The sequence below is a fragment of the Helicoverpa armigera genome, chromosome 8 (assembly GCF_030705265.1).
Source record: "Helicoverpa armigera isolate CAAS_96S chromosome 8, ASM3070526v1, whole genome shotgun sequence".
Lineage (NCBI taxonomy): Eukaryota > Metazoa > Arthropoda > Insecta > Lepidoptera > Noctuidae > Helicoverpa > Helicoverpa armigera.
In genome coordinates this window covers 2,663,313-2,951,670 of record NC_087127.1, presented here as the reverse complement: position 1 = coordinate 2,951,670, position 288,358 = coordinate 2,663,313, and the positions used below count along the sequence as shown (strand labels likewise).

Here is a 288,358-nt window from a genome sequence, read left to right as displayed (position 1 = left end):
AAGTACGGCTGGCACGCCGACGGCAACAAGAGCCCGACGGAAAAATACTACTTATCCCGTAGGTGCATTCTTTCACGTGACAGTATAATTAGGATTAGCACTTAGCAGTCGCATAGATTCATTGATCAAGGTTGTGTTGTGGATGTGACCATTTATCTAAACAAAAGAAGTTTGTGACGTTGTGGAAATCTCTGGATCTAGTCAGCCAATTTGGAAAATTATTACGTATACGTAACGTCACAAACTTAAAATAAACTGATAATAAAATACACGAACTAAAAAGAATCTCTCCTCAAAAACACATCTTTTACAAATTTATATATAGAAACACTCTGTTCCGAGAGAGGTCTCCCAAGCAAAACATTAACTCCACCACTATACATATCGCCACCGATCGCCGTACACAGCTGTAGCCTCAAGTCGTCGAATGCACAACATTCTAACAGAATGTGGTATAAGTCGTCCACTACTTGATGAGTGCAGGTATTGCATAACGGGGATGGTTTCACACCCATCAAGTGCAGAAACCTATTAGCAGGCACATGGCCTGACCTTATTCTAAATGCTAACACTAAAAGTTCTCTCGGCATGTTACCCACGTCAAACCAAGGAGCTCGAGGCAGATCATGCTGAATAGTTCTGTACCACAGACCTTTTCTTGCTGTAACAAAACTAAAATGTTCCTCCCACAAATTATGACAAAACTTTTTCATGTGAGGAATAAGCTCAGTAAAATAAGGGTCACCGGGAATAACTATGCCATCAGCAATAGCCTCGGAAGCTAGCTTGTCAGCCATTTCATTTCCCGGGACACCTATGTGAGAAGTTATCCATTGAATTTTAATATTTACAAGTTGTTTCTGAAGAAATTGTATACTCTTTAATGCCTCGTATGCAATCGGCATGCCTCGAACTCCGGATACACAACGAATCAGATGCTGTAAAGCGCTCTTGGAGTCGGTCATAATCACAACATTCTTATACGGCAAACTCTGAACATAGGACAAAGCTTCTTCTATAGCCGTTAATTCAGCTCTCATGATACAAGCGTCATTGCACAATTTAAATTTCATACTAGTGTTTGTTTGGACATCAAAAAATGCTGCGCCAACACCATGAACACTTTTAGAGCCATCGGTAAATATAAAATAATAATTATCGTATCTACAACTAAACATATTACAAATCACCATTCTTTTTAGTTCTGTAATAGTAATTAGTTTTATTTATAAGCAGTAACATAGGAATCTAATGTTAATTTATATATATATGTTAATAAATTGCAATGCCTTAACGGGCAACTAAGTCCTAAGTACGTACCTAGTTATAAGATCCTTTTATGCCACTTAGTTCGCAATAAAGATTTTGAATTTGAATTTGTATAAAACACAAAAATACAAACTTAGTTTGTTAGAATTAGGTATTTCGCATTACCTCATTTTTATAGCATCTTTATCACGACGAGTTTGAGGAAACTTTATCCATTTTCCTTGTATTGTTGGATGGTTAAGCGCTGCTGTCACCTCTCGAATAGCTCGAGATGTCGATTGTTGACTCATTAGGGTCCCGTATGCGCCTCCAACTTGCCTTTGGTAGCTTCCAGAGGCATAACAACAACACTGGTGGCCGGTTGTCAAAAATATGTGTCCTTGATTTTATAGTAAAACTAGCTTTTGCCCGCGGCTTCGCTCCCGTCAACTGACTTCTCTACATTACCCTATTTTTCATAAGAACCTTCTCCTGACAATAACAAACACAACAAAAAAAGAATTAGCCAAATTGGTCCAGGTGTTGTTGAGTGCGCTTACCAACACATTTTGCGATTCATTTTTATATTATAGAAGATTAAATAGTTAATTAATTAAATAGTTAAATTAGATAATTAAATAGTTAGTGCTTTAATTATTGTAAATGGCCTTAGAATCAGTAGATTAAGTGATTACATATAAGGACAAATGTTAGTGAGTGATTTCGTTGCGAGACAACAATAGAAATCCGTCGTAAAGAAACGGCTGTCATCCCAACGGACTGATTTCAAAGTGTTCGAGACGAACATAAAACCCAGGGAGCACTTGCTTATTTACTATTTATTAGATATTCTGTCCCCTCATTTAACTATTTTTCTATACGCAGCATATATATTTCATGTTAAATGACCAAATCATCTTCAAGCTGCCCCCATAACTTATAAGTTTAAATGTCTATTACTTAACGATATCAGCTGTTTTATGTGGTCATTATTAGATTATATCTCAAATCCAATGAATGATTCTTATCAACAATTGATTACAAATTCATTCCAGTGATCAAATACTTTAATTTAGGTGTTCGAGCCTACGCTTGAACTGAATCTATTGCTATCTCGCTCTAATGTACCGCCCCACTCACTATTTCCTTCTCTTTCTATCAATGCAGCGCGGCTGGGTTGCGCGGCGCGTGCGTCGCGCTCTTCAGTACGCTTTTGAATCTCAAGCTAACAACACGTATTCAAAAACTCAACGTATTTTTCTGTGAAGTCTTCGAGTTGCATAAAATTTTCCTGTTTACCGCTCGGCGCCCTAGGCCCAGCGACGACTGGTGCTCTCTTTGACACCCGAAAATAAAATCGTTTGACTTCCGAATCAAGACGACTCGTCGTGTCACGTGGCCGAGACGACTACCAAGTAAGTATCTACAATACCAAACACATAGTTGTGTGAGGCGTGCGCCTAGTTGTCGTGTCGTATGCCACGTCGCGTCGCCAGCCAAGGCCACACGACGTCGCCTCGAAAACCGAGGCTACACGACTTCGGTCGCCTCGATACCCGGGACTAAACGTCGTCCAAAAACCGAGGCTACACGACAACGCGTCGTATGCCGAGACTACACTACGTCGCGTCGCGTCGTAAGACGAGACTACACTGCGTCCACACAAAGTGACAGAGTCACTGGACAATGCCACACGAGCGCCAAGCTTTTGACTTCACTGTATCCCTTGTAGGTCGACACCTTGGGGTTTAATCGCCAATGTTATTATATTTCAGACTATGTCTTCGTTCACTGCGATGGGCGAATTGGCCTCGCGGTCTTGTCTGGCTGAGGACGAGGCTGCGTTCACAGCCGTCATAAGCATAATAGATGAGAATTTTCCGATGGATTGGCGCTCCTGAGAAGTTAATGACCTTTCATTCGAAGATCTCTTCGGTGATAAAATCTCCCCAAAAGTCGAAAGCAAATTGAGATTTTGAGAGGTGTGCCACGTACACCGAGAAGTTCCAGCTTAGAGGTAAGTATCGGAACAGAAACTGTGTCAAATGCCTTAGAAAGTACTAAAAAAATACCCAGACATTTATTCTTTTTGTCTAAGTTCGCAGCTACCAATTGAGTGAGCTCTAGTACAGCATCCTCTATTGACACCCCTGGCCGGAAGCCAAATTGATTATTAGCAATCAATCTGTGTTTCTCCAAGAAGCTCCTTAGACTTTTATTGAGAATCTTCTCAAGAATTTTGGATAATGCTGGCAGAACTGATATCGGTCTGTAGTTATTGACACAGTTCCTGTCCCCACTCTTATAGATTGGATGTATTATAGCCTTTTTAAGAGCATCTGGAAATACACCGGTCTGTAGACAGCGGTTAAAGAGGTAAGTTAAAAGAGGAACCAGTACGTGGCGACAGTTTTTTAAAAGCAAGGACGATATCCCATCCCAACCAACGGCACAATCGTTTCGTAGTTGGAGAATAAGAGTCTCTATTTCGGCTTCGTCTACTTCCAGTATAGCAAGGGATTGGGCAGGGGAGTTCTGAACATTGTATCCAGGGATGGAGGGAAGATTTGTTGTAGGGATTAATGATGCATGATTGCGGGTGATGTTTGCCGCCACATTTTTACCCACATTACTAAAAAAGTGGCACACATCGTTTAAAGAACTTACGGGATTTTCTCGAATTTTTAACAGTTCAAGAGGACTACCTTTTATTTTGCGAGTATTGGTTATATCCTTTATTGTTTTACATAATGCCTTAGAATTTTAACTTGTTTTGTGTGTTTTGATATGACAGATTTAATAATATTTATAAATATGTTCATTGATTCATTTGCGTCATCGGTATGGTAAATTAAAGAGAGGTCTACTTTTTCTAACTCTAACATATACAACAATAGCCTGGTGATTTTGGTGAGTGATATAGTAGGATGTTTTCCGCACTGAGTTGGCATTTGTGATGCTAAGTAGAACAAGTTTGTGGTCTGTAACATACGAGTCTAGTAAAAGTGTGGTAGCTGGTAGGTTAGACTTTAGAAGTCAATACAGTGTTCAAGCCGAGTAGGAACTAAGTGAGTTGGTAACAGTCCCATAGAGGCATTTAGACTAAGATAGTCAAAACAGCGATCATTTCTATTGTTAGGTATTATGTCAATGTTTAAGTCCCCAACGAGTACTATATTTGGGATGTGGGATAGGTGATCATATACGTTTGTCAAGCTGTTCATGAAATTGTCAAAGTGCTCTTTGGAATTTAGCGACGGAGCGCGATAGACAGCTACTACTGCAAACATTTTATCTATTTGACATATGAGGCAATTTCCACCCTTAAAGCTCGGTTCCCACACAGTACTGTGTAGTTAGGACTACACAGTATTGTGTGGGAACCGAGCTTTAAGGCTACGAGTTTTGTGTAGATGATAACACCGTCATTTTGGTTAGAGTTGGTGCCCGTCGAATGACTCACAAATCCGTCCAGCACTGGTAGGTTACTAACTTTCCTGAGCCAACACTCAGTCAGGACAAAATGTCATGGTTAATTTTTGTCAAATTTAATAGTACTTGTAGTTGGTTAAAGTTTTTGTTTACACTACGTATATTTGTATGTATTATATTTAAATTTTTTTCGGCTAACTCAATATAGTTTAAACAATCCTCTGGACTGCAGATGAAAGAATTTCCTAGGCATATGTGGTCAAGATCATTGTGTATTTTATTTATGGTAGCCATTTAAATTTGTTAACTCAAGCAAGATAGTAGCATCAGAGTATGAATGATTGGTGAAAGTGAAGTCAGCCCCGGATCTTCAATTTTTTTTAGGCGGGACATAAACTGAAAAATGCCGCCCCGCCTACCTACCTACTTATGTTTATTTTCACCAACGAAAGTCACTTTTTTGGTAGGTAAATGACTTCCAAAAACACTGAAAAGCAAAAAAAAAATATTCTTAGGTGCATTATTGGCCTAGAAGTCAGTGTCTAATGGATGTTCCAGAGTTTATACGCCACCGACTTCTAGGCCGATGCATCTAAGAATAGTTTTTTATGCTTTTCAGTGTTTTTGGGAGTCGGTTTTTTTGTAAAAAGTTTTTTTATTTTTGGCTTTTCAGTGACAAGCATAGTTGTCAATATCCGCATTTGTGGAAAGTTCTCATCAATACAAATAATATAAGCCCAAACACGAGGTAGTTTACATATTCGGTTGTCGAGTTCCCTCGACCTTCTTTGGTCTTCATCATCAGGTCAGCTCCAAACCTTCACTGTTGCAAAGGTCACGTCAATACAAATAATATAAGCCCAAACACGATGTAGTTTACATATTCAGTTGTCGAGGTCCCTCGACCTTCTCTCGTCTCCATCATCAGGTCAGCTCCAAACCTTCACTGTTGCATAGTGTTATCAGACATACACCTCATTGTCAAGTTTTTAACCTATGCACGCCTACAATTTTCGAAAGTTGCCCTCGATTTCTCAGGGTTTCCACCATCAGATCCTGACCTGGTGATTATGGGATCACCTGGAAGGTATACCCTATACAAAAAAAAAATTGCAAATCGGTCCAGGCGTCTTCGAGTAATCGGTGAAAATACATATAAAAAAAAAAGATCCCGACAAATTGAGAACCTCCTCCTTTTTGGGAATCGGTTAAAAAGTGAAAAATAATCAAAAATGATAAATTAAACAAAGCGAAGGCGACTTTTTTAGAAACTTTGCTTATCAGTATCATGATAAATTGGAACTTCATTATCAAACGGGTGTAATTTCATCGAAATTTCCTGGTGGTGGGGCGTCCCGCGGCGCTCCTGAGACCAAGGCGCCCGGGTTATTCGGACACTGCACCATAGGTTAAGACGGCCCTGTAGGTAACTATTATGGTAATCTATGTCTCTGTGATGTAGGATTTAAAATCAGGCAGCTGCCCGATTTTGCCGTCCCCTAAATTTGCCGCCCGGGGCATGGGCCCCGGCTTGCCCCCCCCTAGATCCGGGGCTGAGTGAAGTTCTTGGAGTCTACATGAATGGTATATCGTATAATCTGTACTAGAATGAAGAGTGTTATGCGCGAGGTAGATGTGTGTGATTGAGCTATGTTAAAAATAGTGTGTGTGAATAGGTGTGGGATTTTTTGTGGTGTTTGGTATGTTTGATTGACTAAAACGAGTGGATTTGTGCATTTGTTACAATAAGAAAAAAGAAAAAATATGATCAAATACATACTAAAAACAAAAACAAAAGATAGTCACTTATTTATATCTACGTAATCTTTAAGACATTTTTCTGAAGATATTAATATTTGCTTATCACCCTCTCGCTTACGTAGGAAGATATTGCCATTTGAAATCCAGCAAAATTGGAATGCTCTTTCCTTACCAAACTCACGAGCTTGGTAAAATAGTTTTTTGGTGCTAGACGGGAGCTGCTCTGCAATGTAGACTGGTTGAGATGTACCTGGTAGTCCGATGATGGCGGTGTTAATTTTCTCTTCTTTTCCTTTATTTTTATTAAACAACCGTGCTGCAGATATGAGTGATTGTTTTGCCTGCACCGTTGTAAATTCTGCAATAATGGGGAGGGGAGTGCTCGAGTTTGTGGTGGACTTCCCTGGTAGGCGATATAATATCGCGTATCCCTGATTCAGGAATGGGCACGCCTAGGACTTCACTGATCTTGCACACGGTTTTTTTAAGACTGGTACACGTTTCTGTAGGTCCTAGTGGAATGTTGCGTTAAGTAGTTTCAAGATTATATAGCATGTAGCTATAGATTTTGTTAACATATATTGTATATTGTCTATAATTTGCCTTCAGTGTGTAATGTAACAGAAGTTACTGTTAAAGGAACATGTAACTTATATAAGAATCAAGAATGTATTGGGACTTCTTTAGTTTTATTTGATTTTAATTTTTAATTTTCTAAGATAAGGTAGGTTACAAAATTGATATTTTTTAATCTACTGCCAGAGAATTAGTATAATAAAGCGTGTTACAGTTATAATAGAGAAATACTTCCCGTTAAAGTTTATTAGCCCTGTGTACTTCACAAAGAGTACAAAAACTATCTGTTATTAAAAATTCCAACATCAATAAGACTCCTACTGGAATAAAGATTTTAATATCAGACATTATAAAAACCTCCGCAGCCAATCGAGAACAACCTGTACTTTGGCTGCCTTATTTTTACCCACGACGGAACGGACCAGGTATATGCGTTTAGGGTGAGAGATGTGCGTTTGTGCAAAGTAATGTTCCCTCCTATCTTTTAAACTAATGATCTAATTTTGATGCTGTTTTCAATAACGGATTTGTGTTCGATGAGTTCATGTTCTTAGATAGGTGTCATGGCTGTAACTCACTAGGGGGCGCCACAATATTAGTGCAAAACAATGTTGCAATATAATCAAAACGTCCGATTACAATTCTGTTTTCATCAGCTATGTGTACGTGCTTAATGCATGTTCCCAAATAATAAAAATTACGTCTGCAACTCACTAGAGGGCGCTACAATATTAGTGAAAAATAATATTGCAATAATATTATAACGAACTAGAAGAAGTCTTCAGGAAGCTCACCGTGCCCTGGACATCTAAAGGCATCGTTGTCGGTAACAAAAGGCTCACAAATTTGCGGTTCGCTGACGATATCGTTCTTTTTGCGTCTACATCAGCAGAGCTCCAAGAAATGCTCCAAGACCTAAGCAGGGCAAGCCGAGAGGTTGGACTTCAAATGAACATGAGCAAGACACATACGATGACCAACAGCACGAAAGGTAGGGTTGAGGTAGATGGGCAAGCTCTACACTATGTCGACGAGTACATCTACCTGGGCCAGTTAGTTTCCTTCGATAACAGGCAAGAGAAAGAAATCGATCGCCGCATCGTGAACGCCTGGAAGAGCTAGTGGTCCATGAAGCACTACATGAAAGGGGACCTTCCCCTTTCACTCAAACGAAAGTTAGTCGACATGTGTATCTTGCCCGTCCTAACCTATGGTGCGCAAACCTGGTCCCTCACCGAGTGTCAGAAGTCCAGGCTCAAGGTTTGCCAAAGAGCGATGGAACGTAGCCTTTTAGGTATTAGACGAACTGATCGTGTACGAAATACCGACATACGTTCCAAAACGGGAGTTGCTGATGTGGGCCGAAAGTCGGCAATATTAAAGTGGAACTGGGCCGGACACGTCAGCCGAATGCATCCAGAAAGATGGGCCACTATCGTCGCTCAGTGGACACCTCAGGATGGACACCGCAGGCGGGGTAGGCCCCGGAAGAGATAGCGTAACGACCTTGACGCCTATTGTCGAGACTGGTGGGCTCGGTCGAAAGATCGAGAAGTGTGGAAACAAGATGGGGAGGCCTTTGCCCAGCAGTGGGACAGTATGGGCTAAAAATAATAATTATTATTATAACGAATTGTCCGATTTCAATGCGGTTTTCAGCGATAGGTTCGTAGTTGATTGGTGCATGGTTTAAGATAAGTCTTACGATATTAACTCACTACGGGGTGCTGCTATATTAGTGTGAAACGATTATTGTTCAGACTTCTTGGTCGTTTCCTCATTTCTTTATTTTTAATTTTTCCTGCCATGACGGGTTTCGCTTTTGTTTTCACTTTTCTTTGGGAAAGTCAAAAAATTGGTATCGCCCGCGGTTCGTCGCGCGATAAAAATAAGAAAACCCCATAAAAGCCTCGCTAGAAGTGCTGTTCGTTAGTGCCTCGACCACCCGGACTCGTGAAAAGACAATACAAAGCAAGTGCGGAGAAAGTGTCCCGCTGGCCGGCCGGCATTCGAGCGCCCCGTCGTCGGCAGACGCCTTCCTGTCCACTTCCCTGTTTCCCAGGTAAGTTTGCCTTTTTCACCTACATTGAGGGTCACGGGGTTTCAACGGGGACTTCAACGGAGTTTGCAGTAACGCCAGCAATTTCTCCAGCGAGGCCCATCCATTCTTCTTTTGGTGCCTCCTGTGAGGAACGAATTTCCTCACAAATCCTCGTAAATACTAATATTTCTTAGTAATATTTTCTCAAAATAATATTTCCTATCGAGTTTTCGATCTGTTCCACTCGCAAAACTTCTTATACCTAAGAGTATTGTTGCTGCATTCGCCGTTGATCTCTTATAAGTAGTTCGTAGTGACAGTTGTGCTCGAAGGATTTTATTTTACTTATAAACCAATCAGTTAACTTTTTCTTTCTTCATTCAGTAGTCTCTGAGCAAGATGGAAGTAGAATTGAAATCGTTGATTAAAGAACGCGAGTATGCGTTCAAAAACATGCAAATTATTTACGACTTAGTTAAAAGTTGCCAAGAAAGTAAAGCAAAAATATCTACTTTCAAGGCCAATAGAAAAAAGTCAATAGAAAAAATTCGCGATACTTATGTTGAAGTCTGTAAAGAAATTAATAAAATACAATTAAAAATTAATCCGCAGTTCGTAATTGATGATTTCGTTTTGGTGTCGTTTGACGAGTTATATTACGCGGCCGTTGAGTTTGCCGATTCGCTAGACTCTAGTTCGTGTGCGCCACTGGCATTAGCATCTGGTACACAATCATCGATTGCCGCTGTAAAGCTACCTAAGTTGCAAATTCCAAAATTCAATGGCCAGATTGAAAACTGGCAGACGTTTAAAGATAGCTACGAGCCATTAGTGCATAATAACGCCTCGTTATCCGATATAGAAAAGTTTCACTATCTAATTCCATGTTTGTCCGGCAGTGCGTTGTCGCTCACGAAAGGCGTTCCTATTACATCAGCGAATTACGCTGTCGTATATAACGCGCTCATCGATAGGTTAGACAGGAAGCGCATTCTCGCGACAACTTATTTAGAGAAATTATTTAAATTATCCCCAATTCAAAAACCATCGTTATCGAATCTATCCGAATTAACCAATACACTGTATGAAAGTGTCAATGCACTTCGTGCTCTAAATATTAATGATTTAAGTGAATTTATTTTATTTTACATTGCGTCTCGACCTCTTGACTTTGACACTAGGCGAAGGTTCGAGTTAGAGAATAAGGACGAACTTCCCACGTTCAATAACTTTCTGGTGTATTTACAAAATTATGTAAAAGTTCTAGAAGTAAGTCAGCCACCCGCGTTAGCTTGTTCTTCTAATTTTAATAAATCTAACGTTCGGATTAATAAGGTCGAAAATCATGATCGTCCGCGAACGTCATTAATTTCCTTAAATATTAAGCAACCTACCTCAAATAATACCAAGTCAGACCAGATAATATGCGTTTGTTGCAATGAAAGTCATTCTGTGTACCGTTGCGGAAAGATGCATTCAATGTCGGTTGATCAACGCAGAACATTAGTTAAAGACTTGCATCTGTGTACTAACTGTTTGCGTCCTGGTCACGATAGTGTTAACTGCAAATCAAAATCGTCTTGCTATATTTGCAACGAGAGACATAATACACTGCTGCATATCGAACGTCAAAGTAAAGAAACACAGGCGGGTGATTCAAAGGTGACTGTGAGAGCGGGTTCAAGCACCACGCTTACCTGCTCATCTATGACAGCTAAACCGTTCAAGAGTACAAAGATCTTAGGTACTGCTGTAGTGCGCTTGCGTCACTCAGATGGTTCTATGCAGTATGCTCGTGCGCTCATCGACAGCGGGTCGATGGATTCGTTGATCACAAATGAGTGCGCACGCAGATTAGGTTTGCGGATTAGAAAATGCAACTTAACCGTGTCTGGGCTTGGTCAAAATTTCGTTAATATCAAGGGTCACACTGTTGGTTCGATAATACCTCCGTTGAGTGAGTCACCACAGTTTGACATCTCTTTGGTAGTTTTACCAAAGATTGCGGGAATGATGCCTTCGTCATCGCTGCCGATGTACGTCAAGGATCATTTCGCACACTTAGATCTCGCCGACTGCGATTTCTTTAAATCGGGTCCGATCGATCTTTTATTAGGAGTTGAGTGTTTTGACCAGATATATACTGGCTCTCGTTACACTCCCGGTCCCGGGTTACCTTGCGCGTTATCGAGTGTATTCGGCTGGGTGATAACAGGTCAGTTTCTTCATGACACGTCAACTCGTACACCAGATCAATCCGTTACGTCACTCGTCGCGTCATCCAGTGCGCTCGACGATACCGTTCAACGGTTCTGGGAGTCTGAGGTGCCGTCGAAATGTGAAATTTCCGGCCCTAAAGACGAAGTTCACGAAGTTTGTGAACAGAAATCCGGTACATATCGTACTCCGGAGGATAGGTATTTAGTTCCTTTGATGTTAAAGGATAATGCCCCTTTCCTTGGCGATTCTTCTCGCCACGCTTTAAAGCGATTTCTCAACCTAGAGAAACGTTTATGTACTCGACCTGAGTTTAAAACGGAATATCAGGATTCCATGGAGCAGTACAAAGACTTGGGACATATGCAGCCTATTGATTCTTTGTCTACTGCTCAGTATCTTATTCCGCATCACTGCGTCGTGCGTCCAGAAAGTACTACGACACGACTGCGTGTAGTCTTCGACGTCAGTAGTCGGACTACGAATAATTACACGTTGAACAATATTGTTCATACAGGACCTAAACTTGAAATCGATATAGTCGATTTAGTTACAAAGTTTGGCTTTTATAAAATTGTTCTTCCTGCTGAAGTTTCTCCTGTTTGTAACATTTACAGGCAGATTCTGTTCAGGCCTGCACAAAAGTGCTATCAGTATACTTTATGGCGAGACAGTCCTACCGAAGCTCTCGTAGAATATGAGCTCAACATAGTTGCTTATGAAGTAACGAGTTCGCCTTATTTATCTTGGGATGATGCTATTCCTCAACATTTAGCCAAACAATGGCATTTGCCTGCCGCGAATTTATTCAGTTTGAAAAGTATAATCTTACCGCGGCTAGTCAGACCTCCAGATCCTATTGAGATCTACTCAGTAGGATTTTGCGACGAATCATTAAAAGGATATAGATGCGGCGTGTATTTATGCGCTGTTACATGTACGAATTCTACTGTAACGCATCTATTGATAGGAAAGTCTAGAGTGGCTCCTTTAAAGCCGTCAACAGTGAATAGGCTCGAGATAAGCGCTGCGGTGCTTCTAGCGCGTGTGCTATCTCACATGTATAATCTGTTTAAGGATATAATTCCTATTCAAACTATTCGTGCTTGTTCTGATAGCAGTACTACGCTCTATTGGATTAATAATGCTCCTCATTTACTAAAAATGTATGTAGCTAATCGTGAAATCGTTATCACGGAAAATTTACATTCTCGTCAAGTTCAAGATGTAATTTCAACTTTAATTTCTAGACATTCCAAATTTATAAAACTTCACGGAACCTTAGCGTGGTGGTTTCGTATTATTTCTAATTTTAAACGTCCCAAACAAAATTGGGACACTTCTCCTCGTTCTAGCGCTGAACTTAATAAGTTATTGAGAACTCTGGTGAAGGATACTCAAAGTCAATACATGACAACAGAATTCAATCAAGTGCATGATAAGCAACAATGTTCCGAATCTATTCAAACGTCTTCACCGTTTATGGATGGGGAAGGTTTGTTGCGAGTGGGGGGACGCATTGGTGAGGCTTACTTACTCACATCTATGTTACACCCTCTTATTTTACCTAAATTAGGTCCGCTATCTCGAATGATAGTTGAACCTTATCATTTAAAGTATCTTCACTGCGGTCCTAGAACATTGCGATCGTTGTTTCAACATAACTTCTGGATAATCGGATTTGCTTCTCGTCGCGATATGTCTTATTTTGTTCTAACCGATTGTCGTACAAATTCCGTAGGCGCGAATAAATATCTCAAAGAGATCGTAGATGCACTTTATAAAAATAAATCTGCTATAGTATACAATGGCTTAGCTTGTCTTCAAATCGTCTTTTGGCGAGCTTGGCAACGTGATTATCTTCACACACTTAAACAAAAGAAAAAATTGTTTCGAACCGCGCCTAATTTAAAAGTTCACGATTTAGTCATCGTCAGCGAACTAAATCTTCCACCTTTGCTCTGGAGACTGGCCCGTATAGAACAAGTGCACCCAGGTGCCGATAATGTTGTTAGAGTTGTTACTCTCCGAACTGCTAATGGCAAGACGCTTCGACGACCTATCGTCAAGGTCTGCCCTTTGCCAATTAATTAGATATTCTACTAGATATAACTTGAGCAATATCGATTTCAGTACTTTATATCGTATTGCTCGTTCTTAGAAGTTAAGTTTTAGTTTAACATATATTTTTCGAGCATAGCTTCCGTTGCGTTCGACTTATCCGTGAAACCCATGTGGCTTTCAAGTGGGGGGAAATGTTCAGACTTCTTGGTCGTTTCCTCATTTCTTTATTTTTAATTTTTCCTGCCATGACGGGTTTCGCTTTTGTTTTCGAGGTTTTTAAAAAATACCAAATTTTGTGATAAATGTTAAAATTAACCACATGAAAAATGATAAGGAGGGTTAAAGCTATCTAAAATGTCAAATTATTGCCGCGTTCAAGCTCTCGATAACTCCATAGGTATCGGGTTACTAAACGACGATTTAGCTGAAAGGGAGTCAAGAATTCAAAATTATTGGCCAAACGCATGGTTCTTAAGAAATGAGCAGATAGCCAATTATTGTTATGATTTAAGCAAGAAAGTGCTGTAGATGCTAGAAAATCTCATTGTAGGCAAGTTTATTTAATAAAATGTCCGTGGGATGAAAACACGCTATTTGAACGCTCAGACTCTTACATCTTCAGAAGTCTACGGAGTTTCCCAAGAGACGAGATTGTTTAAAAATCAGTGATTACGAGACCTTAAGACCTCGTGCTCACAGTCTATGCGCTATTTTCTGTATTTTGTAGAATTTCAAGACTTTTAAAAATGTCAAAGTCTGATAGGAGACGATTTGTGATCGGCACTGCTTAATTTAAATTGGTTTTGTCGCAGCCAAAGGTACTGATACTCTTCTAAATAGTGTTTATTTATGAAAAAGCGATATTTTAAAACACGTGGGTACAATATCTAAACAATAGAACGCTTTACATTAAAATACCGAAACTCTTAACATTGCCATCAATCATCAGTATAGCCCATTTAGAGCAGGTGAAAATTTTATCAAATAAGCATAGTTTTTCAAAAATGTTTTGATCTAACAAAAAAGTACATTAATCATTAATTAAAACTGCATTTTCATTTTTCTGAAAATCACTTCAAAAACTTTTCAAAACACCGACGAACTTTCTGCTAGCAATTAGTCCAAAACAAGGTTTAACCAATTTCTTAGCAATTGTACAAAATTCAAATTTAGAATACACTCTCACGCATGCTCGGCTAACTCTTTTGATGCTATAAACATATTACAATCATTAAAACCCTTTGAAATACACGTAAAGTCCTTAAAACTAAGATTTCGCATAGGTGCCCGTTTTTTTTGCAAAAGAGTTTATTAGTGTGGGTTGTAGCGCGAGCCCCCCCCCAAGCGCGAGGCCCTGTGCGATGGCACAGTTCGCACACCCCTAGGGCCGCCACTGTCCGGCATCATTAGCGAGGCGGTCGACAATCTCATTACCCTTCAGTCCAACATGAGAAGGTATCCATTGAAGAACAACAGTTTTATGTTCAGCTACAATTTTGAAAATAGATTTTAAAATAGAATAAGCCAGTGGAAGCCCTCTGAATGGTGACGTGCATTTAATAAGATGAAGAAGTGCACTTTTTGAGTCGGTAAGGACAACAAAGTAATCACCGTCTAATGATTCTATATAAGCCAAAGCTTCTGCTATAGTTATTAATTCCAAATGCATTATTGATAATTTTGACTTGATTTTGAGTTTAACAGAAGCACCTGTCTGAGAGTCGTAGAAGGCTGCGCCACAGTTATTTTCATGCTTTGAACCATCAGTGTATATACAGTAAAAGGCACAATATAATGAATTAAGTGAATTGGTACAAAGTGATACAAGTTGATGAACATTGAAACAACGCTTTGGTTTATCAACAGACTCCAAAGTAGGTTTAACGATATTTGATAAGTCCATATTGCTGACCCAAGTATCCATGGAAAATATGTGAACTGTCGCACTACAGTAAATGAGTTCTCTATTTAGAACATCGTGAGCTGAAACAAGGAGGGGTTTTTTCTTATTTCTCCAATATATTTTGTTGCAGAGTTGATGTAACTTGTCCAGAGGGTAATTATAACACTTAGATTTCAAATAAAATTTACAAGCTAAGAATTGGCGCCGAATAAATAAGGGAGGTAACGACAACTCTCACTCCATCACGTGTATCGGCGTACTTTTGATGAACCCGCCTATCAAACGTAGACAAGTGTTTTGCAATCTATCTAATTTCGCCAAGTGTGAGTCAGCACTATTACCGAATAGAAAACTACCAAAGTCAATATGACTACGAATGAGAGCTATGTATAATTGTCTCAACTGTTTTGGATGAACACCCTATCCGGGGCCACCTAACCAAAACCCTGAAGATGTTAACTAGTTTTAAGACTCGTTCACATATCTCATTGACGTGTTTTTTCCACCGGAGACCTCTGTCTAGCCATAACCTTAAATATTTAACATTATCAACTACCTGTAGTGATGTGCCGTTTAGTCGTATGTCTATATTAGGTACACGAAAACCTCTAGTAAATAAACAAATTTTACTTTTATCCGGCGAAATATGTAATCCTACATCTGTTAGTATGTTATTGATAATATTGAGGGCAGCTTGGATTTTATTTTGTCCCTCGCTTACAGACGAACACGTCACGTACATTGCGAAATCATCCGCGTACTGGCAAATAGACACGTGATTTTGAAGTTGATTACAAATGTTTGCCGTTATTATGTTAAACAACAATGGTGATAAAGGGTCACCTTGCGCTAATCCACTACCTGAATCTCTACTAATAAAACTATTACCAGTTCTTATTTGAAGTGTTCTTCTGTGTAAAAAAATCCACAAATAATTACAAATCAGGGACCCTACTCCATATTGATCTAAAACATGAACTAAAACATAGTTGTTAACATTATTGTACGCACTATCTATATCTAAAAAACAGCCCATAGTTGTACAGCCCTCAGAGAAACCGGTTTGAATGGAGGATATTAAGTAAGCTAGACCATCTATACACGATTTATTTCTACGGAAACCTACCGTGTTAACAGAAAAAACATTTAATTTTTCAACAAACCACTCCAGTCTCCTAAATAAAATGTAGTGAAATATTTTGCATATGCAAGATAACAAAGAAATAGGACGAAAGGAAGTTACATTGCTTAGATCACGACCAGGCTTTGGAATAGGCACTATACAGATGTCACGCCACTGAGATGGAACAAACCCATGATAAAAGAATTTATTAAATAAGACGATTTACCTACGTCAGGTAAATTTTTAATCATAGAATACGATATGTCATCGCATCCAGGAGATGTATCCTTAGATTTAATACATTTATTTAATTGATGACGTGAGGTGAACAGGGACGTTACGCATCGGATCAATACTGGATGGATGAAGTGGCGACAGGTAACTAGCGCTATTTGTGACCCGCGGATGCCCCTCAAACTGAAGGGCAAAATTTTCAAATCCGTCATTAGACCTGTCGTCCTGTATGGATCGGAGTGTTGGGCATTGAAAAAGAGGGACGAGAAGAGAGTGCATGTAACAGAAATGAGAATGCTGAGATGGATGTGTGGTGTTACAAGAATGGATAAAGTGAGGAATGATTACATTAGAGGAAGTCTGAAAGTAGCGCCAGTTACAGAAAAGATGAGAAGTAGAAGATTGTCGTGGTAACGTGTCGTGGACATGTAATGAGGAGGGATGATACGCATGCAACAAAGTGTGTGCTAAGTATGAATGTAGATGGATGGAAAGGAAGAGGAAGACCTAAGAAAAGATGGATGGATTGCCTGAAAGAGGATATGAATAGGAAGGGAGTGAGTGTCAGTATGACGAGTGACAGGGGAAAATGGAAGAAAATGACATATTGCGCCGACCCCAAGTAATATTTGGGAACAGGGCAGGAGAAAGAAGATTTAATTCCTGGATAGAGATCTCACATTCTAGTAATGGGTTGTGGTTTTTAACTGTAGGGGGCCTTGGGGACACATGATCTGGTGTTAAAGAATATAATAAGTTTGTGGCATTTTGAGGGTCTACATAACTAGGAGGAGATCGGAAACCCTTTAACCATCTCATTTTCTGCCACATTTCACTAGCCGATGTCGTATGATCAACTGAGGAGCAGAAATTTTGAAAGTCCGTAGCCCTAGCCTGACGGATTAACTTCTGTGCAAAGTGTATTCTGTCATTAAGAATATCGAGATTATTGGGGGTAGGGTTGCGTCTAAATTTTGATAAAGCTAGCCTGCGCTGTGCTACTGCGTGTGAGATTTCTGCTGTCCAATACGGTTTTGGTAAAATTCTGAGGTAGGATCCTGGTTGAATTTTACAAGCGGGATGAATTTGTTAGCAACGTCATTTATAATAACTAAAAACTGTCGTACGCCTCATGCAGGTCACTCGGGATATCGAAACTACAAAAACCTTGTTCTAAATATTTATTATACGATGTCCTATCGGCTTTGCGGAAATTTCTTTTCTTGAGTGAGGATAGATGAGAATAAGTAGAAGTTGAAATTTTAACGAGTAAATGATCACTACCCAGGTTTTCATTTAGAACAGTCCAATAAAAGTTGTGTGCAATATCCATAGATACCAAAGATATATCAGGAGAAGACTGTTGTAGGTAATTATCTACTAAACGAACTCGTGTATGAGATCCATTGTTTAAGACGAAAAAGTTACTATCTAAAAGTGCGTCATGGATGAGTGACCCTCTCTGATCAGTTTTATATGACCAACTGACGTGATGGGCATTAAAGTCGCCCAAGATTAGCGTTTTGGATGAACATGACGCTAGCAAATTACTCCAATCTTGGTGAGTGGTTAAAATTCTGGAAGGGCAGTAGATTGCAACAATATTTTCAAACGGTTCACAATTAAAAACCCTAATACAAACTATTTCGATACCACTATTGTTAATGTGAACGAATTTCTACGAGTATAGCTACACCGCCATATGAGTCATCTCTATCCGCACGATAATCACAATGACTGTTTACTTTAACATTACACTCCGGCTCGAGCCACGTTTCACTAAGGGCAGCAATATGAACCTTTTCTTGGCGCAAAATTTCGCAAAAGGAAATTAACTTAGGCTTAATACTTTGGGCATTCCACTGTAAAATGTTTAACTTAATTATTATTCTTTATTGTACACAAAAACATTTAAAAGACACACACAACACAGAGAAGACATGTACAAAGGCGAGCTTAACCCAGAACTGGGTTCTCTAACAGCAAACCTTAGAGCGATAGAGAGATGCGATAGGGGAGAGAAAATTTTAAGTGCACAACATTAAACAAAACAAAGATGAAACAACATAACATAAAATATATACCTATAAATAAAACATAAAATATAATAAATAAATACATACATACAAATAAGGTCATGTTGACAGGAAATGTTCTTTAATTCGTCTCTTGAAGACATCTAACGATGTGCTGTCACGTATACTGTGAGGCAGAGCGTTCCAAAGCCTTACAGCGCGAACAGTGAAGGATCCATCATAACGGCTCGAAGTATGAGGAGGGATACGGAGTAAAAGAGATGAAGAGGAGCGACAGGGTTTGCCTCTAGGAACAAGGAACTCAAAGCGTTCCCTAAGATAATTTGGAGCGTTGGGATTGTGAAGAAGAGAGAAAAGAAAAGACAGAATATGAGCATCTCGACGCTGCCGAATTGGCAGCCACCTCAGCTGGCTCCGGAATTCAGACACATGGTCGTATTTCCGGAGGCCAAAAATGAAGCGGATGTACAGATTCTGCAGACGCTCGAGTTTGTTAAGAAGTTCCTCAGTCGCATCAAGGAAACAGACATCAGCATAATCTAAAAGAGGGAGAAGAAGCGACTGAGCGAGAGTAATTTTTGTTGAAAAAGGCAGGAACTTCTGGAGACGTTTAAGTGACTGAAAAGAGCAAAAAACTCTTCTGCTTACTTCTGCAACGTGTGAACCCCAGGATAGATGACAGTCCAAAATTACCCCCAAGTTCTTGACCGTAGTAGAGTATGGGATGGCAACGCTATCATATGAGACCGGTGGTGGAGAAGACAGCTTATTGAGGAAATATCTGCCACCAATAATGAGAGCTTGTGACTTGGCAGGATTGACTAGAAGCCCGAAATCCTTAGCCCATTGACTTATGTGTCCAAGATCATCATTGATGGCATCAATCGCTCTCGGAAGATCTTCAAGTTTAAAGTGCTGATAAAGCTGCAAGTCATCTGCATAGAGATGGTAATGTAAAACTAGTGACTTAGTGATGGCGTTTATAAAAACGGAGAAAAGTAATGGAGAGAGAACGCCACCTTGAGGAACACCCGCAGCGAGTTCCCGCCACTCAGAGGAAACCTCATCAACGCGGACTGACTGTGAGCGACCCCGAAGATAAGAGCTGAACCACTCGACTGCAGAAGGAGATACATTTAGTGAGGATAGTATACCCAAGAGGATGTCAAAATCAACTGAGTTAAATGCACTGCTAAAATCCAGCAAAACCAAAACAGTTAAAAGACCCTTCTCCATAGCCAGCCTGATGTCATCAGTAATTTTGATGAGAGCAGAAACTGTACTATGGCCAGGGCGAAAACCAGATTGGTATGGACTTAGCAGGCTGTTAAAGGAGAGATAACGAGAAAGTTGATTGTTGACAACACTCTCAAGGACTTTAGATAAGATGGGAAGTATGGATATAGGACGGTACTGAGAAACTGAGGATGGGTTGGAGACTTTGGGCAAAGGTAGCACATGAGCTTTCTTCCAAGCAGATGGAAAGGAGCTAGTGAAGAGGGAATAATTGACGAGATGGAGAATGACAGGAATAATAATACTAAGGATAGGAAGGAGCATCTGTAGGTGAAGACCATCATCCCTACAGCTTTTGTGGAGATGGAAAGAATAGCACGTTTAATATCTCCCTCTGTAGCCGGGTGGAAAGAAAACGAAGTACATTTAGGCAAAGAAAGGTTTGAGAGATACTTAATAGTAGACGATTTAACGTTGTCATCCAGCGTTACTGGTGACTTCAAAAAATGGTCATTAATTGTGTTTGGATTTATTTCGGGAGCGCTATCATTAGCGACCTTCCCGATACCGAAAGACTTAAGGAATTGCCATACTTGTGCTGTGTTGAAGTTTTTAATGGAGTTGTGAATATGGCGTCTCTTTGCATCTCTGCACAGACGACTGCAACGATTTCGTAACTGCTTGTAAATAGACCAGTTCTCCTCAGTTGGGTCCCTTCTGAATCGGCGCTTAGCCTTATCCCGCCTTGACATCTCCTGCTTTATACTATCAGATAGCCACGGAGCTGGAAGGTGTTTGACTCTGACTTTTCTCACAGGTGCATGTTTGTCGTAAAGTTCCAACATCAACTTGTTAAATACAGATACCATGGAGTCCACATCAGTGCAGTCATAAACAGGAGACCAGTCAATTTTGCCCGCATCCTCCAACAAACGATCCATATCAATGTTCTTGAAACTGCGAAGGAAAAGAAATTTGGATTTACGCTTAGGAGGACGAATCTTATAAGATAGAAACAGGAGGTCATGATATGAGAAAGAGGCAGGAAGTTGACCATGAGTGGCTACTTTGCTAGGGTCTGATACTATTATGAGATCTAACAGAGAAGGATTACAGTGAGGGGCGTGATGAGTAGCATTAAGCTGAAGAATATTCATATTGACAGAAGAGACAAGAGATCGAAGTTTACGGCTGCGCACATCATCCTTAATTAAACAGGTGTTGAAGTCTCCGAGGATTATAGTGTGGTCATAACAAGGAGTGAAAGATTCAAGTTTCGACTCAAAAGAAGAGAAGTAGTCGAAAGTACATGACGGGTTATAGTAAACACCTAAAAGTATTTTGACACCATTAAAAGAAACTTCAATAAAAAGGTGTTCAGTGAATCTCGAGTAATCTCCCGGAGACTTGTCAACAATGTGATAGGAGATATCACCACGTAGATAAATGGCGACCCCTCCGCCTCCCTTGCCAGTTCTGTCATTACGCACAAGTTTGTAGCCGGGCAAGGAATATTGAGTGGAGGGAAGTGCTGGTTTGAGGAAAGTCTCAGAAACAAGAATAGCATGAACAAGGTTCGAGTCAAAAGAAGACAGGAGATCAGCATGATGAGCGGGAATACTTTGAGCATTTATGTGGACCACATTAAAAAATTTACTATAAGGAGAGAAAGTAGTAACAAGTTGATCACGTAGATGCACTGAATCATCATTGAACGCACTGGCAAAGCTCTCGTCAGACGTACAAGAAGACGAACAAGTAACAAAACTATCATCAAAATTGTCGAACATGAATAAGTATACAAAATTAATTTAACAAACAAACAAACAAAATGTATATATATATATATAAATAATAAACATAAAGTTAAAAATACTAATAACAGTTACCTGCTATCCGAACATCCTCGATGCACTCAAAGTGCACTTAAGTGCCTTAGGAGCCATCACAGGGTCGTATTTATAAAACTAAACACAGATTTTATCCAAGGCCAATCTGAAACAAAACTAACGGAAATTAACATAAACCATTCTAGACACAACTGTAATATGGATCTAATTTTAAAAGAAAGGTTATGCTGTTTGAGAAAAATTACTTCCTTGATTCTGGCCCAAAGCTCCTTAATGGACGGACACTGTTCCTTTTGGCCCTCATCCTCATCAGACGACATATAAACGTCTTTACTCCCTCCATCTGAATTCCAAAATGCCCAATCCTCCTCAGTGGATTTCTTTTGATGCTTTGATGACTTAATGCTAGGATTTTGGGGGCGAGGAGTAGTTTTAACTGCTGACTTCACTTCATGAATGATGGGTTTTGTTTTGACGGTTTCGGCATAAGTCAGTTGACTAGGCGGATCAGGATACATATTCTTACTTGGTGTCTGCTCCGTTATAAGACGTGGAAAAGTGTCGCCACAGGTAGGTGTAAGTAGGGTTCGTGTGACAGTGTTTTCGGGGAGAATGGGCCTTTTAGGTGGGACATACATTTCTAATGCTTTTCTGTATGTGCATCCAAACTCCGCTATAATCTCTCTCAGCTTCCTTTCTTTTTTGTACGCAGGACAAGCCTTGCTCAAAGATATGTATATGGTCGCCTTTACAATTGACGCAAGAAAACGAAGTGGTGTCGCAATTCTCATGATGACCCCCACACTTGGGGCAAATTACGTTTTTAGCAGGACACATTTTACGGGTATGACCTAATTTCCAGCATTGAGAGCATTGGGATACTTGGTGTATATAGGGGAAAACCCTCACGTTTATGTCACACACGCGAACAGTATTGCTGGTACATGGCTACCGTCAAAACATAGTCGAAGAGTTTCACTCGGGCACCAACCGCCTTCATCTCGATTCCGTCGATTAAGCCTATGAACTGATATAAGCTTTGTTGGGGCTGGACAAGAGATATTTTTAAGGATCTCGTCATCGGTGAGTTCAAGGTCAACATCTTTGATAAGACCATAGGAAACAGAGACTTCCGTAGCCCTCTGCAACCTCCAACCTTTCCCTAGAAGTTTCTCGCATGAAAAAAGACTCTGTGCAGCTGTTTCGCTGTCAAATTGCAGACGAACTTTAAATGGGCTTAAATACTTTACTTGGTGTATCTTGGTTATGTCATTTTCCTTTAAAATGCGTGCCATTGCAAATTGTTTAGGAAGACGTTCTTTATGAGAAATGTAAACTTCATATTTTATTTCGTCCTTAATTGTGTTATTGCCACCGTATCGTGACTTCTTTTTTCCCTTTACTTCCCTCCATGTATCTTCATCCTCCGTACTACCTTCTCTTTGCCTCTTGGCTCCTCTTAATAGTTCCTCATTGGTCTCAAGGTCATCTCCATCATCAATAGCTTCTATATCGAGAGAATTATTCAAAAGGTTGTAAACATCACTCGCAACAATCGGCGTAACTGAACGCGGTGATGCGTTAGCGTTATCAGTCATATTGCATCTAAAACTCGGTGAATATACCTACAAATAAAAACCGGAGAACGGCCGGGCGAACCGGCGCACACCGGTAATGTTGTTGTTGCTGCTTCGTAACAGCTGCGCGGGCGATAGCCAACGAAACGCGTCGAAAACACGACTAGGCCGCGCGAATGCCGCTGCGGAACTCCAGATATCTTTTGCTCATCAAAAGACTCATCAAGGGTAAGCATATTTAAGGTATGGTAAGGTCGGACCACTTTCCATTAAAATGTGAGTGTGATATTACAGTTACTAAAGAAAAGATATGATCATTTTTAGGGAATAGTGTTCGCTTTTACAATAAGCTACCTAAATGTGTAACAGACCTTACTGATAAAAAATTCAAGAATGTCGTCAAGTCTACTCTTATTAAGAGAGCATACTATAAAATCAAAGACTATATTGACGATAAGGATGTCTGGCGTTAGTCCTACATTACACGAGTGGCTTCCCTGGCGACTGGCAGGCTGTCTGGGAATCTTTGTACTCATTCATGTTTTTGTTCTTATCAAGTCATTATTATTACCGCCTCAGATGCCCTGCGGGGCTTATTATTATTATTATTTTTTTTTTGCTTTATATAACATGGTTTGTTAAATTCATTCTACATATATATCCTGGCCGATTTCGGCCACAGCGACTTGAATCTGCGCTTAATTTTGAGAGCTTCGCTGGTGTGCTCTCCAGTGACTGACAAAGCCAATTTTAGTGAATGTGGACGGACATTCACTGTAAGTCAGCACTCCTCCGATGTAGGTGTATTGGATGGCCGCGGGTGGTCGGGCCTTCAGCTCTTCTCGCCTAGCGTCCAGCTGTTCTCTACGCCGGCTCTCAAACTCGCACACCTTGTCCTTAAGAGTCCGCCTCCATTTTGTCCTATCTGCCGCCATAGCCTCCCAGTGTGACGAATGTAAGTCACATCTCTTCATGTGGCGTTTCAGCACATCTTTGTACCGCAGACGTTGACCACCCTGCTTACGCTTGCCAGTTCTCAGTTCTGAGTAGAAGACGCGCTTTGCTATTCTGGCATCTGACATCCGGGAGACATGACCAGCCCAGCGTGTACAAATACTTCCGTGTTACAAAGACGGTCCGACCACTGGATGCACATAATGTCACGTAGGCATTTTAGATGGAATCTATCTAATGTCCGAATATGCTCGCGGTATAGACACCAAGTCTCAGAGGCATATAGGAGATTTGGCAGAACTATTGCCATGTACACAGATACTTTTGTAGAGAGCTTTATGTCATGCGAGCGGAACACCTTGGCACGAAGTCTACCAAAAGCTGCAGCAGCTGCTCCTATTCGACTGTTGAATTCGTTATCAAGGAGACACCTGGATGTTATGGTACTGCCAAGATATTTGAATTGGTTTACTTGCTTAAGCGAGACATCTCCGAGTCTAATGTCAACTGGGGCACTGTTCACAGTATCAAGTGCCATGACTTCGGTCTTCTTGACATTTATATTCAGGCCAAAGCTGCTGAATGCCTGAAGTAGTCTCGTCATAAGTCTCTGTAGCCCATCTGGGGATTCCGCTACAAAACATAAGTCATCTGCATACATCATCTCAGTGATAGTCGCGTGAGACACTCTTGTGCGTGCCTTAAATCTATTTAAGTTGAAGACACTACCGCCATCGGTACGAAAACGAATACGGATACCTTCGGACAGAGTCTGCAAGGCTTCCCGAACTACGACTGCAAAGTACAAGGCAAAGAGAGTTGGAGCGAGCACGCAGCCCTGTTTCACACCGCAGCTCACTTTAAAGAACTCCGAGTCTTCGCCTTGCACACTAACACAACAGCGCATGTCATCATGCAGGAGTCGTATCATTCTTATAAACTTGTCCGTGCATCCAAGTTTCGCTAGTATCACCCATAAGGCTTTGCGCGGCACCGAGTCGAAAGCTTTCTCCAAGTCAACAAAGCAGAGAAACAATGGATGACTCTGCTCTCGACTCTTCTCTAGAAGTTGACGGATAGAGAAGATGGCTTCACACGTACCTCGATTTGTTTCAGGCAGTATGTCTTCCAGTGGCGAGGCGTCCTTATAAGCCGATTCCCATCGGCTTCCCTTTCGAATTTCAAGAAAGAAGCATAGGTATAAGTTATAATATAGGTATAGGTATAATTAATATAATCATTTAAACCACACAATTTAAATATGTAGGTATAACAAAACGCCTACCACCGTAAAAAAAAGTCTATAAATTACTTGAAACATTTTGCTCATACTAAACAAGCCGCGGCTTCCTCGTCCATACAAAACTACGCTTGCGTGACGTCATCCACGCCGCGCCGCGCGATGTTCGCAAAATAAGGGCGAGCGGTAAGCCGGCTCACGGAGCGGGTTCCACCAATCAAAACTCGCGAGTGAACGAGAAAGAACGCGTCAAGAGTAGAGTAGCTATATCTGTCTACGCGCGAGTGACAGCGCTTAGAGCTTTCAAATATGTAAACAAACAAATCAGACAAATTCACTCTCATTGTTCTTATTTTGTTTTAGATAATACCATTAACAATTTGTTCTTTGTATTACTTAATTGAATTTATTAGTGTGTGTATCATTTGGAAATAACATAGTTCGTGTGTGTACAATATTTTATGTTAGTTTAAGTGTTTTAGTTACATTATGTCAACATAGATGGCGTTGTGCATTTTTATGCAAATCCTGAATCGCGGTGTTAAGATTCTCCGCGATTTAATGACCCTAGTTGGGAATTTATAATTATTCGTATTCACCGAGTATATGAATCTGATTAAGTAGTCGGAAGTATCATTACTCCCTACTAATTCCCGCGATCGCACTGTGACCTGGAACTCAGTACAAGTATAGTGTGTGAAGTGAAAATAGAGAGACCTACGTTGAAATGAGTTATTTTGATACGTAGACAGTTTGCATCAGGGTTCTTTTCTTTTACTGTACACACTTATAAAACTAAACTAGGATAGCATTAATCGCATTAGACTGTTTTCCACAGATTATTTACTTTAGGAAGGAACTTGTTTTTCAAGGTTAAGTTTTGAGAATAAAAACGTGTTATAAAACTCGGGCACGCCGCTCGGGTGAATTACCTACCAATATTACGTCAATATTAAAATTACTAACGTCCTGACGGATTTATGAAACATATAGGTACCTACGATAAATATCAATGGCTAACAGGCCGTTGTAAATTAAATACTTAAAATGTACCTATTGTTTCTAGTGCCAACTTTTCTCAGATTCTAGTAATTAATATACCTAACTAAAGATAATAAAGTTTTAAAGATATTAATAATCTGCTGAATTCCTCGAGAAAACATGTTCAAACTATCAGTCTCTCAGTCAGTGCTAAAAGGTGGACTGAGAAATTACCTCCATTACCTCTCCCCCCCATCCCTGAGTACTCCCCCCCCAATTTTTTTTTTGCTGCGGCTTCCCTATTTCATTAAACCACCCTTCGCCACTGATGTCTTCAGATAAGCGCATCAAGCGGTTCAGTAAAATTCGTGCAAAGGTTTTGCCTGGAGAGGTCAGGAGAGAGATAAAATAAATAATAATAATAAATAGTTTATTTCACACAAAGTTATACAATGTTGAATTATGACTATAAAAACATGAAGGTTTATTCAGGTCAACAATATGAGGTACTGTTACGGAGTGGGTCGGAAAATGGTTTAAAAAAAAAAACTATTTAATTGGCTAAAATAAAAATGTATTGAAAAATAATTAGAATCACAAGAAAATAGAAAGAAAGTTACCCGACGGAAGTCCAATCCAAAACTGAAGAAATATTATTATCGCTAATTAAAATAACATCGGTTTCCTATTGCATTGACGTCAATGCAATGGGAAACTCAGCAATTTAATTTTATATTGGTAACAGGGGTTATTTCGATATAACAACCCCCCCGTTAAGATCGATCATCACATCTCAAAGTGATGAGAGATGTCAGGATTGATGTATGCTAAATCATGTATGCTAAATCGCGTATGCTTAAGTGGATTTACGTCGGACATTACAATAAACAAAAGAAATATATTTAAAACACCAAAAATAACAACTAATTTCAAAAGACATCAATACAACTGTTAAGGATAGAAAAGTTACTCAAAAATAATAATTATTAACTACATTTATCATTATTTAGGATGCAAGGAAATCGAGATTAGAGTTAACAATAAAAGTATTTAAACAATTAAACATTATTGATTAATAAGAGCAATTATTAAAATCTAGATAAATCAAGATGACAATATGAAAAGAAAGAAAATTATTACTTAATTACAAACCATGTGCATTCATTACAAATTAATTATCATGAGTCTTGCCAAACAGAATATTCCTTTTAATAGGGGTTGGCGTCACTCGTAAGTCCTCTATAGACTCTGACTCGTCCTTATTGACGGGTGCTATTGTATCACCATGAAATACAGTTTGAGAGGTTGGAACCGAGTTATTTTTTGTGTTATGACATTGGTTAAATATTTGAATGCAACATGGGGCATTAGTACGACAAAGTAACCTACGACTCTTATATAAAATGTAAAATAAGGTTAACATCGAGATGCATAAACTAAAAGACAAATAGTGAGTGCTATACATTTGAAAATGAGATGGATTTTCTATCTTATTGATCTCTTCTTCAAAAGAGTTCAAGTGAATACTGGCTTGCAGCAGAGAATCAAGATTATCTAAGTTATTTAACTTTGAGTAAGGTAATCGTTCTAGAGTTTTATTTAACTTAGATCGCTCACAACAATCATCTTGTAAGATGTTGAAATTTGATATTTTATTGGTTACATTTCCAATAACTGTTTCGCCAACAGCGGCGAATTGCAACGTCTTGTAAAAAGCCTTACAGTTTCTAGGCAAAGACAAGATACCAGTACCAAACAAAATAACGTCAGAACTTATGTCTTTATCATTACAAGTTACATGACACTTGCCAGGTTCAGATTGTACAAAAATCCAACGATTTAAAGTTAACTTATGAAATAGATCAATTGAACCGTGAATAAGTTTTGTAACACAAATGTCAGGAAGTTTGCTAATCCCATCACTTAAGAGAATCGTTTCACACGTAGGGTTAGTGATTGCTGAAAACACATTAGTTAACACACACACGTAACACTTATCACTTATTAACTTGCACTTGTCTATGTCTGCGATAAGTGAATAAAACATGCGATCAGCTGTGATTGCTACATATGAGCTAGTTGGCTCGATAAGAACGTAGGTATCTGGTTTCAACATATCGTAGGGAACAGGTAGGGGAATGATCCTATACAGGTCATACACCTGAGGTAATACGAGAGGGATCTTGACAACAATAATTACCTTATTTAAATGGAAAAAGCACACAAGTTGTGAAATGTCAATAAGATTGTGTATATTTTGTAGCGTTAAAGGAACGGGAAGTTCATAATGGCTAGGAAGATTATTCCTATGCTTATCTAACTCACTGTACAATTGGTGTGGACTGAGTACAGTGGGATGCAACACGTTGAGTTTTGCGAATAGAATGGCATTGTTAATATCTTCGATATCAAAAGACAAAGTCATTATAATAGACTCTAATGAATTTAATAAGGAACTTAATTCAGATTTAATTTCTAGCTTGTTGTTACTATTCACAACAGTTTCTAGTATTTTATGGATTGTTTCCATGTTCCTTAAAATGTGGTTTTCGTTTTCGTTGACCTTAGATATCGTGTTATTGAAATATGATATGGTCGACTTAATTACATGAATGTTATCTTTCATGAGATGAGCGAGACGTTTCTCATCAGTTTGTACTTCGTCTATGGCTTTCGAAAATCTCACCGCGTCTTCAGAATCCAAAGTGCCAAAAATAGTTTTAAGGAGAGAGCCACCGAAGTCCATGAGACCTCTTTTAAAACGCATATGGGGTTTTTCGTCGACCAATAAATAAGATACGGAAGAAAACTTACTAACGTTAAGAATATGACGATTTTTTAGAGCGGACAACGAATTGATACAGTCGGACTGTATCTTAGAGGAAGCTAACGAGTTGCAGAATGAGCTTTTCAAGTAAAAATTCGACCTTATCTAAATTAGTTTGTACATGACCTATATCAACATATGCTATAACATTCCAATCACTATTAGTAAACTTAATGTCTAGAAGCTTATCAAAGTAGACGCCAGGACTGCTGACGATAGAAGAAACGTATTCGCATGTGATCGGCGATGACAGCGTCGATCTGAAATAACAATGAAACGCTCATGTATTACGTTACTACTGTTGCGTCACTGGCCGGCTTGATTTCGTCGTAGTGGTGACGTACGTGTTTACGATTAATAAGCAGCGTAACAGAATGGTTGCCATTTAGTTTTATTATTTTGAAAGGGCCTTTCCACACAGGGGATAAGGCCTTATTTTGCTTGTGATGGCAACGGACATATACCATGTCTCCTGTTTTATAGGACAATGGTTTCGTACGAGAATCATAATAAGTTTTTGATTTCTCTTTGAGGATTGAATATTTTGGAGAGCCTTCTGACGACTGTAGTATAGTCGGTGATTAAGGGCTCGGATGTAATCCGTATAGGTGTTTGTATCAAGAGTATCGATGCTTGAAGGTAAGTAGGGTTTGAACCCGAAAAGCAATTCCAGGGGTGAGTAACCTGTGGTACTATGTATATTTGAATTATATGCTATCATAGCACTAGGAACATAGAGGTCCCAGGTATGTTGGTTCTCACCGATATATGATCTAAGGTATTCCTTTAGAGTAGAATGACTTCGTTCAAGGCTACCACATGTCTGAGGGTGGTAAGGAGATGCGAACACATGTTTGATGCTGAACAACTTCTCAAGTTGTTTGAAGACATCAGAGCAGAAATTGGTGCCTTGATCGGATATTATTAATTTAGGAATCCCCATATGGGATATGAATAGAACTAAAGATTTCGCTGTTTCTTCAGCGGAACAAGATTGCATAGGATAAGCCTGAGAAAATGTAGTCAAGTCATCTTGTAAGGTAAGTAAGAACTTATATTTGTGTTCATGTGTTTCAGGAAGCGGACCGACTAAATCGAGATAAAGTTTTTCGTTAGGCCGAGATGCTGTAGATGTTATAATCATAGGGGCCTTATTCGTTTGTCTTAGAGGTTTATTTATTTGGCAAGAGCGGCAATTTTTCACATAATCCTCGATGTCTTGCCGCATGTTTTTCCACCAGAATTGGGTTTTGATTCTATCAAACATGCGCGATATACCCGGGTGGCCAGCTAGAGGTGAATCATGATTATCTCTAAGAATGCTTTTGACCTCGTCAGGGGTCGGATAACGTATAGAATTACGATAGATGTTTACTTTAATATTAGTGTTATGAAATAGAAATGATAAAATATTATAAAGTTTTGTGTAAGATAATTTTGTGTAAGGATCTGTAAAGTCTGATATAGCGAATTCTTTTTCTTCCATATACCAATACTTTATCATTTCTCTATAATCACGAAGGAGGTTAAATATGTCCTTGTAACTCATTTCATCATAGTGGTTAAGTTTTAGAAATAAATGTGTAAATAAATGATTATCATTAGATGTGGAATAGTAAGTGTTTAATTCGCGTTCTATGTCGCAAATTTTAGGTTCACTAGTGGAGGCGTCCATGATATCCTTGCAGTATGGCACGGATTCATCTAAGTCAATGGACGTCGGATAAGCAATAAGCTTACACTTTGCTTTCATCAATGACTCGTTATGTTCCTGGATAACGGTGTCGAATGACACATCAGGCTGTTTTATAATTTTAAGAAACTGCTCGTAAGTTTCTGATATGGATGGTGAATTACGTGCGTCTTCCTCGTTGTTAGAAGTCGATGCCGGATTGCAGATAACTGAATCGGAGCCTTCGTTATTTTCTAATACATTTACGGGGAAACGAGATAAAGCGTCGGCGTTTGCATTTAATTTACCCTTTTTATAAACGATTTCATAATCGTACTCTTCGAGTTTAAGACGCCATCTAACGAGTCTAGATCCTGGATCTTTGACATTGAAAAGCCACACTAGAGGTTTGTGGTCAGTAATTATCTTAAATTTGCGGCCGTACAAATAAGGGCGGAATGTTTTCACGCCAAATAAGATTGCTAGGAGCTCCTTTTCGATAGTCGAATAGTTGCCCTCGGCTTTATTAAGGGTGCGCGAAGCGTACGAGACGGGTTTGTCGGACCCGATTGCGCCCTGAGAGAGTACAGCGCCTATCGCATAATTAGAGGCATCAGTTGTTAAAAGAAAGGGTTGTGTAAAATCAGGATACTGAAGCAGAGGCGCTGAAGTTAATTTATCCTTGAGGGTGGTGAACGCTTGTTCTTGGCTGTTCGACCATTGAAATGTGGCATCTTTTTTCAGAAGGGCAGTCAGGGGTTTAGTGATCTTGGAGAAGTTATTAATAAAACGACGATAGTAGCCGACTAGCCCTAGAAACGATTTTATATCCTTCGGATTCTTAGGAGTGGGGAATTGAGAAACGGCCTTGACCTTTTCGGGATTCGGACATACACCTTTGTCGGTGATTATATGCCCAAGATAAGCGACCTCGCGTCGCAAAAACTCACACTTGTCAGGTTGAAGTTTTAAATTGAACTTTCGGATGCGGTCAAAGACTAACCTGATTTTGTCCATATGAGATGTCAAGTTACTACTATAGATTATGACGTCATCAAGATAAACATATGCATGGAGACCTTGGAGACCAGAAAGGACAGTGTTCATTAATTTCTGGAAGGTCGAAGGGGCGTTTTTAAGCCCAAAAGGCATCCGCAAGAATTCGTAATGCCCTGTACTGCTAGAATTAGTGTTTATTGAGAACCCCGTTTTTTGTGCATCTTGGGAGTTCATTCTGATCTGATGAAAGCCACTGGAGAGATCTAATGTGCTGAAATATTTTGAGTGGCCTAACTGATCTAATATATCAGTAATAAGCGGCAAATGGTAACTCTCAGAGACAGTGACGTCATTCAGACGGCGATAGTCTATTACTATACGCCATTTCTTTTTACCTGAAGCGTCCATCTTCTTGGGAACTACCCAAATAGGGGCGCTCCAAGGTGACGTTGACGGACGTATAATATTTTGATCGAGCATCTTGCGGATTTGTGAGTCCACTTCTTCCTTGTGGCACTCAGGAAAACGGTACGACTTTACGTGAATAGGGGCTGAATCACCCGAATCTATAGAGTGCTCGATCGCGTTCGTAAATGATAGAGGTTCGCCCTCTAAATGGAAAATATCTGTGTACTCAGAACAACATTCTAGCAGTGCCTCCTTTCTTCGGAGTTTAGATGAGAACAACGTATTAGATTCAATACCTTTTGAGGTCTGTCAGATTCTGAATAGGATAAAGCATTGACGGATTCGTTTATATCTGTGGCAGTATCATATTCAAGAGGCGTTAACTGGACTTTAAAGTCTCGAACTTGGATATCAGAGTTAGTAGTATTTAAAACGGTTACGTTAATCCTTTTATTAGGCTTTATAGTAACAAGACAATTTGCGATATAAATGCCTTCGCTTATAGAATGATCTAATAATAGGCCCTCATTATTTTTATAATGTTCAGGTGAGTAATTAGATACTGCGCATTCGATGACCGCTTCGGAACGTGCGGGAATGACGTAAGTCGGTTGAATATAGTTTATGTCCAGGCTCTGTCCGCATATATGAACTGATTGTGAGGTATAGTCAATATTGGCTTTGAAATGATTTAAAAAGTCGCTGCCAATGATACCGTCATACTCTAGGTTAATGTTATCGTCAACTACATGGAACTTAAACTCGTGGCGATTATTATTCAATGTAAAATATATCTGACACGTGCCTAAAGTTTCTGAATAGGTGCTAACATTATTAAAACCTTTTATCTTAGCTATTTCACGAGATAGCTCAGGCGCTTTAGTTAAACTTGACAGTTTGACCAAACTAATACTCGCTCCCGTGTCGATAAGAAGGCGCAACGGATGAATGGAAAGAGAAGTACTCACATATACGTGAGGCAATGACACCTTTTTAGAGTATGAAGATACCTCGTAGACAGGAATTTCGGGATTGATTTTAATTTCCTCTTTAGGATAATGCGGCATAGCGGACTCATTATGAGAAGGAAATTTTGGACTCAACGATACAGGGGCTCTAATAGGAGCTTGTTGAGATGAAATGGTATTTTGACTCGACGAAACAGCAGTTCTCTGTGGAATGTGTCGAGATGAGACATAGTTTTGACTCAGCGAAACAGGGACTCCTTTTGGAGCGTGCTGAGATGAATTTGGTTTTAGACTCAACGATTCAGAGGCTCTTGGAAGAGTGTGTTGAGATGAAACAGTGGAACGACTCAGCGAAACAGGGACTCTCTTTGGAGCATGCTGAGATGAAATAGAATTTGGACTCGACGAAACAGGGACTCTCGGAGGAGCATGTCGAGATGAAATAGTAGAATGACTCAGCGAAACAGGGACTCTCTTTGGAGCATGCTGAGATGAAATATGTTTTTGACTCAACGATTCAGGGACTCTCGAGAGAGCGTGTTGAGATGAGATATCGTTTTTATGCGATTTATTTATAAAGGTACGAGTGCCTAAATTATCCGGATAACGACGGCACATTTTCGTAATCCGTGGTGTTAGTTTAAAGAGTTTTCAGGGTCGTCACCGTTCTCACAAGGAACATAATAAGGTGTCGGTGACGGCGCCGACGATGTCGGCGGCTCGAATGTAACATGATGCATCGCAGCTGGACGGTCGCGATTCTCGGAATTAAACGTATTACGCCGTTCACTATTATATTTTCTTTTGCGGCATTGAGTAATATCGTGACCTCTGTTTTTGCAATATTTGCAGAAAAGTTGAGACCCCGAGTTATAAAATGATGTTGATGGTTGAGGCCCCGAAGGAGTAAATGGTGGACCTGTGCGCTTTTGTTTCCCCCGGCATTCAGCATCCGAGTGCCCGGGTTTACCACAGATCCTACATTTAGGCTTAATAGATGTTTTATACAGGAGGTTTTGTATCTTTTCCTCCTCGAGAGCCACGTTGATAGCATCATTAAGTGATTTTGGGTTTCTACATCTGACATTATTACTCAGTCGTGGATTTAATCCTAAACTAAAAGTAAATAATGCCAAATCTTCGGTCATAGCGATGCGACCGGATATGTCCTTCTTTAGGGATTCAGAATTATAAATTTCTGATTGAAGATCGGTGAGGCAGCTTTCTACACGCAGGGCAAATTGTGCAACAGTTTCGTTTGTTGTTTGCCTGCACGATTGTAAGTCTAGCAACAAATGATTATAATGCTTCCTCTCACCGAAATTTTGCTTAAGAAAACATTTCAACTGATTAAAATCCGAAAATATTTTATTAGAGCACGCAATCTGAGCTTTACCTTCAAGGCGTGATAGAATATATTTATTTAATAAAACTATTTGACTTGGTGATGCTAAATCTAAGGCATTTTGGCAGTTGGTGAGAAAGGCGGTAAGAGTTTCGCGCTCTCCCTTATAAGGGCTAATAAAATCACAGAGCACCTTGATGGGAAACTGTTCGCTCAACGACATTTTCTTAGAAGAGGAATTTTCGGCTGTTTCCGTAGACATTATGAACTTGAAAGGAAACTATAAAGGTAGACGAGTAGCACGTATAATTATGATAGAATAAGGTTTACGATATGTGATACCCTAGGTAATAAAAATACCTAATAAGAATTAAGAATATTGTAGCGATAACAGCAAAATAATATGTTCTACTCACAGACACAGGAACACGAAGAATTCGATACGCATTTTCTGGCACTGAATTAGCACGATTACTGGAACAGGAGGACTGCGGCGCGATAAGTCGCGGCCAGCAGCAGCAGGAACGTCAGGAACAGCGGGTGGCGATGTACGGCACACGCGCGTGCACAACGCGTACACGTGGCAGCACCACGCGGCAGCTCCGCGTGGCAGGGCGGCAAGGGCGATCACCGGCTCCTTGCGGCGATATCAAGGTGACAGAGCTCGCGTATATTGAGCTCTGGGAGATGGAATTTGGAAATTCGGGACGATCGGCAGGCTTACGCAGGACACTCGTAAGGCTTACTGTCGCGACTCGTCTTTGGAGATGGTACTGAGTTTGTCGAGGTGTGATTTCACTTAGAGAAAATATAGACACCCCGGAGCTGGATTATCTCGTCGGCAACGTGAAGTTCACACACGATAACTTTTCAGTTTTCAGGACACACACGACCCGTTATGGAATACCAGTGGAACGATTACGGCGATATCAACACTGGTATCCCACTTCTGACACCACTGTTACGGAGTGGGTCGGAAAATGGTTTTAAAAAAAAAAACTATTTAATTGGCTAAAATAAAAATGTATTGAAAAATAATTAGAATCACAAGAAAATAGAAAGAAAGTTACCCGACGGAAGTCCAATCCAAAACTGAAGAAATATTATTATCGCTAATTAAAATAACATCGGTTTCCTATTGCATTGACGTCAATGCAATGGGAAACTCAGCAATTTAATTTTATATTGGTAACAGGGGTTATTTCGATATAACAGTACCCTGACTCCTAAACTAGGTGTAGACCTGTAACTTAGAAGTCAGTGATTCTCCGTAAAAAAGTCATGTCATATTAATAAGAGGACATTTCAGAAATACCAAATTAACAAAATAGTGTGACTAGACTATATAAACAGAAAAAAAAAATGAATGAAAGAATTAAATAACTAGGCCAATGTGCAATGTAAATACGAAAACAAGGTGGTGAGTGTGTGTGAGTGTATGTGTATGTGTAGAAAGTGTGTGTGTAGTACTGTGTAAATGTAGCTATAGGTAACTAAGTCATGCGAGACTATGAACAGATACCCTGCAGAAGATCCTCAGTCTCTTCATAATTCAAAGTTTGAAGGTAGTCTGTAATTAAAGTTTTGCACTGACGTTTAAGGCATGGATAGATTTTAATTCTTTTGTTTAGTAGGTTATATATTATAGTGCTAATCACATAGTATTGACGTTTGGCAAAAGCAGTTCTGTGGCGTACGGGAGGAAAAACATTATGCTTGATGCGGCCAGTAGGTTCCTCAGGGGGACGCGTTGAATGCTTACGCAAGGTACACAGGAGCACAAATAGTTGTCTGACAGTGAGAACCTTGCAGTCAGAGTAGAGCTGTACAGTGGAATACCTTCGTGGACGAGAAAACATTACTTTCAGGACAGCTCTCTGGGCTCTCTCAAGGCGAATAAATACATTTTGCGTGGCACCACCCCAAGATACCTCTATAGAAGTTGCAGTCAGATTTGTCGTCTTTGTTCTTGTACAAGGAGCACACCCGAGAGACTCGAAACTCATCAGGTACTCGCTCCTCATTCCACATCTTTGCAAAAAGTTTCCAAATGGTCTCGTGCAATTCCGCCCCCCTATATTTCAGCTACTCTCCAGGAACATTATCAATGCCGACCGCTTTTTTGTTCTGTTGTTGTTGAACGGCGACGATGACCTCACGCAGAGTCAGTGGATCATCTAGCTGTTTGACAGTGGGCAGTGTTGCCATCGAGCAGATGAACGACATGTCCATGGCTCTATCGACATTGAGCAAGTCGTTGAAATGCTCTGCCCATCTCTTCAGTACGTCCTGCTTGTTGGTCAGTAGCTGTGTGCCGTCATGAGATCTTAAGGGCACTTTTGTGCGACCTCTTGTGGTTTTACCGACCAGTTTGCAAACCTCATCATAAAACGCACCTAGCTGTTTCGTGTCAGAGAGCCACTGCATACGTTCGGCCTTTTGACGCCACCACTTGTCTTTTATTTCCCGTACATATCTCCGCAACTCGGCTCCACTTTGCCTAACACGCTCCGCTTGTTGATCGTCTCTAAATTGACGTAGTATGGAGCGGTGTTTCATCAAACCAGTCTTCGTGTCTACCAGGTTTGACACTCAGTGTCTGCGAAGCAGTAGCGATTAATCCGGTCGAGAGGGTATGCCAGTTAGCTACAGAATCAATATTCTCAACGTCTATTAGCTGGATCGCATCACTAATTGCCTGTACATAGTTGTCGCGTACCTCCAAACTTTGAAATTTTCCAAGTCTAGGCACTTAGGCTTCACTCCATGAGATCTGCGAGGAGGATATAAACGAAGCATCGGTGGTCCGTGGAGCACATTGCATCATCAATCAGGTGCCAATGCTTCGATCTCGGATGCATCCAGGTAGTTTTATATTTAGCCGGGAGTCTGAACATGGTGTTGGTGATGGCCAGTTCGAATTCGACACAGAGAGATAGCAGGAGTTGTCCATTACTATTTACATATGTTACCAACACCATGTCTTCCCAAGACCTTTGGCCAAGCTTTAAAGTCACGTCCGACTCGCGCATTAAAGTCTCCCATCAGAAGTATCTGTTCCCTTTGGGGAATTTTTGATAGGGTTCGCGTAACTTCTTCGTAAAACTTGGCCTTGGTTTAATCATCCTGGTCAAGCATTGGCGCATAAACACTGATGATATTAAGATGGTTGCCATTATCGAGGTGTAGGCGCACCGTGGTGACGCGGTCCGAGATGTGGATAGGACACTCCTCTAATTTAGCTGCTATATGGTTGCTGATCGCGAATCCTACCCCGGATCTTCTAGGCTCTGAGGACGGAGTATCTTTCCAAAAGAAAGTATATCCGCCCAAGCGCTCCAATCTCTCCCCCTCGTCTACCAAGTGAGTCTCACTAAGCGCAGCGATGTGCAAACCGTAGCGTCGGAGTTCTCTCGATACGAGAGCGGTTTTACGAGGAGGACACAGGCTACTTTCGCGATCAAGGAGGGTCCGCACATTCCACACTGCAAAGGTCATGTTATTAATTTTATCAGGTTTTCGTCTGAGATTATTATGTATCTTTCGACCACGAGTTATTGATGCAGAGACAGCCGCGGTTACTCTCTCTCTTTATTATGGGTTAAGCCTTTTTTGGGACACCTTTTCTAGTCCCCTCCCCGGATTAGGGGAAGCAGGGCCTCTCCAAATAGAGCTGCTTCGTCACCCAGTGAGCTACCGAATTGTGTTAACCCAGTGCAGTGCAAAGCGACCATCTACCCTAGGTCGCCTGCGTGTAGACATCTGACAAAGCCAAGTTGGCATCACAACCGGACCTCTCTACCTCTGCCCATCGCCGCTGGGCTAAATTGGAGTTCATTTGGCATAGCAAGTCAATTGCGCAGGAGATATTAAAGTGCACGAAACGTAGCAACCACAGTGTGTGCGCATACACAGGTGGACTCTTATCTCTACCTCCCTGTATCCAATGGAACGGTAAACCGCTACAATTGGAGAAAGGTAGAGACGTCCCTAGGCGTTAGCATGGCCTCTAACGCGAACCATGAGCCATGAGAAGGGCTGTGCCTGGCCGGGATCGCCAGTGGATCTTAGCAGGAGGCATCTGCTTGGGATTTGAGATGAGGGAGAGGAGGGTAGGATACTGCTGCCACGGAACGGAGAGGAGTATGACAAAAGAAGCTCGAGTAGTCCGGGGTCGCGTACCCGTAGCGATTCAGAAACTGTCAGCGGACAGCCAACAGTCAGAATCACCCTCTGGACACGACCCGGTTAAATTCATTACCTTCTTAAAATTAGTTTGTATAATAATAGTTTGCATATAATTGAAATTAATCAATTAATTCCTAGTCCAACTTGCATTGTATAACTTTCTCAGAGTCAACCCTTAAAATATTGTAAGCACTACATACCAAATGTAATACCCACTATGTTTTAAAAAGAGTAACCATGGTGTTTCTTGCCCGTTCTTCTCCATAGGAAGCTAATTTTGGAATGGGCAACTAGAATCAACCTTATTTATAACAAGCTGCTGCCCGCGACTTCGTCTGCGTGGGCAATATAGAATTTACAATTTCGATTATTTAATCGTTCATTGCTCAACCCCCGTGGGTGATAGCGTGATAATATATAGCCTATGTGTTAAACCGGCCCTCAGGTAATAGTCATGCAAAATTTGATTTAAATCCATGCAGTACTTTTTGAGTTTATCCGGGACAAACATACAGACAAACAGATAAACAGACATACAGACAAAAATTCTAAAAGAATCGATTATGGATCACCCCCCAAGTATTCTTTTAAAAAAATATTCAATGTACAGTTTTGACTTTCCTATCATTTTATTATAAACTCTTTTGCAAAAAAAGCGGGCGCCTATGCAAAATCTTAGTTTTAAGGACTTTACGTGTGTTTCAAAGAGTTTTTAATGATTATAGTATGTTACTAGCTTCAAAAAAGTTAGCCAAGTACGCGTGAGAGTGTATTCTAAATTTGAATTTTGTACAATTGCTAAGAAATTGGTTAAACCTTGTTTTGGCCCAATTCCTGGTAGAAAATTCGTCGGTGTTTTGAAAAGTTTTTGATGCGATTTTTAGAAAACTGATAATGCAGTTTTAATTAACGATTAATGTACCTTTTGTTAGATCAGAACATTTTTGAAAAACTATGCGTATTTGATAAAATTTTCACCTGTTCTAAAAATGGTCTATACCGATGATTGGTGGCAATGTCAAGAGTTTCGATATTTTTGTGTAAAGCGTTCTATTGTTTAGATATTATACCCACGTGGTTTAAAATATCGCTTTTTCATAAATAAACAATATTTAGAGGAATATCAGTTCTTTGAGCTGTAACAAAACCAATTTAAAGTAAGCAGTGCCGATCACAACTCGTCTCCCATCAGACTTTGACATTAAAAAAATACCAAATTTTGTGTTAAATGTTAAATTAACCTTATGAAAAATGATGATTAGGGTTAAAGCTATTTAAAAAGTAGAATTATTGCTGCGTTAAAGCTCTCGACAACTCCATAGGTGTCGGCTTACTAAATGATGATTTAGCTAAAATGGAGTCAAGAATTCAAAATTATTGGCCAGTCGTATGTTTGTTAAGAAATGAGCAGATAGCCAATTTATTGTTTCGATTTAAGCAGGAAAGTGCTGTAGATACCAGGAAACCTCGGTGCAAGTAAGTTTATTTAATAAAATGTCCGTGGGATGAAAATACGCTATTTAAACGCTCAGACCCATAGATTTTCAGAGGTCTATGGGGTTTCCCAAGAGACGAGGTTGTTTAAAAATCAGTGATTACGAGACCTTAAGACCTCGTGCTCACAGTCTATGCGTTATTTTCTGTATTTTGTAGAATTTCAAGATTTTTCAAAATGTCAAAGTCTGATAGGAGACGAGTTGTGATCGGCACTGCTTACTTTAAATTGGTTTTGTTACAGCTCAAAGAACTTATATTCCTCTAAATAGTGTTTATTTATGATAAAGCGATATTTTAAACCGCGTGGGTACAATAGCTAAACAATAGAACGCTTTGCACAAAAATACCGAAACTCTTAACATTGCCATCAATCATCGGTATAGACTATTTAGAACAGGTGAACATTTTATCAAATACGCATAGTTTTTCAAAAATGTACTGATCTAACAAAAAGGTACATTAATCATTGATTAAAACTGCATTATCAGTTTTCTAAAAATCGCTTCAAAAACTTTTCAAGACAGCGACAAACTTTCTACAAGGAATAAGTCCAAAACAAGGTTTAACCGATTTCGTAGCAATTGTGCAAAATTCAAATTTAGAATACACTCTCACGCATGCTTGGCTAACCCTATTGATGATAGTAACATAGGTACTATAATCATTAAAACCCTATAAAATACACGTAAAGTCCTTAAAATTAAGATTTCGCATAGGTGCCCGCTTTTTTGACTTTTTGACGTTCATAAGTGCTTGTAAAGGCCTAAATGAAATAAATGATTTGATTTGATTTGATACTTGCAAATTCGAAGGAATAACTACCTTATGACCCCGCATTAATATACCACTTTCGTAAGATAACTGAGTTCGACAAGTGAAAAATGGTTGTAACTCAGCGTCACTAACCTTCCTAGGCCACCCGTTTGACACATACTACAAAAAAGTTAGACGCCTGTTTAGCTAGTGCTTAAAAAAAGTGTAACCACAAAACTGCGTTTAAGGGTTGTTTAGAGATAGACACGCCTTAAATCTGGTTTAAATTTAAACACCCGAACACCCTAGTTTTGAAACTGTTTAACCTCAACATTTATGTGTCAGAGCCACTCACTGTTTCATTTTGTTTGGTGTTCAGTAGGATTTCGTGCATAATGGATTTTGTGGATTCTATCGACTTCATTGACGAAATGGATGTTGAGGTCATGGAGAGTATTCGTGACAACAATGTACCCCGTGTGAGGATTAATCCGTTCGAACAGTACGACGACGATCAATTCAAAAAAAAAGTATAGATTCAGCAAAGCTTTTGCTAGGAAGATAGTGGATCTAATAGTAGATGATCTTCCAAGCGATCCTCGTGGTAATACCATATTACCAGAAATACAAGTAGTCTGTGCTTTACGCCATTGGGCTCGTCATCAGGTAAGATTGGTTAAATCATAACTTTTGTTAATAAGTAACAGTAGGATATCCACTGACCAAATACTTACCTACCTATGCTATAAATTAGTGGTTACGTTTCAGATCCAAGATGACAGTGGGGACATGCAAGGCATCTCTCAACAATCGATAAGCAAAATTGCGAGAAATGTCGCGGAAGCGTTGGCGAAAAAGCCCATTAGTTTATCAATATGCCGACAACATTAGAGGCACAACAGGAGACCATGAGAGGATTTAGAAGCATATGTGACTTCCCCACAGTCATTGGAGCCATAGACTGTACTCACATAAAAATAAGAAGAGTGGGTGGAGATATGAGTGAAGCCTATGTGAATCGCAAGGGTTATTACTCCATCAATGTCCAAGTTGTCTACGATTCAAAATTGAAAATCAGAGACATAGTTGCACGGTGGAGGGGAAGCGCCCATGATTCCCGCATATTCAATGAAAGCACATTGAAGGCGAGGTTCGAACGTGGTGAGTTTCATGGACGACTACTAGGAGACAGTGGCTATGCGTGTACACCATATCTCTTTACGCCAGTGCTTACTCCGAGCAATGATAGAGAGGAGTCTTACAACAGAGCCCATATAAGAACAAGGAATACAATCGAAAGGAACAATAAATTCTAGTTGCTGGAGTATGATACAGGTTGGTTATGGGATGTCTAGGGATATTATATGGTACTTTTAGTCCCACACTTTCCACAAGTTTCATGCAGTCTAATTTATTATTTAATAATTTGAAGAGAAACAAAAGATCTTGCATCAGACGACGGTCACGTAGGGAATCCATTTTATAGCACTGGATACGCTGTTCATAGGGACACCGAGGAGATATTTCACCAGATGTATAAGCGAGGTGCTTTGTGAAAGCCCTTTGAATGCGTTCAACTCTTTGCGACTGTACAGCATAGAACGGGTTCCATACCACGCTGGCAAATTATACGATATGATCGTCAAAGCTCAAGATCACAGACTCAAGAGACTTACAGTAAGGGGTGCCGTAATAAGACAACAATTTATTAATCAACATTTTAATTAGCTACTATATTAATTTACTTAATAATAATTGCACTTATGCACTTACAATTATGGACGAAGTTATCCTTACGAATAACTACCGGAGATATATCGTGAAAGACGGGACGGTTGACATATGTCGGGCATGTCACCATCCGGGTGAGTCTATCAGACATATTATATCTGGTTGTTCTCGTTTGGCTAATGGTGAATATTTGCACAGACATAACCAAGTGGCCAAGATTATCCACCAGCAGCTTGCTCTGCAATACAACCTTGTAGACCTTGAGGTACCGTACTACAGGTATGCGCCCGACCCAGTTCTCGAAAAGGACCATATCACGTTGTACTGGGATCGATCTATCATCACTGACAGGACTATTGTAGCCAATAAGCCTGATATTGTGGTGATAGATCGATTAGCGCGCCGCGCGATGATAGTCGATGTCGCCGTTCCGCATGACGAGAACCTTGTGAAAGCTGAGAAAGAGAAACAAATAAAGTATCTCGACTTAGCGCACGAGGTTGTCGCCATGTGGAGTGTCGACACGGCTGTTGTTGTGCCGATTGTCGTTACGGCCAATGGTTTAATAGCCAAGAGCCTCGACGAACACCTCAGGAGGCTCTCGTTGGGCGGCTGGATCAAGGGACTGATTCAGAAGGCAGTACTCCTTGATACGGCACGTATTGTGAGGAGGTTTCTGTCTCTGGGACCCTAACCACCGGTACCTTGGACCCTGTGCCCGATATCGGTGGCAACCTATTTTTAACCCCCGACGCAAAAACGACGGGGTGTTATAAGTTTGACGTGTCTGTGTGTGTGTGTGTGTATGTGTGTGTGTGTGTGTGTGTGTATGTGGCATCGTAGCTCCCAAACGGATAATCCGATTGTAATGCGGTTTTTTTTGTTCAAAAGGTATGTCAGTCGGGAGTGTTCTTAGCTATGTTGGGTGGAAATCGGTTCAGGTCTTCAAGGTCATCAGCTCGTTTGCTAGATGTGATAGGAATGTTACACGCTCAGTTTACTTGCAAGTATATGTGGGATCTGAAATTTGAAACACTAATGTCTTTTGGAACCACTGAGCTGGTCTGCTGTTAGGGCACGAAGGTAGGAGACGTAACCCTGAACTGCCTTTTAGTAAACCCATCGAGTTTGGGCTCGTTGAATTTGTCTTGACGAGTTCTCTTCATGTTTCTGATTGACGAGAACCTGATGCTGGAAATGGGATGTGGCGGATGAAACCCTGGAAGGCCGGAATGAAACGGATAAACCGATTTATATTTTTTTGCTGAAAATCTAGAATGTCCAAAGGTTAATCTTTATTGTTTCTCAATCTGTGCAATTCTCCCAGAGCCAGTTTGTTAGGATTGTTAAACAGCTTCCTTTGGCCGAAATCGCATATAGCGACCCCATCTTAAGATAAAATAAATTAAATGAAATAAGGAAAAATTAAGGAGCTCCTTTAAAAAGCATGAAATAAAATTAAATTATAAATTTAAAAAAACCCCCGACCCAAAAAAAGTACGCAATAATTATGACAAAAGGTTAAAAACGCTAAACCCTATAAAAAGCAAAAAATAACTTTTAACACTACGTAAACTAAATTTTGACGTGTCGGGGGACCGCTTTTTACCTTCATAAATACTTACATAAATCAAATGATACCTACCTAATACAACATTCGTTTTAAAAAAAAAACACGTATCTAAAGTAATGAATTAGAGCGGTCCCCCGACACGACAAAATTTAGTTTACGTAGTGTTAAAAGTTATTTTTTGCTTTTTATAGGGTTTAGCGTTTTTAACCTTTTGTCATAATTATTGCGTACTTTTTTTGGGTCGGGGGTTTTTTTAAATTTATAATTTAATTTTATTTATATTTTTAAATGTTTTTTATTTTTATATTTAATATTTAAAAATGTAAATCATATGTTAGAAAATAAATAAATGACAAAAACACATTGCACTTAGAATATAGATGCTTGAATAAAAGTTATTCTTTAAGTTTTTTTTTAATAGTTCTATTTCTATTTTCCCTATCTCCATCCTATGTTTTAATTCCTGGGGGGCTAACTCTTGCCTGTGGTATTTCATCTTAAGTTTGTGCTCTTCTATCATCATTTCCATGGCTTGCTTTTTTTGATTTTAAGATTGCTGTTGAGCAGCGCGGTCTTGCAGGTACTGTAACAAAAGCGATATTATGTTATATGTTATAATGTGCAAAAAAACATTAGTGTAAATATTTAAGACATACATTTTTAGTCTAAATATCATATTAAAAATTATTTAAGTACTTACATGTTTTTTTTTACTTGGGGCTTTGTTATTCTGTAAGAATAATCATGTTTTAATTAATGGTAGTTGTGAAGATGATCAAATAAGGACTCATTATGAAATAAGTACAAATTTTAGTAGGTAGGTACTAAATACCTCTTTGTTGTGTACATCAGCAGTTACTGTAACAGTTTCACCTTCTTCTAATATATCAAAATCCTGTAAATAATTGCATCATTATAGTTCGGCCGCTCAGAGAATGCGTTTCTGACACATCGCGATTGAACTGACGACGTAACTTTGTAATGGCGTTGCAGTACGATAAAAATATTTTTGCTGGTTGTTTATCGTTTTAACAATTGTTGAGCATTAAAACAACATTATTATATCAATAATAATCAATAAATGTTGTAATTTTGTGCCAAATTGAGTGTCAAATAACTTGGTAAACAATATTTTTCTAAATCTATACTGCGCTATTACAAGGTTATGTCAGCGCTTTATATTTGTAGTGCTGTGCTAAAAATAACAGGCAAGTATCGTAATCTGTTCTGGTTGATGGTTCTTATACAGTTATACTTATAATATAAAATAATACGTTTTGTTTTTCTTTTTAAGAATTTGAAAATAATGGACTATAGGATAACTTTTATGAAATATAAAAATAAAACTATGATCAAACTGAACGCGCGAAAGAAAGTAGCATTTTTATATTTAGGTTGAAAATGGTAACCCCAAATGGCATCATGGGCCGTCATTTTGTGACGCTAAATAGTCATTTGTTGTCGTTTCGTGCGCTAAGACTAAGTGCCCTGCCTCATTAGGACGCCAATGGCGACGTCGCCGGCTACGTATCCAAGCAGTTAGTATTGAAATGTATGGAACCTAACTCACTTGGCGACGGTTTGGTAACGTCGCCAAATTGGAGGCGTGGCCACGAGCTACAGTTCCCTATGTGGCTTCTGGCTACCGTGGCAACTTGGCGACGTGGCCACAGTAGCCACTATAATGTACACGGTAAAGCGCACCTCCCTCACACAGTCGCCAATGTGGTCGCCAGTCAGCTTGCAATTTCTTGAGCGACGACGTAAACAATTGACTGTCGAGACGCCATGGCCACTCGACTTGGCGACATTTGGATGCCAGAAGTAGCCAGACCTGTGCCGCTGGCGACGTCGCCATGGCCTCCCAGTGAGGTAGAGCTCTAAAAACCTGATTTTGGAAGATTTTGACCGAGATATCAGGATTGATTCTGTTATTGATAATACCTAATATACACGTAATATACACGTAGGCGAAGATGATGATGAAGACACCACCTCCTCAAGCGAATCGGAGTCTGATTAACATTCTGTACGCACATTCAATTCAATGTACTTACTTTATTGCATAGAAATACAGATTGTAACTTTGTAACAAAGAATAAATAAAACGATTTTATTATATGAATATTACCTTTTTTTGGTTTCCACTTAAATAACTAAAATATAAATTTAAATGATTCCGCCAATTTAAAACGAAAATAATCTTAAAATAATGCGGCGGTTTATTTTGGGGGAACGGTAACGAACTTAGTGTTATGTTGTGCCCATCACTAGTCGTGACTAACTGATAGGTGTCAGGAACGCATTCTCTGAACGGCCGAACTATAGCTTATTTAATTTTGTAATCATTACAAATATTAAGTACATATTCATGAATCCAAATGATTTTACCTCATCTAAGTCTTGCAAAGTGCTATCGCGTCTGTGTATAGTATTGTTACCACCATTGACAAGAGGTCCAACCTGGAAGTGACATACATATTTATAATTAGTACATTTCATTTTGTAGTTAAAACAACTACAAACTCCTTTCGTTTACTACTACTTTGATTACATCGATCTAGTCTATCTAATAACTGAAGAAAATAACACGTATTTACAGCTTGTGGAACTGAATCAGAATCAAAAATGTTTTCGTCAATAACAAAATCCGTTGGACAAAACTGTCTTCTGGTGAGGGAGAAGGTGGTCGCTGCCCGCCACCAGTAGCATGTACTCTTCGGTATTGTGACACACTTTTTTTTGCGGCTATCTTAGATCGCCTCCAGAAACCTTTTAACTGAACTACTTCTCTGGGTTTCCCAGTTAGCTCTTTGGGTCTGCAGCAAAAGTAACATTGTTACAGATATGTAATTAGAACAAAAGTTAATTCATGTATGTGTGGGGGAATAGTTGTTAAGCCTTTACAAACTATTGATATAAAAGCCGCCCCTAAAACAACCCATTGACCGTATTATATCATTAAACTTGTTTCAGTATATCTTACTTGTTTTGGATGTTCAACCATTCCATTTTTTTTCTATTAGTATTAGTTTTATCCGTTAATTTATTTTCGACAGTAGGTGCGGAGTCCCGCATTAATTCGAGGAGCAGATCCTAAAATGGAGAAGCAGATGTATTACGAAACATTTCGACAACAAATTACCGGGTACCTGTCTATTAAAAAATAATTCTTACCCTTTATTCCTGGGTCCAGTTTTCACCACGTATGCGTGTATTTGTGTTGTTTTTAGTTTCTTCCATGTTTTCCAAATAATTTGCGTACTATAGCAGAATTATTTCTATAATTCGAAACGAAATCAAACAGAAAAACTGTTGAAAATTATGACAAAATTGATATTAGAGAACGTTCCATTGTTCCATTCGACACCACTGGACTTTACCGTTTCTTCTGTTCCTAAACGGCTTTGCCTTTCTTATAGTGATGTTTATATTTTAATTACATTCATTACAAAACAAAAAACTAAGCCTATTGAAGTATTAAATCAAATCAAATCAATTTATTTATTCAAATACATATTTGATATTAAATGTGTTCACAATTTTAATAAAATTAGTACCACCAAAATCTGCCTCAGAAGGCGTATGAATGTAATGTCAGGTATGAAAATTTAAAACATATAAAATTTGCCCACCACAGAAAAGTATGAAAGGACTTGTAAGCTATCTGTATGTAATGGACTGGATGAACGAATGTTTTGCTCTGTTACCAAAAGCAAAATAAAATGAATGTGATTGACGTTGTCTACGTGTTGTGTAGTGAGATATGAGTGAGATACGCGTTAAACATGGTTCTGTGGTAACGAAAATTAAACACCTACTTAATACGTGTCTACCGCTTTAGAGAGAGTTTAGCTAAACTCGTGTAAGATCATTGTTTAAAGTTTTTTGTAGTAAGACCGTTACCGTCTTACCATAAAAAACTTTTAAACGTCAGTTTAAGACTTGTCTAAAAACATGTCAGATTACGTTGACGTTGACATATATTATGGTTCATTTTGCAGCCACAATTTTTTTAGATAAGTGTTAAACAGGTGTTTAAGTTTTTGTAGTAAGGCCATTAATGTTTAATAATAGTCAGGTTATTAGAGTCGCGAGCCGTTTCTCGTTGCAAATCGTTTAATAATGACACAGGGAGATCGCCGTTTACCACGAAATTCAGTGAGCGAAGCTGCGCGATCCTCGAATTCTGTGAACTCGTCCGCTGCACATAGAGGTATTTTATCGATCCAGCAGGCCAAAAAGCGCTTACATAGAGAGCTGTAGATTTTTACATTTGTTGTTTTGAATTTGTTTATATTTCTTCAAAAAACAGATTTAGAAATCGTCGTAAGTCGTCGTCGTCGTTTAAAAGATAAAAATATAAACGTAAAATACACTTATTCTTAAAGTATGCAGTTTGGGGTCTAGATTTTCACGTTTACACAAACCTTGTAAGTGTCTGCAACATGTTGCCAAGTATCAATGATGTTCCGTTAGTAATTAAAAAGTTATAGGATAATTTACCATGAACAGATCACTGTTTACAAAGCAGTCGAATATCATGACATTCTAAAAGAATTGCATGGTTAAATGTATGCCAATAATTTGTTTAATCACTCAACTATTCAGTTGCAAAATTTCATGTCATTAAAGTCAGTAATTAAAGAAAGACAATTACATATAATACTGACTAAGCATCGAAAAACTACAAAATGCGATCAAGTTTGGATAGGTACAAAAAAGTGGCCGTGGTGCCATATATACTGAAAATCACCAACTGTTTGATTTACATACAATTATTCCTTACATACAATTTTCGTTTTCTTTCTCACTGCATGATTGTGTCATTACTTAAATATTCTATTTCTAATGTTGATTTGATTGATCTCTTTAGTTATTATCTTAGTCTAACTAAAATGAATACACAAATTATATAATATATACATACATATATATATGTTACAGCCAAAGTGATTAAATATATATTATACATAATGACTGGTCATTGTATATAATACCCAAATTAACTAGACAGTGTGATAGATTAATCACTTTATCTGGATCCAATTCATAATAGCTGGTCAAAGTTAGCCAAAGTAATAAATATGGTATAATCGTCTGACTACTTACTAATTCTTAGAAACGGCTCAAGTTATTATCGACTCTTTTTATGATAAATCATCAAATGATTCCTCCCACTGTGGGAGAGCAGCGTGAGGGACTCAGAGAGCGTGAGCGTGAACGTGCAGCGTGAGGTCAGACTGTTAGTGGCTTAAACCACGCGTTGAACAATGCGCGCCACCGAGGCGGGTCCGTGTCTCCCAGGAGACGGAAGGCCGATAAGGCACCCGAACTCATCGCACAGGCCCACGTCTACGGTGGCTGGGAGTCGTCTCTCGTCCACACAGAAGGAGACGATGGCATCCCAGTACCTCTCGCCCCGGAGCTTGGCTTGAACCAGGGCGCGAGAGGTCGCCGCTGCCGACTGCCTCGACGAGGACACGGCGGTGCCCTTCCCGAGCAGGTCACACTCCGGGCCGTCCGTACAGTGGCCCGAGCCACACTTCAAAGGGGACTTTTCGCTACTATTATGGGGTGCCCTGCACTGTGCTAACTAGCTTTTTTCGAATTATATTAAGGTCAGCTACCAGGCACTTTAGTTCATCATCATCATCTCAGCCATAGGACGTCCACTGCTGAACATAGGCCTCCCCCTTAGATCTCCACAGATACCTGTTGGAGGCGACCTGCATCCAGCGTCTTCCGTCTTTAGTTAGTTAACATGAAATAATAATCTTTACCTACTGTTTTATTAAATTATCTAAGTCTATGGAGATATTATATAAAATTGCTAGTTAATGTGATTAATTCTGTGTCAATTTTCACTTTATCCAAATATTATTATAATATTATTTATAATATCTACTCATATTATAAATAATAGCTAGATAATATGTATAATATGCGGACTTATTACTTTGGCTGTAACATATATACCACTATCTATTTACATATAAACAACATCACTACACTAACATGCATACTACCTTAACAGTTGGTCGGGTAAAATTATCGATAGTCGATGGTCGGCAGTTTATCGACCTAGCCCTCAGCACTAACACCTATGCAATCGCGGTGCGCGAGCGCACTCACACGTACGCCAGTCAGGATCAAGCCTCGACGCGGAGCGTACGCTTGTCGCTGTAATATTGCTAACAGATTGTATGCTTTCCCTATTGTGCCTTCTGTTGATCTGCATGTAAATTATACGCTGTGGAATAGTGAGTGGATATTTATTCAAGCGACCAACCAACTCGCTCACACAACCAAACAACTATATTTTTTATATTATTTTTGGGAGTACGAAGGATGAAATATCATAGGAAGACAAAGCGACATAGATTATCTACGGCGGAACGCCGTCTGACAAACCTAGAATTAATGAAATGAAAATTGTCATTGTATTTTTTCTAATTTTCTCCTAATGTACGCTATGGAATCAAAGAAAAAATTATATATGTTCTGTATTTACTTATGACACGTAAATTTAATATAAGTATAAGAATTGGTAAGTATAAGTAATACAGATCGATCGCGCGAGTCAAGCGTACACACTTACACACGCGACGTAATCCTCTAGGAAGGCTGGAAACGCTATAAGGAATTGCGCTGTACATTCTTAGAATTGTGACTGTTAAATGCGAAACTGTAATCTGCTGCATAAATATGACAGATGCGTTGGGCGAAATTCAAACTACTTCATTCTAATTAATAATATAAACGTCGACAAAATATCCCTTGCGTTTCTTTATATTTCCGATACTTTACAAAAAAAATGTTGAGATCTTTAAAGCGTATTAAATTAGAACTATGTTTTAGACAGCCGTTTCTGGTATGGCACTATAGTGATGTAATCCTTGTCGGTCTCACAGACATGGAAATGCCACTTGGATTCGCTTCTTTGCTTCGAAAATTAACAAAAGACGAATGCAAACCCCTTAGCTTTGTCCCCAGACATCTGAAAAAAATAATATAAAATAATATAACTGTAACGGATCTTATATATCCCATACACATTCCTATGGCAGGTAGGATAAATTATAGCCTATGTTACTCGGGAAGAGTGTAGCTTTCCAACAGTGAAAGAATTTTTCAAATAGTTTCGTAGCCTTTATTTGGAGTACAATAATAAAAAAAAATCCATCTATTATATTAGAACTAGCTTTCGCCCGCGGTTTCACCCGCGTCCCGTAGCCGGATGGTGACAAAAAGAAAAACCTTCTCCCTGGTCCAAGTTACCTCTCCTCTAATTTTTAGCCAAATCGGTCAAGCCGTTTTCATGTCATGTCGTGACAACGGAAAGCAGGTTTCATTTTCATATATTATAGATAGACTAGCTTTCGCCCGCGCTTTCACCCGCGTCCCGTAGCCGGATATAGATAGATACATATTTTCATGCTTCTTATTTTAAAATACATAAATTAGAATTAGCTATACCTGTAGTTAAAGGGTAAGTATATAAATAACATATCCCACTTACCGTTGACTTTCCTCCAATACTTTCTTCTTGCAAACGAATATTATAAATATTGATACTCCTATAAGGATGTTGTAATAGTCTGTTATTTGCCACAGCAGTTTGATGTCAGGGTACATGAAACTTATTACTTCTAGCACCCAATTTAAGCCCATCACCACATACAGCTTGGAGTAGAGGATTAATCTGCAATGATAAATATTAGAATGTCTTAAAGTATGCTACCACATGAATCGGTCGATAATAAGGTTAAGAAGTGGCTCGTGGCTAAGTAATAGCCTCCGTGACCCATCATTATTAAAATATTCAAGTTCTTCTGTGTTTCGGAAGGCACATGAAATGCGTTGCTTCCAGTTATTATTTGTGCCAGAAAGTCTGATCATCTGCCTTCTCAATGGATATCGGTTTGTCTGTTCCACCTAGGTGCGAATAGGTTTGGCAGATAGCGCCAAACCTATTCGCACCTAGGTGGAACAGGTAGGTAGGTAGGTTTGGTAGGTTTGGTAGGTTTAAACATGAAAATGGAGGCGTTGACTCCATTTTCATGTTTAATATGAGTTATTTTGCTCATAAGCAGAAAAATATCCTAATATAAGGTAAATTATAAATACTAACTGGTTCTTCAGTTGACGATGTTTCTGCTGACTGCCTGCAGCCGCCGTATCCAGCACATTCGTCCGTCGATTGTGGGCCAGAAAGCCCCACAAGGTCAATACGAAGAACAGCCAATTGCAGAAGTTCAGTATCAGCAAAGGGTAATACAGGTACAGGAGCTTGACGCCACCTATGAGAATATAGGGTTATAAGATCAACATCATCATCATATCAAATAAATCCTGAACGCTGAACCTAGGTTTCCCGTCGTCGTGGTGGCCTAGTGGGCAAAGAACCAACCTCTCGAGTATGAGGGCGCGGGTTCGATTCCAGGTCAGGCAAGTACCAATGCAACTTTTCTAAGTTTGTATGTACTTTCTAAGTATATCTTAGACACCAATGCCTGTGTTTCGGTTGGCACGTTAAACTGTAGGTTCCCGGCTGTCATTAAACATCTTTGGCAGTCGTTACGGGTAGTCAGAAGCCAGTAAGTCTGACACCAGTCTAATCAAGGGGTATCAGGTTGCCCGGGTGACTGGGTTGAGAAGGTCAGATAGGCAGTCGCTTCTTGTAAAGCACTGGTACTCAGCTGAATCCGATTAGATTGGAAGCCGACCCCAACATAGTTGGGAAAAGGCTCGGAGGATGGCTGAACCTAGGTTTCCCGGTCTTGGGCAGCCCGCATCGATCCACTGCCCGATACCTTCTTCAAATATATACCAAGAGAGAACTTAAAGCACAAGAGTGATTGCGCGATGGTATACTTTGATTGCGAATATGGTTCATATACATGGATTATTAAATACTAGCTCCGCTAGCAGTTAATTCAGCTCATATTATTGAAGTTTTTAGGGTCCCTTGGTACCCAAAGGTTTTATTGATCCTTCCGTGATTAATGAGCCTTCGCTGACCGACTATCACAAGTGTACATCTACATATCTCAAGAGCCGTTTTAAGCGATAAAGCCACTGCCGTGTCGCGTAGTGCGGGATTGCAGATTTTACCAATGCATGCAATTTATATAGATCACGCCTGGCACAACACACAGGCAGGGAAAAATCTGCCTTCCTGGCTACGCGACGCATCTTATTTGGATTTCTGTATATATCGGGTGTGTCGTACCTAATCACATTTAGGTACTTTATGATATTCTATGGCGAATTGTAAAAGAAAATATCTAATCCATTCAGTGGTTTCGCCACAGAAGTCATTTTTCGTTTTCATAATTACAACATCATGTGTAAAGCAGAGATAAAGTCATGTGCAAAGGAGTATCGACTGTTTTGACCAGTTGACAGCTGTCAGTTTTCGATGGAGAATTTTTATTGTTTGTAATGACTGACTCTTATTGTTGTTCTACTTCTCGCAAATTTTTATTCTATTTACTTGGTTTGAAAAATTCATTTACGTATTTAAATTAATGTGATTAGGTACGACACACCCGATTTAAATTTGAATTATTTCAACTTACCTAAAAGAAAACAACCCCTATCGGGTACACCCGGTGTGACGAACCATGGGTAGTCACTCATGTCTACTGAGTTTACTACCACGAAAAAGATAGTCGTACAAAGTGGGACTCCCCAAGCATATAGACTGTACTTCAGAAACCGGGAGAGCTTCTTTCTTCTCGAAAACGTTGACATCTGCGTCGGGCGTCTGGAAGTTTTAATTCATGTAGGTATTTCATTGTAATCAATCTTATTAATTAAACAGGCCGGAACGTTCAGGACTTTCCTTTTTTGCGCCTTTAAATAAAATGTTTTTTTTTTCTTTTGTTTTTATACAGTTTCATTCAACTATTATTGTCAGGACAAGCCACGGTGTATATAAATGACTTGCGGAGACATGATAACAGCAAAATCTCCTGACAAAGTAGTCTTTCGGGGACTAGGAACGTTACCAGCTCCGGCCTCACACGCCTTATGAACTCGCCCTTTCTTTTTAAACTAAATCACCAAAAAAACCCTTTCTTTTTAAAATCAATGAAGGCATATTCAATATATAAAAGTATATTAAAAATATTACCTCACACCCCACCATATATCAAAGGACATGACGTTCATCCAACAGAACGACGCCAGGAAGAAGTAATAGATGCCCAGCGCTGGAATACACAATTCAAAATATACGTCAAGTAACTCAGAATAGCGGTCACTCCCTTTAGTTAATCTATCTACGAACTTGCCTAATAGAGATAGAAAGCAAGACAACAGATTAATAGAAAATTGGGAACGGCCGTTTATGAAATACTCCTATTCCTTGCTAAACTATATCCGTCGTACCACAAAAACTTTTAAACGTCACGTGACAGATTACTTATGACATTGAAATAAGGTCCATTTTGCAGCCACACTTTTTTTAGACAAGTGTCCGACAGATGTTTATGTTTTTGTAGTAAGACCATAGGTATTTATTCTAGCTATGCAACGCGATTCCATCAGCTTTCCGAAGGAACTCCCTCCCACAGTCAAATGAAAAGTTGTCTATGTTCAGTCGCGGGCTCTAAACTACATGTTTATTAAAACGCCATGGCGACAGATTGATAAAGTTATTTTTGCATTTATAATGTAAGGATTAAAATCCTATCTATCTAATAAAATTAGAAATAATTAGATTTTTGCAAATGGCGATTACTTACTCAACATTAGGCATTTTTCTTTAGTAGACGGATTCATTTGAAGATCGATTAACAGCGCGAAAGCTAAGAACAAACTGCTGATGTAAGACATGAGCACCAAACCCGATAAGTTTCGGAGCCGCTTCAGCAAACTGTATACTATCAACACCAGCATCATGAAGAAACAGGATATCATCATAGCCACTGGAAGGAAAAAGATAACATAAAATCCATAATTTTTGTTTATGTTTATTTTATTTACAATCGTACAACTACGTATGATTGTATGTACATATCTATATTACAAATTAAATCTACATACATATTTACAAAAATAATAAAAGAAGGGGAAAAATTAAAACTATGTGTCGAAGAACTCATCCGCATCGCTGTCACCGGTGATCGTGCCCAAAAGGCTGGCTGCATTGCCACGCTGAATGGCAATGCATATTCTTTGACCGAAGTTTAAACCAGCCTTTTGGTCAAGAGTGGACTCCACTAATCGCTTCGTAGTTTCTTGATAAAATCTGTGGGCACTCGAGCCCTATGGTCCCGAGGTTTTAACCCTAAACGGCTCAAACATGTTATTGGCGTTTCAGCTTCGGCTGCAGCGACTGCACCGATACAACTTGCCGTACTGGGAAGGTGCAAGGGTGTCGACGCAGGTTGCGTCTCACACCAAAGACCTTCCCATCTTCCAAGGTATTGGAAAAACAATTAGCAAAGTGGGGGCGGGTTTCTAAGCAACAGCCGCACGAGTCGATCAATATGAGTTTATAAAACGCTTAATGCAGTAGGTCAGAGGGTGAGTGCCCATATTTTCATGACGAGTTCCTTTGTGATTCTCAAGGCGTTTGCTGACGTTGTCGCAGTATAAAGTCTAAACTCATAAATACCATACAATATATAGGGTGACTGGTAATTAGTGACCGATACTTGAACTTAGTCCAGTCCAGCGGGTTGAGGAGGTCAGATAGGCAGTCGCTTCTTGTAAAGCACTGGTACTCAGCTGAATCCAGTTAGACTGGAAGCCGACTCCAACATGATTAGGAAAATGATGATGACTTGAACCAGTAATATTGCTAATGATCACAAGCAACTTTCATCAACAGAAACTTTTTTATTCTCGTCGGGAGAAGGCACCAGTGCAAGGTCCGGTTTCAGCCAGTAGTTAAACTTATGAGAGAGTGTCTAAATAAATTAGTTAAGTGTGAAAGTTTTTTATAATCATTAATATTATCCCTTATTCAAGTAACGGTCACTAATTACCAGTCAGCCTATATAACGGGCCATTGGCAGATAGCTTAACTTAAAATCTAATTTTTATAGCTTTTCGGTCTTACCGTAGGCTTTGCTTTCCAGGTTTCCTTGGTTATCATTTATGGGTAATACTACTCTATACTCTGGAACTGTCGTTTTATTAGTTTTAGGATCAAGACTGTAATCAATGCAGTAGTCCTTGACATTTATATACGTGTAGCGATCGTAGGCGTTTGGCAACTCCATGATAAGAACTCCAGTCTGGAAATAAAGGATATAGTAATTACGATAAAGTCACTTTTCACATACTTCAAGTGACCCAAGGGTTGGTGGTTATTTTGGTCAAAACTTAAGCATAACCATCCAACGTGGTCTTACCAAGGAGAATTTTGGTGCCCATGTAACTGGGTTGAAGAGGTCAGATACGCAGTCGCTTCGTGTAAAACATTTCTCTACTGTATCCGGTTAGACAGGAAACCGAACCCAACATCGTTGGGAAAAGGCTAGGCAGATGATGATGATAGTTTAGTTAATAAATGGTACATACCTACCAAGAATGTCCATTTTATGAAGATGAAATTGTTAAAGTATCAAATAATATCAAACTATATTTTCTGAATCACGTTTGTGGCTTCTTTGATTCGTCATTCTCGTTCTTATATACAATTATACATATTTAAGCCAGGCCGTAACTTCACTGCAGTAGCTGAATGTGTTTCATTTTGTATACCTACCTAAATTCTTTCAAAAACTGTAGGTATATTAACTTAAACTAATGCCTACTTAAATTACATTATTCATCGTTAGAATATATATATGTACATATATGTTATCGTAGTAAATGCAATGATATTTAGGACGGTGATTGAGGGAACTCTGGATATGTATCTCAATTGCAAGAAAAACCCGGGGATATATGAACTTGTTCAACTTATTTTGTTTATTTATTTATTTGTAACTTAACTGTAAAAGCATTATTAGCAACAATCGACTAGTTGTTTACGAATTTATTGAAACCTACATGTTATATTGTGGTCAATTCGTTACCCAATATGGGTGTAATATTGCGCCATACATTCATTTAGTAAAGAGGAAATACTTTTTGTTTCTTTTTACCCTAATTGATCCGAAACTACACTCTCTCCGAGTAACACAGGCTATATTTTATCTCGGTACGGGCAGGACTTCCCACGGGATGCGGGTGAAACCACGGAATACGGCTAATTGCCGATAAATGACAATTGTCTACTGGTCAAGGCTGAGTAATTAAAGTGATTCATCATCATCATCATCAGCCTATCGCAGTCCACTGCTGGACATAGGCCTCTCCAAGTGCACGCCACTGAGATCGATTTTCGGCTTATCAAAGTGATTACTAAATATTATTCAGACAGTTAATGCAACTCTTTGGTTTTAGAATTCATTGTGATTATAATGATAATTGCAATCATGTCACCTCAGAACGGATGATGTTGGGACTCAATGTTACCGACATGAACGGGTCCTTCAACGAATGCTCGTTGAAGAAGCGGTTCTTGGGCCCTTGAAAAAAGTCTTTCATCAGGTGATAATGAGGTGCGCGTCTTTAAGTGCTGGGTCATGCTCATTGCTCATCTTGATGTTACTCTATACTTGTTTTGGCATAGGTACTCAGGTGGACTCAGACGGAACTAGACGGTCTGGACGGAAAAGTCCGTAAATTCATCAGTAATGAGTTTCTACATCTCACGAAAGTGTGGCGGGCGAGGCTTTTAAAACGCCAAAACCAACCTAAAATCCATTCCTTTTAAAAAAGTTTATGGTTTTACTCAGTCTTTTGATCGTTTCGAAGCATCAGACACTTTAGTTCCTTTGTCTGAGAAGCAACAAAATATGTTTCATTTCATTGTCTCTTTCGTTGAAAGTCCTTTTAAATAGGAACATACAAAATTGTTGCCGCTTTGTTTGAATAAGAAAAAAGAGTTCTGAAAACATACCTCAGTAATATAAGTCTTGAAATTCAGCCGCTCTACATTGACAGTGCCCTTTTTGAACGTATCATTGTCAAATCTGTTTGGAATTATACGAAATACATCTTCCACGGACTTCCCTATGTGGTTTTTATTTTCGTCGTACACTTTGATTTGAGAAAATCTCATATTGGTCTTGTATTCAATTTGCTTACATATTTTTCTTGGGCCCAAATATTGGTCTGAATCACAACATTTATTCACATATTTCTCTTTATCACATAAAACTGTCGACGTGACCGCTAACAAAATTAAACACTGTTGGTACATTTTATTCGTTTATTTGTCGAGAATTAATTGAAATATTATGACATATTGTATGAAGAGTACAAGCGATCAAACTGTAATGAGGTATATGTAGTAATATATAGTGATGTGAATCAATCGCATAATATTATTGAGGAATTACCTTAACGTAAATAATAATTAGACAGCGAGAGCGGACCGGGAGCAGTAGCGGGAAGCGGAAAATTAATATCTACTCAAAGCCATTTAGGTATAGTAAAAAAAACTATAGGCAGTTGACATATTTAACTTACCTACCTAAAGGAATTAATAGAATAAAATTGCTTCTCATTTCTCTATATACGGAATAAGGTAAAACAATTATAAGAATACACCTCGAGTTAACAAAACAGCTAAACTCGTTATTCTATTTAAATAAAAAACTGGTTCCTTACATCGGATTCATATGACCTTACCCTAATTTCATTTTTTTATCATGAAAAAAATGGACAGATGAATAAAAACAATGGTTAGGTTATAGAAATCCGCATTTTGAGCTGTCGTTAAAATCGCTACCCGCTTCAGTTGGGATCACAGTCTTATTAGCCGCAAGTTTTCCTGAATGAGTTATTACATAGATACATTCCACATTCAGTCATGCAGTTTTCGCTACCATATTTTTGCAATTTCATTTTGTGGTAATTACTTGGAATTGTGACAAATGTACATAATATGCCATTAGGTACATTGTAGCGTTTAGTTGAGTGAGTGTTTAAATATAGAACAACTTTTTATACGGATCTGAAATCATTATAATAGAAGTTCAAAGTCCATTTCAAGAAAATCGCCCGAGCCCGTATCGGCCGCTCGAAAAATCCACCAGTGTGTGGACGCTGTAAATGTCACCTTTCGCTCCTGTAATTGTCAATAGTTTGTTCTACCGTCCTTACGAATCGAGCTGGAATACTGCTGGGTTAACTCTGCAAGAACATTTGTAAACGAGAGGTTTCAAGTGCCTCAAGCTTAAGGGTGTTTGGCTTTGCAACAGTCCTGTTGTCGAGCGTTCGACGTACACCGTGCTTTTTGTATGAAAAAAGTGGATCGTCCGTACGCTGTAACTACAACATTTTCTGGAGCGTTTCTGTGTAATGTAACGTTCTAGGCAATGGTACAATACATGCAAAAGCTAAGTCTCCAAAGCATTTCCATATAATGTAACGTTCGTGCGAATGCTCGGCGTTATGTTACGGGTAAATGCTCAGTCTGTGTCTTTCGTCCCGCTCCTTCCGCATCACCCCGCAACCGCGCATCGCCCGTACTTGGCTCGACGAAATGTTATACCAATACGCTCGACGAAATGTTACACCAATATGCTAGTTGGTTTGTAACAAACAGGCGAGCGTGCTCGACGTTTTGTTCGTAAAAGGATGATACAATAGAACATCTCATAGAGCGGCTCGTTGTTCTTCTTCTTCTTCTTCTTCTTAGCGTTTATCCCGTCTTGTGACGGGGTCCGCTTTCCGTATCTTCTTCTTCCACTTCGCTCTATCCTGGACATCTTCCTCTTTGAGTTCGCAGATTTCCATGTCTTTCTTTACGACACTCAACCACCGTAGTTTTAGCCTGCCTCTGCGCCTTTGACCGGGTATATCGAGATGGAGTGTCGCATTGCCGATGTACTCAGGTGGTCTCCTTTTAACATGTCCGTACCATCGCAGCCGTTTTTCTTGTATTTTGTCGGCGACATCGCGTACTCCAAGGCTACCGCGTACGTACTCGTTACGGATCTTATCGAGCCTCGTTACTCCGCACATCCACCGCAACATCTTCATCTCGGCAACTTGGATGGTACTGACATGCTTTTTTGTTACGGCCCACGTCTCGCTTCCATAAATGAGAACTGGTCTTATGACAGACTTGTAAATAATCCCTTTCAGTTTAATGGGCATTCGACTGTCGCAGGTAACTCCTGTAAGCTCGCGCCACTTAAGCCAGTTATTCTGTTACAAGTAAATGTTGTAGTCTATACTCACCGCAGCAGGCCGTCAAGAAACGCATAAGTTGAAAGTGCCCTTAGAATGTTAGGTTTGTTACCAGTACCGCTGCGACTCATATGCATAAACCACAATGTTTCACTGAACATATTACACGTTTTGTAAAGTGTTTCCTATTACTGGATTTCCTGAAATTCCTGCTTTCCAATAAACCTAGTAATTTACTGTCGGTTTAATAACAGCATCAGTACTAATTTTCTATTGAAAATACATATTTGTGTTCCTAGTAAGAAAAGTTGTTTGATGCGAGTGCAGATTTTAAACTCCGAGCAAGCGAGCAATGCGTGTCGAGGGATTTAAAGGCTCGAGAAGAAGACACACAAAATTTTTATTCCAGCCAGCATACGTCTTTTGTTTTTCCGAACTACGTCGAACTTTAATATCTTGATCATAGCTACTACCTCATTCTTGGTTCCCACAGCTTTTAAAAGTTTACCTTATACCATTAATACCTTATATTTACTTACATAGGAAAAAATAATGAATACCTACCTAGTTTTGAGCGCGACTTTTGGCATGCAATAACCAGTTTACACAATTTTTTATAGGTAGGTCATGGGTATACTCACGCGAATGCATATGTAGTAGGAAATATACAGATTTCTTAAAAATAAAGATTCTTGTAAAAGGTAGGCTTAGCTGCGACTGGTTAGACTGGAAGCCGACTCCGGAAAAGGGAAAAGGCTAGGCAAATGATAGAGTTTATTCAAAATCAAACATAAAAACATCCTTAAGTGTTAGTACATTTCGGTTCATGTGGTTTTTATTCATACGTATCATGGCTTGTTTACATGGTATTTACATGGTAGCGAATACCTATCCTTTGGGAAAACATTATCTGTTATATACGTACGTTTAATACATTTTATATTTATTATATCCTTGTTTCCTGCTAATTGTTGTTAAGGTAATATTTCTTTCAATTCAATTTTATATATTACATCGTTAGGTACAAAGGTTAGCATATTGAAAAATATTTGCAAAACTTGATATGTGTAATTGGATTAAATGGACAGAGAATAAGTACGAAAAGTAATTTCCTTAAAAAATCGAATAAACTTTAAAAGTAAAAAAGCAAAACGTTATAGTAGCGTAGTATTAAAAGCAATCAATTAATTAATATGTATCATTTACATAATAGGTAGGTATACTATATCACGTTCTACGGTTAATATTATAATGAATGAATTTCGCGATTCAGATAATGGGTATTACCCATGTTAATTAACGTTACACCTATACTATACATAAAGTTTTATTAACTGAATAACAGTTCCTACTTAATAATAAATATACATGTTTGTGAGAGATCTATTTCAATGTGTGTGTGCAATTTAAATCTGTGAAAACCAACCAACTTGTAGTTTATTCTGGTTTTCTGACGTAAATAAAGTAACTAGAAATGTTAGACAAATATGAATATGAATATGAATTTTAAACTTTTAACTAAAATAGCTGCCTCGTTGATCTAGCGGTTGCAAGCGCGACTGTTGTGTACTGGGTCTCGGGTTCGATTCCCGGGTCGGGCCGAAATCGCTTTGTGGGTTTTAGTAACTTTCAGAAAGCATCCCGGACTCTAGAAGTTGGTGATTGATACACCCGTGCATCGGAGAGCACTGATCTCTTTCCGATCGTGTCGGATTTCCATCCCATCGGGCATGAGACTGAAGGAATAGTGAGTGCACCTGTGTGTGCTCAATCGCTCATATGCACTATAATATGTCTAATCTTTTTATATGAGAACAGCCGCCGTGACTGAAATCGGCATAAAACTTATTCTTACTTACTTACTCGTATTGTGCCGCCATTTTATTTGCAAAAAAATATATATATTATATCGTCACAAAAAATGGGAAAAGTGTAAGAAAGTACCTAAATTGTGTCAGTACAACAATTCAGACAGAAAAATAAAGTTAACACGAATGTCGAAATTAAAGTAGACTTTAAAATAAATATCCGTATCGGATAATTTTCCAAAAAGTACCAGAAAGAGTCATCATGTGATTGCACTAAATTCAAACTCAAAATCATTTATTCAAACTTGGTTGAAAACAGCAGTTTTCAAATGTCAAAGTATACATAAAGAAGACAGCTCCCAAAACGCCCACCCTTCACCACGTGTTTTTATTGTGTAGACCTCAGCGACACATATCTGTTTGTAGGTTAGAAGAACCTTTCAACTATGTGTTACAGATACCGGCACGGATATTGGGCTCTCGGCGGAAGAGTGGGGATCGCTTTGCGCACCCGTACGCATAAGGCAATAAGGCAGTAAATCGCTTCTGCGCAGGTGAAGGTCATGGCTCGATATCCGTGCCGATAACTGTACTAAGCTACGTCATTGTCAAACGGCATTGTAGCACATACATATAATATTTATAATAAATAGTTAAGCTTGTTGCTACGTGAAACCACAGTTATTCACAGTGTGTCACAGTTATAATGAATAATGGTTGTTGATTCTATACGGTACCTTAACCCTTTTTACACAATTTTACCGACGTCACTTAAACTTTTTGTGAAGCCTACTGCTTGTCCAACTACATATGTAGGGAATAAGTAGTTTGAGGATCAAAAGTTCCAAAAAGAATGCGTTAAAGTTCGGCTATTGGAGGTTTTAATTTGAGAAAAACAGTTAACATTCTCGCAAAGAATAATTTATTATTTACAGAATATAGGTACTAATGTGACTTTCTTCTTTACGCTTCCACGTAGAATTTTATAAAACGTATTTTTTTTTCATTTATGTAGCAATTCTGCCCACTTTGAAAAGTCTAGTGGACACACTCAGAGATATTTAATGGTTACTTATGCCGTTCCTCAGTGCAGAATTTCTATGAGAATCTGTCCCTAGGACAGACTTAAGTAATCATTAACAGCCTTACTTATAAACGTGAATTAAATAATAAGTAATACTTAAGGGCTGTTTAGGAAAATTCTTACTTATAAATATTGCTTAAACATGTCTTAACTAACATTTAATCACTACTTAAGGCTTTAAGTATCTATTAATTAGTTAAAATGATGCTTAGAAGATGAATGTCTCTGAGTGCAGGGATATGTAACCTGAATGCCAAAATACAAAGCGATTTAATCATTTACCGAGAATTTGTAAACCACAAAGTCACACATGATTTAATTAATTAATTATGATTCCATTCCAGTTAATACTCAAAAAGGGTTTTATTTCTAAAAATTAGGTACCTTATCTTTTATAAAACCAAGTGGTTGTGGTGTACTGTTACTACTAATGGGGAAATAATGTGGTTTATCTTCGTGAAACTCGCCGTGCCAGCTGTAGTTACTTATTGATGATGTAATTTACATAAGAATTAAAAAATTACGTAATACGTACATAATAAGCAGGGCCGATTCGACCCCCCCACGAAGGGCACGGCCTTTGTGGCAAACCTATGGAGGTACCTCTTTTTACAAGAGTGCGCCTTGCGAAACACGGAAGAACTCGTCATGACAAGGTGGTCAACGATCCACGGAATATTTCATTGTTGGAAAGCTTTTGCCTCCCGCTGTGGGTTAGCAGCAGTGAGAGAGTGTCAGACTCTTACTGACTAAAAACCGTCGTGTTCCGACGTAGGCCCTTTATGTACCAGCGCCGCGGTACCTCTTTCGAATAACCCCGCAGATTGTTGGAAAGCTACACCATATATTAGTAAATAGGTACTACCTACACTATCTGGGTAACTAGGTTGAGGGGGTCAGATAGGGCAATCGCTCCTTGTAAAGCACTGGTACTCAGCTAAATCCGGTTAGACTGGAAGCCGACCCCAACATAGTTGGAAAAAAGGCTCGGAGGATGATGATTCTACCTACACTATCCAAAGGCGACATGGGAGACCTTGCGAAACAGCTAAGTGAGGTAAAATAATTTACAAAGAAAAACATTATAATTTATTTATTCATAGTTAGGTAGATAATTTTATTGTGAGTTCATTTGTTCTTCGTCCAGAGAAACGAATCGGGATATAGTTGAACATGAGATAGTGGAGTCGGTTTTGTATATCCTATATCCCTTCAGCTGCTTGTACCTGTATAAAGATAATAAATAAGGATTAATACATATGTAAACTGTAGGTCCCAGCTGTTACTGAACATCTTCGGCAGTCGTTACGGGTATTAGAAGCGAGTAAGTCTGACAACCAGTCATACCAGGGGGTATTGGGTTGCCTAGGTAACTTTTTTAAGACAAATACAAAACCAAACGTACCTTTTCTTGATTAATTTCCAATTACGCTTTTTCCACGCGACTAAAATGAAGATAGCAAAACCAACGACCAGGTTAAATGCGTCGAAGAACTGCCAGACGAAATCACCTTCGGGGAAGAGATTTGTGAAGACGTCCAGAGACCAGTAGATACACTTCACGCCGAATAACTTCAAGTAAAGAACAAATCTGAAACATTTGAAAATACTTATATCATAAACGCCGCTCATCAATCATAATATAATATCATGTCGTCGCTTCCGCGGACAAGTGCCACAGGACCGCAAAGTGCCATAGTGCATAGTGGAGTGTTACTAACATAGATTTATGTTTTTTATATAAACAATTTTGATTATTGTAGAATATGTATATATGTTAGTCTTAAGGTATATTTACCTATGGGCCAATGCAGCTTGGAAATAAAGTTATTTGATTAGATAAACCTAAGGATTGTCTGTACGTTTATCAGTTTACTTGAATGCGTTATAATTATGCGAACTACCGGTTCAATTTGAATCTTTTAGTGTTTCATGATGATTTACGAGCACAAACAAGCCATCGGCCGACTAAAAAGTCTGCAGTGTTCGTAAGTTAATTTGTTCTGTGATAATCGCTTTAAGCGATTATCACACTGCCCCGCATGATGCAGCGTAGTGCGTGGATGCGTTTTTTTCCGTTGTATGGAAATATCTCCGTTTGTATGGAAAACACGCATAGTCCAACACACTGAAAATGCATCCACGCGCGTTCATGCGGATCACGCACATACATGCGGAGAAACACGCACCCCCGCGCGTAGGTGCGGGGCGAGACGCAAGGTATGGCACACTGATCCCGCAGTGACGCGCGTGATTTTGAATGGGTGTGACGTGTATATTTGAAAATGGAACTCGATGAGGGCCGCTGTGCGTGAATTTACAAAACGCACCTACGCGCGTGAGTGCGTGAAAAACCCGCACGATGATGCAGATCTGCACTCCCGCAAGAACGCGTGTAGGTGCGTCGACACGCAAGATGCAGCGTGATGCGGGGCAGTGTGAAGATCACCTAAAACATTAACTAGAAACATAAACAAGTAGACAGTACAGATTTAAAAGCTAACCTTCGTATGTCCTCCGTATCCTGATCACTCAAGGGAGCTTCTTTGTCATCAACTACCTTTGTATCTCTCTTGATCTTCACAACCTTCACACTCGTTAATACTAAGAGTACTAAATCAGCCACAAAGAGAACCAGTGTGGGTCCATATAAGTAAAGTAAAAAGGATTCACCTGAAAATTATATAATTTCAATGAATAACTACACCACTTCCATATAAGACTCCCACATGTCTATTCACAATAACAAAAGAAAGTGACTTTTTTGCAGTTTTTTTTTTTTTTTAAGTAAGGCTATCGAAATCTTATCTTCTGTCTTCTGTCTTAAATCAATTTCTGCAAATGAGAATCTAGGATATGTTGATCTTGTTTAACAACTGCTTTTTAACTAACAATTTTGAAGAAATAGATATGGTGTATGCATATGTATGTATTGTATTACAGTTAGAACGAGTTTACAGGTGTATTTTGAAGTCTAGCTGCCGACTGCAACTGCCGACTGTAGCTGCGATCCAAAAAGATTTCATGTAAATACATACATACAAACCAGTAGTATAGCTTTTTTTTGCGACGTTATAAATCATCAAATGACCCCTCCCGCTGTGGGTTAGCAGCGGTGAGGGAGTGTCAGACTCTTACTGACTAAAAACCGTCGTGTTCCGTCGTAGTCCTTTTATGTACCAGGTCCGCGGTATCTCTTTCGAACAACCCGCAGCCCCGGCAGACCCTGGCCCTACTGGGCCCCGCTGGGGTTGCTGACATCTCTTTAAGGAGCGCGTGGAACAACGCGCGCCGTCGACACGGGTCTGTCGTCTAAGAAGACAGAGAGACGATGAGCCACCCGAACTCACCGCCCACAGACCCACGCCTACGGTGGCCGGGAGTCATCTCGCGATACCCGGCGCCCGTGGTGTCTACCTGGTCCAGCACGGCGGCCGGGATGAGAGGTGCGAACTCTCTGGCGTTCCGCCTCCTCCTTCTCGAGCATGACTGCTTCGCAGAAGGAGGTGACGGCATCCCATTCCCTCTCGCCCCGGACCATGGCCTGAACCAGGGCCGGACGCGAAAGGTCGCCGCCGCCTAAAGCCTCGACGAGGACCCGGCGGTGCCCTTCCCATGCGGGGCACACCTGGACTGTGTGGTCCACCGTGTTCTCGGGGCTGTCCGCATAATGGTGACACCCGGGCGCCTCCTCACGACCGATTCGGTGCAGATACAGGTTTAAAAAAATGCCTATAGTAGCAAAAGTTTTAAGTTATTTTACTTACTATTAAAAAAACAGGGTTGTGTCTGGATCTTTGGCAGTAGTCTATGCCGAATTGTAAGGAAGTAGCCCAATGCTACTGTTAGCGAAGTCATAACAAATGGAATGCCAAACGCGTAAAAAGAGTAAAACAGGTAACGCTTATGCTGTGTTCCTCCCCAAGGACGACTGCGTTTCAAACTATAAAAAAAACAGATATGTGAGGGTACGGCATTTCATAAAATACCTTTAAATTGTCTTAAAAATATAAATGATAAGGCGCTATTACCTAAAGGTCCACCAAATATCGTAGCACATTATGTTCAACCAGAACTTTGACGATATCTGAAAGAAGTATGTGATGACCGCTGTAACATAATTACCACCAATCAATATTGCATTTTATAATTAAATGTCGATCAAAAAGTACTCCTAGAATCCACTCTGTTTTGTGAAAGTTTCCACCTAAAAATTTTTTTTTTCGATTTGTAACCATCAAATGACTCCTCTCGCTGTGGGTTATCAGCGGTGAGGGAGTGACAGACTCTTACTAACTAACCCCATCGTGTTCCTTCGTAGGCCCCCTTTTCGAGCATGACTGCTTCGTACAAGGAGGCGACGGTATCTCATTACCTCTCGCCCCGGATCATGGCTTGAACCTGGGCCGGAGAGGTCACCAGGGCACACCTGGACTGTGTGGTCCACCGTATCCTCAGGGCTGTCCGTACAGTGACAGATCTTGTATGCATCAATAGTACTATGCGACAATTAGATAATCGAGGCAATTCTTTAATCCATTTGTTAAAATACTTACTGAGACCAATACAAAATTCTCGTGTAATCAACTTCTTCAGTATAAGTATCTGTTTAATCGATAAGGTCAGAAAGGCAATGCAGAAACAAAAGAGGAACGTCATGAGTGTTAAGCCAGGGAGGTTTCTGAGTTCCGGCAGACACGCGTATAGGACCACTGTCAGCATTATGTAGAAACATGAGACTAGCCTACCTGGAAACAATTTTATTTGTTAGTTGTTGATTAGGTCTGTGTCATACAGTGTCATTTTCTGAAGAAGGTGGGATGATATTTCGGGAAATAAATTGGTTCGGTTTTGCTCTATGACATCTCCGCTAGTCATTTGGTTCTCCATGGAATAATACCGCAGTTTAGGGGAATTATTATCAATAAAGTAAGGTACTTACAGCTGCTACTCAGTTCTATGATAGCGTATTTGAGTTTGCTTTGGTAACAGATTAGGGCATTCCGGTGAAATATTTGTGTTTTGGAGACAAATGTATCGAAACAGTATTTATCCGGCGTATAGGTGAGATAAGGCGGGTTATGCTCTGGTATTTTCACAACTAAATTTCCATTCTGCAAAAAAAAACACACATAAATTAGAACACAATCTTGGTTTCTAAAATTAGTAATGCGCATGCTGGTGACCTTATTTACTGACGAAATTAATAATCTTAAATCCGCAGTCATTTGAATTCTATTAATAAGAACACTCAATATCAAAATTCTTTGATTACGTCAATCGAAACAAAAATATGGAGACAATAACTCGTTTGTTGATCGTTGTTCGAGCAATGGATTAAGAATCATCAAGAGCCTTTTTATCATCCCACTGCAGGGCACAGGCCTCTTCTCACAAGGAAAAGGATTGAGCGTTAATTACCACGCTTGCTCAATGCTGGTTGGTGATTCCAGACTTTATAGTTCAGGTTTCCTCGAGATGTTTTCCTTCAACTTAAATCAGCCATTATGAAGATTTAAGATAACAAGACATATTTTATTTAGGTGCATTAATTATCCAAGGAAAGTCAGTAAAACTGAAAACATTGTTTTAATCCGGTTTGCAAGCTATTATGCAATATTATTATTTTAATGGCAATTTGGCGGATTACAATTATGAACCGACTAATATAAAAAATAACCAACTTTTAGTAGATAAAAACTCCTAGCTGCTGGATACACTGGCAGTCTTTTCTCGCCCTGATTCTTCTCGCAGACGACCTTCTCATATTTAAAATTGAACTCCTCGGTTATATTAAATCTTTCTAAAACTGTATAGTTCAGTGCAAAAACCATCGGATATAATTTCCCGGGGTATCTTACGCATGTTCGTGCAGTCATGTGGTAGGCTTGTCCCATTGGACAACATTTCCTGGTCCAAGGACCCTTGAGATACATGCACCCTCTCTTCGTTTCCCGGCCATGGTGAATATCTGATATAGTTTCATTATCCTCAAACTTTAAATCGTAGTATTTTTGGTTCTTCAGTTCGACACTTTCTTCTTTATTACAAAGTTTTGTATTTGATACACTTTCCAAAATAATCACTAAAATAGTAAACAGAGATATAAAATTAATCATTGTATTGAACTTTGACCAGGTATTAACGACCGCATCATTCGGCAGTCTTTGTGAAACTATTGAGTATCTGATAGTGGTATTTCCGTGATCATAAGCGCATCTCAGTGAGCCTTCACACTGTCGAATTTGCCGCTCAGTTTGTCTGTTCACAGCGCCTTCGCACGAGCGCACTATTAATGCTCGATTCGTATTTAACAATTGTCATCTATCTCCTACCGGTACAAAAGATGACGCCTTCAGCCAATATAAAAATAATATTTGCGCTCGAAACATGTGGCGCGTATATGCTTGGCTTGCAGGGCGTTGTAGAGCATATAATACTGGTTCAAGCGATGACTTCTGTACCTTGTCGCTGGTTGAGAACTGAGCGTACGTGCGACCGAATCCGGTAGCGTAAAAGGGCTTCTAGAATCAGTTTTTGGTGAGATGAACAACGTGTTTCAAACCAGTTCATTATTACCTAAATGAGAATGTTATCATCTAGTTTTCATTCACAGATATAAATACTGCACATAATTTCTGTGAGTATGTAATAAGGGAACTGGTATTTGACTCCAGCTCATGCAGTGGACCTTCTTTCTTGCTGCAGTGCAGTAGGTACTTGGTTTGTGGTGATTAGTCGACGACTACGGTAGGTAGTTGTTTTAGGCGATGATTATCATATATTTTTTTGATTACTTTATTCACTACTAGGTATACTTGGTCGTGGTGGCCTAGTGGGCAAAGAACCAACCTCTCGAGTATGAGGGCGCGGGTTCGATTCCAGGTCAGGCAAGTACCAATGCAACTTTTCTAAGTTTGTATGTACTTTCTAAGTATATCTTAGACACCAATGACTGTGTTTCGGATGGCACGTTAAACTGTAGGTCCCGGCTGTCATTGAACATCCTTGGCAGTCGTTACGGGTAGTCAGAAGCCAGTAAGTCTGACACCAGTCTAACCAAGGGGTATTGGGTTGCCCGGGTAACTGGGTTGAGGAGGTCAGGCAGGGCAGTCGCTCCTTGTAAAGCACTGGTACTCAGCTACATCCGGTTAGACTGGAAGCCGACCCCAACATAGTTTGGGAAAAAGGCTCGGAGGATGATTCACTACTAGGTACTTTAACTAATTATTACTAGCTTTCCGCCCGCGGCTTCGCCCGCGTGGAATTCGGTTATATTGCGGTATAAATCACAACTATAAGAAAATCATCAAAAGACCCCTCCCGCTGTGGGTTAGCAGCGGTGAGGGAGTGTCAGACTCTTACTGACTAAAATTGTCGTGTTCCGTCCTAGGCCTTTTATATACCAGGGCCGCGGTAACTCTTTCGAACAACCCGCAGCCCCGGCTGGCCCTGGCCCTACTGGGCCCCACTGATTTCAAAACACCTTAAGGAGACTAATTCGCGGCGAACCTTAACACCGCGATACAGAAAAGCACAACGCCATCTATCGAGCTATCGGGAAGCTCGCGATTGAACAATGAGCTACAGGTTAAAGCGCGAGATATCATTGCACTTCTTACGTATCTTAAAAAAAACAACGTCACCACGTTTTAAAAAGCTATCATTCCACTTCTTACGTATTTTAAAAACACATCGTTACCACGTTTTAAAAACACCCAGCGCCATCTATCGCATACCTCAAGAACTAAATAACTTAACTAATACATATACCAATTAGTAATTCGTTGAATTATAGTTATTTCAGGATAAGTAGATGTAAAAAAAAAACAGTTAAGACGATAAAACAAATTGTACGTCATCCCTCGGGAATTCCTCATTTTCGAGGATTCATTATCGTATCATTTTTTAAACGACACACAGCGCCATCTACAATCCATCCATCAAGCAAACAATATTTTTGTTTTCCCTCGGGAATATCTATTTTTTTCGGGATAAAAAGTACCCTATTATTTAATCCGGACTTCTAACTTTACGTCTGCAAAATTTCAAAGCAATCGGTTCAGTAGTTACGGCGTGAAAGCGGAACAAACAAACAAACAAACAAACAAACAAACTCACTTTCCGGTTTATAATATTATAGTAAGGATAAAACAAACCTGCTTTCGCGTGTATCCGCCTGTCCGCAATAAACTCTAAACTACTGGAGGTACGGATTTTCATGCAGTTGTCCAAGTTTTAGGGCCGTCAATAAATATATTTTACTGTACAGTTGCCAGCAGGTCAACCTAACCAAATCTGTCAAAGAAAAATGGCGAAAATGGACCCACATTTAAAAATCATTCATTTGCAAATCTATATGAATTTAAATAACAAGTTTGATAAAGGATTGTATAAAAAATATTGAGTTTTTAGCTCATGGGAATTAAAAGTTAGAAATAAACTAAATCTATTAAAAATTAGATAACATGCAGTTTGCGAACGCATCGTGGGTCACTGATTACGTTCCTATCTTCATAGTTAATTATTAAGTAGATTCATCGCCGTACACTTGTGGACGTCTACATTTGGCAGTTATTATTTTCTTGTATTTTTTACTTAAAAAATAAAATAGAAACAGCAACAATGAATAAGCAAAGTACACATTTAGTGAATAATAATTACAACGCTAGCATGTTGTATTGCTAACCTTTTTTCTGCGAACGCAAATTGGAACGTTTATGGCTAGAGGCTGCTGTCAGTGCTGTGTTCTGTCTGTCATTCCATGTTTGGTTATGTTTCCAACGGCTAACTTAGGATTTGAATGCGATTTTGTGAATTATTTTTTGACAACTTGGCTTTCTATTTGGACTGACTAATCTGCATAACGATTACCGTATTTATCTTTGGATTCCGATTTACAAGTGATTTTGACTTATTAACCGTGCAAAATGCGTTGTATCAATAGGGTATTTTAGTCTAGATGAGAAAAAAATTAAAAGTGAATTACAATGATTGTTTAGAGGAAAAGCAATCGGGAAATGTTAGTTTCACTTCGTAAGGTACATAAATATATTTTTTATTGCAGTTTAAAGTTTTTAGGTTTTTTTATCTGTCTTTGAACACTACGAAATGTCGCTGCCATGCTAATGACGTCATTACGGTAGTGTCAGTTAAAATTTTCAATACATAGGGTCATTTCGCCTGTTCGCGTCCATAGCCCAGTTCGCGTCCATTTTGCCGATCTCCTTTTAAAAATCCTCGAAAACAAGTCAATTGACACACTAATCAAACGAAAAGTCATTACCGCTAATACGTTAATGTATAAGAGGCACGCACAGATAGACAAACGTTCTGTGCGTCCAACCAATCCTTTTAGAAAAAATAATTAGTCTAGGCTCTTCAACAAGAAAGCGAAAACACGCAGAATTTTAGATAAAAATTAGTGTGCAGCGGCGTGTTTGATGGTAAGTTTTATATTGTTTTATGTGAATTTTAGGATAGATAGCTATTTCTACAGTTTAATGATGAATAAAAGTATACCTAATGTTTATTAAGAATTTGGTAATGTTTTTTTATATTTAACGAGTAAAATAAGGTGGACGCGAATTACTACATCGAATTTTACGAAACTTACGAAGATATATACGTGGTTATAATTAAATTATCAACTGATATAAGTAATTTCATTTAAGATAAGTTCTTCCGATACAGGAAAAAAGAAGGAAAAGACAACATACACAGAAGAAGATTTAAATAAAGCGTTAAATGTTATTCGAGAGAAGAATAAATCGATAAAAAATATGCAAGAATATGCTACCTTGTCTGATAATTTATTGACTCAACAATTCTTTTAGTTGTATGTTTACACAAAATTATTAAATTGTTTTGTTAATTTAATATGAAAGGAAATCGATCTACGGATCGAAAACGCCTGGAAGAGCTACTGGTCCATGAAGGGAGAACTCCCTTTATGTCTGAAGCGGAAACTAGTCATGTGTATTCTGCCCATCCTAACCTACGGCGCTCAGACTTGGTCTTTGACAGAATCTCAAAAGTCCAGGCTAAAAGTATGCCAAAGGAGCATGGAGCGTAGCCTGCTCAGCATACGGCTTAGTGACCGGATACCTACGCAACACCATTATCCGGTCCAAGATCCGGGCATAGTAGATTTGGGCAATAAGTCTGCAAAGTTGAAGTCGAATGCACCCGGACAAGTGGGCCAACATCACCACACACTGGATCTCTGAGGATGGAAGGTGACCGAGAGGGAGACTAAGAAAACGCTGGAGAGAAGACTTGGACAGCTTCCTCTCGGACTGGCCACAAATAGCGATGGACAGAGAAAAATGGAAGGCTATGGGGGAGGTCTTTGCCCAGCAGTGGGACAGCATAGGCTAATAAAAAAAAATAATATGGCCAAAAACTTAGTATAATCAAGGCGGATCTTAAGCATTCCCTGTGATTTAGAGTAAAATTAACAGAATTGATTACTGTTTATGCTTCAAGTTTCAAAATTAATTGCCTAATTTTAAGTTACTTAAACCAATGTTGAGAAGAATTATTTTTATTTTGTAAAGTGAATTTTAAATGATGATAATGTTGATTTTTAATAATTAAGTGTATTGTTAAATAAAGAAATTGTTCAAATACAATCTTTCTTTATTAATTCTTAACAATTTCACCCCTATATTCCTTTTCAAAGCCCTGGACGCGAACTGGACCATGGGTGGACGCGAATTGGATTTTGTGGATGCAAACTGGGTAAAACGCCTAATTCTGAGGTTTATCGATTTAAATAGAAAACGTAAGATATTTCTTATACAACTGAAAGTTAATCTTAAAATAGAGTATATAAGGAATACATTTCACAAATTTGACATGGAAATGAGTGCTGGAGCATTTTTATTATCGCCGTCAAACTTGCCAACTGCACTAAATGGTCGCCAACAGGCGAAATGACCCTATCAAAATATGTATTACTGACAGCTGTAGTAGCGTAATGACGTCATGACCAAAAAACAATCATGGCGTCCGTTGTGTGCCGCGTTTTCGCGAAATACGCGCGAAATTTGAAATTATGATAAAACAATTAATTTATATTCGTACATAACGTGAGAAAAAAAAATATTTTTAATTTTTTAGAGATATATCAAGACTAAAGAATTTATTTAAGATATATTTCAAAAATGCATGTAAAACCCTATTGCATTGCACGATTACGAAGACATCGTGTATTGGATGAAAATGCTCAGATAATTGGGAAAGTGCAGAGATGGGTTTAGTAGGTTATTACTGCTATTGCCCTGTAGGAACTCGGACAGTAGGGTTTTGTCTCTCATGTCATGAGCATATGTACATGGGTAATGCCAGACACCAGAACTATGCTTCTGCGCCAGCTTCATTCTTGGACAATCTTAATAAATTCATTATCCTCTTCCTTCTATGTTGTGATAAAAAGTAAATAAAAGATGTTTTTAATAAGGAGAATATTGTTTCATTTAGTAAACATGTTTTTATGTAATTGTTAACACCTATATGTTTTTACAAACACTGCTGCTGAACTACAACGTGACGCCTGCGCTACGTTGTTGCGGCACGCTGCGCTAACGTAACGACACTACAATAAAATTGTGCGACTTCTCCGCTGCGGCGTAGAAGTCGCACAATTGTACAAACTGCAGTAACGCGGTGCATGCGACGGGCACCGGCAGGGCTAATGCTGCGTATGCATTAACCCTCAAGGGTTAAGGGTGACAAATCAACATTGAGCTTTGCTAGGCTGTGCTATGTTTGGTCAACTAAACAGAGCTTGCCTCGCACAGCGCTGCACAGTATGGTTTGTTTGTATCCTCATTAAAATATTAGAGACGGCCGAGTTAAAAAAACAGCACAGTCCAGCACAGCTCGATGTTGGTTTGTCACCCTTACACTGATGCCGTGACAACGCGACGCCTGCACAACGTAGGTAGTCGCGGCGTCTGCGCTGCCCACACTTTTATCAGATGCCTACGCTGAACAAACAGTGAAGGCGATCTTTAAGACATCGTTCATCTATAGTTTAAACCAGGTCACCAAGTTCCTAGTTCACAAATATTCTTTTCGTTTTGAGATTTTTAGGTTATAATCTTCTACCTTGCATAACTTTTTTCTTCCAACTTTTGCAACTCACTATCCATTTGCTTTTTTGTTAGTTTTGTATAGATCTACAAGTAGTACTAAGTTTCAATTATGTACGAATCTTATATCAATGGGTCCCAGTTTACATACAAGTTCGCCATTCTTCTTTACCCAAGCACATTGGAATTTCACTATTGTGATAAAATTGAAAATCTATTGAAGAAATGGGAAAGATACATAGTGATAGGTTGATATACTGTCGTCTGGACAAGTAAGTAGCACTGACGGTAAAAGGTTCAGTATTTTAAAATATGTAAACAAACATAAAATAATAAAATAACGAAAATTGTTATCATTTTAATTACACACATTTGGAATTACACAAATATAAAATTCCAATGTCGGAGTACTATAGCTATTTATTACAATATAAACAATTTTTACAAGCTTCTTCTACCTTATGTCTAAAAAGTAGGTATTAATTTAAATAACTTTTTACATAGACATGACGTAAACATAATAATAATGTGGAGTCATCTTTTTGAATCGCATCAATATAATACCTAGTGAATATCATATTTTATTAATTTATGTATACCTACTAAGTTTATACTGAAAATATCCAGGATCTAGTTTTCTAGTAACCAAATAAAACATCACTTTCAGCGTGAAAAGTTTTAACGTAAAAAAATGTTTTATTTTATTTCATAAAATGATGTGTTCATCTCATATTTAGTGAGCACAGCATGCGTGGCATCACAACATTTTCAATATTTTTTTTTTATACAGTGCCTGCATTCGTTGATGGAAATAAATAAATAAAAATCGTTCTGAAAATACCGTTGCTTATACTAACTGACAGCAACTGTCGACTGCAGAAAAAAATAACCAGACTATATCTACTATTAAACATACTACGGCAGTTTTAAACTTCACAAATCTCGAAAAAAGACTAGCTTGTACTGTACACCTTCTAGTGTCCGATTTCGCAGGCATTCACGATCTTCAATTATATGTTTTTGCCGTTTAAGCAGATATAACTGAAATACTTCTGGGATACCGTGAGCTGGTGGCCTGACTTCCAAAGCTTTCTTGACTGTGTGTTACTGTGCTCATAGTGCGAACTGATGACATCATCGTTTTCTCTGTTTCTGACCTCTTCAGTCTGTACCTGTTTAGAAGACAAAAAAGTCTTATAAATATATTTAAATAAATATGACGACATATACTTAAAAGGCAGTTGTAAAATGGGATGCATATAATATATACTTCCATAATTATATAATATAAGAAAGAGGCCAAAGGCTCCAAAACTACTGATCGGATTCGATTTTTTTTCACTGTTGGAAAGCTACATTCTTCGCGAGTGACATAGACTATATATTTTAGCCCGGTATGAGCCCGCGTCATGTAGGAACTCCGTAGCAAAACGTGCTGATTAAGATCGGAATGGAGACAGGCGGTAATGGTAGTAACCATAAGCTAGGGTATTATGTTATACTGCGCGAAGAAGTTCCCTTGGGATGCAAGTGGAACAGCTGTTTAAAGACCACTTTTTGCCATCACTCATAGTCCCCATTAGGAGGACGACATGGCAAGGCAATTTCAGGAAACAAAAAAATCTAACTTAATAGATTAATGGACTTAAGTCACTCCTTAGTGACAGATTCTTCTGCACTAAGAAACCGCTTAAGTAACCATTAAATGTCTCTGAGTGCGGGGGTAAGATTGATATTTCAATATGGTCATGCATCGAGCCTACAGAGTTACTTATTGTTGGTTTTAACACAATAACTTACGTTTTTAAATAGAGATACAAAATTCCAAACCTTGTTTTTATATTCTTCCACGATTGCCCCTGGCACTTGAAATTCAAGTACACTATAAAAGGTACCGTCAGAACGTTTAAGTCAGCAAGGTGACAGAATATTGGGTAATCAGGGAACAATCTTGAAATGAAGTCGAAAATGCAGTTCACCTCAGCTATTAACATGACAACAAATATTTTCACAGAGAGATTCATCCTGAAACAAAAGTACAATTAAAGAAGTTATTAAAGGGAAATACTTCTAGTGTTAGAGAGATTATATAACGCTGTAAGGATTGTATAGGTACTTGTGAGATGACATCAGATGGAAACATACGGGAGAAGACAATCAAACACTAACTATTAATATTGCCAAATTATTAGGTGCGTAATACAAATAGTTTTTAAAGATTTACATTAAAATGCGCATCTGTTGATCCTGATAGTACCCAGTTCATCAGAACATTTAATTGATCTCAATGTAAATAATATAATGTAACACCTACCATTGCTTGTCAGTTTTTGTAATGTGAGTTTTACTATCTTGAGTTTTGAGTACCACTTTAGTCTCTTTTTTAATTGTCTTGATTTTCAAAACGGTTAGTCCAAAAAATATCAAGTTTATGAGGAATAATAAACATACAGGTCCATACTGGTAAATTGCTTTGCTGTAACCTGGGGATAAAATACATAAAATTATATTTTTTGTGAACCTGAAGTTAATATAAAAATATGAGTTTTTTACAGTTACAGTGGCTGCGCCTTCTATATATTTGCTGTACATCCTCCGAGCCTTTTCCCAAACTTACGTTGGGGTCGGCTTCCAGTCTAACCGGATTCAGCTGAGTACCAGTGCTTTACAAGAAGCGACTGCCTATCTGACCTCCTCAACCCAGTTACCCAGGCAACCCGATACCCCTTAGTTAGACTGGTGTCAGACTTACTGGCTTCTGACTACCCGTAACGACTGCCAAGGATGTTCAATGACAGCCGGGACCTACAGTTTAACGTGCCATCCGAAACACAGTCAATGGTGTCTAAGATATACTTAGAAAGTACATACAAACTTAGAAAAGTTGCATTGGTACTTGCCTGACCTGGAATCGAACCCGCGCCCTCATACTCGAGAGGTCGGTTCTTTGCCCACTAGGCCACCACGACTTCATATATTTGCTGTACATTGTACTCATAAAATAAAAACTAAGCTACGATAAAAAAAAATGTACAATGCATACCATATAAGGCGTTGCATCCCTCATTTTGTATATTAGGCATGAATGGATGATCATTCTTGTAATTAGAGAACTCAAGTAGGGCGACAATGCCAGTTACCGCTCCTGGCGCTCCAAATCCGTATACGAAGTAGAGGAATATGCGTATACGAGATTCTGAACATTGTCCTGACATTGGTCTTTTGCTTCTGCGAAAATGTAAAAAAAGAATCCTTCCAATTACGGTATTGCAGTGAGCGATTTCGCAATTTCTAGAATAACGTTCATAAAAACAAACATACAAAAATACAGGTGAAGCTAATAAAAAGCGTGTAAAAAGTTATGAAATATACTCAGAATCCAAGTTCAATTAATAATTTTGGAAAATATATAATCTCTTTCAGAGAATTTATAAAATATACTCTGTTAAATTTATTTTAGTCCATTGAAAACTGACTAAATAAAAGGCTAACTAGAATGACGACGAAAAAGTATAGTAGTTTTCCGTGATACATGCAAACATTGAGTTTAAATGCAGTCTACAGGAGAATACTATGTGACTATGTGTTCTTTGTTTCTAATTTTAATTATAGTAGCCCATATAACCATTTTTGCGAACATAACGTAACCGTTTCGACACTTAGCGTCGACACTGATCTATCTCGAAACATAATCTCGTCGACGTTCCGTGTTAGCGCCGTCGCTGCAACTAAAAATGGGGAAGATCTCGACACAATAAACAAGTAACATTTGGTTTCTAATTTACGTCGCCGTGTCGTAACATTGTTACCATATTTTAACCAGAGTTCGCACTAATCATTCAATCATTCATTCGTTCGATCAATTTCGTTGGCTCGTGCGTGAGTGACACGACGAAGTAATACAAAATACAAGAAATCCCAAAATGATGGTTGAAGTATGATAATGATAATGAAGTAAACAAAGTTTTAGTTTTCATTAATTAATATGGTTTATGATGCTCAAATCTTATTGGGAAAAAAAGTTTACTGTGTAATTTCGTTGAATATGTTGATATTTCCAACGCGCCACCGTAATATCATGTTATTCATAAAATGATGCACATCGAGTGCTCAAAAGCTTCCATTTAAATACAATATCAAATATTTTAATCCTAATACAAATTATTTTAGCAAGATTTACTCATAAAATTGATAAATAATGAACTATGAAAAAACATTTTTGATGTTTGTTATGAAAAATATGCTCGTCGCAACTAGTCACAAAGTTACGATAATGTGTCGACACGTGTCGACATGTTACGGTAACTTGTTACAAAATTACTAGATTTTTAAGATGGTTTCTCTTAACATTTGGTTACAGTGTTTTCCAAAGTTTTTATCAAGATGCCTTTTTGCATTGTTCTAACCAAAGGAGGCTCATCAGAATTAATATCGCTTGTACCGAGTACTTGGGTTAAAGACGAAGACGTCTTGTTTTGGACGAGAAAAAAAGAAAAAAACAGCGATTTGGAGCTCGAAAGTTGAAACTTTGGCACTAGGGACTATACCAATAAGCTCCTCGGTACGAAATTCCGTACTGTTTTCCTGTAAATGGCCTAGAAGAGAATAAGTTTTGAGTTCAATAAAATGGGTATCCGTCAATTTGCCCTACCAACAATGCAACATTATGAAAAAAATATTATTATAATAAAAAAAACCTACATGTACTCGTACGAGTACAATTACTTGAGATATTTTGGGGCGTACTTATTTCTTTAACTCTTCTGTAAAAAGTTGAAGTCCATCTCAAACTCAAACTCAAAATTTTTTATTTCAAATAGGCCTATGAAAGCTCTTTCGAAACGTCAAAGTTAGGTGCAGCGATGAGGAGCAATTTTTTGATGCAATGTATTAGTTTTAATAAGTTTATTTTTAATTTTTAAAATTAATGTAAATATTATGTAAGTATTTTGACTATTCTATATTGCCCACGCAGACGAAGTTGCGGGCAACAGCTAGTTATCCAATAAGACACACCGCACTGCAGTATACGGTAACAGTATTTTTTGTATGAGTATTACAATAAACTTCCCACAGAAATTAAGAACCTAAAATCTGTTAGGAAACTTAAAGATTTCCTTATTCAAAAAGCGTATTACTCTGTAAAAGAGTTTCTCGAAGAAGAATAATAATATGAATGTAATGTAAATAATGTGATATGTTCAGCTAGATTATAAGACCAGAAAATAAGATATCTATATCTATATTATATTATACATATAATAAATCTGTAAAAAAACTGTGTCTGTACATTGAATATATTAAAAAAATATTAATTGGGTGGGGTTTAGAAACAGTAATGGAGCACAAATCCAAAAAAAAAATTCTGTCTGTATGTCTGTATGTCTGTATGTCTGTATGTCTGTTTGTTTGTACACGCTAATCTTCGGAACTACTGAACCGATTTCAATGATTTTTTCTTTGTTGTGTCAGTATTAAGCCTGGTCAACATATAGGCTATAATTTATCTTCGAAACTTGAAGACCTGATGCAGAACACCAACAGACCAACAAAACTATAAGAGATACAAAAATGGTGCCATGGCAAAAATTGTTTCATATGATGAGCATTTTCAGCTGAGATAATAAATTTGAAGATCTGGAACACCTGATGTGGAACCCCAAGAGCCCAGCTTCTCTATACCATATACAGGTATGACGTTTTAGCAAAAGTTGTTCAATTTGATAAGCACTTTCTATTGACTTATACAAATTGAAGATCTAAAACACCTGATGTGGAACTCCAGGGGCCCAGCTAGACTATAGCATATAGAGGTATGACGTTTTAGCAAAAGTTGTTCAATCTGATAAGCACTCTCTGTTGACGTATAAACATCGAAGATCTGGAACACCTGATGTGGAACTTCAAGAGCAATACTACACTTGAAATGTATAGAAATGAATGATATGAAATAGGTATGGTGAATCAAAAAAAGTAATTAGTCCGTCTTTTAGATAACCCTAAAATAATGGACACGTATTTTGTCATTTCTCTCTCACACAAACAAGACAATAACGAAGATATAACACGCTTGAATTTTGTGTTAAGTCACTCCTTAGTACAAATTTTACATACCTAGACGTGGCGTCACGAGCCCCCACTCTCCGAATTTGTTACATTATATATATATCATTATTATTTTGTATGTCTCTTCCAGACCTCGGGACTACAGAATTCCGAATTTTCGGGAGGCAAACGTGACGCCGAAGCCAACATGCTGAAGCCCTTTCGAGACAACTTTAATGAAATGGTGACACAAAACCGACGATTATCCCTTTATACACTATAGAAATGAACCCAAGGACAATCCCCGGTGGACGTCGTTAAAAAAAAAGTCAATCCCCGGTTCTGTGCTATACCATTGCTAACTGTGAATGAATACTACTGGGGCTATTGTGATGGGATGCTAATGGACTAGGAATGGGGAAACTACGGGAACTATGGCACCTGCCGATGACAATGTATTAGATACATGTAAAAATGGCAGGTGGAGACTAGGAGGGCAACAGGGACATGAGCGGCTGAAGTGTGAGGATACCTCGCCGGATTTCAAACGCAGATTACGCGCTCCCTGTGTGTCACTTACCACGAGGCACCTATCCTCCGAGCAGGGCTACTAACCCTGCTCTAGCGATTCCACTCTGGACGGTCAAGCCAAGCCAGAGGCGTGAGACCTACCCCCGTCATGGTTCACTCCGACCGGCCAGAGATGGGGGACAGTATACTCTCCCTGGAGAATTCGGTATATATTCCTCGCGGGGTCGCTACTCCCCGTCATCAGCCTCAAATGCCCTGCGGTGCTTATATCTCATTATTATTGTCGTTATTATCTCAAGTGCCTTTGTCCCAATTATGTTAGGGTCGACTTCCAGTCACGATGCAACTGAGTACCAGTGTTTTACAAGGAGCGACTGCCTATCTGACCTCCACAAACCGGTTAACCGCTCAACCCTACGCCCCTTGGTAAAACTGGTCAGATTTACTGGCTTCTGACTACCCATAATGACTGCCAAGAATGTTCAATGACAGCCGGAACCTACAGTTTAACATCCCCTCCAAATAACGGTCATTGGTATCCAAAATATACATACATAGAAAGTACATACGAACTTAGAAAAGTTGCATTGGCAGGTAATTGCCAGACCTGGAATCAAAGACGCACGCTCATACTTGAGAGATTGGTTCTCTACCCACTAAACCACCACAACTTCCACTAAGTCATCACGACTTTGTCGTCTCAGTAACATTTAATGTTTTTTTACGTAATAATACGTGTAATATTTTTGCCACACACAACATAAATGCGGACTAATTAGAATCACTACTTTTATCCCTATGGTCACGCCTATTGCGCTTCAGTTCTCAGCGTTTTGTTTAGTCTGCTGTGCTTTTGCCGTTGAAGTACAAAAATTAAATATATGGAACGTTTCTAATGGCTATGCGTATTCCGTTGTTTACAAGTCACCGGCCCTTAAAATTCAATATCAGACGATTCAGGTCTTTGATTTTGCTAACCCCGTCGCTGGCATAAGGGACAGGATCCGCGTACGAAGTCGCGGGCAGAAGCTAGTATATACATATATAGTATGATCTCATATATACATATATAGTATGATCTCACTAAATTTAGTTCTGTAATAGTAATTAGTTTTATTTATAAGCAAATATAGTAGCCTTATCGGGAATTACATGTTTGAGCCGTTTGGGGTTGAAACTCTCGGGCCGTGGGGTCCGAGTGCTCACGCGCTTGCGAAGGAAATTTCTAAGCGCCTTGTTGACACTTCTCGTGACCCAAGGGCTGGCTTTTATTTCGCACAGAGGTTGAGCATTGCCATCCAACGTGGCAATGCTGCCAGCCTTCTGGGTACATTACCCGGTGACAGCGATGAGGAGCAATTTTTTGATGCAATGTACTAGTTTTAAGTTGTATATATGAGTTTATTTATCATTTTTAAAATATAGAGGATTGAATAAACTGCAAGTCATAAATCATTTGTCACTCGGTGCCGGTCGCCTATTAATTTCTTATAACTAAAACTTACCTGATAGTCCACCACATGTCGTAACACATAATGTTTCTCCAGAAGAATCCTGATATGAAGAAGAAGTAGAAGGTGAATGCTGAAAAGAAAAGTCAAAGTAAAGAAACTACTTACCAGTTATTGAGTAGTAAAACCGAAATTGTAAAGAGAAGACGTAAGAAATTTTAATCTTCCCACTGTTGGGCACAGGCCTCCTCTCACATAGAGAAGGATTGAGCGATAATCATCACGCTTGCTCAATGCTGGTTGGTGGTTGACCTGCTAAAGCTACTTATTTCGAAAAATAGTAATGTAGCGACCTCGTATTTGGTCATACAAACGGACATAATTCACCTCTAGTTTCAATTGTTGCAAATATTCAAATATTGTAAGTAGGTATACTTACTGAAGTAGAGGCACATATGCCGATGGGATACTTTGCACAAAATAAGGATTACTTCGATGAATTTGACGGAGAAACTGATTAGAAAACTGATGAGGTACGCCATGATCAGCAACCTGTGACGAGGTCGAAGCACTGGTAACAATGCATATACGATGACATTTAATACGATCAAGATACAACTGATCGCCAAACCTGAAAAAGTTGTGGAAATTAGAAGGTAATATTTAACAATACGGATTTTTTTTCTCCTACTTAGAGACTACAATAATACTTCTGTAAATTCAAAGTTCAAAGGAACATTATTTTCAATTTTATTGCCTTGAATATTTCTGTAAATTATCAGAGAAATTATATTGTTATTTTAAGAAACAAGGGATACCTAAGGGATGAAAGAACCACCTATATATCTGATCTATTGGCCGTCCAAAAGTTAGTAGTATATGGGTACTATTAAGTTATTTATAAACAATGAAGGGGTAAATTTTTTCGAAATTTCAAAATGATAAAGAAATGGATACACGCACATAGTTCAAACACGACAAAATGCCTTCTTTGTTCTTTATGAATATAACATATTAATGCATTCAACTGAATGTCATTCTCTTCTGTAATGAACAAGTCCAAACAATACTGGTTTACTTTGAAGACCAGCTCGGGGCCCATAGCTGAAGTCCTTTCCACCATTAAGGTGCCATCCTGAAAAATTACCATCAAATTATATACTGAAGACTTGACTTAACACGTTAAACTGTAGGTCTCGGCTGTCATTGAACATCTTTGCAGTCGTTCCTGGTAGTAAGTCTGACAACCAGTCTAACGAATGGGTATTGTGTTGCTCGGGTAACTTGAGGAGGATAGATAGGCAGTCGCTCCTTGTAAAGCACTGGTACTCCACTGCATCCGGTTAGACTGGAAGCCGACCTTAACATAGTTGGGAAAAGGCTCGGAGTGTGATGTTGGTTAGGCCATCTTAGCATGAAATGTAATCTTTGACCGTTTTTAACAAAAAAATCTGACTTCCAGTCATATTACCCAGTTATCGTTGCTGCAATTAGGCAGATTCTTTATCTATACCGCTATCATCTGCATCTAGTTAAACTAGAAACCTATGAGATCAGCTTAATGGCTTGCAGTCTAACCACCTGAGCTGAATGTCAGAGTTAGGAAAAAACTAGGCAGGTGATTACATCATAACGATAAACTATTAGGGTCAGACATTTTATGAATATTTTGAGGATAAGGGGAGGATAGCGACAATTGATAGTTTGCATGATTCGAAACTTTTTTTTACGTTAGTCAAAAAGCTTTCCACTGACTAAATTACTTTATATTTAGTTGATTATGATTTGTAGCTCAGTTTTTTTTTATTTGTTTAGTTTAAACAAGATGTTTCCTTGTGTGATTAAAGAACCCTGTCAACTGGTCGAAAAGTTATGGGCTGTTTGCAATATCATAGTTCTCGAAGTTGCCTTCTACGGTCCAAACATTTTTTTCGTAGCTTTACTCACCGATTGCAATCGTATGCTTGTTGTCGGTTTTATTTCGTCATACGTCCTACAGGTCACATGACCGAACAAAAAGTGCAGCTCATCTAGTGCTTTTGTTCCTTTCAACATTTTATACCTGTTCCACAATGTAGGGTTAAAGTCATCAAGCAAGGGGCTGCATTTGTGTGCAGTTTCATTCAACCCCCATCCGAGAGGACAGCATTTTCTTGCACATTTCTTGTTCTTTGGACATAAACTTCTCTTATTCTCTGTAAATAATATCTATCATTTGCTATTTTCCAAATTATAATCTACTTGAATCGGATCCAAATTCGATGGGAGTGGCAAGAATTAGGCAAAGATGGAAATATTTGGAGGAGACCTATGTCTGAAGGGGGACAGCCCGTATAATTTATAAATGCTGATAAATCACTTCCAGAAGTGATGAACGAGATCTTCAATGATATAAAGAGAAGACATTTTATTGTCTATATCCAAAGGCTTCGAAGCTACTGAACCGATCTGAAAACTTCTTTCACTGTTGCGAAGCTAAACTAATGCCGAGTAACATAGGCTATATTTTGACCGGACATGGGTAATAGTTGACACGGGATCGCAAATCTGAGTTTCTTTATTTGTTTGATACAACTTTCTAGCGCTGAACTGATCTAAATGAATTTTCATATGAATTTAGCTTCTAATCTTGACTGTATACAGGAATGAATTTTAAGCAGTGCGCAAAAAAAAACTAGTGGTCCAGAATCATTAACAGAACATATCTGCATCATCAGTAAAAAAAAAAATCATTCTTTTGTCCGCCCCAAAATCAGCAAAATATGGATACCAACTATTCTTACGCGCTTGGAGCAGCGCTCGCGTCAGTAAACCGGTTTCGCGTTGCCGCCGTGCCTACTATGACGACTGTGACCGTACAATCGGTTACAAAATAAACATCTTTCGATATCAATAACTTTTCTTTTTTGTACTAAAACACGACAAAATAAAAATATACGTATCCATAAAACATATTTAACTATAAGTTGACAAATTTTGCGCACTGGATAAAATTCATTCCTGTATACATATGTATCTAGTCATGTCCAAAAAGGTAAAACCAGCCTGAGCTTGCTCATGGTAACAAGAAAAACAAAAATATTGTGTTAATAGGTAAAACTTTGTCTCGTGTGAACTTACCGTGTAAATGATAATGGTTTTTGGTGTGCTGGTAGATTTCTGTATCAGTCTTTAAGTTAATATTATTTTCACTATCTTTCTTAATGTATACTTCTTCATTTTGGATTTCTGATGTATTATTGTCATCGTCATCGTACTCAACATAATTGAACTCCGGGAATTCATCAACATCTTCGTGATCATGCCAATAATAAGGCTTTGCTACACCATCATTTTCCAAACTGGCTTTGTCAATCCGAAACATTTGTAAAATAGGAATATCGCAGTAACACTGAGAGAAATAGCTAGTTATCACAATCACTAATACAGTCACATCACGAATCCACATTTTCACAAACTTGTATCAAGATTTATGTTTCACACGACCGTTATAGACGATATTTTTATGGAGACTATAATGTTATTATATACTAAAAACCTGCTAGGCAATTGAAGTCATCGCGAAGATTCTTTAACATAATTTAATATTATTATTTTGAGTACACATCCAAACCTTTTGCTGTGCTTTGAAATAGTTCCATCAACTTGAGTTAGGATGGTAGGAAAAGTCTCTAAGTTGATCCTTATTACGAAAACGATTACTGCAGTAAGCCAAACTAGACTTTACCATCCGATTCCTCTAATTTCTCAAGTCTAAACATTTGAATATACATGGCAATCAGGTCATTTCCGCGGATAAAAGGGAGATTTTCGGTCAGATATCCATTATATCCATTACCTGCTTTCGCGTGTATCCGCCTGTCCGCAATAAACTCTAAACTACTGGAGGTACGGATTTTCATGCAGTTGTCCAAGTTTTACGGTCGTCAGTAAATATATTTTATTGTACAGTCGTCGCCAGCAGGTCAACCTAACCAAACCTGTCTTTACCCAATCACATTGGAATTCCACTATTGTGATAAAATTGAAAATCTATTGAAGAAATTGGTCAGATTCTGATAGGTCGATGTATTGTAAGAAGCACTGACGGTAAAAGGTTCTGTATTTTAAAATATTAATAAACAAACATAAAATAATAAAATAACTTTATTTTTTAACATTTTAATTACTTACACATTCGGAATTAAACAAATATAAAATTCCAATGTTGGAGTACCTACTATAGCTATTTATTACAACATAAACAATTTTTACAAGCTTCTTCTACCTTATGTCTAAAAAGTAGGTATTAATTTAAATAACTTTTGACATAGACATGACGTAAACATAATAATAATGTGGAGTCATCTTTTTGAATCGCACCAATATATAGTGAATATCTTATTTTATTAATTTATGTATACCTACTAAGTATAAAAAAACATCCAGGGTCTAGTATTTTTGTAAAATATTTTGTATAGATTCCTGAATACCTAATTATTACTAACCAAATGAAACATCACTTTAAGTGTGAAAAGTGATAACGTAAAAAAGTTTTTTTTTTCATTATCAGCATCGGCATCACAACATTTTCACATTATTTTTTATACAGTGCTGGCATTTTTTTATGAAAATAAATAAATAAAATTAAGAACGTAACGTAAATAACGTCCATAACGTGACGCGAATCTGAATATTCGAGGACAATCGTACTGAAAGTTTTGTGTAGTTGAAAGCGCTAAGTTTACAAGGTAATATACCATATATAATATGCTTATACTAAATGACAGCAACTATCGACTGCAGAAATAAACCAGACTGCTTCTACTATTATACATACTATGTCAGTGAACTTTAAATTCACAAATCTTGAAAAAAAGACTAGCTTGTACACCTTCTATTGCCTGATTTCGATAGACATTCACAAACTTCAATTATATATTTTTGATCTTCATAATAATATGATTCAATTATATTTTTTGCCGTTTAAGCTTATATAACCGAAATACTTCTGGGGTACCGTGAGCTGTTGGCCTGACTTCCAAAGCCTTCTTGACTGTGTGTTACTGTGCTCATAGTGCGAACGGATGACATCATCGTTTTCTCTGTTTCTGACTTCTTCAGTCTGTATCTGTTAAAAAGAACAAAAAAGTCTTAAAAATATATTTAAATATGACACGACCTTAACTTTAAAGACAGTTGCAGAATATGATGCAAATCATACTTCTATGCTAATAATAACAAAGAGAAAACTTTTTTGTTTGTTTATTTGTTTCGGGTTCGGAACTACTGAACTGATTTAAAAACTTATTTCACTGTTGGAGAGCTATATTCTTCCCGAGTAATACGCTATATTTTAGCGCGGTGCGGATAGCAATTCCCATAAGACATAGGTGAAACCGCGGGAAAATGGCTAGATACTTATAAGATTTAGATAGGAACGGTAGATAGTTCTCTAGAGGCGACCATCGACTAGAGCTTTAATTATAATTAATGCGCGAAAAAGTTCCCTTTGGGTACAAGTGAAACAGATATTTTTTATACAACTATCACTTTTTGATATCTCTCTAAGATCTGATGCTCATTTACCGACATGGCAAGGTAATTTCAAGCAACAAAATAATCTAAGATTAATAATTTTGAAATATGAATTCGGTCATGCATCGAACCTAAGAGTTACTTATTGTTGGTTTTAACACAATAACTTACGTTTTTAAATAGAGATACAAAATTCCAAACCTTGTTTTTATATTCTTCCACGATTGGCCCTGGCACTTGAAATTCAAGTACAACATGAAAGGTACAGTCATAAAGTTTAAATCAGCTAGGTGGCGAAATATTGGGTGATCAGGGAATAATCTTGAAATGAAGTCGAAAATGCAGTTGAGCTCAGCTATTAACATAACAACGAAAATTTTCACTGAGAGATTCATCCTGAAACAAAAGTACAATTAAAGAAGTTGTTAAAGAGAAATACTTCTAGAAGATTGTGAGAGATAATGTAACGCTACAAAGACACACTGGAGAAGACAAAAAGCCTGAAGAAATGATGGCGAGCAATCAAACTTCACTGCCTAATTATTAGGCGCTTAATACAATTTTTTTTTTAAGATTTAATTTAAAATGCTCTTCCGTTGATGCTGCTAGTACCTACCTAGTTAGTGAAGAGAAAATTTAATTGGTCGCAAAGTAAATAATATAATGTAAAACCTACCATTGCTTGTCAGTTTTTGTAATGTGAGTTTTACTATCTTGAGTTTTGAGCACTACTTTAGTCTCTTTTTTAATTGTCTTTATTTTCAAAACGGTTAGTCCAAAAAATATCAAGTTAATAAGGAATAATAAACAAACAGGCCCATACTGGTAAATTGCTTTGCTGTAACCTGGGGATAAAATACATAAAATTATATTTTTTGTGAACCTGAACTTATAATAAAAAAAATATATATTTTTACAGTTTTGCGGTAAAAGATCTTTAACCGATAAAATTTGCCTGGCTACTGGTTTAAGCTTCTATATACGCGAAGATATTTGCTGTAGGTACATTGTACTCATCAAATAAAAAGTAAAGCTAAAAATAATTTATAAGCATACCATATAGGGCGCTGCATCCCCCATTTTGTATATTAGGCATGAATGGATGATCGTTCTTGTAATCAGAGAACTCAAGTAGGGCGACAATGCCAGTCACCGCTCCTGGCGCGCCAAATCCGTACACGAAGTAGAGGAATATGCGTATACGCGATTCTTAACATTGTCCTGACATCGGTCTTTTGCTTCTGCGGAAATGGTAGAAAGAAAATATGGTCACCCTTCCAATTACAATATTTCAGTGAACGATTTTGAAATTTCTAGAATAACGTACATAACAAAAAGTTAAGAAATAAACTCAGAATCCAAGTTCAGTTAATGATTTTGGAAAATATAGGTATAATTGCTATCAAAGCAGTTATTTATTTTATTTTATTTTATTTTCTTCAGGAAACAAACAGTCACGTACAAAAAACTTACAAAAACAAACAATAGATTCAAAAAGACTTTGAGTTCCATACAATTTTAAATAGTGTAGTAAAATGTAGTAAAGTAATACCTACCCACAATTTATTCTAAAAATGCAGTCAAATATAAACATTACTTTACGAGATATTTAAGAGTTGATTGTGCAATTTCATTTTATCAGATGCTAAACTGTGATTAAAAATATCAATTCCATTAAATTTATCATTATAAGTGTTTGTGCTACGTCTGAAGAAGTTATTACTGGTGTAAACTGTTTTATAAAAAGGAACTGAAAATAATTTTTGTGAACGGGAACCAGGTCTGGGTACTTTTAAGGCAATTTTTTCCAAAATGTCAGGGGCGTCAATGAGATTATTAAAGATTTTATAAAGAAACACTTGGTCAAACATCATGCGTCGGTCGGCAAGAGTAGTAAGAGAGTGACGAGTAATTGAATCTACGTATGAGACATATTCATGATTTCCACGGTAATCTAATGATTTAATAAACTTCTTTTGCACTTTTTCAATGCGGTCAATATGACAAGCATAGTATGGACTCCAAACAGTACAAGCAAAATCTAGCAGTGATCGGACGAAGCTAAAATATAAAACTTTTAGAGTATGCGGATGTTTAAACGGTTTTGAAATCCTTAATATAAAGCCAAGTTGATGGAAGGCTCTGCTTACTATGTTGTCTATGTGTAAATTAAAAGATAATTTTGAATCCATAATTATACCTAAGTCGCGCACATCTGTTACCCTACTTATAGATTTATTATTGATCTTGTAATCAAAATTTAGAGGATTATGTTTACGGGTATAGGATATAACAGAACACTTGTCAAGGTTTAAATACAGTTGATTTGATGAGCAATATTCAGATATACGATCTAGGTCATGCTGCAGTTCCAAAAAATCGTCATAACATGTTACTGTCTTAAAAATTTTCGCATCATCCGCATACAACAGAATTTTTGAATAATTTATGACTTTGTCAATGTCGTTAATATATAAAATAAAAAATAATGGTCCTGCATGGGATCCTTGAGGAATTTCTAGGAATCTAGACACATATCCCTCTATAGAAACTGCTTGAGATCGGTTCTTGATGTACGAGTTTATCCAGCGGAGTAGATCGCCATGTATACCGATACTCCATAGCTTTTCTATAAGCAAATCATGATTAATTTTATCAAATGCTTTGGAAAAATCTGTATACACAACGTCCACCTGTGACTTCTTGTCCATGGCGTCCATTAAGTAATTTATAAAAATAAGCATGTTAGATTCAACAGAGCGACCTCTGCAGAAACCATGCTGATTGCTAGAGATATGACACTTCAGTGAGCCTACAAGAGAGGAAGTGACAATTATAAAAGTGACAGTTATAAAATATATTCTGTTATATCGATTTTATTCCATTGAAAGCTGACTAAAGAAGAGAATAATTTGAATGACGACGAAAAAGTATAGGTAGCAGTTTTCGGAAACTTCCATATGACGGAGTCTACAGAAGAATACTACGTGACTATGTGTAACACGGATGGCGATGCAAAGATTCTAACTAGCGCCTCTAGTGTCAAAATTGTGAAGCAGTCTAAGAACGACACTTTGACAGATATCCGTACATTTTGTGTCAAAATACCGCGCGTCAAATTAAAAAGAAAAAAGTGACAGTGACATAAATTGTATAGAAAAGGCTGTCAGTGTCGTTCTTAGACAGCTTCTTAATGTCGCCACTAGAGGCGTGCGCGTAATCTTTGCATCGCCAATAGAAAGTATGCAAATATATTAACACTAGCTTTTGCCCGCGGCTTCGCTCGCGTTAAGAAGTATTATTATTAATTAGGTATGGTTTTTGCGGCTTTACTTTTGTTTAGCGTGTGTAAAAAATTAGGACCTACAAAACTTCTTTGTACACAATATTCTTTACTAATCTGTCATTAGGCGCTAAAACTATTAAGTTATTGGGTGAACTTACTCGTGAGCAAGCAACATAAAACTGTCCATGAGAGAAGCAATGTTCTCTCAAGTCAATACCCGCAAATTTGAGAGTTTGCCCCTGAGACTTATTTATTGTCATGGCAAAGCAGACTTTTAGGGGAAACTGTAATCGTTTAAATTCGAACGGGATATCGTTAGGTATTAATGGGATTCGTGGTATAAATACAGTTTCCCCTGTTGCACACCCAGTTAATATAGTGGCTTCCACTAAATTGCGATGTAACGCTTTCACTTGCAGTCTCGTACCGTTACAAAGTTTTGGTGGTTTTAAATTTCGCAACAACATAATTGGAGTACCCACGCGCAGAATAAGCTTATGATAAGGCAAACCTGGCGATTTCAATGAATTTAAAAATTCTCCAGGGTAATTAGTAGCGTCATCCGTATTAACTACAGTATCTGTGCTGCTATGGGAAGATAGGCATCAAAATGCCCACTGGACAAATCTTGGCTGAATCGTAAACGTCTTACCGGATAGTCGTTAGATCCAGATTCCGTATATATGAGACCGTTTCTATAAACTTCAAACTTAAATGGGAATATTAATCCTGCTGCTATTAGTTCACACAATCCGCCATAAGTAGCATTTTTCATCATATCAGCAAAATATTCGTCAGGTGTTACATAGTTATCACCATTCCTGTCGTGGGTCATAATTGAATTAAAATTGACAAAGTTTCATACAAACTTTCATCCCCTATTTTATCCCCCTGGGGGTAGAATTGATCAAAATCCTTTCTTAGCGGATGCCTACGTCATAACATCTACCTGCATGCCAAATTTCAGCCCGATCCGTCCAGTGGTTTCAGCTATGCGTTGATAGATCACTATGTCAGTCAGTCAGTCACCTTTGAGTTTTATATATTTAGAAGATTATACCCTCGCATAACGGATTTAGAAGATTGAATAAACTGCAAGTCATACATCATCTGTCATTTGATTCCGGTCACCGATAATTTCTAACATGTATGACTAACCTGATAGTCCACCACATGTCGTAACACATAATGTTTCTCCAGAAGAATCCTGATATGAAGAAGAAGTAGAAGGTGAATGCTGAAAAGAAAAGTCAAAGTAAAGAAACTACTTACCAGTTATTGAGTAGTAAAACCGGAATCGTAAAGAGAAGACGTAAGAAATTGACCTACATCATCATCAACATTTTAATCTTCCCACTGTTGGGCACAGGCCTCCTCTCACATAGAGAAGGATTGAGCGATAATCATCACGCTTGCTCAATGTTGGTTGGTGGTTGACCTGCTAAAGTTACTTATTTCGAAAAATAGTAATGTAGCGACCTCGTATTTGGTCATACAAACGGACATAAATCACCTCTAGTTTCAATTGTTGCAAATATTCAAATATTGTAAGTAGGTATACTTACTGAAGTAGAGGCACATATGCCGATGGGATACTTTGCACAAAATAAGGATTACTTCGATGAATTTGACGGAGTAATAGATTAGAAAACAGATGAGGTATGCCATGATCAGCAATCTGTGACGAGGTCGAAGCACTGGTAACAATGCATATACGATCACGTTTAATACGATCAAGATACAACTGATCGCCAAAGCTGAAAAAGTAGTGGAAATTAGAAGGTAATATTGATTTTTTCTTCTCCAATTCAGAGACTATACTTCTGTAAATTATCAGAGGAACTTACTTCATACTTCTATAATTTACCAGAGAAATTATGTTAAATAAGTTTGCGAAACAGTAGAAGGGGTGAAAGAATCACTGATCAAATAATGAAGAGAGTAAGTTCTTCAATTGTCTTAGAATTTGAAAATGATAAAGAAATGGATACACGCACATAGTTCAAACACGATAAAATGCCTTCTTTGTTCTTTATGAATATAACATATAAATGCATTCAACTCAATGTCATTCTCTTCTGTAATGAACAAGTCCAAACAATACTGGTTTACTTTGAAGACCAGCTCGGGGCCCATAGCTGAAGTCCTTTCCACCATTAAGGTGCCATCCTGAAAAAATACTTTTTATTACCTACTAAAATATTATGCTGAAGACTTAAAATGACACGTTAAACTGTAGGTCCAGGCTGTCATTGAACATCTTTGCAGTCGTTACGGGTAGTAAGTCTGACAACCATTCTAACGAATAGGTATTGTGTTGCCCGGGTAACTGGGTGAAGAAGGACTTATAGGCAGCCGCTTCTTGTATTGCACTGGTGCTCCGCTGCATACGATTACACTGGAAGCCGACCGTAGCATAGTTGGGAAAGGCTCAGAGTGTGATGTTGATAAGGTCTATCTGAACATAAACTTACATAGTATAAAATTATCGTTGACCGTTTTTTTTTTTAAAAACTGACAGTCACATGATAACTGGTTTGCTGCAATCGATATCGAGATTCGTTATCTATAGGTACTGTTATCATCTGCATCTGGTTAAAATAGAAACCTATGAGATCAGCTTAATGGCTTTCCAGTCTAACCACCTGAGCTGAATGTCATAGTTAGGAAAAAATAGGCAGGTGATTACATCATTACGATAAAAAATTAGGGCCAGACTTTTGAAAAATATTTTGGGCATAAACAGTTGAGTTCCAAAAGCTTTCCACGGGTCAAATGAGGAGCTTTTTATTTTATGCTGATTTTGATTATTGAGTTAGTTATAGCTCAGACTTTTTATTTGTTAAGTTTCAACAAGATTTTTCAACTGCTCGAAGTTATGAGTTGTTTACAATACCATAGTTTTTTCTCTTTATAAGTTTTAGCCTCTTAGTAGTTTCCTTCTATTTTCCAAACATATAGCTTACTCACCGATTGCAATCGTATGCTTGTTGTCGGTTTAATGGCATCATACGTCTTACAGGTCACATGGCCAAACAAAAAATGAAGCTCATCTAGTGCTTTTGTCCCTTTCATCATTTTATACCTGTTCCACAATGTAGGGTTAAATTCATGAAGCAAGGGGCTGCATTTGTGTGCAGTTACATTCAATCCCCATCCGAGAGGACAGCATTTTCTTGCACTTGTCTTGTTCTTTGGACATAAACTTCTCTTATTCTCTGTAAATAATATCTATCATTTGCTATTTTCCAAATTATAATCTACTTGAATCGGATCCAAATTCGATGGGAGTGGCAAGAATTAGGCAAAGATAGAAATATTTGGAGGAGACCTATGTCTGAAGGGGGACAGCCCGTATAATTTATAAATGCTGATAAATCACAGCCAGAAGTGATGAACGAAATCTTCAATGATATAAAGAGAAGACATTTTTTTGTCTATATCCAAAGGCTTCGAAGCTACTGAACTGATCTGAAAACTTCTTTCACTGTTACGAAGCTAAACTATTGCCGAGTAACATAGGCTATATTTTGACCGGACATGGGAATAGTTGACACGGGACGCGCAAATCTGAGTTTCTTTATGTGTTTGATACAACTTTCTAGCGCTGAACTGATCTAAATGAATTTTCATATGAATTTAGCTTCTAATCTTGACTGTATAGTATACATATGTATCTAGTTATGTCCAAAAAGGTAAAACCAGCCCGAGCTTGCTCATGGTAACAAGAAAAACAAAAATATTGTGTTAATAGGTAAAACTTTGTCTCGTGTGAACTTACCGTGTAAATGATAATGGTTTTTGGTGTGCTGGTAGATTTCTGTATCAGTCTTTAAGTTAATATTATTTTCACTATCTTTCTTAATGTATAGTTCTTCATTTTGGATTTCTGATGTATTATTGTCATCGTCATCGTACTCAACATAATTGAACTCCGAGAATTCATCAACATCTTCGTGATCATGCCAATAATAAGGCTTTGCTACACCATCATTTTCCAAACTGGCTTTGTCAATCCGAAACATTTGTAAAATAGGAATATCGCAGTAACACTGAGAGAAATAGCTAGTTATCACAATCACTAATACAGTCACATCACGAATCCACATTTTCACAAACTTGTATCAAGATTTATGTTTCACACGACCGTTATAGACGATATTTCTATGGAGACTATAATGTTATTATATACTAAAAACCTGCTAGGCAATTGAAGTCATCGCGAAGATTCTTTAACATAATTTCATATTATTATTTTGAGTACACACCCAAACCTTTTGCTGTGCTTTGAAATAGTTCCATCAACTTGAGTTAGGATGGTAGGAAAAGTCTCTAAGTTGATCCTTATTACGAAAACGATTACTGCAGTAAGCCAAACTAGACTTTACCATCCGATTCCTTTAATTTCTCAAGTCTAAACACTTTAATATACATGGCAATTAGGTCATTTCCGCGGATAAAAGGGAGATTTTCGGTCAGATATCCATTACATCCATATACATTAAAGTCTCCTTAGAAAATATCGCGCCAAAATGTGGGTGTTCGGGGATGGGAAACGTTACTAGCTCCGCCCATTCTAGTAACTGATCACGCCTACCGTACGTTGCTTGACCTACAAGAAGGCGCCTGACCTACCTTTTTGATTGCATCTCCGCTGTCTTTCCATTCTCCGTGGTTTAAAAATATCAGTCTTTTTTAAAAAACTTTAAAATAGCCATCTCCTATGGTGGATTGAATCTGGTATTAAAAAATAAGGTTGCAAGTTAAATAAACCATACCATGCCTACCATGCTTTTCATATACCTGTGTGTCACAAATTAATTAAGTACCTACCTACTTGAATCATTCAGACATTAAATCAAATCAAATCGTTTATTTTGCAGAGAATATGGGTACAAAATAAATTAAAATTAAATTTTAAACTTATGTATTATGTTCAATTCTTAACGCCTTCACTGTTCCATGAGTCATAAGTGATATAGGTACACCGTTTGTTTATCTATTGTGTATGCTTCGTGGACAGAGAAGTGGTTAAAATGGTTGGCTTCCAAAATTAAAAAAAAATCCGCCTATGGTTGCGTGCGATTATTACGGAATAACTTACCATATTAGGTATTTAGATTTTTCCTGTTGAATCAGGTATTTTATAGCATACACATAATACTACAATATAGTATTCTTTACAATACCGGATTGTGAATACAGACAAACATTAATAAACAAAAGATCTAATCCAACTGGTTTGGCAGACGTGACGCACAGTATGGTATTTATTTTTCGTATTTCTATGATAAATCTAGCTAAAGGTATTTCGTTGGCATTATTAAAATTGCGTAATTCTTATTGCACTATAATCTTCCTTGTCCTAATTGTGTTGACTTTTGTAAACAAGCTATCCTTGATTGACATAAAATTAACAACTTAATCTTAATGCGTCTTCACATGCATTTTGGTTTTGTGGTAATTTCTGAATTGCAATAAGTCTGCTAATTAAATACTAACACCAGAGATTTCGTCAAGCATCATGATAGATAAGTTTTTGAGCAGATAAGTTTTTGAACAAACAATAGAATTTTTCCGCTCTTGATACGGATAATAGATGGAGAGGAGATGTTTATATTACAACCTAACAACCTTACAATCTTCTCGCTTTAGTTTGCTAACAATTGAAGAGTTATGTTTTTCAACCGGGTGTTAATGATGAAAACGATGTCGTAAGTGATCCCCTAGGCCCTGATACTACAGTTTGGAACTGTTTTGAGCGTTATAATTTTGTCGACATTTTTTTACCCACGTCGGAACGGTGAGAGATGTGCGCTTGTGTGTTTGTGTGTGCGTTTGTGCAAAGTAATGTTCCCACATATCTTCTAAACTAATGATCTGATTTTTTAATCGGAAAAGCTAAGCATGACCTGCATTATCACTTCAGTTGAAGAATATTGTATATGACACAGATTTTAAAGGCTTAAAAAGTTTAGAGTTCATTTTAACTATGTACCTATTATGTCCTATTGACCGTGACATATAGTCGGAATTTATTATAGCTTGTTCAAAAAACCCGTTTGAAAACCTGATAGACCCAAATCCCGTGACCGCCCCACCTACCTCAGAAAGGCGAATAAGTATTGTGTATAGTATATTAGTACCACGAAAAATCCTTGCACTTTTAAGGCCCAAGGAGTACTAATAACAAAATAATAAATATTTTATTTACATAATTGAATATTTCAGTCAGCAAATTACACACATACCATCAGGGAGTTCTGAGAATCACTACTTGACATTGTTTAATAATAGAGAAATAATTGTTCATTGTGATTTATACTCTGTATTTGTTATTTCAAATTGTAAAGCTCTCAAGTAAATAGCGTCCTTACAGGCTCCTGCTATGGCCATATACTCGGCTTCACAGGTTGAAAGAGCAGTGTATTGCCTCTTGGATTCCAAATAAGATATGATTATTTACACCAATAAAAATTGGTAATTTTAATTTGTTTGTGTCGTGCAACCCTGACACATATATTTAGGCTTTTATTTACTACTAGCTGTTGCCCGCAACTTCGTCTGCGTGGGCAAGTTTCATACAAACTTTCATCCCCTATTTTATCCCTTTGGGGGTAGAATTGATCAAAATCCTTTCTTAGCGGATGCCTACGTCATAACATCTACCTGCATGCCAAATTTCAGCCCGATCCGTCCAGTGGTTTCAGCTGTGCGTTGATAGATCACTATGTCAGTCAGTCAGTCAGTCAGTCACCTTTGAGTTTTATATATTTAGATTTCCTATACTGTGATTGTACTGAAAGAGTTGTGGTACCGTCAACTCAGGGTGCATAGAGAATTTACACTCGTGACGTAGATAAGTGCTAAGGCTCCTGCGTAGATTACTGTGGCGTCACCTGAAGCAAAGCGTCCCAGTGTCTCTTAAATACATTATATATTCTTGTATTATTCTTTTCATTTTGTTATCTTTCTCTTGTCACAGGATCTGTAGATGAGGTTAAAGAATAAAAAAAAAGAAAATAATAACTAGTTTATTACAAGTAAAGGCAATATGGTTAAGCAGGTACAGCGGACTGTCTGACCTCTAAATTACTTCGATGTACAGAAGAATGTGAAGAGATACCCTGATGGTAAGCAATCAATATATTGTTGTCCGCAACACCAGAGGATAGGTAAGTGTGTTGACGGCCTTCATTCTATGGCTAAGATTCATTTAAGAAAGGATTTAAAAATTAAAATTGTCATTAAAATTCGCCATTAGTCGTATGTGTTGTGTGCAGCCGGTCGTCTTTCACCTGTGCGAACCTGTATAAAAATAAATCCATTTGTTCAGATACCGGAAGGAACACCCTAAAACAGCCAGAAACATAAATATAAACATGTAGCCAATAAAAAGCCAGAAAATGAGACTAAATATCCAACCCTGTGGGAAGTAGATTGAGGTTTTGCACAAACCCGGGCGGGGAGAGCCAACTCGCATTATGCAATGATGATGAGCATTTATCACCACCATTGCTTTATACGAGCATCCCTCTCTGTGTGAGAGGGATGTGCCCTGTGCCCTATAGTGGTATGATAAAAAGGCTAACGACGATGATAGTGGGCGGGGAAATGCAAGGGGTTAGCCCTGGAAGTATGAATTATACGTGCTTATTGGAATTTTTTAACGATCACTGGAAGATTCATAGATTAAGCATGTTTGATGTTTAAAGAAAGAAAGAAATATGGCATTTTTGCAAGCGACTAAATGGAATGGTACGGATGCTAGAGAAATTGGTGAGGGAAACAAATTATATTCTTGAGGAAGTGACGAAAGAATAAATGGTGTGGGAATCGTGTTAGATGAAACTGAAAGAAACCTTGATAAATCTAATGCCGTTGATGTATCATAAAATAAATATATAGTTATTTTACAAAAAAATAAAAAAATCGCTATATCCTAGTCCTTCAAAAAGCAAATACAAAACTAGACGAACCTCTTCTTGATCATTTTCCAAGTCTTCTTCTTACACACAAACATGATAAAGATGAAGAGGCCAATCAGTACGTTATAGGCGTCAAAGAATTGCCAGAAAGCATCCGGTTCAGGGTAGATGGAGCTGATCACCTCTAGGATCCAGTTGATCCCCATCAAGACGAACAACTTGATATAAACAGTGAACCTGGAACATGTTTACAAAATTTTCTTAATCTCCAATTCAAACTTTTGGTCCCAGCCCCAGTGTGGAATGGTATTTAGTAATTTTTATTTTAGATTCTATAGCCATATAATTTAAAAATAATATAAGATAGGCAGTTTAGGTACTGACCTCTGTGTGTCTTTCCTTTGCTGGTCGTGGGTGCCGCTTTCCCTACCCTGCAACATTTGTGTCTCTCGCTTCATCTTCGCTATCTTGAACGCCGTCAGCACGAAGAAAGTTGTGTTTGCAACACAGAGAATAACAATGGGCACGTACAAGTATATAAACTTGCTGTTACCTGGAAATATTAAGGGTTTAATAGCAAATGAGTTGTGTTATAAAGACAAATGGAATGACAAAAAATAGTATTATCTATACATATACTGCTAATACCAAAACGTGGGTACTAATTACCCCACTTAAGCAGCCAGTCACATGTACTTAAACTTAAATGTGTCTCCTATCTTCGGTAAGCTCAGCCTTCAAAGTTAGCAGCTAGACCTGGGTGCATCAGCACACCGCTGCCAAAACTTACATAGTGTGTGCTACTATGATCAGCTTAAACAAAGTTTTCAGTGACTAATGTAGAGGTATGGTTGCTCGGGTATCTTGGTTGAAGAGGGCAGAGGCAGTCACTCCTTGTTAAACACTGATACTCAGTTGCTTCCGATTAGACTGCAAGCCAACTCCAACATAGTCGGGAAAAAGGCTAGGCAGGTGGTAACGACGTAGCTTTGACTTGAAATGACTGGTCTGCACCAGTCATTTCAAGTTATACGATCAACAGATTGTCTAGTCCTTTATCCTTTGTATTATCAACTTACCGTATAAGAAACAGCCTTGTACCCTGATCATTGGCAGCAGGGGGTGCTTCACTGGAAGAGACTTGGAGAACTCCAACGTTGCCAACAGGGCGGTGAGCGCAGTTGGCACACCAAACGCGTATAATGCGTAGTAGGTGAACCGTTTATGCGGCTTTTCTGGCAGTACCTGGCTATTCTTGCAGCATGTACGACTAGAAAGTTATAATAAAAACCAATTAAATAAAAAAATCTCAGTCTTAACAACTGGACACTCGAGTATTATATAGAAAAATACTAATACTGAAACGCTAATCAATTTTTAAGTGGGATCAAACATCATTCTGCATCGAAAGAAATATTATAAATATAATGCACACAGCATCTACTTATCTACTACATTCAAACTAAGATGAGTCCATAGGTAAAACCTGTCAGTCGTGTTTTTCTGACTAGAAAGTAAGATTAGGTACAGGAAAAATATTTTGCAAAATGATATTCTTTTGTCGATGAAAAGAAGCTTTCATATCAATTTTTATTAACTAAGCTGTGCTTATGAGGTTAAAAAATATCTTAATACTTCGAGAGCCAATGGTCCTAGGCACAATAGAAAAGCTATTGGTAGTCGGAGACTTGGTATTCCTATGTTCTATGAACTGGCTTTTGCCAATAGAAAAAATATTTATTTAAAGGTGTCATATGGTTGGTAGGTATGTTATAATATATATTTACCTGAAAGTCCACCAGATATCGTAGCACATAACGTTCATCCAGAAGAATGCAGACAGCAGGGAGAAGTACACGATGAACGCTGTAAAAACAACGCTGATGTTACACACCCACTTTAATTACTTTGAACTCAAAACATTTAGAAATTCAATAATTTAGGCCCTATCAGATAAATCAATATTTAGCCATTTACTCATTGCGTACTCACTCTATGGCATTTATCCCGTATGCCACTCTAATGTTCATCATACATGACCACATGCAAATGGTTTTCGGCTAAGTTTAAAGCGTCTTAACTTGATAAGGGGATTCGTTTATACTTAAGCACATGTTTGGTTTGACTCCAAATACACAGAGGAAAAATAATACATATAATGAACTTACTGCAAACAAGGCAAATATTCTGAGTGATATCGTCGGTCATTATCAAGATCTGCATTGTTGCCAGAAACAGAAAACCCACGAAGAAGCTGAGTAGGTACGCCATGAGCACCATGCCAGGTAGGTTACGGAGCTCTGGTATCCACGCATATACTGCCACCGTTAGAAGGATGAAGAAACACGAGATCAGCATACCTAGAAAGAAACCAGAATCAATTTAAATTTAGTAGAGTAGATTTCTCATATTCTGAAATATAAATATATTATAGCTAACTTCTTTTAATTGCAGAAGCTGCAAATCTTTGCCACTTTTATTATGAGATGACTTAATCGGGGTAATTTTATGTATTAACCCAAAACGTAATATGTCAAAATGAGCCTCGCATTCATATTTATCGTACTTACAACTACTTTTAATTTCATGGTTTTTTGGATCTGGTTTCCCTTTATAACAAATCAAGGCGTCCAGGTGAGCTGTTCCATCGTCTTCGAGGAATGTATCAATGCAGTACTTATCCGGTTCGTAGATGATCAGCATTTTGTTCGGAATTTCAACGTAGAGCTTGCCATCCTGCGAAAGAGTGTGCTGGGGTTTTCGATCTTTCTAAGCTTTGATAATTTGTTAAATATTATTAGTATTTTTGTGTAGTATAACATTAAGAAACAAAAACAACAATGGCAAGAGCAATCAAGGTTCTTAAAAGTTCTCGACACCTATTATTTAACTCAGTTCTTTAAGACGATAAAAAACTCACATTTAATAAAAGCATTTCTGGAAACTCTGGTGTAGCTGCCATTCTGACTTCATTCTCTCCAGTACATTTCATTCTACCAATCATGAAAATAAACTCTTTCGTTGCGTTGAATCCTTCTATTATTCCAGATTTCTGTTTCCCGACGGGGGGATCGAAAGCATAAGAACTTGGAACACATTCCGTTGTAGGCTCATTGTAGACCCATCCGAATAGGCAACATTTCCTGGCACAAGTTCCCTTGAGACACACACATCCTCTCTCCTCTCCAGTTGTGTTACTCAGTATAACTTCATCGTCCCCAAATGTGATGCCGTTGTAAGTCCTGTTCACCAGTTCGACACTTTTTTGATAAACGCAAAGTTGAGGATCTGATACAACCTCCGATATAATCACAGACAATGCTATCACTGATATGAATGTTATCATTGTAACAAACTTAACATTTCACACCCGCTTGGCTTGGTAGCCTTAGTGAAACTAAGTTAGACATTATCTTGAGAAACAGATTTACTACCTATCAAATAGTTGCCAAAAATGCAGGTGTTCACAAGTTTATCCTCAAAGTAGAGGTTTGGTATTCAAGAAATTGGCTACACATTTTATCATCAATATAAATAACGCATCCTTGATATTGAAATTCAGTAGTATGAGTACGTACAGATGCCATTAGGCCCACGATTCTGTAACATTTTACAGATCGAAGATCAACCTTCCATTATTGTGATAAGGTTGAAAATCCATTAAATAATGACAGATTGAGGCAGGTTGATGTGCACATTTACATTTTCGCCTGTACATTCATACAATATACCTCTACATGCATTGCATTCATTTTTAAGAAATGTCGAGGAAAATTCATAACTTTATTCGCCATTGACATTAAAAACAAAATAATAAAAGTAACGTGTTTTCGTGAGACGATTATTATGCACAAACCGGTACGTGTTTATTTCGAGCTCATTCGATTTCTTTCATTGGTTTTGTTTATTTGACAAAAGTTCCTTGTTAGACTTGTAAGTAGGTATGCATAAAAAGTAAAAATAAAATTTCTTGATTTCAAATGTTGTTTTGCCGACTGGGGATAGAATTTTGAAATTAGCGTCATACAAGTAGGTAGATAAAATAAATTTTAGGAATAGCTGTGTATTATCTACTTAACAGAAAGGTAATATTGGGAGTGACCGTTGGACATAATTGAAATAATGTAATCAATTGTTTTTAAAGCACTTTTTTTGTGGGCGGGCGGGCTGGTAAAGTTTGCATCTACTCAGTAGCAGTCAGCGACCATCCGTCAGGTGGATTGGAGAAAACTCTGGCTCTAGGGCTTGTAAGGTGAATAAACCTATGACTAACTTAATTAATGTAATCATCTAATATTATGGATGGACTATGGACGTATGCATTTTACTCGTCTTATACTCTTTTCGTGTCTTTATTCTGCAAGTGCCTGATGTATTTACTGTAGCAAAATTAATTCACAATATCGTTATTTGCTATTATATAGGTAACTTCTGAACACAGGCACGCTTATATGGCTCATAACCTTGGTTCTTCCAGCCAACTGTACCCACTTGTCAACACTGCTCAATAGTGATCAAATCTATGCCATATGCAAGCTCTTAGCGAGCACTCAATTTTTGAACATGGTGTTTCCGACCATTTTAAAAGTATACCATAGAACTGTGAAAGTGCTCGTCAAGAGCATGACATGGGTTTCATTACTATTAAGCAATGTTAGAAAATAGGTACAGATTGACGCATGGTCCTTTGAACAGAAAGTTTATGTTGAACTTATTTATTCTTTTCTCTCGCTCCACAAAACATTTGTATAACTGTGGTGTTCTGTTTGAGGTGGTATGTGAAATAAGCATGCACCTATAGTATAAAGCGCAACTTAACTTCTTTTTTGTCTCTTTCTTGTCACCGGATTCAGATCCTGTGACAAAGCCAGGTTAATAAATAAAAACCATGCAAAATAATAACTTGTTTATTACGAGTAAATGCTAAGACAATAAAGTTAAGTAGGTACAACATCAGTCTTTTCCGTCTGACCTCTTGCAAAAACTTTGCACCGCAAATAGTAGGTGTACGCTGAAATTACATGGAGGTATAGAAGAATCTTTCCTCGTAACTTTTTATTTAATAAGAAGCAAAGAAGAGATGAGCTGATGGTAAGCAGTCAATATATTTTTGTCCGCAACACCAGAGAATTGGCAAGTGCGTTGACGGCCTTTATCCTACGGCTAAGGCTTATGGAAAATACTGAAAAATCTTCATTGTGATTAAAATCCGCCATTAGTCGTCTGTGTTGTGTGCAGCTGGTCGCCTTTCACCTGTGCAAACCTGTGTAAAATAAATCCATTAGTTCAGAAACTAGAAGGAACATCCTTCAACAGCCACGACACAGTGGGTTGTTGCCGATGAACTCAATAATATAAAAAATGGAGCCAACTCATTTTGCAAAATGCCAAGAGAGGTTGAGACTAAAGATCAAATCCTGTGGGAAGTGGACTAACGCTATGGACAAACCCGGGCGGAGAAAGCCAACTCTCATTGCTGATGACAATGGGCGAAGAAATGTTTCAGGTTAGTCCCGGACTTAAGATTGAGGTGTGCATATTGGAATTTTGTAACAATCAGTGAAAGACTCAGGGAGGAAGCGTGATGTGTTAAAAAGACGGTAAATGTGGCATGTTTGCGACTTAATGGAATGGTATTCTATTATTGTGGTAGTGATGAAAAAATAAATGGTATGGGGATCGTATTAGATAGAACTGAAAGAAACCTCGATGAATGTAGGTAATGTGTCATGAAATAGATATATAATGATTGTTCATAAATAAATATATAGCTATTTCATCGACCTTTGAAAGCAAATATGAAACTAGACAAACCTCTTCTTGATCATTTTCCAAGTCTTCTTCTTACATACAAACATGATGAAGATGATGAGGCCGACCAGGACGTTGTAGGCATCAAAAAATTGCCAGAAGATGTCAGCATCAGGGTAGAAGGAACTGACCACTTCCAGGATCCAGTTGATCCCCATCAATATGAACAACTTGATGTAAATAGTGAACCTGGAACAGGATTGCAAAATTTTGACAATCTCAATTTGCAATTTTGGCTCAGCTCCAGTTTTTGGTTAAATTTTATACAATAGCCATATAATTAACCTTTGTGTGTCTTTTCTTCGCTGGTCATTGGCGCAGCTCTCTCTACCCAGCAGCACTTGTGTCTCTCGATTCATCTTCGCTATCTTGAAAGCCGTCAGCACGAAGAATGTCGTGTTTGCCACACAGAGAATCACAATGGGCAAGTACAAGTAAATCAATTTGCTGTTACCTGGAAATATTAAAAATTTAGTATCATAAGGTTGTGTTCTGTGGTCAAATGGGTTGACAAAATATGTGTATTATCTTTACATGTTACGGCTAATACCATAGCGCGGCCACTAGTTAGCCCGCTAGACCAGCCAATCACACGTGGTTATCTTCCATAGGTTTAGCAGCTAGAGCTAAGTGCAACCGCACCTAGCTCTAGCTGCTACCGCTGGCTTAACTTAGGTGCTATTTATAATCAGCTACTTTATCCTTTGTTTTATCAACTTACCGTATAAGAAACAGCCTTGTACCCTAATCATTGGCAGCAGGGGGTGCAACTTTGGAAGAGACTCGGAGAACTCCAAGGTTGCCAATAGGATGGTGAGCGCAGTTGGCACACCAAACGCGTATAATGAATAGTATTTGAACCGTTTATGAGGTTTTTCTGGTCGTACTTGGTTGTTCTTACCGCATGTACGACTGGAAAGTTATAATAAACACTATTAAAATAATAAGTTAGGAATACAATTAATAATGTTTAAAAATATAGCCAACAATAGGATTCTGCAACGTCAATCAATTTTAAGTAGAACGGATAGTAGACGGAAAGTTACAATCTTTCCGATTAACATCATCATCATCACCATCTCAGCCATAGGACGTCCACTGCTGAACATGCGCTTATTTTATTTTATCCCGGTACGCCCAGTTGTTGTAACGGGAAGCGGGACCTCGGAAAATCATCTAGTTATGAATATAAGCACGCAGTGTCTACCTACCTACTGCATATTAACTAATGAATCTATAAAACCCGTCAGTCAGTTTTTCTTACAAGAATAATGTAAAGAGCCCCATGATAAAAAATACTATCCAAGATAATATTATTTTGTCGATGAACAGAAACGATCATATCAACTTTTATTTACTGTTAAAGTGTAAGTTGTTTTTAGAGAGTTTATGAGGTTATGAGGGATCTGAAGGCTTTAAGAGCTACGGTCCTAGGCACAATAGAAAAGCTATTGGTAGTCGGACACTTCGTGTTCCATATGTTCAATAAACGCTTTTACCAATTGAAATACAATTTGTTTGTATGTGTCATATGGTCTTCTTATCGAGAGAGAAACCTGCAGTTTAATCACCTAGCAAAAACTTGTCATCATCCTCCGTCTCTTTTCCTAACTATGTTGGGGTCGGCATCCAGTCTAACCGGATTCAGCTGAATACCAGTGCTCTACAAGAAGCGACTGCCTATCTGACCTCCTCAACCCAGTTACCCGGGCAACCCGATACCCAAACCCTAGTGTCAGAGTTTTCTCAAATCCTCCTGACAGCCTCTGATTTGGAAATGTAACGACTACTACTGTAGCATTCGGGCTTTCCTTGGCACAGGGGTGTAACACCGCCAACTTCTAGACTCCGGGCTGCTTTGTGAGTGCCTAAAACCCGCAAAGCGATTCCAACCCATCTCGGGACTGGACCAAGCAGGCAGTCATATGGTAACTAGTAGATAAATAATAATATATTATTTGTATATACCTGAAAGTCCACCAAATATCGTAGCACATAACGTTCAACCAGAAGAATGCAGAGAGCAGGGAGAAGTACACGATGAACGCTGTAATAACAACACAACAATAATAATACTGGCCCTAACAGATAAATGGGAAGCCATTTACTAAGTAAGTTACGAGGAACTAAGGAGGATTTTTGAATTAGGAATTGCATATTCGGACCCCTATCTTAATAAGGGGATTGATTCATACTAAAGCTTGAGAATTCAGCAGCACAAAGCAAGAATAATATAATGAACTTACTGCAAACGAGGCAAATATTCTGAGTGATTTCGTTGGTCATTATCAAGATCTGCATTGTTGCCAGAAGCAGAAAGCCCACGAAGAGGCTGAGGAGGTATGCCATGAGCACCATGCCAGGGAGATTGCGGAGCTCTGGTATCCACGCATATACTGCCACGGTCAGAAGGATGAAGAAACACGAGATCAGCATACCTGGAAGAAATCAAAATCATCACATCGATAAATTGAAATTTAGTAGAGTAGATTTCTCATATCCTGAAATAATAATGGCGTCCACGGCCGATTTCGGTCACGGCGGTTTTTCTCATTTAAGGAGATCAGCCAGCTGCGCAGGACATATTATAGTGCACGAGCATTTGCGCAGACACTGGTGGTGCACTCCCTATTCATTCACTCTCATAACCCGATGGGACGGCAATCCGACACGACCGGAAAGAGATCAGTCGCAGGATCGACATTTACGTGCTCTCCGATGCACGGGTGAATCAATCACCAACTTCAAGACTATGGGCAGCTTTGTGAATGTTTAAGAAAACCCACAAAGCGATTTCAAAGGGAATTGAACCCGAGACCTCGAGCACAGCAGCCGCGCTTGCGACCACTAGAACAAATAAAAATATATTAGAGCCAATGTTTTTTAATTGGAACCATATTCCAATAATCTTCCCCACCGTTATAGTAAGATCATTTAATCGAACTCCTAAGTAAAAGTGAGCCTTGCCTTCATCAATAGATACGTAAAATTTATCGTACTTACAACTACTTTTAGTTTCATAGTTTTTTGGATCTGGTTTCGATTTGAAGCAAATCAAGGCGTCCAGGTGAGCTGTTCCATCGTTTTTGAGGAATGTATCAATGCAGTACTTATCCGGTTCGTAGATGATCACACCAGGTGTTTGAGAATGATTTTCAATGTAGAGCTTGCCATCCTGTGAAAGAGTATGCTGGGGTTTTCGATGTTTCTAAGCTCAGACCATTTATTATTTATTTTTGTGTAACTTAATTACTATTAAAACAATAAAGGGGAAATATTAAAACTAAGTATAAAAAATCAACTAAGTATTTTTGTGTACATTAAGGAACAAAAACTGCAGTGGAAAGAGCAATCAACGTTCTTAAAAGTTGTCGACACGCTATTATTATACTCAGCTTTGTTAGACGAAAAAAAAACTTACATTTAGTAAAAACATTGCTTTGAAAAGTTGTACCACATGTATTCTGCCTTCATTCTCTCCAGTACAGTTCATTCTACCAACCATAAAAATAAACTCTTTTGTTGCGTTGAATCCTTCTATTATTCCAGATTTCTGTTTCCCGACGGGGGGATCGAAAACATAAGAACTTGGAACACATTCCGTTATAGGCTCATTGTAGACCCATCCGAATGGGCAACATTTCCTGGCACAAATTCCCTTGAGACACACACATCCTCTCTCCTCTCCAGTTGTGTTACTCATTATAACTTCATCGTCCCCAAATGTGATGCCGTTGTAAGTCCTGTTCACCAGTTCGACACTTTTTTGATCAACGCAAAGTTGGGGATCTGATACAACCCCCGATAGAATCACACAAAATGCTATCACTGTTATGAATGTAATCATTGTTACAAACTTAAGATTTCACTACTGCTTCGCTTGACAGCCTTATTTAAACTAAGTTAGACTTCTTTTTAGAAACAGTTTTAATACCTAACAACTAGATGCCAAAAATGCGGGTTTTAACAAGTTTATCCTTGATTTGGTATAAAAAAAAAAATTTGGATCCGTATTTGATCATTAACATAAATTATCGTCCGTGATATTGGATTTCAGTAGTGTAAGTACGCACAGACACCAGCATATCAACCTACCCGAATCTATCAATTTTTACCGATCGAACATTAACCTCCACTATTGTGATGAGTTTGAAATCCATTTAAGGACAGATTGCAGTAGGTTTACGTGCTATCGTCTGTACTCATTGAACTAGGGGACTTGCTTTGAATTAGGGACTAAGGCATACATGCAATACATTTATAAAGTCACCATGAAGTCACGATGCTCGTGGCCAAGTGAAGGATGATCGATCATAAGGTTAAGTAACACTTGACATGGTTGGTAGTCTTTGGTGGGTTGACTATCTAAAAATGTCCAAGCTATCCAGCTATATGTATACTTTATGTATCGGTGTCATTGGATACCAGAGGAAACGGAGGAGGCACGGTGGCTGCGCGGTGGCAACGCAAAACCCATTTACTGACGTGAGCGCAGGTCGGCGCGCGTAAGAATACTTATTGTCCATAGTTTGCTGATTTTAGGGTGGATAAATATTAAAATATAAATCTACTGATGATGCAGATATGTACTGTTATTGATTCTGAACAGTTGTTTTTTGTGCACTGCTTAAAATTCATTCCTGTATATGGCTGGACCAACCGGTTCAACATGCAGAATGTAGAAGGAATTTTTTTCTGGTAGCTATGGACACCAATACATAAAATATATTACGAAAAGCAAGTTTGTACGCTGTCAGAGCATCGATCATTGCAAGTTTTAGTTGGACGATAGTTTCATTGGTCCAGTGGTTAAGAATTGCGCACACCGCAACATTTCAATTATTGGTTGGTAGTAGGTAATTCATTGGTATTTATTGGTTGGTTGGTAGGGTTGCTAATCGTCGCATGTTTTTCATTGCATTTATATGAAAAGGTATACAAAAAAATTCCCTACGTGGTTTAATGGTTATCAGGTCCGAATTCGATGATGACATTTCCAAAAATTGTATGCATTTACAACTAAATGAGAATTAGTTGATCTGATGACGGAGTTATTAAATTCAGGGAAAACCCCAACTTTGACATTAAAAAACTTAACAATAAGAGATATATGTGTTTTCGTAAGAAGTTTAATAAATGTGTATTATTAAGCAGTTCGCAGAATGCACAAACCGGTAACTTTACGTATATTTCGAGCTCGTTCGATTAATTTAATTTGTTTTGTTTACTTACATCCGTTTCCAATTTTCTGTCTACCTATACGTTGATTTGCTTACTAGGGATAGAATGTTGACATAAGCCTCATCATCATCATCATCTCAGCCATAGCACGTCCACTGATGAACATAGGCCTCCCCCTTATATCTCCACAGATACCTGTTGGAGGTGACCTGCGTCCAGCGTCTTTCGGCGACCTTTATAAGATCGTCTGTCCACCTTGCTGGTGGACGTCCTACGCTGAGCTTGCTAGTCCGTGGTCTCAGCCCTGTTAAGCCTCATATTAGTAGATAATAGCAATTTCTGTCCCTAGTAAGCTAAACCACAGGTACCTAGATAGAATATTGGGAACGGTCGTTGGACGTAAATAAAGTATTATTATAAGCTGTAGTTTGTCTGAGGTCGTGCGTGTGGGTGGGCACGTAAAGCTAGCGTCTCCGAACGCTACTCAGTAGAATTTCCTGCTAAATTCCAGGTCACAGGTCGTCATTCGGATTTAAGAAAAGTCTGGTACTAAGCCATTTTAGGTAATTCAATCTGTAACTAACTTTATACGACGAAGAACCTAATATATGGATTTTACTCGTAGGTACCTACTACACATTCTGAGAGTGCCTGATATAGGTATGTAAATAATACCGCCGCAGTAATGCGGCAAAATTGAGTTTTTTTATTTACTATGATATAGGTCGCTTTCGAGTCAAGTAGGTACGAAATTAATTTGGAACCCAAAGGTCATGTTGACCGCAGTTGACCTAACTTATCCTTTTCTCTTGTTCCACAAAGCATGTGTAGGTGTTACTGTGGCATAATATACATATGTGTCTGTCGTTCATAATGTATCTGTATATATTTTTAATTCTTCATAGTATATTGTAGTCAAAGCTTTGGAATAGGCTCTTTTTGAAATAAACTAAGTTTTTATCATCATCCTCCTGCCCTTATCCCAATTTTATTTGAGGATGGCGCAGCATTATTTCTCTCTCCATACTCTTCTTCTTCTCTATCTGCCGTCATCTCACAAATAACATTATTTTTTAGCATATCTACTTTCACACACTCCATCCATCGTTTCTTTGTCGATGTTTCGTCTACTTCTTCCACTATATCTGTCCACGCTCACCTTCCTCACGACATGACTTTCATTCCTCCGCATCACATGCCCATACCATGACAGCCGGTTTTCACGCAGTTTTTCTGTTATCGGCGCCACTTTCAACCTTCCTCTTATATACTTCCTTACACTATCCATTCGCGTAACACCACACATTCCTCTTAACATTCATCTCTGCCGCATGCAATTGTCTTTCATTCGCTTTTGTTTTATCTAGAAATTCGTTCTGTGATATTAAAAATTATGGTGGGATGAAGGAGAGGGCATAAATCGAGTCAATAATAAAAATAAAATTCACACTTAAACGTTTTTGCGATTGCAGCAAAATAAGTATATTAAGTTTCTTCATTGTGGGTCGTGAATGAGTAACTTCAGCCCAATAAATAGATAACACGAATATGACAAAATTATGATCATTTATTAGTTATACAATTATTATACTTTAGGGTTTGCACCGTTACTCAATAAATTGAATGTTGTATTCGAATAAGTACAGTGCAATTCACTGTTAATTACACTGTATGTTCAACGTTTTGTATTGTATTATAAACAGTTGTAGTTTATTATACTTATTTAGTGAGTTAAGGTGCAAACCACCATCTTAAGCATGTCATGAGTTGCATTCGTACATACATGCATATTATAACAAAGATTATTTGTGATGTTCATTTATTTAACAGTGAAACCACCATTTCATTGAGATCAAAACCATTTAAATACATTATAAATAATAAGTAAAATAATATCCTAGCTCTTGTAGGAATTCAAAGAAACAAATATACATAGAAAACCAATGCCAATAGTGGAGTAATTTTAACATGTAAATCATAAGAACTAGATAATATTATTATGTCAAATAACGTCGTCTTTATTGCTAGTAAATGCTAGTTTTGTATATTTATCGTAGCCACTGCAGAGTCGGCCGACAGTCAACCCGATGGCTGGCATTTTTTAAGAAAATCTTGATTCCAATCAAAGTTTTCAGTCGGTCTGATACTGGTTATATACCTGATCTTTGTAACGTACGCACTACCATGCGTCTTCATACTGATTTATGAGCCCAAATAAACTATCGGCCAACTAAAAGTATTCAGTGCGCGGTAAATCTTAAGCATATGATATGGGTATATAACATTTGAACACTTATAAAAAAAGATAAATATTTCCTTGCTGAAAGCGCAAGATCGTCAACTTGATAAAGAGGAAAAGCTACAGTTTTTATTTTTCTTAAAAATAAACAAAAAATTACTTAGATGTGATTAACAGTGTACACGATACATAGAAATACACTTCAAGTTTACAACAATTGTTTTTTCGAGTGCAACATAAAATAGACTTAAAACTACGAGTACAAGTACTTAAGTGATAATTATTTAGGACTAGCTGTCTACTCGAGAAAAAATAAATTGTTCGGTAGGTCAACAGATATGTCAGAAGTGTGTCAAAAATAATATTCTTATCATATATTTGTATTAAATTATTTAGAGACAAGAAAACACTCATTTTATTCAAATATTTATGATTAATAATAACAATCTGAAGCTCAATACAGCTTGCAGTGGAAAGAGTGAACTAGCGATATTGTCTGCCTGCAAACGTTTAAAAATTGAACCTTATCTTTAAGGGATAAAGTTCCAATTTCCATGTCACATACTATTAATATTTTTTTATTATATGATTCGAGAATGCTTCCTAACATACAGTTCAGACAATATTCTATACGAATGATTGATACCGAGGTATTAAGGTTATTTTACTTTTTAATTGAGTTCATGGGCAGGTCATCCCGGGAGGCAGAATGAGTCCTAGTGGAATAAGAGTTGGTCGTCTGCGACCGGGACAGCTGGTCACCTCTCATCTGCGCGTATCTGTATAAAAGCAAATGCATTTGTTAATAAATTGTTAGAAATAAAAAACTAAATAAAATATGTAGTTAATTTTATTTAGCAATAGCTTCAGCTTCATGCTAGAAAAATGTTTAGTAAGTTTTTACAAAAAAAAAAAAATCGTTATTGGAATTAATAATATTAGGCACAGTTTCCAGTTTTAAGAACATGCTTCGGTTCAGTTTGAATCTGTTAGGAAACCGAATAATTCTATCATTAAAAAAAAACTTAATAAGATTTTATGATATTTTGCCATAATCTTAACCTATTTGCAAAGATTTACATTCAGCAATAGTGATGTGCAAACTATCGATACATTATAAAGTGCACGATTCGTCGAACACAAACTATGTACAAATCACCTCATTAAAGTGTATCTAGTATAATTAAATAACTTTTACATAGTTACATGTCAATATTTGAGGTGATTAGCAAAAGGTCTACGATGTAGGCCAGTAAGAGTCTGACACTCCCTCACCGCTGCTAACCCACAGCGAGAGGGGTCGTTTGATGATTTTTGACGTCGACGAAATACCTAGTACCATCAGTTCAAGTAATCATTTCTCACAAAACGGAGTCAATCTAAAGTCACGCAAAGAGCGCATTTTCATATATTAGCTTTAATTGCACCTCCTTCCGCGAGACTTTGCGAGTTTACCACGTTGTAACAAATTCGAAAAAAAAGTTTTTTTTTGTTATTCTTGGTTTTAGTAAGTGATTAGATCAAGCCAATAAATTAATTGTCAAAAGTCATTCAATGTTAATATTTTTTTAAATCTTTTAGGCATATTTCTAATTATTAATTATTTTATTGCATCAGTTCAGTTAATCACAAGTTAAAAAGCCGATCAGGCCGAATGGTTTCGTACTGAAAAAAAAAAAACAAAATACGCGAGCGTTGTTTCCACATTCAAAAAAAAAAAAAAAACGAAGCATTATAAAGCCGAATTAAAATCTCGTTCTCAAATTAAAGCATAAAAGTGCTCTATAAATCAATAGTCAATATTTCACGTACTTTGTGTAATTTTGTTCGTCCGCATCCTGATTTTGCCGGCCACCTTGTAAAATCAACCCAAAAATGCGCAGAAAAAAAAACTAATCTTGAACGTGCAAACTATATTTCCCAAACCGTATTAGCTACAGGTGCAACTAGGAATTCGATTGGTGCATTAAATACAAAGATGTTTCCTTTTTTTTAAATCTCTATATTTCATTAATAAATTAATTAAAGAAATTACAAATTCTTAGTCTAAATCCAAACCACACACTACTAAACACAAGCCCTCACAATTAATAGCGAAAACATCCTTGCAAGTTAGTCAAACTACCAGTCAGTAATTCTCAAAATCTTTAACTTTCTGTACCTTTGCACTCGTACTGTATTCCAAATATGTTAAAACTGCCCCAGGAATACAATGATTGGTTGTTATCGATCGGCTATTAGTCTCATCACTATTTTGGTTTGCAATAGGAACTGTCTTTTTTGCTCTCATTTTGATGCGCGCCATTCAATTTACTATTCTGCTATTTTTGTTCTTCAGTGTTTATTTCCTACGTAGAAATCTGGTTCATGGCGTCAACGGCTGTATATTTTCTTCGCTATGTCGGTACTTCTTGGTTAATTCTACTGTTTCTGGAATCAGTTCCTATACCAACCGTAGTTTTTACAGTCTCGAGACTAGCTTCCCTATCGTGATTAGTTTGCCAACGGCTTAATTTAACATTATTGATGGTCATTCCTCCGTTAGCAGTTTCGGATCGTTGATAATCTTTAATCCTGTGCACAGAATGGGGCAATCATAAAATTGTCGGTAGCTACAGATAGGCAAGTAGTAATATTGCATATTTTGCAAGCAGTCCCGAGGTTTATCACTACACTAATTAATTGTTTGCTAAAACTACATAATTAACTTAAATAATAAATGCACTTGCAGTCCATAAGAGTAATAAGTACCTAGTTTAGATAACCTAATCTACAAAATATTTGGTTTCGATAGTTAGATTTCTCTCTCCATCTCGTCATTTTTATCCTGTCTTTTCATCAAAAAATGTGTGCATGCATCACAAGTTTGACAACACACACAGAACATCGTCGACAAAATTTTAATTCACTTTTATGAGAATAAAAATTACATTCATGTTACAATTAAATATCTCAGTGAAAACACACCACAGTTCACTTCAGATGAAGATCACTCAACTGCAGACATCGATGTGAAGTAGTATAAATACATGCCACTGTTTATATGTATTACGTTAAAGGTGGTGTAGTTACAAAAAAGTAAAAAAATCATTAACATTTTTGTAAAGTCGAGCTGTTAGTTATTTCCTGATCCCCTCCCGGACAAAAACAAAACGAGACGAACCTCTTCTTGATCATTTTCCAAGTTTTCTTCTTACACACGAAGATGATGAAGATGATGAGGCCGACCAGGACGTTGTAGGCGTCAGAAAATTGCCAGAAGACGTCAGCATCAGGGTAGAAGGAACTGACAACTTCTAGGATCCAGTTGATCCCCATCACGGTGAACAACTTGATGTAAAGAGTGAATCTGGAACAGGTCAATTTCAAACTTTTGGCCCCAGTGAAATGGTTTTTAGTAATCTTATTGAGTAGTAATTTTATATCTTATGATTTTGTTCGCGATTGGAAGGATCTGCCATCTATAGACCTCATACCAATTCATTATATCCAGTTAAGCTGTTTTACTGTTTATACGTAACAAAACCAACTAAGCTTACAATCAAATTCTCAAACTATGTAACTTGTAGAAGAAATTCAGATTCTATTAGTACTCTTTTAACCAACCAGATCTATACTTTAAGTATCCTACTTATTTAGGTACTAACCTTTGTGTGTCTTTTCTTGCTTGGTCGTGTGTGGAGCTTTCCCTACCCTGCAGCACTTGGGTCTCTCGCTTGATCTTCGCTATCTTGAACGCCGTTAGTGCAAAGAATGTCATGTTTGCCACACAGAGAGCCACTATAGGCCCGTACAAGTACAATAATTTGCTGTTACCTGGAAATTGAAAATAGCCAAAGGTTATAGATGTGGAAGGACAGTAAATGTGTGTAAAATTAAGGGGGCAATACTACACAAACTTTTTTCAAAAGGTTCAAATGTTGTGAGTATTTTGTTCTTTGTTCATGGGGTTTTTCAAAAAAGAACTTGCCATATAAGAAACAGCCTTGTAGCCTGATCATTGGCAGCAGGGGGTGCTGCACTGGAAGAGACTCGGAGAACTCCAATGTTGCCAACAGGGCGGTGAGCGCAGTTGGCACACCAAAAGCGTACAAAGCGTAGAACACGAAGCGTTTGTGCTGCGTTCCTGACCGGCCGTGTGCGCGTTTGCCACTGGAAAGTTCAAATTAAACAAGTTATAATTTAAATTAGCACTTGATGTTTAGGCTCTGACTCTCCCAAAGCAGGATGGAGAACTTTTATTTCTTTAGTGATACATCTCTTCTCTGGTCGTCCCCTGACTAGGGCTAGGACTAGGGCACTACCCTAAGCCGCTCTAATCTTTGCCGCTGCACTTCGGTGAAATCTTTGCGCCTCCTGTCAAAAAACTACTACACTACTGTGAGCAAAACGAATAATTTCTTGTTTCATTGCAAGAATCAGGAATTGAGGAGAGTAGATCATTTACAGTTTATTTTTTTTCTGAAGTTACTTGAAGCTTAGTGTTGCCACAATATTGAAGATTTCTAGGCTCCTGATTATAAATTGAAGCACGCAGCATCTACTTACTTATGCTGACTAGTTTGTCTACCTGAGTCTATAAAACCAGTTAGTAGTGTTTTCCTGTCTAGAATAGCTTATGAATTTGTTCATCGATACTATTTTAAACATAATAATATTAATTTGCATATTATTATCTATTGTTTATTTTTTGATTAACTATTATCATCGGTAAAAATGAAATCTGTGCATAGTCGGCTACTTATTTGGGGCAGAGCCGTCGCAAGAATTTAAATTATAATATAAATTAAGAGTGATTGATGAAATATGTACGTTTCAAAAATCAAACAACATCTTAGTAGTATAAAAAACTACTACGCTGAATATATAGCGAATATAGCTTTAAGCAACTAGTCGGTTATTGTTAAAAAAGTATTATATTTACCTGAAGGTCCACCAGATATCGTAGCACATAACGTTCAACCAGAAGAATGCAGACAGCAGGGAGTAGTACACGATGAACGCTGTAATAACAATAATCATGTTATATTAATTTAATCAAGAATATAAAGTGACTTGTATGTGTGAATGTACATGCTCATTGTCTTTGTATAAATCGCACAGAACTGTTGCTGTGCACGAGGTTTCGGGTTCGATTCCCAGGTCGGCCGTATTGTGGGTTATAAAAATTTTCAGAAAGCAGCCCGCAAACTGGAATTTGATGGAGACCACATAAATATCGGCCTTGCGACTGATCTCTTTCCCCTCATGTTGAAATACCGGCCCATCGAGCTATGGGAGTGAAGGAATTGTGAGTGCACCTGTGTCTGCGCAAATGCTTGTGCACTATAATACATATGTCCTGCGCAGTTGGCTAATCTCCTTATATGAGAACAGCCGCCGTAGCCGATAATCGGCTAGGAAAACATTATCATCATCGTAAATTGGCGACTCGACCAGAGCGCTCCCGGACTCGCTGCTGTGCCATGAAGTGTGCGATGGTTTTTCGATACCTACGCTAAAATATAATTTATCTCCTACGCTTTAAATCTCCAGTGACATCGCGATTTGTTTTCATTTTATACTTATTATTTTTTATGCCTTTTCGCAATAAGTATATCTACGTTTAGGTCCCCAAATGTCACATAAATTTGGTTGTTTGCGTCAGATATTTATAAATCGAAATATATGTCGTATTAATGTACGTCAGAAGATGCGACTAAAAAACACATTAAGAAACTAACACGTAATTTAGGAAAAAGGATCAACTTTTTTTTTAAATAGTTACATATATATTTTATTACAGTTTTGGTTAGGTTATATATTTAATGTTGGCACCTATGAGAATTATTTGCCTAAAGGTTCATGATCTGTCGCGCTTTGCCTTTGCATTACAAAAAAATAGAAGAGGTACCTAAAGGTACTAATTTCGTTGTGGTCCGAATTGTTTTTTATGGAAAGTACATTCACTATCTCTAGTTTTCTAGAGTTCACGGAATTTCTAGTTTTCTTTTTTGTACAAGCCTCTGCCAGCGGTTTCACCACCCCATGGAGACTTTTATCGAAAAATGAGCCATCTGCACTGAAATTGTTTTTCAAATCTGGTCAGCAGTTACGAGCGTAGTTTAAGCGCGTCCAAGGAAACAAACAAACTCTTCAGATTTATAATATTTGTATAGAAATGCTGGTAGATAAAAATAATTTCATAGCCTTGTATCAAGTCTTTATTATTACATAGCTTCGATACCAAAATATACCGGACTTACTGGTGGTATTAAATTTACTTTTTTTTACAATAAATAGAAACGTCTAGACACTTTTGTTATTGGAAAGAATTTTTGATAATAATCGAGACGGTCTGAGTTGCATCATACAAAATATTTTGTTGTTTACGTTGATCTAATATTACTCTGAATATCGAGGTCATAAAATCTAGTTTTAGTCTTTTGTGGTTCAATAAAACAGAAAACATTTCACTTAAATTCCAGCCAGCATATTTGAGAACTACTCTGTACTTGTCCAGAAAGGTAAGGCAATTCATTCACGACAAAGCTTTGTTTTTTGTATAATTATAATTAAATGCATGCTGTGATTTTCTATAATTAAGGGAAAGAAAAGTTAATATCTGTTCCTAAAACCTGTCTGTAATGTGTATTTCTTGTTGGAAATCCAAATAAATAAATAAATAAAGCTGATAGGTGTATTATAAAAATATAGGTAATACTAGACAGCTGCTAGATGTTAATAAGAGTTGTTTAACCCGTTTCATGTCGGAGCTCAGACATACGCGAGACACAATTGATTTTCTATTGTTCTATAATAAGACGTTAAATAAGGAAGGATTCTTACAGTGACATCAGAATTTGATTTTGCCAATGTGATGATATTGTAATACATATTGGATGAGTCGTTGACGATGATAAAGATGCATTTTGAATTAATCAGTTGGAGACTAAGACGAGTGTAAAGCTAATACATAATATTGCAACGGTAAGCAAGAACATTGCTTTAATGTACGTTTACGATACAATGGAAAAGATAATCATAGTGTAGGTAACATGGTAAATAATATGGCTTTCAATGATGAAGGAAAACACATACATACATGACTCGTCAAAATGCGATGGTTATTGCTATTCCCCACATAGCTACAGAATATATGGCATTCAAATCCCTTAGGTACTCGTAATCGTAACGCATATACAAGTTTTACCTGACCAGGTAAAATTTTCGGTTGTTTGGGCTAAAGCCCATTTTTGCAGGTACGATAATAAAGTAGGTACTGCATTTTTGTATCGTCAGACTCACAGAGAATAATTGATATCCATAGAGCATTTAAGAGGTCTAAATTATTTCAAAATTATAATGAGATCGTCTAGTTTGAATTAATAAATTTGGAAACTCCAGTTTCACCCAGAATCGCAACGCATAAGTAAAAAATATACTTACTAAGAACAAGGCAGATGTTTTCAGTGATCTCGTTGGTCATTATCAAGATCTGCATGGTTGCCAGGAAGAGAAAACCCACGAAGAAGCTGAGGAGGTATGCCATGAGCACCATGCCATGAAGGTTACGGAGCTCTGGTATCCACGCATACACTGCCACGGTTAGCAAGATGAAGAAACACGAGATCAGCATACCTGGAAATAAATTCAGAAGTTATGTGAAGTTTCTTTTTAACTGACTTCAAAAAATGAAGTTTTCCGTCTGACCTCTATGGAGACATGCATTTTGTTTTTGCTTTACTAGGATAGTTTTATCTTTATTGTAAATATGTAAATATCTATCAAAACTTGTATCTTCCATTATTAGCAGATAATGAACGTCGCCTTGCAATAGAATAACAGTATTGACAACTGCATTTTCAAGCAAGCAAAATCGACGATGTCATCATTAAAGTTTAATAAGGTCTCCATCTGAAGAGTATTTCTTATTATCAGCGCTATACCTTTCTATAGTTTGTTATTTTATTTTATATAAAATTATTTCCTATTTGTTTTGTTTTTTTTTTTACTTCAATGTACGACTACTATAAATGAATCGACTACTTCATGCCCTGCTAAATTCACATTAACATACATATGCAAAGTAACTCAATAGGTTTATCTGGGCGGGTCACCCCTAAACCACAGAACCGGTTGAAATGCTTAGGACACAGACGGTCAAAGTCAAAGCCTCTAATGAGGCTGCCGGGGCTGTAGAATTGTTCGAAAGGGTTACCGCGGCTCTGGTACATAAAGGGCTTAAGAAGGAACATGATGGGTTTTAGTCAGTAAGAGTCTAACACTCCCTCACGCTGCACTTACAGCCGGTGAGGCCATTTGATAATTTCCCTTAAAAAAGAAAGTCTAGTGTCTGAAAAAAGAGAGGTAACTCTTCATTTGATTGCAGGAATAAATTATCTGGAGACGCAGGTGTAATCACGTGAAACAGCTAGTAAAAAGGAATGGGCTTCGCATTAACAAAAATAAACATACAATTTTTTATACTTACAACTACTGCTGAGTGCATAATTATTCTGTTCCGGTTTCGATGCGAAGCAAATCAACGCGTTCAGGACCCCTTTTCCTTCTTCATCGAGGAATGTGTCGATACAGTACTTATCGGGCTCATAGATGATCGCATTTGGTATGTTATTAGGTATTTCAACGTACAGCTTGCCATCCTGTAAAAGAGTAATGGAAAAAATATTAGATAGGTAGGTACTTTTTTTACTTAAGATTTTTTTAATTAACTATTATATGTACACGACGCGTTAAATTAAGCAAACTAAAACTATTACCTAAACAAAATTAAAAGATAATCGCATTGACTAGGCATGCCATTATTAATTTGTTTGTACTGTAAACACAGCGTCTAATAATACCAAGACAAGAATAATAAAATCATTAATGCGGATGTTGATTTTCTGAGAACAAATATTCCATAGAACAAATATAGGTAATTTAAAACCGCAATATACCTAATGTAATATCGAAGATAATACCAACGTAATTAAATTGCATAATTGAATTGCAATTATTAGTGTGATAAGGTCCTACCCAAAGAGGAATGAAAGATAGCGGAGATATCATAAGGAAGGTAGGTTAGTCGCCTTTTTGTAGGTCAATATACCGTACTTGGGCTTGATCAGTTACTAGAACTAACGATTCGTATATAGGAGATTCTAGGTTATGTCATCTCCGCTATTCATTTTGTTCTCCATGGTCGAGTCGTATTATCTCGGTTGACGCGATGACGCACCCTTTGTATGACGTCTCTTTGACGTATCAACACTCGAAGGATTTACGTAGAAATTATTGCGATAGGACCAGATACTACCGGGTTTCTTGCCAAAACCAACTAGGTTTGTACTACGTTGTATACTCAGTGTATACATACGTCTAAATGTATGTTAATTATGGAGTCTGACATTTAATCAAGTTTTTATAGTTTCGACTGACGTCACGGTAAATTATTCTTTAAATTGGCTGACAAGTTGCCTCTTAATTTTTATTTACGTCTTGTTTAATTAAAAGTGTCATATTTTTTTAATATATGTGCCATTTTGCCCAGATAACTGAGCTGACGAGGTCGTAATCGCTGCAGGCATTGGTGTTCAGTCGCATGCGGTTAGGCTGAAAGCCGGCCTTTACATGGTTGGAAAAGCTTAAGCATATGATGATGATGATGGACTATGACTTTATAAATATAACATTAACTGAAATAGGTTAATTTACGTATGTGAAAGGTGATTGATTGATTACCTACAAGTAATATAGGAGTGATATGTTTCTTATCATATTACGCATTATTCAAGTGTAGGACAACAGTTTACTTCCTTGTAGGAAGTTTAGTCATCTTTATAATGACCGGTATAATCAATATTTATCGTGAATCCTATTGTCTTGTTTGAGATACACATTACTACGTCAACACTTGATATTTATTCAACTTTTATAATTATTATCATTCTATTAACACCAAAAGAGAGAAATCGGAAAATCCTATAACTACCAAAAACCCAATCACATTGTGGTCTGACCCGGACGTAGACATCATGCTAAGCAATCATATTCTTAAGACCACAGAGATTTTTTAAAATTCAAGAATTATAACAGGATCCTGTTACTGAGGCTATCCATCTGTATCTTATGAACCGTGATAGTTGTTTGTTTACAGGTTGTATATGTATTTCCCTTGCCATTGCAACTGCTGTTGTAACAACAAATTGTAAAAACTTCAAATGTTTCATACAAAAATTCAGATAGAATACTTTGAATAGGAATTGATACTGTTTCCCTGAGTTTTTTTTTTCATTTAGGGCATAGGTACTACACATCGAGGTTTTGGCAGTTTAATATGATCATGTAACACGTAATAAAATAAAAAATAGACACGGTATCTAAATATGTGTCAAATACCGCTGTTACATCTAACCAATTAACAGAATGCTCTATTGTTCCCTTAATGACATAACACATTAATTAGACATAGAATGTGTTACATCCAATTAATAGTATCAAATATCAATATATTATAAAAGTAGGTAATATACCTAGTTGTTTTTTTCCTGCGCCCATATTTTTTTGAACAGGATAAAAGTAAACTAGAAAATAGACGATGTGTATACAGGAATAACTATTCATCTACGTTTTAATACATTTTATCCTGTAATTAACTTCAAAATTCATTCCTCAAACAAAATTGTACAGTCAACCTCAGGTCAGTGGTAACAGTTTTATAGAAAAATCGTACTTATTACTATTCAGTTGAGGTGCATGACAGTTACCACTGATGTGCAGTCTACCGTACATTTTATTTACTTAATTAAGGCGCAAAAATAAAACTATTACAATAATATTATTGCACATTAACTTTGGATAAGTCAAAGTCAAATATGTAGAAAGTCAAATATAAGTAGGTACAGTCATCGCTTACTTAATGGGTTTTCGAAACTGATTGTCTATCATAATATGTACGCCGATGCCCTTAGTGCTTAGACATTAGAGAAATATGATACCTAATGTATGATATTTTTTATAGAAGATTATTGCCGATACGAACCTACAATGTAAGTACACACATGAGTAATGTTGCCAGGTCCGATTAGTTTTAAATCGGTACATAGGTACACATTACACATACAGGTTTTTAGGGCATCGGGATTTAGGGTGGCAAATAAAGAAACAAAGGTTTCTAAGTCTGGGCTTTATTATTGGGATTTAAACTACTAGTGCAAGCATAGTATTATATTAATGATTAAAACTTAGGTATTTTATTTTATTTATCGGGACATTTAACGTCCCGATCTGGTACAAATCGGGACGTGTCCCCAGACCACCTGAAAATCGTTTTACCTGGCAACACTGTCCGTGAGATACCTACGTACGAAGGAACCAGTAAATTAGAATATGTCATCAAAACAAATGTAGATATGTACCTATGTAGGTAGGTAGGTATCCGCATTATGTATTTACGATGATAATACTTTAAAATACTTTAAACGACCGCTCCAAATTCGATAGGAACTTTATTGTTGCTTCTTTAATTGACAGGAAAACTTGTGCATAACTATTTATTGACGTAGGTACATAATAATCAAAACAGACAAATACATAGCGAAATATTCTAAAACCCATAACTTCCCCAAATATAACAATGCCGTAAGTATTACCAATATAGCATGAATCATACAAACAAACAAGGGCCTATTGTTGTGTGTATCAGCACTTTTAAAACTATGGTAAATAGCAAGGTTTTTTTAAAAAGTTAAGTATTTCTTCAAAAATCATTGTTACATTGCCATTCCATAGATAATATTAGTTTCGTCTTTATTGAAAGCTTTGCATTCTTAAGATAAGAAAGAGGTTCTCAACTCGGTCAGAAAAAAATCGGTACCTGATAGAAGTACCTACCCAAAAAATGCTCTATTACATCAGGGGAATTCCATTTACCCACGATAAGGTTTCTTTCTTCAAAAACGACCTGTAGCTGTACTAATATAATAAAGAGATTTTTTGTACCCTAAAGAGACCGCAACTAATGAACCGATTTAAAAATTCTTTCACCATTGGAAAGCTACACTCCTCCCGAGTAACATAGGCTATATTTGTTCCTGAACAAGCGTCTATTTTCAATATAGGTATCACAATTCATAGTAAGGCAAAGTCATCATTCATCATAATTGGGTAAAGTCTAATATAAAAAACAAATATTATCTTGCCAATAAGCACGAATCTACAGTTACACAATTACACTTGACCATGAAATCATCAATTTCCCGACTAGCCTTTTTTACGTACCTAATCATTAGTAACCAAACTCAAGGATACCAAGCTACTTAAGACGATGATTCTAATCATTTTTTACTACTAAGGAACAGTTTTTACAAACTTAGAAATACAATGCGCTGGTATACACATTGCTTAATTGAATAAAGACTGGTTAAAGGTTCTCCATGAGTTTTGTGTCAATTCTTCTTCATGGAACCATCGGCTTGGGGCCATGTACCTACCTAGCTGCGGTGAGGGTCAGTCTCTTACTGACTAAAAACCGTCGTGTTTCGCCGCAGGCCTTTTATGTACTAGGGCCGCGGTAACTCTTTCAAACAATCCCGCAGACCCGGCAGGTAGCTGTTTTGACTTACTTCTATTTGTAATAAAAACTTTGACTTTAAGCTTGTTAGCTGGTTGGACGGATGGTTCCACTCAAATTGACACTTTCATACAGTCGCGACTTTAAAGCAACTCAAGGGGAGTTGCTTTCGGGCTTCTCATGGATGTCAAATAGGAAATACCAGTCTTATCTATTTTAAGTTTACTTAAACTTATTAACAGAAATGATACGAGGCAGCTTTTTATGAAGTTCTAGAGAATTTTGTCAGATAAGTCTCGGTACCTAAACCAAACAAAACTTACATTGGTCATGTGCCATAGGAAATGTCTATTTTTGACAGCAAAAGCTCTAATGCCCAGTGTTCAGACTTCTTGGTCATCTCCTCATTTCTTTCTTTTTATTTTTCCTGCCATGACGGGTTTCGCTTTTGTTTTGTTTTTTTTTTTCACTTCGGTCTGTCAAAATATTGGTATCGCCCGCGGTTCGTCGCGCGACCAAACCCGATTAAAAAACTATGAAAAAAACCTTGCTAGAAGTGCTGACCGTTAGTGCCTGTATCACCCTGACTCGTGGAGAGACTTTACTGACGCAAGTGCGGAGGAAGTTTCCCGCTGGCCGGCCGGCTTCGAGTGCCCCGTCGTGGGCAGATTCTCTCCCGTCCACTTCCCTGTTTCCCAGGTAAGTTTGTCTTTTCCAATCATATTGAGAGTCACGGGGTTTCAACGGGGACTTCAGGCGAGATTGCAATAACATCAGTCACTTCTCCAGCAGCGAGTACTATCCACCCAGTTTGTATAGACAAGAAAAGTTTTTCTTTCGAATGGTAGATTTGACGTTTATTCTATGAATCCGTATTGTATATTTTTTATAAATACTGGGCATAAAAAAACGGGGAAAAACAATAATATAATGAGCTTATTTTTGCTAATAAATAATATAAACTAAACAAAAAACTATGAAGCCTATCATTACATAGTATTGTAATTTATCCCTATCCCTATCTATATATTTTTGAATATTTATTATCCTACTATTATATTAGCTATTAAAATAATGTTATTTGCATTAAAATAATAAGTATTTTCACTATTGTATTATAATAGTTATTTTTGGTATTGTTCATCATTGTTATGCCGATAAACTTGTTTTGAATATGATAAAAAAATACGTAACTACAATAAAATATCTAACTTGGGGTATGTTAAAAAAAGATTTTTCCTTCATCAACAGGAAAATAATAAATGTTATTCTTTTTTTTTTCATCTTAATAATATTCCAAAACTAATCTATATGTGGTTATTTTGCTATAAATATGTACAAACTATAAGCGTATACAAAGTTAATTTTATTTTATATATTTTTTTATATTTTGCACTGTTTTTTTGACATTCACATCAAGTTTCTGTACTCAAAGGGTAAAATGGGCCTCTATTACAAAGGCTTTGCTGTCTGTCAGACCGTCCGCCTGTTACCAAGCTATATCACACGAACCGCGATAGCTATAATAGAGAGTAGACATTTTCACAGCAAAAAACTACAAACCCCAATCCAACAAATGTGATTTTTTGTAGATTCCTGACGGTGCAGGATTCTGTCTCGCATTTAGCCGGTTCTTTTAGTATAATTTCTTGATCATACTAGGTACGAATGTTTTTTATAGTATCCTTCAAAAGGTCGTTCTTCATGACGTCAAAAGGTGTGATATCAAATTCGTCGAAATTACACCATATTCCACTTCCCACGTCTTTTTAAATAGGTATGTTCGGATTTTACCGTCTGTGGCGCATCTTCCTTTAAATCTAGGTGTGCTATAGGTATTAATATAGCGTATCCTACGTTTCTGTGATCTGTTTTTTGTACAATGAATATCGATTTATAAGGAATGTATTAAAATGCTAGTTACATTGTCTCGCAGAATTAAAGCTAAATATATTTCCTAACATTTAATATCATTAATTTCCGAAAAGTAGGTAACGCCTGATTCCATAATTTTACTTTTTTAGCAGTTATGTCATCTGAACTTGAAAAATAGTTCACAATTGCGTAATTATAGTTTTTTTTATTTTTATTATCTAGGTGTTCTATTTGTTCTTACTCTCGACTATTATTTTATTGACAAGCGGCCCGAACTTTGTAATCTCTCTTCACATATCTATAGTCGTTAGTAACTATTAGGTCATCTGTGGTTAAACATGGTTAATTTAAAAGTGATTGATCCGGATTCATTGGCCGCGAGTGTAGTTCCGGTTACTATCGACCTCCAAACCACAAATATCGTTTAATGTGATTGTACCTATGTAAGAATAAACTTTAAAATTAAGTAACTAAGATGGATAAATTTAATAGTAACACGACGCTTCTCGTGACCAAGGCTCGCTATTACCTCGGACAAAGGATTAGCATGGCTATCTAACAAGCTAATGCTGCCAGCCTCATGGGTGTGCTCCCAGTCGACAGAGATGGGGATGATTTTTTTGATTTTACTAGCATAGTAACACGAGGAAGTTAGTTTGAGAAGATACTTATATTCGATTCTATGATTATGAGATTTCAAACTCTGACACTGAAACAAGCTCTAATTTCTTTGATGATATGCCAACTTTAGTTTACATACGACATAGGCCGTACGGAGTGGGTATACATCTACCTAATCTTAATTTCGGCCCTCAACGAGACGCCTGTGTAGAACGCAAACAAAACCTTGAGACGACAATCAATCATGAACAAAGCTATTCTTAAAAAACTAGCAAAATATGCGAAAAAATAACATCAGAAGTTATAAGAAAAATCTCCAAGTTCAATCTTACAGCACTTAACCGATCGGAGTAGCCATGAGCACAGATATTCGAGGAAATGAAGAGTGATGGAGCACAATACATGCATTTTCACATCGTTACAAAAATATGCACACTACAAAATTGACAATCACAGGCATAAACTTGACGCACAAGATCGACACTCGCGCATTAGCGAAAGGTACGCTTACTCTAAGACTACAATAAATAATACGTCAGTTACATTCAGAACAAATTCTATTCCTATCGCTTGTTTAGAATGCATTTGCACCTGAAAAATTATTTCTCCGAATCGTTTCAGTCGTTCTCAAAAACTTTTGGAATATAAACACCGGTCTAAAACTTACAGCTGTTATTGTACAAGTTTGCACAGTTCAAAGACTGATCATAGAAACAAAACTCGCTAACAAACCGGTTGCTCTGTGACCTTAAGACAATCAAATTTTTTTAATGACAACTTCACGGAAGCCTGCTCATGATTCTAAAAATATAAACGCTTGATAGTTTATTCAACTTGACATAAAGAAGATAATCTCACATTTAATAAATGAACACCCAGGTCCGATGCTCCTAAAACAGCTAGTCTCACTTCATTCTTTTCTCTTGAGCAGTTCATTTTACCTAACATGAAAATGAACTCTTTCGATGCATTGAATCCTTTAACTATTCTTCTGCCTTTCCAGACAGCTGGATCAAACACATAAGAACTAGGAACACATTGCTTAAGATTCGCATTGTAACCAGATCCAAATGGGCAACATTTCCTGGCACAAGTTCCCTTGAGACACACACATCCTCTCTCCTCTCCAGTTGTGTTACTCAGTATAACTTCATCGTCCCCAAATGTGATGCCGTTGTAAGTCCTGTTCACCAGTTCGACACTTTTTTGATCATCACACACTTGAGTACATAATACATTTCCCGATATCAAAGTATAAAATATTATCAGTGGTATTAAACTTGACATTTCGTTAATTGTAAGAATTTAATTTGAAGTTAATTTTAGAGAAGGCTTTACGTCTGCACAGATACGCTGTTTTAACCAAACTAAGTGAGATAATTAATAAATGTGGTATTTCCGATATCAATAAACGTTGCTTCGATAAGAGTTTAAAAACAATTAAGAAGTTAGATAAGTAGAACATCAAGTTTTACACCAGACCAACGGCCCACCGAGGAATTTACCTCAAGACGGTTCAATTAATAAGAACCTACATCAAAGACATTTTTGAAAAGATTTAAAATAAAAATACAATAGGTAAATTGATCTTGCAGAAGCAAACTGTCTCGGCAAACTCATGAACGTAAAAAGAGGATGAGATCTTAAACCCTGTTCTCTTTAAAACGGGGTATTCCAGGCGAACCTATGAGACCAAAAATCATGAAATAGAAACAATAATTTGAAGTGTGATCAAGGTTCTACAAAGTATTTGAAACGTTTAAATACTCCTGAAAAAACTCACGATTGTAAGATGTATTGCCGGAAAAACTGGTAGCGCTCCTATTCTACCTTCATACTTTTTAGTACAGTTCATTCTACCAGTCATGAAAATGAACTCCTTCGTTGCATTGAATCCTTTTACTTCTCCAGATTTCTGTTTCCAGACGGGAGGATCGAAAACATAAGAATTTGGAACACACTGTCTTATAGGCTCATTGTAGACCCATCCAAATGGGCAACATTTCCTGGCACAAATTCCCTTGAGACACACACATCCTCTCTCCTCTCCAGTTGTGTTACTCAGTATAACTTCATCGTCCCCAAATGTGATGCCGTTGTAAGTCCTGTTCACCAGTTCGACACTTTTTTGATCAACGCAAAGTTGAGGATCTGATACAACCCCCGATATAATCACAAAACATACTATCAGTGATATGAACTTAATCATTATTATAAACTTTGTTACTTTAAGGATATCACAACCGTATAGCTTGACAACTTTATTGGAACTAAATGTTATTTTAAGAAACATTTTAGATACCTCTGAGATAAATACCGAATCCAGTATTATTCATCCTCTACCGAGAGAAGAAAAACTTGTTTTTAGGATTCGAGACGTTCGATGCGATATTATTTATTAATATTAATGGCTAAGTGCATGCTTATCATTGTCATTTTTCATTAAGTGCAAGGACACAGGTTTTTGTTTTTGCAATTTGGGACTTGCATTGAGCGATTAATAGCTACGTAGCCTTATGCGCATTTCCTGACTTAGTTATCCTTACCAATATTTATCGTCCACAACCTCCTGCCCTTATCCCAGTTTATTTGGGATCGGTGCAGCATTTCGTCTTCTTACACTTCTTCTAACATTGTTTCCGACCATATTTTCTTTCATACAATCCATCCATCGTTTCTTCGGTTCCTTTATTCCTAACCACATTGATTTTCAAAATCTTTGTTACAACATTATTGTCATTCTTCAATATCACATGGCCGTATCATAGCAGCTGGTATTATTCTGAGTCTGTTATGTGTAAATGCGAAAATTTGTTTGTTTGTTTCCACAAAACATCTGAATCGATGAAGATGGAAGAAATGGTCATAGCCCACCTTTCGTACCTATGCTAGCCCATCTTGTCTTGGGAGGCGGTCAAAATGGCAACCTTAATCCAGTCGGATTGTGACACATAAAGTGCACATACTGATATTTTTATGTGTAGGTACTAATTGTTATTATTGTATTATCCAATTTCCAGATGACACAATCTTCCGCAAATAAACCGTTGTAGGTATATGTAATTTTCGAACTAGCCCAGTTGTAGAAAATATACGTAGATAGAAGTTGAAGATAGTGACGGACTTTTGGTTTAGGATATAATCGAAGCAAAAGTAGGTACATCTTTCTTCATAATGAAAATAATGGCAGGTTTTAGTTCTTATAAAATTACGTTCCTTGTTTAATGAATATATATAATTTTTGGTAAGGCCTAGTGTACATGTCCGATTTTTTTAACGTTGTCCCGACATTATAAAAAAAAATTACAACTTGAGATAAAATTGTAAATACATTGATGATTTAATGTTGGGTTAGCGCATAAATAAACAAGTGATTAAGATTATCACAGTCAATGTCATTTATTATTCATTTCGGAAACACTTATCAAAAATTATAGACAGAATATAAAAATAAATTGTTATGCATTTTTTTGTAGAGTGCGATAATCGCTTTAAAAATAATCGTACGTTTGACGTCCTAAAGTGTTGTTTTTAATCAACATGCAAATTAAATGAACATTTTTGGTATTAAGTAATCAAAGTTATTATGGTATCCTAATTGATTTTAATTTCAAAAGGGAAATTCCTGAATTTTTAATAAGTTGTTTTTTCTTATTAAAGTTGTATTGAACTCATTGCGGAATGCTTATACATATTTGCAAAAAAAACCGGTTTCTTGCAAATCGATATTTCGAGGTCATCCCACTCGCTTTGTTTATTTGGCAAAAGTTTGTTGTTTGACTTACTTTGGTATCAAGAATGAAAAAGCTATTGCAAATTCCTTCTAGCTGTCGAATGAAAGTTGACATGGGCATATTGGTTTAAAATATTAAAAAAAACTATCAACTTTCTCAATTTTGTTACTGCCGAAACTTGATCGAAGTTTCTTTTTGTTGCGAAAGTCACTCACGTTAAGAATATTTTTGAAAGACACTGCGAAGGTTTTTTAAATATTACCTATATAGCCTCTTCAGTAACCTAAATCATAAAAATCTAGTTTAACATTATCCTCACCGTCATTAAACGATAAACATCCGTAGCTTCTGCAGCAGGTATTCTGACCTCTATCGGGTCCAAGCAAGTCATTTTGCCGTACAAAAAATGGAACTTCTTCGTTGCATTAAATCCTTCAACCACAAGATGTCCTCTCCAAACAGGTGGGTTGAAGGGTTCACTAACGTTGACACACATCTTGTCTGGTGGATGGTAAGCCGTGCCCGCAGGACAACACTTCCTCGCACAAGTTTCTTTCAAGCACACACATCCCCTTTCTATATTCGTCACATTATCAACGAAGTATTCACCATTTTTATATTTAACACCATTGTACATTTTATTCACTAGTTCTACACTGTTTTCTAAACCACATTGCGAAGTTACTTGTGTAATTATCGCGAACACAATAACCAGTACGGTGGGCATGTTGTTACTGAGCGACTACCTCGGTACGATCGGCGCGTACGCAGGTCTCGGACTGACTGTCAATTTTGAGATTACTCAATGAGGGTTTTCCGTGGTCGCACGGTACATAGCAATTGCGATGAGTACAGCCTATTTAATTCTTTAAATACAGGCTCTTTACCTAGTCGGAGGAAAAAACCCTGGTGTGCGAATTAGATGAAATAATCATTTCGAGGTTTATTGTTAATTTTTTATCCGTTTTCGTTTTATAACACTGCCTAATAATTTTGTTTGAAGAACATTTGTTGATTTTTTATCTGCAAGGTCGTGTAATAGGGAGTACCTATGTAATTTTGTAAATTATTGGGAGAAAAATTACATACCTACGTTTTGACATTAATTTGATGTAGTTAAAGCTCCGCGGTTATAAACAAAAGTAAACATCTGTTTTATTTAAATTCTTTGTATACTTTTATACTATGTCGTAATGGCAAACCGGTTTGGAAGTGGAGTTTGTTATTCTCATTAACTATGACTCATTTATTTACCGTTCTTCTCAAAAATGTATCTGTTATAGTAAAACATTTTATTTGAGTCTCATTTTGGTCGTCAGATAGTAGTTTTTAACCTCGACTTTTACGCCTCTGGTTATTGAACTGGCAATGGCGCCCTCGAGAACTGGTTTTCTTTGAAGTTGAGGAAAAAAGTTTATTCTCAAGTATTGTATATGTTATGGACCATGTGATTAATTCGGGCATTATAAATAATGCCCGAGCATTATGAATAATGTCTAGCTTTGTCGGGCCATGTGATTAATAACTATCTTAACTTCATTATTTATCACATTGTACGGGCATTATTATATTGCTACATGATAGTTGGGCAATTTGATAATAAAGCTATATTTTATGCGGTGCGAGGGTGGCAGTTGTTCTAATAAATAAATCCTGTTACTTGCTACATATTTTATGATTATTGTTTTAAATTATATGTTCTATTTTAATGGAAAATTACAAGTCTAGATACAAAATTATTAATTGGACGATTGTCATCTGATTTACTAACTCGGCCTCGTTTTTCTTGATCTCATTTTTCTTGGCTCGTTTTTTTTATGGTAGAATTTAATTTGGATTCAAAACATTGTATTAAAAATTGAACTTAGTGACGAAAACGAATCGCTGCAAAACCGACTCCACGTAGTCTTGTCTGCCCTACCCCTAGAGCGCAATTCAAAACCGCGTAGGCGCGGAGGGGCGAGGCGGCCTGCGAGCTGAGGCGCAGGTAGTTGAAACGCTCGCCGCCGCGGCTGAGGCTGGCCGGCGGAGCCGGCCAGCAAGCCGAAGCTGCGGTGGTGAGCGTGAAAACCATCTGCGACGATAAGCTCGCATGGCACCGCCGGAGCCCCGCAGCGCCGGAGCCGTGACAGAAGCTATGCTTGCTGCATGTTGCATGCTTACTTCCATGCTGGGTCAATTAATATGGGATATGTTATGTTAAGAAAATGAAATTAAATATGTTTGTATTACATTGCCCAAAAGGTCACGGGCAATATGTACAGTGCCCGGTCAATTTGATTATTTGAATAATTATTATCAAATTGCACTCTCATATTGGGCATTATTCATAATGACCGGGCATTATGTATACTGCCCAATTTATCACTTGGTCCATAACATATATAGTAAGAACTCAGTATATGCAATGGTAGGTGCGATTGTAGGTCCTTACGTAAATTAATGTAAATGAGAATATCCTCGAACATTTTATAATACTCTAGCTACAATTCCCGTGAAGGTCCGGTTTAAAGGTAGCCTTTTTAGAAAAACGAACTAGGTATAATGCGGATTGCAAAATGTTTGCTCCGAAAACTTTATAGGTAGGTACCCGTTTTGTATGGTATGTTATTCAGTTAGGTTCAACAAAAAATATCGTGACTGGAATTCAACCTTCTTATTAATGTTATCTTTACATGTTTGATATAGTTCGAGACTGCTAGGTATTCGGTATGTTCGTGACGTTTTTTATAAAAAAGTGGTACTAAAGCGGTAAAATTCTTTTCTACGAAATATATCAATATGTCAAAACTACATTCCTACCTACATGATCGTACTCCTACATTAGGTAATGTGACCACAAAATTAATTGTAATTAGATCTTAAACGACATTTTTTAATCACTCAATTTGGTAATTACTGACAAAAGTTCACGGCTACGTAGGTACTTACAACTATAGGTACATCTACATTTATGCCTAATAGTCGCTATATATGAAAAATATTGACCAAATATACAAAAGGGCGCAAGTATATTATAGGGGAATTCTCTAGAGTTTTTTAATTAAATTATCAAAATTTTAATTCTACAGTCCAGATACAATCAAAGTAGTTTCAACATAATATCTACAAAAATAACCCATGGAACGCCGAATCGAAATAGTTGACTAAATATAAACCACGAGTTTGTAATATTGGGCACACACGACAGTTTAGAGTTCCGAACTATGACTGACCGATGACAGTTAAATTTCGCTGAACGGTTCGGTAATTTTAGGGTTCCGTACGTTAAACTCTCTATCCTGCTAAGTATGTATCCCACATGATGGTATGGTGGGGTCACCTTTCCTAATTTTTCTTATACATTTTGCTCTATCTATGACATCGCTCCGTACATAAAAAATTCTGTCAAAACTCTATGACTCAGTAACCACAGTCTGTTTGTATAGTTTTTAAATCAAAATTAAGTTAACATCAACGCTTGGCTCGGTAGTTAAGTGGATTTGTTACCCTGTTGTCGTGACGAGTTTCTCCGTGTTTCGGATTGCACGTTAAGGTTACTGGGTTGAGGGGTTTAGATAGGCAGTCGCTCCACGTTAAGCACTGGTACTAGAGAGACTAAAATCCGACCTTAATATGTATAGTTGGGAAAATTCTAGGCAGACGAAGTCAAAAACTTTGGCGCAACAAACTCCCCAGTAACACATGTCTGTCGTGTAATTAGGTTATAGTACCCCAATATGCTGGGGTTGGTACAGAACCCTTTAATCCACGAACGTGACTCCACCCTATATTCGTCCTTTTTATTAGAGTATCGTTCGAAAGTGGACATAATGACGTGACACAGTAGGGTGACTGTCAAATATTATCAAAAGAACACTTATTAAACTTTCATTTACGAAATTAAAGGAAAATTTTCATACTTATGTAGCATGTGTGTTTAGATATCATGTATGGTCTCGATACTTGTAAACTTGTATTATTGTCACTAACATATTTTTCATGTCATTGTAATTTTCAATAAGAAAATAAATGTGCCTAATTCCGGTCAAACTAAAGACTCTACGAGGACGTCCCTATTTGTTAGTGAAATCTCAGTATGTAGTACCAGTGAGAGTTCAACCTTTTTCATACCCTGGAGATTTCAACTTCCTTGTCTTTTTCCCACCTATGTTGGGGTCGGCTTCCAGTCTAACCGGATTCAGCTGAGTATCAGTGTTTTACAAGGAGCGTCTGCTCTATCTGACCTCCTTAACCCAGGAAACTGAATCCATTCCACTAACTAATTCCACTAACTAATTCCAGGAAACCCTTGGAAAGACTAGTTGTCAGAATTACTGGCTTCTGACTACCCGTAACGAGTGCGAAAGATGGTCGCTGACAGCCGGGACCTACAGTTTAACGTGCCATCCAAAACACTGTAATTGGTGTCCAAGATATACTTAGAAAGTACATACAAACTTAGAAAAGTTGCATTGGTAATTGCCTGACCTGGAGTCGAACCCACACCCTCAAACTCGAGAGGTTGGTTCAGACCCATTAGGCCACCACGACTTTCAAACCCTGGAGATACTTAAAATACAATAAAAAGTAATACAAACGTAATTTTCCTACTGAAACTGTAGGAAGCTTTGGTAAAAAAAATACCTTAGCCATGTTTCATAAATAATAATTTTGTGATTACTTTAGCCACTAATACCTAGTAGCAAATAGTACGGTTTCATAAGCATCAATGTATTTCTAGTTGTTTGAAAAATTACAAAATAAAAGTCAACGTACTTCGTCACAACATATTTGTAAATTAGATATTCCCACTAAGTAAATAAATACATAGTCCTTGTGTTGGGGTGTTTCATATCGAAATTGTAAACACGTTAATATATTTATCTGTATAAATCGCCGCAGCTTATTAATTATGTTATTTATTTACTTGTGCGGCTTTACCCGTCATCACAACGAATACAGGTTTCACCACGGAGGAAGGAAAAATAGCGGAGATGCGGCAAGTGAGGTAGGTCAGGCGCCTTCTTGTAGGTCAAGACCCGTACGGTAGACGTAATCATTTACTCGAACTAACAAGGTGTTCGGGTTGCTTGTCAAATTAAAACCAGTCTGTCAAAGATTGCTGGGCAGTTTGTTCCACCATTTCTTCTTCCCAGCAAAAACACATAGGAAGTGGTGAAGGGCGGGCGTTTTGGGGCTGTCTTTTGTAGATTTGACGTTCAAAAAGTGCTGTTTTTCAGCCTACTTTGAATAAATGACTTTTGATTTTGATTCGTTTTCATTGATTAATGGTTTTCTTTTTTTAAATTGTGGGTGGGTTCCATAGAAGGCTTGTAAGGGCTGAGATAGTAACGCTTATCTTCGATCGAACTTTGACGCATTTTGGCGCGCTACTTTATTAGGAGATTTACGTTATGACATCTCTACTATTTATTTTGTTCTCCATAAGTTTCTTAGAGGAAAAGAACTTTTAAAAATAGTATATTGCGTAACTCGTTTGATATTATGCAATATGTTGATAAGTTTAATCTTATCCTAGGTCCGTAATGAACGTAGTTTGAGTTTAAAAAACGTTTATATGTCTTAGACTTTCATACATAATTACAAATGTACAACATGCATATTTACAATGTTAGAAGAAAAAGTTTATATCCTCACCCTTTGCATACCAATTCGGTCCCACAATGCTGGACTAAAGACTGGAGCCTCTTTCAACTCTTTTGCACATCCCGCTGTTCCAATTAAAAAATGTATTTTTTTTGTAGCGTTGAAGCCTTCAATTTTATTGGTGTGTCGTTGTTTGTACACCGGTACTTCGAATGGTTGGGAAGATGGTACACACTTGCCCCGATTAAGCTCGTCATGTTGGTAGCCTTGTCCAAAGGGGCAGCATTTCTGTGCACATGGCTTCTTCATACAAATGCATCCCCGCTCCTCACCCGTTTTGCTGTCCACGAAATATTCGCCTTTATGGTATATCTGGCCATCGTACGTACGATTCGTCAGTCGAACACTGGCTGCATGCTTGCACGGTTGTAATGCAGTTGCCGTAGCAACCACGAATATAACAGCCAATTTGGCGCGCATTTTTCACGCATAAATATTTGCACTTTTCACTAATTTTGCAAAAGGACTTTCACACTTTAACCCAATTATACTAATCTCAGTATATTTGACAAAGTAACCCTGTAACGATACGAATGACAATCGAGCAATGATCGCGACTCAAAACTCGATTAAACTAACGAAATTGATTAAAATCTTCGCTTATATTTAATACGAGATACAAATACTGGCCGATAAGACAGGATCCAAAAATCAGACATTTATCATGTATTTAAATTCTTAAAACAAGTTTCGTTGCATTAAACAGGTATAATATATTGGTTTATAAAAAACGTTTTTCGTATTTGATATACTCCTGCATACATAAGTAGGTGGTAATATTGTAAGAAGTTTCCTTAAATTTGCCTATCAGGGCCAGCATCACGAAATTTAGAGCAAAACTCTCTATCGTCATTAATAATAAAAATGGGATCAAAAAACCTAAACTGAATGAGAATATCCAGATCGCGTAAGTAAAAGCAAACAATGAACAACTTCAACTATTTTCAGATTTACGAAATTCCTCAATCTTTTATATGCATTGATTGCATAAACGAGGGATTCCCAACTTTCAATCTCAATTGCTTGCCAAAATACGATCATTCGATTTATTTTGGCAAATCGATTAACTACACATTCAAAACTATTTTTCCTTATTTTTGTAAGAAATTCTCAACAAACCAAGATCTGAACTAATTAGCATTTTCCTGTTTATATCCAAAAGGGGTCACTGCTCACTGACCTATACATTTACAGATAGCCTACAAAAAGTTTAACCACTTTACAAAAAAAAACTGCCTAACACTTTACTGATACATAATTGGACAAATAACTGATCACTGACACAAAAAAACACTACAGTAAGAACCACGAAGAGCTTAATCAACAACTCGACTTTATCAGTGGAGATACGTAACTGACTCAAATATTTCTAATTCTTACTTTACAAAATAGACTTATCTGAACAGTGATGTCTTGAAGAATACTTGGAGCACTGTGAAAGCGGCAGCCTATATGCAGACTCGAACAGTAACTGAATCCCGAAATTAGGACTAATTGGCTCCACATTAACGGCAGGGGAATAAAAATATATGCGACACCTGACAGGTAACTGTAGAGTGACCATGAATACTCATATTTTAAACCACATTATTTTTTAAAGAAAAAATGTCGTACTTGTTTCAGATCAATGAACGTGTTTTGAGTCATCTTTACTTATATTTTAACTTGATCGACCGTTCTCTATTATTCTAAATTAGAAACAATAAGCAATTCTATAACGATCTGGCTGGCGAGGAAGTCTAGACTGAACGGTACATTTTTAGCTTGCTCAATGAAAACATACATTTAGGTAGCTTTTCCCCGCGGTTCCATCCGCTGAAGGAAATAATTCACGCATCCAGAAAAAAATAGCCTATGCCTTTTCTAAGGCTTCAGATTTAGCATTGAACTTAGGATTCGCTTTCGCGTGGAAAGGCGACAGACAAACAGAGTAGGTAACTTTAATGTAACAATAACAAAAGATAGATACTCTGCACTCTTTCCATAATCAATCTACAATGCATTACATTAGTATAGGTACCTATTCATGCTGCATTGAGCTTGCTGGTCGTCGGTTTGTTTATTGGTCAATTACTGAAAATGTTATGGGTGTTTGTGATCGGTATAGTTAACGTGTGTATTTGTATGTTTGTCTGACATCATAACTCCCCAACGAATTAATCTTACCTACTTTCTGGTAGTTATTAGTAGATGAAAATATATATAGTGGTTGATCTGTTCCTGTCTAAGTAGACAGGAACAGATCAACCACTATAATTAATCTAGTTATATCTTAAAAGTTTAAGATATAACTAGATTCTTCCAGTAGTTTCATCGGTATCCCGTGTTGGAAAAAACTATTCCGCACCCGGATCGGTATTTATTAATAAATTGATTGATAATATTAGTGAGTTTAAGCAAGCAAACAAACCAACTCTTTCTTTGGCTTTATAAAATTATTTTTTACCGTAAATATGGGTCGTTTCTGTTGTTACCATGCTTATAATTATTATAGCATACTAAAGTACTATAGACAGATTAGACACTGATTGTGAGGAACTCAAAGGGTTAACTACCTATAGGTCAACTGATGACAGCATTCGGAATGTCCTATTATTTCCTGAGACAGCGTCATACAATGTCAATGTTCCAAAAATATACAGTAAATATCACACCTATCAAAAACCGGCCAAATGCGAGTCGGACTCGCGCACGATGGGTTCCGTACCATTATTAAGAAAATGAGCACATCATCTGTGAAAATTTTAACTCTCTAACTATCACGGGTCATAAGATACAGCCTGGTGACAGACGGACGGACGGACGGACGTACTGAGGAGCAAAAACAATACCCTTTACCCTTTGGGTACGGAACCCTAAAAAGATAGTTAGTATCACACCTATCAAAAACGGGACTTAGATTGAAAAGCAGATGAATTATGCTCATACGAAGATTGATTATATCACGACATACAAACATTGATTAGGATGGTATATGCATAATTTGTCATTGTCATCAAATATTTTCATTTTCAACGTGTCTTTCCAATACAAGTGCTTTACAATTTTTTGGCCGTGATTTAGAATATAAAGAAAGAAAGAAAAACTATTTATTTACAAAAAAAGACGCAAAACCAACAAAATATATAAAACTAATGACAAAGCAAACATGCAGACGGAGAAACGCTACACTTGCGTCACCAAAAAGGGCATATTATTAGTAAAAACATTGATGGTCTTAGAAAAAACTTAAACCAGTGTTCGATACGTATTCAAGGGAATATTTCAATACACAATTTTTTAAAACTCATGACGAGCGCCTGTTCAACTTTTTGTCGTAAGACCATAAATGTCATTTTTTTTAAACGCATCGAGAAAATTATGATGTTTATGATTTTGCGTCATTAAAGTTAAAGACGAAAACACTGGCCTTGACATATACCAAAAATCTTCATTATTCACTATCGTATACGTTTGATTCCGAGAAACTGTAACTTTTTTAAGCAGAATAAGAAACCTATACCTGATTTCCTTCTAAGTATTTCATTTTGACGTACATTTTTGCATTTCTTGAAGTCATCATCATTCTCCGAGCCTTTTTCCAACTATGTTGGGGTCGGCTACCAGTCCAACTAGATGCAGCTGAGTACCAGTGTTTTACAAGAAGCGACTGCCTATCTGACCTCCTCTACCCGGGCAACCCTTTGGTTAGACTGGTTGCGTTTGCGGAAGTGAATTATTTTAATAAAATTGCTGACCCAACAGTGTTCAGATTTAGCCTTGAGAGTTACGTACATTGATAAGATGGGTGACTCCTGAAACCCTTTTAGACCTAGACGCCAGCAAGTCAACCTACCCGAACCTGTCAAATTTTACCAATTGAACATAAACCTATTTACTATTGAGATAACGTTGAAAATCTTTTGAAAAAAGACAAATTGGTAGGTCGAAGTGCTGATTGCATATATTTTGCCAAGAAAACTGACCTGGGGAAAAACCAACGGCAAAAGATTTGACTAGCTACGCTTCATTATGCTAATCAATAAAGCGAATCCTCACGGCTCAGTAGGCGAACATCAAACGTCTTCACTCCCATAAATTCTTAATTTCAGATATACTTAATTGCTACAGTTTTTTGTTTTCCTTGGCTTGCCTTGACTCACGGCCGCTACTTCGTCATAGTTCACTGGTACCCAGTGACTGTGGAAATACAGTTTACTCGAATATTATTGAATGGGATGAGACATAATTGTCATTGAGTAAACTAATACAGTACCAGGAAAATGCCTCGAAATGGGGCAACGGTAATTTCAAATGCCTCTATTGTACGTGCTTGTTGATAGGTAAGCAAGTTGTAAATTGTACTAAGTATTGTGTAGCCTTAGTTAGATATTAGGTTTAGGTTGCAAAGAGATATTCATAGTAAATGTTATATTTTAGTATCTACACTAAATGTCAATGTCACATAGGTCATATCTATGTGACTATCCTAGACAAAACACTATCCTCAATAATTTTCCGGGAATATACACACGAATTAAAAATATTTAAACTCATGCACTAGTTGTAACCATTGAACGTTAGAGTGCATACTGACTTGTTTATTTTGATTATTTTACCGGTAAGATGGATGGTAAGATTTTACGCAAATAAAAAAGTATTCGTGTACTTTGTGTACATTTTCTATTTATTAACGTCCGTTCGTTTGAGGGATTAAAAATGTGAGATAAACATCATTAATAAAAGTTTTTATAATATAAGTCCCTGTAGTTAATCTATTTATTTATTAAATCAAATAAATGTATTGAAATATTAAATCGTATTTCCTAAAATACTACGTGCATTATAAGAAACTGAAATTACCTACCTACTATGGGTGCTTAAGCTAAGATAATTAAGAGTATTATACTAATTAATATATTCCTACCTAAAAGTTAAAAATAATGACTTTGTGAGGTTTGTCCGTATTTATAAAAACAAAAGATACAAAAACTGATATGTGGTGTCAAAGTTCGTTTCTTAGTAACAAAAACTTGCGGGATTCATTTTATTAAAGCCATTACAAGGTCAAGAAACTTGTACTGCCCTCTTCAATATAAAGTTTATTGTACTTATTTTATCTCGTTTGAATTCCGTAAGTATTTAATTTTGTTTCAATAGTTGAATAAAACATTGATGCAAGTAATTCGTACAAGGTACAAGGAGGAAAACCTCTACATCGCTGTTATTGCTGTACATTGGAAAATCTTGGGAAAATGACAAAGGATAAAACAGAAAATTCTTTTTTTTATTGATCGATTATTTCGAAATACTCTAATGCAAGTTAACTTTAACAGCTTTGACAATTTGATTATCATTACACTCAGCGAAATGGTGCAAGTCACCTTTTTTTTAACGACGTCAAAAATCATCCAATGACCCCTCCCGCTGTTTGTTAGCAGCGGTGAGGGAGTGTCAGACTCTTACTGACTAAAAACCGTCGTGTTCCGTAGTAGGCCTTTTATGTCCCACGGCCGCGGAACTCTTTCGAACAACCCCGCAGATGGTGCAAGTCACATTAGGTCTTAAAAGTCTCACAGTCGCAGCAATTATCGTAAGTGTAACAATGATGTTTGTGCCGTCTTTAAAATTGAATGGCGTTTCAGTTTTCGGCATTAACTGGCGAAAATTCAGTTTTTATTTCATTTGGTAAGTGACTCGTAAGCTAAAGTAAGTACAAAGCAGCGACATCGACCCATCCCTTTCTAGCACGGTTCTAATAAATTAATATGAAAGCTGACTTGTTTTATTTATGCAAGATATTACTAGAACGCTCATTTGTCATAGCTCCCCGTGAACATTTTCATTTAGAATAATTGACGTGGTAAGTAGAATGCTTCTTTTGTAGAAAGTAACCAAATAATACATTATATTGGAAGTAAGTTAACAAATGTTTTAAGAAAAATGGACGTTTAATTTGTCGGTGAACATGCGCCTAAAACGACACCGAGGGATAGGGGGTCCGATATTTTTGAGCTTTATTCCCTGCTCATACTCACATACCTAAATAAACTATCACTTTCCACAGATTTTGAACCTTTTCAGCGTGTCACAAAAGTAGAGCTTATGTAAATAAAGAAAAATAAATATCTTACAACTAGCTTTTGTCAGTGGTTTTACGATGAAGTAAGTACTCTATAACCTTCCCGGTCAGTGACCAAGGCTGAAAAAAATTCTGTCATTTCAAGAATTTGCTGTGATTAGCCCGGTCAAACAAAAAATCTAAAAATTATATCATTATTATATATTTAATCCCATGCTAATAGGTATTGATATTCCAGTAGTTCAATCAAACGTAAGTAAACGTATATCTATCTGCGTAGTTGCATAAAATTACATACACATAATAAATACTTACTTATACTGCAATATATATTTAAATACAACCAATAATAGTAAGGAAGTAATCAAGTTGTGACCACTTGCGAATTTTAATTTTGAATTTTCTGCCAAGGTTAAAAGATGCATTTTATTGCAATGTAATAAAACCTTGTTTATTTATTTTTGACATCCAATGCATACTAATTTACTGGGGGATCTAGATTCTAGAAATATCTTCACTTATACCTACTTATCTTTAGTTTTTTCTTAGCTTACTTTTTGTACATCAGAAAAATAATAAATAACAGTAAAATAAAAAGGTGGGTATCGTATCTTTATAATAATAAAATTATGAGTATAAGTCCTTTTTTGAAATATGGAAAATAAATTGTTTTAGCCGTATAGTCTTCAAGAATGTTACTCATTTAGGTTAACCAACACGGTAGTTTTCCTGTAATTGTATTCGCTATACAGTTGTCAACTTTTAAATTAGGACAGCGGTTAATTTAACAATTAACGCAAAATTATGACTTATCATTATAATTTGAGAATTGAATTGATTGAGAATTCTGAGTAATAAGGTTTTAGGTACATATTGTCCAGGTACAAAGGTAAATGTGTGATACTATTCATGCTTTTAATATACATTGTATGACGTCTTTCTGTTGTAGAGGTATTTACAATTAATCTGACTTCCAGGTTTAACAAAATTCCCCTCGATTGTGTAAGGTCAGGCATATTCATATACCGGCCTATTACTAATCCTATTTTTACATTAGGCTTTGCACATTCTGCCGGGGCTGCGGGATGTTCGAAGGAGTTACCGCGGCCCTGGTACATAAAGGGCTTAAGAAGGAACATGGTGGGTTTTAGTCTGTAAGAGTCTGACGATCCTTCACGCTGCACTCACAGAAACGTGTCATTTGATAACTTCTTAACAAATAAAAAGGCTTTGCCCTTTTGTACAAAGATTATTAGTGACTTGACAATAGTAAACAAATGTGAATAAAACATGGCTTGGCTTGAATGAAACGTAGCTTGGCAAACGATTGCTTTTAAAGCGAAATTATTTGGTCTTCACGTATTAGAGAGAAGAGCATAAGTTCTTTATAGTGTAAGTCTAGAAAAATAATGTCGGCATAGCAAAATCTATTCTGACGCACCTAGGCAGACAGCTAATAGACAGGCCATAATTTAAAATTCCTATGCACTATGAGATTCTATGTTCTACCTATCTGTTTCATGTCAGGATACATGAGATAAAAGGAGACTTGAACGGGATTGAGAATTTGTTTAATTAAAAAAAGATTAAAAAGCTTTTTGGAATACCATCTAGTGGTTTTAAAAACCGTGCGAGTTAGACGCAATGCCCGATAGGGTTCTGAAAGTTAAAGAATTGATTTTTCAGTTCTCGAGGGGCTGCTGAAATTGGTATTGTATTGTAGTTTATATCAATTTTAACTTTATTACTCCTGAGAAAGAACCACTTCCTTAGGAAATCTAGTACGCCTAAGACCTCAACGAAATTTAACTTTTTAAGAATGCAATGCATTGCCCGTCAAGATAATAGGCTTAAAGCCCGAACTATGATGCTATTCTTTCTATGTTTTAAGGGAAAATGAATAGATAATAAATAGATGATCACAAAGTGTTTTGAGAAACCGGCTTTGACTCAAGTGTGGACAATTTTATCGACACGCTTATTTTCCATATTTTTATTATCTTAAGAAGTTATAGGTAGTTAATATTAATATTTTATAAAATATGTATTTTTGTATGTATGTATTATCTTTTGCTTTATATATATATGTGTGTAATTTATATATCTTTACTATGTCCTTTTACACAGTCTATCTACTTCTCTTTATTCTCTTTACTCTCCTACTACGGGTCTGCTGGAAGAGATTTCGATTGAGAAATAAGCAGTACCTTTGTACTATTTCTATGCTATGTCTTTTCTTTTATATGTCCACTGTGTACATAAATTGTTAAATAAAATAAATAAAGTAATTAAAACATAAGCCAACATAACTTAAATATTATAAGGCAGAAAATGTGGCATACAAAGGGCACCAGCTTCAACGCTAGAAATACATAGGTAGTTAGATCTCCACTTTAATCAGGATGTTCCTGAATATCCTGGAAATCTACCGCAATGTTACCGGTTTGAAATTATAGTCGACGAGCTACAGGTAATCGAAGATAGGTACTCAATAAACCTGAGCAGTTCCAATCTATCGTGATGTACTCTTGCATAAAACTAGCTAGACATCGGGAAAACCCGATTTAAGTAGTTAATAAGCGTGCCTTGTAATTCCCCAACCATGCAACTATCCAGATGTCTTATCTGGTTAATGACTTCGTCTATATTTATAATTTAATTGTTTATTTACATGTGATTTCCATTTTTAGACATTAAAAAAAACCTGACAAATAGGGGCCTACGATATCGGGAGCAGAGCTTATATGAACCAAAGCGTGAACTAATACTGTCTCCTTAATCAATCCTTTGACCTGCCGCCTAGTCAGAGATTCTTAAGATTAATACTGTTATGTATAGTTCAGTGGCCATCACTTTATCACACATCTCAATATGTATAATTATAAGGTTTAAGTTTGTGTGATATTTCAAAGTTCAAAAGGGTAAACTCAAAATTCACAGAATCACTTTGGAAATTCTTGTACCAATTTACAGCTACTTATTTTATGTATGAATATGGCTATCATTTATCTGGATTTTTACTCCGAAAGTAGGTAAAACTGAGAACATCATCTAGCTAGTACTTACATTAAATGAAAAGTATGTCTGTGTAGATCGAGCTTTATTGCAGCGCTAAACCATTCAGAAATTAATTTATTCCTAACACCTTGATAAGACACATGCCAGAAAAATTATGAATGGCAGACCTTGATTATTGGCTTCTTGAATTGTTATGGGAAATGAATCAATTGAACACGCACACTGTTCAGATAAAAAATCTTTTGAAAACGAAACTGTAAAAATATAACAATTCTACCAATTTCATCACACTATTATTATAGAGACGAATGTTGGGAGTGTATTTGTATGTGTGTTTGTTAGGTACTTCTTAACGCGCTTACGGCCAAACGGATTATAGTGAAACTTAAGTAGCAGTAATGTAGCTATTATATCAAAATGACACATATGTAGGCTACGTTTTATCAGTAGTTCCCCTAGGCTACGAGTAAAACCACGGGCGAAATCTATGTATGTTGTTGTTATATATTGTTATGTCAGTACATGGGCACATATAATTTTCGCACGAGTGCGCGAGCAATTTAATAGGTTGTGAATTTTCAACTCATCTGGTGGAATTTAATGATGATAATGAGGACGTAATTATAATATATTTTTCTGACTATAATGTGTTTTTCTTTGCCTCGTAGGTATTTCACAGTTAGTTGAACAGAAAAACAAGAGGACTGATGAACACAACGCAAGGGCAAATATTATATAATTGTCTGGTTAAGTTTTGGCTGCCACGTCGATAGCTCGAAAACGTTTTTTTAGTTTAGATTTTTGTAAATACCTCAAAGAATTCTTATATATTGTAATCACAAGTATCTACGTTACAGGATTTTATTCATCATCATCTGCCCAGCCTTTTCCCAACTATGTTGGGATCGGCTTCGAATCTAACCGGATGCAGCTGAGTACCAGTTCTTTACAAGGAACGACTGCTTATCTGACCACCTCAACCCAGTTATTCGGGCAACCTAATACCCAATACCCTTGGTAGGACTGGTTGTGATACTTTCTGGCTTCTGACTATCCACTGCCAAAGATGTTCATGATACACGTTCCCGCGATACAGGATTTTATTGTGGATCAAAAAGATATCTCGTATAATACTCAATACTAGCCTTTTTATCACAAGTGAGCAATAAGTACATTATTCATATCTTTTATTCGTGATAAAATCAATTGCTTGTAAGCAAAAAGAGAGTAACAACTCGTTTTAATGTGACTTCTTGCTTATAAATTAATCATAGGCGCTATAAAATAGACTTCGGCGATAAACAGAACAAAATTTGGTAATTCGACTTTTCAACCTACGGAATTTTTAGGGTTTCGCATCGAAATGCCCGGGCAAATAACGGGAAACCCTATTTCTAAGACTTTGCTGTCCATCTGTCCATTCGTCTGTCTGCATAAGGCTTTACCTATCTTATACATAAGATACCATGATAGCAAGTCAGTTGATGTTCACATCAACTGTGAACATCAACTGACTTGCTATGATGTGTTGATTGTATTTCTGTTGTCTGTTGCCGCTATATCAATAAATAGATACTGAAAATAATACATATTTTAGGATATAATAAATATTTTAGGGAGTACGGAACACGCAACACACAAATGGCTATTTCTTTGTTAGAAATTAAAAAAAACCAACATTCCAAAAATATTGTTACCCTAGTTTAAATTACGAGTAATTACTAAAATGCGAAAGTCTACGCGTCTACCTACATGCCCTTAGCTAAAGTTCTATGGTGAGTAACGTAATTGAGTAAAACACGTAATTGCGGGGTTGCTGAATCCCCTGTCACATACTTAAACTCACAACACTGGGTCGCATACCTAATACTTATAGATAAGTAAGTACATTATGTCATAGTACAGGATAGTCAACTGCACTAAAAACGGTCAGACCATACGTCTACTAAATAATAGATTTTATCTCAGTTTTCCTCAAATATATGGTTACCTATTAAACTCACTGTTTACATAATTTTAGTGCACGTAATACTGAACTTATACACATTTTTAAAACTTTACTTAAACGTCTGAAACATTGTAAACTGAATTAAATGGAATTGTCAGGAAGTATTTATTTATTTATCTATACTAATATTATAAAGCTGAAGATTGTTTGTTTGTTTGTTTGTTTGAACGAGCTAATCTCAAGAACTACTGGACCGATTTGAAAAATTCTTTCAGTGTTAGATAGCCCATTTATCGAGGAAGGCTATAGGCTACTTTTTATCCGGGTTCGTGCCGTGGTTCCTACGGGATGCGGGTGAAACCGCTGACAGAAGCTAGTTTATTTATTACAGGGTTTACCAACAGCTTCTGTGTAGATAAAGCTTAGAGTACAATTTTTGTTATTACTAGGACTTACACAGTCGCCAATTCTAGGTTAACCAACATACGCTAAATAATGATAGAATTTAAACTAGAAAATTATACAAAACAAAAAACACTTCTTTTAAGTATGTCTTTATATTATTTGTTTTAAACCCAGACGCGCAAGTACATATTCCCTGTTACCCAGACCTAGTAGAAACGAGGAAACCGACCCAATTGTTGTTTTGCTGACAATACTACATAATGAAATATTCAGGTTAAGGGCATTTTCTCGGACAGAATCACATCTATGATGTTATTTTAAACATATTCGTAGGCGAAGATGAAGACTGAACTGTTTTTTACTTGTGCCAAGACAATAAATTAAATACCAAATTAAATGCTTGAGCCATTAGATGGTTCTTGTGTATTTATAAGTAGTTTATTTGAATCGTTTTTTTAATCTTTAAAAATGTTATCTGAGTACTTAAATTCAGGCGCCTTTTAGTGTAATTGAGCTTGCAAAGACGGATTTATGTACTTATGTATCGAAAGCGTGTAGACCTATCTATGTAGGTACAAGTACTACTTTTGCATAGTAGGTACCCATTCCGCGGGAGGCGGTAAATGAAACGATGTGTTTTTCGCTCATTGAAATAGATAATGTTACCACAATAAACTGCAAGTGTTCATAACTATCTGTATTATTATAAACAGGTACTCGTTTATTACTACAAAATGGGACCATGTAGAATATCCGCTCACTGCAAAGTTTTAGTAGACCGATAGTTTGTATGGTATCACAAATCAGTATGAAGATGCATGGTATTTTGTTGTATCAGATCGATTGAAAACCTTGATAGGAATAAAAATTTATGAAAAAAAATCCAATCATTAGGTCAACCTCCGGCTGACTGTTTAATCTACAATGGGTAATAGGTATTCTACAGGATTTTTTTAATATAAATTCTCTGCGTCGTCGGTCATAATCCAACAAATATTAATACGGTAGCACCTAAATACATATTTACGTCGTAAAATTTATACGACTTTATAATTAAAAGTGATAATTTTAAGCACATTACACCTGTAGGCGTAGACACCTATTTATTTGATGATCCATTCAACTCTCTTGAGACCTCTAAAGTCTCTTATTTATGTTCCATCAAATGATAGTGTGTAGGTCGTAATGTGTGGAGGGTAAGGGGACAGTTCTGTGAAAATGTATAGCAAGACCTAGCTACCAAACCTCCTGTATTTTTTAAAGGCCGAAAAGTATGACAGCTATACTACAATAGGTCCTTTAATGTTAATATTATAATCTTTGACTGAAGGATTTTATTATCTACATCCTTAAATTAAACTTATTTCTTTTCATTTTCTCCTTTTTATAAAGATTATATCATTATTACCATTAAAGCAATAGTTAATCTTGTACCTACAGGTGAAAAGATGCTACACAACCTACATACTCACCTATGTGGGAACTTTTATGTCGAGTTTCTAAGTCTTGATTCAGGTAAAAATATTAATTTATGAACCAAAAATAAAGGTGCCTACTCGTAGTGACGCAGTAATTTCATTGAAATTAGATGACGCTGCTTACATGATATTTAAATGTCAAACAACAAATTAAAGAAAACTGGGAGTGGTTTATTATTCGGCGAATTTGCGTGCGAAAATTCATTAACAGTAGGTACCTGCTTACCTATATTTTTTGAGACAGACGATTTTCGATTTTTAGTTATATCTGTTTTCGCTGAATCCGGTTAGACTGGAAGCCGACCCCAGCATAGTTGGGAAAAAGGCTCGGAGGATGATGATGCCTGTTATGTGATGATGTCTAATGTCTTTGGAACAGCATTAAAAAAATACGAATGTCATTTTAAACGCTAGGAAAAATCTTAACATATAAGTAGGTATGACATTTCAAATCGTTAACACATAAGTGGTTGTTGTGCCAGTGTGTGAACTGGCACAATAATCCTATTCTGAATCGCAGACTTTAATTAAATTAATTAAGATAATGGTGACATAAATATAACCGACGATTTGTCTTTTTTACCCAGTCGACAATTATGATATTGCTATAGTTTGTAATAGCATTTAAGCAATTAATGCAATTGTTTAAAAGTTTTATAACAAAGGCCCTTTAAAAAAATTGAAGTCATCAGATCACCCTCAAGCCATGGGTGCAGCGTAAGGGGGTTTAATACTTTAAGTGAATAAAACCCACCATGTTCGTTCTGAAGCCCTTTCTGAACCAGGGCTATGGTAACTGTTTCGAACAATGATACAAACCACGCTCTTTCCTTAACTGTAGTTTTTTTTCTTGTAAATGCAAGAAAAGTAAGATGTTATCAGGCTTTTCAAGAGTAGATATGAAAAAGCATTCTGGCATTGAACCAAAAATCTCATTTGGTTTCGTAATTATTCTAAAAAACAAATAGTATCCGCCCAATCTGTCACAACACAGTGAGAAGACCTATTGAGCTCTTTCTCATATCCAAATAAGGAGTCTGAATGTCTTGGTATTTGAGGAATTCAGCTCAATAAAATTATGGTACATTTTATGAGCAATTAGAAGCATAGGTTACTCTTATGGAGTTGTTTTACCATAATAAGACTTGAAAGGATTAAAAAAAAAACTATTATATGGCGGAACAGAAACGTTTAGCAATATAAACAAGATTGTGTCCTAAGTAAATGCATAGCTTGAAGCAAAGGTACGTAGAAAACAAAACTTAATCACAGGCCAATAAACGCAAAAAAATACAAATACTTTTCAACTATGTCATGTAGGTATGCAGTATTCTTAAAATTGAACCGAGAACAAGTGCTGCCATCTACACGTTAAGTTCATAAACTCAAACCAAAAAGCTACACTAACGAAGCGTCCTGCGGGAAAACTGTCTGGGCAATTTTCCTTTAGCTTTCAATCTCATAAGTTCCAACTTCACCGTATAGATGGCGCTGTTTGCTATATCATTCAAAAGCAAGAAATACATTCCAAGCTTTGGAAAAAATGTGCTAATTTCATATTATTTATGGACAATTAAACGTTAGCTTTTAGTGTGTATGTTTGGGTTCTAACCTTGACACCGAAAAACAGTAGGTATTCGTGGAGTAGACTCGTAACCTAGTTCTCAATGGGAAGTGATTGATAAATCTTCGCAAACGATGTTAATCTTTTAGCGTGTGTGTTTTTAAAGTACTGACTAGTAATATGTTTGATGTTTTGGAATAAAAAGATTATTGACTCCCCACCTACAAAATAATCCCATAGTATTTCATAAAGCTGTCAAACCGTGCTTTTCAGAAAGCGATTTAAATAGACATCAGTTTATTTTCATCTTTGTTTTAAAACAGTGTTCTATAAATATTTTGTTTTTTCAGATAGGTAGTTTGTTGACTGAATATGATCATCTGTCTAAAGTTTTTCCAACCATGTTATAGTCGGCTTTCAGTCTAATCGGATGCAGAAGAGTACTAGTGTTTTACATGGAGCGACTTGAAGTGAATATACCTATGTAGGTACCTACCTAACTAAATATGTTAATAGTAATATCTTGATTATGTGGTAAATAACCACAATCACCACTAAAGGAAGTCCCTGTGATGTTATCTATTTAAAGAATGACCACTAGGTATGCTAACATACCTAGTGGTCATTCTTTAAATTGCAAGTTCTTTATAGGTAATTGATGCAAGTGTGCGTAACTATGCAAGTGTTTATAATATCTTTCGACCGCAGTAAATATAATCCTTTCTTCATATTTTTGAATGAATAACTTTCTTACAGCAAACAATTTTGTTTCAGGAGCTTTTTCACCTATTTTTTTATTTAAGTAGTTACTTGATTATTAATAGTCTAGCTTGTCGTAAATATTTATTCTTCCTTGTTCCTGATGTGAAAGTAGATTCTTTCTAATTCACTATAACAACTCTAAAAACAACAATCTCTTTCATGAACTTCTAAAAATATTGTCGTTAAAAAAGCATTAAAACCTATTGTCACAAGTTATTTATAAAGTTAATAAGAATTCCTAGCAGACACGTAAATCGCGTTATTCTCAGAAAATAAATGATTGTTCGCACGATTTTTACCACCACTGGTTTAACCAGATTTGTTCAGAAACTATACTAAGGTACAAGGTATTGATAACTATAAAGAAACACCATGATCAGCCTTTTTTTTGTCCCACTACATGCATAGGCATCTTCTCATACAGAGAAGGAGGAATTAGCATTCGTTAATCAACTAAACTCAAAGTAAATTTGCGATTTCCGAAGTTTTAAATATTTCTTATTTTCACAAAATCTATTAGTAGAACAATCCAGTGCCTTTTCCTTAACCCAACCTTGTAATATTTGCACAGAATCGCAAGAAGATATTAATTTGAGTTCAGGGTTAAATGAAGCAAGATTGAATCACGCAACAAAATTCTCTGACCACGACAACTATCCCTTTTCCTTAAAACAAAAATAAAAGTATTTAAATTTTAATTATTAATTAAATTTAACAAAACTTGGGTAAGTATAAATTATTATGTTTTATAATAAAAAACAAGAAATGTTTTATAAGAACCCTTTTTTAAAAGTGTTAAAAGCAACACGATAAAAAGACGACAGGAACACAACACGAGAGGAAGAGGTATCCTAGGTAAAAAGACATTATGGACTCCACATAGATTCGCCAACTGCGCCCACCTATGTTTCCAGCAAAAGGATACGTAATTCTTGAATCCGGGTTATAGGCATTACCTTACATAAGAAATTATACGTAACTTCCTTATCGAACATCACCTTCAAAATGGACAGTGGGTCAGAATCATTATTGCATAAGTAGGTATAATTTGATTCAAGCATCAACTTCTTAAGACCTAAAAAATTAAGTGAACGTTCTTAACACAACAATGATAATAACATAGCAAAGCAAAAAAATATGCAGAGACTGTTGCAAAACTTGTATTCCTTTGCTGTTTACAAACGGACATGATTCGAGTAACTACGAAGATAAAGTGCAATGAACTGTGTTGAACTTTTTATTACGAGCTCACGACCTTGACTGTATACACTTGAGACTTGACGGCATACAATTAGGAGTATAGACTGTGGTATAGACTGATAGACGTCTTGCCATGTATCAAGGAGGAAGTATATTTACTAGTACTAAAATATTATAAAGTTAAGTCCCTCTATTTTTGCACTTCTATCTCATCATCAGACTTTTATCGTCTCACTGCTGGGCACATATCTCCTATCACACAGTTACGGATTGATTGAAAAAGATTCTTTTAACTCCAATTTTTAATTACACACCTAAAAACTGGGTATTTTATTCGTAAACTTCCTCGGGATTTGAAAGTCATGCTCAATCATTAAATTTTTTCAAGGATGAAAATACTCGTCTACAGCGTATTTTTTTAATGTATTTTAGGTTATAAAATTGTTGTTATATGCAAAAAAGGAATAGGCTTTTGTAATTACCAATTTCTTCTGACTTAATTTTATTTTTAGACGAGGTTCTAACCACCGTTTGTCACTACTTCCTTGATTTAAGTCAGCCGTACTTCTAGTTTATTTATACATATTATTTATAACTATGTATTTTACTATTCGCTGATATTCGAATGAGTCACAAGGATACAAATTCTGATATCATTCTCTTGGTATGTTTATTCATAAAATATAAGTGACTTAAACTGACTAGGTATGCAGACCTAACAGTATCTATCCAATTATTTTTAGTCCAAATTTTAGCAATATAAGTACTTGAGTTACTTTTAAATCATGGAAAAATACCAAATAGATATTGGTAACAAGAATTTGGTTTCTTTTTCTTATAAATATTTCTTAGTTCGTCCCCTTGTTAAGTCTTGTAATCTTCGTACTTTTTGTCTGGATGGGCGGAAATGTACAGGATGCTAACTTTGTTCTTAAATTACCGATTCTTTAAGCAAACTGATGAAGATGAATGGTGTTATAAAAAATGCCTTACTATTCAAACAATGCCTTGTTTTTGCAATCGTACATAACAATCAATACATTAGCATATTGTAAAAAAACGCGGTTGCTGAACGCATAAAGATTTTTAATGACGGTCTCTTGCACAAAATATTTTTGGCAAGATAGTACCTGCTTAATAGTGTTTAATTTATAGTTCAAAATAAAAACTTTAAACCTTAATTATGATGAAGCGATATCCTTAGCCATTATACTATTTGTTATTATGATATGATAAATATTCACCAAGAGTAGAGCAACGAAGTGATTAGCACTTATTCCTTCTCTGTATGACAAGAGTCCTGTGCCCTGCAGTGGGGCAATAAGAAAGCTGATGATGATGAAGTATTTGCTAAATAAATCGTATCAGCGTGGACTTTTCGAATACAATAAGTCCCAAGTTCTACGACCAGATAGGTAAGTCAGTTAACTTAAAACAAAGATGTTTCCTACTTTTCACAACAACAGTTGTTTTAAGAAAAGCGGTGATTTGTAAAGTGTTTTCTCAATTGGTAAATGAATAACTCTAATTAAGTGTTTTTATAAAAATGATATCTATTGTAATAAAATATAAGTTAGACTGTCTGTTCCACCCACGACATCCTACTGACATCCTGTTATTGACATTGTGATAACTTCGTTCCTATCCTTGACTTAAATAAGTACTTTATGCATTGCTATTTATAAAACTGCTTCTGATAATACTGTTTTTTTACCAGAAGCTAAGTACTTCACCCTTTTATTTTTAGTTTAAGTTTAGATGATGATAAGACGAGCTATAATTCAAAATAATAATATAATATAATATTTTTTCGAATTTCATTACGGCATAAATTACATAAAGTCCTAATATACTTAAGTGCCCGAACTAGGATATCCTGTGTTTCAGGCTAAAAGAGATAAAATAATTTAAATAAAAAAATTATCTAAAGGATTCTATGGTATAGTAGAATGTGTAAATTATCTGTACCATGGACAATTTCAATATCTATAGAATATAATTTTGAAAAAGTTCAAAAAAGTACGTTAGTATGATACACATAGGACAAAAACAGTCTTAATTATCATATGACCACACATAATAATAGTACTTTCAAAGTTTGATGTCATAGTAACACGGTATTTGACCTGTTAAAAGGTCGTAAGGGAATATCATTGAAATATTTATGCAACGACAAAGTTCATTGACACGGTTTCGTGAAAAGCTTGTTAATTTACAAAAAAGTTTAATCGTAGGAAAATGCAGTGGATAAAAGTTGAATTAAATTTTTTACAAGCGAATTTTTTTAAGAAGGTTTATTTTCGACGTGTTTCTTATTTTTTGATTTCTACTTTATTGGCCAACCAAGGTTTTTTTTTTCATTTAAAAGGGTATACCGTCGTGCCAGTCCCATTATCATCAGTCATCTGATGATGAGAACCTAGAGATATCGTGGGCAACTCTAGAAAATTGTAAACACAAATAATATAACTGTGAACATAGATACGTCTGTGCTTTTCCGGTTAAACTTTTATTCATAGCTATTTGACTGTTTTCGTGATAATCTCCGGAAACAATAATTGTTATCTATAGTTATTATGATGATTTATAAACATAATTTATTGTAATAACCTAAACAATGCTGTCAGAGATTTTATCTTCTAAATTCTAGATTTAGCTTCGTGTGTGTGATTTACTTTTTTATTTTAAAAGTAACTGTCGTATGACTATTCCGTACCAATGACTGCCAGTTCAAAACAGACCTCTTACGCATTTGTACGTTTATTTACCCACATTTGATGACGAAAACTTCAAGAAAAGGGTTAAGGTCACTGTGACCAATAAATGCCTAGGTTACAGGCTAGTTAGTGAATTAATTTATTTATCCTTATTTGACGGCCAGAAAATAGTGAGATATTAATAAATAATTAACATTAAAGAATATATTTACCTCCTGGATGTACCACTTATTATCTTCCATATACACTTTTACACAAGGCTTGTAGTACATGAAGTCAAAAGTTTTGTTCGCGTCCACACTCTTTTGAAACTTATTTTTGTAATATGTATCTAAACCACTAAGCACCAGATCTTTTTCAGGCATTTCAGTACAATTCCTCATGTATGTGACTGACCCAAGGGGACAGCATTTGTGAAAACAATTTTTATTTTGACACAAACACCCAAAAGTTTTCTTTTCACCGTCAACCTCTTTGGTGTACACATATTTTGGCGGGAAGACGACGCCATCTTGCACCATAGACCCGTCTGCCAAACTTTGTCCGGCACTGATATCGACACTTTCACTATCAAGGCACGGCTGTCCTCCCGCACACGACGCTACTAAAACGAGAAATAGTAGGAACATATTTATAAGTCAGTCAAAAAATAGTTTTTATGCCAAGAATGCGTTCACGATCTAAAATATTTGTAATCTGTGTTTGATACCGACGACCGGCTCATAATGTAGTACGTATTGCACTGGCCGCAAACAAGCAAGTTTTATTTATTTATATGAAGTTAGTTAGGGCATGAGTTCATTAGGGAATATTAATTGTTTCCATAGTGCCTATGAGGGGCTTTCACAATGGGCTCCTGAAATTCGGAGTTTAGGTCACCGAATTTAAGGAAAAATAGGTCCTTGTAACATTAAATTACATAACTGTTGTCACTATTTTTCATAATTACGTTTGCAGAGATAACCCTGCCTAAAGTACGCAAATTATTTTTTTAGTATTTTGTACCTAGTTTTTTATCAAATTTTAATAATTAATTATATGTAGTAATTTGTCAACCAGGTTTCGTGTGATGTTAATTGAATTAAAACAGTTCTATTTCTATTCTAAAGCAAAACAAAAGCTTTGAAGCGACCTAATTTAAAATTATAGGCCTATTAAGTTTCCAAAATTAAAGCGCGATCCAGTTAGTTCTGATTCATGGAATGGGGACAAATGCAAATCTTATTTTTGATACAACAGATATTTCAAGAATTCTTCACATTTTTGTACATAATTTATTTGTATTTTTATATGAGCATCAATGAAACATAAGTAACTGAGAGAAGTAAGGAGGAGATTCGTCATCCATTCTAATATTATAAAGCTGAAGAATTTGTTTGTTTGATCGCGATAATCTCAAGAAGTAGTGGAAGTACTAGAGAAAGGCTTTAGGCCACTTTTTATCTGGTTGTGCGTAGTACTTCCCATATGACTCGGGTAAAAGTACTCGTGGAAGCTAGTTAAAAATACACATATACTTACGTCAAATCAAAAGGACCGTAATCTTATTTCTCTTGCAAAATAAAGTAAGGAATGGTGAAAGGGAAATTTGAAGGCTACGTTTTATATATGTACTTAGCCGTTGCAAATCCCATTTTATTTTTATTTTTGTCTGAGATCTGGAGACCGAGAAACCTGTTTTGTACGATGATACTATAAGAAGTAATAGTGAAGTAAATCAGGTCATATTTCTGTCCTCTATGATCAAAATATGGGTATGTATAAAATAGTGTACTGTTAGTCCTGCAAAAAGATACCGAGTCTAAAAAACGTTTCTGAGAAGATTAAAAATCATCATCATTTTTCTGACCTTATTCCAATTTCCCATTTAATTTTTTCGTGTGGTGCAGTAGAAAGGTACTTCTTCTTCTTCCATCCAACGCCATTCTCACTAGTAACACTCTTTGCAGCTAAATCGTCTTTCACACAAGCCCTCCACCATTTCTCTGGTATCCTTCCTCTGATCCTCATTTCTATGCTATTCCTATGATGTCCTTAGTAGGACCAGACTTAGTAGAGACACGATAGTTCGTGGCAGGCGTTTCCCATATTCCATGGGAAGATTTTAAATGACACAAGAAAATTGATGGATATTCATCATCTGCCTAGCCTTTTGCTCTAGCCAGACTCTGTCACGTAATCCGTATTTGCAAAGCAAAATAATAAGGAACTTATTTTTGTCGTTTTATTTTGGTTTTTCCTTAAATGACTACATCTATGTGCATACAATGTTTTGAATCATTGAACTTGGGTTTATCTCATTGATAGGTAAGTTTCCTGGATTCAGGTACTTTACATACAAATGTCAAAATGTTTGTGGATATTGTGATACCTGCCTATTGTTTTATTTTTTGTCAGTTTAACCCATGTTTAAGCTTTACACTGCCATTGTATTTTTTTTTTGATAGGCCTATTTATGGTCTTGGAGACCGACCTAAGTCTACTGAAAATGATAAATGTTTTCCTAATATAGTACCAAAAGTTTGAAATATTTTACTTTAAACGGAAAACAGTAAACACAGCTTTATATTCGCAACCAATTGAAATGTTTTCGAAATAAAGTAAATTGTCCGAATTATAATGTGACAGTTCCTCGGGGAACAAAGATAAACTATCCGCATTAACATAAGGCCTATTTGCGAAATTACTCACCGGTTTAATTCTACGAAAAACTCCTATTTTTTTACACAACTGCCAAGAATGGTTTATTTATTTACGAATTTTATAGAAACAGTAGGAAAAAACGACAGGAAAAAGAAAAAGAACAAAAACTTTAGAAAGAAAAGAAACTGAAAAAGAAGTTACAAAGGTAATGTAAAGGGTTATGAAGTTTGGTTTTAGAATTTAACTTATTTAAATAATACTACCGCTTATACGCATTTTATTCAAACGACAATTAGCTCACTGGCCAAGGCATTGGCCTGACAAAGGTCGTCATCCACTTAGAGCAGATTTTATTTTTTCAGTATTTTGGTTTTGCTAATAGAGCTTTACTGCTGTCTAAGGCGCAGCCGTGCCCACTTCATAGACACTAAGAGTACCTGCTTACACTTATAGTCGGCCAATACTTTGTTTGGGCTCATAAATCAGTACAAAGTAGAATGGTCGTACGCACGTTAAAATGATTAGGTATTAGCCGGTATGGTATCAGGCAATCTGATTGGATTGGAATCAAGATTTTCTTTTATTTATATTTTTTGTCGTGTAGATTTCTAAGTAAATTGTACGCTTAAACATAAACTAACTTTCCATGACGCGTACCTAATTAGAGAAGCACTTTTATGCAAAATTCCTTTGTGTTTCCTAGACAAGGTATGATGCATTTATTGTCAGTTATTTATGACTGCATTAAATATAACGGGGTTATTAAAAACAGAGTAACAAACCATGACGTAGGAATTTTTGATTCATCAAAACGTCATATTCTATTGAACTTCAAACTGCAAATCACCAAAATAAGATGGCTCATTTACAAAAATCTTGAATTGGTAACTGAAAATATACAATGCTGCTTCGTTTTTGTATTAATCCATCTCCTACCAAGGTCCTCTTACCCTTTCACATAATAATTAAATAATACGGTAACCCTAGCTTCACACTATAGAGAGATAACCCATTTATAGATTCATATTTTCTTAGTACTCACTTTATAATCTCTCTTGGGTGATTCTTCGAAACACAGTTTTTACGTGTTTTTGACCGAAGAACATATGAAAATATCATTCGATTGGAATGAAAGTTTCAGGTTTTATGTAAAAGGTAAAGGTCTATCGACGCCTCATGTAACTAATTGGAATTTATAAAAAAAAACTATAATTAAGTTAGCAGAAAACAGTAAAACCTAATTAATCTGGTGTGTCCCAACACCGGTTTTTGCTGCATTATTTAACTTTCTGCGAGCTACGGTCGCGTTACAATAAAACTAATGAATCCAAATGATCTTTAAATATGTGTTTCTTAATATTTTAACATTAAAATAAAAGAAAATGGTGTATTTTCATAATAACATAAATTTAAAAATTGTCCCCGACTAAATTCATCATTAAGCTGGCTCGATTTGTTCAATCATTATCTATACGTAAATAAAAAATATTTGAAAAAGTAATATTTACTTGTAAGTGATCGCACCGGTCAGCACCGAACGGTGACAGTGAGTGCTCGTGAGCGGAGGTATTTTTCCAAAAAAATACGATTGCAAGTTGTCATCTGGTGTTTGTAAGGCGAGTAGTCATATCAATCTGTCTTAATTAACTGATAGTGTGTATCTGCTATCGTTTTGTTGCCAAGGCAAAGTGTCTTATGAGATGGTTTTGCTAACATTAATTGCATGTTTGATGCTTTACGTTTATAAATAAAGGAGCAGGATTTGATAATCTGCGAATTCCTCATTTTTCTGTCCCCCATTAGTCTGGATTCATCTGGCTCTTAAAGCCAGATGAATTTGAGCGGGACATATGAATTAGATTTCATTCAAATTCGGGCATATGTTACAGGTATGTCTAAAGACATTTCTTAATTGTAGTTTGTATACTTATTTGTTAATTTGTGTTGGCTTCTGGTGCATTGTTTTTTGTTCAAATACCGTGGAAATAATTATACTTATTTTTAATTTCAATAAGATTACTTAAGTAAGTAATACAAAAAATAAAGCAAATGGCCTGTTGGTTTTTATTCCGAAGTTCAATTTCTGTGCTAGGTTTTGGTTTTTTTTATCGTCGCTAGAATAGCTTTATATTTTTTTAGATCTATATTTTCAAAATGGCATAACGAAAATTATAAACAAGAGAAGAAATAGGTACTAAGAAAAAAGGCTAGCGGATAAGAGAAGATATGACAGAATAAATAATAATGAAGAATTATGGAAAGAAAAACAAGAAGGAATAGACAAAACTATATACGCAGGAAAGAAGAAAACAAAAAACTACTGATAGGAGCAATGAATCTCAAGGTCTGATTCATTTTCATAAAAAGTTCCTGAAAAACTGAAATTTAATTATTCAGCGTTCTGCAAGTTTGGGAGATCTAACCTGATTTTCGATCAATAGATACTTTTTTAAGAGATGGAAGTAAACATTTTAGTGTCGATTTAGAAAATATAAATCCATACTTAATAGACACTGATGATGAAAAATTTAATATCTTTTATTAATTTAGGTAGGATATTAATTAGTTTTCTACTATCTCAAGCTTAGAGTTCCTATCGTACTGAAAAATTAAGTCTGATTTTGATTAGTAAGTTTTAATTCTTTTTAATTGAGAGTTTGTTTTCGGTGAATTTTATTTTTGTTTTAAGCTAAGATTCGTTTTTGTTTTGTGTTATTAAGAGGTCTTATTAAGATAAGTTTACCATTTCATATAATTATTATAGCGTTGAAGCTAGTGTGATTTAACAACCGTAAGAGGTTTAATAAATGATTAATTTGAATGAAAGCGTTACTGTTTAATTAATTCATAATTATTTTCTTGTGTCAGCCAAAAAAAGTGATAAATTAAGTAGTAATAGGAGTAATTATTTCAATATTTGGTAGAATCTATACTATCTATACTAATATTATAAAGTGGAAAACTTTGTTTGTTTTATGGTTGGTTGTAATGGATAAACTCAAAAACGACTGGACCGATTTTAAATATTCTTTCACCATTAGAAAGCTATATTATCTGCGAGTAACATAGGCTATATTTAATCCCGGTGCGGGCAATAGCTCCCACGGGACGCGGGTGAAACCGCGGGGAAACGGCTAGTTTTATGATAAAGATCATTGGAAAAATAAAGGAAGTATCATTAATCTGTACTGACACAATTAATCTGGCCCAGCAATTAATCAGCACCTTTTAAATCCTAATCTACGTGATGCAATTCGATGCCTTCGATATATGATATTGCACATAAGGCACTGGATCAAACTATTACGTCAATTTAGGTCTAAGAGCAAAAAAAAATTGAGCCAGATCAATGAGTCAAAAACACTCGGTCTCGAAGAATCACCCTCTTAGATCTCCATGTGATGTAATCACGGATTTGCATTATATGGGATATAAAATACTGAAGTAGGTACCTACTTAATAATGGAATTACCACCACGATTTCATACAGCGGATTGCTTTTTAACTTTGCTTCATGTTTTTACAGCCACAAATAATGGCCTCCTATCGTTAGTTCTATCGACAAATATAAATTTACGAAAATATTAAAGAAATTATATTATTTTTATAAAACAACAGAATAGGGATGTTTAAAGCACTCTTAATTTAGAATTAATCCATTATAAAATGTATGTGAAGCTTTGTCCATTTAACCCGCTCTGCATAATTAATTTGTAGGCTTAACACTGACTTACTTGGTAACGCGTAAGTAATCTAACTTCCCACAGATAAAATGGAGAAGTACCATGTAGTAAAAACATTGAAAAGCACCCAATTGGGTTGAATATTTTCACACGGGTGGAATTTATTGGTTTTGAATCATATTGGGTTGTCATCTTAAATTACTTTTCTTTACCATATTACTCGTCGTTGCCAACATAATAATCGAGCATAGAGCCTTTTTTATGGTATTAAATGAATTCTTATAAAATTGCTCGCGCTGCTCCTTATAGTAAGCTTTGTGATAAGAGATATAGTGCGCCTGAAACTTTTGCAATAGCAATGTTTCGTTCAAAACATTGCCGTGTTTTATTTTTAAGCAAAAAAAGTGTTATTTTATTCAAGAATCTGTTAGCTATTTTTTTTAAGTTATACATTCTGAATAAAACATAAAAGGCTAGATAGCACTCATAAAAAAACTCTTAATATTTCAGTAGTTTTTTTCTACATAAAATGGTTTTACTGTATGTATTTCTTCACAGTAACTTGCTCTTCAATCTATAGTGCTAAGGTTTAATACATTAATGGCTTGGTATTTTTTCTTTAATGCATTGGTATTTACAATGCGGTCTAGAATCTAAATAACAAATAAAAGATAAAAACATGACTCATAGTTGGAACCCGCTTGTTATGCATAAGTTTTTGCGTCAATATCGATAACTATGTAAATGTACTTAATCTTCACTGTGATCATAAATCTAAAGATGAATATTATCCGATCAGTGCACATACCATCGTACAAGATATCTGACTTTGTTACTACTACTACGGCCACGGAACCTTTAGCAAGCTGTTGATTTGCACCCGTGTAATAACATAATTCGTTGAAGTACATAAATCAACAAAAAAATTGGTACGTATTTTTTTTATTTATTTACGAAAATCCATCAGTGTTACTTACGGCCAGTTTCTTCATCAAAAGTTAAAGTTAAAGTAATGTCTAAAGTAAAAACCGTTACTTTAACTTTAGACATTACTTTGACTTTTACTTTGGCTTCAACTTTTGATGAAGAAACTGGCTGTTAGCCGTATTTAACGCGCGTGTGTTACTGGCTGAAAAACGGCGCTGCGCCCTCACACAAATGCAAGCTCAAAGCATACGCAACTATCATTCATAAAATTGGGTTAATTCTGAAATAATAAGACAAAAAAGCAGCGCATATTAACTATTTCCCGTCTACTGAAATTCCAATCGTATTGTACGGTAGGTTTTTAAAACTTTGTGATTTTTAGCTGATGCTGCAACAACAGCGCGAGTGATCATTAATTTGTATATTTTGTATATGAATTTCTTTTTCTACATAATAGGTATTATGTTTCTCCTATGTGACAAGTATGAAAGTAACCTTGGCATATAATTAAGCATTTATCTTCGTAACTAGTTTTGGGCGGGGTTTTGTAATTAATACGATTAATTCCTACATCGTTTGAAATTAAATTAATTATGCATTAGCCTTAAATTTATCAACTGTCGTTCCTTCCCGTCTATATGTAGTTTGTTACTTTCTAACTAATACGGTAAATGCGAAATTGGGTTTGTCGGTTTGTACGTTTCCATGGTAAAACTGCTGAATCGATTTAGATGACTTGTGGTACGGTTACAGCTCAAACAATAGAATATTTTTTAGTTAATGGTACAATGGCCTAATAATTTAGTTATTAGACGATTTGCACCTTTATAGTCAGTGATCAAAATGTTATGATTAATCATCAGAACTACCTTATGGTTTGTAGTCCATTATCTACCTATATAATAGAATACTATTAAGTTGTATAGTTACCGGCACGAATCTTGAGCTCTGACCTACATCTGCGCAGAAGTGATTTATTAGCAAAGAACCAATCCCGAGTGACGGCTATGACGCGATGCACTGCGGGCCAATCACCGCTTTTGCCCGCCCCCTCGCCTCACTTCATACCACAAAAGGTACCCAATAAATTACTTCTGCGCAGGCGAAGGTCAGAGCTCAAGATTCGTGCCGGTAACTATACGTAGGTATGTCATTTATATGTATATTACAGGTAAATATTTAAATTCGTTGATCTTACTTAGGTACTTACCTGTTATTGTCTTTTTTCTCTAAAGATGAAATAAAATATCACTAAATAAATTTAATTTCGATCCTTTTTTCGATTTAGATCCTTTTATGATTTGGCACTGTACCTATAAACTAAAATTCAGTCATAACTACTGTGTACTGTAACTTATATGACTTGACGATCTGATTGCAACCAAAGGTTTTATTTTTTAACAGAACTGAACGAACCTTTTGACTTAACTAGTCTACTTAATGATCGCCCTTGACCTTAATTTAGAAAACCACTTAAAGCTTGTTTGTTACCTAAACAAACAATGCTTCAATTTGACCGACAACGGCTCGTAATTTGTCGAGCCCTGGCCGATAATCTTTTATATCGGCACTTAAGTTGTCGCCAGAATAAAACATGGGTATATTATAATGTAGAAAAATGTTTTTTTTGTTTGTTTGTATCCTGGACGTTTACTACTGAACCAATTTGAAAAATTCTTTTACTTTTGGGTAACTACTCTATCACCGGGTGACTAATCTATACTAATATTATACAGAGGAAAACTTTGTTTGTTTGTTTGGTTGTAATGGATAAACTCAAAAACTACTGGACCGATTTCAAATATTTTTTCACCATTAGAAAGCTATATTATCTGCGAGTAACATAGGCTATATTTTATCCTGGTACGGGCAGTAGCTCCCACGGGATGCGGGTGAAACCGCGGGAAAACGGCTAGTATAAAATATAATAATGAAGAAACTGATTTTGTAGATTGGATACAGTTGCTGAAAATATTAAAAACAAAAACACGTATTTTTGGGAACTGATCCGCGCACCGAATAAAAAGCCTACTTCAATTCTAAGATAAATGATGAGGCGAGGTCCATCCCTGGCTGCGATTACTTATTTGTTAAGGTTGTACAAATAGGGGTCGCGGTCTCAGTAAACAATTCAACTTGGGACCAATTTATCAACGTTTCAAACCTTGTCATTGTGTGGGTCTGCATTTGTAGTTTCAGTACTACAGTCATACCTCTTTCACTCTTTCATAACTTACGTTTTCAAGTTTGGCTAAGGCAATTTTACCTATAAAAAAAACTTTGGGCAAGCCTAAGTTCAGGGCTAGACGACTAGCAATTATATAGGTATTTTATTATGCCAATGTCTCTCATTTATAGCCTATTGAGGTACCTAATAGGTATTTTAGAGACTGAAGTAATTTGGTGCTACGATAACAAAACACCATAATAGCTTTAGCCCACGTCAAAAGGCAAAAGGTCATTTTTTTTTTTGAATAGAAACTATCCTATGTCCTTCCTCAAGTTCCAAACTATGTCTGTACCACATTTCACACAAATTGGTTCAGTAGTTTAGGCGTGAAGAAAAGACAGACAGACAGACAGACAGACAGAGTTACTTTCACATTTATAATATTAGTTAGGATTAGTTAGGATTACCAACTGACAACAATGCACTTATAGTTCAAGTTCAAAGCCACATTCCACTAGTCGATACCTGCATAATATAATGGAAAGGATCGTCAGTATTACGCTATTCGAATAATTAAACAACAACTAGAAACTTCCTACAACAACAAGGATTAATTAATCACAGGATACGAATAATATGTGTTTATTTTTATTTACCTACATATGATTAACATCGTCATCTTGCCTTTATCTCAATTTTTTATTTGGGGTAGGCACAGCATGTTTTCTACTTTCATACTCTTTTGTCTGCCGTCATCACACAAGTAACCGCATCTGATCACTTTATTGAAATCCTAGTAGCTGCCTGGCTCAACAGCGTTCGTGGTATCCACAATCATAGATCGCTCTACCATTCAACAGTAAAAACCGCTGGAAACCTGGAACATCCGAGTATCAGTTTTTGAGTGCCGTGGCGATTCGAAACTTCCGCGCTCGGACTTTTCTCGGAATGTTTTAATTCACTGCTTTTTTTTTATTCAAGTGTGATTTAGAAAATCCTATGGTATCCAAAATTATAGTGTAACCATTCATGCATAAATTGCAGGGCAATTATTTTTTATTTGTATTGCCGAATATAAAACAGGCAAACTTAAATTATGCCAATTAAAAAACCTTAGACACCCCTATCTTATCCTGTGACTAACAATCTGAGTATTTTAACAACTTTAATTATTCTACTGCTAAGTGATTTTATGACGTAACTCATTCGTACCTTCATCCTTGAATAAGTATTACGATTTATGACTTGGTCATAAACTCAGTTATTACTTATTTAAGGGTGGTACTACACTGTCGAGAGGCGACTCCCAGCCGTTGCAGTTCTGTGGGTACCTAGTGAATTTTGGGTGGCTCATCGTTTTGTCTCTAAAAGACGACAGGCTCGTGTTGGTGCGCGTTGTTTCACGCGATCCTCAAAGCGAGTCAGCAACCACCCTTAGGACCCAAACCTGTCGGAGGCTGCATGATTATTCTAAAGAGTTACCGCAACCCTGGTACATGAAGGGCTCCAGAAGGAACATGGGAGTAAAAGTCTGACACTCGATGGGGTTAATTGCTGATTTCCCACCAAAAAAGGGTGGAAATAAAATAATGTAATACCGTAGCCCAATGCACATATGATCATTTAACGACTTTATAAAACGTAAACGTAAAGTAAACTTTTAAACAATGATTTGGAAAGTAAAAAGCAAACGTGGTGTAACCGACCTAGCATAACGTAAACATTGTAAAGGGTAGGCAACCTTTACACAGCGACTATATTTTTCATTCATGGTTGAACTTAAAGTTGACATAAAAGTAAAAGTGAAGGAACAAAGCTCGTATCATTTACAAGATAATTTAAAAGACACACAGAACGTCTCTTGTAAATTTTTCAACCACTTTCAATACTTAAAATAGGGCCATTTTGGGACAAAAATACTCGTATTTTACAAATGTATAGTAAAATTAACGTAATACGCATGTTAAGCAAAACAAAACAATAGCGGTGCTTATCTTGTTTTCAATACATGTGCATACAGAATGTTAAAACATTTTTGGAAGTACATATATCGCATTATATCACAAACACTTAAAGCATTAAGTTTATCGGTGCTACCAGATCACACTTTATAGATTTACCCAAATTAGTTCTCGTGCACAAAACTTTCTATGTTATTTTTCTAAAATAATAATTATAGTGTAAATTGCAACTTCAATAAAATACGAAAGTGCCTGTTTCACGTGCTGCTACATTAACGCATATAGGTGCATCAGTTCGTAAATTAAGCTTTCAAGATTTCATTAGTCTTTTCTTATTTGTTGATCTAAAAATCCTTTGTTATGTAAAATGTGCAAAAATCAAAGGCGAGTGAACATTCAAACAGAAAACGCAGGCGTCTTTATAAAAATGAACTAACCTTTTGCAAATAAAAAGGATGATTTGACACATACATCGCATCGCACGGCTTCCCATACAAAATATCGAAGGATTCATTCAAACGCACATAACCCCATAATGTAGTCCTATCGTGAATCAATTGTTTTGACAGAAAGACCCCATCACTGGCTTTCGCACACACACTTTTTGATGCACCGTTAGCATCCCTCACTTTAAGAAATACCATTCCTCGAGGACAACATTTGGTAACACAATTATTACTAAAACACTGATTATCCGTTTTCACCGGTACTTTAATAAAAACCGTCCGATTATGATCTATTTCATCTAATTCGCACATAACGTAATACTGGCACGTGAGGAACACTACGAGTTTTAGTAACATTTGGTCGGATTTTTTGTTTTTTTGTCGTCGGGATAATACCGTTTGTGTCGGCCGGCTGCAGAATATGAACTGTAGCGTTCGGTTTGGCTTATCAGATGTATTGACTGGAGAATCGTGTTACATTGACGTACAAAGCTGGAGGAGGTGCAGCCGAGGTATCTGGCATGGTAATTGATATCGTGTCGTGCTAATTGGCATGTGACAGGCGTTTGGTGAGCTCATCGATATCATTATACTTGATGTATGTGGTGGAGGGTGTGCGTGCACACCCCAGATTTTATGTACTTTATAGACGATACGCTGAATGAGAGTGAATTAACTTACTCATTCGATTTCTTTTCCTGTGATAGTAAAACAATATGAATGTATTTAATTCAAGAAAACTAATTTAATTTAAAGATGTTCTGCTACTACGTTCAAGATAAGAAAGAGATACTTTTGTTATTACTAAAAGAAGTATTATCGACAAAGGTCATTGACAAATCGTAAACAGTACTACTACAGTTTTATATACTGATACAAGAAATAAAACAAAACACTAAAATTATAATTTTAATACTGTTAAAATTCAACAATACAAAACATAAGTAATAGAGACTATACACACAAGGAAATAATCTGTAACAAACTAGACTAACTGGTATACTTATATTACGTAGGGCGAAAGAACATAAACTTATAGCAATCATCCTATAATCTGACTATTTACAAGTAAATGCAACATCATGTAAATACAAAAGAGATACCGATACAAAAAAAGTTCAATACAAATTGTAAAACGGTCGTCACAACATTTTATGGTATTATTTAAAGTCATTAAATAGTTAAAGGATTAATGTAAATACATGTGAATGCGGCTCTACGCGTTTCCTCGTCCAGTCTGCACCCTGCGTGCATAATCTATGATGTGCAGCTATCTAATAGCGGAACTATTTACAACTACATGCTCAAGTATTCCAAAATTTCTGCGACTCCACACGAGTCAGTTGAAATATCTAGAAGAATATGGCAAAACTACATTAATAAATAAGTATAGTGAGAAATCTAGTCCTTATTAAGTACACACTAATTAAACGGAGATCTAACTTGTCATGTCCACTCATTACACTATATTTCCACTGCGTCAGGGAACACGTGGTCGAGGTACGCCTGGTGACCGTAACTTTGCAGCGGTTTGGGTCGGTCCTTCCTAGTGTTCAAAGTTACGTTACCAGTGCTACACTTGTTGAACCTCGAAGCTATCTCCCTGACCTTCCCCGGACGAGGCCTAAACTCTTCTTCAGCATCCTGTTTCACAACTTCTGTAAAATCCTCAAAAGACCTCTCCTTCTCCTTTGTGCCTTTCCAGCTGCGATTTGAAGATCTCTTGTTATTCTGAAAGTCCTTTTCAAAGCCATCCTGGTTCTTTTTATCGTTCTCCTTCCGTCCAGAATTATTCCTGTCGTACATTCGGGAATAATTTTTGGTATCTTTATGTTCGTTGTATTTTTGTGCATTGTGTTGATGCATTGAATCTGTACTTCTAACTTTTCCGAAGAATGGGTCTTTGGAGTATTCGATATCGTTATTTGTTTTGCAGACGTAGTTTTTGTTATTTTTATCGTAGCTTTTATTCGATCTTCTGGCTTTCGGTGGTCCAGTTTTGAAAGTGGAGAATCGTTCGTAATTATCATTATTGTTGATCTCGTTTGTAATGCTATGGGGGTCAAAGGCGTGAGTTCTTTGGTGAGTTAGCGGCTTCGATAAGGATAAGTATTTAGGCGGCTCTCCGTGCTTATTTATCGTTATTTCGTACTGAATGTGCGGATCTAATACCGCATATACATTCTCTTTGGCTTCTCTCTCCAGCGACGTTAAAGCTGCCTAGAAACAAAAGAATACTTTATTAATTAAGACAAACATTAACAGGCAACCGTAGTTGAGTGGGAGGAAAATGTCGTAGTACGCGTCTGAATAAAGAATGTTAATACTATTAAATCGGCTCTATTTGCCCTTGATCGAGAATACAACAAACAATCCGGTCAGCTTTAGACAAACTATTTTTAGCAGATTATTAGAAGTTGTCTCACTAATACTACTGAAAATCTTAAATCATCGTTCCTTACATATTTTACTATGAAATTTAATTTTACAAAGAACGGTACCGTTACTGTGAAAGCTGTTTCACACATCATATCGCAGACAGATTTAACTTTCAACGCGATACATTTTCAGACATTGATAGCAATCATCATAAAGAGAGAGTGTATCGAACCTTGACAAGCAGACTTAAAATAAAATTCCTGAATACATTAACATTGGACCTTCATCGGAGTGTTGAAAGAATTCCTGAAAGAGAGGTGTCGTGAACCGTCATGGGCCCCAAGTGATTCGTGGTGTGCACTTAAAGTAATTAGATAACGTACCAGTGAATCATGCTGACGGACATGGTCCATTTTATTGGTATTATATTGACTAAGGAATAGGTTGAACACTTTTTGTTAATTGCCCGCACCTTGTGCTTTGTTCTGTTAGTTTGGATAGTGAGGTGTGTGAAGGTTTTTCGTGTGTCATCAATTTGTAAGTTAGGAAGGTACCTCGAACTTATTGGATGGAATATTCTAGCTACTTCTTTTTTAAACCAATTATTATTTTTGTCGAAATATTGTTGTAGGATCAACAGTTTTCGCTGTGCCGTCAAACAGGCGTCAACGAAGCTCGTAAACAAAGGTACTCTTACGGGTCGCCGACGGACGACCGGGCGAGATGATGGAAGGTTACTAGGGTACATTGTATTGCAAAGTTTCATACAGTATAAGTATTGTAAACGACTTGTTACCAAATTAAAATAAGGATGATGCCTTTTTGACTGGATAAGTGTGCTGTAACTGTAAGTCTATGCTAATATCGACGAAATAATGGAAGCCGCCCCTACTTATAAAATCGTGTCACGTATTTATATGGTTCTGCCAAAATTAAAACCATCGTTAAAATAGATAATTAGACATTATTGTTAACTATATTCGGCTTAGATAATAAAAATGTGACCTTGCTTGATAGCTAATAGTTTGGTTGATAGACATAATTGTTATATCCCGTAACTGTAGCGCTTAATTGCCTATTCTATTGTGGCCTCATAAATGATACTTTTTGTGTGCAATATGTGTATTGTGTTCATATAAAATGTTATACTCTTTTTGTTCGTTATTTTAATATTAATAAGTTAACCTTATCTATCTATCATTACAATTACAAATATAGTTAAGAGAAAACGTTTTATTAAGTAGTCTCCGAAAACACTGAACCGACTTCGAAAATTCTTTCACTACTTCTTTTGTACATTATCCTCGAGGATCATTTGCAAACTCAATTTAGATATTTTGCCTATAATCCGGTACTAGTCATATTAATGTATGAGCAGGTAATAAGAATAATCTGGATGTTGGCGGCGCGGCGTACCCACGGGACGTGGGTGAGACCGCGGATAAACAGCTGGTAAGTACTTTACATCATCAAATTTTTATTAGACAAAATTACATATTTTCCTTTTGGTTATAGTCATGGAGAACATAATGAATAGGTAACAGAGATGTCATAACGCAAAATCTCCTAAGGGACGAGCTTTAACATTAGTAGCTCCGTCCTTTCAAGCCTTCTAGGAAACCCGACAATTATTTTCAAAGTAAGATCACCTATTTTTGACAGATAGGCATTGATTTGGCAGGGAACCCTAGGTACGTCTAGCGACTGATCCCGCCTAACGTATGTTGCTCGACCTACAAGAAAGCGCCTGACCTACCTTCCCCAAGTCATATCCGCTATCTTTCCTTCTTCCGTGGTTATACTGACGTTATAGTTCTACTTTATTATTATCGGATATACAAATGACGTATAAAAACAAATGACGTGATTCGTCAAATTTCATAGGAACGGGGTTTCGGTACTAGCACATTCATGTTCACCATGAGGTCACAATATGTATCAGACGTAAACAAATTAAACGGTTAAAACAAACATGGTCGTCGTTTTGGAAATATTATGGCCCAAGTTCACCAACGATTTAATCGGACATCCTTGAATTAGGATGTTTTTTAGAAGAATCGAAATAAAGTGGCATATATGTATGTAAATAAGCTGAAGTAAAATTTTACATTGATGAAAAATTTACTTTGATTTGATGTGTTCTAAGAGTGTTTTGGTTACAATAGTGAACTAAGAACTAATTTTAAATAAATAAAAAAAAAATCAGTTTTTACAAAGAGATAAACTGCCTATATTTGTACGAGAAAAACAGGCATCAGAGTTCATATTAAAAACAGACGAGCTCATTAATAATGACCATGATAATATTGAAATCGATACGATTACAAACGTATTGCATGCGATAGGTATATTGCAGCAGAAAAATGTTTATGTATGTCCCGCTATCCCTTGGAAAATTCTTCGCGCACCCCGATAAAAAAGCCTCTTGGGAAATGGGCTACCTAACAGTAAAAGAACTTTTCCAATCGGTGTTTTAATTCCTGAGATGCACAACTCGATTGATTGATTGATGGGTCCTTGAATACTATGACTAATAAATTCTCCGAGTTAAACAAATCAGGGTTTGGATTCCCGTTTATGTCAAAAGGGAGGACTCTATAACGTAGTGCTCATAATATTAATAAAAAATAATTTATCTATCGGAATCGGGGAAATGAAATTTCCCAAAATTAGTTATCGATAGATAAATTATTTTTAGATCCTTCAATGCGCCGTATCTTGTCATGTCTACGAACGGTTCCCGGAACATAAATAAATTTTATCTCGAACACAGGTTTTCGTGTAATTTTATCAGTGTGTGTGAAGTCCTAATTAATTTGGGAGCTGAGGATAATGTATGACATGCCTTATCTATAGCGTTATCTAATGGTGCGGAAAATCCAATATCAAACTTATCGTGGTGGGGCGTATCCATACTAAGCGTAAAAGCAGTCAAGTAGAAAGATTGATTACTTTCGTCTTTATTTCAATGTGGTCAGTGATTGAATTGGTTAAGCCATAAAGTAAGAGATTTACAGCTTATTACTATGATGAGTTTTTCGAGACTTTATTGCCTTAGACGCCGTAGACGCTTTGTATGAACACACCCTTAGTTTAGCAAATTGAACCTCACAAACGTATCCCTCCATAACCAAGTTTAATGGATTTGTTTATGAATTTAATGATGGGAGGAATATAAATGGTTTTATTTAAGCTATTCAAAATATTAGGCCTGCAAATAAGGATACACATTTCCCTTTATTATCCTTTATTTATAATGTTATTGAGGATCTCAATTTTATTTAATGAATGTCTCAAATTGATATTACACATAGGTAACTCTCTTATGTACAGCCAGATAGATAGACAGACTAGAGAACAAAGTTCCTAAGATCATTAAGTCAGAGCTTAGGCTATTAACTTGAATGAGCTTTATGTACTTAGTGATAACTTGAGCGCTAAGTTGTCACAAGTACAACCGCATCACGTCGCAACTACAAAATACCTTTTTAGCAGTGATAACTTGTGGATAGTCCTATTCATTTTGAATACGAAATATATGCCCGACAACGTGGTGTGGTTCTGATATGAAAGAATAAGCCCTTAAAGGCCCTAACTCATATAATGATCTGTCTATATAAACTATGCAGTATCATTCAGGTGTTCTAATAGGTCTCTTATATCACAGGGTGGATAGTAGGATATCACTGTAAAGTGTACTTGAAATAACTGGTGAGTCTGAAGTATTTCGGCCGGAGAGTTTAATTGGATTTTAACCTGGATAATCTCGATTTCAAAGACTGTTAATCAATTTTCAACGTATGAACCGATTTAGGGAGCTTTGTTTCTATTTCAGTGAATAATTAAAACTTTATTTGTAAAATTACGTCAAAGGGAGATGAAATAGTAGAAGATAATTTTGGCTGTGTAGCTAGAATATTCGCAGATATTAATTTATTTCAATGTAGAATTTTGAAAACAAAACAATAATAATCTCTCGAAAAGAATAATATTTTCAATGAAAGTTCAGTACCTAATAATAGACATCTGTGTTACTGGAAAGTTCATTAATCACAGTTTATGTTTTCAGTCATAACTTCAAAGAAAAGTTGAGTGTTTTCCCTTATAATACTTAACCTGAAAAAACAGTAATTTAGTTATAAACGTTACTATAATTTGAGTAACGCTTTTGACCTTAATTTTGAGAACTTCAGACTCACGATATAATTTGTAACGTATATATTAGGTATGTACGTAATGAGTAGTAGGTATTGTTAGTAACATGCGTGCATTCACACCTGTGCGCGATGGTCACACGGTGGTGGGGGGCTGCAGCACCACGGCCGCGCGCCGCACCTGCAGCGCGCCCGGCGAGTAGCGCGCGCCTGTGCCGGCCCCTGCCGGGGGACCCGTAGTGCCCAGCACGGACCCTGTGGCGGCGCGCGGCGCCTCGCGCGGCGTGTACACCGCGTCCGCTGGTAACGCTGCCTTTTCGCTGTTGATTGAGTTGGAGTATGAATTTTGTGATAAAGTTGATGTTATTGACTGCTCAGGATTTTAAAGTTGAAAAACAATAAAAAGAGGCTGTAATGCAACTATTCTAAAACTTAAGAATTTTAATACTGGATTGGACAGTGACGCAAACATTCAAAGTCAACTGTAGTTTCGTGGATTTAATTTCTTTGAAAAAAAAAAGTAAATACCGATCCGTAGACAAACAAACTTACCTATCTAAATCTTCAGTCTTATATTCCACAGTTTCTGTAAGAAAAAATAGAAATCACTTATTAGAACATCGCATTTTTTATTAACTCTGCAATGCTTATTGCGAACGAACTGCAAACGCAGTTATCGACATTTGCTATCGACATTTTTCAAAAAAGTTACGGCAGCCCTGGCACATAAATGATGGGTTAGGGTCAGTAAGGGTCAATTGATAGCCTGTATATATGTATAGGGGAAGATTCTACATAAAAGGTATAACTAATATAGCAAAACATACCTCTCCGTCTCCTACATCGCAGTATCAAACACAGCACGATGACGAGTAACGCGGCGATGACGAGTGCCGCCGCAATCAGAGGCGCCACGTGCGCAGTCTCTGTTAGCGAAAAATTATCTGCGTGAACAAAATTATTGGCGCGTTATCACATGCATACAGGCACTGGTATAGGTTACAGGGGTTGTAGTAGGTCATGCTGTGTAAAATATGGAATAAAAATTTAAAGATATTGCTTTAGAAGAGCTTGCAAAAGGCAGCATTGTGAAATAAATTAAAACAACATTATAAACATCCAACGTAATCTAGGAATTGCTTAGTATCATTTATTTACTTCAGTAGAAAAGTTATAAAAATATATTTTCTAAATGTGGAAAATATACTTTTTAAACATTGTAGACACGTGGTGCGATAAATCAAGCATTCATAAAAATAAAATGTAATGCTACGTATCTTCTAAGTTTTCATGCTGTCATGCGTAAGGGTAGCTTAATCTAGTTTTTTAATCATAAACAATCAGGTAGAGAAGATTATAATAACCTCCTAAAAGTTTAAGTCAAAATAAATAAACCTAGAAATAGAAGCTTTCCATATTTCTTAACCTCCCAGAAAAACTTCTTCGTTCCCCCTAAAACTTCATTGTTCAAAATAAGATCAAGTTTCTACTTATAATAACAATTCTATATTATATATCCTATTGCAATATCTGATGCTAAACTCACCATGCACAGTAAGAGTGACGGCATGAGAAGAGAATCCCCTCTCATTCTCTACGTGCAGCACGTAGACTCTCGCGTCCGACATGCCCGTGTTGGAGATGAGGAGAGTGTAGCGGTAGCAGCCGCCGTCCATCGCTGGCTCTAAAGTGCGGTAGCGACCTGAGAAGAAGAAGGAAGTTTTATATGCGAACAAAAGAATATCGGCTTTAATGAGGAACAACTTAGATTAGAATTTCTTTAAAGAACAAAGTCGTTGATTTATTTTAGAGGTCAAATGTTTAGGCTTGCAGTAGTTGCAGTGGGTTAAGGACGCGTAGAACTGGAGCTCGTTGATTGATTCTCGGATAAGGAAGATAAACTGAAGACCGGGCTCGTTGGTAACAAGGCAGAGGAAGAGAGAAGGTGGACTCCAGACTATATGTAACGTATGCGCGCGCCTCGCCGCCGCTCCTCGCGTGCGAGCCCAGACTAACGAGCACAGTGTGACGTCACATACCGATCTGACTGGGCACGTCGAGGCGCAGACTGCCCCACAGCCAGGCGGCGCGGCGCGGCGGCGGGTCGGCGCACGGCGGCCCACACGCGTGCGGGCACAGACTAACGAGCACAGTGTGACGTCACATACCGATCTGACTGGGCACGTCGAGGCGCAGACTGCCCCACAGCCAGGCGGCGCGGCGCGGCGGCGGGTCGGCGCACACGGCGGCCCACACGCGTGCGAGCCCAGACTAACGAGCACAGTGTGACGTCACATACCGATCTGACTGGGCACGTCGAGGCGCAGACTGCCCCACAGCCAGGCGGCGCGGCGCGGCGGCGGGTCGGCGCACACGGCGGCCCACACGCGTGCGGGCACAGACTAACGAGCACAGTGTGACGTCACATACCGATCTGACTGGGCACGTCGAGGCGCAGACTGCCCCACAGCCAGGCGGCGCGGCGGCGGGTCGGCGCACACGGCGGCCCACACGCGTGCGGGCACAGACTAACGAGCACAGTGTGACGTCACATACCGATCTGACTGGGCACGTCGAGGCGCAGACTGCCCCACAGCCAGGCGGCGCGGCGCGGCGGCGGGTCGGCGCACACGGCGGCCCACACGCGCGCCTCGCCGCCGCTCCACGCGTGGGCAGCACCGGATTGGGCGCCCACTGGTGGGCCTAGCACGTTCAGGGTTACTGCTTCTGATTGCTGAGATCTGAAACAGACGTACTAAAGTTAGGTTATGTCCAAATAGTTCAGAGGAGATGCATAGTCTCATACGCCCCTATTATTTCAATGATTCCATTCTATTTAAAAAGAAGACGAAGATGCTAAGGAACTGGTTCAATGTCATGTTATGCAAAGGTAAAGGAGGCTACAGGAGGTCATAATAAGATATCAAAGGAATATCTCACCTATCTTCCAATCCAATCTGATTGGTAGCGACACAGGTGTACCGTCCATGCTGGTCGTATGACACATTATGTAGCTGCAGTTGAGGGGTCACCGAGATCGGGTACGCGCCGTCTTGAAGTGAGTTGATACGGGCTGATGACGCTGGGCTGGAAAAAAATAAGTTCATTTTGTTAATATGGAAAACATTACACACTTCTTTTAGTGGATTCTTCTTCTCAGTGGATATCTTGAATCGACTAGAGTAAAAAAGTGAGCACGGCGAAGAACTTTGTTTCAAGAACTATAAAGTATACAAGTTTGTAATATTTTGTTAGAGTGAAGTAACTTACTTGTGGTACCAGGTGTAAGAGGGCGGGGGATTGCCTTCAGCTTTGCATTCTAACGTAACTTGAGAGAAGAGGTTCGCTTCGACCACGGTATCAGGTCCCACCCAGGTCACTCGTGGAGGATCTGAAATATAAAGAATCAAAGTTTGTATAAGGCTGGATCAAAATCCATGTACACAAACACACATCAAAATGTATTATAAAGTTTGAATTTCAAATTTATGGAGATCAAGGACGATAATGAAGACTAAAAAGTATACTTACACTTTATATCAATTTCAATCTTCACCGAGTCTGATGTCCCTAAAGAATTCCTTGCTTGACAGCCGTAAATACCTGGAAGCAATCAAACGATTTTTTTTTATAGAAAGCTACATACAGTAGACCCCAAATATTACAAGAGCTTAGATTTTGTACACTCCTTACCAGAATGGTTCCTAGATACTGGAGCTAGGATCAGCTTCGCTCCATTGGTAGCGATGACTTGTCCGTTCTTAGTCCACCATACGTAAGGACTGGGGTTGCCATCAGCTCGGCACTCTAGGGTGAGAGCACTGGAACCCTCTTCTAAGTTGGCCAGGGTACTTGCGTCTCCTCCAATTATGGAAACTACTGGAACGACTGGAAGAAAAGGAGATGTACGGTCAGTTTAAGATACAAATCAAATTAATATTACCTACATTTACTGTATCAAAATATATCTTATGTCTTGTGGTTCAAACATTTTTTTTATTCGCAAAAGAAGTGTTTGTCGTTGTACCGACATTACCACTTAAAATCAAAGCATTTGCAACATTTGCATCATGGATTTAAAGTGTATTTTTAGACCAAGACACGATGTCATCCATGTAAAAGTTTTGTTCCTCTTCATCGAGACATTAGCGCAATAAATTGCAATCTCCGAGTAAAAGTCTTGCAGCTATGCAGAGGCGAGTAAATCACGACGTGGGACAGTAAAGTTTAACCTGAAAGGCGTTTAAGTCGCCAACGATTGATATTTACGAGAACTTTGTCTGTCCTGGGGAGATGCGGCTACGTTAGATTTGCTCTTTGACCTAGTATAGAAATGAAGAGTGTAACATTTCATATGACCTTTACAATCTGTTCACGTTCATTTTGGATAAAAAACGCAAGATATAGTGATACATAGTCCTAGATCAATAACATTCTATTATTTTAAAACCTTTCAAACATTAATCTATTAATTGAATTACCCTTGGAAAGCCAATGCAACTGTTATTTCAAGTGGGCACAACAAGAACTACAAACAAGGCAACTTCTAACAGCAAACCACTTATCCAAATGCAATGCAACCAATCCTCAGTTCAATAGTACCTCGATAAAGCTCTTTTCTTCGCTATAGTAATCTACTCCACACCCACAAATTACGTGTGAAGAGACCGTAATTACAAATAGAAAAGGAAAAATAGAAAAATACCACTCGATCCGGGCTTCCAACCTATTTACGATTCCATAGGATCAATTTGTGAATGCCAATTGTTTTCTACTACAGCAATGCTGGTTGCTAATTGCTTATTGATTGTTTCTATTTTGTGAGAGCCAGAGCTCTCGAAATAAAGAAAATAAAAACGAACAAACTGTATGTGATTACAAGCTACACTTACGTCCTTTGAAAACATTCTTGTTTCTTCAGGGACCTAATTACAAAAAACTGGCGCGATGCCTGTTTGCTCAAGGAATTTCACTTTGGAAGCCTGTTTTACTAGAGCGTTTGTTTTAGCTAGTTTGAGGTAGTAAACATCTAAACTAGCGTTGACTGCTTCAGCAATAAATGAAGAAATGGAAAGAAATGGAGAAATAATTCTACTCAAATAATGCTGTTTACACTCGTAGAAACATTAGGATATAAACACTAAGTTGTTTGGTAAATACGCCTGTGCTGTTGTTAAGTAAAGTCCTGTAAGTCCATACTTTCATATCTTACTAAGACTTTTAAGACTTTTAAGACTTTTCGTACTCTTTAGGGTAGATCCCGAAACTACTTAACCGATTTGAAACAAAAACTATTGAGAGGCTAGGCTATTTCCGGGTGACAAATGCTATGTTTTTTCTAGGTTTTAAAGATGTTACCACGGGACGCCGATGAAATCTAGCTAGTCTGCATTATTTACAGAAAAGAGAGTATTATAATCATACTTACATGTAACATCCAGCATCGTATAAGAATCCCTGTAATACGGCGAGGGGTACGAAGGGTGATGAGCTCTGCAGGCCAGCTGTCGGCCATGGGCTGACCTGGTGGCTCCAAGTTCTAAAACGGAGCGAGCTGCCCAAACCCGTGGCCTTTCCACTTCTGAAGCATTGGTCTGTGACCATGCTGTCAGGCGTTCTTTTTCTGAAAAAAAAAATATTTTGATACTTTAGCAATAATTAATTTAGTTATTTTTATGATAAAATGCAAGGATATTTTCGTGTTCATATCAAATCCATTTTCCTTGTTTGATAGGATTCATTTAAAGCTCATTATGACTGTTATTTATAAGGAAATAGTGCTAAAAAACTATAAGAATTACGGGCGATATAAGTTCAAAGGTGACTTCTTATAGGACATATTTATAGCTGACGACAAAAATAACTTATAAAGCCCATTATTTCTTACGGCCCATTTAAAAATAAGTAAATCAAAGCGAGTAAAGGTAACTGTTGTAAGAGTGTGGACAAATTGACAAAGTAGTGTTCGGCACGCTACTGTGAACACGATTAATCAAATCTGCCTATGTGTTAATGTGTAAGCTACAGACCACCTATTATGTCACACGTGATAAGCTAGAAGTTAATGGATTATGAAGACGATAACAATATTTACTTATGGCTGTACGAATCACACAAATACTTATTTATAGATTTTCATTTATTGTAGGTTGGTATTCAGTATTATTATTTTGATCAAATATCTTGATTGAACATGTGGGCAGTTTCGAACATCATAGAATATCGTTTTCGAACTAAGATTTGGTCAAATAACGAAAAAAATGAACAAATGAAGGAAATGGTAACTGCTAGAAAATGGCTAGGAAACTTGGGCCAAAATTATTATACATGCAAATAGACTAGGTACTTTAAAATACGAATGGTATTGAAGAATTCAATTACCTACAGCATAATTTTATTACAGAGAGCTCACTTTATCTCATTACAGCCCTTTCCGTGTAACTCTGCCAATTTTCATCAAAAGGCCCCTTAAAATAGGCCTCTAGTGCAACTAATAGCAATTAATAATGTCTATAAAAGCAGGCTAATGCAATGTCGATCCCTGACAGCGAAGCTTCGTCTAAAATGCATGGCGCTTTGTAGGTCGGTTTAGATCAAACACATGACATGACATTTAGAATTTTATATGAAGGGATCCGTTTAATCGTGGGCTGTACCCCTTTAGATTGATTAAAAGACCAGTATGTACTTGCTATTAGTTGGCCGACATCGATAAATTACTATTTGGCATTTACAAACTGTTTATTTTCATGGGGCTCTAAATAAACTATGGGGTTTCTCGTTGAATTATGTGTGCATAGATTTCCCATTAGGTAATTGAGGATCCTATCTATCGTATTTGGCTTTATATCCGTCATGTCCGATAGTCAAAGTTCCACTAGAAACATATGTATATGTAAATGGTCTGGTATATTGAACAACTTACCTACTGCCTATATCGGGTGTGTCGTTCATAATCACATTAAATGAAATGCGTTAATATACTGGTTAATATATGTCGATTAACACAAAGAAAATAGAAAAATACGTAAAAATAAAAAAATGCATTTTTCAAACAAAGTAAATAGAATAAAAATGTACGAAAATTAAAACACCATATAGAAGTCAGTCATTACAAACAGCTGAAATTCTCCCTTGAAAACTGACAGCTGTCAACAGATCAAAACATTCGGTACTCCTAACTTTATCTCTGCTTTACACATGATGTTGTAAATTATGAAAACCAAAAATGAGTCTTGTGGCTAAACCACTGAATGGATTATGTTATTTTTTTTACAATTCGCTATAGAAAATCATGAAGTACATGTGATAGAATTTAATGTGATTATGAACGACACACCCGATATATTCAGCATATCTACTTTCTAAATTGGCATTCAAAATCTATTTTGTAATTGATACTTACCCAAATACCACTCGATATAAGCCGGAGGGTTGCCATATCTGGCCTCGCAGACTACCGTGGCTCTATTCCCAGCTGGGACGGTGATGTTCTGTCCTGGCATCACGTGGGACCCATTGAAGAGAATCCGAGGAGATTGTGGAGGTACCCGCACTGCTAATGCAGCTGGGGGACTTGATAGGGCATCCTGGAGAAGGTGTATAAGACTTTATTATTTGGCTGGATTTTTTATAAAACTTGACTCAAGAAAGTTAGTTCTAAGAGTCTTATTTTAGGCCTCTTCACAATTTTTACTTAACGCAAGGTTGTAGAGCTATCAATTTCAAACACAGTCATTGTGTTTGTTTAGTGAACAATCGAGCAATTAGGCCTTTAAGCCATTTCAGCAAAACACAGACTCGTTAAATCTCGTTTTGTAACAAGCATTCGGCACCACGTAGCAAAATAGTGAAAAAAGGCTAAACCAACAATCCAATACCCGGTGCCGAAACACAGTAGGTAATTACTAATCTGGTATACCTACATGAGTGCTAAACTTTAGAGCAGATTCAACAGAATGAAACAAATTAACACATAAACATTGCTAATCCTCCTTTTATTAAGCCGGTTACATTAAAAAAATTAGAAGGTCCTCAATTTCATATGCGTCCAGAAATTGCGAATGCATTTTTTTTTATCTAAGCTCAGATATAAAAAACACTACTTGCGACACCTGGAAGACATCGCCTTAATTTGAATCGTCAAGTCTTGGAACAACATTCCAAGTCTCTTTGCACCTTAAATTCCTTGTTCTAAGTTGGCAAGCGGGCCAAGTTAAACTGTTGTAGGGAATTATTACCTGCACATCGTAGTTGCTGGCGGTGACTTGGCACTGCCACTGTCCATCGTCTAGTTGCAGTGTTGCAGCACGCACCCATAGAGAGCAGTCTCCCCCAACTGGACTGTTCTCATTCGCCCACTCGTACTTCCCCCGGTAAATGCCCACCGGCTGAAAAGAAAAGTTCGGTAAATTACTTAACCTCTTCAAAGTTCGGTTTTCTAAGGGAGTGGATGAATGGGTGAAATCAAATTGTTTTAGACTTAATTGGTCAAAGGGGTTTCGTTAATTGGAATTTTGTTGATGCTTTACACAACCTCATTAAAAAAATTATAGAATAAGAACATACATAAGCACAGATTACTTAATAGTAACTTATTATTTAGTTATTTGTTGATATAGTGATTACATACTTTCACAAATGGGCTGCATATTACATATCGTGAGAAATAATATAAAACATCTCCTCGTTGGCTATAAAAGCTAAAACCCAATCAATTTAAGCTTAACAATACCAATTTTGAGATTGATCAAAATTAGTATGTTCATAAATAGAAGCAAATTAAAGCAGATATCCGTAATTATATTAAACATGTTATACTGTTATTATGTTCAAATATCAAATTACATTTAAATCACTTGTCGAGATTAAATTGGATGCTAGAGTCGGACCATGAATGGAGATCTTTAATTCAAAGGATAAAAACCAGGAAGTAGTATGAATGTGTATAGGGGCTTTTTGTTCGAGTTAGATTAAATACTTGTGGAACAAACTTCGTGGTTGTAATAAGTATTTCGTGGTCTGAATATCGATTTAAAAAAGCGTTGGGCAAATATCCAAACGAGAAACAATCTATAGGCCAGTGTAGTGTATTTACTGCCTATAATAGAAATATAATATACGTTTATTGCTGTGTTTTATTTCGTCTGTGTTCTGAAAACTAAGCTAATAATGTCACGAAGAAGGAATAAATAAACTGTTGTAAATATTTGGACGTTACAGAACAATCTCGATTTTTTTTACCTGAATTCAGACGGTAATTATGACGGAATGACAGATTTTGGAAACACCATTCAAATAATTTATGTTTTGATTTTATTAATGAGAAATCCTTAATAGAGTAACCATGGCTCGTAAGTCTTAAAAACAAGAATTAAAATTACTTTATGGGTCATTTTAAGCAGTAATTTTATTTAGTAAAGCCTTTTCTTTCATGAGCATGAGATTTATTTTGAAACTCATGGCAAATAATAAAAATTGCCTTAATCATTAATTTATAAACATAATGTTATTTCCTGTTTTTTTTTCGTCAAACGTCACTGTATAATTGAAACGTCAGCAACAGTATCATTCGCATCAACATTTCGTTAAAAACACGGGAATTAATTAATTTCATTAATTGTTCGGTAAGTTCTGATATAATTGTGTAACAAATTCGGTGGTATATAATATGCAGAATATATAGACTATAAGACAGGTATAATGAGCTACGTAGGTATATACCCCACCGATGCCATCGATGTCTAATCAGCCTATTATGTAGAGAATAACCGTCAATGCGGATCTTAATTGTTGATCTGTTTATCAATATGTAGCGACATGCTTAGCATCGGATTATGTTGCCGAACAAATAGGATTATTAGGCCTAATTTCATTGAACGATAGCGTTCAATTGGTAGGCGAGTAACAGTTTAGCAGAAGCAAGCATGTCTTGTAAGAAGCAGTCCAGCATTCGATGTTGGAGCTATGTTTTTTTTTTGTTCAAATCTATTTTTCAATTTAATGGTAGTAAATATATGGAACGCGAATATTGTCGTTGTGGCGTTCCTTGGGGATACGATAGCGGACGTGTGGACAGGCTGATAATTTTGATTTATTTATCACGTATTTTGAAACCTACAGAGTTTGTATGTAAGCACCACTTTTAGGGACTGTTACAACGATTTGGAACTTTTAAAAAAGGTACGAGTAATACAACATGATGTTGATATAACTCATATTACTAATGTTTGTCTTTAGCTACGTAAAAATACGATAGTCGGTCGCATTTCCCGTACATATTTTGGGGAAAGGAAACACATTATTACGGTTGATAAAGTTGTTCACTCTTTTGTTTGTTGTGTTGAATTTAGACTGTCTATTTATCTATCGGAAGAAACTTATTCGACCCTGGGATTGTCCTCCATCTTAATTCCCTGAAGACGCGGGACTTTGTTTACCACAAAAGGTCAATTTTCTACCATATACTTCGCAATGTAAAAGTAAATGCACGCTTACAAATGAACAAACCTTTTCTATCAATAGTAACGCAATTATTGAACACATTTTAGTTTAATTCATGAATGTGGGTGGCAAACACGTAGTGCGGATAAGTATTAATTAAATGATACCAATTGTATACAAAATAGCTTCATTAATTTGTCAGTAAACCACAACGGCCGTATTAAATTATTCTAACTAAACAGACTAACCCGGGCTAAATATTCAAATTAATACGATATACGCCGACCATTAATTAAAAAGATACCTTAATTACACAAAACAGATAGGATTTAAATTTATTAGTAAAGTACATACTAATCTGACGGTCAGTCCTAATAAATCTAAAGTTGGCCAAATTAAATCTAACTTTAGCGATACGGAAATAATAGAAACAGCTATTTTAATTAAGTAGAAAGGTTTTGCGCTAATCCCTGTGCGTCTGTTTTCTTTTGGCTGTTGTAGTATGTGGCCGTGCATGTTAAAAACGAGATTTCAACGCTTTGCATAAGCGCACGGTTCAGCGGTTGCTCCTTTTATCTTTGCCAACGATTCGTGAAAAACATAAGGTCGGACGATTTGCTAAATTGCAGAGCGAGTGCACAGAGAAAACCTTACTATTGTGATGTGTAACTGCAGGCACGCAATCTCGTGTAAAGAGGTGTGTTATATGTTTCGACAGAGTTATACTAGCTGCTGATTACCTGTATGAGGATAATAGACTTTCGCTTTGAGCAAATCTTATTCTATTTGTATTCAAATAGCCTTATTTAGGAATACGGCTTAGCTTCAAAGTAATGTCTGCTTTTATTTTCCTACCGTAGGCGTACCTATAATGTTTTTCGAAAGTAGATAATTTAATATCCGCCAATAAATCTTCTTAAATCACAGCATTTCAACATTTTGTGTAGAATTTAATTCGCAATTTCAGTTACGTAGGTATGTCCTACCTAAACATATTGAATAACATTAGTTAAGGGATTCACAATAGGCATTATAATTGTAATGAATTTTTCGTAAAACCCCGAAATGGTATCCAAACAAATACCTGCCTATGAAAAATATTTCATGCACGTTTGAGTATAAAATTCGAACATGTGAATTTATAACAATGATCGTTTCAACCAAGCCTGACTCGTAATTGAAATTCTTTTGGCCAATATTTGCACATAATAACTCCAAACTGATATGTTATGGAAACAATGTAAATAGCCTCCTCCATACAGAACAATATGGCTTTACAAAAGGTCGTTCAACCACGGATGCTGGTGTTGCCCTTTTAAAACACATTTATAATGCGTGGGAAAATTCTCAAAATGCTATTGGGGTCTTTTGTGACCTTTCCAAAGCTTTTGATTGCGTCCATCACGATACACTTTTACGCAAATTACGCTGTTACGGAGTCCAAAACGGAGCTCTAAACGTAATAGAATCGTATCTCCAACATAGATTGCAATGTGTAGATGTAAATGGTGCTAAATCATCGGGCCTTCCAGTTCAGCTAGGTGTGCCACAAGGCTCAATATTAGGTCCATTCTTATTCTTAGTGTACATTAATGATTTACCTTACCACCTCAAAAATATCTGCGATGTTGTATTATTTGCAGATGACACATCTCTTATCTTCAAAGTTGACAGAAATAGAGAGCAATTTGACGACGTAAACAGTGCACTCTCAACAGTTACGCACTGGTTTACAACAAACAATTTAGTATTAAATGCTAAAAAAACAAAATGCATTAAGTTCACTTTGCCTAATGTAAAAAACCTAGGTCCTAATGTTATCCTAAACAACGAGGTTCTTCAAACCGTTGCGTCTACCGTGTTTTTGGGTATAACAGTTGATACAAAACTTCAGTGGGGTTCACATATTTCTAGCCTCGCGGGAAGGCTTAGTTCTGCTGCCTATGCCGTCAGAAAAGTTAGACAGTTCACTGACGTCGACACTGCGCGATTAGTGTATTTCAGCTATTTTCACTGCGTCATGTCCTACGGTATTTTGTTGTGGGGCAAAGCCGCTGATATAGAGAATATATTTATTATACAAAAACGTGCTATTCGTGCAATATACAAGTTAGGTACCAGAACTTCCCTCAGAGAGTTGTTTAAAGAAATTGGTATTCTCACTGTAGCATCACAGTTCATCTTTGCCAACATTATGTATATTAGACAGAACCTACATTTATATACCAAAAAAAGTGAAGTCCATAGCATTAATACTAGAAATAAGCATAAACTGTGTGTACCCTATCACCGGCTTCATAAAGTGCATGACACATTCCTGGGTTTAGGTATTCGTTTTTATAATAAGCTTCCTTTGAACTTACAAGAACTGCCGTTTAATAAATTCAAAGAACAAATTAAGGCTGTTCTTATAAAAAAGGCATATTACACCATCAATGATTATTTGAATGAAAAAAATAGTTGGTCGCCATGATGAACGCAAGACAGCTATATTATTTTGATAATTTAAATTTCTCCCATTCAATTTCTTGACTCAATGACATTTATTTTATTTTTATTTATTATTTAATTATTATTTTTTAATGTTTTTACATTATTGACAAGATACATTCTTTGTATTAATTTTCTGTTTTGGATTTTAGTAAAAAATACTACTTAGCGGGAACTGATAATTTAATCTTGATATTGAGTTGTGTAGCAGTGAGTACGTCATGCTCCCTTAGACGGCACTGCTTGCGGTAGCGTCGGCGGTCGGGTTGCCTCCCTCCCTCAAAAATGTGCGAGGGGGGCGATGGCTGATCCTCGCGTTATGCTCGTGAACGGGTGCTGCTTGTGGTGCCAGGTCGTCTTACTGACTATATATAATTTTTTTTTTTGTTTTTATTTGTAAACTCTTTTTATTTTACATATGTTCTGGCTGAGCGGTCTAATTTACTAATTTACTAGTTTACAAAAGAATAGCACATGTAGGTGGGCACTCCCTGATATACTATTAAGTGTAAATAATTGGAGGCTATAATTTTCTGTTCATCAAACATATTCAATGCTTGAGTTAGTAAAGGTATGTAGGGTGAGTGCTAGCTAGCATGTGGTGTATAAATTATTTTACTGTATTGTCCTCTAATGTAATATACAAATTAAATTGTATACAAATGTACATATCAATCAATGTTTAAGGTTCTTCTAACCTAACAGACAGACATGTGTTGCTGGGGAGTTTGTTGCGCCACTTCTTCTTCCCAGCAAAAACACATAGGAAGTGGTGAAGGGTGGGCGTTTTGGGGGCTGTCTTTTGTAAATTTATTTTTTGACGTTCGAAAAGTGCTGTTTTGCAGCCAAGTTTGAATAAATGACTTTTGATTTTGATTTTGATTTTGACAATGGGAACTCGGGAACATGCAATAAAGGAAGGAAGGAAAGAAAACAGATAAGTAAGATAGAAGATAATCTGGGGACGAACTGAACTTTCTTTTGTCTATTTACAAATAGTTTCAACCGTAATTGCAAAAATATTGAAAACGTAAATAGAGCTCCTAGGTAATATTCTACAGCTCAAAATATGTAAGTTAGAAAAAATATTTGAATGATTCAAGACAATTATTTACCTACGTTATTTAGTTAATATTTTATTATCTTTCTCATTTCAGTTTCATAAAAAGGTCCAATAAATAATGAATTCGTATTTCGTTTTTATTCCTACAAATAAGAGGAATATAAACATAGACATATACAAAAATGAACAAATTCTTAGATTAGGATATCAACCTGAAACACGGCGAAATAATTCGAAAACGGCTAAGAAATAGCTGGATATATTTTCCAATAATGCTAAGGCCCGTTAAAAAGGGGTTCTAAGTCGAAACGGGAAGGAAACGGCAGTTTTCAATGGACATTACTTGTGGTTGAACTCAAATAAACGACCTCTGGAATTTACGATTTGAAAACTATTCATTTGGACTTGATGTAGGTATCTCTCAATAGAGATGGCCACTGAAATGTCACTTGTTAGGGTATTTTGTGTAGAATACTTGAAGCGAGAAGGGTTGGGTCAGATTGTCCACTCAGAGTTGATTTTAATTTAAACAATACATAGTTTGACATTTAGGTCTCAGTTAATTATTAGAGGACCACGTTTTGCAGCCGCAAATTCTGTCGTCAAGTCTAGAATAGATTGAATCTCCTGAATTCAGACTAGTAAATTAATGGAGAATTCGCAATAAGTAGGCACGTTCATTTTGAAAGGAAATGTGTATTTGATATTCCCAGAAATATTAAGTTTCTCCATCCATCCGTTGCGAAACTGGGTACGTATGTATGTTTAACAAAATTATGATGCTCATTTCAGAGAGCGACTTTTACTCTACAAAATTCTCATGAATTCGTATATTAACTACGCATAAATGACTGGACAAAATGTTTGCGGTTTTTACCATGAATCTTAACAAAAAACTTCGAGTAATTATTACCATGAAATTTTGTAATTCACAATAAGGCTTAAATACAACAATAATATAGCAAACAGCACCATTGAATGTAGGTAGAAACAAGAAAATAGGTAAAACAAACTATATTTCAATTTCGCTCCACGACAAAGCTAAAAGGTAAAAAAGTATATTTAATGAATTTGCTTTTTCTATGACATTGGTAAGCGGGAAAACTGTCATATAAAATATGAAACAATTTAATATTTATTGCCATATTTCAGTACAACTATATAAATACAACATAATGCCTGTATTAGAGGTAAGGATAGATAGAAGTGCATGTTTGAAAACTATTTTTAAGTAGTAGGTACTGAAGGGCACGCCACCATCGTGGCGGTAAGTCCCCTCTTTGAGGAGTGGCTCGGGAGGAGTCACGGCGCCCTCACGTACCGCATGACGCAGGTCCTCACCGGACACGGTTGTTTCGGGAGGTACCTGCACCGAATCGGTCGTGAGGAGGCGCCCGGGTGTCACCATTGTGCGGACAGCCCCGAGGACACGGTGGACCACACAGTCCAGGTGTGCCCCGCATGGGAGGGGCACCGCCGGGTCCTCGTCGAGGCTTTGGGCGGCGGCGACCTCTCGCGTCCGGCCCCGGTTCATGGTCCGGGGCGAGAGGGAATGGGATGCCGTCGCCTCCTTCTGCGAAGCGGTCATGCTCGAGAAGGAGGAGGCGGAACGCCAGAGAGTTCGCACCTCTCATCCCGGCCGCCGCGCTGGACCAGGTAGACACCATGGGCGCCGGGTGTCGCGTGATGACTCCCGGCCACCGTAGGCGTGGGTCTGTGGGCGGTGAGTTCGGGTGACTCATCGTCCCTCTGTCTACTTAGACGACAGACCCGTGTCGACGGCGCGCGTTGTTCCACGCGCTCCTCAAAGAGATGTCAGCAACCCCAGCGGGGCCCAGCAGGGCCAAGGCCTGCCGGGGCTGCGGGTTGTTCGAAAGAGATACCGCGGCCCTGGTACATAAAAGGCCTGTGACGGAACACGACGGTTTTTAGTCAGTAAGAGTCTGACACTCCCTCTCCGCTGCTAACCCACAGCGGAAGGGGTCATTTGATGATTTTTGACGTCGTTAAAAAAAAGGGTCAGCTAGTTAACTATTAATTCTTTCCGATACGTATGCGACTAATAAAGCACGCACTCCTTTGCTTCATTAGAAAGCTGTTAATAAATACCGACTACACTTTAAAAAAATAATGTCACTTTCTCGTGGAGATGCTAATGAAGAAAGGTAGAGTTCTCTCACTAATGAGCTCAAAGCGGACTTTATTAGAACAAGCTTATGAAAAACGGTAACTTTGTCGACGTGACACGCCACAGAACATGTAAAGCAGAAACGAGTTTTACAATTATGTTATTTATGTAGGCATTTCGTATCCGAAACACAAAACACATTAGGTACGTAACTTGTCAAACCCACAATCGTTTTCCAAAGTAATATTTCAGTCAAAGAATTCAATCATGTTTTCGCATATAGTTTTGCTGTGTGGACAAAGAAAAAGAAACAACAAATGCGAATTAATGTTTGTAAAAAGTTGCGCGTCTGTGCAAGCACACTAGCCGCAAGTTTCACCTTCTCCGAAGCCATGCGTGACGTTGTTAGGGCGCACAAACAAAACAGAGACAGTTGTCTGATTAATAACCGCGGAGAACAATACGGGACGCAATATCCGCCAGTGTGGACCGCGCCTCGCCTTTATAGCGGTTTATGACCCGTGGACGTCTTATGAACATCTGGGAAGGTACTTTTACTTTCCAGCGTGTGATATCCCGTAAGAGGATACATTAACGCCATATGTGAGAACTATTGCGGAGTTTGCACATTCTGGAATCGTAAATGACGCAGCTTTAGAAATGGAAATGGAAATTTTGTATTACCTTTTGCATTAAACCTAAGTACACTACGAGGGGTGTTAGTATCATACTTAATGTGGCCAGATAATACTAATAGATAAAGTTTTAAATTAAACAATAAGGTATTGAATTTACTGAAGATAAACGCAAAGTAACTTTCACCTTTTCTTCGAATAGGGTCAAAGTACCTCGGTTACAAAACTTTTTGTTTTCAAGTCTTCACTACCTATTCCTGCTTCAGTACAGACTATAAACTTACAGCAATGTTTAAGGTTTACCATAAATACTTAACAAAACAAACAAACTCACAGACTAACTTTTTCCATGAAAATTGTATCACTTCACGAACGAGACAGTGCATTGCTTTAAAAAGTTTCCTCAAAAACATTGAACGCACCACAACAATACAAGAAAACTAATTTCCTTAAGACAGTTACAACATAACACTTAGATATTTACGACCTAAACATTAGATTAGTTACCTAGTTACCGAAACGGAGGCTACATCAACAGCTTATCAGGACGTTAGCTGCAAATCAAGTGTCGGAAATGAGTTATACCAGTGCTCTAGCGAGATCTGTGGTGCTAATTATGCAGTTTCAGCATACAAACTAATGACCTAGGTAATTAAGTATAGGTACATAGTGAGAGATGCCGAATGCAGTCCTGGGGCGACGATCCTATTGAGCCTTTGAGCTTGCGTAGAGATCTCAATGTCTGTCATTGGTTCTGCCGATCTTGAGTGTATCTCGTGTTCCGTGGATTAAGTAAATACGTTGTATTACGTTTACATTTTATAGGAATTTTGTTTGGATGGTCTACTTGATTAAATGACCAAGTTATTTCGGTTGAAGTTGGTGTGTACGAATTCGCATTGCTGTCTTTTTGCTTTAGATTTTCCTCCCTGACACCTCGCCTGACCTTTATATAAAAATATGACACGTATGTCGTATATGGGTAACTTTTTCCTCAAAAGAAAATGTGTCAAGTTAATTTAGCTTCCTTCAATCAACTTAATTCAGCACCTCAAAAAAGTATATAAATATGTTAGACAGGTGTTCAATATCTTACTGAACCGTTCACAAGATGCGTCGGCAGAGTAACTACGTATAATATCGAATAAGATGGTTTTACGATCAATCGTCAACGGTTCCAATTTTTTAAGAAGTCCTTTTCGAAGTAACGTTTACGTCTACCTTCAATTTGTACGTGTCCGACCCACCAAGAGCGAATCAAGGAAACGCTCCGTCGCGAGTAAGAAACGTGGGAATACTTCCAGTCGAAAACGTTTGAAATATTTTACAAAAATATACCCATTACCGACCACTCAGATTTGTAGCTTAGTTTTGAAGTAGGTTAAATTTTGTTTGTTTTTTAGTTCTGAAATTAGATAAGTATTTTAATTTAGACATATTTACAATAAATATATGCGGAGCTATTTACCAGTTTTTAAATATGCACATTAAAAGAGGTATTTACATAATAACTGAAACGCATAAAAAAAAACTAATTCGTTTATGAAATATCATGTTTGATACTTAAACAAATACAAATCAAAGACCAAAACTTTAAATTAATATAAAAGCGTTCAATATGAAAACAACCGTTCATAACTAAATAATTTTTAAGTAAATAAAATACTACTATTTACGCATACTTTTATTGTTTAAACAGTAAAACGTGATAAACGCCTAACAGATACGATTAGCAAACCCGCCTTCAGGCGAAATGCTGCAGTTATAAAAATAAACCTTGTTGAATTAATTATTATGTTCCATCACGAATTAAATAGCAAAATACAATATTGTATTCAATTATTTATTTATGAAAAATACGATAAATATTGCTTCTTACATATGTATGTACATTTATCGTATTAATAATTTCATGTGAAGTATATTTTTCAACTGTATGTATCTACGTAGATAAGTAGGTACCAAGATTAATTTTAAATATCGCACACGCGATTTCCAATAAACAGCTACCATGTAAATAAGACTTTAAGTATGAAAATTTAATTTCAGTGGAAATTGAATAATCCTTACTTTTCGATATTCTACAAAATATAAGAGTAATGTTGAAAATATGTAAGTATGTTATGAGGAAGTGTAATTATACTTAATTAATTATTATTAATTAATGAAGTGCACGACAGAAAAATGTGAGTCATGTTTAGTTTTTTGTTTTATATTATGTTTTTAGTAAGTTACTGCTATTGCATTGGGTAAATTGCACCCGTAATTCTTCATTTCTTCATCATGTCTACCTTTGTTCTAAAGTAAAGCAACATTGTTCACTACTTCATGTCGAATTGAAAGCCCAAATATTGCACCTATTTTCGACGAGACATCGCGACCTTAAAGTCAAAGCTGAGGTTACCACAGCGAATGCAGCTCAAAGCTTCTGTAAAGCATTTCGCAATAAGCATGCTTACTAGCATATTATTATGAGAAAATCATAAAACTGTTTAGGTATAAGAACGACTACCTATTTGAGTTTATCGGTTTATGACTTTTAATTTAAGTATTTAGGTCTGTTATTTGTGGGAAATCATCAAATGACCCTTTCCGCTGTGGGTGCAGTGGAGTGGCAGACTTTTACTGACTCAAACTCACCCTTGTTCCTTTGGGTACCAAGGCCGCGGTAACTCTTTCGTACTCGTACTATCCCACAGCCCCAGAAGGTCGCGGCCTCAAGGGGCCCCACAAAAAGTATTTAGGACTATTTTTTAAGGTAGTAGGTACTATATGTTTGCACGAGTGTTGGTTTACCAGACCTACACGTTCGGTCCTAGAACGCCTACTCCTCGATTCTTGTGGATATTTTCTTTTGCTTGTTATTTTAGTGCCCGCTGTGCCTGCTGTTGTGCAAATAAAACCTTTCATTTTCATAAACAATTCTCTGCCTATTTTTGTTGTAGTTCCTACCATGGTTGGGAAGATACACACGTATTAACATACCTTCGATAACAATCCCTATGGGGTCGTACGGGACACAGACCTACTAAGTAAGTACAAGCCAATATAGTCATTGTACACAACACATTAGATTACACAACTATGGGACGAGCAAGACAAACAAAAACAATGTTAATTCCCCCAGAACTACACGCGGCTATAACAATTTGTTTTGATTGCAACAATTGCTTACACAATGCCATATTATTTAACAATTAACGTAAAGGTAAACGTTTGGTGTGTAAATAGAAATTGCACACAATTACATACAGAATAACACATACGAATTAACATTTAAAATAGCGGATTTCTCTTTGATAAAGAAGAAAAAAAATAAAAGGCCTTAATTGGCACATCAATTTTGTTTGAAAGCCTGGCTGCGGTTTTATACGATTCCTGAGGCGGGATAAGTGTGCCCTAAAGTTTGGAATTATGGCCGGTATACGGCAAAAAGCCTTGCCCCTATAACCAATACGCATACGAGAATACTAGCCGTTAAGCCTGTACTCAATACGGATTTTTAGGTATTTCGCCAGTAAAACTTGACGTTTCAAAAAGGTCTAAAAACAAATCTCGTTTGAAGAAAGACTTAGATTGCCTTTTGCGATTTATCTAAATTGTTCCTGGTCGGAGTTGCAGCCATATCTTTTCCTGTCACTTGCATACGTTTTCCAAAGGATGCAACTACAACACATGGAGTTTTCTAGACGTTTTGAGGCACGTCTTGTACGTGTAGGTAATTATAGGTATGCCTTTTGTTTATGATCTTTTCCTCCGATACGATCATTAGGAATTTTGAACTACTAAGTAAATCCAAAAAAAAATTGCTAAGCCTCTAAAGTGTGAATAAACGCATAATCTGTAATGCGAGCTGGTAATATTGTATTAAAAACTATGAAAATTAGTTATGAATGGTGTGGTTTGTTTACTCTGCTTACTTCTGGTATTAAATTGCAGGTGAAGAATCATGTGTACAGTAGTACAGTCATGAAAACTCACCACTACCACCTACATTTGATCTCGTTGAGTTTTATATGTATTCCCTCTTTCCTTTCCTGGGAGATTTTAACTTAGCAAGACTTCTTTTATAAGAATACCAGACTTTTCAGTTATTAGAATATGACTGCAATGGATATCTTTTACCAGAATATTCGAAGTAAGTATGGCTGTCTGTCTGAATTTACAGAGAAAAGGTTTACATTTCTCCTATAGTACCTACATTTTATTCTTTAGATAATAATACCTATTTACCCATCGGTTTCTTTGAGCAGCATTCGCAGAAGCTAAAACTGAGACGGACTTACGATAAGGGCAAGTTTAGCTCTGGTGTACTTCAAAAACTTTCCATCAAGAAGACATACTGTGAACCTATAATGTGATACGCTTGCTTTAATAAAGTATATAAATACTTCCTCAAACATTGAATATGCGTACACCCAAAAACGAACAATTTACATGCGTAGGATGTAGAAGAAACTTTAAAACAATATGAATCACTTATAACAGTAAGTTAGTCTGTCTGTTCGTAACAATGGCCTTATAAATAGCAACGATTGTTTATCATCGTTTACGCTTTACTAATTAGTTAATTGGTACCCCTGAATAACAATAGAGTATAGTTGTGTGTTCACCGTTACAGGCTTGAGGATGAAAGAAGGTGCTGTCATGGTTCGTGCACTTATTGTGTTAAATAGACCTGTTGCTAGTTTTAAAACTGGTTAGCTAAATCATGCCTGTTGTTTCGGAAAAAATTGATTTAAATCCTATGGTATTTAAATGAGAACAGTGTTATTGATTGAAATAGTATGGAAAATGCTTCTTAATGTTATGGTTCTATATTAGCATGATAAAGATCAATAAATATTGCATTACTAGGCTTTAGATTACACAAAATAAATAAAAAATAAAAACTAAAAAAAAAACGGTGCCACATAAAATCCAACCAAACTATACCTTTAACTCATTAGGCTACACCACAAAAAAATATCCCCATCTTAAAACTGCTCAATTAACCGACTACAAAAATTACCAACACTGCGTAACTCAGTAATTAAAACACGGTAACTACTATTTGTAGTATCATGTAATCAGCTGGTATAACATGCCATATCTACCTCGATTACTATCGTGGGAAATTAACGCAGATATCTGGGGAACGTTAATGCGTACATAATATTTATTCCGCGCCTCAATGGCTTGACAATGACTTTCAAGGCTGTGTGAATATTTCAAATCATTCATTGATACCATCTCCTTTTATCTGTTGAAAGGTAGGTTGTAATCTGTTCATTTAATAGTGAGATTTATCTTTAATTCATAAAATGTGTAGTTTTACATAGTTGTGCAACTTGTTTCTAGTAATTATTTAAATATGTACTAGATGTTTCACGCTGTTCTTCCCGCGTCCTAAAGGAACTTAGCCCGTACTTGGATAAAAAGTAGGTACCTCATATCTTTTCTCAGACCCTTGACTATATGCGTTCTACTTCCATGATTAAATTGTTTGAGCAGTTTTAGCGTGAAAATCACAGCAATTTACTTTAGTATTTATTATTATAGCTTTAGTTGTTTTAATACCTACATGTCAGTATTAACTACAGTATTTAAGCCTGTTAAAAGTGAAAGTATATGAATCTCTTTCAACAGTCAAGACTTATAACCTCACACATGCTTGTGAACACAAATTATTTAAATATTAACTTATGTTAAAGAAACTTTGATATCATAATCTGTAGCTAACTTAAGATGTTACAGAAAAGTTACGCCATTAATATTCAGTATAAGTTTCTTCGTAAGTTTGTAAGTACAATCTTTCTTTAAGGGTGCGTTTAAACCCAAGCGAATAAAGAAATAGAGCTATTTAATTAGAACGTTATTTCGCAACATTTTTGCATTTTTTCTATGAGAATTTTTTTTCTAGGTTCGCGGAGTAGTTCCTGCAAGGTGTTGAAGGAAGCTGGTACAGTCTTCCGCTCGTCTCATAAAAACAAATGGAATGGTCAGGAGACAATGTTCATTTGTCTATTGGTTTAAACGCGCCCTTAGAATTCACAGGCCACAGACAAAGTATACCTACTCATAATATTCCTTAAAACCTAGAACACGGCTAGGTATAGACAGAACTTGGCACGTATCGAAAAGATTGGAACAAGTTGTAAGAGGTACCTACCTAACACGTTATACGTCAGCTATAATTCCGATTGCCACATACATAGTTATTTACTTCGAAAGATGGATGGCCAAGACATTTACACACCATACGGCCCCATCATTCATTTCTCAACGTGTAGAACAATCTTTTGCACTTGCTGTTATTATACAATGTCAAAGGTTAGGTTTGCGTAATGTTATAAGATGATGGTTCCGTAGCTTTTGACTTGTAATAAAATGAAAAAGTTGTCTCAATTTTTGAGTTATTCAACGAAATATTATGTGTTAAATAGTTTATTCAGCCTTCTAAGGTTTTATAACGCCTATGTTATACTCTATATTTTATCTGTTCTCTGTGCTCATAATATGTAACAAATAAAATATAAATATTTTCCCTTGAAATCTTCAAAATATTTATTATGTGATTTTGGAAAATGATAATAGAGCAGAGTAGAGCCTCAAAAAGTAGGGACGCAATTTTATCGAAATAATTTTTATAACGTAATAAAAGCTTTTCAATCGTCTTTTGCAGCGGCCCATTTAGTTACGCTTTTATTACGTTATAAAAATTATTTCGATAAAATTGCGTCCCTACTTTTTGAGGCTCTACTCTGCTCTATTATCATTTTTCAAAAATGGGCCGCTGCAAAAGACGATTGAAAAGAAATTCTAATAAAATGATTGCCGTCATAAATTGAAAGCATTAAGTGATTTGTGACTAAAATGTACGTCACGTATCACATTCGCATAAAATATTGAATATTATTTGCGCTTTTACCAATAGCAACATACTTAATTTTATTTTGAAAAACAAATTGAAGATTATTTTTCATTGTATACAATATTTTGTTCTGTCTTAAGTACATAAGCTTTAGCCTAAAAGTATCGTTGGTCATATTTTACACAAACAGATGGTCTTAAAATAAACGGTACCCCAAAACATAGAAGCTCAATATACCGCTTTCCGTATAATTAATAGCAGTCTCACAAAAATATAATTTGTATGTGTTTAAATCATCAACTCACCGCTGATTGCCATACGTAACTCACAATCGAGTAACAATTTCGATTACCGATACCTACTCGGAATGTATTCTCTTCTCGATTTATTCGCGATGACTAATTGTAAATAAGGTTGCGTGGGTGGAATCACAATGAGTTATTGAGCCTGAACTTATTCAATAAAACACCTGAGGTTAATTAGGCCTCTTTTCTGGGAGAAACACACGAAAACAGTTCGTAATCAGCATATTTATTATGCTTAAAGGCTTTTAAAAACATTGATTAATTGGTTTGTTCAATTTGTATTTTCGGAATATTCAGTCCGGTATTAATTATCGGCGTCATAACATCTTCGGGAATAATAACCAGCTATTTTTAGGGTTTCAATAATATTTTTGTTCCTTGATACATATCTATTGAATTCTTAGGGTTCGGGATAGTCCTTTACGTCCAACTTTTTTGGTTAATTGGTTGATATAATTAAGGCTCATGACTAGGATGGTTGGCGTTCCTTGCAGCGGCAATTGGCTGATATGATGATGATGATTTTAACGACGATAAAATAGTTGCCTAAAATCAAAAAACATTACGGTGCTAGTTAAACTACTTTAGTATGTATCGTCGAAGTTGTTACAGTATTCAGCTACATTGAATCTACACAAAACAAGCCTTTAAAAGATAAAAATCCTCTGGGATGAAATTCCGAACAAAAATCGCAACACAAATTGTTGTGCCGAACAAATACTAACTTTAAACATAATACTACGTATTACCACCGTGGGTACTTCTAACTTGTTCGAAAATCAATTTAACTCTAAGCTTTGTCAGAATCTGATAATCATACTACATAGTAGGTACCTACTACTATACTTATAGGTACTGTACTGCACATTGATATCTATTTCATTAAAAAACTCGTACAGAAACTACTCTAATGAGTCTCTATTTTCACTGCACATTTAATAATCAAAATCCCGGTAACCCAAAAACCACGAATTAATTAAAAATTCTAATGAAACTAATAAACATAATTATCGTATTGCCTAACATAACGCATCTGTTGTGTGCGCTCATAAACTCGTAATTACTTGATATCTGATACTTGATCCGATAATAAGCATAGGGTGTCTTCATAATACAACCCTTTATTCATAACTTGATAGCTGTAAACACTTGGTCAGTGTTCTACAGCCATACGACTAACTATCTTACTCTATTGGCTTAGGGCTTAAAATTCAAAGACAAGTTCTGTCATCACGCAAGACAAAAAGGCTTAGGTCGTATAAATGTAATAAAACATCCCACTAGAGTTTCCTGAAGGGTAAGGCTATTCCTTATAATGCGGTAATGACGCTACTGACTACCACACCCATAATCATTAGTCTCTCGTTGTTCTTTTCAATTTTTAAACATATTAATTTTCTCAAGACACAGTCTCTCGCTTTTTGCAAAGCTGCAGTGATGAAATAAGACGCGCAACGTAAAGTGCACTTTTGCCTGAAACCAACAGACAGCTTCACCCCGCTGAGTTACAACTGTGCCACAACTGCTCTTTTTAATGAAACAAAAATACATTTGTTATCTCAATTTCCACGCCCAACAAATAACCATGTGCCATCCTGTGGATAGCCGTTATTTTTTAACCCATCCGTGCAATGGTTCCCTAGGGTAGTGCAATTAAACAATCGTTTCCAGTTTCGTATAGATGGCGCTGTGTGCTCATAAAACGTGGTTAAGTAGATACTGTAACGTTAGCTCGCGAGTGACGGGTTAATGGAACCTCTTGATGTACTGGAGGGTTGAGTGGCGATGTTCAAAAGCGGCTTAAAGGAGTTTCATAAACATTTCGGCTTGTGTACCAACTATTGGCAGGGGCGACCGCTTCGTATGCTTTGAATATCAACCGCGTGGAAAGTAGATACCGTTTTAAGGTGTAGGTACGAAGGTGAAATTAGGCTTACATTTGTGGGGCACATTAGTCAGAAACGAAATAAAATTGTAACATTTGTTTGAGCTAATTATTTGTGGTCAACGCAAATTAATTAAATGTGAGGCTTCATTAATTCGAGTACTCAGTTATAATTTTATGGTTTCGCTCGTGTGTAGGCAGATTAAATAAAATAAAGCTCAGCTAACAACGACCTTTGTTTTCATTGCCATTTTATATTACTCTCATTTACCACTAGTTTAGTGGAAAAAATAATTTGCCTAGCTAGTTAAGAACAGATTCCCGTGCGATACCCATCGACACATTACCTGAACAAAATCCAGGCACATTTTCACAAAAAGAAAATGATTAAAAGGCACCAATTCGGTATCGCAACAATCAATCTTGCTATCGTGTTTCGCCTTCATTTTTCAACGCGGACATTCCGAAGCACTCAATGTGGCGTACATTCGCCCACGTACTAGCGAACAATGATGGGATCGGCCTCATCCTGCCAATACGCCATGAAATCACCATAAGGCCCATTGAGCAGTCGACAACACCAAGGCCGCCCTTTATCTACCTTGAAGATGGCTTGTGTTGAGTTATTGCCAGATTTGGGTCATAGGTTCGGTCGATTTGTTCGTCATAATTTTATTCATAGTGATGCGTTGGAAGGTGTGTCTTTTTGTTGATTTACTATCGATGGGAACTGACGTAATCATCAAGTTCTTGTTTGAACGGTGAGAACTACGTTAAGTAAAGTTGAACTTAATCAATTTTCTTCAAAGGCAAAGTGAAATCTCTGATGCTGTTAGAAAGGTAGTTTCCCCAATCTTGCAGTGAGCGTCTACGTTCTACGTGTAAACCCCCAAGGAGTTCCCATGACACGTAAACAAAACTATATCATCGAAATATCCGTTACTAAAGTTGTGAAATAAAAATATCTTCTTATTTTAACGGTTTCTTTACCCTACCCGCCTACCCACTACCATTTACTTTTATGGAAGAAACGGCTACTGTTCATGTAAAATAGCCAGGTTATACTGGTATTATAATAAGTTATTGACTAGTACAATTTTACGAGCCTGTTATTCCAGAAGTATTATAAGTACCTATCTTTTTTTAGATCCAGAACTTCAGGGCTCAAATCATGAAAACTCCTATTTTCATTAATATCGAAAAGAACGTTATTTAAAAAATCAACTCGTTTATTAATTCACTCACACTCATAATGAAAACGAATGATTAAATATAAATGGAAATAAAACTCACACCCAAAAAGACTACGAGATCAAATAGGGGTTGAATTTGCAAACCGCCCGCATAAGAGATTATTTCACGTGGTTTACATTGAATCCTTTGAAACGAACCTATATAATCGTCCTGCTAGATTCAGTGGAGCTTTGAAGTGGTCCCTCACAGACATTCAATACTAAAACATCAATTATGAACACGATTATCGTATATTAACATCGCTAATGTACTTGAGAACCGACGAACAGAGAACCTTTTATTCATAAGCAGTTGGGGGCGAAATGAAAGCAAGAGGTTGAAATAAAGGTCGCTCACACAATATATCACACGTGTGTGCGTCCGACGATCAGCTATGAATAATGTACTGTCAACGTATGTTTTTTGCGACCCGTTCGGGTGAGTTTAAGGATTTATTGTGTTCAAACAATTAAAGGATTAGCCGAAAGGGAGTTGCCTTTTGTTGCACGTTCTTGCGTAATCATTGTGTTTTCGAGTGTTTGACAATAAGTTAGTTGTGCGGAAGTGATGAGCTTAAAGCGGTTGTGTTGTGAAAAAAGTGCTATTCACTAACTGATATCAAAAAATATTATAAAAAAAATTATATTCTTCTTAAGCCAACAAACTCGAGTACAATAATGTCAGAAGTAATCTTATACCCTTGAGTTCTCGCAGCGGCTACCTGGTCATGTGAAAGACCTTTAAACCTTTCATAAGTATCGATGTATCAACGCATAGCAACGCGTCTCAGACAGCAATATTAAAATGTACAGTCACGAACACCGAATTATCGTGACGCCGTGTGTGAGACAGTGCTTGCAATTAACTACAAACATGTGTGGTCTGCCCTATAATTTGTCGATCCGAAGAGATTTAATTCGCTCAGAAATAATAGCTACACATTTCGCAACGTAATTTAATTAATTCTGATAAAAAATGATCTCATAGTGTACGGGTACGTTTGTTTTTTGCGGATGATTTGAGTTAGATCAATTAGTATGAAATTGGGGTTTTATTGGTTGAATTATTATTAAATTCAGATACATAAGGTAACATACATACTCAGGATATAAAACCTTTATTTTCGTTTTTATCGCAAGAATATTTTCTTTGTCATATTTGCGTTCGCGGCATAAACTTCCAGGCTGTTTTTTTATCTATTCAGCTGATAACAAAGCCAGCGTAAAAATACTGCCGTAAAATACGTATGTATTGGGAAGTATACCTTAGCTGTGCAAAGACTACGTCGTGACAAAACAATAATATTTTATAACTTTGTCATGGCTCGCTATGAAAGAAACCAGTGCTGGCTACTTATCATTCGTATCACGGTGGGTGAGTCGATTCAGGGAATCGGGTCACTATCGCGTCAATATAGCGAGGTATAGTGAGGCTATAGCTTTTATATGATGCCTACCACTCATGCTACCTGATACTTTTGTAACGACCTGCGATCTTGAAATAACTATGGTGTTGACGGTTGATGGCATGCCTGGTTTTGCACATGTTATTATTATGTTTGAATTATAGAGTATCTTTTGCTACTTCCTATAACACTAAAGTCGCCTTTTTTGAATACTTTTGTCGTTATTACCGAAACCCTTATTTGTGGCTGTTGTGATTCAGCAAAAATGACATAATAGGTAAGTCGGTGTCGGCCATGTTATTATCGTCCTAGATTTTCTAAAATCTAGTGAAAATCTAAGTAAAAGCTACCTTCATAAAAGGGGCTCACGACTTTGAACGAGTGCTTATCAAAACCATGAAAGCTTTTACTTAAAGTGCGAGTAATGACGATGAAATGCTCAAATTACTGGGATTTGAGCGCTAGATCGACTGCGTCGTCAATTTATCAATTAATTTTAAAATCTTACGTTCTATGAAGACCTTGGAATGTACTTAGAGTGATTATCTTCAGTAATGGGCATTGTCGAAATAGTGTCTTATTTTATCCGTTTTTAGACTTCAATTGAGTTACGATTTCGTATTTCTTGGGTATCTTGAGATCTAGTATACAACCTAGCAAATAATTTATTTTAGACAGACTCCTAGACACATCATCTATCTACTCCCCACTAATCAGCTTCACTAACTAAAGAAAGGAATCTCGAAGGAACAAAATAACTTTCTAATCAAATAAGCACTGAGTCTGAATCATGGATCAACTTCTATCTAGCTTAATCCTGTTAATCTGGTACGAGTATGTTTGATTTATTAACAGCTTCAGTATCTAGGAAATGTTGAACACTGTTCTCTTGAGACAACGTGATACCCTTGATAGCGTGGCAAAAGATATGTGCCAACATGGCAATAGGTAAATGCAACAGATGCTGAAGGCAAGCAAAGGCTTTGAGAAACTAAGTGCCTGTCAAACCCTTTAGGAAGTGAGGCTGATGTTTGTGTTGTCACTAAAGAAGTCTCAAATATTTTGCAAAGGTAAGTATGGCCTAACTTTAACGATGCATGTGTTTTTCTCTTATTTCAAAAAATATCTTCTCTTTTAATTAGCATTAATTACTTCTATGCTTCAATGGGTTTAAAGGTGTATTGTTTTAAATTTATACAAGCTTTCGGATTAAGTCTAAAATGAGTTTGAGAGCACAAGATTGAAACATCAAGTACAATTTATAAAGGAGGTAAATAAAAAAGATACTTCCTCTACGAGGTAAACTAACCTAAATATATTCGGAAAATGTAACTGTGTAAAAACCAACCACAAATGTTCATAAGCTTATAAGTTTGAACGTACTTTTGAAATTCACACCGCCAATTTTTCTTTGACACAGATACCTTTGACATACACCTCGAAACGCTAGCTTAGGGAGTTCATACGTTCTCCCAGCGGCAATGCAGGTACGTACCTCATAGATGCGCTTGTAAAGCTGGTTGAACAGTATCTAGGTACGATGCGAATTACGTTGTTTGTCTGTTTGGGCATAGAGGTGACTGCATCGAGTAATACACTGGATAATCGCTGAGCTTAATCCTCTTCTACAACGGTCTCAAAACTGCCTTGTTCGAAAATCGTCTTTATTTCAGAGGGCTATGATTGAAATTCCTTTCTTGATCTTGATGGTGTTTCGCTAGCTCGAGAGGTATATGAGAGTATCATTGAATTTGTTCATGTGTGAATTGTTAGTTTGGTGGCTTGTGCTTGGTTATTGGATGGTATTTGTATAGATTTCTGATTGCTTACTAGGTATATCTGAGTCTGCTGCTCTGGTAACTAAAAGGTACACGAATGTTTCAATATGCTGAATAACGGTGCAAAAATTCCTAATTCATTGTAAAATATGTACTTCGTGAAAAACTTATCATACTCCATAATAGAAGCCAGACAAAGTTGCGGGCAGAAGTCGTAGCAGTTATAAAAATAGACTCGAGAATATCTCGCACTTCTAATTTGTTCCATGCATGTGCAAGTTCCTCGAGACAGGCAGAAGCTACTTTAGATTTTAATCCTGAAACCACCATCAAAAACTAGCGAACTAATTAAAGTTTCTCCGGATTTCAATTTCAATGTGACTCCTTTAAAATACAGGAAGTTTTAAAATACACTAAGTTTGTAATTTGTAGGCACTAGCTGGAATAAGGTTTCATAAAAATATCGCGAATCAGAAACTAAAATTTTGAAGTTAATAACAGTATGACTTATGTATGTAGGCAATTAAGAATACGTAATAGTGCCGTGTAGGTCATGAGTGGAGTAAAGCAATGCTTGATTTCTAAGAAAGTTAGTTAGAATTTTATTATCACACTTTGTTTTACGAGGTGGGTACACGTCACGCTAGATTAACAGGGGGCAGGCAGTTGCATGTCTATAATAACGTAGAAAGGTTAATTTTGTTGTCATTTGTAAAATACCAGCGCTGTGAACCAAACAAATGTATGACGCCGGAGGGAGTTCTGCTTAGCACGCTCAAAAAGGGTGGTGTGATGTTTCAAACTATTATAACTAGGTATAATTATTACTGTCTTATTGCTGTATTTCGATAACGTATTTGACTTTCGTTTGAGTTTTAAAGCTGCTCAATATTTTAGTTGAGTACTTAAATACAGGTAAAGTTACAGCAATAGGTAATTCTGGAACTATTGGACAGGTTCCAAACCATATTTCTCTAATAGAAAGCTATTTGTAATTGCTACACAAGTTTCGTTAAATAGACAATTAATTCAGGCATAATATCATAGTAGATTATTATCGAAAGGTATAGCAGTGCTAAAGTTAAGCCTCGTACCACAAAAACTTTCAAACGTCAGTTTAAGACTTGCCTAAAAAAATTATGACATGTCAGATTATGACAAAAAAATGTAAAAATGCACCTTATAGGTATGTTGATATAAGGTGCATTTTGCCGCCCCATTTTTCTAGACAAGTGTTCGACACATGTTTACGTTTTTGTAGTAAGACCATAAAAGTCTGAACATACAACAATCACAGACATCACACTAAACAAGACAAATACTAAACTGAACAGTCGGAAGATAGTCGGGCCGATGTTTAGATAAAAATATTTTTTTAAGAAAATCTTAAATTCAATCAAACTTTTTAGTAGGTCTATTGCCGACAAATACCTGATCGCTGTTATGTGCGTACTACCATTCATTTCCACACTGATTTATGAGCCCAAACAAACCGTCGGCCGACTAAAATTTTGCAGTATACTCTTGAGTTTAAACAAATGAGTGACAGGTGAACAGATTAATTTAATATTAAAAGCACAACACGACAAAATTACAAAGCTTCCTTGTGAACAACCCTAAAAACTAATCACGAAAGTTGAAATGAGATTTGACAACAAAATAAATTGAATAACTTGCCTTTCTGAGCGAATACTTTTGCATTTTCCACATGATTGCCTGACCTTTTTGAAAGGATAATCAAAATATTCACCCAACTTTATCATCACTACATATTTTAAAACTTTATTGTACATCAGTCTGTTTATGATATAATCAAAAACTAGTTATATTTTTAGGGATTTTCATAGTGTTACACCATATTCATCAGATCAGTGGACGTCCTATGACTGTTATGATGATTCATGAGGAATAGACTTATAATTTACTAGAAGTTTTCCCGCGGTTTCACCCGCGTCCCGTGGGAACTACTTCCCGTACATAAAACATCGCCAATTTTCTACAAATAATGTAGCTTCCCATCAGCGAAATAATTATTCAATTCAGTTCAGTAGATCAATACAAACAATCAAGTCTCTTCTTTACATTATATTGGTGTAGATAGATATTCATGCAAAGCCGTGCAAAGCCGGGACGCTTATTTTATTTTAAACCCATGAAATTCTAAGCTGTAAACTGAAGTTTTTTTTTTTCAAATATTCATCGAAGTCTTACTCAACGCAGGAGAGCTTTGCTATCGATCCAGAAGCCTTTTCTGTTCTAAAACACGAACTAGTTTAATACCGTTCGCAGTTAAAACTCCCGGAGAACGTATAGAAGAGTATTTATCTTTGAGCTGAGCCTTCTGTATGGTATACACAGCGGTTTTACTGGCTTCGCCAAAGTGAACACACGGAACAGGAACAAGGATCTTTTTTGTGTGAAGATCGAAGTAAGACAGACTGCGGAAAAGCGGTTGATTTGGCGCAGTCAATAACCGAATAAACCTAGTTTGAGAGTTAACACTAGTTTCAAAGAGTTACCAAAAATAGCTAAACATTTTATTTCCTCAATTTCTTAACTCAACTTCTCCAAAACCTCTAATCTTTCCACTACATTTAACTTTAAAACCATACCCGAATCAATAAATAATAACATCTCAATACTTACAAAACCGATAACAATTGTTCGAAACAAATCCACTTATCGCTACAAATCATAGGTACAACAATTTATGTTCCATAACCCTAAGACGCCGAGCACTTAGGCGTATTCAGCGCAGTGTTAAAAGTGCTAAACTAATTCGAAACTTGGTAAATATATCAATAAGTTGCGACAACAAGTTAAATGGGAAAACTTGCCAACTAACCGCCACTGTTAGTAGTACGTGACAAGTGAAACTGTGAAAGTAAATATATGAAATCTGTTTTGACTGCTCCCTTTGTAATTATTAATAAACTAATGAATTTGTGGATGGCTGTGCGCACAAAAGATATGGGGATTATGATTGAAGGACGAGGCGTTTATTTTGCTTTGGTACCTACATCCCTTTGTGTAAGAGGGGCTGCTTACAAAGGTGGCTATTGATTGTGAATGGCCCTCACGACATGAGGAGTTGCTCATTCATTTGCGGATGCTACAGAAAGTTTTGTATTCTATGGGGAAGAAGTACCCTCTGACCTCTGCATTCCTATTGATTTCATCTCAGTCAGATAATACGTCGAGGTTCATAATTAATATTCAATGTTTATTTTGTATTAAAGGAAGAACATGAAATTCTCTATAAATGTCAATTAATTATAATTTGTCGCACGTTAAATACAATTTCTGTATAAGATTTTTAATTCCCGACCGAACATGCATTTCAGCGATATTTAATCAAGATATTTTATGTATCGTAAAACATATTTACTGCGGGCGAGCCCGTGGGAACACCTACTGCATATAGGTATAAAACATGTCCTGTATTTCAGCGCGATGCACTTAAGCGAATAACCGAGTATGTACCGAGCCGCGGGCTTTGTATGTCGCTTGAAATAACGACTTGCTGTATCAAGTACTTAGTTTTAATTTAAAATAGTAAACACATGAAATATGGAGGTAGCTGCACTAGTGCACATGTGTGCAGTGACCCACTTCCCTTTGCCATCTCGCACATCCCGCAGCCAGATAGCAAAGAATGTTTTCTTTTGCTAAGGAGTTTCGAAATGAGTAGGAAAAAAACTAGCGCAAGGATGTAATATTGGCAATAAACCAACAGAACGTAGCACGTCTACAGTTTGTGGTGATATATGCAGGATATTCCGTTCTGTGCGTCCACGTAATGATGTGCGTGAATCACACGCACCTGCGACTCGGTAATGGTTAAATATTTGAAAAGATTCCCCTGCAATGTTCCCAAATTGCTGAAAAAAATAGGTACTAGGCTTTCACAATTGCCTGCATCTGAACCGTTGCGTGTGAAACCCATACATATTGAACAGAACGAATAGTAATTTTTTTGTACAAATAATACAAAAAAGTCTTGTTTCAATGTCCAAAACAAATTGATATTGCTTCCTATGTCGGCTTTTAAAACTAATGGCAGCTACCGGTAATTGACGTGGTATCATAAATCCTAATTCCAATAGGTAAAGCTGAGTACAATATGGATCAAAATTATGTCAGTAATTCAAAATAGAAGATAGTGAAAATGATACAAAAAAGGGCCGCCCATAAGCATTAAATGTTCGACATGCTATTAAACCAAAATGACTCGCTATATCGGCGTCATCCCACCGAGACATTAGTCCATCCAATTTACTAGGCTCATAATTTGACAGTCATGCTCAAGAACAAGCAGGAAAAGCCTAAAGGGAATTCAAATATTAATTCACATTAACATTGACCAGCTCAGACACATTTCAACTCTAATCAAGCAAACCGATCTATATCTGACTTCGCATTCTCTTATCGATTAATCTATCATCGATACATTCTTTTGTATCCACTGCCCGATTCTCAAGAGCATGCAAAAAGACGGATGAGTCAGCTCAGCAATGGATGGTTCCTTATCAGATCTAGATGACTAATGGCCCAGTATTATATAGGATCGTGGTGACTGCGCAATAATGGCCTATTGTCCCTCTAATTGGCGTGACGGATGCCGTCCCTAAAAGATTAAGATAAACTAAAGGGCTTTGTCACAGCATATTGGCAAAACTATTGACGTCACAAAATATGTCGGTCTGTCAGCCATGTGTTTGGGCCCGTAAAGTCTTTTAAGCATTTGTGGAGCCTTTTGTTCGGATTTGGACAATACGAATTCTGTGTAAAGCAATATTGGTTCTGGTATTTTATGAGCGGTTATAATGAATAAGTTCTTAAAACATTTTTGCGAAATGTTATGCGGAACAGGATAATTCGTGGGTAAATTACTTTTATACGTTAAAATTTCATTCAAATTGTAGGCGAACAAAGCAGTAATTCTAAAATGTTAGCATTTTAGACTCTGCGTTGAATATTACATCTAAGCTTGCTAACTTAAAATAGTAGTTGTAATAATAGTAAGTTATGGGTTATGGGTAAGGTTAAAAATATATGCAAGTTAAACTTAGGTTCAATTTATGCACTTACAGAGCACTTCTACGTAAAGTCTGTAATAAAAATGGCAACCTGATAAAGGTTATTACATCATTTGCATTATGTAATGGAACAGAGTTTAAAAAATAGGACCAAATAAAAAACATGTCGTGTCCCTAAATATTATCTCATTTAATTATTTATCAACACAATCACGAACCAATGAATAACTTACAAGCCCAAAACTCATAACAGCTTCCATAATCCGCTACCGGCAGCCCTTCCCACGAAAAACTAATAAAGTCATAACTAAACCGAAACACGGTCTAATCCGTCCAAAAACAAAAGTTAAACCGGACAAACAAAATACAAACAAAACTTATGTTTTAACATGTCAGTAAATATAAAAAACACACGTGTAGGTTCGCCGAAAAAAATAGGCTCGTGCAAAAATGTAATCACTATAAAATTGTGAGCCGTGTCAAAAGGTAAAAAGTGGTGAAAACTAAAAAGTGGTGTTTTAGCAGCGTCAGTGCCGGATGCAGCGTCAGTGTGAGGCCCGAAATGTCAGCCGCATGCTGGTGAAAACGCTTTCTGGTTTGACGTGAAACATGAACTGCGGCGGACGATAGCAATACAAATGACCTGTCCACTGTACAGGCGACTGCGATACTCTTAACGGACTTAGTTTTTAGCTCTTAGAGGGCATTTTGTTCATTTTATAGTATCTTTTTGTGAGAGAAAAAAACTTAAGTAACTACATTTGGAAAATTGCTATACTTTCAATCAACATTAAAATATTATGTTCACGTTTAAGCATGACTCAAAAATAGTACTTATTTCATGTTCGCAGTTTTACGAGTACGGCACGAGGGGAATTATTGTAAATTATGACTTCATATTCGTACCTAGTTTTAAAGTATACCGTTACTGTAAATTGTGCCTAGTTGTGGTCTAGGCTTGTATGCCACAACAAAGAAGAATAATTATTTAAAGTAGGCATAAAATATGACATTTTATATGAACTCGTCTACGAAATACATAGAGGTATAGTCGTGGTGGCCTAGTGGGTAAAGAACCGACATTGAGAGGTAACTGTTGATTCAATTCCAAGTCAGGAAAGTACCGATGTCACTTTTATAAGTATATCTTCTTATAAGGAAGTCAGATAGACAGTCGCTCTTTGTAAAACACTGGTAGGAAAGGCTATTTATTTACGTCCTCAATAGTTAATGAAACAAAAAGATTTACAAATATAGTCATAATAATAGATTACTCTTTGCATAAACGTCAGTAGCAGTAAACTTGAGGTCAATGTTTTTGCTCTTTTTCATCATAAAAAAGAACTATCGACAAAACGTTTCATGGTTATGCGGTAATCGTCAATAAATTATTAGTTGGGTACGTTTAAATAAGTTATTATGGACTTTAGTATACAGAATAATTTATTGGACTGCGATTTGTGGTTTAGTAGTAATTTAGTGGAATGCTTGTAATATCGGTAAGTAATTGGGAGTCCATTATGGAGTCTTCAAAGGGTTTTAAGTAAGCTAGTAGAATAATTGCATTTTTAACTGCTTGGAGAACATTAAAATGTTAGGTTAAATTTTAAATACACTTACCAGCACCACTGCTAGATTTTTCTTTGCAAGTAACTTAAATAATTGTTAAAATATGAATTATACGTGGAATTATAATCACTCACTGCACTGATTATAAATTATGAACATAAATATTTTTTTCTGCAAAATCTTATTCAACACACGAGCCCCAATTGTTTCATTTATACGATTCTAAATTCAAATTCCATTCGAATTTTTTGTTTCTTTTTTCAACTGTCATGTTACAAAAGAGTTTCAAGTTTCAAATGTTTTTTTTTGTAATTATTAGTTGCAAAAAGTTTTTATTAATAAATTCAAATCATTAGATGCTTTGATTTTCTTCCATCGCATTTAGAAATTTACTATTCCAAGGACCGAGACTTAATCTGAAAAGAAAGCAAAGCAAATAGGAACTTGTACGGAGCTCCTTATTCGAAATACGGATGAAATATACCGAAGCATATAATTAAAATCGTACTCCATCTAGTCACAGTGACTTTGAGCAGCTGGGACGTCGAGAAATATGAAAATCTTAATTATTATCACGTGAATTCATATTCACCGGGTGAATCGTTTGCTCTTACCACATGAGTATTTGCAAACTTATGAGAAACACCTCTTTGCAGATACAGAACTGTGTAAAAGCATTTAAATCTCTGTTAGAATAAGAACATTTAATGTTGAAATATTTATTGAGGTAATAAATTCAAGTGTGAGTGATTGATACTTGAATCTTTAAACCGCAGCACATAAATACTTTTTAAACAGTCAAAACCGCTGTATTACTGTTCTTGCACCAGCCCACATAGGCTGGAAACAATGCTCTGTGCGGCGTGACCGTCAGGCGTGACTACTACGTGCATGTACCACACTCACGGCTGTTTGCCCTACTCGGTACTATATGCCATAATGACGTCACATAACCCGCTATTTTTGGACCAGCGACAAACATTCCTCTATGCCAATAACCCGTATGCAGGTGCGAAATACTGGCCGAATGTAAAATGTAAAATTAACCTCCTATTAATGTTAAGCTTAGCTATAGCAACGATCTAAGGGAACGCTATAATCTGGTATAATTTGTAAACAGTCGTGGGCTATGACAAAAGAAAGTCACGACATGAAAACAACATTAAGGTGAAGCATTAAATAGGCTCGCAGGACCTATAATTTTATAAGTTTCGCATAATACATAATATGACGGAATTTGCGGTGGGCGGAACGGCAAATGTACGAAAAAGTGCGTGATTTATTAATAAAAATCGAGTTTCCTTCCTGGTATTGTAACTGTTGTTTATTTTAATAAAACAAGCTATGAAAAATTACATAATTAAAGCTTATTTTTTTATTCAATTCAATATTAAATTATTTCCACGGTAAACAATCATTAATTACTGAAAATTTAATTTCAAATGACTATTTAATGCATTCAATAACAAATAGCCGTACCGTAAGGCCATTCACCTCATAATAAATTCTGTTCCCGGCAATCCTAAGAATACCTCGACAAACAGACTTAAACCCCTTCAAGTACCCTTTAATAAAGTAAAACGGTTGAACTACCATCCCTCAAAGGAGGTCTGATTAAAAATCCAACAAACGATTTCTTTGAAAACACGATTGATACGTACGAAGCCCGTTTATCTCAGTAATTTACTATTCAATCGGTATAACCCGTGTGACATGTATCTATGATTTCCACATTACATTGCTCCTGAGCGTATTGATTTAACAAGCTATTTGTAACACGAAAGGGTAATGTCGGAAGAAATTCAACTACAGGTTAAAACAAATCTAGAACAAAAGTTAAACCACTCTAGTAACTCATCATACTCGTTTTAACTTTAAATACTTAAGCAGATTTTTTCCTAGAATTCTCTTCTTCGCTTTTGAAGTAGCATATAGATTTCGTAGAAGGCTTGGTAAAACAACGTAATTTACAGTAAAGTAATATTTAAATATCTGATGGACCAGTAAATAGGCGTTTAAGTAAACACAGATAATAATAAAAAAAATAGGTGTCCTTTTTATTTTCTTTTTCTTCTTGTAACTTTGAACGATGATATTTATCATTATAGTGATGATATCTACAAGCGGGCTATTTCTAATCATACTCTAAGGTTCGGTCGTGGTGCCCGGGGCCAGTAGGCTCTCTGCCAAGTCCCCAGCGTTCCCAGGACCCATGAATCACGGAGCGCCGACTCGTGAGAGGCCTGCTAATGACTGTACATCAGGCCTTTGTCTCCCATTGTACTGATAGAAATAACTAATAATGTATGTATGTGATTACGTGTCAAATGGTGAGGTGTGAAGATTAGACTCCTGAGGGTGAGGACAATTTGGGTAATAAGCCGCCTGCAGCATTATCCTTGTTATAGGAATTAGGCTTATTATTGTCTAAAAAAATGTGGACTCATGACCACGCACTATTTTTAATTTTGTTGTTTAATATTCACAGATTTCAAGCACCTGGAAACGCTTTAATCTTTTACTTTAATAAAAATGTCTGGTCAATTTCCTGAAATCCAAATTGAATAAAACGTAAAAAGTAAAATTCTCCGAAGCCTCCAAAAAGGTTTTGTTTCTACAAATAACCTTATGAAATATAGCTTCTGCGAAGAGGAGAAAAATCCGGCATTTATGAGAAAAATAAATATGATTTCATGAAGTGATTCCGTGCATCTTTTGTACGGAAAATAGACAATTTTGTTTGAATGCAAGTGCTAGAGCAGGCAAACTTCAAAGAAAACGTCTCACATTGTACCGCGTACCGTACACACTCAACTCCTATTGTATTGTACAAAAGCTATACTCGTAACAAATATGTGGAACACGAAACCGAACCCCGCAATTGTATCCAAAAACAGTTTTGTAACTTTTTAATTTAGTTCTGTTATGAATCCGAAAAGGCACGGAAATAAATTCGGTTAGAGCTGGCCGTTATTGGTTCGCCTCGAATTAATATAGTACAGCAACACGACTCGTAGAGATGAAACCTCCAGCTATGAAATACAAGTCAGGACGCTTTAGTTCTTTGTCGTTGGAAAAATGGAACTAGTAGGTTTTCTATTTCCACATTTTATGATAGTAATACTCGGAAATTGTCTTTGTTCGGTGTTGTATAAAACATTGGAAACCACTTGGTTGTACTAAGTATTTCTCTGGTTTCTAGACATTGTCAAAAAAGGAATTTTCTCTTTGACTGTCGTCAGTCAATTTATCTCTTTCATCAATTCCCGTTAAAAAAACATCTACAGCTATAAGAAATTCAATTTTCATTCAAAACACGAAAGGTGTTCATAAAATCTTAATACTAATAGTGGCTCACAGGATAAACATCATACAATTAAGATAAACTCCATTTTAAATCTAAATGGTAATGATATTCATGGGAGGGCTGCGGTTAAAAAACCTGGGCATAGACAAGAGGTTGAACAAACGAGTCCCAAACAAGGAGATTATTACCATAATTACTAATGCATGCCCTTAAAAATTTAAGTTGGGACACAATGGCCGACATTTTTTGTTGTAGCTAAGAGATAGAGTTGTCCCATTAAATATTACAGCGTTATGTACGTTGAACATTTACTGTTCAGCATTAGCGTCCATTTGAGTAAATATTCACAGCATTATTTATTCATTGCTGAAAACAATTTAGCGGCACAATTCAAAAAATAAACTTTAAGCGCGGCGGCCAGTGACACGCATGACTGGTCCCAATATTTACATAATTATCGCACATCATGAATGGCTAATAACAGCCATAAATAAATTACCCTTAAAACATACGAGCATGGCAGGATGGGGCCTCATAATCCGCTTAACTACGGTTAAAGTTTAAAAACAATCGTGACTAAGGTTCGTTAAGATTCCGATCTCGCGCGGCAACGATTGCTCATACTAAACAGCGCGGTTTACGTTAACCCGCCTGATAAACACTGGTTAATGTTAACGTTTAGTTTTATCTGTATTCCTGGCGAGTTTTGTTTATCGCTGTGCAAGGATTGCTCGCCGCATTAAGGCGTTTGGAGGAACTCGCCATTTCTAGAACTTCATTTGTTCGTGCAGTACTTTATTGTGCTTCTTTCATAAGTTTTTTTTTTGTTGGATTCGCGAGTTTTGAAATTTTATTAAAAATTATAAAGTATAAGCAATTTTAACGTAAATGATATTTAAGTTTTTTTTCGGTTTGCATATCAATGATGACGGTCTAAAAAGACATCTTGGAGATTACAGAAATGGTTTTAAAAGCTCGCCAAAGGCAATATAAATGCATCGAATATGCAGACACAAAACTTAATTTCTCAGTACAGAACGTTACCCGATCCGCCCTGATTCACATATCAGCAATTACGAATGACAGTAAGTCGAGTACCTACGTACTTCACAGCCCCAACTTCTATTGTTACTCAAACAAATCATAAAACAAGTGACATTCACGTGTAAGAGAACAGACGCCGTTTAAGCCAAGTCTGCCGTAAAGAAAAACATATAAAATCTGACAAATAAAATTGTGTTTTTACGTGTAGTTTTTACAACTCCTGAAGCTTTTAGCTAAGTCTCTTCTTGGGGACTAGTGTTTTGTATATCCTGCCATTTTATGGGCACTAGGCAAGAAATATAGGGCAATATGTAAACATAGAGTCGGGAATACCAATTTGTAGGCAAAAACTACCTTGTTTAGTTACTTAAATTTTACTTTTCTTAGAATAAACCCTGAAGATTTTGTGCCAAAACAAGCTAACCAAAATGTGTCCAATTTCTTTTAATATCCTAAACAACATGGCAAATAAGCCCTTGTTCAATTCCGTCCCTATTATGTCCTCTATCTGTCCCATAGTGGGCCACTTACAGCACTTCCATGCACGTCTTACCCAGCACGTAGGTACAGACCACACATTCCGGAGACGAAAGGCATACATACAAACTAGTGACGAGCATGACTCAATCAGGTAATACGGAATAAACCGCAATAGTGACGAATAAAAGCCTTTGTAATTGTACTACAATACTAATGAGGTCAATGCATACAAAATACTAGGAGTTCTCAGAAAAAAAGTGACAAAGTCATTAACAAAACGATTTAGTCTCCACGTTGTTGGTATGAGCGCAGTTATTTTATCATGAGATAGTGTTTTGTTTAGACAATGAACACGAATAGGTAACTATTCTGGTTAATGTAAGTAATGTACCCTCAGACCGTTTAGACAAAGGAGGTCGGCTCGCATTGTCCTCACTCTCCTTTAGTCGAAATAGTAAATCTTGCAATCATACGTACAGCCATAATGTTATGTTATATGGATAGCTAACACGATGATGGGAAATTCTGTCCCTAATACGGATTATGAAAATTATACCCCCTTGGGTAAACTAGTAACTAATAAGCATATGAATAACTCATAGCTTTCTAAAGGATTGGAAAGGATGCAATAGAAAGCACACCAATTTCCGTCTAGTGGGCACAAATCCAGACATCCAATTACTAGTAAGAAAAATCTAAAAGAAAAAGAAGAATGTTCCGTAGCTACCTAATCAGACAGTCAGCTAACACGCTGCCTCCAACCTTTTCCATAAACTTCATCACTAAACAATCATAATCAAAACTTCCTCGGAAATATGGAGAATGAATCTCAGAACTTTCCATGAGGAAGCCATCCTTCACGGCATAAGAAATTCATTATATTCCAAGAGGATAGTAAAGCAGCTCTAACCAGATTTTATACGAGACGTATCACACTTGAAAGCTGTAGATTCGGGAGCAACGTGCCAAGCTTAGGCAAGTGGCAAACTTAGCAATTTAAGTCCCGGCTACTGACCCGATTCGATATATAGAAGTTACTTCAAAAGTTTAGTTATTAAATGCTTTCGTTTAAGTAGCCTGCTTCTATATTTTCGTTCGAAAAATATCTTTATTTACCTTAAAATTCTTAGCAAGACTAGCATTTTTAAAAAGGAACATGATGCATTGCGTCCATAAATTATGTTAACTGCATCATATTGCTTGGATGTCGAGTTTATAGTCTCATTACATTCAAGCGTAAAATTAAAGTTATCGGACTACTTATATAGTTAAGATACTATTATAGTATCTTTTAAAGACTTTGATTGTCAAAAAATTATAATTGGAATTGATTTGGCAGCCAGTTTTTTGTGTGTCAGTAACTCATCTCATCTTAATCAGTAATTCCGATCGATATTTTATCAGACACTTCGCCTAATTAGCAAATCAAGAATAACTCGTAAATAACCCTGAATACATTCACTTCAGTAGATTTGGATCCCAACGAGGTCCCAACATAAAGTCACTTTTGAATTACGAACCGCAACTAAAATGGCGAGGCGTGTCGCCAGCCTAAAAAACTCAATTGTACATAAATAATGGCAGTTTGCGAACACTTGCTTACGAACTCCATAACACATCCATCATGGTTGACTCTTTCCAACTTTCTTCGAGTTACAAATTGACAAAGCGACCGATACGCTCAGTTTTCATTTTTTAGACGTACATGGAAATTCGTTGGAGGCCGAATTGATCCGAATCCCACTGATTTATGTCGGCCGTATATTTGGGCAAATGTTTCGTGATTTAGAATCACGTGAAGTCCAATAAAAGGGCGTGTAAGTGTGGGTTGTATAATCTGTGGTTACGATGTATCCAGCGGGGATCTATCCATATTCCTTGACATAACAGGTGTTGCCAACGTTATGGATTATGTTTGAGCTTAACAGGTGAAAATAAATGCTTACCGAAATCGCTCTGCTAAATATACTTTCCTTTGTTTCTGAATAATATTATATTACTAACAAAATAGCGAAGTACGTATTATTTGCTCTCCTAACATTCGGGGAGCGTAATGAATTCGAGCATATTAATATTAAAGCGTTATTTTTGTAAGAGTTGTGGCAATTATTCGTACATTGACGTTGCAAGCGGGCACTGCATTACGCCATTTTGAACTCTTAAAAATAATTTTCATTTAAACGGTTACATACGGTTTTTTTAAAGTAAAGAGGTTTTATGAGAATATCCCGGGAATTGTATATTGGGAACAAGGCCTGGCTGGTTGCTTGCGGCGCTTTATATTGCAAGGAGCTTAACGCAATATAAATCTACTTGTAGGTAGACTTACTACGGAGTAACTGTGTCTGGGATTAAGGAATCACAGGCTTGTCTTCATCTACTAAAATATAATAATATATTCCGTTTAGTTTCCTTTGTTAGTAACATTATGTTTCTCGTAATTTAAATAATGTTGCATTACCAAGGAAATTCCTTTTCATAACGTGTTCATTCAAATGTACGAGTGTGTTACGTAGTTATTTGTTCTTTATTTCTCTTAGCGTTCTTAATTAATCCGGTTCGCATTATAAAAAACTTCTCGTACCTAATTATTCTAAGGATTAGATTAAACCTCAATGTGACTCTAATAAGAACACAGTTATCGATTATAGCTAGGTATAATGTTTCTCATTATTTTTCAGTCTGTAGAACATACATTTTTCAACACTTTATGTAATACTTGATAACATGTTTTGTGTCAACTAAAACCTCCTTCCCAAAAAAACTGACATCTGAAAAGTCTGTAATTTCATAAGCACTTACCTTATTATCTTTCTGCCACGAACAAACGCCCTTCTTGTCAGATATCCTACATTTGAGCAAGGCATCTTCTCCCGGATTCACTTCAGTATACGTTGGCATCTCGATAAACCTCTGTACGGCATCTGCAAAAGAAAAAAAAACATTTGGCAAAGGTAGGCAAATATATTTGTGCGACTCAGAGCTAGGGGCCAGCTAGACTTGATTGATTGATTGACAGAAGTCCCTGTGTTGTGCTCAAACGGCTCAACTCAAAATCGTACGTCATTCTATTTTTTTTTCGACCAGATTCGCATTGCAGGCTCTAGGCTGCCATGTCAAACGGTTGACTGAACTTAAGTGCGTATTCTACGATCATATTTCGTCACATAAAATTCGGAGTTTGAATAGCGTGTAAAATGATAGGGTGCCTTTTATGGCAGTTGTATGAGGGGAACAAGAGATTTAGAGAGATGGCCAGTATCTTTATGTGCTGTATTGAAACTTAGGGTCATTATGGAAGTGTGTTTGTGATATGATATGATATTAGTTTTTTATGTCACTGCCTAGGTAATGTGCACTAACGTACGATAAATATTGGATAGTTTACATATTATACCCATAAGTATCACCAATCAAATTTTAACACGGCAAATATTTGATCCATTTTCTAAGGTATAGGTACTCTTACGTTCAAATCTGCTGGAGCAAATCATTGAAATGACTGAAACAGCCACACAAACGAGCTAGGTCTTCAGCTACACAACATCATTCCGTAATGATGAACACGGTAACAAAGGGGCAACAGTATCTCCACGTTCCAGCAGTTTGTAGAATCCGGCCTATATACCGGACATTGCCGACCGACAGTCAACCGGGACACGTAACGAGCCGTCGGTATACTCGATCAAACGTCAGACAGCTTCTGAACTACACGAGATGTTCACCAAACAATAATAAACACCCATTTCGCAAATACCGCTCAAGAAAAATCTGTGTTAAAAATAAAAGATTCCCACTTATTGAGAACCTCGACTATTTTGAGAAGTCGGTTAAAAATGTATGGTTTGCTACCAAATACCTTCGTGTCGGACATTTTAATTAATATAAAATAGCAAAAGAAATGCCGTAATATCTCTCTCGATCTTTGTGACGCATTAAATTATTACTTTTCGTTATTATTTAGGTTCTGGATATTACTCGAGAGGGTAACGTATTGAGTACAGAGTACTCGAGATGGAGTACCTAATGAATTGAAACGCCTTCCGCCTTTTACGAGAAAAAGTACGAATAAGTGGCTTTAGCTGAAATTCATACTTGAATACCATAGGTTTGGAGAACGTCAGATTTTCACGTACCTAACATGTATGTTACCTATATAAATTTGAGTTTAAGTTTTTGAGTACCAAGCAAAAATTTTCGAGTGCTTAATCATTAATAGGTAGGTACATAGGTATTAGAACGCCAACTTAGAAATATAAAGTCATTTGTTTCATTACGCACAGATTCGAAACATTCAACCGTCATTTGTTTCATTTTTTCATCGAATTTAGATTTACACAACGTTCTTCCTTATAACCGAGACGATGTTAACAATAAGAGCCAGTATGCCTTACTTTTTGGCACGCTTGTACCTTACATTAGATTACATCTACTTATTAGACTCGGTACATGAACTCCGTACTTGCACCTTAATTGTAGTTAAGTGGTAATTCCTAAGTCAGCATTCAGTCCTCATAGATAAGCTGGCACTAATGACGTCAGCATGTCACTAATTATGCGCCAATTGTGATCTAAAGCCTACACTTCCGTACAGCTGGTATATGTCGATCCTGACACACTCGATTACACTGATTTGCACTAAACAGCTGATGGTGAATTGCAACCGAGTGTAACACATCACAGATAATATGAAGATGAAGAGGGAGAAAATAAGCACCAACCTAATGAATTTATTGTTATCATCATGAGGTTTTAGCGTCTACTTAAAAAAAATACAAAGTTAAGGTCCGTTTCTAAAGGAAAAATCGGAGAAAAACATGAGGAAAATATCTATAAAGAAACCTTGAACAGATTCCAAACATTCTTTCTTTAATGGAATAGATACAACCTTTCTGAAAGCATGCAAATTAATGTAAGTATAATAATCTTTTAAGTGAATTTATATCACCATTACACGAAAAATATGTTCAATCTTTATTCCGAAGTCAATATTTGTTTTCAAGTATTCCCAATCCTTTGAAAGATGTCAGAGTAGAGTGTACACTTGATAGAAAGCCAAATCAAAATCGGACTGACGATATATGAGCGGTTGTCGGGAAGCTTCCGATCGTCCACTGGTGACGTGCCTCCATCGCACCAGTTACTAAATAAATCAATAGTCTTTGAATACTGCGGATATACCACATTGGCAGTTTGTCAAGTGTTCGGATATGTTATGGAAAAAACACGACAGTATGCCATAAAAAAAGTATGCCTATGAAAGAAAAAAAACATTGAAGTAAGTAATGTTACACACCATCGGTAAAAATGTTAGCACTATGGTGTATAAAGGTAGAATGTAACCCAATTTTCTAACACAAAACAATCCCAAAGAACCATACTTATTCAATTTAACCGCCCTTTATTTCCAAGTGGCTAATGAACGTCCCATATCGTAAGTTGAAAGCGTATTCCCCGCATAAAAGGGTAGGCCCGAATCGTCAGGCCCACGGCGACGCCATTACAGCAGTTTATGAAGATTACAAATATTTTACACAAAGCGCTAACCGCGTACTAGCGTATCACAGCTTATTGTGTCTCAAATGGAGTTTACTAAGTGCTTTTTACCGGTGTTTTTAGCACCCAGCTCTTATATTGTTGGTTTAGCAGCCTAGAACTAGTAAACGGTAGCGAGATTATAGAAGCTATTAGGTGTTCCAAAACGACTTCTTTAAAACGGTTTTGAAGTGTCAAAGAGATAAACGTAAGCGGCTTTGTGGCAATATGCTTATATATTTTGTATTCTACTCATTTTGGCTCACATTTCTAAATTCTTTTTTATTTATACAAAGCTGTCCACATGCCAATTAAAAGGTTTTGAAGCGAAGCTTCATTCATGTCAGAATCTCGAATGGGCTGTCAAAATGAAAATGTTTTTTCAATTTGCTACGTTTCAGTCCATAACACAGTGTTATATTCCGAAATAAGCTACTTAAAGGACATCAAATGAGATTGGTTTAGTAATATTGTCGTTCGAAATGAAAGCGAAAAAAATATCAAAGAAAAGCCTCACCTGCTGTGAAACTACAAAAACAGTCGAACCTCAATTTAATAAAAATAAAGAATTTTCTACCCCGGCCGAATAGCTACATTGTTATTCATAGCGTCGATATCGTAATCCATAAGAATAATCTAGAAATTTTCCTTTCGAATGGAGTATTGCACGAGTTTAACGGTTGCTCATTACGAGTGAGTCGAAAGGCGTGAAGATGGTCTGATAACGAGCGCAGTCACACACACGTGACTGTAGAGCGCAGTCGAGCAGCTCGCACCTGGTTCACTGCTTCAAGTGTTTGCTGCACAAGTTATTTTCATTCGACATTTCAGGTCTTTCGAGCAAATATCGGTTTGCAAGCCGTAAAAGGATAGTGTTTGAATAGCCGAACTATGAATTGAACTGGTAAATAACAAATTCATTGAAAATCGGCATTTTTAGGGTTCCGTAGCCAAAATGGCAAAAACGGAACCCTTATAGTTTCGTCATGTCCGTCTGTCCGTCTGTCCGTCTGTCCGTCTGTCACAGCCGATTTACTCGGAAACTATAAGTACTACAGTGATGAAATTTGATGGGAATATGTGTTGTATGAACCGCTACAAAAATATGACACTAAATAGTAAAAAAAAGAATTGGGGGTGGGGCCCCCCATACATGTAACTGAGGGATGAAATTTTTTTTTTCGATGTACATACCCGTGTGGGGTATCAATGGAAAGGTCTTTTAAAATGATATAAAGTTTTCTAAAAAACATTTTTCTTAAAGTGAACGGTTTTTGAGATATCAGCTCTCAAAGTCGTAAAAAGTATGTCCCCCCCCCTCTATTTTTATAACTACGGGGTATAAAATTCTAAAAAAAATAGAGGTGATGCATGCTAATTAACTCTTTCAACGATTTTTGGTTTGATCAAAGTATCTCTTATAGTTTTTGAGATAGGTTGATTTAACTGTAATTTTGGTTAAGTTATTGTGCTTACACTGAAAACGATGGCTGAACCTTATAAGATAGATCAAAAAATATACTACAGTATTGTACACCTTTAATTCACCAGGTGTATAAATTGACATAATAAGTTTATTATATTTGCTGCTACGGAACCCTTTGTGCGCGAGCCCGACTCGCACTTGGCCGGTTTTTTGCATTTTAAATCGACCTGCACCGGGTCCGGGTTGTGGATTACGATCGAATCGATAACATACATATTGGCGGAAGCCTTTATATTATTTTTCAAAAATGATTCCTCAATAATAAATCAGTGAGAATCGTTTTGTTTGGAAGATTGGTCACCATATCTGTTACATTTCCACTTCGATAGTCATTATTCAACTTTGTTAGCAGATATTATAATAAACCCTCATGAAGGTGAAATTAGAGGGAAAAACCGGTCATTAGCATATCCACAAGACCTAACCTAAAGAATACTTGCAACTACTTATAAAGCCATTAAAGTTCAAAAGTATTAAAAGTATTACCTACTCGTAAAGAGTGCTATGAAAGTTGCAAAAGCAAAGCTGTGTACATTGCTGGAGTTGGATACACTTCTACCTGCATTGAATTAAATATTAGTGGAGATTGTTTGTGCAGCTGCTAAAATACTAATAGAGGACGGTAGCATTTAGTTAGACTGTGGGTCTGACGCCACGAGTGAGGAGTACGCAGTGCTCGTGAGGACGGATTGATTGAGCGCATTGATTGTGTTGCAGTGTCAGCGGCGGGATTAACCGCTCTTTTTTGGGGAAAAGCGTAAAATCTGACGGAGTATCTATGGGAAAGGGGATTTTCGTGTATCGGTGAAAATTGTGATTCCATTCACAAAGACGACTAAAATCTTTCAAAAGAGTATGAAAAGTTTAGAAAACAGAAATATAGTAGGTACCTAAATCCTAATATTGGCTGGTATAAGCTATTTTATTTCTTATTTCTTTCACACAGCTTTTCACATTTCGAGAGAATTTTGGCAATAAGAAATCTCAATGGCACCAATCAAATTTAACTTTTCCGATGATTGGCCCGAAAAGTTTTATTAGTCCGCAAACAGTGGCCAAATCGTATCAACCAATATAAATAGGCTTTTATGTACAATTTTTGGAAGTAATATAATTTTATAAGTACATATTATTTATATATATTGGACAGTGTAAAGTCGTCATCGTCAGCCTTTTTATTGTTTCACAGGGTTCCCCTTCTCGTGTAGACAAGGTACAAGGTAAAATCACCAAACTTATTAAAAGGTTTCAGTTTTTTGAGACCAAGTTTCCTCAAGATGTTTTCCGTCACCATTACTCAATTATACTTTATCCTTCAAAGGTAAAGCTTAAAGGTAAGGATCTAAAAATTTAATTCTTATCCGTAATATAATGTAAAAAAAAACCTTAAACTGAATAAGGTTTAACGGTAATAAAACTTATCAAACATACACAATTCTGATAATCCCTTAATGCATTTTAATTAATGATCGCAGATTATATCAACGTAGGTACACAATTATTAATCATCGTCAGAAAATTTATTTTAATTTCTCGCAAACAACTCAAGTTACCGTATTCGCTGAAGTAAGAAAAACTTTCCATGCTAAGTCGACAGGCTGCTACTTGCTAATTTAGTAGGATTAGCTTTTTTATTAATTTCACCAGTCGTTGCACCAAAAAGTTTTTGTCATAAGCCGTTTGAGAAAGTCTGTGTACGGCATTAGGAATATGACACACAGTACCATGTTTTGTTTACGTCGTCAACTTTAAAGTGCCAATTAGAAACTTGAACAAAATGTGGTGTTAAAACTTAAAAGAACTTTACAGACGATATAACCGACAACCATATCAAAAAATATGAAAAATAATTTTGTACAAAATATTTATGGAGTACCAAAGCGTTTATTACATAATCCTTCTTTTCATGCCCTGTAAAGTAATTGAAAAATGTTAAAGTAAAAAATATATGTTCGTATTATATACCTGTTTCTATGGGAGAGATATTGGCAGCTTTCAGTCGAGTTACTAACAAAATCATATTGCTATCCACCGCAGGCTGCCAAATATGGTAATTAAGCCATTGTTTCGCTGGAAACGCGGCCGAACGTGTGCCGATGATAAATATATTTTGTACACACGTATTACCGTCACGCTTGCATTTTCTGCGGTTTTGGCAGATAGGTTAGCATCGGGAATCATTATAATTTATTGGTACTCGATAATATAAATTCGTATTAATTTCTAAGCCTCAATTTACAATTTAGTTTTCCACACGACAATTCTTTTACAGTTAGCACTGCACGGTACGCTACCAAATAATAAACTAGAACAATTCAAACCAGTTGACGCAAAAAATAAAAAATGAAATTTCCCTAAAATATACCTTTTGGGAAATATGTGAGAGTGCACTAACTAGAATTGGGCAGCTGAACTTCTGAAAAGGGAAAAAGCGTAGTGGTTTTCAAGGAGTTGTGCACCAATTTCTAGATTCGAAAACAACAAAGAGACGAAAACATCTTATAGAACTATAACTGGCAATCAGTACTTGGAAGAAAAAAGTTTCCAGACCGTTAATTTCATAGACAACTTCAACTTTTTTATTTATTTATTTCAGGTTAAAAGTTTTATCAATATTTACTGGACTTAGTGAGTGCGCCGGGCGAGGACAGCGTAGGTTGGTGACCGTTAAGCCAGGATAATCTTAATTGTTAAGTATTCTTAGTTGACGTAAGTATGGGCACAATCAAACTTAATTGGTTAAACAATTTTTGAGGTGACATAATAGAAATACCTTCAGTTTAATAGGCATTACTGAATTAGTATTAGTTGCTTTTAGAATTTTGAATAGCTTTAATAGGATATTTATTTTTATTTGACAGTTCTATTTTGAAACTTGATGCCGTGTTCATTAATTTAAGCTCCCATTTTATCAAAATTCCATAAAAAATAAATTCAGCTGACCAAATGACACCGGTCATCTCATGGGAAACGAACAAAAAATTGCCATCAAGCAGGACACGACTGCTACCGAAAAATACCCAGAGAAATCTCAATTATAAATTTTCCGAACGGAATATCGAACCCAATAACATCGCACTAACATTCATGTGACCAACTACAATTTCCACAGCTTTTAACGTCAATAAGTCATACATTATTATGAAAATCGTTCTCAACAAATGTTATGAATTCTCATTCATTGTGTTGATTCATATCAATGTGTAATTATTTAAATGTTGTTACTTGTTATATCTGAGTAATGGACGCTATTACAACAAAGGCTATTCCGGAAAAGTCGTATACATAATTTATAATTTACTTTTACCATTAATGTTTATATCACCGTAGAATAGAATAAACAGTCGTGAAACGGAACCATTTTGTAGATAAAGCGTTATCGGTCTAGAATTTTGAGAGTTGAAATGGTGTTCCGTCGGTCTTCCACGGATAGGTTTGTTCTGATTAGATAGGATACCTCACGGATAGCCTTTTGCGAAGTTGAAATATACCGCGCGGAATATTTGTTTTCAAATAACTGGAAAACGTAACACAGGCGAGTATGTTTCGGCTAACTACTGCTATCACAATATTGGAACAATCTACAAAGGTTTACACTGAAGTCAAATCTTGCTTCACTTACATATTTACATATAAATAAACCGACATTCTAAATGTAAGAGAAATATAAGCCAAATCTCGTACGTTCTGGCACGCCATGACTCAAAGTTTCCACATAAAGAAATCCATAGATTATTATCCAATAACGCGGAATGAAGGAATTCAAAGAATTATCGTAATAAGCTGCTGAGATATGGCGTCGAAATTCTGTTATGAATAAACAGAGATGAATATTTGTGTAGCAAGAAACAAATTCTAATCGTTATTCATATTTAAATTGCGTACCTACGTTTGTTTGGGTTGTGCTTTTTACAAGATTTATTTTCACTTAATAAAAGCTCAGTCTTTATAATAGATACATTACGATATTACACTTTTTATTAGCATTAAGAAACTAAGCTAGAAACAACATCAACGTAGAAAACTATTTGAAATTGAACTTTTCCACATGCATATTGTACGATTAAAGTACATTTCTGCAACATTGTTATTTCTCTATTGAACAAACAAACATAACATAAAGACGTCTATTAGCGAAAACGGTATAATGTACCATAATGTCTTATCCGACGAGCTTTGTCCGTGAACAACAAATGAACTGTGCTGATAACATCTCCATACACATAACATGCGTATTTTCCACGATATAACCTAATTCCTTAATACGAATATCTGGTGATTTTCCCTGCCCAAAATTAACGGAAAAAGCAATAATAAAACGTATTGTTAATCCTCTTTGTTGAAACTGAATGTATAAATCCACTTCTTTGCTACTCAAATATGAACGTAGCGAGTTAAAAAGATTATGCACATTCAAAAAGAGCTAATCGTCATCCTTATTGTAATATGTTAATTACTTTTTTATGTCTGTGATCGTATAACTTTCCTTCAGCGTAAAAAGACACTTACGACACATCCTGAAATTCATAATGGCAATCAGAAACTATTTGAGCCACGGAGGAAAGAAAGATAGATTCGAGCACCTTCTTCCATGGTTTATCAACAGAAAATTTTTTGCAGGGAACTTTTATTAATTTCCAAAAATAATAAATATACATTTGTAAACAAACCTCATTAATTAACTAAGCATTTCTTAAACTACCAGTAAAAACATTCAGTCTGTTCTCACACCCCCATAACTCACACAAAAGTACTTTTTCAATCTCTCCATTTCGCTTGAGTCACTTGAAATTCGTATAATGCATTCGAAAACAAACGACGTACGGCCTGTCACAAAATAAAGGCATACTGTGCTTCGGTTAGCACACCCACTAAGTATTGTAAGTACTTCTCCGTCTAGATGTTTGAAGACTTCTTACTGCACGAGGTTGGGTAAATTTGCATATTTACGTTTGGTAAGTAACATGTAGTTAACTTAGTAGTGTAGAAAGTGTGATTGGATTTATTTTTGAGAGTTTTTCGTAGTCATTGAGGAACTTTTATATACGATCCTTCGTTAAATTCGTAAAACGTCAAGCTAGTTACGGGTAAAGAACTGTTGAGAAAATTCAAAGAAAGTCTTTCCAAAAATCTTGTTACTATCTCCATGATAGCTAGAAAGCAGGGATCGGTAGATATGCAAATTGGGCACGTCAGTAAAAAAAATATCATTATTTCTGGCTACCTCTAACTTTTGTATTAAATGTTTATTTTTATTAGTTTCACATGTTAGTTTCTGAATGATTAGAAACGTAATTGACTGGGACACGTTCATTGTTGAGCCAGATAAAAAGCAACGAGGACTGCAGTGGAGAAAACAGAAGCAAAGAGTTTTCCTTTGTCCTTCCTGATGAAGTCTGTTTATTTTTGCTCAATGTGTTACTCATAGGACAACACTTTCGTTTAGAAAAAAGGATCGTTGCCGATTTGTCTTTACATACTTGTATTGTAAGGCTGTAAAGCATGTTTGTAGACGTGTTTGTTTGTTTGCTTGAAGGCACCAATTTTGTTTCAGTTGTAGGTAGATAAAGGCCATGAGAGGAATGACATAGGCAATTTTTTATTCATTTACGAAAAGCATTTTCAAGGGAATCTAGTGAAACCGATAGCAGAAACTAGTTTGTTTTTTAACTATGAAAATATATATATGAAATGTCTTACAAAACTTGTAACAATTTATATCACAGTCGGGTAAGAAGTTCGCATATTTTACCAGCTCTAATAAAGCATACATAGTAAGAAGATAGGAATTTTCTTTTTCCATTTATTTGAAACATAACATGGCTGGCCCCGCTTCATCTAGAAATAAATATGGCAACAATTTCTTTGCCCGATATCTTGGGAACACTATAAAATATTGAGATCAAAATGAACAGCTCCTTTAAGAGGCTACAGAATTTTTAGTGAAGGTTTTATTCACGTTATAAGTTATTACGATAACAAAAACAACCGGTGTTGTTTCTCCTCATTTAACTTTACCTATAGTATAAAGAGAAAAAACAAAAAACTTTTTAGGTTTACTAAAACCTTTTTGCTAGAAAAACGTAAAGCCTTTTCTATCGCGTGACGTATTTCAGTTCAGTTTTTCTTTCATCTAGTCTCTACCCTTTTTGCGGAATATGTTCAGTGTAACTAGATCGGGTTAGTCCGAATATTTTATTAAGAGCGTATGCTTTCAGACGCAATATGATTTCTCATAAGTTTCTGACCTTATTATTTAGAAAAAAAATACGACTGCAGATTTGAATACGAAAATGTCACAACCATAAGAATTAACTTTAATTTCCAAGGAGTTAATCACAATTCTTTTCAGTCATAATATTTTCGATTTTGCATTAAGTAATTAGCCTCATAAAACAAGATTCAAGCCCACAATCAATAAAAAATAAAACAATATAAAAAATGCCTCTGAAAAACACATAGGTAAAAATTTGCGAAATGACGTATCTAACCACAAAGGTATCATTACAATCTTGTTACCTCCTTCTCATATAATTGATGTTACAGATTACCTCATATTTACTTTTTGATCCGTGAAACGCAAATATACAGTGAGAGCGTGTCGTTTTGCGCCAGTTACGACCAATTGAGCGAAAAGCGATTACTTAATGGCCCAGGCCGTCTGTTCGGAGTCACAATAGTACGAGGTTTATACCCGATTCGTTACTTACTGTTATTGAAAGAGCTGGTATTGAAAATAGGGGGGCAAAGACATTAGTTATAATTGTATGTGTGCTTCATAGCAATAGTTCGTCATTTAAGGTTTTTCTTTGGGAAAAAATGAAGTGGAAGTTGAGAAGTTTTGTAACATTTTCATTGATACCTATTTTTTGAAAAGTATGCTGTTCTAACGTAAATATATTTGATTACGTAAATAACAAACACAAACAAATTAATAACGGCCATAAATTTTCATAAATATCTACAGCAAAAAATATCACTGTAATTCATATTTATTTGCCAACATTCTCCATAACAAATTGAACTAATTACATCAACATTCCATTCAATATAATATTATAAATAAAAAAACGTCCATTACGAACGCGGGAAAAAATCAACCCAAATTCAAACGGGCAATCAAATAAAAGCAAACATTTGCCATTTTTCAAACTAAACGCGACATAGACAATGAGGGGTCCATCAATCACCTGTCTCGACAAAAGCGAACCATAGACAACTGCCCAGAGGCTGAGTGCTTATTCCATTATAGCGCTTTATACTTCTTGCAAAGTTAAGTTTGCGGTCATTTGTGGCGCTAGTGGGCACACAATAGAATGAATCCCCAAACGAACTCGTAGTTCCGCATTCAAACGCACGCAATGGTATCTTTGTGATCGAGCATCTTGATAATAGCCCCCGTGGGAAGTGTACCAAATGTATTGAATGATTATTTTTTGGGACCGTTAATAGTTTTTCGTTGGATTTGGTTACGTAATTACGCTTTATAGTGGGAATATTTGCCTATCTTAATGCTATGCTGTTCGCGAGTGCATTCGTGCGAACTTTGAATAAGTTAATTAGCCTAGTTTAATGCCGCGGCCAGACTATTTTAGTTTATAAGTTTTAATTAACCGTAAACACTAGTATTTATGTAAACTGTATTTAGTACACAGTTTTTATCGAACATGCAAAGAACTAAAAGAGTCCAAAATTCCTTCAAAATTCTTATCAAAATTCAATCAAGTATCTACCTATTTGCAAAATTCGTGTGCTTTGAAGAGTTTCAAATAAAAAAAGCATATCGTTAATGCTACTTAGTATTTTTTTTTCAATTTTAAATTTACATAATTCGCTTTTCCCCTGCTTATTTAGAAATATATTTGAGTTTACACGATTTTGCACTACACGCGTGAAGCTGACAGCATTGTCGGTAGCGTCACAGATTGAATTTAAAAAAGTGTATGCTGGGTCACCGTCCAATTGACAGCACGTTTTACTGAAAAATAACTACGCAGTACTTTTTAGATGCGTACCTTAACTAATCAATCTGTTAATGGAAAACAAATAATGTAAAATAAATTATATACATACATATGTCGGCGCGGCACTTCTGGTGCTCCGACATATATTTTTCGAAAAAAGTTGTCATGCTTCTCTAGGGATCTAGCTATATCTATACAAAACTTCGTCTAAATTGATTTTGTCAGATGACAACGTCCCAAACTTAACTCTTTTAAAAAATAATCATCTGAGCTAGGATACGAATAACAAAAATATTTGTAGCAAGTCAAAAATATAAAACCGTGGAGAAAACATTACCTATAGGTATTGATAGGAAGGCTGCACGTAATATCGTAAAATGTAAGGTATCGTCGGAATACGGAACCAGAGCTCTGCACCACAATGTCTAATAACTTGCAGTAATGCGCTCGCCGTCAATATTTATCGTTTTATTATTGTATTTTTTGTTTTAGAAAAAAACAGTAATAAAAATGTAGATGCAACCAATTCGGGTGTGCCAGATCGAGATCTATGTAAAATATATGCACCGTCGGACGCAAACATGCAATAAAAATATTATGTTTTATTCAACAGAGCACGCTCGGAAACAATATACCAGACCAGAGAGTTTATTGGATAGTTATATAAAATGAAATATGTAAATTTCATTACGGAGAAATACGTAGATAGAATTATTTGTTCGGCCCGGTACGATTTTAGGCAATCTCCTCCGCAAACCGATCAGGGATTTTACTTCCTACATGCTGCTTTCATATTACAAGTTACCTTCGTCACGATAGAAGCAAAAAAACTTTTGTATTGTAAAACCTACCCTACGTGATCGTACTATTAACATCGTTATAAATGTATCAAAAATGTTCGCTACAAAAGCTTCTTAACAGCAAATTCCTACCCATATGCATAATAACTTCATCATTATTTTGCCGCGACGTTTTAAGTTTATTAAAACTACATGCTGGCATACAAAGTGTTTAGTTAGTGTTGCACGTAAGCATGCAGCGCTGAATGCTTCAACTTGTGCAGATTATCTGATAGTTTACAAACACAGCTCGGCGCTGTTGACTAATGCTATATCGCGCCGCAAAGTTTATACAGCCAGATCATATTTCCAAATAAACAATCGATACATATTCAGCTCGCCGCAAACACCGGGGAAAGTGCCTAGCTAACTATAACGGCCGATAACATCGGAAATTGAAAACAGACCATCCACATTGTACTGCAGTATTCGAGGTAAGCAAACAAACGACCACGTCTAATGTCTTTTTAATAGCATCGCCGACAATCAATTATAGAATCCTGTCCCGAACAGGCTTCTCTTGCTAACTTCGCCGATAGCTATGAAAAAACAATTGAAAAAGCGCAACTAATACGCGCGTAATCAGCGTGTGACTAAACACAAATACAATTGTATACCTACCCGTTCACTTGTACATGAATTCTTATGAAATTCCACACAGTAATTATTCATGCAAAACAATGCGTATGACGAACCCAAAGTCAAACTATTGAAATAATAAAATCATCCGTAGTTACAATCTTACGAACTGCATTGTCACAGTCACGTCGGAAAGTTGTCTGTATAGCTATTACCGATACTCACAGCTCAATATTAGCCTTACAAAAGAAAATAACTTAAAAAAAGTACGACAAAAAGAGTCCGATGTCACGCCCATGCAGTTCCGAAGGTTCTCACGCGATCGCGCGCGTCTCGAGCAAACAAAACCAGTACCGCGTCATTGTAACCCGAAACCTGAACGCCCACTTTCTTGAGCACTCGACCCATCTCCCGTCACTTGAGGAACAACATTACGGTAAGTGGAAGGAAGGCAGCAATGTAAAACGAGAGCAACGATACGGCCGTCAAGGATGCGCTCTAAGGCTTCGTAACAAGAGTGACCGCAGTACAATATCCTACTGCGAGCCTAATGTTACAAAAAGTGTGAGCCGCGAGGTTCGACACGTTTGTATGTGAGTTACAAATTTTACCATCCCGTGGGAACTGTCCGGCGGCGATGTGATAATTGCTCAGTTTGCCTAAAGCAATGAACAAACCCTGGACCAAGCAAAGCGAATATAAACAGGTAATTATAGGGACCGCGAGAAAGTATAGGGATGGGGGACGAAATGATAGGAATTGATATGAATTATTGAAATGGATTTGTGTCGGACCAACTTAATGATACATCTCGGTTCCCAAACTTGGAAATTGGAATTTATGATGATTTATAAGTTTAGGCAGTTTAGCGCGACGAAATGAATTATGGATGTTTAGCGTTGATAAATAAATTTGCTGGAGTAAACAGTTGAATAACTTTTGCGACGTCTTGAGAACCATATTGTTTTAGTTTCAGATTGTGAATATTTCCAGCCTGATTAGAATGTGAAAGCAAACTAAGAATAATTAAAAATCCTTCACAAAGAGAGTAATGAACGTAGAAATAAGTCCATTACAAAATGAAGTGCTAACTGGTGCGAGCTCTCAATTCAGTTATTGCCGAGTGTGCTAAACAACCCACTTTTTCGAGTATGTTCAATTTAACACTACAAACTACTCCAATTTAGCGGACAATAATCGAGTTACCTGATGCTCGCCAAATTCAGTTATATGTAACTGATATTTGCACTTGGAAACAGAAATAGTGAATGTTGTGTTCACATGCGTTTAGTTACAAATAGCGACAGTCAGGTCACCCAGTGTGAAAACAAAATTAATTACACGTCGGCAAAGGAAATGAATCCGGAAACCTGACAAGAAAAGTGAGTGCTAAGTCGATATGAAATTGGCTTGGTTTCCTGCGCACTCCCCGGCGCGCGCGCAGCCAAGCGCGACTGCCCCACGTACACTCAATCTCGTTGTAAACAAATATTTGCTTTATAACCCCGTGACGCCTGTGGGATACCACTTTTTACATCTTAATTCGTTTTACATTTATTTTCATGGCAATGACTTGTAAACTTGTAACATTCAGTTTTTGTCAACTAAAGGTCGATGTTAAAGAATTAACAAAAAATGTGAACGGATTTTAAATTCTATTAACGCTGAGTAAATAAATCGGTTAAACCTCCGCGATAGGGACAAAGAGTTACTAAAGATAGACTCTATAGAAAGCGTCCGCCAAGTTGAAGCTACTGGATCTTGTATAAAGATTTAAGAGATAAATTACAATTTGAAGATAAGTCCAGAATTTCGGATGTAAATTGTTATCAAATGTCTCAATCGAAATTGAACAACCTAACCACCTTTTTAATAAATAGACTAAACTCTTCCCGCCCTAATATCTATTCCATCTCTAAATCCAAATGCGCTGCAAACGGATCAAAGGAAACAAACATTAATAACAGCGGGAACTAGTCAAATCACCGAGTTTCAAACATTTAATTCATCGTATCTATATCTGGGGTTTGTTCAAAGCCAGCGGAGTGAGACCCCTATTGAAATCATAAGCCGTGAGACGGACGACCGACCGGACGCAAAAGTTCAATAGAAGGGCGAAGCACCCTCCTTATCAAAACTGCTTTCAAGTTCTCTGAACAGTAAACCTATTTGCCTTCCAATCCATCAAAGTTTACGATAAAGGTCTTTATCGTATTTTCTATTTAAAATAGTGTATTGAACGAAAAAGGAAAAGGTCCCGTAGATATCGGAGTCAATATTAGTTTTTAATATCGATATGCTATTTTTGTACCAACAAAGATTATGGTATTTCGTATGTAGGTAATATAAAACTGCCCCAGATACGAAGTATAAGGGACGAGACCTTTTTTAGACTTTTCCAATATATCTTGTCAACATAGTTATCTACAAGTAGAGGAACTGCAGCATATTTGGAATACTGCAGGTAACTTGAAATACTTCGATATCTAAATATATATAAACGCCATCTGAGTTTTTATGCCGTAAACATAACGTCAAACGATACACAAAGCCATACAGCATTAAAAACAGGACGCCATCTTGACATTTCGGCTACCAGCCCCCAGCGAACGAGACGCCTGATTTGAAAACTTTTTCGGTAAAAATGCAATCAGTGGTAATCATTTGCTGTAATACTCTAAATCTTTATTGTAATTATTTTAATTGCGGAGTGACCTTGTTAGTTTAAGATATTACTATGATTTTGTGAATATTTCTAGAATTAAAAATTTGACATGCAATTTTAAGTTAGGTTGGTGTGTTGTTAATTTGGAATACCGTGTTTTTTTGTTTTTCAGTTTTTTTGGGAGTCGGTTTTACTTTTTTGTAAAAGTTTCTTTTTTGTAAAGAGCCAATGACTATAAAAATATTAGAATTCTATTAGTTTCTAAGAAAAAGTGTTAGCAATTTTCAAAGAAAAAAAAATGAATATAATTTGGAATACTGTATTCCAAATTATCTGCACCCTAAGTCAAATCACGTTTTTGGAGTATTTTTAGTTTGATAGGCATTTTGATAATATATCTGTCATTTTTTATATTTGATTGTTCTCATTATTAAAGTTTAATATTTTGTCAATAATTTAATGTATTTTTTATTGAGCTATCCCGTTTCTCCTTCAATTTATTTTCAAAAAACAAACTGGTATTCCAAATATGCTTCACTTCCTCTACTCAAAAGGCAGCTGAAGCAGCGCGGAGGGTCATCGTAAATACTTTAAGCTAAGGATGTCCCTACCATTATTATGTTTGAAACAGTAACTATATTCATGAATATTATGAACATCATGTTAGGCGGTACAATATTTTAAAAATAATATTTTACCCATATTAAATTCCAACCATTACCATTTCATTAAAATAAAACCTACGCAAACTCCTTCTTGCCAAGGAGTTCCTTTCAGCACCTTCCGCAAGACGTATCGAGGTAGCATTTATAGCGTATTACGTATGGTTATGACTGCAAACACCAACACCAAATGATGACAGATTGCTGGCTGCCTGCCAACCACTGCCATTAAGAAGCCATGTCTTTAAGTTGCCACTTATAACTTTGTACGGACGCCGAGCAACTAATAAACTCCATTTTCTATACGTGTTGCCTGTGTAAATATTTATTAAATGTATTTCAGAAGGAAATTGATATCGACAAAATGTTTTATGGTCCCGTATGCAAACAATATATTGAATGGGCTCACTCCCAAAATATTAGATACGTAACACACATAGAACGGTAAGCTCAACTCTCGCTCCCTGTCACAGGTGTTCACAATAGATTGTTTTTAGCTAAATGCCTAAGCGTTCGGCTTTTGGTTAAAACCAACCGTTTCACTTTGGCTTTACGCCAAAATACAAAACTGGATGTACAACAGACTTAGCCACGTACAAAAATAAGCACCTAAGTTATATTTTGTTGTATTACTCCAGGGGGTTCCGCGTGATACATCAAAATTTCTTCGAAGGTATAAGATTAGATATTTTCTATATAATAACCCGGCAAATAGCGAATGGAACTTCCTTTTATTTTTGCGGTAAAGAAATATACTTTGTTGTGGATAACCACAACACTAGTTACGCCTGAGGTTTTTTGTACAAAAAGAGGAAAGAAACGGTTTTATTTTTCCGTTTCAAGTCAAATTGAAACTCTCCGTACGAATGACGAGTAGGTTGATAATCATAAAATTATTGATGCCACTTGATAATCATAAAATTAATGATCGGATAACGATTGTCGTTGCTGAAGAACGTAAAGACACAAACATGTTTAACGAATTGAAAAATGAATACACAAATAAATCAGGGGACGGTAGTGGTACCGATTGGTACCAGCCTGTTTAGCGTCCTCACGATGTTAGGGTGAGGGTGGAAGGCGCCTTGATCACTCACAAACATGACTAGTTTGGGCACAAACACCAATCGCAAATGACATGAAAATTTGCTTCATAAATACAACCCATCAGCCATAAATCACATGATTTAATCATTTCAATTGATGAAATTGACACTTTACTAAAATTATACCTATCGGTTTTCGATCAGGCGTATGACTAAACGAGTATAAAGGGATAATTAATTGACTGATAGTATGTCACATGTGATGTTACAAATGCGTCCAACAAAAGAGTATGTTACAAAAAAGGGTCCACCCATAAATTTACCCTAAAAAGGCGCGCAAAAACACAAAACTGGCCATAGTGTTCATTAAGCCATTAAAGTGGGAACAAGTAAAAAAGTTACATTACTGAAGTAATCTCGATGAAAGGAAATCGTAAAGTACGAGCTGGTTTCTATAAAGTATATTCCACGTCGGGGAACCGTCTTCGATACTAGTAGGCATTGGTCACGCTAAGCTTCGAACTTGTAGTAGCCTAATGACTAAGGCCTTGCCTGGTAATCGAGAGGTCGCCAGTTCATGAGAAAGCCCCACCCTGATGTGTTGTGTTAATGGCGTATGTATATGGCAACAATTGGATTTCCTTCTTCAGTGTTGATTTCAGAAATGAGAGTCACGCTCAAGTTAAAAATCAGACTTGCACTCAGAGCCATAAAAACATTTTGCTGATGGAACAACACATCGACTTCCAAGCACCTACCAAAAAGAAAACAATACCACAACCGATTAACGCTTTCCTTGAGTGGCTGCTTGAACCAATTTTACGGTGTACAGGCTAATCGATACATGCATACCACCATGTCACGCCTCAGGGGGCCCATTCGAAAGCGATTCACTTCAACAAAGCGTTGGAAAAATGCAAAACAAAAATACAACTCAATTTTTAATCAAAATTCAAACAGGAACTGAAAGGGGTGCCATGCCTGTTCTATATGTCGGTTCGGCATTTTGTCGGTCACAAAAATGGTGAAATACAAATGCTAATACCGGTAGGCATGGTACTGCATGAAAGATAAAATAGATGTGTAAGGTAACCCTAGACGAACGCGGGTATTGATAAAAAATGGATTCCTTGCGCCCTTTGGCCCAGTGACGTAGGTTACAGGATAGGGTCTTGTTTGAATACAATTCACAACCAAAATTGCTATAGTAAAATCTAGAATAGGTACATCAGAAAAATCTGGAACTAGACGTCTAAACTCAAGTGTGAGCTGTCAGAACCGACCAAGACAGTGAAGAGCACCAGACAGAATGACTGACGGATAAGACCGCGATAACATCCAACCACCCTAGTTTTCAACTCGAGCGTTAAAAGATAACTCATGAAATTAAGTTTTCTTTCCTAATCAACAAATTACGTCAATCAGATTCATAAGTTTTAAATCAGCGGTTTCGCCTACTCTATGAATAAAACAGGGACATTAAAATCGCTTGAACAATCTGAACGCAATAAAGGCCGTTCTTACGCTTAACAAATGGCTAAACCACCATTTAGTTATCTTGCCACAGTTTGTCAAACTCGAGCTCGGAATTAATAATTCAGTTTTCTTGCATACAATTTGTTGATTGTCAAAGACAATGGTAAACTCCGTAATATAATAACGGTACTTGCTTAATTTTATAGATCGTGTGGCTTTAGGATGATTCAGTCAGATCGCATGAAATATTATCTGCCTTTCTGACTTAGTGGGTGTACAATTCTTCTTATTTTGTACAATGTTCGTATAAGGTTTGTTGGTAAGTAAATACATAATTACTTAGAATTAGTTTGTTGCACACGTAATATGACTAACTGTTGTTCCAAAGGAAAGATATCGAAAACCGTATCTTGTTTTGTCTTGTTTGTTGTTTGTTTGTTGGAACCTTCTAATACATCCGTAATTCCACACCTTTATTATCCAACTAACACATTATGTGTTAACTCTTCACACTCAAGCAAATACCTCCATAATTTTAATTACCAATTTCATCAATAGTCAATAGAGATAATATGTTAAACAAATATCCGATAAACATCCTCAAACATCAATATTTGATATTAATAATGCATTTCCTGGCTGATATGCATGTTTGCTCGCCATAATATATTGTTACCTGACCATATCGCGCTCGCATTGAAGGGAACTCCTCAGGGAGGGAAGAGTGAATTATGCTGGAGCTACGAAGGTACTTTCTTTATAAAACTTTCCCAGGTCGCCTGAGAATTCAAACTGATATGCTAGAACTTTTACACTTGCCTTTTGGATAGCTGAGAGAAACTTATCAATATTTAAATGACGTAGGTACACTAGATTAACAATTTGGTAAAAATTGCTTTAGATTTAATCATTAAAATAGATTCACAATTAAGTATAGAATAAATTACTCAGAATTTACGTGGGAATATGATAAAAAATATAAACTAGAAACATTTTGCTCGCCTACAACAGCAAAAACCTAATCAAAGTTTCCACAAATTTTCTACCGACGAATAAACTTACAACAAAAACAATGAGCCGCTCGTGCTGGTAAAATTCGAGCGGACAACTGTGAGATTAGCTCAAAGTCCAAAACATCACAGATGGATGGCACCCAGGACTTTGTTTTATGATATGCTGTGATCGCCATCCCGATCTCACCGATAAATCTATCCTACACTATATTTTACGAGTTGAATTTTTGACTGAATTGTATAAAAATTCTAATCTATAAAATATTACGGATCGCCACAAAAAATGTAGTTTTATGTTGCAACACAGTCTCGCTCTACTGGTGGAATAATGTATGCTGAAGCCAGTGAACAATTTATAAATTATGGATAAAAACTAACACGTAAATCGTGCTGGTAGCGCTTGTGAGCAAAACCTGTAACTCTGGGAAAAAAGACAAAAAGGTTCCATCAGATATTTCGATGTCGTTTACGAGTAACGAATTTATTAATTAATAGCAAGAAAAGTCATGAAAAAAATCACAATTAAAGAGCAATTTCAGCTGAAACTGACAATACCTAAAAACAAAAAGGAAAGACATTTTCATCCCGAAAAATTACAACTTTTCCCACGTTATGACGGGGCCTCAAACCCGGAATATTTGTAAGTTATCGGAATTGTTGGTCCTACATCTAGATAAGTTATTCACGGATAGTTTTATAGGTAGTTCCGTAGTTGTGGCTGGCGGCCTATCTTCACGCACGGATGCAAACTGATCGGTGCTGTTACTACGTAAATATACCAATCTCTTTAGCGAACGCCGAGAATTCGGTAGCAGGGAAACACTAAATTCTTGGTTGTACTATTACATTATATAAACATTAATGTGTACGTAAGAATAGATTTACCCGTATTACATTTGATACACCCAAAAAATAACTCTACTATTTACGTCTCTACTCTTTAAACCCGTGATCAACCTAATATTTTATCGACCATGGTTTAAACATTTCTACACATTTTTAAGCTACCACTAACGTAAGCTGAAGCTTGACATATTTACCCAACATTTGGTGCTAACACTCTTTTTCTCTCTTTAAAGTTTTTTTTGTAAACCACAGCGGCAAAGAGCATTTCCCATCCCCGTTTTACTTCGATACTTTTGATAGGAAAAGAGTTAATACTACATTAACTTCGGCAATTTACGTTTCGTTCTACGTCAGCTAAACGCTCAGTATCCAGAGGCTAATGGCACCTGAGTGCATTCTACTTTACGCGGTCAGCGCTTAAGTGGTTAAGTAAATAATAAATAAACTGTTCGCACTTGTACCTTCACACTTTTTTGTGTGGGCGTTACAAACAATCAGAATGCACAAATACACAGACCCTTTACAAATTTGAAATTTCTCACCTCTGTCCTGTGGATACATTCAGTAGAAAGGAACGTAACGTACCGTATTACTCTCTTGTTATTCGTTGAAGATTATACAGATTAATAATTTAATATCTTCCTGAGTTATGTTTCCAATTAAATATAGGTTAAGCCTTTAGATTTTAATATAGTTCGGACTTAATCGGAACTGCAAATTCATGGAATATTGCTTTAAATAGGTACATTTGAGGAGTGCAAACATGATTTTGTGTGAAGTTCAAGTACCTTCAAAGGCTACATGGAACAGTAGTAATGAATTGATATCGTACGCATCCAATCATCAATTCATGTGATACTTTTACGTTATCAGCAGAAATTTCTGGTTCCTATAAAACAAGAAACTAGATATTCGTTTTGCTTGCGGATGGTTAATTTTACGAATTATTCTTCGAGACTAATAAAGTTTAATAATCATAAGCAAAACCTTCTCCTTATAGAAATGGGTCATAAAAGAGCGTAAAAAGGTAGTTACGTATTGGTAATAGTCTGAGCTGTAACCGCACTAGGAGTAATGGACATGAGTGATGAAAACCTCTCATCAGTTTTCATGCATATTCAGATATTCAATCGCTCAATCTCTGCTGAAAGATGACACGTTTAGAAGCATTTTCTTTTTAGTTCCTTTAATATTGTTAACTAGCCTTTTTCCCGCGGTTTCTACCACGTCCCGTGGGAACTACTGTCAGTTCCGGGATAAAATAAGGCCTATGTTGGCTTTCATGCGGGATGAGTGCAGCTTTCCAACTGTGGAAGATTTTTTCAAATCAGTTCAGAAGTTTCGAAGTTTTAGTCGGTTGTTTGTTTATATAAAACAATGTTTCCTCTTTATTACATTAGTCTAGATATAGTATAGATTTAATGAAAATAACCTAAATCTGGGTATTTATATTTCAGCTCAAAGCTTACCACATAAAATAAATGCTCAGCTAACTCACTTTGTAAGCGGATCAGAGCGGCATTAATATGTAATTTAATAACATAAAGATGCAGTATTTAGCGTCTGCAGCCTTAATGCTTTAGTATAGTAAATCCTTGTGTTAAATATTTTTTTAATTAATTTGAAGAAACTACGTTATTTCAACTAATTGCACAAAGTTTATGTCGATAATCATCATTCTGCCTGCCCTTATCCCAATAGATAGAGATAGATAGATAGTTGTCGATAGAGAAATAAAATCATTTGTGAGTGGGTGAAATAAATTAAAATCTGCGTCAATAGTTCTACGCCCTTTCCCAATATTCCATCTGTTGATTGGCTTATTACTGGAGATATAATTTTGATATTAGTACCATTCAAGTTATGACGAATTCCTGTCTCTAGTAGACAAGGCAATAGGTAGACAGAATATTGTGAACAGCCGTTAATGAACGTAGTTCCAACAGCAGATATCAAAATTAAATAATATACTGTAATCAAAAATTCCCTTGACAGTGACAGTCTTACATTACAAAACAGAAGCACGCCACTATCACATGGGTATCAGGTTATCAATAACAAAGGAGTAGAAATATCATTGTGGCGCGATTTGCTTGCGCGCGCGCATCGCTGTGCAAGGAATGCACTAATTGTGACCGTGGGACTGCGCCGACTACATAATAATATGCTGAGTTGGATTTCGTGATGTATTAGCTGAATGACCTTTGTATAATAAGGAATAAGATAAGATTTTACAAGTATTGAAAACATTTAACAGATTTGTTGCTGTATGTATTTATAAGAACACTCAACGTTATTAGTAACTTTTAACCGACAATTTATAGTTATTATTTTTTAAAGTATTGCAGGTATATTGTCCATTAGGATTAAAAAAGTGAAGTAAAATAAAAGGCAAATGCAGACAGAACACCCGGATATTTGAAAAAGTAGAAAGACCGCGGGAACCAACACTTAATTTATTTCAATAAAAAAACCTTGTCCCTTGTTACATAGTCTAGCTGGGTTAATTAATGCACCTACAATGCAACCCGTTTCAATGTCAATTATGACATGTAAATGCAGATCTTGCATTATATAAAACTGAATAAAAATAGCAACCATTTCTTACGAGGTACCTACTATCTTCTCTCATTCAAAAAGAAAATCATAATAATCAATGCAGATTGACACTCTTACTTTTTTCATACATTCCGAGGGTTACCATCAATTCTATCCTGATCTCTACATTCACCTTTAGTAGATAGTTCCCAAATACAGTAAGAAGCACGTGATATGACTATGAAAAGTAACATTGGGACTCTCTAGCCAAGACTTGCCAAAACTAAGTCGAAAATATAACAAATATTACAGCTTCATCATCCAATAATGTCAGGACGAAACTCAACCCCAATCTTCGTCCCGAGCAACAATATTTTCTGATTTAAGCCTCCTTACATGACGGCCTGATTTACTACACATCCGACCCCACTTTCCCCTTATACATATTTTATTAACAGGGACAAACAATGTTTTAAGACAAAGTAATGTTTCTCGATCATGTTTTCACTGGCAAGGATTATTATATTTCGAAAGGAAATAATTTATTGTGAAAGGGAAAGGGCCAGAAAAGTATACGTTCCCCTTGAGAATATTTTGGAGATAAAAGTGTACGTTCTATCGTATTTGCAGACCCATTCTCATAGGTAGAAGGTATGAATTTGACAGTTTTATCAATATTTTCAAAGTCGCGTAAGTACAAAATTAAGAAAATTTCTCAGTACTAATTAAACTTAATTCATAACGTTCCCAATTAAGTCCTCATTCGGGTCTCTTGGAGTTAAGAACATGGCTCGAAATAAATTTTCTATTCGTAGAATTCTTTAAAATATATTTTTCACACGAAGTTCAGAAACCTCAATTAATTATCGTTTCTTGTAGGTGTCTTTAGAGCCGATTTACTTTTACAAACTATTATGCAATAATTTGAATGGCTGGTGATTGAACAACAGACATAATTGAACAAATTGAGTTGTCTGGAGCAAATGTGATGATTCTGTCTGTATACGAAATTATAACATCGATTCTCGGAAAGTCACAATAGCATTGGGAAAATAAAACACATACAATAAAATCTCTAATAACATTCTTCATTTTATACGAAAAAGCGAAATAAAATAGAAATCTGACTAGGTTAGAATATGAAAGGTCAAACCTTTATAGTGATAAGTTGTAAAAAAAACTAAGTCAAGGACTCGACAAAGATCGAGTAAACAGTTACACCTTTTTTCGGTCGTCATCAATCACCAGCCCGATCGATTTGAATACCTGCGAGTGCGAACGTTCTTATTTAAGGGCGCCCACTATATTTTTAAAAGGCTAAAACATATATACTTACTACAATATAAAGAGGAAATATTTTTTTGTTTGTTCCTAAAAGGCTACGAAACTATAGAACTGAATTGAAAAATCTTTCACCGTTGGAAAGCTACACTCTTCCCGTGTAACATAGATTATATTTTATCCTTGTACGGGCAGTAGTTCCCACGACGCGGGTGAAACCGCGTTAAAACGGCTGGTTTAAAAATTAAACTTCACCCACGTTTATTTCGCGCTATGCTGAACTAATTGTCATTTGATTAACGCATAACTTTGCACTACACGTTTGATTTAAAACAGCATGATTGAAAATACCAGCGCAATATATACTACATTAAACATGTGGATTTTGCGCAAATAAATATTCATGAATTTGCTCAAAAATAATAGAGATTTAACTGTAGGCCTGTAATCGTTTAATCGTTTGATGTAGGTGTCGTGTCATGTACCTGTGTATTATTTGACAAAGCAGTTATATTTATTTTTATTCTGAATTCGTCACATTAACATACATATGTATCTGCTTTGTTATGTACCTATATACAGCGCTATCATCATCACATGAAGACTTTTTAATGCCCCGTTGTCGGGCAGAGGTCTCTTCTCATGCAAAGAAGGAATGACTGTTAAACACCACGCTTGGCGTACCTGCCTATTGGCGATTTCAGACTTTAAAATCAAGATATTTAGAAAGTAGATACATCTTAGAATGTAACTCATTGGTACTTGCTAACCTAGAATCCACAAACGTAAACTTGAGAGGCTGGTACTTAACTTAAACTACCAGGTCGGCATCAATTTAAATAAAAGGTAATATGTCGAATACTGCAGTACATATGTGTCGTTTTTCGTCTGACTGCCAAATCCACCTGGCGGAGGATCAATCCAGGCTCACCTGCCAAATGACAGCGATTGCCATCATTTAGGTAGAGTAAGTAGTAGATTTCAGTTGGCAGTGGGCTGAAGGCATGAGGTATTGATGAGCCATGGCAAGAGTTGAAAGCAATTCTAAAACGCCACTTAAAATGTTTAAGGGACACTTTATGAATTGTTTGTTTATATAGATATAAGTAATGTAGGCTTTAATACCACTGAATTCAATCGCTAGTAGGTATATAAACGATTCAAAAAAGTGGTTGGAAAATTCCAAGGAAAATTCGGGATTCTGACTAATTTTATTCGTAAAGTTGTAGATCAACATTAAAAGTGTTTATACAATCTCCACCAACTCATTTTATAAAAGGAAAAATAACTTTCGTAAACTAAGAACCGTTCCCGAAGCTCTAGAAATAACACAGACTCCGAGCAAAAAGTTTCACTCAATACGGTTCAGCGATTTCCAAGAAAATCCTGCACATGTAGATGTAATTACTGAAAAACGAAAACCACTTTCAGAAGTCGTTTAAAATAAAATTTTAATTTGTATTAAAATATTAATTGGAAACGAAGACCTGTCTGCCTAGCTGCCTACTTACTTTTAATTGAAATTGGTACAATTCATAATTGTACACTAATGAATACAGACGTATAATTAAAATTGATGTAGGTATTTACAGTTTTTGGGGCACAGCAAGTATTTTTTTCAGCTATTGAAATGTGAAATGTACCAGCACCATACATCAATTTATAATTACGGCGCATTGCAATAATCACGGAGATATGCACCCGACGTTTATTGTTTTGTGCCAGTGGGACGAAACCCTCCATTTTTCGATCCATTTCAACGAGCACAAAATTCAGTCCATAATAAATAAATCGTTGCAAATATCTACTCACTTAGCTATAATTCGTGTAAATTGGAATTACGACTAGTTCGAACCATTACACATTATTTGGGCTCCAGTAAACTCGAAAGGATTATGATATATTAATATGAATCGCTCTCGGATGATCGGCCTGCTATGTAATCATTTTATTCGTATCATAGAAATCGCTTTTTGTATTGCTATGATTTACTACAAACAGCCACATTTTACTGTACTTAAGAAACATTAGAATGCTCGAAAAAAAATATATTCATAACATTCTTAAAATCTATTATGAATCTAATATAAGAATAGACAACCAATAGACAGGACACCTACACTAAATAAAAAAAATAAACGATAAATATCTCTACGCATACAAAATTACCACTTAGGCTAATGCGATTCATTTTAATATTTATTTATCTTGATAATGATCACTAATCATTTCTCATCCGCCTACTAATGAAGCGGTAAAACTTAGGTGTGAAGAATGCTCTTCCTCTCAACTACTAATGATATTAATAGCCTTATAAATCTTTAGACAGTCCCGCCGCGGTGATTAATTTGTATTTAAAAGCTACGATAGTCAAATAAAAAGATAAATTGTTTTATTATAAGTTGCTTCATAAAGCCAGCTTAAATTATTGGAGATTATTTACCGTCCATGAATACCAATATGATTAAGAGGTTTTTGCTTTTTGTGAGTGAAAAGGATAATCTTCGTAACTACTGAATTGATTTTGTTTCTCTATAGAAATCCCGTAAATAAATAGAGTAAGAGAGAGACTCTAATTCTTGTGTAAGTATGTGTTAATGAATGCTAATGAAAAAGAGTCTTACTTTTACGAAGTATGTAGTTGGAATTAGTCATAATAACGCTTCAAATTCATTAAGTTGCTAAGTATGTCTTATGAACTCACCTGTCTATTGTGATTATACCTTTGAGAATTATTCATACAAGTTAATTTGAATATTCAAAGAGAATTGCTTGTTCCAATTAGCCAAAAAAGTTGTTCATTTTAGAAACGAGGAATAACATTAATTCGTTTGGATTACGCTGAAAAAATAACGAAGTCGAATATTTAAAAAATCGTGTAAATGCCACAAAAGGCAATCGTTTTCGATTTATCTAACAAAAAGTCGATCGTTGTAAAACCATTGGAAATATTGGTAAACGATAAAAAATAAATGTTCAAGTCAAATTACGATTACTGCTGTGATGTTGTAATAATATTTTTATATTTATTTACTTTTATGCGCATCTTTCACTGTTTTACGAATGATTGGTTTTATTTGTATCGCTGGGTTCTGTATAAATCTGTGAACACAAATTATTATTTATGATCTCAACTAGGTACAAAAAGTAACTTTCGCATGTAGATATGTATAACATTAGTAAGGAAGGACCAAGAATAATTCCAATAAGTAAATATTATTTAATAGTAGATATCTAGATAGTATAGAGTAGTTCTTCTATTTGGATACAAAACGTGACTTAAAAAACAAATAACAACAACAAACAATAATCACGTTGCACATTTTTAATTGATACTTACGTCTAATTAAAATGTACTTAAGTCGCTCTAGAACTCTGTATAATCTAGAATTTTGTGTAATCCACGACATGTCTACAGATATTAGTTTCACTGCAGTTAACTCAAATCCCAAAACTAATTACCGCGAGTTCTGACTTGGCAAGCGCCTGGACTTGTATCATAGAAAATTGCGTTTTCATGATAACTTCCAAGATAAAAATCTACATTATAATATTGTAGGAAGCAGAAATTACATGTCGGATACACTTATTCACACTTTTATTACTTCGAAATATACGGAACATACGAAAATATATTTTATATACTTCAGCTGGGTTTGCAGCCGCGGTCCCACAGGAAACGTACCTACATTTTTCAGGCTAAAAAGTATGCCTAGTCACTCACGTTACCCGGAAAACTACCATATAGCTAGCCAGAAAAACTGTACGTAAATCCATCAGTCCATTTCTGTGGGTATCAAAACAAACCAACAATCATGCTGATGTATTTTTGTGGTACCTATTAACCACTAACAAGGAAGTTGACATTTATTTTCCATTATAATTCTAAGTTTAGAAAATAAAAAAGAAATGAGGTCAAATCGACTTATAATATTCGTCCACAAAATAACATTAAAGCAATCAACAGATCCGTTTACTATAATTAGAGTGGGCTATCAATAATTTCCATTGGAATTAATTATCCTGAAAGTAGGACACTTTTAGTCGATTAAAAAAATCGACACACAATCGACTAAAAGAAGACATTTTTAATTAAACGTCACCTACGTGGAAACCCTAGTTTATTACAGCCACGGCTAGCAATGCAAGCCATCCGAGTTATCTCTTCGGGTAATAAGCTTTGAAATCGATTTAAAACTATCGTATGGGTGCCCGAGAGCCGGGCAAACAAACTAATAAACTTTCTCTTTTTATATTGCATAGCTTCAGACTATATTGATCCGATTTTTCCGGATGAGGAAACTATCTAGAGTCTCGTCACACGTTGTAATGAGCCTCGATGGCATGTGTACTGGTCCTGCTTTGTATTGTTTCCATAATCTAACCATTTTCTTGTCCGTTGTGGAGCTCATTTTCTTTAGAGAAAGACCCAATTGGCACACGAGTGGTGGAGTAGAATTAAATTAATTACAAATTGAAGATTACCAAACAAATGCTTTGGCGAGCGAGAATTGCGCCACGGTATATTGTCCACTACTATATACATATTGTCTACTACTATGTAAACTACCATAAAAGCAGAGTTAGTTTTTGTTGCGAAAATAAAAATATCTATAGTTATTCATAGTTATTAAACAGGCCCCTAAATTCTGAAAGTTATGACAAACTACAAAAACTCTACAATACAACTGTCGATTAATTTCATAATTATTACAGCAATAGAACCTGTATGTATAAAGTATCAGCTTTCAGTCTGAGGAAGTCTGGCAATGTAAAGTCCAATAAAAAGTTTTATTAGACGCAGGAACTTCTTCTCGGCTCGAAGACATCGGAGTTTAGCTAAATATGTCATTTGTACTGGCTACTTTTTTACTATCTACGCTTTATGGCGGGTTTTGAAGACTAACATTTCAATTTGGTGCTAAATACAGTCAGATCCAAAAGTAAGATGATCCAGCAGTTTCTGGTGGTCTAATGATATATTAATTGATATTTAATCGTGTGCTTCTTGGCAGTTAACCATGACTTACTGACGTTGACACCAAAAAAGATGTATTCTAAGAGTATAATCTATGGTTGTATTGGTCAAAGCGTCTTTAAAAAGAGTGTTCTTTCAGTATTTTCAATTATGGAAAGTCAGCTTGATAAATCTCGTTTACTTTGTGGGAATACAAAAGAAATGGTTTCTGTACAATACAGATGAAATTCGCTGAACACAATGTTTTGTAGCTCTTAAAATTGATAAAATGCCATAGAACAAGGACAATAAAAATTGTCTATTGTCGACGGTCAAATCTTTTTAAAGGTGACTGTACCAAGGTACCATCTAGATAGAAAGACCTATATAAGCACTTTATTGATTTTCATTTTATTTTACAGTGAAAAGTTTTATTTTAAATGTTTGTAAAAGTTCAGCGTCTAAGCACTAGATCTAGACTGGCTGGTAATATATTATTTTGGAAGTACGATCCACAGACTGGACTGTTAGATAAATTTTCGCCTGTGAACTTGTTAGGAGATACGATCTATGTGCACTTCAGGATTAATTTCCAGAAAGTTCACCAGAAAACAATGTGAGGAAGTAAAGTTGTATATTACTTAAATTCTGTATTACTTTCCAAGTTGTAGGTCGCTGTGTTAATTTTGTATTAAGTTTCATAACATCACAAGTTTTTTAACATTTATTTACAAACTTTGAAACGTTGAAGGGTTTTATAGCTTCCTTTTTGTCGAGGAGAAAATTAAATTAATAATTAAGTAATTCTCCAGCAACTGCGTGTGTTTTGCGATCATTTCCCATAAAATATGACCAAGTTTCGTACTTAATGCCTTGTTTAGTTTTATAGCGACGATTAGCAAAACAGTCACATAAAGATATGTTAGGAAAGTTAAACGCTTGTGTTAACTATGGTATGTCGTGACTAACGACTCATTAGACCACTATCTATTACTAACACGAGCCTATCCACAGCCAAGACTTACGTGTGTTCACGTGACGAGCTTCTAAACACAAAATTATTGAATCATGGCGTTGCAAACTTGAAACGTACTTTTAAACATTTAATTATGAACTGCGGTTAAATACTTAATTATTTAAAATTACTGAGATATAGGAACTTATAATGGAAAAAGTTTTCATAGAACAATTTTCTTGTTCAGTGTTTTGTGTACCGTCATAATTTTTTTTATGTGTATGTAAAATATTTTTTAAAGCTTTTTAGGAAATTGAATTCTTATTTCTAACATTTACATAGGATACCAAATACGGTCGTATGATAAAAGCCAGGTTGCTTGCCACGGTCAGTGGATTCGCCGCGGATGGGTGACTATTTCAAAGCCCGTTTCTTTCGTTACTAAAATCATTTTATAACCTTACTTCAACAGTAATAGTTCTTTACAGTAACAACAATATTTTTTCGAAACACCGATAGGTAAGTACCTATACGCCATCTTATCAACAAATGTCGTGTCTCCTAGCAACTTAATAATCACAAGCAATCGTTTATTCAGAAATCCGCTATCAATATTTCAGAGAAAGCCTAGCCAGATGATATGATTAGAGTGATGCTCCTTATCTTTACATGTAGATTATTTTGCAATCATCATCTAACGAGCCTTTTTCCTAACTATGTTGGGGTCGGCTTCCAGTCTAACCAGATGCACCTGAGTAGGTACCAGTGTTTTACAAGGAGCGACTGCCTATCTGACCTCTTCAACCCAGTTACCCGGGCAAATCCTTGGTAAGACTGGCGTCAGACTTACTGGTCTTACCTACCCGTAACGACTGCCAAGGATGTCGGGACCAACAGTTTAACGTGCCCACCGAAACAGAGTCATGGATGTCCAAGATACACTTAGAATACATACGTAGATTATATTGCAATGTAAAAAATGTATCTGTAGCTCATTCTTACAGAACCTCATTTCAATGTTATCCTCCTTCATCCCCACGGAGTTGCATTAAATATCTGTGGGCATTCGATAAAATGATCATAGCGGCCCGGCCTTAGACCCGAGGAATAACGAGGCGATATCCCAGATATATGTGGGAAAGGATCTGCGCCGATTTATTGAAAGTTCATAGACTAAGTAGAGGTTTAATGCCTTGGGTTATGGATACTTATGGCCTTTTCTTAATGCCGTGATAAGTTTTTTTTTTTGAGACGTTGAATTTTTTTTTTGGTAGGTACATTTTACGCGATATCTGTTTTAAAAAATGTTGAATTTCTGAATTAGTTTGCATTTGAAATGAAAGTACTGAAACCAAACCAGGAAAATGAAAATTAAAGAAAAACGAATCTGTTTCTTCATCTATTGTGCCACAAGCAATGATTGTGTTAGCTGTTACTTCATAAATTAAAATATCTATACAAAGGATAAAGGATAAATATTTCAGTAATAAGGCATAACATGAATTGTTTTGCTAATGATTAATTTTATTGTTTTGTCAATGCGGGGTTAGATATTGACAAAACAATTTTCAATAAGTATGTTTGTTTAGGCAAGTAACCAATGAATGACCCCGTTCGCACAGTGACATACCTACGTACTTATAAATACACTATAGTAACCTACTTATTCAAAAGACAAGCAGTAGGTACCTAGGTACTACTTATTGCACCTAGGCATCTACTGGGCCCCGATTCTCCTAAGTTAATAATGTCAAAATCGAATAGAAATCGAATCGCAATATGATCGTAATAGCCGTTTTAACCATATCGGGCATTCTGCTACTAATAAAAGACCAATCGTATTCGATTGACATTTGATTGGTGTGCGATTGGTCTGCTATTTTGATGATTTTGGTCTATACGGTAGTTTGCTGAACAATCATTTTGCAATCGTAAATCATTTGCAGACAAAATGATTCATTATTGAATGACAGAAATGGATAAAAACGTTTATTTCAAAGAAAAAATAGCGGAATGCCACATACGCTTCAATCGTAATCGAGTCGGGATTGGATCTCAGTCGAATCGAGTCGAACGTCAATCGAATGGCGCTTAAGTAAAATTAGGAGAATCGGGCCCCTGATACTGTACATGCAACTGTAATTCAACAAAAATATTCTAAATTGTCTACAAAAGTTGGTCAACCAGCGAAGATTTACACAAAAACGAACGCAATACAGCAAACACCGCCAGAAACGTTCACCAAATTAAAATACAATCTAAATCAAACATTACAAAATAAGACAAGCATCTTTACGTGTTGCAATGCACAAAATTGCAGCCATTATTCATACATCACATAATTCTATCGTGTTTCCCTTTCATGCCGTGTGTACCTACGGGAGATTTTAATCGTTTTAAATAGGTAAGCCAGAGACAATGAATTTTAAAATATTCGGCCTGCATGGTCAAGCAGCGTGAGCTATGATTGTTTCGAGTAAATTAATGTCCTGGAAATGTTTAAATTCTGCATTTTTAAATTCTTTGCATTTCACGACTGTAATCTTGTCACGTTAATTTATTGTCATGAATGCGTTATCAGTTTTTATTCCTTTGTGAAGAATACTTACATTCAACGTTTATTGGAAATATTTATAGCGGAAATTAATGCTGCATAAAAAGTTTTCAGAACAGTCCAATAACGAGTAAACTCAGTTGAAGTAATTGACTGCGTACCTACCTAATGAGGAATTTCCCGGTTTATTATTATCGCGGAAAATGGTTATTGCCTAATATTATGTTGGACTTAAGTATAGAATATGTAAAGACTAATAAATAGTACATGCATAATCAGATTATATTAAATATCCTATTTAAAATAAAGAAATAATAAATATACAAATTACTTACCGACACACGTCGCAAATACAAATAAAACAAATAAATGTACTAAAAAGTTCCATCGCAGCTTCATTTTGATTTTTTATAGTTCACCAAGCATTGCACAATAATTATAATCCTAATAAACCACACTCATCGTACGTAATTACTTAACTACTGCCAAATATCTACACACAATAATTGTTTTGCCTTGCATAATAAAAAACAATAAGTCACTTCACAGGCACGTAACAATTAGTCGATTTCTTATTTTAATTTCCAAACTAATCCAGTCTCTATTTACGAAAAAAAGAACTTCAAAATTCAAATTTCGAACGAGAAATTTGGCGCGAAGCGTTCACTATGCACGCGAGTAAAGTTCGGAATGTAAGTGTGTAAAGGCACGCATACACTACGCGGTGGTGATCGACCCCACCGGAACCACAGTCGGTGGGCGCGCGACTGCCGACTCCATGTGCACCGCACCGAAACGTAACTTAAGACAAACTTAACTTTTGCCGTTCTCTAGCTCTTATCCGCACGTAATAAGGTCTATTATAAAGTTACACTTATAACAGTATTTGCGCCTAATGATAATGTTCGTAGTTTTGTAGAGCGTACGCGCATAGAAACGTTGTCACCCTATTGAAGGTATTGTTACGGAAGGCGATTGGAAAAACAAAGCGTCGACTAAAAAAATTGGGTATAGTAGATAAAGACGTACGAATTACGCAGTAAAATGGAATGCGCTGGAGGGATTACGAATGAATGAAATACTGCAAATGCAGTTTTTATTAGTCATTGTTTACATTTTTACTGAACCTTGATTGCGGTGCGGTTGTTTTCGATGGCAATAACATAATAAATGCATGTTTTTTATGCATGGTGACACCTGCGTCGAATTAGGTAGAAACTTACAAAAATATAAAAACATACGTTGATGACACTTCAAAAAAAAGCGCTTACAAACTTAGTTTGATTTCAATGAGCACATTAGTCAGTAAGAACCAACAAGTAACAATATCTACGGCTAATTCTGTCGTCAAACAGCTATGAGCTACAGTTGCATATGTGGAGTACGAGTAAATATGGCTCGGGTATCGGCAGCTCGAGTGCGGCTCAGGTGCGCTACACAGCAAGCATATGTCTCAATTAGTCTCAAAGACTGACGAACGAATACTTGCTTACATACAGTTACGTTAGTTTCAAAGTTGTGTTAGTTTTTTTGTAGACTTTGTAGTGGAAAATAAGTCGTGGGAGCAATAGCTAGATGAAATGTGTCATCAAAAAAATAAGATAGACTAGCCGTTTTCCCGCGGTTTCACCCGCGTCCCGTGGTAGCTACTGCCCGCACCGGGATAAAATATAGCCAAACAAACAAAGTTGTCCTCTTTATAATATTACCTAGTATAGAAAAACACGACGCTTATTTTCTCTACATGACAATCTTAAGTGCGATCGTTAAATAAGGTAGCTATTAATTAAGGATAGGTAAAAATCAGTTAATAATAATAATAAATCGGCCCCGCAGGGCATCTGAGGCGGATGACGGGGAGTAGCGACCCCGCGGGGCTATATATCCGAGTGCTCCAGGGAGAGTATACTGTCCCCCATCTCCGGCTTGCCGGAGTGAAGCATGACGGGGCATAGGTCTCCCGCCTCTTGGCTTGCCTTCATCGGCCGGTCAGAGTGGAGTCGCTAGAGCAAGGTTAGTCCTGCTCGGAGGGTAGGTGCCTCGTGGTAAGTGGCGAGTGGGCCGGTGATGCTGGACCCACAGGGAGCGCGTGATCTGCGTTTAAAGTCCGCCGAGGTATCCTCACCCTTCTCAGCCGCTCATCTCATGTCCCTGTTGCCCTCTTGTTGCTTTTCAGTGACTGATTCCCGGGGGCCCAGTAAGTGAGTTGGCGAGTCTCCACCTGCCATTTTAACATGTATTTATTACATTGTCATCGGCAGGTTCCCGTAGTTTCCCCATTCCTAGTCCATTAGCATTCCATCACAATAGCCCAAGTAGTTTTCATCCATAGTTAGCAATAGTTTAGCACAGAACCGGGGATTGTCCTTGGGTACATTTCTATAGTGTATACAGGGATAATCGTCGGTTTGTGTCGCCATTTCATTCAAGTTGTCTCAAAAGGGCTTCAGCGTGTTGGCTTCGGCCCCACGTTCGCCTCCCAAAAATCCGGGACTCTATAGTCCCGAGGTCTGGAAGAGACATACATTTATAATAAATCAATAAACCTATATCTCAGACATTATTGTTCCGAAGTGAAAGTAGGTAAAGGCAAATGTCGCTAATCCTTCATTGCAAGTATGCTATGACTCATCTTCCAGCTAAATTAACCGTCGCTAAGTTTTTCATCAAAAAATATTAAACGTTAAGATAGGCAACCTTCAGCTCCTTTGCCACTACAGATGCATCTTTATTGAGAGTCCAAGCTTATTACCCATTTCGCGTTTATTTTGTTTGAGAAATGTAACATTTACCACAACTATTATTTTAACTTCTCACAAGTTTTTCAATGAACCCTCAAATTGGAAGCACGCTTCAATGTTTAGCACATGGCCGGACAAAACCAGCATAATGTCTCAGTATAAAAACAAGGAACTTACCGGAAGATGCAAAAAGTATTGCTCCCTAACCAGCCATGGCACAAGTGTTCCCGTAATAACCATAAAAGGTTTCTTGTGTCCATAAAAACTTGTAAACGTCTTTGGATGGAGCTCGTTGCTAAGCAACAACGATGTTGATTGGTATATTAGCAAGGTTAAGCTACGCTAGACGTGGTCATTCTATGGATGGGTGACCGTTATCTTAATAGGTATGTCGAGACTCCTTAGAGCCGATGCACGTAGGTTAGTCTATCTTGCTATCGACCTCTGTCGGATCAGTGTCGAATTATCGCCGCAATGTATGGAAGTCCTAGCAAAGTAAGGTACAAAAAAACGTATTTCCTTAGAATTTCTTTATTCCAATGTAAAAGCAGTACAATATGGACATCTATTTCATAATTACATCAAAATGGTCAAAGTCAGAACTAGAATCATTTTATTGTCGTGTAGTGACAAAACAATATATAATTTTTTGTATGAACTTAAACAAACAACAACACTTTTTATATGTAGTTAAATATACTTAGTATAAATCAAGATGTTTCAATAAAGATAAAGAAATTGTAAATAATATTTCATTCGACATAAGGAACATCAGTGAAAACTTTTAATTATTTAAAACTGTCATCCACAAACAGCACGTTATTAAAATCCTTATTCCAATACTCTTAAGTCTCATATTTGTATGACACTTTATAAGTGTGAGCTATTTTACACTAATTTAATATCCATCATGATGGTAATACATTATGCCTTGCCTTGTATCTTGCCTTCCATTCGCGGACATCCTTACTTTAATTCACTAATTTTATAATAGACACCCATTCATTCATAATACTAACTTTTATTTATACGAAAACATTATGCATAAAAATTCTCTTGAGTCATCTGAGTGATTAACATTTCAAAATTCATCAACATGTGCAGGAATGCACGATAGCCAAAAAACACTTCTGGGGCCAAAGCAAACTTTGTCCTGCTTTGGCCCACCTTCTTTATTTTAGAAAAGGTATTGTCAAAAACCATTTGAATTTTTACTCTCTAAACTTCATAAAGACCAGTCCGTATTTACAATTTTGTTTTTCTAGAGCTATGTACAAACTATATTATTTCTTCAATAAAAAGAATATTGTATAAACACCTTATTGAGAAAGTAACGTCACATTTTAAAATATATGTAATACTCGCACCAATTCATACTCGTTTATGCTTTTCATATGCACTTTTCGTATTTAAAACACGCAAAAAATTTAGAATATGATTGTTGTAGATGTAGCTAGCACATTCTAACTATATTTTCTAGGTAATATCACTAAATAGCCAATATAAGTGGCATTTCAGTCCCTTTTCTTTCATGATGTGTGTAATATGAATGTGTAGTGTTGGAAGATAATAAAAACCTAAAAAACTGAAATATTCCGAAATATCACTTTAATTTAAGACGAGCAATCCTTCGTAACGCTTGAAAGTGCTAGTGTAGTGATTGTTACGGCACCTGTTAAAATGTTTGACTCATGCCGTCACAATACAATGTTATCATGTTATCAAGATTTAGTTTTTCTTTGAACAGGTCATGGAATTCTACTAAAAAATACATACAGTGAAATACCATATTCGAACAAATTCTTGTCAAATCGGCTATTGATATTATTATTTCGCTGGAGATAATTTTATTTTGAGCTCTGCGTGCTGGGATTTAAATCATGTCAAAACATTTACTTTGACGTCTACATATTGGGATTATCGCAAATTCACTTATTTGTTGCGACGCGACGAATATGTGGTCTTTGTATCTGCAAAATTTGACTGTGAGTTGTCTTTCTGTTGGCAATTGAATTTATATCGCATCAAACAAGGTCGCATCATTACGTTGTATTCAACGTAACCTACGGAATCTGAAAGACAGAAAGACTAGTCAGGCTATTGCCAAGCCGATGCCTTAATGAGACGAACACGGGACCCAGCTTGTATGACAGATTTAATAACTTCCCTGTCCCATGAGTCATATGTGATACACACCGATTTTTTAACTATTGTGTCTACGTGTGTCAATGTAGGTCAATGGTTAATGTAGGTATAATTCCAATTATTTTAAGTATCGGCGGACGATGGAGGTGAGGGAATGCTATGGGTAACATTAGCGTATTTGTGCTCTGAATTTAGCTGTGGACCGCCTTTAAGTTTGACAATGACAACTGGTGTGAAGGCATAAATTGATTGGCCTAGTGTTATATGGCAGTGTGTAAAAAGGCATTTTATTTTATATTTCGTCAATATCGACATAGCTAATATGTACATTTAAAGGTAAATATTATAGACATATAAAATAATTTACCGCCTTAAGAGTATACCTTAGTACATAAGCTTTGTACAAGACAGCATCTGTTTTACAGCCGCATGGGCAAATAATTGAAAAAGTGAAGAATAAAATTCACGAACGAAAAGAGAAAACAAAATAAAAAGTAATACAAAATTATATTTTGTTCACTTTCAAAGATAAAAAATTACAATAAATAATCCCGTTTTAAGATTCGATGAGTTAACTAGGTGAAAAATTGAGGACGATATTTTTAAATATAGCTAATAACTTTGCTATAAAACGGAATTTAAATATAATATACACAAACCACGTGAAATTATTTATTTTAAACACGATCATAGAGAAATAATATATAAGATTTTTGTAATAAAATAGTAAACTCTATTGACAGATATCTAAATTGTAATCGATTTATTACTACTGTCCTCAAATCTGTCACCTAATCATGCGTCCATTTTCACCCACATCCCCTTCATAATAATACCATCAAGCTGCAGTTTTATCAATCTGCGAGAGAGATTTTACAAAAGAAACAACCAGACCACAGGATTTTAGGAAGGCCAGCATAGGGTTTGTAAGACAACTTTAAAGAAATGATGATACAAAACCGACTATTTGTATTTTCAACCCCTTATTTGCAAAAACCTTCCTAAAAAAGGGTGACGTCGGCAAAAATGGACACAAACATCATGAATCTTATTAAGTAGCTAGTATACCGGCCGCCGTATACTTAAACGCTCATGTTTAGCGGCCTGATCTTCCGATGGCTGTGCAGACAAGGCACTTGGCAGAATTTACAGTCGTCGTACTCGAAGGGCACTTTGGGTAGCTGGTTGCCGCAAAGGAAACAACGTTGTTCCTCTTCTGGCACTTTTTTCTGGAAAAGAACAATATAGTAGGTGAAAAGTTACCAAGATTTTGGACCTACTGGGCCACTAATTGTAATATAGGACACTAGCGTCCACCAGCGGTTTTGTGCCATAGTTCGCGAACCCATTTTACAACAAAAAAATATTTAACAGTCACATGTCATGCTACTTGAATCTAAAATGACAAAATAATCTTAGATCCTTCTTTAGAAACAAACACTACAAGTATTTTAGACAGAGTAAATATGTGGAATTTTATACAAAAAATGTAATGTTCATATAACCGGAGGGTTTAGATGAAGTCGGCGAGTAGAAATAAGAAATTTTGGCGCCATTTTTTCGCGGCATGAAAACAGCCTTCGTCTAAACTCGGCATAATCTATAAGTCCTTACCTTCTTTTCATCAGGGAGCTGTAGGAACTTGGCAGCCTTCAACTTATCGATCTGTCTCTCTTTCTCCCGCTGTCTCTTTGCCTTCTTCTGTTGAGCTTTCTTCTCTTTCTCCTGCTCTAGTTGCTCGGCTGTCACCGGCCCGGGGATTTGGGACTGGAATTAAAATAATTAGATTTAGAAAAAATCTGATAAAAAAATGTTGGGGTAAAAATAAAATAGTAAATAAAACATTTGCCTTAGTAATTTCCACACTCGAAAAGGTAAAGTTATGCAATTATAGGCTCCACAGTTTATTTTAAATAACTCAGTGTTACAACTAGGCAAGACAAGATTCACGTAATTTTTACAACATTTTCGCAGTCATGCGATCTAGTCAGCTGCACGTTTTATACGATTACCTAACATTATGTAACAGTTTTATGTATGACAATATTTAACAGTTACTTTTCTATTTCAAATATACTTTACTATGGCTTCGTTTTGTATCATATTGTGACTGTTAGAGCCTTTTTATCGTCCCACTGCTGGGCACAGGCCTCCTCTCACACGGAGAAGGATTGAGCATTCTCAATGCGGGTTGGTGATTTCAGACTATATGTATATTTGTTTGTATCATACCTTAGAATAATTATATTTATCAGGGTGCTGCGCTTGAAACAGACGAAAGGCGATCCTGGTGTCCTGGTGCGGCGTGGCGGCGTACGGCGTCTGCAAGCCGTGGTTCTTGATGCACGGGTCGCCGCCCGCTGACAGGATCTGACTACAAGTTATAATATATATGTGTGTTTATAAGTATGATTAAAATTGGATGTGACATGAGAAAAACATAACATGATTTACTTTGAAAAATATCGATGTTGTATGTAAATAAAGGTTTTACTGAAAAATATGTATTGCTGAAAATGATCACTCTGTAAAACACCCCGATAAAAAGTAGCTTATTTCCAAATCCGAGGTACCACTTTTACCAGCGCAGCTTTGGCACGATTAGGTAATGAATAAACAAAATCACTTGCATCCCACATATTATAAAAGCTAAAGATTAAACGTTTGGAAGTTTATTCCTAAAAAACATAGCAGTATTATACTAGCTTATATTACAAGTCATCATATAATCTACTTCTTATCCAAGTGCGGGAAGGAGGTCTCTTGGGTCGCGGGTGAAACCGCGGTAAAAACTAATAACTTTAATAATTATTCTACTCACGTGACCATCTCAGGCTTAGCAGCGATCGCGGCTTTATGCAAGGCAGTGTTGCCATCAATAGGATCCTGAATGTTGCAAGCAGCTTGAATATCCCCCTCCCAACTTTCTATAATCGTGTCCAGTGTCGTGTAGTCTTTATCCATGATTGTTCTCCACATCTGTAGACGAGAAACAAAGTGACCATTGAGAATCTTTTACTAGGAATTCAGTTGAAAACGGTGAGAGATAGGCAGGTGGTACAATACATGCCATGTTTACCTGAAAAATCTAAAGTGGGTTATTGTAGGTATTTGACAGTTCATACTTTACTTTTGATAGTGTTCAATATTTATAACATATTTCGTTGTAACGTGAAAATTTGTACTCTACAAAAAAATATATTAAAGTAACTTTTAATGTAGTTTTATGTATTTTTGGATTTCTGGCAAAACCAACCTTTCTCAGATTAGCTGGGATCTTAGGCGGTCCCTTCTTAATCGATGTAACCGAAGTCTTATCTTCTACTTTTTTCGTCTTCTTCTTCTTTTTCATTTCTTTCTTCTCCACGGTTTCACTCTCACTGTCCGTTTCCACACAACTGGGTACCACGCAGTCGTTTAGAAGGTCTTTTCTTGAGTTGGTGATGACCCCATTGGTACTCTGTTCGGATAAGGTCTTGATCCAGTCGGCTGGGGTCTCGGAGTCGATGTAGCAGGGACCCTCGTCTTCGCTGGAGGTCACTTGTGTTGGTAACTCGCGGGGGGCACGCTCTCTGTAAAGTGGTAAGTAATGGTGATTTACAGCTGTAGGATTGTTTACTGCATTAATTAATGTAAGTTTAAGATTTTTTGCTGGATACCGTTTTTGTATAATTTCTCTAGTACATTATAATTCTAAATCAAAAGAAATAAACAAAATCTGAATTCACAAATGAATAGTCATCATCTTTTAAACATGATAAAAAGATCTACGTTCATGCTTTAAAAAAGCCAGGGTGGATATTCGGTTTACTTAATATCTTTTTACTTGTACTTGATGTTAATAAAACAAAAACCAACCTCGATTTAGCTCTGTCAAACACCTTAGCTGGAGGTTTCTGCGCCTTTTTCGCGCGCTCTGCGATGCTAACGTCAGAATTTGTCTTAACTGGTAATTTGCCGCCCGACAATGAAAGCAAAGCCTTCTGGAAGTCTTGTAGCGAATCTGCGAATTAAAATTTATAATACATTTGATTTTTTTTTTAGACTTTCTGTCAGTTGCACAAAGCTCTATTAAAGTTAAAGCTTCTAAGAATCTATTGCTGAATCTTTCTTTGACAACAAGATAAAAAGTGACAGCAATCGATTAAATGAAGCTTTAACTTTAATGGAGCTTTGTGCAACTGGCAGATAGTCAATAAGATCGATTTCCCTTTGAAAAAGGAACGTACCATAAACTTCAATACTGGCCAGAGTTTGAAACACCCTCTTAACCTCCTTGAATGTAGGTTTCCTGGTAGGAAAAGGTAACTGTCGAACTCTGGGATCTTCCTTTCTCAGAGGCGAAGGTTTGCCGAAGATAGCAGCCTGGTTGACTGCTCCAACTGCTCGGTAGAAGACCAACGAACAACCTTTAAGGTCGTCATTCCAGCCCACTAAGATGTTTTGGACATGCTATAAAAAAATTAAAACATTTAAAATTGGAACATTAATATGCGTATAGTCAAATGTCACTTTATTTATGTAGCACCTTTATATTTATCGCTGTCGCTGTATCACATAGTTTAGGATATAAAGATTAAAGTACCAGCAAAAGTGACATTGGAATATTCAGCTTTGAATACTTCTAAATACATAGAATGGCTCGAATAACATCAATAGAAATAAAACAAGTTATCAGAAGATTTTTTCTTTTCATTTATTTTATTATCTGTTCTATTACATACGTGCAACATATATTCGTGCAATTTTCGAACGTGCAAACACATAATGTTAATAATTATGCATGCATGCAACACAGAAATATTACATAGACAATACATAAAGTATCATAATATAGAAACATATTGAAATTAGTAGATATTAAAATAACGACGACGCTTCATTTTGACCCAAACCCGAATCCAAAACTAGTACTCATGGTACCTACTAAATTTTGAAAATTTTCTTTTGTCTCTTCCAGCTTTAATTGCCAATCAGTAAAACTTTCGACTAAAAAATACGCGATGAAATAAGTGAGCCATCAAGTTGATCTCAGTCATCAACTTTTTTCTGATATCTTGAGGCATACAGAGGTAAATGTACAGAAAATATATACGTACATAGTAGACACAAAAGCTGTTTACAGTCACAAACTTCATATTCTAAGCTGTATGGACACATTTACTCTATGAAACTGGTAACACTGCACCGTGCATTTGAAACTGTGTAAGAAATCTTCGAGCAATTTATACTCTTCATTCCTAAATTTTGAGACGAAACGGTAAAGGTAGCATTTTTCCGTTGTTCTTATTAAGGTCCCGAATCAGCCAATTGTCAAATAATTTCTTCATAAACGATGCACGGTGCACACCATTGCACTGTGCTTATAATGATGAAACAGCATTCGCCGAGCATAACGGAACGCACTCGACCAGTCTTATGCCTCGTTTACGCTTCGCTGCGTGCACATTACTTTCTATCACTTGCTCGTGCGACATGGCAAGATCAAAGCAAGCATGGTCACACTTACCATCAGGAAATCCTCTTTGCTGTACTTGAAGCGCCTCAAGATTTGACCAGAATACCGGGGCGCTTTGGTTGTCTGCTCCAGTCAATGAGTGAATGGAAACATGAATGAATGATGATATTGTAAGTACATTATGAACCGTAAAATTTTAACTAAGTACATCCGTTACTTACGACTAACTCCATTACTATGATAGGACTGCTTAAGATTTTGTTGATTAAGGTTGATTTGACTTCGAGCAAAAATTGATTGGATAATATAATCTAAGTATATTGGGTTAGATAAACACTGTTAACTTTTACCATAAGCAATAACCAGATTTCATAAAATTCCACACCTTAGCACTCATATATGATTAGATTGACAAGCTGGTAATTAAAAGAGCACAATTACGTATTAGCAAAAGGTTACAAATGAAAGGCAAAAACATTATAATGATATTGTTATTCCCAAATCCCGACCAAAGCGTATCTTTTGAAGCCTTACCTCGATCCACGCTGATAGCCAAATTGTACAGACTCAAAAAATGGCTTTTACCTAATTTTGCCAATACTTTTACCAAAAAAATAATGCCTTAAATTAAATGTTTAATTATTATGATCGAGAAATGAAATGAAATGAAATGAAATGAAATCGTTTATTTTGCAAGTTGGACATTACATCACTTTTACACGTCATTTTAAGAATGCTGAGGTCGGCATTTCCTAACTGACTGATCCCTGAGAAGAAACGCCGAAACAAACTCAAGGGTCATAGTCTCTTTTAAAGTCCAAACATGTTATAAATCAAGTAATATCATGTGTGAGTGGCACCATGTACGCGGTCTGGAATGGCCTTTTGAGGAAAGAGCCACATCAGGCTGGAGCTGACCAGTCCCAACAGACGGCACGCATGCATCAGTCGTCGTGTAGCTCAAACCATATCTTAGGGAGCTCAACGACCTGTCACACGACGATACCAGATCTGCAGAACATTTGCGTAGGCCATTCAAAGCAAGAGAGCATGTTAATAAACGCATACCTAATTATAAAAGTAGGTATACTTTTTGGCCTGGTAATAACAAAAATGCTTACCATGTAGACAATTTTCTAATTAAAGTACATCAGGATTCTGTTTCAAGTTAATAATACAGCAACATAAAATATTACTTCATTCAAATCAAAGTGGACCTATAGTTGAACCCTGAGTAAGTCTCATAACAACTACAGGAAAAGGCAAATGATACTTACAGTATCAACCCTGAGTTCCCGAGTCACTACCCAATGGGAAGGGTTAGCAGCCCAACGGCCTGATTGGAGAGCTCTAGTTAGAAACAAAGTTTCTGACTTTGAGGAGCGTCGTCGGTCAGAGCTTGATTCTAGACGCGACGAACTGAAAGCCCGACCACCCGCGGCAATCAGTTACAATTATGATAATGGTGTGCTCACATGTCCGCAATGTGCGCGGACCTTCTCAAAGAAGATTGGCTACTGTAGTCATATGCGAGCACACCAGCGACAATTATCTGTACGGAGTTGAGGCAGTCGCCGTGACCGAAATCGGTCTGGAGTCATCATCACCCCACTTCCATCTAAAGAAGCTTACTGTAAATGTAATTAACGAAAAACTTGCTATTTGAATTTATTCCGCATTAAAACGCTCAGCTGAACAGAATCAAAGGCTTTTTTGGAGTCAGTAGACCACATACTCCACATTTCTTAGCTTAGTAGAAAATACTTAAACGAAGTTTTTGATAAGAAGTGCAATTCATGTATACTCACCGCAAGGAACTGCTCCTGATTATATCTTCGCAAACTAGCTCCGGCCGACTTCGGAGCATTGCCGGTCTGGTCTCTAGTACTTTGTGCCATTCCCTGACCTCGCCGAGTGGTGTAAGAGTGAAGGGTTTTATGAATGGCATCACTGCCTCCAGTGAAGATGCAGCCGGCGAAATGACCGCCTGAAACCATGAGGACAGCCCAGCGGCCGAAGCCGGGGCTTAGGAGTTCTTTGACTCGGCGAGACCAAACATGCCCTTCGCCGTCAAGTGACATCTCTTCCTGGAATGGATTATTAATTATTTGTTATCTATATCTATGTATATTTAATGAATTATCTTCCTATCAATACATATAAAACCAGTTAATCGTCAATATTATGTCCGATTGGGTAGTTGACTAGGTCAAAAATAAATTATGTTGTCATATTCATTTCGAAAATCATCTTAAAATAATGTCACTTTCATTTATCGTTTTGATGGAAAAATTGAATTAATTTTTTTTTTTGATAATATGTATAACCTAAGTAAGTATACAGTTTAATGTGAAAAATTTGTGATGTCATACATAGCTTGTGTTTTCATACATATTGCATAGAGTAAAAGTTTTTGAGAGTTCAATAAAAGTCATGAATTTGACTCATTGGAAACTACCATATTGTTTCAGAGATTAATAGGAATAGGCAAATACTTAATTGTTATTTTAAAATTACCTTCCGATGATGTAGCAAGCAGCGGTAGATACAGAACACCTGCCCTTTAGGGTTGGAGTAAAAAGCTTTGCAGTGCCGAGTAGCGGCTGCGAACAGCTCTGTGGCTGTTGTGTTGGGATTGTCTTCCCCCTCAGAGTCACTCGCTGACACGTTGGAACTTTCATCTGTAAATAAAATTGATAATCAATAAAAGAATATATCAAATGATAGCTTAGATTTTGAATTGGTAACATGCAAGCATATAAGCTGGTGACATGGGATTTCCAAAATAGCAAATTTGGTCAACATAATATGCGTACAGTATATTAACTGTTTAAAAAACTACCTAGGAAAGGTTTTATTTGCCATTTAATATAACAAGTACAAAATTAAACAACAATATTTCACAAAATCTAAATTCACTAACATACTAAAGTTATCTAATCTTTCTCCAAAATAACATACCTTGACGGGAATTATATTCTCCGAGTGAGATTGGTTTCCTTCCAAACAGTTTACGTTTCAGATTGTGTGTATGCCAGTGATGCTTGTAGTGGGCAGTTTGCTGAGCTCTGTTAGTGAACGGTCCCACGCCACAGCAAGAACAACTCATGCCGTCCGAGCTACGTAGAGTGAGGGCGCTCAGACGGGTCATCACACTCTCTTCATCCACTGAAATTAGAAGAAAGAAACATAATTAAGGATAAGTATATCTTAGCCTGTGGCCTCTGACATGGAACAACCACTACCACAGATTAACAACTATGTATATATACCTAATATTAAATTACTACAATGTTTATAATCGTATTTTCATTGATCAAATGTGTTCATTATACTTATCTAATTGTGAAACATTTCATTCAACATTAGGTTACAACTTTACTACATAAGTTATGAAATAATTGGAAGGAATGAGGAAAACATTTATCATTATATTATATCATTGATTGATGATTGATGCATGTGCTTCATGAATTAATTGACGTTGCTTTTCCTCGTATTTTTTACTCGTAAACTTTATAGGCACTTGAGGATTAAAAAAATTAATGTTTCCGATATGAGTAGACTTACCAACTGGTGGTGGGTCCGTAAGCATAATATGAGCAACCTTAGCATCTTTGATCAACTTCTCAATTTCATCTAAATCGTATGTTTTGACGATTCTACTTCGAACGAATTCGGTTTTCGACGCCATTGTAGGTTATATTTATAAACTGCACAAGTTAATACAAACACTTCCTTCACATGGCGGCCCTAACCAATAATGAAAAAAATAATGTTGTGCAATAAATTTTTGGAAATCGTGGTGATTGTAAAACAGTAATTAGTTACATATCTGACACTTGACAGTTTTGATCAATGAAATGTGACTTTGAGTGACATTATCAGGGTTTCCAACCCACAGAATAATATTTTCCCATGCCAGGCCTACTACTCTCGCCTAAAAGAACAATAAACGGGCATAAAACTTGAAATATATTTATTTCTATATTTTCTGAAGCTACCATAAAATGTCAGACTTACGGACTGTTAGACACTTTATTAAACGATTTGATCATTCAATATTTAGCACTAGTTCCGCTAGTTCGCACAGGAGAATTGGAGATTATTGCAATTATTTTTTTATTGTGGTATCAATCATTATACTAATTTCCCTTAATCAAGGCAAATCGGTTAAAAGTGGTAACACCACATAACTGACAGTTTAGTGCTGTCACTGTCACGGAAAACCACAGGTAATATAGGAAGTCATTAGGATTTTCCAGTATTACAAAACCATTTAAATGTATTGTATTCAAACTAAAATAAATCGAAATATTATAAATCAATAATTTATAACTTTTTGCATTTCCACTCACAATAATTATCATCTATCACGCTAGTGCTGACATCTAGCTTCACATTGCAAAACTAAATACATCACATATGTTTATATTTTTAGACGCTAGATGACACTAGATGATCGAGTAAAATAATTTTGTAGAATATATTGATAGATTTTTTTTATTCTGCAGAAATCCTTCGACACATACCTACCTACCATTGTTAAAAAAAAACCGAAAGGTTAAACGTTAAAGTAACTTCGTCTGTCTGTCGCGCTTTCACGCCAAAACCACTGACGATTTCAATGGGTACACAGACTAAAGCCCGGGAAATTATGTAAAGGCTAAAATATTTAGTGTGTTTTTATTATTTTTTTATCTGAAAATAAATGATACACGTTCGAAATACCATAACAATCTGAAACAGTTCTTATTCAAAGCTATAGTACAAAAGGAGAAGCAAAAAACAACCAGAGTCGACAGAAACTTCATAGGTAGGTATGTAGGATGACAAATGTGTGATTGGATTCAGTATAATGTGAGGATTACAAAAAGTATTTCACCTATAAAATATTTCGTATCACCTAGAAACCATGAGGTTATCTTTTTATTATAACTAAGTTTACTTTTACTGTATTATGTTCATTAGAAGTTGAATGCAGACTCGTGATTGGACCCTTTTTCATCGCTAAGTTATTAAAATTTGTGATACTTGATAATGTCACATGGCGCGATTTTCATAGACAATTTCTCCAGAAAAGTTTAATAGCCAGCCAGTTATGAAGATTGCATGTACAGTCGTGGTCAACTAATTAAAGACACCCCCTGACTCGAAGTGAAATACCTAAATAGTTATGGTACTGACATGAGCTTAAGCACAATTATTATTAATATGTAATGTTTGTTTTAATATTAATTATTATTAAAACAAACATTACATTGTGTTCTTTAAATTAAGGACAAAAAATGTTTACTTTCTTTAGTACTTTAGATATAACGCTCTATGGGAACTGAACACTAACTTTTGTAGCGGATACTTGGCTGGTCAGCTAATTAAAGACAGTAAAAGCCGAGTTAAGAAAAAAAAAACGAAAGATAGAAATAGTCGCCATACTTTTTGTTTACAGTGAGTAAAATATTTATGAAAACTCAAATTAGTCAATAATTTAGCCTTCCTTCATTAAAATTTTTCATTTTAGTCCAATCAATAGGTACGTACTAAAACAAAAATTCTGTTAAGTAAAATGTTTTAGGCTTTTTTAAATAAAGTTTTGACATCACAATTAATTCATACCACTTGAATTGTAATAAGGACATGGTAATTAATTTATTATTAAAGATGCCTTGTTAATGGTACTAAAAAAGTCAAGGTTTGAGAACAACTGAAAACCGACGCCAAGGAAAACTTGTCCGCAAATAGACTTTATAAGAAAACTAGTCTTTGCCCGCGGCTTCGCTCCCGTCAACTGACTTCTCTACTTTACCCTATTTTTTTTCATAAGAACCTTCTCCTGACAATAACAAAAACAACAAAAAAAGAATTAGCCAAATTGGTCCAGGCGTTGTTGAGTTATGCGCTTACCAACACATTTTGCGATTCATTTTTATATTATAGATAGAGAACCATTCATATAATAATATTGGAATATTATCGGAATTGTTTTTTTCGGAGTCATCTGATGCTAAAAGGACAGCTGGATGATGATGAAAGATGACAGCTGGGTCGGGAAAACCTGTAGTGCATGTACTTTTCGGAAGATGCTACTTTTGGAAAAGCACCGCATGTCCATACTGTAGTTGGTGTTCTCTATCAAAGGCGAAAGTTGCTCCGAACAAGTATTGAAAAATTATTTTTTTATCTGATAAAACAAAAGGATTTGATGAATTCTAAAATAAATAATTGATTTTAGTCACCTCCAAAACATGTGATGGAACCAAAGTACACCAAGAAAGTTCTCAAACGTAGGAGGCGAAAATGTTATGGTGTGGGGCTGATCGCCACTGTTTAGTGTAAGACCCTTCAGAAAGGTATTATTATAATTAGGCGATTAGAATACTATAATATTCCAGAAACAAGCTTATAGTCCCCAGGCCGGTGAACAAATTTTTTTTTGATACATATTCATTTAAGACTTTGTGAGTGCCTTCCTTACGATGAGTCCGACAAACTTTTCGAATGCGCAAATTTTGGTGCCGCTGCGTTTTTTAATGCTTGACTCCTGGAATTGTCGATATGACGTCACTATAACTCTTCGTACATACCTGTTTCATTTTTTGAGATTCGTTTAATAAAGTTAACTAGAAAATGGTGGTCAACTTGTCCGATAAAGATCGTGCTGCGTTTGGAGTGTCCACCACCCTGAAAATGAAGATATGACGTCACTATGACTCTTCGTACATACCTGTTTCATTTTTTGAGATTTGTTTAATAAAGTTAACTAGAAAATTGTGGTAAGCTTGTCCGACAAAGATCATGCTGCATATGGAGTGTCCACCGTCCGTCCGTCCGTTGGTATAAAGTACTGCCATTGGTGTGAAGTATGTTAATAGTAAATGTTGCATTTAGAAAGTCGTTTCGAATAATATATGTATCATTACTACAGGAGGGATTTATTAACTCGAAAACACCTATCGATAAAATAATCTTATATAAGCTCTAGCTTCTGAAATACTAACAATTCGCCGAAGTTTTTGAAAGTGAGTTAACACGAAATGTTTCATTTGGAAAGGTTTTTCAAATAATATATAATTTGTTACTAAAGAAGTAATGGATTAGAACCTACCGATAATATAATCTTAGAAAAGCTCTAGCTTTTAAAGTACTACCAATTTGTCGGAGTTATGCTAATACAACCTTGCGCTTAAAAAGATCTTTTGTTTGAAATATGGCTCATAACTTCAAGTGAGATGTTATTCCTTAACACAATGTAAAGTATCAATAATATGCCTTAGGTCAGTTATGTCTTCCAAAATACTAAGAATCGGTAAGTGGTATGTTAAGACGGAATATAGCGCTTAAAAAGATCTTTCGATTGACATATGCTTCATACCTTTCTTCTAGGATTAAGTGTACATATTTTGCATCACAAAAAAATAATTAAGGTCTATTTAGTACTACTCATTCAAGGTAATTTGTGGGAAGACAAACTAAACTATGTTTATGAAAAAATGCACTACTCCATCTTTGACTTTAAATGATAATTAATTGTTCCACTAATGTCATCATTTTTACATTAATGTTCAAAAAACAATTTAGATGACACCGTTTTAAATTTGGCTAAGAACTATTAATTTTCCTTGCATCAAGGTAATAAATAATAGTTGGATTTGATGTGGCACGGCAAACTGACAAACACTATTGAAATGTCTATCGAAAAATTACCTACACCCCTGTTTAAAATAAGTAAATTACGGAAAATGCACAACTCGCTCCTTTGACAAATTTAATGTATTTTATTTACCACAGATGGAGCTACTTTAACCTTGGCTAAACTCAATTTTCATAAAATTTTATTTTTCTTTCGAAGTTACTTATAAAGCTGTGATTTTCTGTGTAAAGATTGATAAATGGCCGATCAACTAATATAAGTACAACATTCAAATGTACAGTTTTCAAATTTTCAAAAGTAAACAGATTGCGTGTCGTAATATTTTACTTCTTGAATACTTAATATAATCATATCTTTTGATAGAGTGAATCGATTTCGATGAAACAAAAACTAAGTAATACCTCAAGTTACGTAGAATTTTTGTATATAAGCATTGTCTGCATTGAATTCGTAGATTTTACGTGAATCGCGCACAAACAACCAGATAAACAGACAAAAATGATGGAAATGGTTCTGTTAGTTATCCTTTGACATGCTGGCTGTTTTTTTCTCAATTTCTGCAATGTACAAAAATAAAAATTACTCCTCTACAGATTTATTGTATGTATAGATTGTATTTTCGAAATTCCAATATTACTATCTCTAATTTGAATCTCAATCTGTCTTATTATTTATTGAATCACAATCTAAACATCCACGTTCCTACGAATTATATTCTACTCACATCTACAGTGGAACAGATCTCAATTAATTATTTCTTGGTAAGTATGCCTAATAAGAAACCAAATTAATCAATTTCTCCCAAAGAACTATAATTCCATCCCACACGGTAATAAATTCGTTTGAAATTAGTAATAAAAATACCTGTTTAAATATTCGTCGCCATTTTATTTATCCATAAAATGTGGAAGTACCTAAGTAAGAACACACTGCAAACTTTTTGTCGGTCGATATTTTGTTTGGGCTCAGAAATCAGTATGGAGATGAATCAGAGCGCTTGTAGACGTCCGTTTTTTTCACCGGATAACGGACCGTGAATAAACGGCTATCCTTGTATACATAAGTTTTTTACCGGATGGATGGACTGCCGTCTATATGCGTTAGAACGCAGGTAGACGGCACTCAATTAACAGAAAACAGGCAATACGTCCGGCAGCGTCAACACGCACCAATACACTGGCGTGGATGACCGCCATTTCTTACACCGGACCGGTGTCCGTCGCGCCGAGGGGAAGGGGTGGTGCATCCGGCGTAAATTGTTCGCCGGACCGATGTCCGGTGCATGTACACACATTCATTATAATTCATACACCACCGCGAATCCGGCAAAAAACACGGTCCGTTATCCGGTGAAAAAAACGGACGTCTACAAGCGCTCTCAGGTGTTTAGCCGGCGAAAACTTTGATTGGAATCAAGATACTCTTGAGAAAAAACTTACCAACCATCTCATCAATTGTCGGCCGACTGTTTAGTCGGTAGTATGCGTGCAATTTAACTGTACCTACTCAGCTGCCTTGCTAAGGCATTGTGAGAGGCAGCCCACACAGGCTTAACGTTATGAAAATATTCTGCCTTATAGTTATTTTCCTTAGCGAAACTGGTGGAAAAGTACTGCACAATGAAAAGAGGGAGTTCTGTGACAATTTTGAGTGTGATGAGAGTGACGACAGGAAGGTCTGTGGTGTGAGGTACGAAGAGGATGAAGTTATATTCAGACTCTTTGATAACGAGTGTAAGCTGATGATCTATGGGTGTCAAGTTGATGATAATCAAAGTAAGTAACTTTACATACTTACATATGAAATAGATTTTCTACTGTTGTTAACAAGATTTTTATTCATGTTAAATGGTACAACACTGGTATTTAACTACATCTACGCCCGTATCTACAGTGTACCTCCTTATATTATAAGGCTCAGGTTTTACTTTGGAAAATCCCTACATAGGTACACTACATAGAAGATGAGGTAGGCTATCTACTAACAGCCGTTACCAATGTCATATACCTATAACGGTTGTGTTTCTTACTGCAGATAGTAATTTGATATTAGCCCCATACAAGTACTGTTAAATTCCTATCTCTGATAGGCAAAACAAGCGATAGATAGATTATTGGGAATGGCCTTAAGTACCTATCTATCCGTGTGTGATAAGTACGCGGGTGAAATCGCTGACAGAATCTCATCATCTACACATTAGGGAGTTCCTACAATGAATTACAACTCTAAGAAACCAACCCTCGGTTTATTTTTAATTTAAAGTGGTTTACTTATCGTTGTGAAAAGAAAAGTGCAAGCGTAATAGGTTTCCGGCGGACGCCCGTCGGTGCATTTTGCCCTACGCGTCCGCTGCAAAAATTAACTTACGTAGGTACTAAAATATGACACAAGGTCTGTGGGAAATAGTTTGTTAGTAATCTATTTATGATAAATTTTAATGTTTTACATATTGTATTAACTGTTACCTTAGAAATATATAATATATAATTCAAAAAGCTAAGATTAAAAATAAACCCTACCAATCTATGTATGGACAAAATTATAAAATTGTATACAAAAAATGATAAAAATGTTAGTATTAAAGTAATGTAGGTAGTAGCGTGTATCTACTTACTAACGACTAAAAAACCCTTTTGAACTCATCGATAGTCTGGCGGGTCACTCAATTATTCAAGCCTGTACCAAAGCTTCAATTTAAGCCTTGCACAATAAGAGCTTATATTTTCACAATAGCTTGCCAACCTCCCTCTTTCGAACAATGTCATGCCGTCGAGATTCAATCTTTTTAACCATATAAAATACAGGTTCAATAATGTGAGCATAAGAAATAGAGATCGTCTTCATATTAAACATAGCAAATCCCTTAACAACCAGATTGTCAAAACCACATATACCCGGTACCGTATTTTTTTTTTTTGAGTGTTACCTAGGTGCAGTTAGGAATGCATTCAGTAGGAAATAATCAAAAGCAATGAAATGAAATTGAATGTTGTCTGTGAACTTCCCCCTTTTTATTTTTACAAATCCCGCTCTTTGGAAGCAGTGGGGTTTCCTCGTCCATTTTGGTATACGAAATTATAAATAGGTAGGTAGGTACTCCTACTTAATAAGGCTGATGAGTTTTTTATTTGCTTTAATATCGGAAACTGCGGAGGGAAAAATTATTTCAGGTAGTTCACACAGGACAAAGGCGTAGTTAGTATTGAGTACAGAAATGCCAAAGACAAAGCAATTTATTTATTGATTTATCAACTAAGTAGCTACCTATTAATTCATCCTCTATCTTTCAGACATAATCAACACAAAGGCCTACCTGATAAGAACATATGTATAGCCTAATAATGTTATCAGGCGATAACATCTCTTGCATTTACTAATTAGTTTACAGATTAATCAGTCGATATCGAAGCAATATCTGAGTGTTCTATTTTCCAATGCACTCAGACTCAGCACCTTTGTTTTACATTACCGGCTTACTACAAAGCTGTGGCGATAGTTTGGCAAAGGGGAAATGTAAGCCCACCCATCTCCCTGTTGACCAGACAGGTTATTCAATATAGATATACGTACGTAGACAACGTCAATCCCCCGATTTTCAACCTCATGCACATTTAATACCTGTGAGGTGTATTGCCGAATTAAGCTTATCATATTGCAATGTCAATATTGGATGCTAATAGTGGTAGACAAACAGGAATGCGTAATATATTGATTAGGTTGAATAGAATTTGATTTGGATTTGTTAGCTTAGTTGTAGTGTTAGTAGTAGCTTTGACAGTTTTTATGCTTTTCACAAAGAAGACGTGAAGAGATCACTATTCTTCATTGACAATTTTTTTATCTACGAATATGAGTATTATCGTTTACGTGTCATTCAATTCGGAATTCAGAATGCGATCTAAAAATTGTGAAAAAATTGAAATCCAGCCCAAAACTTGCAAAAACAAGCATTCCTCTGCACGTACATAACATACCTAAGTTTACAAATATGTATTTGAAATCAAATGAGTTTGTTCTTGAACCACTAATTAAATGGAACCTTTTACCTCTTTAGAGACGTAGACTTTTGTGAAAACAACTTGATGTCCATTTCGATATTAGAAAATGAATCTCCAAGCGTCCTCACACTTGAGACTTAAGAATAGGACGTCAAAGCAAGTGCTGTTGCTGTTTAAGCTGCATTTGCAAAAGTTTCGTCGAGTGGTTTTCTAATTTAATTAATATTGTCATTACAAAGGGAAAAGAGATTTTAAACATGCGTCTAGTGAGGAATTGAAAAGTGATATTTCAACCCCGCTTTAAATAAAGACGACATTGTTTTTTGATTTTTAATTTTCAGAATAACTTTAATAAAGTCTTTGATGGTACTTGTATAAAGTGCCGTAAGAGTACCACTACGTTTACACTGTTTACCTACTCATTGTGGAATCGCCGAAGAGTACCGCACGGCCAAATAGAAGCAAAGTTGGCGCCTTAGCACTTTTTGACAGTTGTCTCGAAGTTACCATGACAACCGGTAAACAATCGGAACGCAACCTGTTGCCATAATGCTGCAAATTGCCTCTGTTGTTGTGGCAGAGGGTTTTGTTGACGCGATAAACAAGGGTCTTAAGGGATTGCCACCGTTTTGCCGAATTACTGCGGATCCCTAATCGGAAGCTATTCGAGTGTCAGTCTGTTTATGTATGCACCCTCGTAACGCCTGAACTAGTGATGCGGTTTTGGTTTATGAATTTATAAGCTCTTGTAAAAGCGAGGACTTTTTATGCTTTTGATTGAAATGAGAGCTGATTTATCATGCTGTTTTTGAAATTAATTCGGTGAAATGATGATGATATACCTCCTTTTTAAAGCCGAAACTTTTTCTTTTTAACAGCTTTACATAATTCAATAATATCTATCTGTTATAAGATTTACTTTCTGTTTCGATTAACAAAACGGGCAGTTTAGGCCTTAAAATGTTAGATTTTTCCAACAGTTATTCACAAAATTATTTCAATGTAATTTTTCTTTTTAAAATAAAGTAAATTTTGCTCACAAATGCTCTGTGCCCACATTAATCGTATCGATCCAGTGCAGGGCATGAAATATTCAAACCTAGGAAGAGAAGTCTTTGCCTAATTCCCTACATAGGAACAGAAAATTTTATGATCTCACTACTTCTTGTGGTAAATGCTCCAGCAACTCAAGTATGAGTGTGCGGGTCCGATTTTAAGCCAAGCAAGAACCAAATTTTTCTGCCCTATTCCCAAGTTATTTAGGGTCGGTACTGCTCCTATATTTCCCGCTTTTATTTCCCTTTGTCAATCATCATAGTAACATCCACTCCCTTCTTATTCATGTTCTTTTTCTGTCAGCCATGTCATTTTTTTTTTTTTATTAGCTTCACCTGTATGTTTGTATGTTTGTAACCGACTTCTTTGGGCGCGATTTTGACCCACTTTAAACGGCCAGATTTCGTTCAAACTTTGTAGATTTATTGAGGACCGATGACAATACACTAATTTGATAAAATTATTCCATTTTTAACCGACTTCCCAAAATTTAGTTTATAGACCGATTTACGTGATTCTTTTTTTGTTCGACTCGGAATAGCTGGCAGTTGGTCCCATAGTCATCAGGTCAGGATCTGATGATGGAAACCCTGAGAAATCGAGGGCAACCTTCAAAAGTTGTAGGCATACATAGGGTAAAAACTTGACACTCAGGTGTACGCCTAAAAGCACTATTCAACTGTGAAGATTTGGAGCTGACCTGATGATGGAGACCAGAGAGGGTCGAGGGAACTCGACAACTGAATATGTAAACTACCTCGTGTTTGGGCTTAGATTATTCGTATTGACAAGACCTATGCAACAGTGAAGGTTTGGAGCTGACCTGATGATGGAGACCAGATAAAGTCGAGGGAACTCGACAACTGAATATGTAAACTACCTCGTGTTTGGGCTTAGATTATTCGTATTGACAAGACCTATGCAACAGTGAAGGTTTGGAGCTGACCTGATGATGGAGACCAGAGAAAGTCGAGGGAACTCGACAACTGAATATGTAAACTACCTCGTGTTTGGGCTTAGATTATGCGTATTGACAAGACCTATGCAACAGTGAAGATTTGGAGCTGACCTGATGATGGAGACCAGAGAAAGTCGAGGGAACTCGACAACTGAACATGTAAAATACCTCGTTTGGACTTATATTCTTTGTATTGATGAGAACTTCCCGCTTGTATGGATAGTGACAACTATTCGTATCACTGAAAAGCTTTAAATAAATAACCTTTTTACAAAAAAATTAAACCGACTTCCCAAAACACTAAAAAGCAAAAAAAAACTAATTTTAGGTGCACCGGCCTAGAAGTCGGTGGCAAAATTAACTTAGTAACATCCATTAGACACCGACTTCTAGGCTTTGCAAAATATGATTTTTGTTAATTTATATAATTTTCATCTATAGTCGATAAGGTAAGAAAATTAATTAAAATTTTCTAGAATTTTTCTCTACAGTCGATAAGGCAGGACTCGATGTTAATTTTTATTTCCAATAATTATCTTTAGCCGTTTTCTCTAATATTGACAAATTTTTGTATACTAAAGAGAATTTTAATTCTACAAAACAAATAATAGTTTTGAAACAAACTAAAAAGTAGAAAATAAATAATAGTTTAAAAAAAAACTAAAAAACACGCTTTTTATAGAAAAACGAACTAAAAATTAGAAAATAAATTTTAATTGATTTAAATTAAGAAAACAGTGTTAAAAATTTCAATGAATATAAATTAATAATAGTGTGAATACAAAAAAAAAATATTTAAAAAAAGCGTGGGGCGCTTTTTAAGATATTATCGAAATGAAAATCACTGTACTCATATCTGTCAATAAAATATTTAGAACTATTGACACCATGCACCCCACGCTTTTTTTTAAATTTTTTTTTTGTATTCACACTATTATTAATTTATATTCATTGAAATTTTTAACACTGTTTTCTTAATTTAAATCCATTAAAATTTATTTTCTAATTTTTAGTTCGTTTTTCTATAAAAAGCGTGTTTTTTAGTTTTTTTTTTAAACTATTATTTATTGTAGCATGCGCTTCAAACTCAAGTACCAATATAACTTTCATAAGTTCAAGCTCAATAAAGAAGAAGGAAAACATCTTGGGGAAAACTGGAGTCTGAAATCACCAATCCACGTTGAGCTACCGTGGTGTAACTCATGTTCTTTCTCTAATTGAGAAGAGGCTTGTGCCCTGCAATGGGACAGTAAAAAGGATGATATAGGCCTACATTTAAGTATCTTTTAATATTTTTGCAGCTTTCGGCGTAATAAGCATGAAACATTGTAGCAATCCTACAATAGACGAAGAGAATATTGTACCGAGGACAGTGGACACCGACGTATGTCCAAACTGCGTGAATGTGGCCAGACACTCAGTCTGCGGCATCCGACGCTACGGTGAAGGATTTAAAGTCAGAACCTTCGAGAATGAATGCCAGCTCAGAAGACACAATTGCGACTTCGGTCTAAATTTTACCATCACTGATTACTTTATTTGCTTAAATAACTCTCAAAATGAGGAAATAGAAGAGATATATGATGAGGAAGCAGTGCTATCAGAAAATAATACATCAAATGACGTTGTGAAATCAAAGAACCTGGTCGTTGTTGATGGTTCTATGTTAGACCATCGGAATATTAACCAAAGTATTTCGAAGTTCTTTGCGGCAACCCATACTTCTGGTTTACGATTGAAGGAGATGTACCCGATGCTGAACGAAAGCGCACGCAGGAAAATGATACGTATATTTGGGCCCGTCAAGGTGTTTACTCCTTTTATCGTAATACCGAAGAATATTAGTGAAGATCGTTGGCATTCACCTACGCTATCATCTTGCTTTCATAAGTGCCCAACGGTAAGTTATTAGTATGTATAAATAAGAGCAACACACAAAGACATAGGTGCTTCTATTTCTACACCGGACAGGGAACTTTTTCTAATAAATTAAATCGTGATACTAAAATCGGATTGTTATCAGAAAACTGTCTATCTCCCAGTATAAAATACTCTTTGATTTTGACATTCAAATTAGAGCTAAGTAATCTCATCTAGGCTATTGGGACGTCCTTATTAATAATTAAAACACTTGAAACAATACACGTTAGTCAAGGTTCATTCTCGACCTGGCTAGAGACAAAACAACCTAACCATAGATTACTCTTCTCAGTTTCATTCCGAATGTTACTTTGGGTAAAGTTAAATTTTGCCTACGAATATCATAAAAATTCCTACACCTTTCTTAGTAAATATTGGCCAAAGAATTGTTGTTTCTACAGGAATATATAGTTACTAGCCAGCAGATTCACCAACGTCTCTTCGTAAACCCAGATAAAAAGTACCCTAAAGCTTTCTTTAACAAATAGGCTGTTTATCGCTGAAAAAAAAATCCGATCGATATCGCGATCAAGCAAACAAATTCTTCAGCTTATTAGTACAGAAAATGTATACATATATAGGTATGACACGGAAAGCCAGACATAAATTCTTCGAAGACTCTTCAACGAAGCAAATAATACTAGCAATAAACAATCATGGAAATTCATGAAAAAATAGTCGAGCCACGTTTTGTTTTTGTCTCAAAATAATTAATCCAATCCGATAAATTGACGTGCACTAAACGCTGCAGGCGGCATTGGGTCAATATTGTTCCTCGTTCAAAAAGCCTTTAAAAAAGTATTATTTAGACTACGGAGAAAAAAAGATGACTAGTTGATTTTTATAAGTAAAGTTGTAATAGTTTAGAAAATTTAAAAAATACGCTAGTCTTTTTTTTCGTTATGTGAAACTACTGGTTACTCCTTTTTTATTATTTAATTGATCTCAATTTTTTTTAGCACTGTATTAAATAATTAATTTTGTAATTAGTAATTTTTAATTTAATTGGTAATGTTTAATTTAATTACAATTTTCACATCGTCGAATTTATATGTAGTATTATTTTGTCATAATCTTAACTTTAACTTATTTGTATAATGCATGCTGTGCTTACCTTTAAGAGATTGTTACACAAGTATTGTTTTATGATGTTTGTATTTAATAATTGTATCGTGTAAACGATTGTTGGTGAGCCAAATAAATAAAATAAAATAAAATAAAACCGCTGGCCGATAATATTCTAATATGTATAACTTTTGAAGGTGTCTACATTATTAGAAGGCTTTCACACTGGTGGAATACTCGGTGCTTTGTAGTCGGTATAATTATGACAAAAAACAATCGTCAGCATAAAAATATAAGTCGTGGTGGATTAGTGAGTAAAACACGAGCATCTCAAGTATGAGTATGCGTTCATTTCCTGGTCAGGCAAGTGCCAATGCAAGTTTTCTAAGTTTGTAGGTACTTTATAAGTACCTATAGCTTAGACACCAATCAAAGACTGACTAAAGGTGAAGGAAAGAATCTCGAGGCTACCTGGACTATTCAGTTTGTAATCACCAACCCGTATTAAGCAAGCGTGATGATAGGAAACCATTCAATCCTTCTCTGTACAAGAGTAGGCCTGTGCCTAGCAGTGGGATGATAAACTAGCCTGATGATGCTGAGTTCAAAAATGACGTTCAAAACCAAGTGACATTCCGCGTTACTCGGTTACTCGCGGAAAAACCGCTGTAAATAAGGAGCTCTTTTACCCAGGTGGTCCATGTCTTCCAGAAATGTCCTGACACGTACGCACCAGTATGTGGCAATCCCGGCATGGAGGTGAGGGAGCCATCCCTCATGTTCCAGAACCATTGTTACATGGACGCGGCGCAGTGTAAGCTCACCTGGGATACCGATGACGAGTATGCAGGAACAAGTAAGAGATTTACATTGTTATTCTTATACAAAGATCTCATTGTAATGAAACACATCACTGCTTGACAACATCTTATTTAATACAACACTCATCATCTCCCGAGCCTTTTCCCAACTATGTTGGGGTAGGCAACCAGTCTAACTGGATGCAGCTGAGGACTAGTGTTTTACAACGAACCTGGCAGTCACATTACTTATATACGGGATTATATAGGCATAGGCTTCATTTTATCTTGGTGTGTTAATAAGTTCCCTCGGGAAGCGGGTGAAAACGCTAGCAGCTACTCAGTAATAATTATGATATTAAATACTTAAGAAGGTATTTTGGCCTCTTTGCACTATTACATATTGCAGTAAAAAAATACTAGGGGAGCACTATGTTTGCAATCCGAACAAATAGTTCTGAACTATATTCGCGCCCGTCGGCGGCGCTGTAATAAAATGGCCTAGACTTTCAGAATAACAGGTTATTTCATTTTCATCTTATTTCAGGTATTTATCTAGGGTATAATTTTAATTATGAGGGGATTGACCTGCCCTTTGTATAACTTCTGTGTACCTCTGTCGGAGGTTTTCTTTGCATAGAATAGACAAACCAAAATTCAGGCACTGGCCTAAAATTACGTCTAAAATAAGTAATATTGGGCATACCCATACTGAGTATTTTTTAGGCAGCCAAGCTTATTGTAAATTGACATTATGCTGTCAGTATCTCAATTTTGTTATCTAAATCTTTTTCCATACTTTATCTTCCGTCATCTCACAATTAGTAACATTAAGGCCTGCCATCACACCATCCATCGACTGTTTTTAAGCGAATTGAAATTAATGTAGGTATAATTACAAATTCATACCTGTGAGCTTTGCCTAACGTACTTACAACACGTTACTTACCGCCTTTTTCCTTCTTGTTGACTTTAACTGAATAAAACATGAAATCAAAAAGTAGCTTTCTTTTAGACAACTTACAATTTTTTTTTTTTGTATTTTTTGGGTGACAATTAATATTTCCTTTTGCCAAACTACTTTACTAAGATAAAAGGTAAGGTACTAAGGTAAGATAAAAATTAAAAGCGCCTTGCGTAATGGTTTTTACGCCTAAACTCTTGCATCCTACATAATGTTACCATCTCTTGTATTAAATCGAATACGACATTAAAACACCACGGCAAATATTGTCAAAAGGTTGGTCAGGCGCACCAGACACGAGACGGGACAAATAATAAAACAAAGACTTATTTGAACCTTTTCCCCGACATTCGATACCAAGTGAAGGTTATTTGTATTTTTATCCTAATCGATGCCCAATTAGCGTTGTTTTTGCAATTGTTCTTGTATTTATTGTAAGCCACATACCGTATCTTGGAAACGGGTGTATTTTCCTTAAAATAATAAGTGTTATTTTTTCCTTTCTTTGTTACGTTATCGTCGTGCAATAGAGCGATTTTCTATAAATCTTGGGTAGATAAATAACGGAAAAATGTAATATGTTTTAGTAGGGATTTGGCCTTATGATATTCATAATGGTATTAAAAGAGGTGGTAATGAAAAAATGACAATCCAGGGTCAGAGAGATGCAACTCCCGATTTTTAGGGTCGGTTCATATCTGACGGAAAATGCGTCGAGCGTATCGTAAATGTATGATTGACGCAATGACGGATGGTCAGTTAGGCGTGAATTATTTCATGTTTTAGCATAGATATATTAGCCTATACTGGCGCTACGCGACCGATAATAAGTGACACATGTTCCATCAGAAATTAAAAAATCTACATGTAAGCACAAAATTCATTCACAATGGACTCCCTCTGTAGTTGAGTATTTTGATAGAGATCAGTTTTTTTACAAAGTTATGATTAAAAAGCCCTGTTGCACCCTGTTGCTCTGTTGCACCCTTCCCTAACGGACGAGACAAAAATAAAAGTCTGCCACGTTTGAGAAAAGACAAACATCTCGTCCCATTTTTAACTCGAAGCCTTTCAAAGTCTTTCTTAAATACTGATTAAGAAATATAAATAGATCTCCAGTTGAAATCCTATTAGAACAAATTACGCAGAATTTAATAACGATTCCATTTTTGTATTTATTGCTGTTCGAAGCTAATTGGTATATTTCCAAGTATCTCTACATTGAAGCCGCAATTTAAAAATGATAAATTCAAAGTAAACTCTTCAATAACTATCGTGAATTCAACAAAATTTAACTCAAAATAAATTCCAGCAATTTTATTCACACAATTCTTGCATTTTGATACAAGTTATATGAATAATTGCTTTTTAATCAGTATTAAAAAACTTGTAAAGCTGGCCTTCCGAGTGTGGTGGTAATGTATGAAACTGATTCTGAGACATGCGACACGAGGCTCGTGAGAGCATTTCTACTTACTTACTTTATCAAATGACGCTATGGTTCGCGACAGTCACTTGTCTTCGAACTGTATTATTCACTTCCCCATTATTTCACCACTTTACGCAAAGAGCAAAGTATAGCTTTTTTGGCATCTCCACATGAGCACATACGGTGCGGTATGTTGCGAAAGTCCCTACAGGAGTGTTGTTCTTTATAGGACATGCAAACTGAAAATCTTATATATCACTAATTAAATAAACATAAAAATTTTATCATCTCGCAACCGACACAAGTACCAAAGTGAATGATAGTTTCAGAGCTTTTCAGCAACAGAATATTAATTTCTTGTTCTGTGATTTCAAATTTTAGGCACCTAAATACAATTGACAGTCTTAAATACAGCGTAGTGTGCAATCCTGCAGTTATTGCAAAGATAGTATTTACATCGTTTTGCATGAGACCAGACACAGCTGTCGACTACTTACAAAGCGTATTCAATAATATCGCGACGAGTATGCACACTGAAAATGTTTGCTTCAAAACAAAATACAGACAGCTCTCATTATTACAGTAGAATTCTATGAAAATTAAAATCTTTTTCTCATCAAAGATTTCAATGTATTTTTATAGCATTTTTTTATTTTGCTCATATTCGTGGAATGTTCTGAAATTAATAACAATCATTGTAAGAATTCTATGTTAAGTGAAAATGTTTATGTATCCATAAATAGTGGGTAATATATAAATGATAATAAGTACGAAAACGTTTACTTACTTACTACTTAATACTTAATACTTAGAAAGTACATACAAACTTAGAATGCAACTTTTCTAAGTTTGTATGTACTTTCTAAGTATATCTTAGACACCAAGGACTGTGTTTCGGATGGCACGTTAAACTGTAGGTCCCGGCTGTCATTGAACATCCTTGGCAGTCGTTACGGGTAGTCAGAAGCCAGTAAGTCTGACACCAGTCTAACCAAGGGGTATCGGGTTGCCCGGGTAACCGGCTTGAGGAGGTCAGATAGGCAGTCGCTTCTTGTAAAGCACTGGTACTCAGCTAAATCCGGTTAGACTGGAAGCCGACCCCAACATAGTTTGGGAAAAAGGCTCGGAGGATGAAGTACGAAAACGTTTACGATCCACAACCAGAACAGACTAGAAAACTAAAATCAGCTACCAACGATAGGTAATAATTTACGTTGTAGTGCATTTCTATAAACAACGTTACTGCAAGGACTTAAACCTCTTTACTCAGAGGAACAATAGAGGAATGCCCTCAGAGCTGCAAGCCGCTAATTCTCTGCTAAACTAGTAATAACGTAGCAGAATTAGCTTCCATATAAAAGCCCTTCAGAACGATTTTCTGCTCCTCCATAGAATCATGTCTGCGAACTTACTTACCTGACGTATAATAGGTTCAAGTATTTTATTATTTTCGGTCCTAGATGAGTTGGAAATGGAGTGCGTAGGTACAAACACCTCAAAAATAGACACGCTGTTGATATAATAATGTCAGTTATATAACGAAAATTCGAGAAGTACTTACTTACGAAGCCATAATATAAAACATACGGTATTTTCTAATTTGAGTAGGCACTTAACTAATGGTATACAGTTTTGATATGGCTTTTTTATTGGAAAAAAAAAGATCCAGACGAATTGAGAAGCTCCTCCTTTTGGGAAGTCGGTTAAAAAATAATTAAAAAATACGTTTTTCAGGCAGTAGTTTATTTGTTTAATGTAATTGTGTAAAAAGTCCTATCAAAATTGTTAATCTTTAATTAAATACCTCCTCGAATCTGGTAGTCTTTACGAAGATGTCCGTCTAAGCAACCTTTCTTTCTTCAGTGGCACTCCGCATCTTCATACTCCATGTTCCTCTTCGTGCTGCGTAGGTTGCAAGAGCAACAAAGTTTCTAAGAAATAAATACCATCCATAATAAGCCGATAAAATATTAAATTGTGAGGGAACCTTGCCTTGTTACCTGAAAATATTTTATAGAAGCTCTGTAATAGTCTACCTTTTATCATTTTAGTATTGTTCGTTTTAACAACGAGTTTTATAAAATGGAGACAGATACCTATATGGAGGATTGGAAGCCCTCGATAGAAATTCAATAAATATTACCACTTTTTAGTTTTTTATTAAAAGCTACAAGTTTTATTTTAAAACAAAGCTGCATATCGTAAATGGCTTACTAAAATTAAGTTTGGTTGGCCCCAACATAGGCGTGGAGCGGATTAAAGGGGCCCTATACTGTTACAGCCTTTTTATCGTCCCACTGCTGGGCACAGGCCTCCTCTCACACGGAGAAGGATTGAGCATTAATCACCACGCTTGCTCAATGCGGGTTGGTGATTTCAGACTTTATAGTCCAGGTTTCCTCAAGATGTTTTCCTTCACCTTTTTATCAGCCATTGGTGTCTAAGTATACTTAGAAAGTACATACAAACTTAGAAAAGTTGCATTGGTACTTGCCTGGACCCTGGAATCGAACCCACACCCTCATACTCGAAAGGTTGGTTCTTTTACCCACTAGGCCACCACGACTTACACCACACGAAAGGGGCCCTATGGAAACCGTTAATCCCTCCAATCCAATACACGGCTTTTAGACTCAGATTAGCTTGACTGACTAAATGAAAAGTGCATTTTAATGGATGCTACTGTTTATTTCGCATAGAGGCTCGTTATATGTTTATACGGGGATCTTTACACTGTGTTAAAAATGAAAATATTTTACGTAGTAGGAGTGAGAGGCAATTATGTTTAGCCAAGCATATAATTATTATTCAATTCTAGACAAAACGGGGACGAAGGAACAGATTGAATGAATTGAGTTAGAAGAAATGTGAGTCATTTAGTATTGTGTAAAAAATCTTCAAATCGTGTCTGTAATCGGGACAATTAGAGATGTCACCCAGTTATCACGAGGTAACATGTGCGCATCTCCATACATCGGACTTGAGCTACATACTTAGCTCTTAATAAACTACTTTTGTATTTCAGCCTACGTGGAGCAAGCATTCGTGTTCTGCCTTGGAGACGAGCTGCATGGCCTGGTTCGATTCCTCCCCTTCATCAAGACTTTACAACGTCTTGGGAGAGTCAAGAAAAAGGGATATTTCAGATACAGAGTAAAAAATATGAAATGGTTCAACAATCATATGGATCTTAAGCTACCGAGATTCAATGGATGATGTTTGGTACAAAAAAAAATACGTATGAACTCTTATTGATAGAGGGTTGAATAGTAATAATAAAGGTTATCGTCAAAAACAGTGGTGGTGGTGATGTTATTTCTGTTACCTCGTAAATTGTGGCACGCCATAGTTTTTCTGTTATTATAATCATTTTATATCTTCCTCTCACGTTTATTGAATGTTACTAGATATATCCAGAATATTGTACCTGTTTTGAACTTCAACTTTGACACATTCCCCGTAGAATCTATTTGTTCCCGTACTCCATTATTTTAGCAAATCCTAAAGTCAAAGGGAAGCCTATCCCAGCTTGAGACCGTTGAAACAATAAGCTATTAACGTATGGGATTGAATGTCTATTCTCAATCATACGTCAGAGCGTCAGGGCGTCGACAAAAGCGGCTTGCGTCATCACGAGAATTCCAGGTATTGCATGTAGGTAATATTGCTAAATAGAAACTGAGGTAAGCTGTCAGAAACAGAACACGATCGTCCTGTTTTGAACTCTAATGGGAATAATTTTAGAGTCCAATTTAGTTCGGCCATTGTTTATCAAAGTCAATTGCAGAATTCGTTTGTTACTGATAGGTCTTATTAAGCAATAAATGTACTAAATTCTTCTTATTATTTGTATGCTGCTAGTAATACACGAATTGTGCAAAAAATAAAAAAAAATACTTCCATGGTGACAGAAACATCCATTGTACTGTAATGTGAAATCAAAATATGAAAAACTTGCAAGGGTAAAAAGCACACACAAGTGCCCTACGAGCATAAACTCCCTTCAATTAAACTGCAAAACTTTAAACTCCGTCTCCGAGCATCGTATGTCTGTCTGCACCTTCGATTTGCCTAAGATCAGGTTATCGCACGGATCACTGCCTACCGAAGTACCGAAGTAGTTTATCATTTACTACGTCGCCGTCTGCAACGGATTATTGATCACAACTTCACCTTGTCGTATATTTATTTACCGACCTACATTGTTAACAGACTGCGCTACAAACTAGGAAGTTCCATTACCTGCAGGAAAGATAACCTGTTAAAAATTTGCGCATTAATTGGAGCCCGGGCGAAAACGAACCTTTTTAAAAATCCCGGTAAATACATTTCCTCGCCGTCACCAATTTCCCGCAGGCTAACGTTGACGTAATAGCATTATCAGGTGCACCGGACCGGATCAGATGCAAACTATAATGCACCTTGCATGTCAATTCGGTAATCCTTTTACGTTGATAACGCGGGTAACGGGCACCTTCTAAATAAATTAATCAATGATAATGGATGGAGACTACTGTGTCCGACGCGCAGCTACATTACAAATGATG

The 288,358-nt window shown here is 36.5% G+C and overlaps 11 protein-coding genes across 27 annotated transcripts; 1 reads left to right on the top strand and 10 right to left on the bottom strand.

Annotated features, from left to right (window-relative positions):
- Nucleotides 1–27,097: 27,097 nt before the first annotated feature.
- Nucleotides 27,098–35,227, bottom strand: LOC135117237 (uncharacterized). Its single transcript, XM_064035925.1, is given in 3 exon segments — nucleotides 27,098–29,379; nucleotides 29,381–29,560; nucleotides 35,109–35,227. Coding segments are annotated over 3 exon segments (1,947 nt in total). The 5' UTR covers nucleotides 35,141–35,227; the 3' UTR covers nucleotides 27,098–27,644.
- A 15,700-nt stretch (nucleotides 35,228–50,927) lies between these two features.
- LOC110383704 (G-protein coupled receptor Mth2) lies at nucleotides 50,928–58,805 on the bottom strand. Its single transcript, XM_064035874.1, has 8 exons — nucleotides 58,404–58,805; nucleotides 56,511–56,688; nucleotides 55,189–55,371; nucleotides 54,576–54,654; nucleotides 54,019–54,206; nucleotides 52,569–52,737; nucleotides 51,957–52,139; nucleotides 50,928–51,434 (listed from the first exon to the last, which is right to left on the bottom strand). Exons 1-8 carry the CDS (start codon nucleotides 58,704–58,706, stop codon nucleotides 51,317–51,319), a joined length of 1,401 nt encoding a protein of 466 aa, XP_063891944.1. The 5' UTR covers nucleotides 58,707–58,805; the 3' UTR covers nucleotides 50,928–51,316.
- Nucleotides 58,806–64,613: 5,808 nt separating this feature from the next.
- Nucleotides 64,614–69,726, bottom strand: LOC110383699 (probable G-protein coupled receptor Mth-like 3). The gene is made up of 8 exons (XM_021344512.3): nucleotides 69,220–69,726; nucleotides 68,478–68,649; nucleotides 68,092–68,283; nucleotides 67,567–67,645; nucleotides 67,303–67,478; nucleotides 66,040–66,208; nucleotides 64,941–65,126; nucleotides 64,614–64,761 (listed from the first exon to the last, which is right to left on the bottom strand). Exons 1-8 carry the CDS (start codon nucleotides 69,652–69,654, stop codon nucleotides 64,653–64,655), a joined length of 1,518 nt encoding a protein of 505 aa, XP_021200187.3. The 5' UTR covers nucleotides 69,655–69,726; the 3' UTR covers nucleotides 64,614–64,652.
- Nucleotides 69,727–75,995: 6,269 nt separating this feature from the next.
- Nucleotides 75,996–87,157, bottom strand: LOC110382857 (G-protein coupled receptor Mth2). 2 transcript variants are annotated; one of them, XM_064035944.1, is made up of 9 exons: nucleotides 86,781–87,157; nucleotides 85,608–85,855; nucleotides 84,624–84,795; nucleotides 84,100–84,291; nucleotides 83,715–83,793; nucleotides 78,677–78,861; nucleotides 77,948–78,116; nucleotides 77,434–77,658; nucleotides 75,996–76,805 (listed from the first exon to the last, which is right to left on the bottom strand). In XM_064035944.1, exons 1-9 carry the CDS (start codon nucleotides 87,106–87,108, stop codon nucleotides 76,661–76,663), a joined length of 1,743 nt encoding a protein of 580 aa, XP_063892014.1. In that variant the 5' UTR covers nucleotides 87,109–87,157; the 3' UTR covers nucleotides 75,996–76,660. The 2 variants fall into 2 exon arrangements, with proteins under 2 accessions (XP_063892014.1, XP_063892015.1); XM_064035945.1 differs by having other exon boundaries at nucleotides 77,464–77,658.
- A 636-nt stretch (nucleotides 87,158–87,793) lies between these two features.
- On the bottom strand, nucleotides 87,794–96,632 carry LOC135116597 (G-protein coupled receptor Mth2-like). 3 transcript variants are annotated; one of them, XM_064035947.1, is made up of 9 exons: nucleotides 96,245–96,632; nucleotides 95,434–95,681; nucleotides 94,461–94,632; nucleotides 94,029–94,220; nucleotides 93,622–93,700; nucleotides 90,234–90,418; nucleotides 89,854–90,022; nucleotides 89,349–89,573; nucleotides 87,794–88,770 (listed from the first exon to the last, which is right to left on the bottom strand). In XM_064035947.1, exons 1-6 carry the CDS (start codon nucleotides 96,570–96,572, stop codon nucleotides 90,388–90,390), a joined length of 1,050 nt encoding a protein of 349 aa, XP_063892017.1. In that variant the 5' UTR covers nucleotides 96,573–96,632; the 3' UTR covers nucleotides 87,794–88,770; nucleotides 89,349–89,573; nucleotides 89,854–90,022; nucleotides 90,234–90,387. The 3 variants fall into 3 exon arrangements, with proteins under 3 accessions (XP_063892017.1, XP_063892016.1, XP_063892018.1); XM_064035946.1 differs by having other exon boundaries at nucleotides 89,379–89,573; XM_064035948.1 differs by lacking the exon at nucleotides 94,029–94,220 and having other exon boundaries at nucleotides 89,379–89,573.
- A 2,850-nt stretch (nucleotides 96,633–99,482) lies between these two features.
- Nucleotides 99,483–104,016, bottom strand: LOC110383701 (probable G-protein coupled receptor Mth-like 3). Its single transcript, XM_021344514.3, has 8 exons — nucleotides 103,312–104,016; nucleotides 102,962–103,127; nucleotides 102,560–102,751; nucleotides 102,179–102,257; nucleotides 101,471–101,661; nucleotides 100,776–100,944; nucleotides 100,443–100,628; nucleotides 99,483–99,771 (listed from the first exon to the last, which is right to left on the bottom strand). The coding sequence occupies exons 1-8, from the start codon at nucleotides 103,735–103,737 to the stop codon at nucleotides 99,711–99,713; spliced, it is 1,470 nt and encodes a 489-aa protein (XP_021200189.3). The 5' UTR covers nucleotides 103,738–104,016; the 3' UTR covers nucleotides 99,483–99,710.
- Nucleotides 104,017–105,284: 1,268 nt separating this feature from the next.
- Nucleotides 105,285–110,120, bottom strand: LOC110382950 (probable G-protein coupled receptor Mth-like 3). The gene is made up of 8 exons (XM_049838310.2): nucleotides 109,624–110,120; nucleotides 109,206–109,377; nucleotides 108,449–108,640; nucleotides 108,171–108,249; nucleotides 106,924–107,114; nucleotides 106,488–106,656; nucleotides 106,206–106,391; nucleotides 105,285–105,654 (listed from the first exon to the last, which is right to left on the bottom strand). Exons 1-8 carry the CDS (start codon nucleotides 110,047–110,049, stop codon nucleotides 105,594–105,596), a joined length of 1,476 nt encoding a protein of 491 aa, XP_049694267.2. The 5' UTR covers nucleotides 110,050–110,120; the 3' UTR covers nucleotides 105,285–105,593.
- A 2,713-nt stretch (nucleotides 110,121–112,833) lies between these two features.
- On the bottom strand, nucleotides 112,834–169,491 carry LOC110382910 (G-protein coupled receptor Mth2). Of its 13 annotated transcripts, none has more exons than XR_010276695.1 (10): nucleotides 169,437–169,491; nucleotides 138,049–138,576; nucleotides 122,096–122,267; nucleotides 121,051–121,242; nucleotides 118,547–118,625; nucleotides 117,593–117,774; nucleotides 117,270–117,438; nucleotides 116,786–116,992; nucleotides 115,784–116,196; nucleotides 112,834–114,401 (listed from the first exon to the last, which is right to left on the bottom strand). XR_010276695.1 is itself a non-coding variant. In XM_049838303.2 (8 exons), exons 1-8 carry the CDS (start codon nucleotides 133,133–133,135, stop codon nucleotides 114,287–114,289), a joined length of 1,503 nt encoding a protein of 500 aa, XP_049694260.2. In that variant the 5' UTR covers nucleotides 133,136–133,307; the 3' UTR covers nucleotides 112,834–114,286. The 13 variants fall into 13 exon arrangements, 3 of the variants coding, with proteins under 3 accessions (XP_049694260.2, XP_063891825.1, XP_021199310.3); XR_010276699.1 differs by lacking the exon at nucleotides 138,049–138,576 and adding an exon at nucleotides 132,728–133,191 and having other exon boundaries at nucleotides 169,437–169,453; XR_010276697.1 differs by lacking the exons at nucleotides 138,049–138,576; nucleotides 169,437–169,491 and adding an exon at nucleotides 157,423–157,963.
- A 1,629-nt stretch (nucleotides 169,492–171,120) lies between these two features.
- Nucleotides 171,121–254,390, bottom strand: LOC110383715 (uncharacterized protein). The gene is made up of 15 exons (XM_049838292.2): nucleotides 253,962–254,390; nucleotides 220,033–220,154; nucleotides 183,814–183,963; nucleotides 182,979–183,162; nucleotides 181,002–181,196; nucleotides 179,267–179,461; nucleotides 179,105–179,176; nucleotides 178,844–178,964; nucleotides 178,514–178,660; nucleotides 178,130–178,314; nucleotides 177,120–177,275; nucleotides 176,401–176,517; nucleotides 176,126–176,159; nucleotides 175,697–175,893; nucleotides 171,121–171,260 (listed from the first exon to the last, which is right to left on the bottom strand). Exons 1-14 carry the CDS (start codon nucleotides 254,023–254,025, stop codon nucleotides 175,710–175,712), a joined length of 1,926 nt encoding a protein of 641 aa, XP_049694249.1. The 5' UTR covers nucleotides 254,026–254,390; the 3' UTR covers nucleotides 171,121–171,260; nucleotides 175,697–175,709.
- Nucleotides 254,391–259,000: 4,610 nt separating this feature from the next.
- On the bottom strand, nucleotides 259,001–267,833 carry LOC110382866 (tRNA endonuclease ANKZF1). Of its 2 annotated transcripts, XM_049838290.2 has the most exons (12): nucleotides 267,541–267,833; nucleotides 266,932–267,138; nucleotides 266,488–266,651; nucleotides 265,779–266,057; nucleotides 264,022–264,093; nucleotides 262,742–262,964; nucleotides 262,371–262,515; nucleotides 261,769–262,084; nucleotides 261,334–261,491; nucleotides 260,745–260,886; nucleotides 260,127–260,279; nucleotides 259,001–259,741 (listed from the first exon to the last, which is right to left on the bottom strand). In XM_049838290.2, the coding sequence occupies exons 1-12, from the start codon at nucleotides 267,662–267,664 to the stop codon at nucleotides 259,595–259,597; spliced, it is 2,130 nt and encodes a 709-aa protein (XP_049694247.1). In that variant the 5' UTR covers nucleotides 267,665–267,833; the 3' UTR covers nucleotides 259,001–259,594. The 2 variants fall into 2 exon arrangements, with proteins under 2 accessions (XP_049694247.1, XP_049694248.1); XM_049838291.2 differs by lacking the exon at nucleotides 264,022–264,093 and having other exon boundaries at nucleotides 267,541–267,832.
- A 5,322-nt stretch (nucleotides 267,834–273,155) lies between these two features.
- On the top strand, nucleotides 273,156–287,102 carry LOC110383679 (uncharacterized). The gene is made up of 4 exons (XM_021344480.3): nucleotides 273,156–273,396; nucleotides 278,935–279,533; nucleotides 281,330–281,474; nucleotides 286,837–287,102. The coding sequence occupies exons 1-4, from the start codon at nucleotides 273,180–273,182 to the stop codon at nucleotides 287,025–287,027; spliced, it is 1,152 nt and encodes a 383-aa protein (XP_021200155.3). The 5' UTR covers nucleotides 273,156–273,179; the 3' UTR covers nucleotides 287,028–287,102.
- The last annotated feature ends 1,256 nt before the right edge of the window (nucleotides 287,103–288,358 follow it).

Bases quoted from the DNA above. Each gene is read 5' to 3' on its own strand.
- LOC110383704 (XM_064035874.1), bottom strand. From the start codon at position 58,706: ATGTACCAACAGTGTTTAATTTTGTTAGCGGTCACGTCGACAGTTTTA. The intron at 52,738-54,018 runs GTAAGTTGAAAT...ATATTCTCATAG, and splicing joins TAGGGGTTGTTTTCTTTTAG to GTGGCGTCAAGCTCCTGTAC. The intron at 52,140-52,568 runs GTTAGTATTTAT...TTATCATTGCAG, and splicing joins CATCGTCAACTGAAGAACCA to ATTAATCCTCTACTCCAAGC.
- LOC110383699 (XM_021344512.3), bottom strand. From the start codon at position 69,654: ATGATTAATTTTATATCTCTGTTTACTATTTTAGTGATTATTTTGGAA. The intron at 68,284-68,477 runs GTAAGTACCTTA...AATTGTTTCCAG, and splicing joins CATAGAACTGAGTAGCAGCT to GTAGGCTAGTCTCATGTTTC. The intron at 67,646-68,091 runs GTAAGTATTTTA...ATTATGTTACAG, and splicing joins AGAATTTTGTATTGGTCTCA to CGGTCATCACATACTTCTTT.
- LOC110382857 (XM_064035944.1), bottom strand. From the start codon at position 87,108: ATGTGGATTCGTGATGTGACTGTATTAGTGATTGTGATAACTAGCTAT. The intron at 83,794-84,099 runs GTAAGTATACCT...TTTTCTTTTCAG, and splicing joins GCATATGTGCCTCTACTTCA to CATTCACCTTCTACTTCTTC. The intron at 78,117-78,676 runs GTATGCATTGTA...TTTTATCCCCAG, and splicing joins GGGATGCAACGCCTTATATG to GTTACAGCAAAGCAATTTAC.
- LOC135116597 (XM_064035947.1), bottom strand. From the start codon at position 96,572: ATGTGGATTCGTGATGTGACTGTATTAGTGATTGTGATAACTAGCTAT. The intron at 95,682-96,244 runs GTAAGTTCACAC...TATTATTTACAG, and splicing joins AAACCATTATCATTTACACG to AGAATAAGAGAAGTTTATGT. The intron at 94,221-94,460 runs GTGCGTGTATCC...CTACTTTTTCAG, and splicing joins TTTTATCGTGTTTGAACTAT to CTTTGGCGATCAGTTGTATC.
- LOC110383701 (XM_021344514.3), bottom strand. From the start codon at position 103,737: ATGATAACATTCATATCAGTGATAGCATTGTCTGTGATTATATCGGAG. The intron at 103,128-103,311 runs GTGAGTTTTTTA...ACTCTTTCGCAG, and splicing joins CAGAAATGCTTTTATTAAAT to GATGGCAAGCTCTACGTTGA. The intron at 102,258-102,559 runs GTAAGTTCATTA...TTGTTTTTACAG, and splicing joins GAATATTTGCCTTGTTTGCA to CGTTCATCGTGTACTTCTCC.
- LOC110382950 (XM_049838310.2), bottom strand. From the start codon at position 110,049: ATGATTACATTCATAACAGTGATAGCATTTTGTGTGATTCTATCGGGG. The intron at 107,115-108,170 runs GTATATACAAAT...ATAACTTTCCAG, and splicing joins GATATTTGGTGGACTTTCAG to TCGTACATGCGGTAAGAACA. The intron at 106,392-106,487 runs GTTAATTATATG...ATCCTGTTCCAG, and splicing joins CGAAGAAAAGACACACAAAG to GTTCACTATTTACATCAAGT.
- LOC110382910 (XM_064035755.1), bottom strand. From the start codon at position 130,883: ATGATTAAGTTCATATCACTGATAGTATGTTTTGTGATTATATCGGGG. The intron at 118,626-121,050 runs GTAAGTATATTT...TTGTTATTACAG, and splicing joins AAACATCTGCCTTGTTCTTA to CGTTCATCGTGTACTACTCC. The intron at 117,775-118,546 runs GTAAATATAATA...TGAACTTTCCAG, and splicing joins GATATCTGGTGGACCTTCAG to TGGCAAACGCGCACACGGCC.
- LOC110383715 (XM_049838292.2), bottom strand. From the start codon at position 254,025: ATGAAGCTGCGATGGAACTTTTTAGTACATTTATTTGTTTTATTTGTA. The intron at 179,177-179,266 runs GTAAGGAGTGTA...GATTGCTTCCAG, and splicing joins AGTATCTAGGAACCATTCTG to GTATTTACGGCTGTCAAGCA. The intron at 176,518-177,119 runs GTGAGTTTAGCA...TTGTTCACGCAG, and splicing joins CGTCACTCTTACTGTGCATG to ATAATTTTTCGCTAACAGAG.
- LOC110382866 (XM_049838290.2), bottom strand. From the start codon at position 267,664: ATGGCGTCGAAAACCGAATTCGTTCGAAGTAGAATCGTCAAAACATAC. The intron at 262,516-262,741 runs GTACGTTCCTTT...TTTAATTCGCAG, and splicing joins GGCCAGTATTGAAGTTTATG to ATTCGCTACAAGACTTCCAG. The intron at 260,887-261,333 runs GTGAGTAGAATA...TATAACTTGTAG, and splicing joins GCTAAGCCTGAGATGGTCAC to TCAGATCCTGTCAGCGGGCG.
- LOC110383679 (XM_021344480.3), top strand. From the start codon at position 273,180: ATGAAAATATTCTGCCTTATAGTTATTTTCCTTAGCGAAACTGGTGGA. The intron at 273,397-278,934 runs GTAAGTAACTTT...ATATTTTTGCAG, and splicing joins TCAAGTTGATGATAATCAAA to CTTTCGGCGTAATAAGCATG. The intron at 279,534-281,329 runs GTAAGTTATTAG...CATGTCTTCCAG, and splicing joins GCTTTCATAAGTGCCCAACG to AAATGTCCTGACACGTACGC.